The sequence below is a fragment of the Synchiropus splendidus genome, chromosome 18 (assembly GCF_027744825.2).
Source record: "Synchiropus splendidus isolate RoL2022-P1 chromosome 18, RoL_Sspl_1.0, whole genome shotgun sequence".
NCBI classification, from domain to species: Eukaryota; Metazoa; Chordata; class Actinopteri; order Syngnathiformes; family Callionymidae; genus Synchiropus; species Synchiropus splendidus.
The window spans coordinates 7,095,947-7,302,086 of record NC_071351.1 but is presented as its reverse complement, the minus strand read 5'-3'; the positions used below and the strand labels follow the sequence as shown (position 1 = coordinate 7,302,086).

At 50.7% G+C, this 206,140-nt stretch overlaps 16 protein-coding genes and 2 long non-coding RNA genes across 26 annotated transcripts; 11 read left to right on the top strand and 7 right to left on the bottom strand.

Annotated features, from left to right (window-relative positions):
* Window positions 1–1,284: 1,284 nt before the first annotated feature.
* ngfa (nerve growth factor a (beta polypeptide)) lies at window positions 1,285–11,509 on the bottom strand. Its single transcript, XM_053849794.1, has 3 exons — window positions 11,364–11,509; window positions 2,487–2,594; window positions 1,285–2,060 (listed from the first exon to the last, which is right to left on the bottom strand). The coding sequence occupies exon 3, from the start codon at window positions 2,047–2,049 to the stop codon at window positions 1,285–1,287; it is 765 nt and encodes a 254-aa protein (XP_053705769.1). The 5' UTR covers window positions 2,050–2,060; window positions 2,487–2,594; window positions 11,364–11,509.
* Window positions 11,510–20,597: 9,088 nt separating this feature from the next.
* LOC128750102 (neuron navigator 1-like) lies at window positions 20,598–62,051 on the bottom strand. 2 transcript variants are annotated; one of them, XM_053850306.1, is made up of 31 exons: window positions 61,979–62,051; window positions 60,898–61,070; window positions 58,090–58,808; window positions 57,915–58,003; window positions 52,633–53,376; window positions 44,604–44,706; window positions 43,933–44,247; window positions 30,859–30,997; window positions 29,075–29,372; window positions 27,213–27,966; window positions 26,715–27,149; window positions 26,289–26,330; window positions 26,083–26,198; window positions 25,860–26,021; window positions 25,742–25,794; window positions 25,617–25,640; window positions 25,373–25,450; window positions 24,833–24,916; window positions 24,657–24,765; window positions 24,471–24,592; window positions 24,052–24,393; window positions 23,740–23,982; window positions 23,569–23,667; window positions 23,333–23,504; window positions 22,570–22,796; window positions 22,344–22,495; window positions 22,211–22,282; window positions 21,935–22,134; window positions 21,761–21,879; window positions 21,500–21,691; window positions 20,598–21,435 (listed from the first exon to the last, which is right to left on the bottom strand). In XM_053850306.1, the coding sequence occupies exons 3-31, from the start codon at window positions 58,800–58,802 to the stop codon at window positions 21,337–21,339; spliced, it is 6,297 nt and encodes a 2,098-aa protein (XP_053706281.1). In that variant the 5' UTR covers window positions 58,803–58,808; window positions 60,898–61,070; window positions 61,979–62,051; the 3' UTR covers window positions 20,598–21,336. The 2 variants fall into 2 exon arrangements, with proteins under 2 accessions (XP_053706281.1, XP_053706280.1); XM_053850305.1 differs by having other exon boundaries at window positions 23,740–24,393.
* Window positions 62,052–63,344: 1,293 nt separating this feature from the next.
* LOC128750104 (uncharacterized) lies at window positions 63,345–66,312 on the top strand. Of its 2 annotated transcripts, none has more exons than XM_053850310.1 (9): window positions 63,345–63,532; window positions 63,765–63,854; window positions 64,008–64,205; window positions 64,270–64,356; window positions 64,428–64,681; window positions 64,752–64,874; window positions 65,213–65,353; window positions 65,515–65,650; window positions 65,714–66,312. In XM_053850310.1, exons 2-9 carry the CDS (start codon window positions 63,809–63,811, stop codon window positions 65,929–65,931), a joined length of 1,203 nt encoding a protein of 400 aa, XP_053706285.1. In that variant the 5' UTR covers window positions 63,345–63,532; window positions 63,765–63,808; the 3' UTR covers window positions 65,932–66,312. The 2 variants fall into 2 exon arrangements, with proteins under 2 accessions (XP_053706285.1, XP_053706283.1); XM_053850308.1 differs by having other exon boundaries at window positions 63,345–63,594.
* A 560-nt stretch (window positions 66,313–66,872) lies between these two features.
* csrp1a (cysteine and glycine-rich protein 1a) lies at window positions 66,873–71,959 on the top strand. The gene is made up of 6 exons (XM_053850312.1): window positions 66,873–67,031; window positions 69,074–69,183; window positions 69,926–70,094; window positions 70,164–70,293; window positions 70,358–70,454; window positions 71,112–71,959. The coding sequence occupies exons 2-6, from the start codon at window positions 69,075–69,077 to the stop codon at window positions 71,186–71,188; spliced, it is 582 nt and encodes a 193-aa protein (XP_053706287.1). The 5' UTR covers window positions 66,873–67,031; window position 69,074; the 3' UTR covers window positions 71,189–71,959.
* A 1,288-nt stretch (window positions 71,960–73,247) lies between these two features.
* Window positions 73,248–76,322, top strand: phlda3 (pleckstrin homology-like domain, family A, member 3). Its single transcript, XM_053850313.1, has 2 exons — window positions 73,248–73,765; window positions 74,750–76,322. Exon 1 carries the CDS (start codon window positions 73,307–73,309, stop codon window positions 73,760–73,762), a length of 456 nt encoding a protein of 151 aa, XP_053706288.1. The 5' UTR covers window positions 73,248–73,306; the 3' UTR covers window positions 73,763–73,765; window positions 74,750–76,322.
* A 1,873-nt stretch (window positions 76,323–78,195) lies between these two features.
* tnni1a (troponin I type 1a (skeletal, slow)) lies at window positions 78,196–79,285 on the top strand. Its single transcript, XM_053850314.1, has 5 exons — window positions 78,196–78,246; window positions 78,329–78,460; window positions 78,533–78,622; window positions 78,690–78,866; window positions 79,068–79,285. The coding sequence occupies exons 1-5, from the start codon at window positions 78,238–78,240 to the stop codon at window positions 79,170–79,172; spliced, it is 513 nt and encodes a 170-aa protein (XP_053706289.1). The 5' UTR covers window positions 78,196–78,237; the 3' UTR covers window positions 79,173–79,285.
* Window positions 79,286–80,123: 838 nt separating this feature from the next.
* Window positions 80,124–84,520, top strand: lad1 (ladinin). The gene is made up of 13 exons (XM_053850307.1): window positions 80,124–80,360; window positions 80,678–80,860; window positions 81,366–81,579; window positions 82,073–82,134; window positions 82,280–82,439; window positions 82,503–82,619; window positions 82,760–82,803; window positions 82,871–82,913; window positions 82,989–83,032; window positions 83,115–83,181; window positions 83,302–83,421; window positions 83,478–83,567; window positions 84,069–84,520. The coding sequence occupies exons 1-13, from the start codon at window positions 80,323–80,325 to the stop codon at window positions 84,126–84,128; spliced, it is 1,242 nt and encodes a 413-aa protein (XP_053706282.1). The 5' UTR covers window positions 80,124–80,322; the 3' UTR covers window positions 84,129–84,520.
* Window positions 84,521–84,687: 167 nt separating this feature from the next.
* Window positions 84,688–85,900, top strand: LOC128750110 (uncharacterized). The gene is made up of 3 exons (XR_008413014.1): window positions 84,688–84,819; window positions 85,092–85,149; window positions 85,292–85,900. It is a non-coding gene; the product is annotated as an uncharacterized LOC128750110 (long non-coding RNA).
* Window positions 85,901–87,253: 1,353 nt separating this feature from the next.
* On the top strand, window positions 87,254–90,112 carry tnnt2a (troponin T type 2a (cardiac)). Its single transcript, XM_053850311.1, has 10 exons — window positions 87,254–87,313; window positions 87,530–87,551; window positions 87,912–87,975; window positions 88,061–88,177; window positions 88,237–88,314; window positions 88,383–88,493; window positions 89,023–89,132; window positions 89,235–89,325; window positions 89,389–89,429; window positions 89,791–90,112. The coding sequence occupies exons 1-10, from the start codon at window positions 87,265–87,267 to the stop codon at window positions 89,822–89,824; spliced, it is 717 nt and encodes a 238-aa protein (XP_053706286.1). The 5' UTR covers window positions 87,254–87,264; the 3' UTR covers window positions 89,825–90,112.
* Window positions 90,113–91,237: 1,125 nt separating this feature from the next.
* LOC128749647 (plakophilin-1) lies at window positions 91,238–97,863 on the bottom strand. The gene is made up of 14 exons (XM_053849448.1): window positions 97,534–97,863; window positions 95,837–95,946; window positions 94,621–94,782; window positions 94,402–94,559; window positions 94,141–94,282; window positions 93,873–94,080; window positions 93,648–93,816; window positions 93,462–93,579; window positions 93,137–93,304; window positions 92,903–93,079; window positions 92,689–92,842; window positions 92,439–92,625; window positions 92,288–92,372; window positions 91,238–92,123 (listed from the first exon to the last, which is right to left on the bottom strand). The coding sequence occupies exons 1-14, from the start codon at window positions 97,712–97,714 to the stop codon at window positions 92,049–92,051; spliced, it is 2,094 nt and encodes a 697-aa protein (XP_053705423.1). The 5' UTR covers window positions 97,715–97,863; the 3' UTR covers window positions 91,238–92,048.
* Window positions 97,864–99,486: 1,623 nt separating this feature from the next.
* Window positions 99,487–110,907, bottom strand: tead3a (TEA domain family member 3 a). Its single transcript, XM_053850044.1, has 13 exons — window positions 110,742–110,907; window positions 107,981–108,222; window positions 106,070–106,134; window positions 105,890–105,952; window positions 105,724–105,786; window positions 102,519–102,629; window positions 102,414–102,457; window positions 102,286–102,347; window positions 102,081–102,217; window positions 101,841–102,011; window positions 101,577–101,717; window positions 101,367–101,519; window positions 99,487–101,297 (listed from the first exon to the last, which is right to left on the bottom strand). Exons 2-13 carry the CDS (start codon window positions 107,985–107,987, stop codon window positions 101,184–101,186), a joined length of 1,131 nt encoding a protein of 376 aa, XP_053706019.1. The 5' UTR covers window positions 107,988–108,222; window positions 110,742–110,907; the 3' UTR covers window positions 99,487–101,183.
* Window positions 110,908–114,423: 3,516 nt separating this feature from the next.
* LOC128750213 (uncharacterized) lies at window positions 114,424–120,842 on the top strand. The gene is made up of 3 exons (XR_008413035.1): window positions 114,424–114,649; window positions 119,604–119,661; window positions 119,737–120,842. It is a non-coding gene; the product is annotated as an uncharacterized LOC128750213 (long non-coding RNA).
* A 291-nt stretch (window positions 120,843–121,133) lies between these two features.
* LOC128749560 (transcription factor PU.1) lies at window positions 121,134–173,925 on the bottom strand. Of its 5 annotated transcripts, none has more exons than XM_053849282.1 (9): window positions 173,877–173,925; window positions 173,708–173,806; window positions 165,891–166,051; window positions 124,399–124,691; window positions 123,733–124,013; window positions 122,715–122,913; window positions 122,014–122,114; window positions 121,800–121,944; window positions 121,134–121,655 (listed from the first exon to the last, which is right to left on the bottom strand). In XM_053849282.1, exons 5-9 carry the CDS (start codon window positions 123,739–123,741, stop codon window positions 121,348–121,350), a joined length of 762 nt encoding a protein of 253 aa, XP_053705257.1. In that variant the 5' UTR covers window positions 123,742–124,013; window positions 124,399–124,691; window positions 165,891–166,051; window positions 173,708–173,806; window positions 173,877–173,925; the 3' UTR covers window positions 121,134–121,347. The 5 variants fall into 5 exon arrangements, with proteins under 5 accessions (XP_053705257.1, XP_053705258.1, XP_053705256.1 ...); XM_053849283.1 differs by having other exon boundaries at window positions 124,612–124,691; XM_053849281.1 differs by having other exon boundaries at window positions 123,733–124,691.
* On the top strand, window positions 132,890–172,067 carry LOC128749557 (leucine-rich repeat-containing G-protein coupled receptor 6). The gene is made up of 18 exons (XM_053849278.1): window positions 132,890–133,515; window positions 147,736–147,807; window positions 155,432–155,503; window positions 157,296–157,367; window positions 160,377–160,592; window positions 161,371–161,442; window positions 163,181–163,249; window positions 163,634–163,705; window positions 164,301–164,372; window positions 164,697–164,765; window positions 165,982–166,053; window positions 166,320–166,385; window positions 166,450–166,521; window positions 167,100–167,171; window positions 167,577–167,702; window positions 168,862–169,016; window positions 169,567–169,647; window positions 169,733–172,067. Exons 1-18 carry the CDS (start codon window positions 133,274–133,276, stop codon window positions 170,971–170,973), a joined length of 2,913 nt encoding a protein of 970 aa, XP_053705253.1. The 5' UTR covers window positions 132,890–133,273; the 3' UTR covers window positions 170,974–172,067.
* A 1,801-nt stretch (window positions 173,926–175,726) lies between the features above and the next one.
* Window positions 175,727–179,712, top strand: etv7 (ETS variant transcription factor 7). Of its 2 annotated transcripts, XM_053849280.1 has the most exons (10): window positions 175,727–175,766; window positions 176,066–176,126; window positions 176,245–176,347; window positions 176,745–176,909; window positions 177,001–177,138; window positions 177,716–177,814; window positions 177,892–178,020; window positions 178,915–179,057; window positions 179,117–179,217; window positions 179,276–179,712. In XM_053849280.1, the coding sequence occupies exons 2-10, from the start codon at window positions 176,094–176,096 to the stop codon at window positions 179,424–179,426; spliced, it is 1,062 nt and encodes a 353-aa protein (XP_053705255.1). In that variant the 5' UTR covers window positions 175,727–175,766; window positions 176,066–176,093; the 3' UTR covers window positions 179,427–179,712. The 2 variants fall into 2 exon arrangements, with proteins under 2 accessions (XP_053705255.1, XP_053705254.1); XM_053849279.1 differs by lacking the exon at window positions 175,727–175,766 and having other exon boundaries at window positions 175,829–176,126.
* A 343-nt stretch (window positions 179,713–180,055) lies between these two features.
* On the top strand, window positions 180,056–182,907 carry pnpla1 (patatin-like phospholipase domain containing 1). The gene is made up of 9 exons (XM_053849705.1): window positions 180,056–180,263; window positions 180,592–180,824; window positions 181,028–181,093; window positions 181,163–181,375; window positions 181,442–181,502; window positions 181,566–181,778; window positions 182,068–182,185; window positions 182,260–182,364; window positions 182,721–182,907. The coding sequence occupies exons 1-9, from the start codon at window positions 180,056–180,058 to the stop codon at window positions 182,905–182,907; spliced, it is 1,404 nt and encodes a 467-aa protein (XP_053705680.1).
* Window positions 182,908–186,196: 3,289 nt separating this feature from the next.
* On the bottom strand, window positions 186,197–194,353 carry kcna10a (potassium voltage-gated channel, shaker-related subfamily, member 10a). 2 transcript variants are annotated; one of them, XM_053850206.1, is made up of 3 exons: window positions 194,231–194,353; window positions 191,438–191,582; window positions 186,197–189,077 (listed from the first exon to the last, which is right to left on the bottom strand). In XM_053850206.1, exon 3 carries the CDS (start codon window positions 189,000–189,002, stop codon window positions 187,338–187,340), a length of 1,665 nt encoding a protein of 554 aa, XP_053706181.1. In that variant the 5' UTR covers window positions 189,003–189,077; window positions 191,438–191,582; window positions 194,231–194,353; the 3' UTR covers window positions 186,197–187,337. The 2 variants fall into 2 exon arrangements, with proteins under 2 accessions (XP_053706181.1, XP_053706180.1); XM_053850205.1 differs by lacking the exon at window positions 191,438–191,582.
* Window positions 194,354–198,200: 3,847 nt separating this feature from the next.
* On the bottom strand, window positions 198,201–203,261 carry LOC128750051 (potassium voltage-gated channel subfamily A member 2-like). The gene is made up of 3 exons (XM_053850190.1): window positions 203,094–203,261; window positions 202,838–202,909; window positions 198,201–201,866 (listed from the first exon to the last, which is right to left on the bottom strand). The coding sequence occupies exon 3, from the start codon at window positions 201,821–201,823 to the stop codon at window positions 200,321–200,323; it is 1,503 nt and encodes a 500-aa protein (XP_053706165.1). The 5' UTR covers window positions 201,824–201,866; window positions 202,838–202,909; window positions 203,094–203,261; the 3' UTR covers window positions 198,201–200,320.
* Window positions 203,262–206,140: the final 2,879 nt, after the last annotated feature.

Genomic DNA, 206,140 nt, shown 5'->3' with positions numbered 1-206,140 from the left:
TCCAACTCCAGGCTCCAGGCGCGTCCAGCTCACTTTCGTGGGTCACCTCCAAGGCTCCTCTCAAAAACATTTAAAAGTCCCGGTCCTCCTCCATTCTCCGCCCCACATTGGAGAACAAGGCTAAGAACGTCAGCCAAATAATAAATATTGATGAATATAGAAATGCACATCTCATCGAAGTTAAATGACGCAGCACACAAATTGCAAATATAAAAAAATATTTGAAGAATTATTGTGTCAGGCTCGACACCTTTGTTTCACCAGAAATAAAATCCTGGTTAATTCTGCCACCATCAATGTTATTTATCACTTTCTTTTGTCTCGAACATAACACAATGTTGTTGCCTTAAAATAGACTCTCTTGCAAATGTTTGTATTTTTGATCATTAATAATAAAAAAAAAAAAAGTAAATTCTAACATCCTAAAGCCATGTTGGATGGGATAATGTCAACTTTTAAATGAGTTTCCAAGGAGGATATGCGCTTTTGCATTTGAACGTTGACGCCCACTAACCACTTGAGGGCAGTGTTTCCTAACAAACGCTCACAATGACGCAGGCGGCTTGAACAGAGCGTCCAATGCAACGGAACATTCTTGAGTTGTAGCGCGCGAGACCTGCACGAGTGTCAAGAATGAGTTTTTAAACATTAAAAACGACAGGAAAATGCGTGGTGAATCTGTTGCTTTTTGAGCGCGATCCGCAAGCACCGACCCACGCACCCCGTGCACAGCTGTGCTCCAATACGAGCGGAATTCTGCCGCGCAGCTGGAAACATGACACTCCATCCATCTTTCTCCGTTTGTATAAAGAGGAACTTCGAAGCTCCACAGCAACATTCCTGCATCCGTTACGGCCGAGCAGGTTTGCAGAGGATGGTACAAGTGTCAGAACCACATTCCAGTCTGAACGATCCCAGAGAGCGCAGCACCAAACAGAATCAATCTTGAACATTTGAAGCGGAGGTGTGAGACTTGTCGCTGGTTTTCACAACAAGATACGACGAGCGAGGCAAGTACTGAGGTGTTTAATAAATAACAGCATGAACAACAACAACAACAACAACACAACAAGATGAAAAGCTCATTTGTATCTGTACACTTCTGTATATGTGGACTGTTTGAACCTTAAATATGACACGCAGTCCTCATAAGTTAACAGGACCAGGACTCGGACTGAGGTAGGGTCAGGAGGGGTCAGGGGTCAGAGTTGCGTGTGTGTGTGTCTTCCTACAGTATTGGCGGTTCAGGAGAACGTGTGTGTGGTTAGAAGCGGTCTCGGCCGGTCAGTGTCCCACCCCGCGCCCCGCCCACGACTTCCTGCTGAGGACGCACACGCAGGCGGCGTTGATGCGGATGAAGCGCCAGGCTGTCCGTTCCTTGAAGATGGTGAGGGCGCTGACGAAGATGTGCGTGTTGGTGCAGTAGGAGTTCCAGTGGCGGCTGTCGATGCCCAGGCAGCCCGAGGTGCTGGGCTTGGCCTGTTTGCCGGCGCGGCCCCCGGGTCGCCCCCCGCGGGTGGCCCCCGAGCCCCGGCGCGTGGGGGACATGCAGGTGGTCTCGTAGAAGAACTGCTTCTTCACCACGTTGTTGATGGTGACGTTGGGCAGCACGGTCACCTCGTTCCCAGCGATGTCCGTGGCGCGGGTCATGTTGCCCACCCAGGTGTTGACGCTGTCACACACCGAGTACTCCCCTCTGTGCATGGTGTGGGACCGTGCCCTGCGGCGGACCCGTGGCCCCCTCGCTCCCTGCCACTGCCCCCCCTCCTCTTCCAGAGCGTGGTGAGAAGGGACCACCTCGCTGAAGACCACCCTCGGCGAGGAGCGGTAGCGCCTCTTGGAGAAGAGCTTGGGGTCCACCACTGGAACGGAAGTGGAGCCTCTGTCCTGCTTGTGACCCCGATGAGGCCGCTTGGTCCTGTGGTGCTGGGAAAGCTGCTGCGCCGCTCTGTGGCCTGATGCCCCGGAATGCTGGGCCACTCCACCTCCCATGTTCAGTCCAGCCTGGACACCGATCAGGAGGACCAGGACCAGTGGTGACGACCTCATGGGCACACGTCCTGAGTCCAGCACGGCAAGAAGAGACGGTGTGTGAAAAAGGGGGCGCAGGGTGGCAGCATTATGACTGGGGATGCTCCGATCGATCCGTCACACATCGTGATCGGCCGATCACTACCAGTCACTGCCGATCACCACAACCGATCACGTGACACTTGGCGCTCTCATGAAGCCCCGACTCACTCAGCAGCAGCATGTCTGCTGTGGAGCTTCTTTCAGTCTGTCATGTAAAGTTAGCATCCTGCAGCACATGCAGCACATCTTGTTTGCCTTCTTGAAGAGGTATATAAAAACGTGTCTGAATGAAAGTGATTTAATGGTTCATGTTTTCACATCATGGACTCAGGAGGTCTCATCATTTCAACCGGTGGTGAACGGCAGCAAAGACCCTGATCGGAGCATCCCTCACTCTGAGCGGCGGTGTTTACCTGTGGAATGTGTCCAGTTGAAGTGGGAGCCCTGGCGGACTCTAGAGCCAGACTCCAGTGCAGGCCGGGCCCCTCATGCCTGCCCTCTGGACCCCCTGAACCTGGGCTCTGGAAGACACAAACATTTCACACATGTCTGCAGTGCTGCACCCAGAACCATCCTCATGTTGAAGATAAGGCAAAGCCTGCAGTTTTAGGTTCTGTTTATCCCTTTCACTGACACACTGTGTGGGGCGGGGGTCACGCAGACGTACACAGTTTACCTTCATCACCGTCATCTCTCTCACACATGCTAGGCGCCGTGTTTAGCTCCACAGGAATGTGCAGCATCCCACACCTCATTTCATTTCAAGCTGCGTCTGCGTGTCAGGATGTCTGCCCAGATAGTCTGCATGCTTCCATCCTGAAGGTCACGGGGGTCAGGATGTTCACATGCAGGTTCCTCTCTCAGCTCCGTCACTGCAACACACCAGGGGCTCGCGGCTCCACTGAGCTTCCTGAGAGTTGGAAGCTTATTGCAGCAGAACACCAGCGTGTGAGAGGTCATGTAGAGGGCGCACTTCTGATATCTGTGAGCCCAGCAGCAACAACATGAGCCATTTCAACCAGCAGAGCCTGGAGAGTGGAGCAGCACCTTGTCATGAGCGGGCGCCACGGGTCAGACCTAGCTCCAGGTGGAGGGATTTCGTTTCCACTCCTCAAGTGGCTGAGTAGTTCTGAAATGTCATGGTGAAATACAGGACAAATTCGTTTCTTGTTATTGCTAAGGATCCCCAATAGGGGGCGGTGTCGTCCGCAATACGAGCACAGCAGCTGCAAGGCTTCAATGACGGCAGGTGTTTCATGATGTCATCAAACCCTGCATTGCATAGCATTTGACACCCGCTCTGAAGTGTGAAGCTGCAGAAGGAGGAAGCTGGTGGAGACCACTGGAGCAGTGACGCCCTGACCACATGACTGTTAAACCCTGGCAGCGCACGACAGGCTCCTCTGCAGCAGCCGCAACGCCATGTGGCGCCGCTTGTGACTGGATTCTTCTTTATTTAACGTATGGTTTTTGAAGGTCCCAGTGAACATGTGGTGCCATGACTTTTTCAACTGACAGAGGTGGCGTTTCTGATGCTAATAGCTCACTGATGGAATGTGTCGCGGTCGACCATGCTGCTTTCCAACGTGTCCGACAGTAAAACTCCGTGATGGACAGCAGGGGTTCGTGGCCCACTGCTGCAGGAGGCCACTGCTTCCGCTCCGACAGCGGAACAGCTGGAATGGTAGCTTGACAGAGCTCTGGAGAGCTGACCTGCCTGACCTTCAGACCAGTTTTACACTCTCAAACTTTCATTTGCACGGCAAGATCCTTGAAAAACAATTGGGCCTATGTTGTGGACGCACTGAGCCACTTGTCTGGGTATTTGGCCTGGACACGCACATTCACACGCCCACAGATGGTCTCCAGACCAGACCAGCAGTGGGCTGATGCAGGAGGGCTCAGAGGTCAGCACCCTGAGTCCGTCAGAAGCAGTGGCACCAGCAACCAGCGAGCTGGTGTCTGACTCCGCCCACCCACGTCCTCACGCCTCACCTGTCTGCTAACAGTAGACCACAGCCGCACCAAGAACTCTGAGGCCACCTTTACAATTGTCCTGTCACGAACCACAGGGACTTCCCCGTGAAAATGATTCTCAACATGGTGATGTTCGAAGTCCGTCAACGTAAAGGTAGAAGGTTGGAAAGTGAAGACAGGCCTGAGAATGTGACGTCCAGGACAAAATTGTGACTCTGAAATGAGTATTCCGACACTGTAAATCAATCGAAGCGAAAGAGCACCAGCACTTGCGCATGGTAAAAACAAGTTAGCACTTGCTTCTTTGAGTCCACATTACTGAGCAAAATAAGGAAATTCAAGCTCTGCACTGGAGTCACGGTGGGGTTGATCTATATATGTCATGACTTCTGGAGTTTATCTTCACAGGCACAAAAACCATACCCACATCATCCTGTTCTGTCTGGAGTCAGTCGTCTCTTCCTCACAGCTCACTCCTGGGAAGACACAGATGCTCACCTCAACATGACCTTTGACCCCCGCCCCCATCTCTGTCACAGTCCAGGAAAACTGCTTTGAAAACCTGGGACATGTGAGATCACCATCATGGCCAAGGTCACTGGAGACACTGACCGAGTCCAGTCACACTGGTTGTGTCACTGAAAACAATCTGGAGGCGGAATGAATCTCAACTGTGAGACTCAAGCTTTGGATATCAAAGTGCCGATTACGTTCACGCCACACGTGTTCTCCCGGACAACATCTGTGGTTCTGATCGAGGGGCAGGGTCAAACCAGGGCCACATGGAGGAGCCCCATGTTTGGACAGACTGCTGATACCACTGGGGCGCTGCTTTACTTCTGATCTGTCGTAAGGTTTCCGGCAACGTCACTTCCACGAGTCATGTGTGAGCGTTCACCTGGTGAACACCTGGGGCTCTGAGCTCTGAACCACGAGCGCTTCTGCAGAGCGGCGCCCGCCGTCCTCATGAGCTCGCATGGCCGGCTGTCCTTTCTCTCATGTTAAGAGATGCTGAGGGGCAAACAAACGACGATGAGGGGGTGAGAACGAGTCGCCGTCAGGGGACAAAAGCGGTGGCGGCAGGAAGGTAAACACTTTCACAGTATCTCTCATCGACGCTGCGGCCAAGTTCCTCCTCTGTCAGAGGCCGGAAATCATGACCGCGGCAGCAAAACAAACCTGTTTAAAGACGAACGTGTCACGGTCATATGAGCAGAGGACACGCTGGAAAGCAGACATTCCCACTGAAACTGAGTGGAGCCAAGCAAACAAGTCGAGCAGGATTTGAACCTGAACCTGAACCCATCCACTCTGACAGCTGAGATCAGAGAGGGTTTCACTTGGAGAACGAAGTGATGCTCTTGTCGGAGCAAAACAACACCTTGTGATTTTATGAAGCCAATAAATGTTCTCCGTCTGAGACATGTCTGTTTCCACAGCTCACTAAAGTCACAAGGCGGCCTCCACAACACGCTCTGCAGCGTCAAGTCCGAATTCCAGACATCAAGTCAGGAAGCAAATGAAGTCTCTGAAGACCTGAGAAGCTACGCAGATGTTAGGATGTCCGTGCTCAGACCAGGAAATGAATGAAACAACACGAGTCAATGTTTTTCCTCCTGAATGTACTCGCGTTGTGAGGACTGACACATTGTCAGCGACTGACTGGGAGGAACGACACACTTCACCGCACACCTCTGACTCCACCCCCTGACAGACGTCAAGTGACCACACCAGCTACGAGCAGGTTTGGGTGAAATGACCTTTCCGTCACCTCAGCTGAACGACGTTCTCCACACGTCCACTTAGCTGCCAGCCAGACCTGGAAACCTCTTCACGAGCAGCCACTTCAAACACATTCACCGGTAATAAATTTGCAAATGAACCTGGTGCCACTCGGTCGGGGGGAATCAAGAATTGTGGGTTTTACGAGTCCGCGTGCGTGTGGTTGGCGCCACCGGGTTTGTAAATCTTTACATTAGGCTTAAATAGTTTGCTGACTCAGCAGCGGCCTGTGAAGGGAGGCATGAGAGCAGAATCCTCGTCTCCGTCTTCAGTTCAAGCCACAGATGAAACCGCCCAAATTCCCGACCAATCACAGGAGGTTTCCGTTCAGTTCTGCCGATTCCAAATCACACGTTGCTGTTTGTGGGAAACAAGTATCAGGCGAGTGGTGCAGCAGCAGAATTCCACGGCCCATCTTCTGTTCCCAGAGGCAGAACTTTGGGAACCTGAGCAGAAATAGGGAGGAGATACAACTGGATTGAAAACTCATCCCGTAATCCGGTTACACAACCAAGCAACATCTTGGAGCGCTGCTCCAGTCCAGCTGGCGGCTTCCATTGAGCCAAAGTCATGAGACCAAGCAGATTCCTGACTTCATTACTGCCTGGCCCGGAGGTGAAACACAGTCAAGGAATAGTTTGTCATCCTGGCAAGATTCAGTCTCTGTGGTGTTGGTGGGACTCCTCCAAAGTAAACATGGTCTCGGTTGAGAGCAGGACTGTCCAGTGATCACATGGCCAATACCGAGAAGAGGCACCAATTTCCGTGAAACACTGGATGGTTTTCGTGAGAAACGTTGGAACTGGACGTCACCAAATGGCCCAACTCCTTTCCTCTGACGGTTCTCAAATGTGAACCTCCTGAGGAACTGTGAGGGTCCTCTTCCACTCAACTGTGGATGGGGTTCAACGCTAAGGTCAGAACTACTTTTTTCTGCTCTCACGACAACTCGCCATCGACTCATGAGACCGACATGAAGAACTGCACTCTCTCTAACACCAGCCAAATGACAGGACTCAGCCGTGATGCCGATTCCTCAACGGCAGACGCTCCTCCTGAAGCCTTATGACACAGCTGAGCAATGGAGACGTGTCTAATCCGGTGAGAGAATAGAAAAGATGAGCGTGCAGCAGAGTGGAGGGCGTCCATATTGACCGTAGGAGAGAGGCGCTCGCTGAGGGATTTGAGGACGGAATCCAAGAGGGCGCGGCGCAGAGAAGGAGGGAAGGGAACTTGGTGAACACGACTAGACCGAAACAAAGGTCAGGCAGCGTCGGAAGTGAAGGTAGGCACAAGTCACACAGCGAGTGAGGAGCGGGGGCGAGGACTATTTGTTTAGAGCATCACATGAGATGTGCAGAGACAACACAACACGACACAAGCCAACCAGGGTTACAGGAGCATCTGCTGTGAAATCTTCTGGCCTCATTCGGAGTCTCACGTTTCCATTCCTGTGATTTGACTGGGCCCTTTCCAGGGTGTCCGCGCACTTCTCAGCAGGAGGTTTCTGGTTCGTTCTGAACTCAAACCTCCATGTTTAAGGTGACCCACTCTGCTGCTCATGATTCTGCTTTGGTTTCATGTCACCATTTGTCTTACACACTTCTCACTGCAGACGATGGTGGCTTCCTGCCGTGCCGTTTTATTGCGGCCTGTGAAGGCCTCCCTCGGAGCAGCGACGGAGCAGTGGGGGCCACAGCCGCAGACGCCTTCAGTGGAAGCTCTCAATCTTGGATGGCCTTCATGAGTCAGCGGAGGGAGGTGAATGGTGTCGCCACACGCGTCTGACCAAAAACCGCCTGAAGCCGTAAAGAGCAGCTCAGCAGCGCACACAGGAAACTGCCGCTAGCTCATTGCTGCTCTGGCTGACCAAGACTTCCTGAGGTGCCAAATGGCTCTTTAACCTCGTCTTCTACGAGGTCACCACGGTCTTGGACTCGGCGTCATCTCAGATCTGTGTGGTCTGAACATCGCTCCGTCATCTCTCTGGAGCCCCCCCGCCCCCCCTTAGCTGCGAGCGATGGCAACCACCTGTCTCACTGGGACCTCCCAGGCCTATCCTCCGTCCCTGAGCAGCATTCCACGTGGCGCGCCGCTCGCCCCACATGTTTAGGTTGGGAGGGAGTCGAGCTGTGAGGGACGACTTCCTACAGTGTCACGGTGCGTCGACTCCTCATGATGGAGCAGCTTCTTCAGCAGAACTGGCAACATTCCTCCTGCTGTCAGGGCCATGTGCCAGGACCATCGTGCAGCTTCATCTCACTAAGTGCATGTACGTGTCATCGCTGGTGTCCTCGGGGCAAAGGTGCGTTTGATGGGACTCCAACACAAACACAGAGCACATTCCTGCCGCGCCGCCGCGGTTCCTCGGCCTGACGCCGAGATGTTCGTCACTGCAGCACGCTCTCTGCACGGCCTCGGCTCCATTCACTCTTCCAGGTATTCCTGCTCCGTGGATGAGCGTCAAGTCCAGGCAGGAGAAGGAGGCGTGTGTCCTGACGTCACATGTACGCACACAGCAAACAAACAGATGAAGTCCCAGCTCACACTTGTAGTATCCCTCACATTCATGGTGTTTCAGTCTGAGGTTTGATCAAACACGAAGCTTCTGTCTGCCTCTCTTCATCTCCGCGTGCCGACATGTTCTGGAGGTTTGCACGACGGAAGGCCGCAGCTCAACCAGCTGGTTTTGAGAGTTGAGCCTCACGCTCAGAAACATCTGTTGACGTTGATCCTACACTTGACGCCACTGCGTCAATCAGAGCAGCCAAAGCTTGACCTGCAATTTTACACTGCCAATCACCACCCAGCTCCTTCTGCGGGGGTGAACCCAAACTGAGGCCACGTTTTGACGTTACGGCCCAACTGTCAAACAACAGCGGCGGTCAACAACTCAGAGTCTAAACATCTGAGGATGTTTGGAGGGGGTTTAGCAGGGAAGCAGGCCATTGTCAAGTCTTGGCACCCGACCTTTGCTGAACCCGTTTCTCCTTCCCAAACACAAACGTGACCCCCGACCTTTTACCCTGCCACGCCGAACACGTCAGCTGGTTCACTTTACACCAGATGTTCTGACCCCATTCTGAGCGCAGAGAAGCAAGTCACCCAACCACTGATCCTCTTCCTGGTTTCTCCCCGAACACAGGTCCACAGTCCACACTTCTCTACATCTCTGGATTCTGGATCCTCCAAACCGTCTGTTCTGCACACATGTGCATTGTGTAAAACCCCTGAACGTCTCTTGACCCCAAGGTCTTGCTCAAGTACTGCTGAACACACCGAGCAGACTCAGAAAGAAGTGACATTAGAGCCGTTACTCACTCTCACTCTCCCAGCTGGCTGACACAGGGACCAGGTGCAGGCCGACCTCACCTGGACTTTCAGGACCATCATGGTCAGACAACAGAAAAAAGTAGTTCTGACCCGAGATTGTTGGGAACATGGCCTGATACTGGGTCCGACATGGAAGCACACGCTGAGTACCGGATCTTCTGCGCTTCACTTTGGTCCAGAGTGGCTCCTATGATGTTCCTCAGTTTGGAGATCACATGACAACCCCCGGCCTCCAGGGAGTTCATCTCCTCCGTCCACAGCAGGCTGAGTCCAGTCCCTAGCTCTGTCTTAGTTACCATAGCAACCCTGTCTGGAGTTGGTCAGGGTTCCTTAGAGGATTCCCAGACACTAGGGGGCGTCTGATGACGGAGGCAAGTCTCGAGAGCGTTCATCTCAAAGACGTTGGACCCCGTACAGGCGCGAGCCGCAGCAAAGTGCAGCGCTTCCATCTGGAGCACGGAGCTCAAGCCCAGCACCACAGCGCTGATGCACACGTGGATCAGCATGGTGCGGTGTTGGTTTCACCGGCACCTCATAAACAAAGAGAAAGGCACATTCCACACATATCTCCCACTGACTGTTGCTCGCAACATCAAAGTTCTTTGACTGAGCAGCAGAGATGAGATGGTGAGGTGCTTCAAGATGTACGTGAAACTGTCCAGCAAGATTGTGTTTCACCCGAGTCACTTTGCTTTCTGTGCACACACACACACACACACAGTTGTGGCTCTCTATCCTTGTGAGGACCTCTCATGGCCATCACCCTTTCCCCAGCCTGGAGCCATCCAAAACACATGGCTCACCTGAACCAGGACTCGGAGCCAAACCTTGAAACCACAACTCCAAACCTTGTGAGGACAGGCCAAAATGTCCTCTGATGTACGGCAAAACATGCCCACACCGACACACACGGATGCGAACATAGGGAAAGCTGTAATTCAGCTTCAAAGGGAAACCTGAGAGGGTCATGAATAATCACAGACATCTTTGTCTGTGCGTGGAAACCAACACTGTCCATCTGTCCCCCCCCACCCCCCCACACACGTTTACTACGTTATATATTGCCTCTGAAGTCACAGAGTGCACCAAACTTTATGAAATATTCAACTCAATCGTCTTTCCTCTCTGACAAAAATCACATCACTCACTGGCATTTTAGCATTATAATATCTAACTTATATATTATTATATAATGTATAATCATCATTCATCTACAACTGGGTTTTTTTGTTTAAAAGTTGCCTGGGTTTGAAAAAGTTGGTGACAAGCGCCACTGGCTGTGGCTAAGCAGCGGCCTGAGGTGGCAGGGGCAGCAGGTGGAGTTAAGAGGCCCAGACGTCCCTGGACTATGACAGGATCAGCCCAGTTGACTCGCACCTGACCTGGTTTCTCTGGCCCCCACAGAGGCTGGTGTCCTGTCCCCACACACCTGAGCCCGTCTTCACTGGGACGGACCCAGGTTGTCGGCGCTTTTCTGGACCTGCAGCCATGCTACTGATGCTCGTGGCTGTATGGCTGCGTCTGAGCACAGGAAGTGACGTGTCAGCAATGAACGAGCCCCTTTCAAGTCAACAAGGTGACACTCAAAGGTGTCAATGTCAGGTCCAAGACCAGCTCCGTTTTACACTCCGCTCTAGACCAACAGTGTGGAGTCTATTTCTCTTCGTTTTACAGCTGAATCCTGCTGCGGATTCTTCTCTCATTCCACCACAAACGGACTGAAACTGATCGTGACGACTCTGTTTGGAATGCAATTGTCACTACTTTGGTGCCATTCCTCCGCTGTCAAAGGATCGATGGAATCCCCAGGTCGGAGCGGGTCCAGTGAAGAACCGCTCATCCAAACACGGGCGCACGTCAGGGAGCGGGCCACGCCTTGCTATCACGGCGCGCCTCAGGTCGGACATCGGAGCTGATCGATGGAGGCTTGTGTAACGTGAGCGGAGAGGGAGAAACAGAGGGAGAGCGAAGGAGTCCCAGCAGTTTGGCTTCTCACTGACGTTTGAAGAACCGCCGACATGAACTTCCCTGCCTCCTGCTCGGGGTCAGGAGCGGCCCCACGTCCAAAAACAAGCGCCACTGTTGCGCCTACCGTCAGCTGGAATGACAGCTCTGGACGAACCAGCCGCTCAGTCCAAATTTAGCAGCTCCACTTTCACTTGCAAACAGGCCAGCCTGCAGGTGAAGGCAGCACTCACCTCTGCTCCTGTCTCCTCTGGTGAAAGGTCCCAGGGGAAGCCCTTATATTCCACCCGCCTGCCAGTCCACACGCTTCCTCTCGGTGTCGGTCTTCAAACCCTGGGTCCCTGGTCCCGGGCCATCGGCGTCTGCCTGTCCTCCTCCCACTCTCTTTGGGAAATGGATTGTTGAAAAAAAGTTTGGCGAGAGGACTCCCGGCGCTGCGCCCTCCCTCCTGATGCAGCAGGTCCTAGTGCCGACCTCCCGCCCACCACCGCCGCCGCCGCCGCTGCCGCCGTGGAAAAACACGCGCAGCTGCTCATCGTTAGCACCTCGCTGGCTGGAGACAGAACTTTCCCATTCTGGTGACGTCAGCACACCTCCGGTCTCCCTTCCCATTGTATTTGAAGCAGATGTGCTCTACTCTGAGTGTCCGGCGGATCTGCCGAGGAAGGTGACAGTGGTGCGTCAGGCCACTGGCCTCTGGTGGAGCGAGGGCCGCTGGGAACATGAATGGATGTGATGTGTCGCCCCAGGTGTCTGACAGCCAGGCCTCTCTCTTGCTGGGGCGTCGTTGGCTCATTTCACCTGGCTCTGTGTGTTGCGCCGCCTCGGACCGTATCGCTGTCGCCGCCCCGGGCGCAGAGTTGACAGAGAAGCAGTGAGTGAAAGCAAAGCTTGTGTGTGGCTTTCACCCTGTCTGCCGCTGAATTCCTTGCACTTTTTGGCTTCAGCTGCCGACGTCGCTTCCCTGTCACCGGCTGCCGGAGCGAGGAACAACGCCGGAGCTAACTTGAGAAGCTTGGCTGGCTGTCTCCCCCTGACCCCCAACCCAAGTGGGCATTTCCCCACAGCGTGATCTGCGTGTGAAGCTCGCACCAGCGTGTGAGTGAGTGTCACAGTCGAACCCGCCCTGTGAAAGGGGAAACCCCAGCCCAGGGACTCTGACCCCGCGCTCCACCTCAGGCTTGGTTTAGGTGGGGGGGGAGCGGGAGGCTCATGAGGGAGCTGGACTCCTCACGTTTCAGCCCAAGTGTGAATGTGGCTGTGACCCCAGTCACCTGTTCTCGGACTGCGGGAGGAAAGCAGAGTGCACCTGACGGGTGATTCTGTTCCAGCTGGCGTGTGAAAGCACTTGACAGGGCTGGAGACAAGAAGAGTGAGGACACCTCATCTCTTTCATCTCAGCGGGGGAGCCAGTCATCATTTTCCACCAGCAGCTGCCGGGCATCTTTCTGGAAGACGCCGCGTCTTGTTTGTTTCATCCCAGGATTAGCGGGTTTATAAGCCGTCGAGCAGGTTTGCTGCACAAATTGGTTGATTTATGGAAGCGATCTGAGGCTCAGTCTCCGACTCGGAGCACCGTCACTCAGGCTTGTAAGGACGGCAGCCAGTCATCTTCCTTCCAACTCCAGAGCATCGCGTCTTGGGGTGCGTTACCTTCCGAACCCCTCACCTCTCAAAAGCACGGGGACCTCGCTGAGGTTTTGGTGGATCTTGTTCCAAAACTTTTTCACCTGGTGAGAATGATGTTTTTCCTTCGGTGAACGTCCGCTGCAAAGGTGTTTTCATGGAGTGAGGCTCAGCGTTTGGAGCTGAGATCAGCTTTATTCTCGCCTCACTGGGGAAATTTGACGTGTCACGAAAAGCATGACAAACAACAGCACAGAAAATGGAGTCTCTCAATAAAGATGAGCACCACAACACTGGAAGTATATATTTGATGATCAGAAGTGAGTCCAGTGGGTGAGCGTGGACCACTGCTGCTGCTGCCACCTGCTCAGACCCAGCTGACCTTCCTTCTTCACCTGCGTCTCTGTTGACTCTGCGCTGTTTGCACGGTGGCTGTGCGTGTGTTGCCGGCGAGGCGGCTGAATGGCTGCTCCCCGGGGCATTGTTGAGTCAGAGGCCTGCTCCTCCTACACGCTGACGCATCCCAGAAGCCTCTTCACTCATTGACTCTTCTGTCCCCTTCCTCCCACGGTCTCGCTGGGCAGAATCCTGCCATTGTCCTGCCAAGGACGAGCCTGCCGCGCTGGCATGCGCCGGCCCCACTGCCTCAGTGCGGCGCTTGGGAAGGCCCCGGCCGAGGAAGCCCTCACCTCTCCCACCATTGTTTGTCCAAGCCTTTCCCAGAGTTGTGAGCCCAGAGCTCTGCCAACATCTTGTCTTCATTCCTTCGGTGGGTCGTGGCCAACAATGCCGGAATCCCGCTGCGACCGAGAGCCCTGATGAAAGTCAGATGATGAAACTGGCTTGGCGCACCGGGGCCAGTATTGCATCCACATTTTTTTGAGAAACTCCCCTGAAGATGTGCTTTTCTCCTCTGCTCTGACATTAGCTTCTGACACGCCAGACCTTTCAAAGCAAAGGGAAATGAAGAGGAAGATGGGACCTTCCTGATGGAGCCCTGACAGTCTGCTCCAGAGCTCCAGCACCGTGCAACACTGGCGGGCCGGTGAGGAAGACGAGGGTGAGGTGGCTTTAGCTGGCCTAACTTCCTGAGCTTCCCTCATTAGGAGGTTTCCACTCTGAACGTTCAGGTCACTCCAGTCTCCTTCAGCTTCACTCACCTTGAACACTGGAACCTACAGCAGTAGCTACACGCACACTTGATCTGTTGCTGTGTCCAAGTCATGGCACTGCTTCCTCACACTTCTCTTGCCTAGGAAGCCTCACATTTCATGGCTCCTCGTGCTGAAGATCTAACCTGAGCTTCTTCTTCACTGAAGGTGGCAGCTTGTGTCCAGACTGATGTTCGGACGCGCAGCTGTCAGAACATTCCGTCCCACATGGAAGCTTCCAGCAGCAGGAAGTCTCTGGGCTCTCGCCCGCGCCCGCAGGTCCAAGTCAGTTCCATGACTGTGGGGACTTGGTCTCCTGTCAGGTCTTCGCTGGACATCAAGTCTCCTGCAGTTCAGGACTTGTCTCACCCTCCACTGTGAATTATTGGAGGTGTTTCACTGGAGAACATCTCAAACCTGTTTCTCCTCCCAGATGCGACAAACACTGGAGAGCAAGAGCAAACTGGGAACCACATGCCGAGGGCATCATGCTGAAGCATCAAACCACAGGGACAGTGGTGGAGCACGGATGTTGGAGGTGACGTTCACCATGACTAAAGGATGACGAGGATGGAAATGGAAGCATGTGTTGCTTCCACTCACCTCCTCTCCCAGAGTGGGACTGAAGAAGAGACACCTGGGAGAGGAACAAAGCGGCAGCTGGATCGGCTTTGGTGAGTCTTTTCAAGAGGTTCCACTGTGTCAACCTGCACACTCATCCTCCACATTCCTACACACACACACACACACACACATACGCACACACACACACATGCACAAGTCCCAACACAGCCTGTCTCCTGCGTCGCCGTGAAGCCTCGTGTTGACGTTTGTGTCTGGCACATGAGGAAGTCAAGGCCTCTGTGACTCACTGCTGCACTCGTCTCCGTGATTCAGTGACTCACCTAAAAATGGAAATCATTAGTTGCGGTGGCAGCGCCGGCGGTTGGTTCCAGCGCCGACTCATCTGAAACACTTTTCCCGGGCAGGAAGTGAAAGCTGAGCCTTGGTGGCGGCAGTCGGCTGGAGGTCGGACACATCAAGCGCTGGACCTGGACCTGTTCTTGCTCAGCTCAACGGAGCCTCACCTTCCCATGGTTCCATGACTCTTATTGAGAGGGCACAAGAAACGCTGGCTTTAAGCCTTGTGTGAATGATGCAGGCAGAAGCAAACAATGGTGGATTCACAGTTCCACACCATTCTCACAGCAGGACACGTACAGTTTCTATTTCTCACCTGAATATAGTGCAAGGACATCATGAGGAGGAGGAGAATAGAGGGGAAGAATAGAGGGGAATAGAGAAGATAGGAGAAGAGAAGAGAAGAATAGAGGAGGATGAAAATAGAGGAGAAGAGAAGAGAAGATGAGGACGACAATAGAGGAGAAGACAGGAGAGAAGAGAAGAGATGAGAAGATGAGGACGACAATAGAGGAGAAGACAGGAGAGAAGAGAAGAGAAGAGAAGAGAAGAGAAGAGAAGAGAAGAGAAGATGAGGACGACAATAGAGGAGAAGACAGAAGAGAAGAGAAGATTAGGACGACAATAGAGGAGAAGACAGGAGAGAAGAGAAGAGAAGAGAAGAGAAGAGAAGAGAAGAGAAGATGAGGACGACAATAGAGGAGAAGACAGGAGAGAAGAGAAGAGAAGAGAAGAGAAGAGAAGAGAAGAGAAGAGAAGAGAAGAGAAGATGAGGACGACAATAGAGGAGAAGACAGGAGAGAAGAGAAGAGAAGAGAAGAGAAGAGAAGAGAAGAGAAGAGAAGAGAAGAGAAGAGAAGAGAAGATGAGGACGACAATAGAGGAGAAGACAGGAGAGAAGAGAAGAGAAGTGAAGTGAAGTGAAGTGAAGTGAAGTGAAGTGAAGTGAAGTGAAGATGAGGACGACAATAGAGGAGAAGACAGGAGAGAAGAGAAGAGAACAGAAGAACAGAGGAGGACGACAATAGAGGAGAAGACAGGAGAGAAGAGAAGAGAAGAGAAGAGAAGAGAAGAGAAGAGAAGAGAAGAGAAGAGAAGAGAAGAGAAGAGAAGAGAAGAGAAGAGAAGAGAAGAGAAGAGAGAAGAAGGCACAGCCCAGCCTCATGCACAACTGTGGAATAGGTACGTTGGCTCTGCCTGTGGCCTCAGATGTTTCTTCTTCTTCTTCTTCGTGGAGGTGGCAGGAAGTGAAGAGAGAAGTGAGTCTGGCTTTGCAGAAGGACAAACGGGTCCCTGCTTCCTCTGAGAACCCGACTGGGTTGGAATGGAGAGATTCCTTTCTGTCGACATCAGCGCCAAATTCAGCTTGAATGACCTTTGACACGAGGCTCCTTGAGCTACCACCCCGCTCACACACGCACTGGCCTGTGCTTCTGGAAGCATCCCAGCCACTGCTCTCCTCGTCCTTCACAGCTCCTCATTCTCCAGCAACATGTTTCTGTGTCAGAGCCACCGACAGAACGTCCCACCTCTGAATCTCTGCAACCAAAACGCTCTCCCAAGATCTCACAGCTCAGACAGAGGAGCAGGGCCCGCGTCGCCATGGCGATATATCTCCACCATGTGACCAGACCTCAGCTGCCGTGTTGGCTCTGCAGTTCCAGCCTTGTCGGAGGTCAGGTCTGCAGCTTCCTGTAAAAACTGAGACGCGGAGTGTGTTATTAGGTGGTTGGAACTTGGCAGACATCATCACCGCGGCGGCTCCGTGGAAGCCCCATAAGTGGGACAAGATGTGGAGGCCCCGCCCTCCACGATAATCATTCCATTCTGGCTTGGTCCTGGACTCCTGCAGCCACATGGCGTGAGCAAGCAGGTGCCGACACACTGACTCGGCTCTGCTGCTGCAGTCTCCCACTCGTGAGACGTGGGCCATCTGGGTCGAACAGCCCGTCCTGGGAGTGACAGGAAGTGAGCCGTTCCAAAGGTGAAGCAAGTGACCAGCTGAAGAGCTGGAGGAGCTCGCTGAGCACCTTCACATCAGCCGCCACACAGAGCAGCTGTCCAACTGTGGAGGAAGCACAGGGAAGGAGGACGCCCTGAAGGTTCACTTGGACTAAACCCTGACCTTTCACCTGGACGAAGAAGCCTCTCAACTCTGGCCATTGTTCTGCTCCTAGGTCGACACAAGGTTCCTGTCGGAGACTGATGCTGCCAGATGACCAGGGCCATGGAAGGTGAAGGTCATGGAAGGTGCTGAAGGTCCTGAAGGTGCTGAAGGTCCTGAGGGCGTTGAAGATGCTGAAGGAAGGTGCTGAAGGTCCTGAAGGTGTTGAAGATGCTGAAGGAAGGTGCTGAAGGGACTGAAGGTCCTGAAGATGTTGAAGATGCTGAAGGAAGGTGCTGAAGATCCTGAAGGTCCTGAAGGTGCTGAAGGGGCTGAAGGTCCAAATGGTGCTGAAGGGGCTGAAGGTCCTGAAGGTGTTGAAGATGCTGAAGGCGCTGAAGAAAGGGGCTGAAGGTCCTGAAGGTGAGCTCCAGTGTTTGGGAAGATGACTCCAGTTTGAAGCTTCTCTCCATCTCCTCAGTGAGCCGGCTCCACTGGAGACACAACGGCTGATGTGATGGCAGGAACCCGCTGGTGTGCCACAGCTCTGTCAGAGGTCGGCATGTGTCGAGCCGTGTCGAGTTTGGGCTTAGCATCTGGACCACAGGTCTTTGGTGCTTCTGTGGTACTGAGACCTTCAGCTCAGGAGCTCCATCGCGTGGTGGATGAAGAAAGAGCTGAGCTGGAAGACGAAGCTGTTCGGCTCACGAGGTTCCTCTCTCTGTTCTGAGTGGACAGCATCAGGGTGGAGTGGAGGCTGACCTCCTCCCTCACTGGAGGAGCACCAACAGGGTCATGTGAGCAGGAGCGTCCAGCTCAGAGACCTTCAGGTCTGAAGCGTGGCCACATATGACCTGATGGAGGAGGAGCACTTGGTGGACTCTCCAAGTTCCTGTGCAAGGTTCACCTGAGCTCCTCCTGGAGACCAGCACTGCACATGAGTCGTCCTTCGCTCCACCGTTGAAACTCAAGCCTGCCACGCCGTCGGCGCTGCGCTCGGCATATGTGCCAAGGATTGGTTTACCAGGGGCCCATGGTTTATTTAGTGTGTTGGCCTGGTGCGTGTGTGTGTGTGTGTGTGTGTGTGTGTTCTGGTCTCTGGAATGCGAGCGCCGGTGTCTCCAGCTGGACGAGTGGTGATGCAACATGAGAGCAGCAGCCAGCGTGTCATGACCTGGAGGTCATGAAAAATAAAGAGGGAACACGACAATTAGCACCTATTAGAGCCGCGTCGCCGCGCTGCTCACATTCAGCCGCGCCTCGCCGCAGCTCCACGCGCCAGCGCGTCTGCTGAGGACCGCAGCTGTCGGCGGCCCTGCTGGAGGAACAAGGTCTTCCTCACGGCTATGGAGCTGATGTAGCGGTGAAGAGTCAGGAGCCAGAGACCAGAGCTGAGCAGCTGCTGCGTCCGTATGAAACAAAGATGGACACGTTCATGCACAAAAGAGGAGTCAGACAGTTGATCACATGACCTTTGACCTGTCCAGGCTTGCGTTGCGTGATGTGGCCATGCAACTTCAGGTGAAGGCCACCTGGGGAGGAGATGTTCCGCTGCCTGATTGCAGCCTTGGTCGAGGCTCCTTCCAGACTCCACCTGTTCAGACGACCTTGGTGCTGGAGCTGTTCACATTCTTCACATAGCAGCGGAACATTGGTCCCCCAGGGGCCAAGCCTGCAGCACGTCCAGCCTGGAGGAGTCAGGGGGAGAAGACCTGAGCCCAGTGCTGAACACCACTTTCACCAGAACCATGAGAGAAGCAGCCACAAATTCAAACCATCAGATTCAAGCTCACTATTGTGGGGACACAAGGTCAAAGATCTGAATGAAGGTCAACATTGAGAACGTGCTGGATGGAGAGAGAAGCCAGTGAAGGAGACAAAACTGGGGCACTTTCACGACGCCCCTGCTGGGGCCCCCGCTCTACAGGAGCCCGGCTGCACCCGCTCCCCTCACCTGCCCGTCCTTGCCTTGAAACTGGATCTTGGAGAGAAAGAGTCGGTGCCCGGCCCCTCCTCCACCCTCCCACCAGGGGCAGGGATCAGGTGTCCCCCTGTGAAATGTGGGACGGGATCAAACGGCACTCCTGAAGCAGGTGGCCCCACGGCCATGAAGACCCCGATGTAGGAGCCAGCCTATGTTCTGTGGCGAGAAGACTCAGGGAAGCAACCTTGGAGTGACCTGCAACATCTCATCTCCAAACTAGACTCGACGTCTGATGAGACTCGATGTGACAGACTCGGCGAACCGGGTCATTTCAAATAGATTTGGGAAAGTTGTGAAAAGACTCTGCAGACTTGTTAAGCACAAGTCAAGGGACCCGACGTCCAGTGAAGGTCCAGGCTCCCGTGGCCACTCCAGCATCTCTCAGCCTGAAGTGGTCAGCCTCTCGGTCAAACACATGTCAAACGCTCTCCTTTAAAGGCCTTGTGAGGAGAAGCACACGAGTGCGAGTCGCCGGCCCGTTCTCACATTCCCAAGTGCTTACATTCCACTGGTTTACAGACTCAGACGGAGGGAGTGACGGGGGACGGTTCCCAAGTCAGCTCTCACACCCAGACCCTGTGTTTCAACAACAAGTCAAGCCACCGAGTCTTTCGGACTTTCTACTGCCTGACGAAGGCCGGCTCTGGACATCATGATCGACCAACATCGGTTTCACACTTCGCACCGAGTGAACTTAGAAATGACAGAACACTGGAAGAGTGACACACACACAGGTTCTCGACACTCAATGAAGCAAGTCCTACAATCTAACCAGTTAAAATTCATCAAGCACGTCTCGAAACCATGCACTATATCAACAGTAAATGGACGGAACACGTGCGATGTATCACTTTGGTTCATGGATTTTAATTGGACGTTTCAACGTTGGAGACGTTTGGTGACCTCTCGTAACCCCGTGTTGTCTGCTGCCCTCTTGTGGTGAAGGGGAGCAACAGCCCTCGCGCAGAAACATGAGCATGAAGCGTCTGCTGACCTGCGTCTCTCCTGGTCCACTTGGAACGGGCCGCTCGGGAAACTCGAACCCTCATTACCACCTCACGATTTGTTCCCTCAACCCTGACAAAGTCAGGCAGGAACACTCGCCTCTTCCCCTCGCTGCCTCAGCGGGGTTCGGGTGTCTCGCGGTTTGGCCCGCTCTTTTGTGTCGAGGCACAAAGAGCTGCTGGTTGAACAACGCGCGCTGCTGTGGAGGCCAGCGGCCGCTAGAGGGCAGCAGACAGCCGCGTCGCAGTCCAACGTTCGGGGAGTTGAGTTTTCCGCGCATGCTCAGACAGCACATTTGAGCTCTCCCCATTCAGTCGCCCAACTCCTCTCTTGTGGCTCGTTACCACCACCAACACTCAAGAAGCGACGCGGGACGCTTGTTGGCTTCCATGAAGCTGATCGACTCGCACATGCTCGGGAACTTCGATGACGAGAAATCGCTTCCTCCGCGAGCACAGCACCACAGGTGAGCCGCACGAACCCGGAAGTGACGTCACTACCTGCGCCTTTCTCCCCGGCATCATACTTTGAAAAGTAGCAAGCAGTTGTTTTATATATATATATATATATATATATATATATGGCGTCCCTGTGCCAGAGTGTGGCTCCAGCCGCGGTTGCATCCATCCAGCACGGAGACCAACTGCACTGCGCCCTGTGGACAAATCACTGCACTGCAAAAACACATGTAAATAATGGCGTGACTTTATTGTCTGGATGGCGGAGCGGGATCGAAGGTTTTCCTATAAACATGCCTCACAGCCAAAACCTCCCAGGACGTGCTGTGTCCCAGAGCACAGTCGGTAGAGTCACACACTTCTTCTGATTGTTGTCGCAGACTATTTACAGTTGGATTTTTACAACAGTGACGTCATGTACAAAACAAATCTTTACAAATCTTTGCATAAGAAAAACAAAGCTTTAAAATAACATGGCAACCCAGGATCAGAACCAAGGTCTTCTCCGGTGGCAGGTCCACTCTCCACTACTCCAGCAAACATCTGGCTCTCCTGGCTTGAGGTCAGAGGCGGGGCTCCTGCTCCTCAGGCCGCCGTTGTGTTTCAGGCACAGGTGGACTCAAGCATCCACTGACGGTCCGGATGAACCAGCCGGACGACAGGAAGTCGGGCATCTCCTCGAGGGCAACGGAAGCAGCAGATTAGTCCGACAAAAGAAAATCCCAAAGCGCCAGGAGTGTGACCCGACACCGAAGTAGAAAAGAAAGGCAAGCGCCGGCACCGAGGTCTGGGCCGATGCTGAGAACACATTCAAGGCTGCGCCAAGCCGCACACTGCTCAAGTCCTGCGTGATCACTGTTGCCGAGTCAGCGCCGACAGTCCAAATACCAATGTGATGAATAAAGTGCTTTCTGCGCCGGTTTCCATGCACTTGCAGGAGCCTGGTGGAGTCCAGGCTCAGAAGGTGGCCTGGAGGGCGCCGGGATCCAGGCTTCCCTCGCGCTCCGGAGACTCCACGCAGTTGGCCGATTCCTGCAGCTTCAGCAGCATCGCCATCTGGTGGAGAGACGGGGCATTTCAGGCAAAACCATGGCGGTCATCGCTCCTGTGGAATCCTCACCAGTGGGTCGGAGTCCAGCGCGCTCGGGGGCGGGGTCTCTCTGACGGGCTTCCTGCGCTCCTCGCTGTGCACGGCGACGCTGGGCGGGGGAAGGTGGAAGAGCCGGGCCTGGTCCTGATGAGCGTCGGGCCACGGCAGCGTCCCTCTCACCCACTCCACCGGGTCCTCCCACACCGCCTTCTGGCCCCGCACCTGACACCACAAGCGGCGGGTCAGTCAGAGAGCAGGGCGCGGCCGGTGGCTCTCTGAGCGCAGGCTCACCTTGATGCCGTCCTTGGCTCCCTCCTGCAGGTACGGGATGATGGAGTGGTTCCACAGGTCGATGAACCACTGGCGGATCTCCGCCACCGTCACCGGGCAGGAGAGGAAGAAGCAGGGACCTGCCGGGGGACTGGGGTTAGACCTGAGCCACACACCCCTCCAGAGGAGCCTCACCGATGAGGAAGTCTGAGGTGCTGTGCTTCTCCAGGAAGGCGTGCAGGTGGTACCAGAGCTGAGGGATCCAGTCCAGCACAGGCAGCAGGGCCTGGCGCTCCTCCTCCTCCGGCTGCTGCTGGGACTCCAGCACTTTCCTGTGCAGGTATCTGAGGAGGAAGCCGTTGGCCGGCTCCACGTTGTTGGAGAACGTGACCATCCTGCAGGTCAGACGCCCGGCGCTCAGACTGAGGAGCTGTTCATGGGACAGCGGCGGCGAGGGAGTGCTGGACCTACCTGAAGCTGAGATGCAGTCCGTGATTGGACGACATCTTCACGGGCTGATTGGTCGTGCCGATGACGTACGGGCTGAAAGGCAACCACACGTCACACCTCCCTCCTGCAGGTCACTCCAGCCACAGCCACTCACCACTTGTGATAGTTGCACGTCAGTGCGGCGTTCACCAGCTCCGTGATGGCGGCCGAGTTGCCCACGTCATCGATGATCACCACCAGGGGCGTGTCTGCAGCGGCCTCTCGCTCCATCTGACTGGCCAAGTCGGAGAGATACAGCTGCAGTTCCTGCATGACACGGCAGAGATGCTGAGGCGCCCCCTGGCGACGGCCACATGCACAGCAGCGAGAGCAAGCCTGACCTTCTCAGACTGACGGTGCATGTTGAAGGAGACGGTGGTGCCGTGGCCGCCGGCCCGCTGCAGCAGGTAGCGAGCCAGGTGCTGTGCCAGGTAGGTCTTCCCGGTGCCGCTGGGGCCGGACAGAACCAGGCGCCTGTGTTTGAGCAGCAGGCTGATGTAGTGCTGCATCATGGGCTTCGGGATGAGTGTCTCGAACACCAGAGAGTCCACACTGTCCTGCTGCAGCCCTGAGCGCAGACACAAGCCTCAGCAGGGGGAGAGTCACCCTCACGCCTCTGTCACTCTTTCACGCACTCCTCTGTAACTGTCACGCCTCTGTCACTCCTTCACGCCTACGTCACGCACACGCCTCCGTAACCCTCATGCCTCCGCCACCCTCACGCCTCCATCACTCTCTCACACATCCGTCACTCCCTGAGGCCTCTGTCACTCCCTCAGGCCTCCGTCACTCCCTCAGGCCTCTGTCACTCTCACACCTCAGTCACTCTCTCAGGCCTCCGTCACTCTCACACCTCAGTCACTCCCTCAGGCCTCCGTCACTCTCACACCTCAGTCACTCCCTCAGGCCTCCGTCACTCTCACACCTCAGTCACTCCCTCAGGCCTCCGTCACTCTCACACCTCAGTCACTCTCTCAGGCCTCCGCCACTCTCACGCCTCCATCACTCTGTCACGCCTCCATCACTCCCTCAGGCCTCTGTCACTCTCACGCCTCCGTCATGCACACTCGTCTGTCACCCTCAGGCCTCCGTCACCCCTCTCACCCTTCAGCGAGACGACCACGCGGGGAGTCCCACTGCCAAGACAGCGGTGCGGACACCCCGCTGGCATCTCTCCACCGACAACTCGGGCGGCGCCCTGGCTCAGCTGGTACATGAGCAGGGAGTCACTGGACAGACCCAGACTGGCCGTGGGGTCCACCTGACTCAGGTAGTCCTGAGGGGTGAGACAAAAGGTCGATCAGCCTTGGTCTGAGCCACAGACCCGGGGTCTGACTCACCCTGAAGGTTTTGGCGACCAGAGAGTCCAGAGTCGTCCAGTCGGTCCTGCTGCTGACCAGCACCGAGCCCAGGTAGTGGTCCGGCGGGCGTTTGCCGTCCTGCAAGAAGCGGCGAGTCATCAGCTTCAGAGCGAGGAGCAGCTGCACAGGAAGCACGGAGGAGAGTTTCACCTGGAGCGGGTCGGTGCTGCGGACCAGGACCCGAGCGCAGACCTCGTCACGTGGACATGACACAGAGGACTCGGCCAGACTGAGGCTGAAGGACTTGGTGAGGGACGTGCTCACGGGCTGCAGCGGCGGTGCTCCCAGGCCGGACGGCTGCGAGGCGGACGAGGAGGGTCCGGGCCCGGGCTGCTGCAGCCGTGAGCCGATCTTCAAGTGGTCGTTCTCTGCCTTCAGACACTCCACTGTGGACTGGGCACCGAGGAGGACGGACGTCAGGTGGAGGAGCGCCCCCCGGTGGACGGCGGCATCCTGACTGACCTGCATGTTGTTCATGGCGTCTCGCAGCTGCTCCAACTGGTGAGCCGAGTTCAGCGCCTCCAGCCGGATGTCCGTCAGCGCTCGCTCCTTCTCCCAGAGCTCGGAGCGCAGCTCTGACACCGCCCGCTCCCCGCCGTCCTCGCTCACCATCTCCTGCCCCGACGCTGCAAACTCACAGCAGGAGTCGTCGCCGCACTTGGAGGCTTCCAGGGTTTCCGTCGCGTCGTGAGGCATCTTGGGCGAGTTTGGAGCCGACGACTCCGGGGTGGCGATCTCCTCGATGTCCGAGTACGTCTTGGAGCCCTTCTTGATGCTGAAGGCTTTGTTGAAGGAACTTCTCAGCTGCAGGACAGAGACACGCACACAGACACGCTGAGTGTCAGAGTCCCGCCATCTTCGTTGCGGAGCCATCTTCTTACCCAGCTCTTTTTCTTCTTCTTCTTGGCGTCTTGGTCCTTCAGGCTTCCCACACTGGACATGCTGGTCAGACTGTTGAGGCTGGAGATGCTTTCGCAGGAGTTCTGCCGGCGCATGCTCACGTCTGCGGGCACATGCAGGGCGTCGTCACACCGCTGGGAGAGGCGGAGCCAGAGAGGGTCACGCACCTTTCATGTGGTCGGGGTTGTGGAGAGCTCCGTGGATAACGGCCTGGGCCTCCTCGTTTTTGGCCTTCAGCGCTTCAATGGTTTCTCTCAGCTCCATCAGCTCGGTGTCCTGCACGACAACATGGTGTTACTCTCGGATCAGACCTCCTCCACCTGCTGTGTGGGCTGCAGTTCACCTTCTGCTCGTGACTGATGGAGAGGGACTGCAGACGAGTGGTCATCAGGGTCAAGCTCTGCTCGAAGGCTGCCACCAAGTTCGCCTGTTTCAGAAGGAAAATGAGAAGATGAACATGTGCCCATGAAGACTGAGGTCCCTCCTCCTCATCGTTGTCGTCAGTCACACTTTGGGCAAGGCAAGGAGGTCAGGGTGCGGGAGGAGCCTCAGGTCACTTGCACTACAGCTCTGAAATGCTTCCAGTCCAAATCCACTTCTGTCTTTTGATCGAGTCTTCAGTATACTTGTGCAGTCGCTTGAAAAAAACCTTCAAATCCATCTAAAATAAAGCCCAACGTCATAAAAAGAAGTATTTCACTGCATGTGGCCGCTTTGAACAAGGCGTTTCGACTCATGCCTCTTCACGGTTCAGACTGTCAGATTGGGGGTCTAAAGGATTGTGCCTGACCATCATAACAGTAGCAACTTGAACACAAGACTGACGCATCTGCTGCCTATTTCCTGGGAATTTAACCCACAGCCTCTCGTGTCAGTCACTCACGTTGGCGGTCAGCTGCGTGGTCAGAGTCGACACCTTGTCCTGAGAAGACTCCAGCTCTCGCCTCAGCTTTCGGATTTGCTGTGGAAAAAAAAAAAATCAGCTGGGACTCAAACCTACAAGCTCTGGAAGAGGATGACGAGTGATGGACATGCTCGCACACACGCTCACACAGGCGGCCGGGGAAAGGGCATAAGAGATCAGAGGAAGAATGAGTGAGGCGGCACTGAGAAGCTCTGTCACTCACCTCGCCCTGGAGCCTCTCCTCGGCCTTCCGTAAGCAGCGGGAAGAAAGGTGACAGTGTTAGAGGGAGAGCGGCAGAGGAGAGCGGAGGAGCAGCACACACGCACACACGGGGCGGAGCCACTCACCGAGGAGTAGCTGGAGGACGCGTTGGACGCCAAGGAGATCACGGAGCCGTGAACTGAAAGCACAAGTTCAGCTGCAGGGCTCACACAGACACAAGCAGGAACACGACTGGGATCAGACCTTCATCGCAGGGATCTTTGTCCCGGAAGGAGCCGGAGCGAACCATTCCCATGCTGCGGGGCCGCTCGGCCAGTGACAAGGTGCTCCCCAGGTCCAGGGCGCTGTCGTGCGTGGGGATGCTGTTGGATCGGGTCATCCTGGGAGGGCCCCCTGGGCTGGACACTGGTGGAACACATGCAGGCGAATGAGTGAACCCACAGCACGCAGAGCAGGATCAACGCACCCAGGCTCGTCTTGGAAGTCCGTGGGAGAGAAGCGGGAGAGGACAGCGAGGGGAGGCCGAGGCAGTCGCTCACGTCCCCCCCCTCCTCCTCCTCCAGCTGTGAGGCGCTGTTGAAGCTACGAACCAGAGAGCAGAGACAGACCACAGTGAGGACTTGAGATTCCCAGTGGGCGAGCAACACGCCACGGGCTCCAGCGCTTCCGTACCTCAGTCCTTTCTTCGGCAGCGTGTTCCGGTCTCGGTGGGAGCTGCAGAAGAGCAGAAGCATCAAGTCACGGAGGCACCGAGTCATTAAGCTTTCAGGAGGCAGCTGATGTCCATAATTATGGCTTCAGCCCAGGATGAGCGCAGCCTTGTCATTAAGTTTGCGAGTGATGGGGACAAGAGAAGACAGCAGCAGCAACACCCAATCACCAGCAGGGGCTCTCTTCACTCGCCAGTCAAACTACTTCCTGTCATTTGCCATTTTCTTTGAACTTTCCAAAGGTCAAAGTTTCCTCGCGGCGTTCGACCCCCGCTGTCCTCACAGCACACAAGTGACAGAACAAAAGGAATACGATAGTAAATGGCAGCAGCCAGTCAGTGGTGCAGCACCCCAGCCCACCCACAGGGGGCGCTTGACATCATCTCACCTGTCGGCTGCAGTCCGGGACAGTTTACTGCCGCAGCTCCAGCTGACAGCCTGTCTGCTCCGCTCTCTGGGCTCTGTCCCCACCGCCCCCCTGTCCTGGTCCCTGCCGTGCGGCTCTGGAGCCAGGCTCATCTGGAAGGGCAGCGACTCCATGCTGCGGTGCAGCCCGGACAGTCGAGGGTAGAGCAGCGGCGAGGCGCTTCTGCCGCTCTCCTCCACGCCCAGAGACGTGACCTGTCTGGGTCCCAAACCAATGCCCGACCCTGAGAACCGGGAGGGAGCGGTGAGATGAGGTGCCGGACCAGGAGTCAAGCTGCTGGGCTCGGAGTAAGGAGCGATCTTCGGTGGCAAAGGGTCCTGGAAGTCCTCATCCAGATTGTTGGAGTTGAGCTTGTCCAGCTGGGCCACGGACGGAGGCTTGCTCAGGCTGCGCACCCTGGAAAGACAGACACGTGTCACCAGCGCATGCGGGCTGTGGCGTCCGGCGCGGAGCGTCTACCTGTGTGAGCCCGGCGACGGCAGCTCCGAGCCCTTGCTGTAGCTCGGCGGCCTCAGTCCCTGCAGCTTCACGCCGTTCTCCGAAGGCACCTGAGCAGAACTCCCTTTCAGCAAGCCTCCTCCACACTCTGAGTCGGACACCACGGCTTTGGCTTTGGCCCGCTCCTTCTCTTTCTCCCGGTCCGTTTGGTTGACTGGACCAGGGCTGGGGATCCTGCGGCCACTCGCTTTGCTGGGGCAGTGGTCTTTGAGCTTCAGGCCCTGCGGCGCTGTGTCGACGGTGGTGCTGACAGGGCGGGCGGAGCTGGGCCGGGTCAGCGTCAGAGCGCTTGTTTTGGCCGGGCGGGGCAGAGAGCGGTACTGAAGGGAGGTCCTCGCGTTGGGCGACAGAAACCCACTGGGGTCGCTGCTGGACACATCCAGGCTGGTCTTGCGGACGCTGGCGCCGCCGCCAGCTCCTGGCTTGACGGGGATACCAGAGGTCTTGGGAGTCTTGCTGGCAGCTGGGGAAGGAATTCCGCTGAGCCCGCCGGACGTGTTGGGGTTCTGCGTGCCGTTGCAGCCTGCCGAACTGGGCTTCTTGAAGCCAAAGCTGCCACCTGTCGACGGCCGGACCAAGCCGGAGGGCGGCTTGCGCTGCTCACTGGAGCCGTTCCCGTGGTCTTTCCCTGCGTCGGAGGAAGAACGCTGGAGGCTGGAATTCTTCAGCGCCAGGCGACTCTTATCGGTCGGCTTGCCCTCGGCTTTCGAGGCACCTGAAAGGCAACAGGCGGAGCGGAGGAACTCTGTTAGAAAGGTTGGTCTGAGCCTCAGACAGACCTTCACACACAGTTTGACCAATCACGAGTCAGTTGAAACTGGCAGCAGCCAATCACTGACCACAGATCGCCTTGACTGGCTGGAACAAAAACCCTTTCTGGACCGGTTTGGCGACCGCTGTGCGGCATGAAGGTCACGTGTGATCAGTGAAAGACCTGGGCTTGAACCCGGTCTTTTCCATGCACAGGAGCGAGTCTGAGTGTGGGAAGCTGAGATTCAAGTGCCGCTCACATTAGAACCAAACGTTTGACAAGTCCCAGGGCAGAAGGGCGGAGCCGGCCCACTGGGTGGGAAACCTCGCGGCTCGACCCTGGGTCCGGCACAGTCCCCGCTCACTGGACGCCGTCCAGCCAACAGATATCATTAGGTGTCGATGGAAGCCACATGAGCCGCGGCCACACAGACCCACCAGCATCCGCACATCTGGACTCACTTTGGGTATTTATCAAGACACACACACACACACACACACACACACACACACACACACACACACACACACACACACACACACACACACACACACACACACACACACACACACACACACACACACACACACACACACACACACACACACACACACACACACACACACACACACACACACACACACACACACACACACACACACACACACGGCGACCGCCGGCAGATGGAGCAAAACACACGCTTCTGACTTGTTGCATCTGGCAGGAATGTGACACAGAAAACCTACTAGACAGCGCTGAATGTCAACATGGAAATTGGGTTTACACATGGTGTGTGTCATGGACGTGCAGAGACGCTGAACCCGCAGCGCGTAGGTCACTGATGGACTGTGTTTGACTTCACACAGCTGACGCACAGAGAAAGATTTGTTCTTCTGCAAACACAGTAGGTTTGTCATCGCCTGCCAATATCAACAGCGGTCGCACACAGATAAGTGAAAATCACCGCAAAAGGCAGGAGGAGCACAAACATCCGGTGGTTAGTGAGCGTGTCACAGGAAGGTGCGGCTGTGCAGAGCAGCTGAGTGGGTGGGGCCAGTGTGTGTCAACTTACATGGGAGCTTCAGCCCGCTCTGGGCCGAGTGCGTGATGGGAGAAGTCACCCCCACAGGCGGGTTCCTCCCTTTCTTCAGCGCGTGGCTGAGGGTCTGGGGTCTCTTCAGCTCCCCCTTGGTCACCTCCCCTCCGTCCCCTGCCGGACGGCTTTTCGTCCACTTGGTGGCTGATTCAGACTTGAGGTTCCCCGGATCGTAGACGCCGCCGCCCAGGCTCTTGCGGCTGGGTTTGCGCTCCTCGCTGTCCCAGGACAGACCGCTCTCCACCAAAGACCTCTTCTCAGCATCCGTCCGCATCTGGAGGAGAGACAGAGCATCAGAACATCAGAGCACCCACATGTATGTCTCCCCTCACCGGACCCTGCATTCGCACCCAGGCTCCCTGTCCGTCAGCGACCTGACTCCCAGGGGACAAGCGTGAACCCTGCCCACCCGAGCTCAGCTCAGCAGGACATCAACCTCATCTCATGTGAGTCTGTCCAGGAACAGACAACTGCCAGGTCTGAGAGACACAGCACGAAGGTCATGTTCCACAGCTAGAAAAGGTCAGAGGAACATGTTCATTCCTCAAATGGCCTCATTCAAGAGCATGTGAGCTACTGAGGACGCGTTGAAGCTGTTGAACCTCGCATGTCAGATCATTGAAGAGTCATTTTGTTGTTGTGTCACTTGTCACTGGTCTGTTTTACAGAACAGCAACCCGCTGGAGACAGTCAGGTCCAAAGGCGTCCCTCAATATTCAGCGGAGCCGACAGAACAGGAGTTAACTCATCTGATTCTAAAGGTCCACCAGAGAGCGGCCCTGGTGACGGACGTCTCCCTCTCTTCCTTCATGTAGCTGCATCTCCCCTCGCCCACGGCCGATGCATCACGCCACGTGGGAGGAGAGCGAGGCAGCTGCAGGGGAACCTCAAACCAGTCGACCGAGGACACATGGGCGCTGAACAAAGACACGGCTCCAGGGTGAAAAGAGAAACCGACAAAGAATTTCAGAGCTACATGAAGTCATACAAGACAATACTGATGCTTGGTTGCCATGGTGATGATGGCTCTCTGGCCTGGTCGCAGGACCGCAGATGGCTCCAGATGGTCAGGTTGCAGACCTGTCGTTCAGCCATAGACAAGACAAAAGCCGGCACTCGGAGCATCGCTGCACTTCAGTTGCCATGGTTACGCCCACCCTCCTCCTTGTTCTCGCCGTCTCCCACTCTAATAGCGCGCTACACGCCACACTGTGGAGGAGTGACCTACATCCGCTGCACAGAATGGATCCAACGTAAAGGAGTCGCAGACGCAGAGCACAGCAGGGAGTCCGGGGCTCAGTCATGAAGAGCAGGTCCAGGTGGGGTGCCACCTGTCCTCAACGATTTGATTCAAATATCTCACAAGTCTGGTCCTCAGTAGCAGACTGACAAGGTTTGATGGACAAACCTCGAGAGGCAGCAAGTGAACATCATCCATCAGATATGACGGACCTCCACGTCTGCGAGTTGCAGAGAAAAGTCCCCGGAGGATCAAGTGTGTGGGAGCAGCAGGTTGTCAAGATTAGGACACACTCAAAAATGTTGGACGGTCTGAGCACGTGCTCTCTGTGCCTAGGACCCTGCTAGACGAAAGCCCATCCTCATCCAGGAGCAGACACACAAGCTCCGCCCACACAACTCATCACATTGCATCTGAAAAGTCCTCATGATCAGATATGACTGCAAGGTTGAACCTGCGGCACCGCTGCAGATGGGACTGTGTGTGTGTGTCTGTGTGTGTGTGTTTCCGCATGACTCACCACCACAGCAGAATTTCTGCGTGATCCCACGGGAGAGGTGGGCAGAGAGTTGAGCGTGGGGCTGGTGTTGAACTCCTCCGAGCTCAGGTTGTCGGAGCCGTCGCTCAAGCCGCTGCTGATGGAGCTGCTCTCATCCCAGCTGGAGGACAGAAGGAGAGGACCCAGTGTGAGAAGACCATCGAGCGTCTCTGGTGATTCAGTATTCACTAAAGCAGAAGTGAAGCCTGGGGAGGCTCAGGTGAGGCCGGTGGGACACTCAGCTACAGTGAGAGTTGAAACACAGCTGCTAGTTCCACACACAGAGCAGAAATACCACTGTCACCAGCTCATCCATCATATACATCGATGCTCCAACTTCATTTTCCACATGACTTCTCAAACCAAAAGAACAGGACTTCGACTCGACTGAAGAAGTGTCCCGAGTCAGAGAGAGTCTCTTGCGTTTGGCCTGGATGTGACACGGAGCGATGCGACAGCCTCTTCAGACGTGCTCTTTTTGTGTCAGGGGTTCCCCTCCACCCTCTCGGTCCCAGCCCCCCGGGCTACAGTGCGACCCACACAGGCACCCGACCGGAAGACTCATCCTGTATACGCCACCTCATTATGCAAGCTCCGCCTCCCACTCTACAGCAGGCTGGGACTCCACCCCACTGACCCCCTTCACTTCTGACCTACTAGATGAGTGCGCCCGGAGCCACGCGCTCATGTCGCACTTCCAAACACGTGAACTGCCGTCTTCACATGGGCCTCAGATCAAGACTGTCGCTTCAGGAAGAGGAGCGTATTTTCCACTTCTCTGATCCAAAGTAAAGACGTTGGCCTCCGCGCTGCCAAGTCGCCACTGAAGAGCCAAACTCCACTGAACTGCTTTAAACCCTCATTTGACTCAAGCTGCAATTAGGAGGATGAATCTGCCGTCACCGCTGGGCACGTTCAGGAAAAGATCTGCAGAAAGGGTCATCGTCCAAGTCTCTCTCCAGACCAGGAAAGAGACCAGAACTGCAGCCGTGAAGCTCATCTCATCTTCCATCCACTCCTCCAGGGGAGATGAAACAAAGTCTGGAGAGGGCAGAGAGAAGTCACTGGCTTCTGACCAGTGCGAGAACAAAATGACTATATATATATATATATATATATATATAATATTAGCGTCATGGTCCCCACAAGGTCAGCACCTGCGGCCACTTCCGTCACATCTTCCTCAGTAGCACACTGATACACACGAGACAGCGCCAACAGGGGGCTAAACCCTCATCCCACCTGGCCTCCATGTGACTTTCACCAAGCATCTCTCTCCTGCTGAGCAAGAGTTGACCTCCGATGTCAGCTGACTCCTGCTTCACCAGGCCAACGCTCACATCCTGACCCTGACCAGTGAGTGCCTCATCGTTCATGCCGCTAGTATCAAAGCTCAATGCTGGTCATTTTTGTTCAAGAGCAAGGACGTTTCCCTCCATGAATCTGGAATTGAACTGATGCGCTCCTGCCGTCTCACCAACTTCACGGCTGAAAAAGCAACTCACTGAAACACTGGCGATTTAAGAGACAGTTTCCTGTCTGCAGATAAGAGGAAGCACCACCAGCTCAGTTCTCGCACCAACGATGAAGTTGATTTGAACCACATCCTCTTTTCACAACGACTTCTGTGTTCCTCGCAGTCTTAAAAGAGACCCCCCCTCCCCATCCCAGCCCAGAGTTAAAGAGACTGCTTTATTGACCCGTGATCCGCCTCCATTCACAAGCCCCAGGCTAATTGCTGGCATCGCTGCCGGCCTGGTGCTGTTGCTCTCGGGCCACAGTCTGAGCTGGTCCACGTCTATATTCCAGGAACCAGCAGAGGAAATGTTCCGGATCAGTAAAAATAATGATGATGTCACCGTGTTTTGTCTGAGGGAGCCGTTTCCATCGTGCAGGACGTTGCCGTGCCTCAGTGACTTTGACTGGTGAAGATGCATGGAAAACCTTTGTGCGGAGAAACGGCATATTTCCATGCCTTTTAAAAGCCTGCCGGTCACAGAGCAGAACCCAAAATGGTCAAATCAGATGGCGGCTGGACTGTCATGTCTTTTTAGGGCGGTGGAAAGTAGGAGAGTGGGCAGCCGGCCCCAGACACCATGGTGTGAGGAGAGCAGCGTGTTAGAATGAGCCAGCTTCAGTGTCAGGCACCTTCCTGCCTCATATCTCTCTCTCTCACACACACACACACACACACACACGCACGCACGCACGCATGCACACGCACGCACACGCACGCACACGCACGCACACGCACACACACGCACACACACACCTGAGGTTCAGATCAGCCATGCACCGGGTTCTGAGAGAGGGTTGAGCGTGACCTCTCTGAGCTGCTTCAGGTGGGTGCCCTCACACATGGAACACCAGTCTGACAGGTGGGAAACAAACAAGGAAGCCACTGCTCCAGTAGCACAGCGGTAGAAGGAGCTGCCACTATCAGATCTGGACGCAGTGAGACAATATTGGGATGTAAATCCACATCGCTTGATGAGAAACCTTCCAACTGTAACAGCCAGCCACGCCGCTCGTCCGTGCTGACTCGGCACTTCAGACAATGAAGGCCGCTCTGCTTCATCCGGCCGCTGCTCATGAGCTCCGCCAGCCTGGGCAGAGCTGGGGATTATGAAGCCGGCTGGATTTAATGAGCTGGTAATTACTGCTGCTTCCAACTGCCACCCGGATCAGCGCCTGCCGCGCGTGTGTGTGTGTGTGCCAGGCTGAAGTGGACGGAGGAGGTCGCAGCCCTGAATGGCCCTCAGGCAGGAGGAACCCTGGAGGGCTTTGGCAGGACTGAGAGCAGACACCACGCACGGCTCCTGGAGAGTCAAGTCCGAGCCAGAGTCACGTCTGCAGACATGCCCTCAGACCTCATCCATGATCTGTCTGTGTCCTCTGCTTCATCAGCACGACCAGAAAGCCCTGCGGTTCTTCTCGTCTCTCCAAGGCTTCCAGGAAGAGATGGAAGAGACGATCATATAAGGAAGTTTTTGGGCCGAGAGACAGACACTGTTGTGACTGTGGAGTCCGTCATGTCGACGCCTGCCGGGTCGTCCTGCTCTTCTCATTCTCAAGCCCCAAAATGGAGACAAGGCTCTGGAGAAGAGCGCGTGAGTGGAGGAAGAAGCTGAAACGTCCACTTATTTGAGCAAGTCGATGACAACAAAAGAGTTTTGGTCTTAACCTCGACAATCTTCATGCCAACCTGACTGGCCCACCATCCATCTGTTGCTCCAAACATTCAACTATTTATCTGTTTATGATTGTCATATTTTCAGGAGGATCTCATGATAATCTCTCGGCAGGACAAGACGGAATCAATCACCTCCTTAAGTAGTTCAGTCTGGGCTCCGGCGTGGAGACTCCGAACGAGGAAAGAACTCGCAGGGGGAACCCCGGCACGCAGAGGCCCAGAACCGGGGCTCGGCTGCTCGTGTAGAATTACCTCTGGCCCCTCTCCAGACACGTCAGCTGACTTAACGGCTGCGTGAGTGTGCAGAGCGCAGGGATGTTTTGGTTTGAAAGCAGGGGGACCAGTGGTCTCCGGAAAGGGAAGAAAGGGAGGTTCCCACTTTTGAATGTTGCAGGCTTCTTCCAAGTTAACCTGAAGCAGCTGTGAGACAGAAGAGGTTCCCTCTGACAGCAACATTAAGCAGGCAGCTGTTTGGAGGCTGGAGCCTGTCGCCACCAACAGCACCACTAACAGCGCCACCAACAGTATCGCTAACAGCGCTGCCAAACTCAACTGTGGTTCTGACTCTTCTACAGAGCTGGAGCTGCACATGAGAGGAACACGGTGGTGGCGCTCCACCAGGAAGGGCGGCGGGACAGTCCGACAGGGATCCATCAAGAAAACCATTTTCAGACCTCCCTGCTGAGAATGAGGCGAAACTGAAATCCACCTTCAAAGGAAACAAAGAGACAATAATTTCAAAGTTCAAATATGTGACTCAACAACGGGAGCGTCTGCACACGTTAATCCCAGATTTGTGCTCGCCATTGTTGAGCGGAAACCAGACCAGAGTGGAGCCAGCACCTCTGCTTCTGGAAGGTTTAACTGAACTCAAGCAGCACATTTCAGACATGAGTCGCTGCTGTACGTTGTCAAAACACCTTCATTTCAAAAGGTCTTTGCTGGCAGGAGCAGCAGACACCTATTCAAACAGGCCTGCTGCAGTGGAGAGACTCGCCGGTCGACGTGAGTCCATCAGCGGCTGTCGCTCACAACACACACGTCCTGCTGATGCCACCTCAAGCAGCAGCAGCAGCGATTTTCTTCCTGCTCCGAGCCGCTCGGCACGCAACACTCCACATTCCAGCAGTGCATTGTGGGGTCCCACTCCCTAATCTCCCGACACATGCAGCCACACACAGGCATGCTGCTGCCTGAGTGCACACCAAGACTAGATGAATAAACTGGCTCCAAAACAAACAGGAGGATCGAGGAACGCCCACTTTCTACTCACATATTTGGGCTGAGAGTCACCGCATCTATCAGCGAAACAACGTCCCACTATGATGAACGTGTGAGAGTCATCATTGAGGCCCATGCCCTTCAGTTACTCTCCTGACAGCTGGGATTAAGCACTTCATCTGTCATGTCAAGGTCCCCACCAGTGGACCCAGAGACTTGGTCTACAGCCCAAGAAACTTGTGAGGTTCAGGAAACACTTGACACCAACAGGTCATGAGGAGATGTGAAGCTGTGAGTCAACACCTCCACGAATGACAAGCAGGAAAAGCAGTGATGAATAAGATCAAAACCAGCGTCCTTTGACTCAACTCGTTCATGAGTCAGTTGACTTGAGACAAGCTCTCAGCGGCGTCCAGCTCAGAAGCTCCTGATCACCAGCACTGTGCGGCTGGAATGAGCTGAAGACGACTGGACTGCACTGAACAGGGTGGCATCAGCGGGACACCAGTCAAGAGACACACAGGGAGGAGCACGAAGACTCACCAGTCGTGACGTGAATCCATGAAAAGACAATCGGGATTGTTCTTCAGGACATCATCAAGACATAATGATGGTGAGTGAGAGTCATTGGCTCGTGAGAAGGTGACCCTGCATCACCACGACAAGTCAACATGTCAACAGTCCAGAGCCACGAGGACGAGCGTCTCCTCCTCCAAGGTTTGTTTCCTCAACAGCAGCACCTATCAGCTCCTGCCTCAGGAAGCAGATGGTTGATAACAGTGTTGTTCACCAAACACACCAGCTGACTTGAGGCTGACACGGTGAGGGCACTGTCCTCACCCTGCCACACCTTGGGCTGAAGTTACACATCAGGACAGGTGAAGGAGCCAGCGGATCCTCCCGCCACACCTCAAGAGTGGAGTGTTTGGATGTCGCTGAAGCGGAGCCATGACAGAGGCGGGTGGTGCTGAGTGGACTTTCGCAGCCCACACGACAACAGACCGCATCAGCATGAGTAAACCGTGAGCGGACGCCCCCCCTGAGACTTCCTAATGAATTGAGTGCGCCACTTGGTGTCTTTATTTGGGCGGTTGCATCCATGTCAGGCCACTTTACCCTAATGCAGGGGCAGCACAAGTGACCCCGTGTGAAACACCCCACTTTAGTCAATCAATACTGTTGAGCATTCAGGACCGAGAGTGCTTTGTTTTGGTGCTGTTTTGGGCCGCGGCAGTGAGACAGAGCGACGGACACTGAGCTGGCTAACTGTGAGCTTACTTTTTGATATCATGAGTCAGAATCCCTGCATAACACTGGGCAACAATGGAAAAACACAGCGCCACAGTGGAGTCGCAGCGCAGCGTCACTTTTCCTGAGGACTGGGTCTTTCATTGTCACTATTGTGACACAAGCTTTTGGGACAATCGTACATCCACAGCAGAGATAAATAAGGTTTCAATGAGCCGTGAATACATGGTATCATTGACCATCGACCACCTTCTGTGTCCATATCAAATAGAGGATAAAGCAAATGACCCCACTGGTGAATGGAAATGGAAGGAATGGCAACACAAATTTGACTTTTCCCCGAAGGAACGCAGCAGCAATACCAACATCTCTATACACTGAAACATACAGAATAACATCCCAGTCCTGTGGGGAGTGTTTTCCAGACCAGCACCAACACTGTGGGGTCAGTCTGTCCATGCCACACTCCAGCAGGGGACCCGCCCATCCATCCAGCTGACATGAACACGCCGGGCCGCTTTGTGCGCCTCCAGAACACACATGCAGTGAAGTGGCGCTCTTGTTTGTGGAACAGCTGCGGCCGCAGAAAGGCGAGCGTTATACTACGACGAGACGGTCACATGGCGCGGGGAGGATGAAGCCAGCAATGTGGGTCAGTAGGATGCGGTTCGGTTCTGATCGATCGGGATCCCACCCACTCACAATGGAGCAGCGTAACGGCTCCTCGCGTCCATCACGAGTTGACTCGGCAGGTTCGACAGGGATTCCGGAGACTAGACTTGACAGTCTGAGTGTGCGGGGCAACAATGCGCGACTACAGTCCGCACTCGCCCGCAGCTGTTGCGCGTTTATCAATGAGGCGCGCCGGTGCTGCGTTCACGCACCCGGAACCGCCAGTCGCGACAAACGAAAGCGTCGTCGCCGGGAGCCGCGCCTGGTCCCGCGGACCGCACACGCCGGGATTACCTTGACAGATAGTGCAGCGTCCTCCCGGAGCGCCGCGGAGCCGGCAGCTGCAGCAGCTTGCCGTTCAACACGCGTCCGCTCATTTTCCCGACGGTCCGGAACGTCACGCCGCTTGGTTCATCATCTCGAGCTGAATTTCGGAATCCACGGAACTGACTGCTTCACTCCCGCAGAGGCTCTGACTCTCACACACTCGCGGTGGGAGGGAAGCGATGAGAGAGGGAGGAAGTGATCGAAAAGGCAACACCCCGAATTCCTCCTCCTCCTCCTCCGCCTCTTCACTGATCGCGACCAGCTGTGTCCCTTCAAAAATCTCACGCAGGATAAGCATCTCCAGGACACGGGGGTGACCACCAGCCAGCCTCTCTCAGCAGTGCATCGTGATCTTCAGCAGTGATCTCATTTCTTTCAGACCAAAAGACTCTCTAGGTACTCCTGTTTCCTCCCACAAACTGAAGACCTGCCGCTCTGAAGTACCGGATCACTGCTACCCAAAGTCTCACTTTCGACTTTGTTGATAAAATACTGGCTCCGTGTCAACATCAAACTCGACATTCAGCTGGAACCAAAAAATGAGTCTGCGAGGGAATAAAGCCTCATGAATCTCCAAATATTCTGGCGTCCGTGTCATTGGAAAGCACAGCAACACGGTCGGAGGTCGGCGACCCCACAGGCTCAGCTGCCATGTTGGCTCCACTCGCAGCAGAGCTTTGACCATGCAAGGTCAGGGCCAATGTCTGACTCCATGTCAGAACCGAGGCAGACAGACGGATGGGCCAGTGTTGCCCTGTTGTCTTCCTCTACTCAGCATGAGTGTGATGGATGAACACGTGACCCGAGTCCCTCCTCCTGAGCACTGGCTGGTCGCCAAAACCACTCCTCAGTCAGGAGCTGTGAGCCGGGGTTAGGGTCACCTGGACCCCCCCCCCCCGAGTCTGTGCAATTCAACAGCGAGACAGGAGGCGCTGATCATTAACAGCCTTTTCAATCCCGACAGGATGGACAGGAGAGGCAGATACAGGGGTGAGAGGAGACTCCATGGAGAGAGGCCAGGAGCAGGGGGGACATGATGCTGCAGGAGCGCAGCAACCCAGGTTAAGTGGGCGCAGGTGTTTGCCCCAGGACTCACACTGGCACGGCTAAGACTCAAAAGCAGCAGTGAAAGAGCCAGCAGCCTCAAGTGAAGTGGCCGCTGCTCTCATGTGCCGTGACTGGGCTCATGAAGGAGGTGAGCGAGGAAGCAACCAAACCACCAGCATCTCATCCCAGGCTGGACAAAGACATCTCTGTCAGTGTGGCGACAGGAAAGGTCAGGTGGACAAACACCTTTTGTACCTGGATCCCAGGCAACCAGTGTGGCCGAGACCTGACCCGACCTCTGACCCCAGCTCCCATACTCCTTGATGCTTCACCCTGAACAAAGTCCTGGACGCAGCGGCCGGAGCCACAGGAGAGGAGCTGCCTGACGTCCTGCAGCTGAACTCACTGGTCAGTTGTTGGTGCTGACTCATGTCCAGACATGTCTGGCTCATGAGGTGATGCAACCGTGTAATGACAGCAGCCATGCAGGGGTCACCCATCTGACCCTGGGAACCTGTCAGCGGTGCACTGATGAAAGAGGCAGCAGACCTGGGAAAGCTCAGCCCCGTTATCAGCTGGAAGACACCGGAACAGACACGACACTTTGGTCCCAGCGCATGTAAACACACAGCGCACATCTCTGATAGCTTATCTCTCCTTGCACTGGAGACAACAAAGGAAACTCACGGTGGTCACGTCCACCAGGGAGCACATGTTGCTCACATTCACAGACACCAAGATGCTAACTTCCGTCCTTCCTTCTGTCTTCAGTCGATGTATGTCAGCATCATTATCATTATTGTTATGAGTTTAGCGTTCGGTCTTCGTAGTCTTCTTCTCCTTTTTTCCTCACACACTTCTGTCTCAGGTCTGAAGTCTCCGAGCCATCAGGACGGAGATCGACGCTCAGGCTCTGAGCTGCAAACCGCCGCTGTGCACGCTGCCGGGGAGCAGGCTCTCTGTCCTGGAGCCAACACAGATGTTTCCTGGGAGTTATCAAACCTGCTCCCACTCCCACATTGTCAACACCAGATGTGGGATCAGTTGGACGCATGTAAATGTTAGTGGAGGTCTCATGCGAGGACGGGCCACCAGAAATAATATGAGGACTGACGGGAAAGATTTTGACGAATTTAATCTCATTTATTTCCAGGATTATTTCATGATTTGCAACTACTTTTCCTTCTATTTACTTCCTTGTAGTACTTTCATTTATACCAATTTAAATAATAATGCTTCAAGATGACATTGTTTTGGCAAATATGAATCACATTTGGACCTTTTTTATGATCATTTCTGGCATGTATTGTTTGTTGTGTTTGAAGACTATGTTTTGTCCAGTTTCATCTTTAAAATATTCAGTCATAGTCCAGAGCCTCAGCTTCAGCTTGTTGTTGTCTCAGTCCACACTCTCTCCGGTGAATCTTCCTCTCCTCTGGAGGAGAAACCAGTTTGTGTAGTAGCCTGCAAGCTCAGACTCGCACTGCAGCGGCGGCACAAACACACACACACACGAACATGAAAGCGTCCGGTCTGGGGTCCACCCTGCTGGACCCCGAGATACTTCATTAGTTCCCTGTTCCAGTGTGGTTTCCAATGCCGAGGAACTTAAATCCAGCGCCGGGAGCTTTAATGAGCGAGTAGAGATTAGGAGGAGGGATGGAGATGGCGGGAGGTGAGAGGGAGACCTGCGTAGCTAATGTTGAAACAGCTCCACAGGACGACCCGGCGGGAGCTGCTGATTCTTATGCGCATTACAAACCCCAGTCACAGCCTTTTGTTCCCAGCGGCAGGGCTCAGCGCCGCAGAGCTTTGAACGCGTGTGTGTGAGGCTGTGGACGGGAGCTGCCATGCATGTCCTGCACTGGCCATATCTGTAGGTGTGTGAGGGGGAGGGGCCGGGGGAGGGTGGCCCGCTCCTGTGGGAACCAACTTTCCCTCCATTTACTGAAAACAATCATGAGGGGAAACTTTAATCTGATTTAAACGGCAGGTTTGACTCAACCGACGGCTCTTCACTGAGTCCGCTCCACCGGACTCTCGCCAGCAGCCACGGTTTATCTGGGCCGGCACAGCCCTTCCACTCCAACACAACCAGAACACAGGCGCCGCTTCTCTCAACCACAGCGATGTATATTTTATGTATATTATTTTACTTTTTAAAAATATTGTGCTTTGAAACATCCTCTGTTGCTCAGGTCTATAATCTTTGGCACTTTTTTCTTTCACTTTTGTTGCTCCAGTTCCAACCATCCAGAACAAAAGACACCTACCAGGGTTCATCGACTGCGAGATGCTGTAGTCGATGAAAAAAAAAACCTCTCATGTCCAACAACAAAGTGGCCGTCACACGGAAAACAAGTCATGGAAGAAGTCCTGAAGCTAAACCAGGTTTCACTGCCAGACTCTCTCAACAGGATTGTTGTTTTAGTTTGACTCCTTTTACTGGTTCCAGGTCGTTGAGCCCGTTTCATCTTGTCTGTTGGTTCGTCTGTGGCTGAGCCTTGAGAAAACAAAACCAAGAGACTCCAAATAATCTCCAGGAAGAGCCGGATCCCACTTTTTCCTCAGAGGAAATGGAGCGAAATTGGTCATCGGGCACGAGTGGTGACATTTTGACCCTTGTAAGTGAAGAGGCTGAGTCGCCTCACGCAGACCCAGTTTATTTCCACCACGGCCTCGTAATGTTGACATGGTAACACATCCCTCTGAACTACGTGGGGGTCCCTCCCTCACACACACACACACACACACTGAAGGACATATCCCCTCTCTCCCTCTCGTCCTTGCAGACTGCTGACCAAGTCTTCCCTTATTCTCCCCAAACTCTGCCATCATCGGAAGCCAGGGATTAGAGTGGATTATTCCACAGTGTCTCCATGGAGATTGAGGAGCGCTTGGCAGGGGGTGGCCATCCACGGAGCACATTAGTGTTTCCGCGGTGGAAGAGAGGACGTCCACTGAGAAACAGATCCACCATATGATTTCACTCTCACGCGGCCAAAAGCTTCAGCAGACAATCCGTCCAAGGATTGAGGAGAGGGTTCCCAAGCTCTCGTCCAGAACATGTGTTTGTTGCTCAACATCCGGGTTTCACAATCATGACATGGCTGGTTTTCAAGCGCAACAGCTCAGGGTCCAAGTAAGTGCAAGTTCAGAAACAACTGCAGACCCACCGCTCACCAGGCTGATCGACTGTCTACCGCCGCATCAGCACCTAATGCCAAACAGATGTCACTCATCGGGGTCAAGTCTCAAGGCCAAAGGTCAGGGTCTTCTCTTCAGACCACTAAATAGGATGCAGTTTAGCGCGGCTTCACGCCGCTGAGATTCGACTCAGCTTGTGATGTCTGCCCGGTCAAACCTCCGGCGACCCAGTTCCACCTCATTCCAGATGTGGAGATTACTGGATGGCACAGACCTGGAGGGAAGCCAGGCCGGCAAAGTGCCGATTCATCCACAGAAGGAGAACAGTGCATCACCCATCGATATAGCAACTGACGGACGACGTAAAGCAAAATCCTGGGATTAAAACGCTGTGTGTTTGCATCAGACAAGCACCTGCAAATGCATAAAACCCAACTCGGAACAGATTCAGCCACAACCTCATTTCAGTTGTTCAGGCTCGTGTCCAGTAGGTGGCGCCAGAGTACAACCGTGGCGCTCAGGTGTTTAACCTGGTCCATTCCACCCGATCAGCGCCGTGTTGATGGTCACAGAGACGAGAGCCAGACTCCAAACACGGTTCACGTACACGAGTGCAACGAGGCTGCGAAGACAGCCGTTACCACGGTAACCTTGACTTTACCCCTGGGAGGCTGCAGAGGACGAGGCTCGTCCATGCGTGAACGCAAACGTCTGCGCTCAGCAGGGCGGAAAACAAGACGATAGCCGACACGTGTGCGCCATGATGAGCACTCTGATTTGGTCTCCCGTGCAGACACAGCGCTGCCAGAGAGCCGATCCGGGAATCGCTCCAGGATCATGTGACCACACCCCGGCCAGACACGTGGGAGCGTCCCATCTTTGAGACACACGAGTCAGACAGAGAGAGGCCCCTCACCGGGGTCCAGACTCGGCGGGTCAAGTGAGTCAGACAGGTCGGGGTTTAGTCACAGTGAGTCAGTCATTTCCCTGAAAATGAATGTCAACAGTCCACTGCTGCTCCTCCGGAGAACAAAGACCGCGCATGTTGGTGACGTCACAACTCCACGAGGATGTGTGTGTGTGGCGTGTTGTTATATACTAGAGAGTGGAGTGACCCTCTTCTGACCTGAGCGCATGCTTTATGTATAATGGATGAGGATGAATCATAAATTACAAGAGAGTGAGCCGTCTTGCTGGGAGGGGAAGGGAATACAGCACTGCCATCTAGTGGCACTTTAGATAACTACGAGCGGCGCCACTCGCACGTCAGGAGATAAATATTCGGAGGTCCGGAGAAAACTTGGTGCACGTTAATCCTAAGGGGAAAAAAATATATTTAATTGTATTGCTGTATTTGTGTTACATTTTTGAATAATGCACATGGCCTAACTGGTTTGCGGATGTGCTTGACCTTCACTTTTGGATTTCATTTATGAAGCACAGACTTATCTCTTTTTCTGGCTTTATAGTTATTTTTCATACGTCATTCCATAAACGTTGATTTAAAAAGAAAAATGAATAAACAAGAAGTGTTAACATTCCATACAAGGTGGACGTGATCTGTATATTCCATACATAATACAGTAATTATGTATTACTTTTTTTATGAGCTTTTTATTCTTTAGAATCATTCAATTCAGTCAATAGATTTAGTTTAATAAAATTTGTTCAGCACATTATTGATATTTAAATGTAGTTTTGATGTTGGAGGTTGCTTTGGTGATGACACTGATGCAACCTAAAAACAGCAGCTAGATTTTTACACTGCAACCGGGAATCAAGGATTGTTTTTCTCACGGCCTTCTTCCGATGTGATCGACGGACAACAAATCCATTCAGTCGCAGAGGAATATTCTCAGAGTCTGTGGTTGAACTCTTTATCTCTTCAGTCTGAAGTCACAAGAAAATCCCAGAAAAGTGGATTTGTCCCGGTGTGTTTCCAGCTCCTCGCTGCCAGCACGTGAGCACTTCCTGGTGACTGGTGGAGGAGCATTTCTGTGGTCACAGGAGGAACAGACTCATTCTGGACCAAACCAAAAACAAGCCCAAGACTGACTCAGTACCATCACAACTTTTTCATTTTCATTCTTTCAGCGTGCCAAAGAGCAGAACCAGGAGAGGTGAACTGAACTCTCATCACACTGGTCCTGAAGCAGCGTCGCTTCAGTGCTTTACAGAAGCACACCCAGCGCATCACTCACCCGTTCTCCAGATCGTCGATATCAACATCGTCATCGTCGTCTTCCTCGACGGGGCTCCGGTCGCTGAGGTAGTTCCCCTTCAGCAGGGCCGGGTCCGAGTCCTCCAGAGCCTCGATCAGGTGGATCCTGGCGGTGTGGCTGATGCGGAGCGGAAGGTCTGTGTGGGTGCTGCCTGTGGACGGAGCGTCTCCCGCCTGCAGGCGAGGACTGGCCTGACCGTGTCGCCATGACAGCGGCGAGGAGCGACTGGAGAAGCTGGACATGGAAAAGGCGGCAGCTTCGTCGCTGTCGTAACACACGGGACCCTCCACGGCGCTGTGGGAGGAGGGAGAGGAGCAAACCGTCATCCCAAAATGAAAATGACTTTCACTTTCCTTCTCCCACTTCCCCTCCCGTGATCAATGCCACGTGTGTGTACTACTGGTCAACACCACACCAGGCGTGTGCTGAGGACTCGAGTCCAGGGAGAGGAGGAAAGGAAGGATGTGCCGCGACCATTGTTCCGGGTGGGAGAAAATATTCAGTGAAACGCAGGAAGCGCTTCAGTGCACATGCTGCTGGACGGAGGAAAGGATTGGGCGAGCATCTGCCGCGGTCACATGACCGGCTACTCAGGTCACCTGACTGACTTCATCGCGGTGGTTCTGGGAGGGAGAGGAGACGTGACTCACCTGTGGCTCAGCTGCACTCCTCTCAGGCTGCTCATGGTCTCCTCCAGGTTCTGACGGAGGTCCAGGACATTCTGCACCGTCCTCTTCCGCTGGGACTCCGGGTCTGCGGGGGCACAGGAAAAGGTGTGGGTCGCTAACATGCATGACTCGTCCTTGGCAGGAAAGAGTGACAGACTCTCTCTGGCTGGGCTGGCTCCTCACCCCTCTGCCCCCAAACCCCCTGCCACTGAATGAAGCAGAAGTCCTTCTCACTTCAAACTCTTCAGGGAGCCCATTGGCATTTGTTTCACCCCTAATAAGCTGTAATCTGCTCAGATGGGGCGGCACAGACCCGTGCTGGGCGATCCTGACAGCCTGCTGACTCGCGCGTGTGTGTGTGTGTGTGTGTGTGTTGACTCCCCCGGGGCGCCGCAGATTACATTCAATGAAGACAATGAGATTGCATAAATCTTCTCCGAACACTTGAGCCACCACGAGACAGGAACTTAAAACATGTTTAAAAATGTTGACTCATCCACAGCTCGACCTCTGACCTCTGTGAGGGGTGGGACGAGGATGATAAAAGGGCTATAATAGTCGATAGACTATTAGTGGCACCAGCTGACTCCCGCGACATCACGAGCGCTGCGTGTGACACACACACACATACACACACGCGGCCGCGCGGCGGAGATGAGCAGCTGTGCTCAGGACAGTGTTGATCACAGCTGCATTTGTCACACACTCCTCCCACTGAAAGAGTCGTTTCTCAAATGCCATTTTCTCTCTTCCTGTTTTCTTCTTCTTCCCTTATTGCATGTCAAAGTGTCTAGACTTGTGGACCACGTTTCTTCCTGGTTGGATGATTCTGACCAAGCCGACTCACAAGTGCACACTCTAAAAGCGCTTCATTCGAAACTCTGCATCATATCGCGCCGTAATATTTCATAAGGAGATACGCTCCGACTGCACACAAGCCACAGCAGCCGCTGCAGGCAGAGTTTGATCACTTCTGTTTGTGTGACAACTATTGAAGGCCAGGGGACACGCTGCTCCACGTCCCTCTCAAGGGCCTCCCGTCTGTCGCTCCATCTGGCCAGTCAGGAGGTGAAAGGGAAGCCACTGTCGGTCTGGTCAACAGCTGCAGGCAGCACATGCACCAGCTCAAACCCTCACTGAGGTTTCACCAAAAGCCATTTGTGGAACTGGATGGATTTCAGCGAAGGTCCACGGTCGCGCGGGCAATTGATTAGACGCCTCTGGGGTCAGCGTGGTTGACCATCCACACACTGAATCAGAGATCTTCCCTCGCCGGAGCTTCAGAGAGACACTTCTCCACGAAGCACGGCATGGAGGCTTTAATGGCCGCTTTGCTGAACCATCGTGTTGAATTGATGAGCTCCGGTCTGCGGGAGACTTCCTGTCCCGCCTTCTCCCAGCTGGCCCCATGTTGTTGAGGAGGGACCCAAGGATGCAAATGTGCCGTCAGCTGCGGCTCCTCTCTCGAGGGCGGCTGCTGTTGAAGCGAGCGAGGCCTCTCAGCGCTCCTCTAATGGTGGAGGTCAGCCAGTTGCCGTGTTACTGGGAGCGCGCAGCACAGCCTCTGCATCCCAATGGCTCAGACAAAACAAACTGAGAGGGGACTTCAGTTCAGGAGCGGTGATCCGCCCGCCACACACACTCACTGTTGAGCCCAACAGACTGACAGCACACATGGCTGAGGCTTCTTCTCGCCCCAATAATCCACCGAAAGCCTGTCCAGCTCCACATCCATCATACGTCGGAGGGTTAACCAGCTCTCAGAGAAACATCGCTGGCCTTGCAAATTCAAAACTCAGAGGAAGTGGTGGGATTACAGAGGAGGGCGGGAGTGAGAATATAGAGAGGAAACAGCGCTGTGCACTGGCCCCGCTCCCCAGGGCCACTCCTCGCTCCTCTCCATTAGGAAGAGAGCAACTCCCTGAAGATGACCCTAATGGTTCCACCCTGCCACGAGACTCTGGATGGACTTGCACTGCTGTTGTTTTGACAATATGCCATCACGTGACAACAGGGAGGCTCCGCTCCTCGCTGAATATGAATGGAGGACTGAGTAATGGCTGCTCGGTGGAGCGACCCATTCGTCAGTGTCGGCGCTACAGTGGACCGTCACAGCACATGATGGATGTCTGCTCCATAAATGTGCAGCTCATGCACAAATATCAGTCTTTATCAGGAAAATAAAGGCCTCAACACAACCCGCTTCACTCGCGTGTGTCCTCCTGCAAGTGTGTGCCCGGACATTCCTGTCATGCGACAGTCAGGAAAACAGGACGCGGATATTGTTATTATTGTTTTGGTCATCTATAGCTTCCTCTTGGGTTATTGGACAGACCCGGACGACCCGCCAAAGCCCTCCGGCGACAGAAACAGGCGGGTCACAAACAAACTCCGGTGCTCTGCAGCAACCTGCTGTGATCTGCATGCAGATGAGCAGAAGTCTCAAACTGGCCTTCAGCCCAGCTTGTTGTTAAATTAGACCCTTGGTCCGGTGACACAGTGGGAAAATCCCCTTATTCCTTCAGACACCTACACAGCAGTAAGACATAAACGTAGAAGACAGGGGCGTCCAGCCCAGCAAACAAGAGTCCACATGTTCAATTGTGGGAATAAAATCTGGAGAGGGACATAATGCTGCTCCACACGAGGAAGATCAGCCTGAAGAGTTGTCTGTGGTCGGGCAGAACGCTTCTCCCTCTGGACTCTTTCAGCCACCCTCAAGCTAAAGTCATGGTCCTCAGCTGACCCCAGACACTTTGGAAAACAGGAAGCATGACAGCACACGGTCATTCCAGACATCTGGGCTGAGTGGACGCCAGCTCTAACTGTTGGTTAGCTCTCGCTAGGTGAGCCACAACAGAGGGGCTCCACACACCAGCGCCCAAGTGGTAGAAGAAGTCCAGTTCACGGTGTGAGAAGGTCTTGAAGACTCCAGACTCCAGTGCAGGCCAGAAGAATCTGTGTTCTCAGCGCTCACACACACACACACACACACACACACAAGACACATTCCGGTCGTGGCAGAGTGAAGAGTGTGTCGCAATGTTTGGAAGTGTTTTCATCCAGCACAGTTGTTTCCTGTGGAAGCGTAGTTTTTACGAGCAGCTTAAATCCAGCTGCAGCACCCGAGACCACAGAGTGACTGTGAGAGAGACGGAACAGATGTCTGGAGAAGGGCCCCACTGAGGAGGCCCCTGCTGACCTGATGCACTGACTTGTAGCTTAAACGTGTTGGGACGCTTCAGTGATTTGTGATCAGTGATCACATGGAAACAACTGGCACTGTGTGTGAGAAAACTTCAGTCGTGATGCATTCAGGTGCTCGGCTCAACGTGAAGTGAACAATCCTGAGACGATACATTGAGCTACAAACCCCTGAGACTGACAGTGATATTTTGGCCCCAGGCAAGATCACATGATCGATCACAGGGTTCAGGACGCAGCAGGGATTCTGACAACCAAACAATATCACACAACACTGAGTCTTAAAAATGTTTGAAGTCAAGGAGATTCAGCTGGAGTCTGACTCCCCTGCCACAGCTCCCCCTCCTGGATGGAGTGTGGAAATCAGGATAGTGTAATAACAATAATTGTGCACTGGAGTTCCACTCACTGTGTTGTGACCCGACGTTGCTGGTGCACGGCTGACACCACAGCGATGTTCACACAGCAAACAAGGCTGGTCATGGGACTCAGCAAGCATACCGTCCCCCTGCAGCAGCTAACAAAGAAGACTCTTGTCGGCTTTAAAAAGGGAAACAGAAATAGAACCAACACACTGGTCACAAGACAGTCGGCGTTCTCTCCACAAACGTTTCTGCGCTACATCCATGTGTCAACATCACGTCACTGTGGTTATTTTTGGGCCCCAGATGAAGACTATCGATGTCACAGCAATTGATTTATCAGCGAGAGACTCACTCTTTTCAAAAATGCCTGCAAGTGCAGATGAGACAGTCCAATATCATTTGGGAGGAAGATGAGACTGATGCTGCTGCCTTCAGTCCTGAGAGTCGCTGAGCAGCTTCGACGACACTCACAGCCATGTTTATTCTGCTTTCACTTCTGGTGACACAGCACTGCTGTCTGAGGACAGCTGGCATCAGAGAGAGGAAGTGAAAGCCTCACAGATTCGGTTCTCCTTTTGCCTGTGTTTATTTCGTGAGGAACCCAGCAGAACACGTGGGGGAACCGGCCGCCGCGACCACACCCTGGATCAGCGCTCCGATGACAAAAGCGGGTATTAAAACCGCTCAAGTGAAGCAGCGCTATCACTGGACTGAAAGTGGAACAGTTTGTGGATTAAAGCCGCGTCTCTTTGTCATCGCAGCTGCAGCGCTGTCAGCTTCTCTTCACAAGGTGTGTGTTTGTGTGTGCGCTGCTTCTTGATCAATCACTCTGAACGCTCTTTGTTCCGCAGACAGCTGACGCGGAGCACTGTCACACAAAACACACTCGCAGTCAGACAAAAAAAAAAAATCCCCAAAAGCCAAGGCAGTGTTTACGGGAAACTCATCAGCCGCCGTGTTGTGTTCGGGGCTGCTGAGCCTCGGGGGTCGTGACCTGCGTGTGCTAACAATCACATCAAAGTGACACTGGATTCTGAAATCAGCTTATGGCTTCTGAAGGCGACACAATCGACTGCAGCAACGCCGTAGAGGAGAAGAGCCCGAGGGATTGAAAGGCAACAGTCGACTTGAATCGAAGTTAGTTTCAACGTGACTCTGGCAGAAAGTGTGAAGTCACTCTTTGCCACAAACCCAAATCCCCTCTTCACGCCAGTCCAACTTCTGCTCCCCAAAGACCCCAACAGATGTCATGAGGACTTTAATCTGTCATTGAGAAGAGACTGGATGTTCCTTCACAGGGTCTGTGATTAGTGAGCCCAATCTTCTCATTAACTTGATGCAGGGAATTATCCCGAAGCTAACTGCTGTCTTAGCCTGGATCCCATCTCACCCATGTTGCCCCATCAGGGAGCTCATCCTCACACACACTCGCCTCAGTAGGTGGAGCAGGACATGTGAGGCCCAGCGAGCCACACTTCTCTGAAGAACCTGTCTTTCTGAAGGTAAAGTCTCTCGTGGTCTGTAGTGGATGACGATGACTTGGAACGCTCAAGTATACAGAGGATGGAACTGCATCTAGATGTGAAGGTGTGCGCTGGGACTACTCTGGTGAGGCAGACAGATGGTTTTTCTCAATGATACATGCTTGATCGTATTGTTCTCCTACTCTTTTATTTCCTCATTATTCAGGGGAAACTTTAAAAGCCCCACTTGATTCAAAAGAACGAGGACAGAGTTTACTTCCTCAACAGCGACAAACACGACGGCAGGAAGAAAAGGAGCGGCGAGGCGACCGGATTCGTTGACATCCATCATCTATCTTCCTATGGCAACGCACCTGCAGCAGAAACCAATTAGCTGCACGTCCCACTGGAAATGGAGCCGGCCGTATGATAAAAGATGAGCCCAGAGCTGCAAGCTGCAGGGCAAGTCACAATTAACCCACACACCAGACGCACACACGCACACGCAGCTGTCTGGAGCAGCTACCAGGGCCGACCTCCTGCCATCCAGATGCAAATATCCAAACCAATCTACTGTTGAAATTCCACTGTGGCTCATTGGCAGCAGAAGCAGGTGGCAACAGTGAAAGCAAGAAGGACGTCAGCTACCTGAATGAGCTCAGGCATTTGGAAGCACTGCCCTCCCTCTATTTTTATCACTCCAGCAGCGCACCTGGCTGAATGGTGAAGGTGCAACCAGGCACATGACAAGCAGGACACTGGAGCAAGGTCACGCACAGAGGCACGCACACTACAGAAGCAGGGAGAGGGAGCGTGACCACTGATGCTCCTGCACTTGTGCCGGAGGGAGGGCTCGAACCAAAGAGAGCAACAGGAAGAAAGAGTATGAATAATGGAGATAGTGATCTTGGTCTGACCTGACAGTCTGGAAATCTGCCGCTATTCTCATATTATCCCTCCATTAGCTGCAGTGCAGAGCTAGAGAGGAGTGTAATGTACTTCCCATCAGAGGAGGGCAGAGTTGTTTGGATACAGTGCTGAGTTGATGACACAGTCCTCACAATGTTGGCAATTTCAGTGGGAAAACAAACACAATGAACATGAATGGTACGTTTCATAAACAAGGGCTGTCTAAAATCCCAACAGAAAAATGCTGGGCCACAGTTCAGCATTATATTCACCACAAACAAGCTGAATGAAATAGCTCGAACTGGTTTCATTCATGAGAGCTCGGACTGAACACATCAAATGTTTCCTCATGTCCTGCGCAGGTTTGAGTGAAGAGCGCTTCAACAAAAACATCTTCCATGTCACTTTGTTCAAGCTTATGCTTCCCATTTGAAACTTGGAATCGAACATGATTCAAGACCGTGACTGAAATCGAAACAGAGGGTTTGATCTCCTAGTTGAGAAGTCAAACAAATGAACACATTTCTTCTTGATTCCTCTATAAAAAAAAACAATATTGATTCCCGAAACACAACACCAACTGGTAGACACAACACGCCTCTGAAATGCGATCTGAGATTTGGAGAACAACTTGCTACTGTGAAGAAGTGAATGAAACAAGATCAGAGAATTCCTCCTGAGCCACTCAGGTGATGCGCTGCTGAGTAAAAGAGTTGCTCATGCCTTCAAGTGAGTAAGGGGAATCAGATGTGTGTCACAGCGGAAACAGCAGCCATCATGACGACCAGACCTCCAGACTAGAAATGTATGGACGAGACGTGAGTCGCCCTCCTTCTGACTGAAACTGATACAAGCTCCACAAACACTGGACTCGACCTGCCCGTCCGAAGCTCAATGATTCTGCTCTCCTACGATACGTTGCCCCCGGTGACACTGAGAGTGGGTGTGGGAGCGTGAGGGGAGGATGGTCACCATCTGTCTGTGGCCCCCAGATCAATGGAAGTGGTGAGGTGGAGGAGGGCAGAGGGAGGGCAGGATGAATATGTGACCAGAACTTGACTCAATGTGAGGCACAGCACGCTGAGTCAGCACTCTTCACTTAGCTCAGTGTGGCAGTGGGGCAGACGCCCGTGCAGCTCCACACTCTGGTGGCAGCACACGAACAAAACACCCCAGAGGAAACGCTGACTTCACACAAGCCCATCCACAGAGAAACAATCTCAACAGCACAAATCTTTTTCACTCATGAAAAGGTGGCAGTGTTGTAACGTGGTGCCGCCCACGGTATCATCAGAGCAAACATTATTCCGCTCCACGGCAATGGAGGCGGATTTAAAATTCACTGCTGCTCCAGCCAGAGGTTCGGGCGTGAAGCAGAGCGCGAGTCTGGTGGGGCAGCTCTACATTGAGCCAATACTGGCTCTGAAATGCATGAAAACGTTTGACACTTCCACCAGTGTGGCACAAAGTATACGGGTGCAGAGCCAAACACCAGGAGGGGGCTGTGTAAACAGTGATGTGCAGCGGCACTGCCAGCATCCCGACTCCCAAGACTCCTGGCTGGTGAGTCGCAGCCTTCCTCTGAGCCAGCAGACAGTATCACTCTTCAACAAATGTCTTTCACGGCAGCGAAAACAAATGAGTGGCCGATCACTGTTTTGCTTTTTTAGGACGGTGCTGACTGACTTCACCAGGAAGTGCAGTGGCATCAGCTGACTTCGAATGAAGGAATGAATGTCGCTCCACTGAGAGCATCGCTTGTTCAGTCGATCATCTCTGTGGGCTAAAATAGTTCCACCATTGTTTGACGCCTACTTTACTGCCAACGACTTCAGTCCAAAGTCCTTCACTGCAACAGTTTCCTTCACACGCCGGCTGTGTGACTTCATTGTGGTGACAGTTGCTTTAAATTCTGCAGCTTCTTGCGATCAAGCTGCCGTAGTGAGGCTCAACAACCAGGGATGTCCCTCGCCTGGTTCTCTTCCAGACATGTATCACCGAGGACAAACAGAGGCTCTGAATACATGCGATCACATGAAGAAGTGGAGAGAAGCCAAGGTTGAGACTCACCAAGCATCTGACTGAAGAGAAGCTGCTCCAAGTCGCCCAAAACGGTCACCACCAGCTCCGGGTCCACTTTGAGGAAGCTCTTGTCCTGCTCTCCCTCGACACCTTTCTTCTCGTCAGGTGTCGGAGCAGCAGCTTGCTCTGATGCTTTCTTCACGTTAGTTCCAAGATTGGCTGCCCCGGCAGCGCCGGCTTTTTTGGGGTGATCGCTGAGGTCCTCGCCCTCCTCAGCGCCCTTGCTGATGGGCTTCACCTCAGCGCACAGTCCTCTGGGTTTGCCGGGTGCTGGGATTCGACTGGGCCTGCTGATGTTGGGAGCTGTAGAGGCCAGCGGTTTGGGTTTTCCCTGGAAGAGCGACTGTTCAGATTTGGAGAGCGTCCGGGACAGCTGGGCTTTCCCACCTCCAGCCTGAGCCGTCTTGGCTGGGGCCGCCTGGCTGGAGGCAGCGGCAGGTCGTCCAGCGTCGTCTGCCCACTTGGGAGTCTGGTACAGGTGCAGCTTCTTTTCAGCGTCAGTCAGGACGCACAAGTTAGTGAGGGAACGTTGCTTTCGCAGCTTGGATGGGTTTGCGAGCGGAATAGATCCGGAGGTGGGTTTGTAGACCTTCAGCTCTGACCCTGAAGAGCGTGGCGGCGCCTGTGGCAGGGCAGAGGTCTTCCTGCCGGACATGATCTGGACTGAAGGATCCTGGCTGGAGACATCCAGCTCTCTGGGCTTCGCCGTCACGTTCGCCTCCAGCATCCCTCCTGCAGAGAGCCGAGCCACAGCATCAGTGGTACAGAACAAAAGGTTGAGCTCCAAATCCACAAAGTCTCCCCCAGCCCCAGCAGCCGCGCTCCCCGCGGTGTCGCACTCCGGCTAAAACTGTGGAGTCAGTCTGACAGGCTCATCCACAGAGGAGCATCACGGAGTGACAATGGAGCTGCTGGAGCACAAGAGAGCGCCTGCTGGTGAGCGCTCCTGCTAGCCGACTGACAGGAGGAAGGCTTGCAGCAGCAACAGCCCCTCCTCTCCCTCCCTCCTCCCTCACTCTACCCCTACTGGCTCTTTCACCCTCCTCCCTCTCTCCTCCTCTGTCCTTCCCTCTCGCCGGTTGCTTCTCTCCTCCCACTGGCTGATTCGTCCGTCCGTCTTGCCGGTGTTGAGTCTACATGGCAAGGCAGCGGTGCTCAGGCTTCGGGATCTGCACTAGTTTTACTCACGAGAAAGTGGCACTAAATAGCTCAACTTTTTGGAAGGGAGCTTCAGGAGAGACTCGATGGAACGTCCAGCCAGACCTATAGGGACTACTGACCCTACACAGAGGACAAGCTTCCCTACAAACAGACGATGGTCTCCCACGATGAAGTTGATGGCGTGAAAAACAACCAGCTCACATTCCAATTCAACCTCAACTGGAAGCCAGCAGAGCACTGGAGGTCATCACAGCCGCCACCTACCCATCCTCCTCCTCACCTTCCTCCTGTCCCTCTTCTCCTGCAGACAGCATTAAAGCCCTCCCAGAGCAGGCCATTAAGTCTTCAGGCTATAGATGCTCAGCATCAAGCATTAGGCTACTGGGGAGGCTTTAAACAGGCAGGAGGAGTGGTCCGCCAGTCGATACTGAGCTGTCTGGAGCGTGTTGGTCTGCCAATGTGTCACATTGATGAGACGAGGCAGGAGGACGAGGGGCTGGGATCCACTTCTCCTCAGCGACGTCATCATCAACACTGGACGCTGACAAATGCATCTCCACTCGGAGAGCCACTTCTCTTGCTCCTGATGCGATGAACTTAGCCCATTACCACGCATTAATAATCGATGCAAATAGACAGCGGAGCAAGAACGTTCACTCTTGCAGCCTGCAGCTGTGATGTTATCAGAGCACACAGACAAACAAGATGTGGAGCCCAGGCCCTTTCTCCACAGGCATTTGCATACGGCGGTTTTCTCCTGACAGTTGGTGGACAAACACTGCCTGAGGAAGAGAACACTTTGTTTTCATTCAGGACTTGATCCATGTCTTGCCTTTCCTTGCCACTGGACCCCGCAACATGGAGCCGCGCCTCCACCCTGATCCAAACAGAAACAGTTATACCTTCACACATCAAACTTTGACGGCTAAAAATGATGCAGTGCGTGAAGCAGAAGGGCCAAAAGAAGTGGTTGGCGTCTATAAAGCGCCAATGCTAGCACGCTCACGGCGCACCACAGCGCTGTGGGAGCAGATTCAAGGCCGTAACTTGAGGCTAATAGGTGGTGTTGGTCAGCTCTTATCCCTCCCTGATGAGGCCTTCAGGCCACTCCAGCAGGGCGACACAGGACAAGGCCGCTCTGTGCGGGACACACCAGGGCAGAGATCCTTGCTACACAGGCTCCTGCTCCTGCTGTTAGCTGCACACACAGCCACTTGTTTGCTTCCCGTCCCAGTCATTTTCTGGCTCCACGGTCTAATCACCTTAAAATACGACTCGACATATAATCCGGCTGCTTTGCCTCTCCGCCGGTCACACAGTGTGCCGCCTGTGCACCGACTGACATCAGCGAGCCTGACGCTTTTGGGGCCAGAGCTGACAGAGTTTCACAGATGCTGGTCCCGACCCACTGCTTGACCAATGCCCCGAGGACACTTACAAAACTCCAGCCGACCAGAGGGAGAGCAATATTTCCACGGAGCGCTCTGCAGATCTTCTACAGGAAAAGTCGAGCACCACTGATCCAATGAGATGGTCTGAAAGTTCCATCAAACAGATGGCTCACCCTCAGACACTCTCACTGAAGGATGAAACATTCACAAACTGGTGGGAGGCAGGATGGCGTCCAGCCTCACTGCTCAGATTTATGCAGCTCTGTGAGAGCAGCTCTATAGGTCACTGCCATGACGGCTGTTCGGAGAGCCAGGAGTCAGACTCTGAAGAGATGGAGATCCTGAGTTCATGGAAGGGAGAAGATCTGGAAGCGCCAGAATGAGTGTGAGGAGCTGCTGGAGGTCCTAACTGGAGATGCAGACGCCGCATGAGCGGAGGAAGAGGATGGAGTGAGGAAGGATCTAGTGTGTCAGAAGAGCAGAGGAAGCTTGTAAGACAGAGAGGGGATATCCTGCCTCTCCAGCCTCCACACGCGGGGTCCACAGGACGTGATGATGCATAGCAGAGGGGACACACTTCTGAATGGCTCTGGCCACTGAGACAAAAGTCTCTTTGGAAGCTGATGACGCACGCCTTGAGTCACACTCAGGAATCTGGACTATTCAAGTCACTTAAGGACCAGCGATGACAATGGAGTGTGTCACGCTGCCCATGTGTTCTGGAGGCACAAAACCACCGGCTGGACCTCGACTGGAGGGTCCTGAGTCACGGGCAGCTGAGACGTCATCGCGCTGTTGTGTTGACATTCCCAGCACAGCCACCAGGGGACCGGTTGCCTGGTGACAGCGTGGCCAGAGTGAGGGCATGTGACTGTGCATTTATTGTGGTCTGGAGACAACATTTGAGTCACTCCAGCTCAGCAGTGCTGAGTTAATCATCTGTGTGAGGTCCGCTGAGACGCAGAGAGGTTTCACGCATGACTGACTCCCACTTCCAGGGTTGGGATTCTCCCACCAGGTTAGGAAAAAAAAAGCTCGAGCGAGTGCTCATTCACCCGTTTCAGTGTTCTCTCTGCTCTGATCTGTCGCTCTGATGCAGCCATTACTGCGCACAATGGAAGTTCACATCGCCGGGAGGAAGTACAGATCTGTCCAGATCTGGATCTCCTGCAATGATGTGCGTGGAAGACTGTTGGCGAAGTTTAATTGTTCATGAAAATGTAACTTTTTTATGTTGTTTTTAAAGGAGCCGGCGTCCACCTGCAGTGACTGAATAAACCTGAGGGAAACAAATGCTGAACAGTATCACTTCCTTGCCCTCGCAGCGACAAGGCTTGGTCAGTTCCGGCTGTGTTCAAACACACACTTGCTGAGTGTTCCAGGACGGTAGCGCTGCGCACGTTGTTAAGACAGGAAGCTGTTTGTGTTAGCGATCGTGTCGGAGGAAAAGCCAATAAAGATCGATGGAGCGGCGGCGGAAGACGGCGGGTATAAAACCAAGGCTCCAACGTGCTCCATAGTCTGACTGGCTCCCGCTTCTACAGTCCTGACCGGCTCCAAACCACGTTGTGTATGTTGCACTTCAACATGAAAACTAGTTTTTAGTTTTGAATCATAAGGACGAGCAGGAACCAGCCGATGAGTCCCGCAGCTGCTCCAGCTGCTCAGGTTTAACCGGCTGTATTTTCAGTTATTCAGAATTAGGCAGGGAGCTGGCATCAAGAGCCAAGCTCCTCCAGTTACAGTGAGAAATGCTTCAGAATGATTGCAGTCAGTGGTGTGCTGAGTCGGCACATTTGGGGTCTTGAAAGGTTTCAACAAGGTGAGACATGAAGGCAGCGGTTTAAAGCCCAAATAAAGCAGACGCTCGTGCCTGGCCATCCAGAGCTACTGAACCATTCATCACTGTCCAAGCAGACATGTGCCTCTCTGATGTCAAACCAGATGAGTGTCATGACATAAATCTGTAATCTGAGCAGGAATCATTGTTCGTTGTTCATTGTTGTCAGAAGGAGCAGCTAATGGCTGGGCCACAAGCTCCGGTACACAGATGCAGGTCAGCAGGTCGCAGGTCGCACACCAGGTTTGGACAGTCGCCCGCAGTCTGGGTGCCTCCATCCACCTGTGTGCTGCCACACACACACACAGAGGTGAGTCATGGGCAACACTGGGGGTCAGCAGGGCTTCAACAGACTGCTGACAAAGCAGAATGCTGTGAAGCAGAGTCCTCATCTGTCACACAGCTCCATGTAGGAGCCTCAACACTCCAGCCATGTTCCGTCTCTGTATCCAGCCCGCAGAAGAAACAGCAGCTACTTAGTGAGATTTGAGCTGATGAAGCAAAGCAACTGATAAGGGGCGGGGCCCATGAAGTGAAGCACCTCCAACAAGGTCAGACCCAGCTGTGACTCCAAGAGGCGGCTGGTTTTGAGGTCAGTGGAGCTGCCGAGCACAGAGGAAGCCCAATCATCCTCCATGGATTGAACGGTCCTGGCAGCCCTGCCGACTGACCCACATCACCCTCATCTCCCTCCATCCAACTTCCTGAGCTCATCTATTTTACATCTCTGTCCTGGACGGCGAGGAGTCAGCTGAGTCAGCAGACAGGGGACGAAGCCAGGCTGATCCGCTTCTGACCCAGCGGCACGGCTCTCATCATGCGTTCTCAAACCTCATGACAAAAAGCTTTAAAATGAGGCCACAGAAAAGGGGTCTCACCTGCGATGTCATGGCAGCAGACGTCGATGGATCCGGAGGAACAGTCGCTCAGCTCATCGCCTGGGACATCTCCGTCCTGCAGCTGCAGCCTGCCAACGCAGCAACACGACGGCGTCAGGAGCTTTGACACTCTGAAGTGACAGGACTGATTGTTCAGGTGTGCGTGCCGACTCACTTGAAACTGAAGGGGGCGACGGTGGCCATGTTGACTCGAGGTGTGTGCGGTTCTCTAGAGGTCATGTGGTTGGCAACGGAGTGGGTATGAGGAGAGCACGGCGGGCTGCACTCAGGCGTACCCATCTCCTCATCCGATTGGCTGTTGGAGCCGCTGTGACATCTGTCGACTGCTGCTGTGTTAGCATGAGGTAAGAACAGGTTGCTGTTGTCCACCTGGGCCAACTGGGTTTCCGGCTCTTTCCGTGGACGCTGCACGTTGTGGCCTCTTCTCATCTGGGTCGGGGGTCGAAGGTGGCTGGCCCGCCAGGCTTGGTTCTTGTTGGTAAAGGCCCTGGTGTTGTGATTGCCGTCAGGTGTCAGGCTGGTGGAAGGCCTTGCTAGGTCGAGAGTGTCTTTGGAATGAGGTGAAGGCACTCGGCGTGGGGTGATGGGGCTGCTGTAGGCAGAACGGGAGCTTTGGAGAACAGGGAGCCCCCCTGAGCGCTGAAGGACTTGGGTTTTCAGTTCCCGCCGCTGGTCCTTGATGGTCAGGATGCGGCTGGAAGAGCTCTGCGGCGAGGGAGTGCGTGTGGGAGCCTGGCTCAAGGTCCGATCCACGGAGCGGTGACGCAAGTCACTTTTGGGAGAGCAGGGCAGAAGACTGCAGCGGAGGGAGGCTCCGGGTGCCGCAGGAGGGCGAAGGGCCGACTTGACGTTGGTGCCTCCGCTCATCGTGACCTACCAGAGGACAGAAGACCAGGTCTGTGTGAGCATGTGAATCCGTGTCCCACCACGAGACCAGCAGAATTCCAGAAAGGCACGGAAATTTCAATTTGCCTGCTGGGAGTTCAAATACACTAGCTGCTTCAGGGAAAGAACAAAAACACACATTCTCAAAGTAGCAGCTGATTTACGGATGACGTGACCGATTCACTACACATTAGTGCGTAAAAGAACTCAGAACACTTTCATAACCCGAGTCTCTGCTGAGGAACAAGGCACAGAAGTAGCTTGGGTTACTGGTTAAAAGTGCAAACTTTCTTCAGGGTGATGAAGAAAGTACGACCTTGGACCCTAAAGAGACTCTCCAGAGGTGTTTTCAAGGTCAATGAGAGTGGATGCTGAGCACAGAGAACCCAATACACGCATTCATAGGAGGAGAAGTCTGGAAATGTAGTCGACCTCTTGTGGGTTACACTCCACAGCCTGCAGGCAAATGGGGAGATATTTTTGTCCAAGAGCAGTCAGCTTCACCGGGAAGCGAACTGAGAGCGGGGATGTTTTGACCGTGACACAACACCGAAGGCTTTCCTGCAGAAGGTCCACCTTCCGACATCACACCCACTCAGAGACAGATGTGCTCATCCATCCTGGAGCGCTCTACCTGCCTCCCTCATGACCACTGTCTGGCCCTCTCGCATCACCTTTCGCTCCTTGGAGAGGAAGGAACAAAGGACAGAAGCAGGAATGTCGGAGCACAGGTGCAGTGGTGGCCCGGGTCTGTTCGTATGGAAATGTATGCATCCCAAGGGAAAGACCACTGGGCTGCCCTCACTTCACTCAGTGTCCGTCCAATCATGTTTCCATCAGACGCTCCGTTCCAGCACGCGCATCACGCATCACACCGAGCTGTAGCTCAGGCAATGAAGTCCACGTGTGAGCGAGCACAGTCTTCAACTCCACGTACTGTATGAGCGGATGAACGCTAGTGGCACGTCTGGCAGTAGGATGCTGACACCTGCTGGTCGTTAGTAGCAACCATGTCGTTGACGTGCTTAACTTTCAGTCTCATTTTATACATGGAAAAATATATATTGCTGTTGATTTCATTTTGAGCCCATGTGTTAGAGGAATTCCACTTCATTATTTAATGACACATTTTTATTGTCTTGACACAAAAAAAATGTTTTTGTAAACACATTTCTCATTGTGTCAACTTCCTTTTCCGTCCAATATCTGGCTTTTTTAAAGGTGAAAAAAAAAACACTTTCGACCATATCCAACATTTAGGTCCCACAATTATAATGCCGGGAGGATGGCCTGGTTCTGTGGTGGTCAGCTGGAACCTCTACTCAGTGGAGGAACCCCACTGTGATCCAACACTGACCTCCCAGTGCCATGACATATTTTCAGGCTTCATATTTGGACCTGATCACAGACAGCAACTCCCTTCTGCTGGCTCCCACACGTGTAACATCATCCCTGCGATGACCACACACTGACTCATGTCCAGATCAATAAAGATGCGGGGAACACAGTCTGAAGGACACCAGCCGTCGCCTGGTCCATCGGTCCACTCAGGTGGAGGATGGCATGTGAAGGTCAAGGCTGTGTTCCAACCCTAACTGCATCGGTTCCACGTGAAGGTGAAGGTAGACGACATCCTGACACGACCAGAGTCTAGTGGCTCGACCTCATGACCAGTGACTTTACGGTGTGAGAGACTTGGTGTTTCCAGGAGCTCACCTCTGTGACTCCAGCTGCCTACCATGAGAACTGGGACTTCAGGGTTTACAGGCAGAAAAGGGGGTTGAGACCTTTCTGGGAATTCTCAGATCAAATAGCAAATCCATTTTACTGGTTTACTTTTCTCCTGAAGCCTTTATGGACCAGATAAATGACAGATAACAATGCATTGTTCACAGAATTACAGATTTATATTGATCAGTCACACCAGAAATTCAGCTGTTAGTTGACTGAAAGAATCTTAAACATGGATGGTATAACCATTAAAACCCCCTCAAAGCAGGACAGTTCATAAAACAAAGGTCAAGATTTCCTTCTTCAGCTAAACCCTTCGAAGCAGTCGGCCCAGCGGAGCTCTCACCTGGCAGTGGGTTCTGGGTGTCCTCCAAGTGGAGCAGGGGAAGCCGGCGGCAGGGAGGTCACACTTGCGCGACGGTCCAGGAACAATGGTGTGTTTTTTCCTGGATCACTGTTGCGTCCGCACGGCTGCCCTCTCATTGGTCCGCGGGGCTGACCATTCACCCGGACAGGAAGCTGTGACAAACACCCACAACAGCACGCACCAATCAGACTGCAGTGTACCAAAGTGACTCACTTTCAAAGTGACTTTCCTGACTGAACCCAACATTCTCATCCCGGGAACAATCACTCCGCGGTCGCTACTTTCATTGTCCCACATTTGGCTGGCATTCTGCGGCGAGGCGCAACCACCGAGCACTTTTCTGTCCCACAAGAGCTCAAGTTTTTCCGTGAGCGCCACATGTGTGGGAGGAAATAAAAATAGTGGCACTAACAAAGAGTACACATCTGCAGCACAAACACACTTGTGTGTTCACCTTTCCATCTCCACCCGAGCACAAACAAGCGCTGGAATGGATCAGGTCGAGATCTGCTACCCAGGTGCAGATCCATTAAACCTGGTCCTGATCCTTCAAATCTTGAAAGTCCTCCAGCTCCATGTCATGAGTTTCCTGTTTCTATCAGCCTGAGCCTCAGAACCTTCTCCCTTCTCTCTCCATCTTGTCCATGTGCTGATGCAGACCCCAAGAATCCTTGACTGGACCCAACTGTGTCTCTATGTGTCTGAATTTTAAGTCTTGGTCTTTTGGACTGGACCCCCTCAGGTCCCGCCGTGGTCTTCAGATCCTCTCATCCGACAGAGTGGAGGCTGGATGGAGGCGGTCCACACACTCACCTGACATGCATGTCAGTCGTCTTGAATGGCCCCTCGAGAGATGGACCCTGACCACACGATGAGTTCCTCGCATGCAGGACTGAGTCACCCAGAGGCAGAAGCGCTGACTCAGACTGATATCAGCCGTGACTGTACCCCACTCTCCCGGTGCACCCCCCCCCCCCTCAGCTGCTACCTTCCCTCACTCAGAATGTAAACACGCGGCGTGGAGAGCGTAAACGGATCCGGAGACGGAGCTTCCACTCACCCTCGGCAGCACCAGAACACAGATCACTCGACAGCCTCATCCCCGGCTGCGTCCACGTCTTCTACTCCTCAGTCACGTCATGCTGCTGCCGCAGTACCCCGCCCCCTTCCTCCACCCTCCCCCTGCTGTCTTCATCACCGCTGCTCAGTAATGGACCTGTTGGCCAGGCTCCCTCCCTCTGAGATGAAATACAAGCAGGACTCCGGGCGGCTCCATTAGCCACACCAGAGAGATGAGCAGAGAAGAGGCTCGCGCGGGGTGACAGCTTCACAGCCCTGGTTTATGACAGGAGGAGGCTCAAGGCCACGTTTGTGCAGATGTTTGCTTCCCTCTTGTTGTTGACATCAGTTCTGTGATGCCATTGCAGGAGCGACAGGTGAGCTGAGTCTGTGGGGCCTGCAGCCGCTGATGTGCTGATCAAGAGGTGGTCCCAACACAGCCTCATTAGCCCAAGTGTTTTCCAGCCCGGAACCGTTCCGGCTGACTGCACATTGATCAGGAATTGACTGTCTGCACTTGACTGCTACTTGCTACTACAAGGGAGGCCACATGCTCCTCAGCGAGCCGAGAAATCAGACACTCAACCAGCTAGGAGGAATTCTGTTAAAGCACAGGCCGCTAAACAGCACCTCCCCCACACGTGCACGCTGGATCCCCCCCCCGGCATCACAACCTACAAACGGCTGACCCTTCTACAGTACAGTGAAGTACAGCTCCTATAAGATACTCACAGCTCTGTGTCGCCTGTGTAGGTGCAGGTGGAACAGCAACCGAAACACAATGAGTCAGTGGATGAGTCGAAGTCAAGTCGATTAAACAGAAGGATTGTGGGTAAAAAAACAAGTGTCTGCACAGAGGGAGTGGTTATGTCATATCTAATCTTCTGATGGCCCCTAAAACACGTAGGCCCCCCTCAGAGGGGGAGCCATGACAGACGTTGTGACAAAGGAACACTTGTGTCACTGTAACCCCGAGGTGCATCTGGACGGGGGGAGGCTGACCCCGCCACAGAGAACACGTGACCTCAGACATGTTGCTGCAGTAATCACACCAAAGGCCGGAGTCAAGCTCAGTTTGTGGGAGGGGAACTACAAAGTCTTGCCCCTTCAAGTGAGAAGCATTAAAGCTTCATGCTTTCCTCAATAGCCAGCCACCATTCGTAAACGGAAATCTCTTTCTCCGCATGAATCTGCCATCATCTGGCAGGCAGGTAGCATGGTCAGTGATACGCCTTCAGCATGGCTTCACAGTTCACACTGACAAAGTAACAAAACGATCATTTTCCCTGTCATGTGACGGCGCGTTCCGATCCAGTCAAGCCGGTGTGACGCAAAGATTCAAGAATGTTGTGACTGGTATTCAGTTGTCGACATGAATGTGAAGAGGCACCTTTAAAGCGCAGACTTCCCTTGGGCTAAACGCCGGGCCAATGGCGGCCTTTGCAGTACCTGTACCGACAAGTTAGACCAGCTCAAACCACTGGCTGGTTAAATTCCCACCCGGAGCAGCTCAGCACGGAGAGCAAACACTTGTGTTTTGACAAGACAGGCACAGGTAAGCGCCGCCGCGACGTCCTCGCGACCATCCTGCTTCACAAACCCCTGCAGACACAGCAGGTCAGTTTTGTTGCAAGCTCTAGAGAGAGTAAACATCGCCGCCATTTCCGGCTTCATTCGAGAGGCTTACCGCACCTCTGTTCAGTTGTTGTGCAAGTTCAGCTACCGGTAGCTCAACTTTAGCTAACTGCTACACGCCTGAGACGAACTGACAACCGCCCTCACTGCAGATGTGAAGCCCACACCTCCGGACCTCAGCCACTGTCTGTCAGAAATGGAAGGGAAAGAGAAAGCAGAAGCGATTTCGCCCAGTGATACAGGTAGTGATGCTGTTTGTTTAACTGTGTGAGGGTGAACTAAAACCAGCCCAGGAATAGAAGGTGTTTCCTGAGCCAAGGGTTCTGTCATACTGCTCTAGATCTTCACAGCCAGGACCTAAACCTTGAACGCAAATGTGCTTGCGCTGGTTTCAGAGTGGCGGAAGAGCTGCGATCCAAAAGAAGCTGGCTGGATCTTCACACGAGACCTTCTGCACAAGCACGAAAATTCCAAAAGTCTTTATCTGACGGTGGACATCAGGCAGGACAAGGAGGAGCAAGACCGAGCGCTGATCGCTTTCTACCAGCGAGACAACGTCCAGTGGGCGTCGCCGCTTCAGTGCAGACTGAAAGGTTGAATTGAGAAGGCTTCGACTTCGTTCTCAGTGCTGCATAAAGACATGGTGCTTGTGGTCAGGCGACGTGGCGGCCGGGACTGGAGTGGACCGGCACATGATATCGCTGGTGATCTTCAAACTGATCCGTGGGTTTCACATCAACACAGGTATGCTCTCGCTCACTCATGACTCCTTCCTGCATTTCTGTGCGCCCACTTTGTCACCTGTGTGTGGACAGGAAATGGACCCATCACCCAAGTGTTTGAAGGCCAGCCGGATCATCTGGTCCCTTCGGTGTCCCTCAAGCTTCTTGAAGACAACATGTTCGTCACAGCAGGCAGGATGATGGGACATTCCTTCCTGCACTCCGGCCCGAGCTTCCCCGGACTCAGTCCGGCTGTGGTACACATACTTTTCGGTGGTTCGCTGGACACTACTCCTGTGAGCATACTGGACTGCCCTGATCTGGACGTGCGGGACGCAGTGAAGATGGTAAAAGGTCTGAGCTCAGACATTGTAACACCAGGATAATGCTGAGTCGGATGTTTCCTCTGGGTCTCAGCTCGACGGAGAGGCTGACCTGCATGACCTTGACTGGGCTCGTCGCCTCTGTCTGTTGTGGAACCTCCCCACACCGAATGCCAACAACAGGAAATGGCTGGCGAGGAAGCTTCTTCTTCACACAGTGAGGAGACACGCTTGATCTGTTGAACTTGCATTTGACTGACAAACTAAAGTGGTCTGAGGTGACTGGCATCTCAGAAACAGGGTCAGTGAAGTGAGAGACTCAAAGATGAGCTTCAGTTTGACAGGGAGGTTCTCGTACACTTGTCGGTCACACACGATAGCAGAAGATACTCCAGTCCAGACAGCTGTGGACCATTGAGTGAGAGCATGTTTTTATTGGGAAGGTTGTCTCTCTTCATGTAAGTGAAGTCACGGAAGACTTCAGGTGGTGCTCAGCACTTCAGTGATCAGGAGCCACGACCTGGATCGGCTGAAGTCAACCATTCTGTTTTGCAGGTCATTGAACGAACATGGTGTCAAATCAATCAGCTGCGGACTGGTCTGATAGAAAGCGGACTGTGGCCACTCCTGACGCACAGAGCCGACGTCATCCCCATCCTGTTTCCACGGGAGTCGGAGGCGCAAGTCACAGCTCAGGTACTCCAGAATAGGAAAGTCAGTCAGCCACTTTGCCGCTGCAGACGTGTGAGGGTCAAGAATCCAAAAATTGTTGAAGGACGAGGACGGTTGCTTTGACTGAACAATATCCAACCGATATCATCTCAACTCTTGTTGAGAGTGACTGACGGTGTTTCCAGATGATCTCGGATTGCATCACATGGCCCTCATCTGTCACGTATCTCTTCGACGTCTACGAGGACCGAGAGGCCGACACCGGCGATGACATGGATGTCAAGAGAATTTGTGGCTACTTGAGAACCTTTGTTGACACTGGTACGTTCCACTCGTGTTCCAAGCGCCACAGCCCAGTCTTGTAAACACTCGGTCTCGCTGCAGCTCCCCCGGCCGAGCTGAAGAGCCTGGTGAAGTTCTGGATCGGCTGGGAGGTACCGACGGCGGAAATGCGGGTCGAGATCGTGGACGCCGCACTTCCCACCGCTTTAACGTGTTTTGAAAAACTGAGGCTGCCGCGACACTACACCTCGTACGCCGTGTTCCGCCAGGATCTGAGGGCGTGCATCTCGCAGGGCTGCAGCTGGTTTGGCTGCGCCTGACGGAACACTGCACAACCACAGAATAAACGATTTTCTTACGTTGACCTCACATTCTTTACGACACTGGTCAGGATAGAAAGAATCAGAAACAGCAGCTGGAGGAGGTTTCTGAGTCCAAAAAACACCACACAATATGGCCACACAAAACAAGACGTCGAACTCCTGTCCCAGTTTGGTTGGTGGACTCGCGCACCAAAGCACAGTCAGCAGGTCGCCAGCCTGGATAGTTGGGAGTCGGCCTCACACTTCAGCTACCAAAACACTTAAAAGCCGGTAATTACTCAGTCATTCTGAGGCTCCTGTTCCTCCAACTCAGCTGTCAAGCAGTCACTCAAAGGTGCAACGCCTACAACAGCCATCGGGGGGAAGCACAGCTCGGTTGGAGAGCTCTGCAGCAGGCAGCTCTGGAAAGCGTGTGCACAGTGGTCCATGCAGACTGTTCGCTCTCTTCAATCTGTGAGAGAGAAGGCTTAACTTCCTCCAGCGATGGTGTGCTGAAGGTCAAACTTCCATGCACCAGTGACGCCATCAACAACAAGGCCTCTTTGACACAAAGGACTTGTGTGGCGCCCAATAACAAACTAAACCACAGGTATGTGAGACATCCAGGCTCAGAAGTCCTGGCTCTCATCTCTACCTCACACTTGGATGGAGATGATTCAACGCTCCACCAACCTGTCTGCGGTTGAGACAAGTCCTTAAAGCCTCACTCCCAGTCTCCAAACCGTCCCTCTCCATTGTTCTGCTCTTCACATTACTTCCCTAACGGACCAAAAATGTCAGACTACATTCCTGGATTGAGAGTCCCTCCTTCTGCTCCTGCTCCTCCTCCTCCCTCAGCCCGTCCCCTCCACAGTTCCTCAATGAGAAGTGCGCCTGCAGACTGGAGCCACAGTAGCAGAGGCTCCTCCCTGCCCGCAGATGTGGGCCAGAGAAGATCAGGACAGGCAGGCGTTTTCCCGGGGCCACTGAGATCAAGTTGACAAACAAGGTTGGGCAAACAAAGGCCAGCTTGCTCCTCACTCTAGCTTCTGCTCCCCTGCACAGTTGGACGTACACTCACACCGAGCGCTCTGTTCACCACCATTTCTCCCTGACAGGTAAGTCATGAAAAACCTCTTCCTACTTTCAGCCATTATGCGTCAGCCGAGGCCACACCAGACCATGTTTGAACAGCCACTCTGCGTGCAAACATGCCTCACATGACTGGAAGGATCAAACCACTCGTGTGCAAAAAGGGTGAGCTGAAGCGAGGTGTGACTGTCATCTGTTAGACGCTCGCCCTCACATCACACACCGTCAGAGTTGCTCAGCTGGCACATGCTTCGACCTGCAGATCATCTGAGGAGAGGGCTCAGCCACACAGTTTCTCAGGAAACTGCACAACTGTGTCAAGAAGAAGTCGTACTGAAGTCAGAGGGAGGTTTCACTCTTGAACACCACCGCTGTGGTAATATACACAGCAGTACACAGCAGGACAGTTCAGTACTTTCAGACTTCCCATAAATGAAACTGGTGGATCTAAAGTGATGTCAACCCAAGACAACTTCAGTCTGGTGTGCGGCCAAAGGAAGTCATCACTCTCTACCTCAGAAACCAGGCGTCACCTCATCCACAGCTGCCAAAGCCACTTCACTCCATAAAAGGTAGCAGAACGAGTGTTTCAGGATGCAGAGAGGAGCAACAAAGCTTCTGCTGCTGTGGTGACACTTCAACACTCCAGCCCATGATCACATTGCATCCTTCATCAAAAGCATTTTGTGTTGATTCAAGTCTCTCTTTGAGGGTGTTTTTAAAAAGATACGTTTTCATTGTATATCATTATTAGCATTTTATGATTTTGTATTTCTCATATTTGATTTACTTTAAAAAATATATATCAATACATCAGATGTTTGCATTTCAGCTTCAGCGTGATATTAAACAATAAGAATTAGATTTTTTTTCTAACATTTTCTTTTGTCATCCTTTTTTGTGTTGGTTTTTGCGCGAGACAACACAGGCAGTGATGGCACATTGACGTTTCAGTCATGTGTTAGCGTTGGCGCCATCATTGGGCCATTTGTGTAGCGAGAGCTTGTACAATCCGCACCTGCGCTTGTGTACATCCTGGTGTGTTCCAGTGTGGCGACAACCGAGTCAGTCACACACTCCGAGTGAGAAGCGACAGGGAAGCACATCACTTAAGTCCAGATGTAGTTCAGGCAGCCATTATCTGATCCCATCACCTCAAGTGATGCCTGTGGAACTCGCCCACTCCTGTGACTCAGTGAACCACAGAGCTCACCAACTTTCACTTGACCACACATTTTTGCCGGGAAAAGTCATCCAGGCAGGGAGACTCAGGGAAGTGGGAGGGGAGTGGAGTCTGGAACGTGCAGACTGAAGAAGTCATTACGGGAAACAAATTTCCACCTTGGAAACTTCACTGTTTTTATTTGGAGGTTTTATCTTACATTGAAACCAGAGAAAAAGTGAACTGCTGAGGTGCTGAACTGTGAGAGAGATACGGGGAAGCAGGGTCACAGACTGGAAACTAGAACCTCACTAAAGTCTCTTTTCTCACAATAAAGTTCCCGATTCAACAGCAGCAAGTGTGATATGTTCTTCCAAAAGCAGAAGTGAAAAATTGTTTGTTTCCTGAGCCATGTAGCTGGTTCATTGTGTCTGACTGCAGCGCCCCCCGCTGTTAGGATGGTACATCACATCCTGCTGGTTATAGACCAATCAGAGACATTTTACAAGGGAGAGGGAGTATGGCTACATTTTTGGGTTATATAATTCAAGACAAAAACAAGACAATTAGAAAACAATGAGCCTTTTTAAATTGAGAACACGTTTCCACTAGGTCAAAAGTCAATATTTATTTCCCATGCATCTGTGCCTGGGCCTGTTCTTCAAGATACGAAACAAACGTGCTTCCCCCGGGGCTCTCAGTATTTTGCTGCTACAAATCTGTCAGAACATTGGCGGACGCCGTGGACTGGTTTCTGACGACTGTTCGAAAGTGTGACCCTCTTCAGTCGTGTGTTACTAGAAACAAGAAGGCGTGTGAAACCCTGACCAGGGGAATGGGACAGGATGAACCTGCTATAAAACTCTGGACAAAGTGCTGACGTGGCCACCAACTCCTGTGTTCCAGAATGTCACTGGGAGGTGGAAACAAGTGCGGCCGCTGTCAGAAGACGGTTTACTTTGCCGAGGAGGTTCTGAGTGATGGGCGGAGCTACCACAAGTCCTGCTTCCGCTGCAGTGAGTCACTGAGTCTTCCCGTCTTTGAGCTTATCCGCAGATCAGTATGTGCCAGGGATATTTTGGCAGATGCTACACAGTCAAATATCTCCTCCACACATCAGAAGTTTAACTTCTGTTGGTTTAATTCGGAGCGGCCTCTTCCGTCTGTGAGCAGAGGAAGCAAGTTCTCCGTTCTGCATGACTTGACACGTCAATAAAAAAAATGACTAATGTGACCCTGAAGAAGAAACTTTTTAAGGTGGCGTCAGCAATTCCACAACTATTCTCCTTTGACAAACATTGAGCTGGACGCACATTTCAGTTAAAGCTGCTGACTGTATCTTCAGCTCCATGCAGCTGTGTCAAACCCAGCAACAATAAAACAAGCACGTCAACATTACAACGGAATGGTAGAAATAGAAGCAGCACTTCAATGTCGGCCGTCTTCAGCTCCGCAACAACGTGTCCACTTATTGAGCTCGGTGGAGCAGCAGTGTCACACCAACTCTGACATCCAGCAGAGCAGCTTGTTTGGCTTCAACAGTCCCAGCTATGTAGAGTAAGTGGAGTGATTTGAATTCTTGAGCCGTTATCCAACATTCCTGAGGAGGAATCCTGATGAAAACACTCCAATTCCTCCATAAAAGGAAGCAGGAGTCTTCACCGATGTGTCCACCTTCTTTCAGAAATCAATCCGATCGTGTTTGTTTGATCGTGTTTCGGGTTTGTCCTTGTAGCTGTAACTGTGACTCTTCCTCAGTGGTGTGTGGGAAGAACTTGGACAGCACCACCGTTACCAATCACGGTGAGGAAATCTACTGCAAATCATGCTACGGCAAGAAGTACGGGCCCAAGGGCTACGGCTTTGGTCCTGGTGCCGGAACCCTCAGCATGGACCGTGGAGAGGGCCTGGGTATCACCCCGGAGGCGTGAGTACCACTCCCTCACTCACTGCCTCTGGTTCAGGCTGCTGAGGTGCCCCTCTCGTCCTTCACCAGACCTGCTCCTCATCGCCCCACCACCAACACAAACACCTCCAAAATGGCACAGAAATTTGGTGGCGCCGACAAGTGTCCTCGCTGCGGCCAATCCGTCTACGCCGCGGAGAAAGTGATTGGCGCCGGAAGCGTAAGAAAGATTCTGCACCCTGTTTAAGATGCAAACATCTGCAGTGTAATCCCTCTCCTCGCAGTCATGGCACAAGAACAAATGCTTCCGCTGCGCGTCGTGCGGGAAAGGCCTGGAGTCCACGACTCTGGCAGACAAGGACGGAGAGATCTACTGCAAAGGTAGTCTCACTTAACACTTAAACTGTCTTAAGGGATTAAACTCAAACTTTTTTTTCCATTAAAGCCACTTCGACATGGAACAAACAGCAAAAAGACTTTTGATAAATCAGAGCTGATATCTATGTGAGGTGTCAAGGCTTTTAATCGAGTCTCTTTGTATGTACTGATGGTTTTATGAATCCAGTTTATGTGGAAACTTTCAGATGGGGCCATGTCTCTCTTGAAAAGGGAATCTGAACTGGTTCCATTGATATGTTGGTTGATGCTGCAGGCATCTCTTTCATCCAGCAGATGGCGCTCTTAAACAATTAGCCAGACTGAAACATTGAGTTTTCTGGAGCAGTTCCACTAGGTAGACCTTGTTGCACACTGCAGATAGAAAGGAAAGCACCTTGTTTTACATCACTACACAGACAGAGTAAGAACACGACGGATGCCGACACCGTTTTGTTTTACTGAGCATCAGAGCATGACGTCACCTGACAGTGAGGTCACGACGGTGGCAAACCAACAGTTCACCACAACGAAACTCTTGAAGTAACTTCAACACGCGAGCTTGGTTCTACAATTCAGCTTTGTCTTCTACTGACCGGATGATCTGCGGAGTGACAACTGGACACTTGTCAGCAATGACGCCAACTGTCTTCTGTCTTGCAGGCTGTTACGCCAGGAACTTTGGCCCCAAAGGGTTCGGCTTCGGTCTGGGTGCTGGAGCTCTGGCTCACACTCAGTAGAGCGGGATGAGCTTCATCCTGCGGCAGCGTAGTTCCACCACAGCACTGCCGGCAAAAGCGCATGAATAGAAGTCACTGCACTTCAACACACAAGATGTTTTAGTTTCATTGCTACGTCTGCTTTTGTCACCTGCAACTGCATTCATCAGCCACTGAACCACACCTAGCATCTGCAAGACTGTATACGGTCCGTGAGAATAAATCTTCACCTCAGCAGTTCTGGCTTGAACTTCCTGTTGCTGTAGCCTTCATCTGGTCCTGGACTGAGCCAGACATGGCTCTACTCCAAGATCAGGCAGTTGACTGAGCGGGAGCCAGCAGCGGGCCAAAGAAAGCGCACTGTGACAGGTCCAATCACCTGATTCTTTCAGCCAAAGGTGAGAGAAAAGAAGTGGCGATTACATCTCGGCCCCGCCCACAAAATGTCTTCAAGGAAATGACAGGAATGACAAACAGGCACCTTTCGTGGGAAGCAATTGAGCGAAACTTTCGGTGTGATCACTCTCTGCTATTAAAATGTAGCCCGTCCTGCCATGAGGTTGCATCTGTTCACAGAAAAATGCAAGGAATTTGAACAGTGCTTTGATCCCGACTCACCACATCATCTCTCCGCCTCCTCCCCGGAAACAGCTCCAATAATAAAGATAACCCCCCTTTCTTTCCACTACTTTCACTTCATCAATTATTTGTGAAAGTACATTGACCCTGAAAATAATACAAAAATATTATGTTCACGTTTTGACCATGGCTCTTGTTTTTAACCAAATAAATAGATGATCTTCACAGATGAGAATGTCTAAAGGACAGTGGTGCCTCGGTTCTCGACCACAATCCGTTCCAGACGGCCGTTCAAGAAGGGAATTGTTCGAAATCTGAACCGATTTTTCCCATTACAATGAATGGAAAAAGAAACAATGCGTTCCAAGCCTTAAAACAGGCTTTTGTAGGAGTGAATGAAGAGTGTCTGCTGCAGGTGCGCTGTTCCTCTATGTGTGTGGCCGCTGCATGTGGGAGGGGTTGCCGAGTGAGTGACGTCTCTCCAGAAGTGAAGAGGTGCCCGGTGCGTGTCCAGCTCTGAATGTGCGCTTCTGTGCAGTTTGGCTGTGACAAAGTCATAAACCAAGTCACGCTCTGTCCCAGACTCGCCTCATCCCTGTCCCAGCTCCAGCCCACAACAGGACATCAAACCCTGGAGTGAGTGCTCCAGCCTCACACAACAACAAAGCGCGTCGTGGGTCAGCTGGTCGGTCCGCGCACGTTACATTTTTTCTGGCTTTTTTCGTGGGCGTTCCAGTTCTGGATTTTCGTTCGAAATCCGAAGCAAAAAAATCTCGAAATTTTTGTTCAAACTCCGATTTGTTCGAAGTCCGGGACGTTCGAAAACCGAGGTACCACTGTATATATATATATATATATATATATATATATATATATATATATATATATATATATATATATATATATATATATATATAAGTGGTGGGACTTTAAAAAGTTAATCGTGATTAATTAATTAAAAGTACACAAGTTCCAAGAAGAAGTTCCAAGACACGTGGCAGCTAGGATGAGAACAACAACAACAAACATGGAGGAATCCCTGAACAAAAGCAAACAGATGCTTTTGTTTTTCACCACACAATGTCCAGGGTTTGCACTACTCTGAATGTACTTGAAATTCTTATAACATTGAAATTATCATTCAAATATTTTCAAGACGTGAAAAGCGTTTTAGTTTTAATAAGGTGATATAAAAACTTGAATATAGCCACCATCGTGATTTGTTGTGCCACTGTCAAACGGAATATTTTGTTGTTTAAATGTATGTATGGGTCCATCCCATGTGGTCGGCCACGTTGTGAATGTGGACAGCTGGACGAAGCCACAGCAGAGAACAAGCCTCGGAACTTGTGTCGCCTCCCTCCGCCCCTGAACGCACAGGTCTAAATCCAGCGGCAGAGGGGAGACGGGTCGAGTGGTGCCACGGCGTCATCCGCTCTGACCAGGCGCGCAGGAAGAGGGCGTGTCTGCGCTGGAGGAGCCGGGCATGTTCCGACATATCCACGCGGAGCCGCCTCCACTTATGCCCCGCTGTCGCTGCTCCGCGGCTCACTGCCGCGCATGACACCGGCTGGGGCGGACTCGCCTCGTGCCAGGCTCAGCATGACTCTCCCGGTGAAAGCGCTGAGGGACGGGCTGCTGGAGAAGCGCAGCAGCGGTCTCCTCCAGCTGTGGAAGAAGAAGCGCTGCCTGCTGACGGAGGACGGACTGCGGCTTCACAGCTGCCGGGGAGCCGCCGCGAACGCCTTCAGCTCCAGAGCCAAGGAGCTCCGTTTCGAGCGCATGGTGACCGTGGATTGCGTGGAGTACAAGCGCGGGATGGTCTACTTCACCGTGGTCATGGCCACGGGGAAAGAGATCGACTTCCGCTGCCCGCAGGACGGAGTGGCGTGGAACGCGGAGATCGCTCTGCAACTGGTCCGCTTCAAGAACCTGCAGGCGGTCCGGACCAGCCGGAACCGATACCTCTCGGCTGCTCACCTGGGCAGCACCGGCGAGGAAGAGGAGGAGGGTTGATGGGTGAGGAGACAGCATTGTCTTTCCCATGTAACTGTCAACATGCCCGGAACCTTCCAGTGAAGCAAGTGTTTGGCTGGTGTGACAGTAAGATCAACACTTAGTGGCTTCTTAAATCAGTCATTTTCAACAGGGCAGGAGCCAGGGGGCAATGAGAAGTGACAAAAGCCATCTTTTTCAAGGGTAACTACAGTCCAACACACCAAAAAAATAGACGCAAAGTTGGCTTATCCAGCTGAATTGCGCCATGTCAGCAGCCTCGATGCTGAACTATCAACAATAGATATTGTGCATTTCCAGTCAGGACTTAGCTGACATCCAAACCCTCCTTGGCCTCCCCGAAACACCAAGCGCACAAACTCAGCAGCTTGGATTCTCAAGTGAGGGGCTATAATAATAGTCAAGTTTGTCAGATCAAAAGGTGAATGAAATCATCCCGGCAGAGGAGGGCGAGGTGCCACATGGCTGGCAGGACGATCCTGGCGCTGCATCACAGGCGGCGTCCCCCCAACACACACGCACACACGCTTGTGTTTCCCCCTTCATGTGGAGCCGCGCAGCTCGGATGCAAACCTGCATGAAAGGTGATACGAGAAGACAGAAACGGCCGACGACAATTTGACTATCGCAGTGAGAGTCATTTCCTCTGAGTGGAGGATGCAGCTGCTCACAGTTCAGTTGGAGCTGAGCGGCAGTTTCTGAGGCAGTGACAGCGACGACGGCCCCAGAACCAGGAGGGGGAACGGGGCGAGCCGACCTTTCACTGGCTGCACTCACAGCAGCCATGCTGCTGACCAAAACGTCACATGATCACGGAGTGTTCCGTTTGAACTATGAGCTCACAGTCCAGGAATCCACACTGAAGCTTTCTTAAGCGCCGCAGTCTTCCAGAGCCTAAATTTACCCGGTGGCCATAGCAACAGTAGCTGACAGCAGAGTAATGTCGGAAAGTGTCACTGATAACATACATTTTCTTCTTCTCGACAGCTTGTTTTTAACTTCCTGGAGGAGAACCAATGGGAAGGCCAGAGGTCACCTGACTGTTTCTGTGGGACACAGCATGAAGGGATGTCACGGACTAAGAACAAACGCTGCAGTTTCTTCTTGTTCCGACTTGAAACGTTTCACTGTGTCGGAGAGCCTGAACTGTGGTGTGGAGTGTGGCTTTGCTGTTTTAGCACCGGTCGCCTCAGTGTCCAGTCGAAGCCGAGGTTTGGAACCTCTGTTCTGAGACACGTTGTCGACTCTCACTTTCCCAGCTGTCGTGCTTCCTTTGAATCACCATGTGTCCATCTGGATTGAGACCATCTGTGGCCGTGCCAAAGCCTTATTCTAGACTTTAGGAAATGATCTTTGCGCTGCTTCATGACATTGTTTTGCCTGAAAATCTGGTTCATTGCTGGTGATTCCTGATAAGCAAATGTGGCGAGCGTAGCCAGGACTTCAGGCCGGTCCCAGGCGCCACACGTCACACACACTCAGGCCATCGCATCATCCAGCCTCTCTCATCTTCTGGGTCTTGTTGGCTCTGTTTGGATCCTCACAGCAGTAACTGTGTACCCCGATCGTGTGCGCCAACCCTCCACTGTGTGTGCCAGGCCACACACATCACCATCCTCAGATGTGTGTCAGATTCCTCAAATGTAAATTTGAATTTTCACATTTAAATCCCTCAACAATCCAGTGCAGTGCACACATGGATGTCGCACAACATTTACAGCATCATGTCCCTTTGAAACTTGAGTGTCTTAAACGGTGTTGTTATTGACTGAACACGTTTGTTTGTCATATGAAGAATATCTATTTTATCCTGCCTTTATATATATATATCCTCTATATTTGACAGAAAAGTTGCTTTTATTTGAATAAATAAACCACCACCGTAACCGGCCGCACTCTTCTGTTTTCAACTCTCCACCACACACGGTACAGAGAAGGCACAAAGGCAGCAGGACGCTCTCCCACACAGGAGATGAGAGGCTGCTGCAGGATTACACAAACAGCCGCCCACGCACGCTCACCTGCAGACACACAAGGACACACCCTGGTGAAACCTGATGAGTTCCCCGTCTCTTGTCAGGGAACATTCAAGCGTGTTTTGTGAGTGGAGAATATAGCCGCCGGTTTAAAGGCTCGCAGATAAAGGCTCGATTGTGTGTCGGCATCTTGAATTACGGTGGAAAACCCCGATTCATGAGAGAGAGTGGGGCACACAGCTCGGTTGAAAATACTCCCAACCTGTGGTGGAGCCCTTCAGTAAGGCACTACACGTCAATGCGCACCTGTCTTGATACATGGATCCAGACCGCTCCCTGCACCAGGACAGTGGTCTGCCAAGCCTTATATATCGACTGTATGAAAGCAAAGCCAAGTGTCCTTCCGCGTCTGACTGGTTTGTTGTGGTGAAGTCCGCCACTGTGATCTGACCCTCCAGACTCACTGGACTCGCTGTAACTGAGACAGACAGCAGCAGGTGAAGCTCTTTCCTCAACACTCAAGGATGAAGGATGCGATCTCGCGACATCATGTGGTGTACTTGCGCATTGCAGCCTCTACGTTTGGAATCTCGTCCACATGAAAAAGGGGAAGTTAACAAACAAATGTGAGGAATGCATTATTATTATTGTGAAAAAGTTGTCACAACATTGTCGTCAAGGAAGGAAGAATGAAGAACTGAAAATACTTTCCTGATCACTGCTCACACTGAAGCAATGTGAACACTTAATTGTTGGGGTTTTTAAACTTCTCACGTTTTGTGTTTTATTTCGTCAGAGCTGATGAAACCAGGCGGTTCAAAGGTGGTGTCCAATCCCTCCGACATTGAAGATTAAAAACAGATTTTAAAGTCACTTCAGTACATGCAAATCAGACGACGACGCATGTTTCTCATTCAATATTTTGGACAATTACCTGCTCATCCAGAGCAATGCTGTCAAACTGGCATCTACAGAGTTGGAATCCTGACCAGGACCACACCCGATAGCAGGAGATAACTCACTATTATTCTGTCCTTATAAGCGGAACCTCCTGACTGATACCTAGAACTCAAACATCACAGCATTCAAAAATAAAATACGATAAAGTTTGCCACTATTGATCAAGATTCATTTATTTTTATGCTTTTTTTTTTTTGAAGCAGACATCAACACATTCACTTCCAAGTTCTCAGCCAGCGCAGAAGCATGGATCTACTTTGCTCCCCCCCTCCTCTCCAGCAGCGTCTGCCTGGATCAGGCGAGTTACAACATGTTCATCATATGTTCCGAGGAAACCCGGCACCTTAATTTCAGCAAAAAACAGATTTTACGAAACAGGACTAAACATGAAGAGCAACACCCACAATAGAGGCAATCCTTCCAAACATTGTGCTTTCCTGCGAAGTCACCTCCCTCCCTGGTCTGCCTGCCAGCGCTCCAGCGTGTGACGGCGGGACCCTAAATCTGCAGCAGACAAATGTGGGGGGACAGAGGGGAGATTAAGACTTGGAGGATGAGGCCACTAATAATAGCCTCCACTGACAAAAGAGGGCTGGGGACGGCGCCGTTAAATACAGTGACACCACAAAATCGCCGTCTCATCCGCGCTCTGTCCTCTCCTGGTTGGATTTGCCTCCTCTGCACTTCTGGTAAGACCTTTTGTGAGACCCCTGACTGCTCTACCTTTGAGGAAAATGCCTGTTAGTAAGCGCAGAAGACAGGAAAAGTAGGTTCAGCTAAAATGGTTCTCGCAACAGTCGAGCTAAATTCAATGCATGTTTCAATGAAGTAGATCTGAACGCTCAGACGTGAACTTTACATGGAGGAGAAGCTTGAGTAGCCAACATGGTTTCCCCACTGAGACACTGAAGCATCCCACAAATCTCAGCAGCAGACTGGGCAGCCGTCCTCCTCCACAGCTGTCTAGCGGGTCTATTTGGGGCGGGTGACCACTCTGCATTCCTGTGCTGAAGATAATCCAGCAGGGAAGAGACGGGAGTTTTGGAGGATGGCGTCATGCTCTTCTTCCTTCTCCAACCAACAACCTGTTCTCACTAACTTTATCAGCAAACTTTACTACATGAGATGATCTCCTGATCTCTCGTCACCTGACCGTATCTCCACCTCTGGACCTTTGTGGAACGGACACTGCGTTCACCATACAGCAACAAGATCTCCTCAACAACACATTCTCCAGCTCTGGAAGAGCTCAGAGCGACACATGTGTGGCACTGATGTAAACACAGACAGCTGCGCTTATCATCTCTAATCTCTCTCCTCCAGAGAGACCTGACCTGCAGGATGCCTGAGCACATGTAAGTGACCCTCACCACAATCTCTTCCTCCAACATCATCAACAAACCTTTCAAATTAACTCGGTCTCTTGTTGTTCCACAGCCAAGAGGTAAGTTACTTTATGTTACCCGAGTATTGACGTGTTTTTATTCGCTACTCTGCGTCTTGCAGAGAAAGCCGAAGATCTCGGCATCAAGGAAGCTGATGCTGAAGGTGAGGCGTGTAGGTCCAGATCTTGACCAAGAGGGGGCGGCAGAGGAGGTGTAAAGAGTTACTCTGCCCCTGTTTTCTGCAGAGTTTGATGGTGGCAAAGGCCAAGGAGGAGCTGGAACAAGAGGTCCTGGTGAAGGAGGAGGAGAAGGAGAGGTACCTGGCGGAGAGGGCGCCCTCACTCAGAACTGGGGGCATGAGTCTGGCACAACTGCAGGTGACCATTCCACTTTCATCTGAGGGAAATCAAGCAAAAATAAAACTAATTCCACTGTGCTCCTCCGTTCAGGACCTGTGCCGAGAGCTGCACGCCAAGATCGACGTCGTCGACGAGGAGCAGTACGACATTGAGGCCAAAGTCATGCTCAACACACGCGAGGTACGGAGATCATTGTTGTTGGGTTTCACCCGACACAAACACAACAACGTCTCTGGTTGTGGCTCAGATTAAGGACCTGAACATCAAGGTGCTGGACCTGAGGGGGAAATTTAAGAGGCCCAATCTGAGACGAGTCCGTGTGTCGGCTGACGCCATCCTCCGCTCGCTGCTGGGCTCCAAACACAAAGTGTCCATGGACCTGAGAGCCAACCTGAAGTCGGTCAAGAAAGAGGACACGGAGAAGGTGTGTGTCGGAGAAGGCTTCATGTTTCAGAAACACACATGACGTCAGCGTATTTCTGTGTGTGAGACGGGGGGGGCGGTGCAGGGCAGGACACGTGACAATGGTCTCTTTGTGGGGAAGCTTTGAGGGCCACAGGCTCCTGTAAACCAGCCTCGCAAGGGTGTTGGTGACCACAATCCTTATCATCATGTCACTCTGCAGAAGAGACCGGTGGAGGACAGCGACTGGAGGAAGAATGTGGAGGCCATGTCAGGGATGGAGGGAAGGAAGAAGATGTTTGATGCCGCCAAAGGTTCCGCGCAGTGAACCAACACGAGCTGATCAGAAGAGAGCGGACCACCGAGTCTCTTCAGCGTCAACTGTCACTCAAGTCCATCCTCATCCATCTGTGTGGTGTTCCTCAAATCTGGACGTATAAAATAAAGGAATGGATGTTGTTGGGACTTGTTTGGTGAAGCTCCATCCAGAGAGGTGCAGAGATCCTGGCACACTTGCTCAGCACTGCTGAAGAGAAGCCCACCTCCCCCTCAGTCAGAGGGTGTGTGTGGGTTCCAGTTGAGTCCTGGTTCAGGTGGGCCATGTGTTTTGGATGGTTCAGGAGGGAGGCTGGGGAAAGGGTGCTGGCCATGAGAAACCACCAACTAAACCATTGGTGAGCCTCAACAGCAGTAAGCAAACATGCCGTCACAGTTCTGGACCAAGCTCCTGCGGACAGTGAAGGGAAGAGAGGAACAAACCAACCATACTCAACACACCAGCTGGATTGTTGTCCCATCACTTCAGGCAGCTAAAGGCCATTCTGGTGGGCTAATACTAAACTAATCTGCAGCTCCATTTATCTCTGCAGCTCGGCGCTAAGCTCCGGATCAGACGCCAAAATTCTTATCTCCACGAGCGCCTCACCGACTGGACAGCTCGTTCATCCAGACTGTCATGAAAGTCATTAGGGGTTTAACGTGAAATGAGAGTAAAAATAGCGGATCAGTTCATAAAAATCATTTTGCCTGAGTGATTCAGGTCAGAGCAGGAACAAGTCTCTGTCCTGGTCAAAGAGGGGAGGCGCTTCAGTGTGCAATGTGGGGCAGAGTCCCAGCACACTGGTCTTTAAGGCAGGGTGTGTCCTCAACGTGGAGCAAACACTGAGTCGCAGGGCAAAACAGTCCAGTCAAAACCTCTGGAAAAACATCAAAAGTGCTGAGAACTGCCACTGATACCTGCATAACACGGCGATCTGAACTGTCACACTTCCACAATAAACAAAGCACTCCCTCTACTGTTGCTCTCTCTCTCTCTCTCTTTCACTTCCTACCAGGTGGGCAGCTCACCTTCGCAGTCATGTGACACCTGAGCGAGAAGCACCGGGGTAAAGGTGGACTCTCATTTGACAGCCTCTCTCACAGCGTCGCGGCCAGAGGAAGTTCTACCTCCAGGATTTTGGATTTCTCAAACAGCCGACATGTCAATCAGCCGAAAAAACTGGTCGGCTCTGTCCAGGTAAGCTGCTTCTGACCACGCTGCAGCTGTGGCTGCACCAGTTAGAGCGCCACAGCCATATTTGCAAAGGATCCCATGAAAGCTCCGGGCCGGCCGGGACTTTTCTATCAATCAGTGGCAGAACAGGTACGGCAGGTTTTCCACAACAGTGGGTTAACGGTCATCGCCTCTTTGTCTCGCTCTCTTTGGACTCTCCTCGCACAGAGCGTTGTTGCAGGGAGCGTTCAGCACGTCATCCCGCTCGTCTTTTACGATGCATGTCTGTCGACCAGGTTTCGTTTTCACGCTCAAGTCAGGTGTGTTTCCTCTGTGCTCAGCAAAGCACGCCAGTGGACGATGGAGGACGAGGAGGAGGTGGAGAGGGAGCGGCGGAGAAGGGTGAAGAGCTCCACCAGCAACGCTGACCCTGAGGACGACCTGAGCCCCACACGTAGGGACTCTCCAGCCAGTGACGGCGCCTTTGACATGGACTCAGGCGAGACGTCGCCACGCCACAGCAGGTGAACGTTAAACCAGCGACACACACACATTTAGCTGCGAGGTCTTCAGTGGAAAGTTACCAGAAGCTTTTGTTGTCACATCCAACACACTCCATCCTAACACACTCGCTGTGCACGACAAGCCTCACAGTGCTCCTCACTCGAGTCACAAAGAAGCCGACCACAACAAATCCACACTCATGTTGACACACAGCCACGGTGCAACATCCGCTCTGTGTTGTCTCATGTCTCACGATCCACCTGAGCTACTTAGGCCATCAAATGAAGAGCAGAAGTACTTCTTACAACCTTACAAAATGATGCTCACTCGCGTCACACACTCTCCTTAAACTCCTAACTCTGGATGGCGGGACACTCAGTGTCAGACCATTACATTGACGCCGGCATCTTCAGCCAGTTCCAGTCCCTTTGAGAGGTTGGTCACACACACACATTGGAAGCTGGAGTACCTCTCCTGTCACCAGGATCCAGCGTACATATCTACCATGTTTGTGTCTCCACTCAGTGTCGATCCCACCCAAAGTTTGGATTTCATGGAGATGCTGCGCGTGCGGGACGAGAAGAGGAGGCTGCGTCACGTGGAGACGCTGCGGCGCCAGAAGGAGGTGGTGGGGTCGGACGAGAGGCTGGGTCCGCTGGACAGCAACGGGCTTTCAGGCAAGGAGCCGGGCCCCCTGTCGCCTGGCCGACCTTCCAAAACGACCATCACTAATGGACAGGTAACATTTCTCACTGTCTTCCAAGTGCCGGTCATATTTCATGTCTCCATCTATGCAAGAAAAGGTGGGGAAACCAGGAGGAAGTTTCTGCCTGGGCGGAGCAGAGTTAGCCGTTAGCCCACACACAGTGCCAGCAGGTTAATCATTCCTCGGATGGAAACCACAGAACCTTTGTTAGGGACTTGTCTGTGCGCCAGGACGTGAGGTTTCACATTCAGCAAGAGCCAAGCCAAGCTTCAGTGCTGCAGCCGACAGCAGCTTCAGCCGCAGATGTGTTGTGAATGCTGTATCGCTGGGACGTGTGTTTTCACATGAGAAAGGAGCCGCACACACAGACTGACGGCCACAGATCATAAAGCTTCAGGTGGATGAGTGACACTGAACTTTATCTCAGATTACTCACCAACGTCTGCTGCTCAGACTGTGTTATGTAAATGAGGTGTGGCTGGAAGGCAGAAGCGTTGATCGTCACTTTTTTCACTTTTACACTCAGCATGACGAGTCGGAAGAGCGCCCTCCCACCCGCGCCTCCAAAACTGGACGCAAGTTTGTCAGGTATGCTGCAGCTGGAGGTGAGCGGCGGCTCTGCACTGCTCAGTAGTCTTCATGACAAACAGGATTCTTCTGTCATAGGTCAGATAGGTCGGCTCTTGACCTATCTACCTGCCTTCACTGACCCGAGCTTCTTCTTGTGTCCCAGCTCGGTCTCCATCTCAGTGGACTCTAGTCGCTCACCTTCTGGCAGCTCGACACCCACAAGCCCCTTCTCACCAACTGCCATCAGGTCACCAGGAGAACGCACCAGCCCACTTCCTGGCACCACGAAAAGCCCGGTCCATAATGGACACACAAGGCCAGAGGTAAGCTGGACGCACTCAAGCGCCATCTAGTGGCACAATCGCAGAACTGCCCTTCTTCCTCAGGCCGTCTCCAGGGCCACCTTCTCCTTCTCTCCCACCTCCTCCTCCACCAACAACAAGCAAGAGCAGAGTGCTACACCTGGCTTGGCCAGACAGAGCTCCAGGACAGTCTCTTTCAGGGTAAGCAAGAACACACAACTGCACCCACCTCCTGAGTCAAGATCCGAATCAGAGCTGTCCTTCTGAAGCCCTTGTTTGCTCACAATGGACGGTGTTCAGGGACCCACAGAAACCTCAGATAGCTGCAAATGTTTTCACAGATGATAAAGAAGAGAGAGGAAGAGTCTGCTCCACTGCGGAGAAGGTGAGAAGTGATGAAGTCTGCTGCTGTTTTCATATGATCCTAACCGGTTTGATTGGCGTGGATTCAGTGCCAGTGTGCGAATGACGTCCAAGAAGTTTGAGCCCGACACGGTGAGGATTACAATGTGCTGAAGCACTTTTCTCGCTTGTTGATTCATGAACACAACACGTTTGTGCCTCCCTCAGAACAAGGGTGAAGAGGAAGACAAACTCTCATTGTTCCAGAGAAAGTGAGTGCAGACATGGATGTGTACAGGACGTCCTGGAACTCACTGGTCCCACGGTCCCAGGTGCTGATCGTGTTGTGTTCAGTTCCAGGCAGAGAGTCTCCTCCCGGTCCATTCAGGAGAAGATGGAGCAGCTGGCCCAGGCTGCACAGGTGCAGAAAGTTACATTTTTACCTTCCATTCATTGTCCAAATATTCAAATCTCTGTTACAGCTTCACAAAACCAATGTCGATTCTTGACATCATTTAAAGCTTGATTCTCTTGGTCACAGAGATCTGACACGGCACGGGCCACAGAAGGGACCCCCAGGCCTCTGTATCTGGTGGATGAGGTGTCGAAGAAGAGGGGCATATTTGAGAGGGAGCAGCAAGCGTCGAGCCCCACCAGCCAGGTAAGGGCCCCACTCACACCAGGGCTCAGCCTCTCCAGTGACACGTCTCTTTGCAGGAAACAAGACCGGTCAAAAGTGGAGTGTCGGATCGCATCAACCGCTGGCTTCACAGGAGCAGTCAATCTGGCACCACCCAGACTCCCTCGGTCAGAGTTCTCTCAGAACCTTTCCAACGATTCTACAGGTCCACTGCAGCACCTGCTCGCCAGGGGGCAGCAGAGGGTTTGCAGAAGGTGGTCCTGACCTAGTCGAGCTAATATTATGGGGGTAATAAATCCTGTCTGGCTTCTACTGGACAGCGATAAATACAAAGTTTAACCAACAACAACAAAGAACTTCAGCCACAGAAACAAGACACTTCCACCTATCAGAACTGCATCTGCCACCTAAATGAAGTTATTCTTAATTTGGGTGGTAATTTTGATGAAAAATGACATTAAAAATAATCATAAAAAAGCTTCAAATCTCAAACTTCAAAAATAACATATTGAATGCAAGGGAAAATAATAAAAAAAAATAAATAACTGACGTAAAACTAATAAATTAATTCATAAATAAAGCTTTTTAGGAAAAATGCACTCTTCATATATTTAACTTCAAGAGCAGAGTTGTGTTGCTGACGCCGTCTCATTTCCACTCATTCGCAGGACGTGAGACCCGTGGACATCAGCAGCAAGAGGAGCGTGTTCGAGAAGTCAGCCAAGTGAAACAATGACCGAGGGCAGGATGCTAAACTCTGTGGAGCTCTTATTTTGAAGGAATGGAAAGAAACGGACGGAGAAGGAGATGAACCAGCTGATGCATTCGCATGTTTCACAAAAATCACTGCCGAGTTTTGATTGTCGAGTCGAGGGATTGTTGTAAATGTTGTGTAAAAAAAATGATGTTTTTAATTGAGCACTTTTGCAAAGTGATGACTGCCAAATCCCCCTCTTTCCGATGACAAAAGCCTGATATTTACGTCACGGTCCGCCTTTATTTTGTCGGTACATTTCCTGTTTTCTCCCCTCTATATCTGATCGTTCTGTTTCCAGATTCTCCCTCGGTTCTGTTGGCGTTTGACTCCCGGTTCTGCCTTGTGTTATTTGGTGAATGAATAAATAGTGAACTTGTATTCTCACTGCTGCTGGTTACCACTGGGGTTCCTGACAATTTTATCAGTGCCGCGTCTATATTGAGTCACTTATCTGAGGGGCAGTGTGTGACTGCAGTTTGTCAGCGGCAGGTCGACACCGCGCGAGAGAGTGTGTGTGTTTCAGCCATGAAAGGACACAGTGATAACAGGGTTATTTAGACACCCACAAGAGGATGTGGAGCTGCCCCGACTCTGCTGGAGACTCAAACTGACACTGACGAACGGACACTCACCGCTCGCTCCGCTGTCTGTTCGCCATCCAGGTGAGTCGCTGCAAGATCGACAATACAGAGTCAGGATCAGGGTGAAAGCGTGGAGTGGTTAATTTCACGATTTTGTATTTCTATTGTTGACTTGTTTTTACTGATTTTGGAAGAATATATGTACTTAAATTCGAACAACGTGTGTAAATCTAAATATTCTTTGTGTCACATATATGTGGAAGCTTCAACTTTCCGACACTTTTAATTTAGTTTTACTTTATTTCGTGCCATTGAATGACAGCGTGTTTTCACCTTCAATCTTTAAATTTCAGTTTCACGCCGATCGTCAAGAATGTCTGACAACGAGGAAGTGGTGGAGGAGTACGAAGAGTACGTTCTCACTTCTCACTCACCGTTTCAAAGCTGAGCGTCTGAGAGCAGCAACACGCCCAGTCGAGTCATATACCGTGTCCATAAGTGCTGTTTGAACAGGGAGATGTTCTTGCGTCGTAATGTGGATGTGTTTTCACAGGGAGGCGGAGGGTAAGACTTGTTGCCAGATCCAGGTTTGCCGAGTGAGCACGTTCACAGACACAAGAAACCCAGATGGTGTCACATCCACGAGTGAAGACAATAGAAGCGCAGCAGTCCTGACACCAAAACCATTGCCACTGAGACCAAAACAACCTGCAGATGTTTCATCTGCGCTAGAGGGCGTTGTTTGGCTGGACAAGAGAGAAGCTGCCGCTCTGAGTGGGTCGCAGTGTCAGGACAGTACATCAGCACACGCGCCTGGCGCGGCGCGTTTGCGTGGGTCTGCAGTGGAAACTGAGTCCCATTGTTCTCTGCATGTTGATACTGACGCTCTGCCACGCTGAGCTCGACTCAAGAATGTCGGAAGTGGTGCCAACATTGTTTGATCGTATCTCTCAGATCCCCTCCGGCATGTCATTTGCAGCTTCGGTGGCATGAAACTAACCCTGACTGACTTTCCCACGGTTTGACTTGATGTGAGTGTGTTCATGAGCTGTGTGTTCAAACTGGCCCTGTGCTCCTGTGTCCAGAGGAGGTAGGAGAGGAGGAGCAGGAGGAGCAGGAGGAGGTGGAGCAAGAGCAGCAGGAAGGTACTTCCTCCACCAGATACTCTTCCAGTGCACGAGCTGCAGGTGGATGAGGAGGAACAACACAAACCCCTCCTCTGGAAACCTCACCAACCAAACCTCAAATGTTAGCTTTGAGGAGGAAACCAGAGTCCTCAGAGGTCAAGAATAGAATAAGCTCAGAATTAATCCACCTTCACCAGCTCTCGATGACGACTCCCAAGATGTTCCCCGAGCAGAGTGCATCTGCTCTCTCCTCTGTCCTGCAGGGCCAAAACTCCACCCAGAGGCAGATAAGCAAACTGGGACGAAGTTCATGCGTGAAGCAGCAGTAGACAGCAGACATATTTTCATGGCTCACTGGCATTATCTCTGCGCCGCTGTGTTGTTGATCAAGTTTGGCAAACAGGACTGACTCATCTTAACTGTTCACCCTCTGCTGTCATAAGCTATTTATGCTTTATCCCTCACACAGCTCAAGAAGATATCATCGGCGCGGCTGCTGAGGAGGAGGAGGAGGAGGATGGCGGGGACCATGACGGTAAGAGGAGGTTTCTCTCCGCCACTTCATGATCCCAGACAGTGACACAGCCTCTGCTCTCATGATGAGGATGCTTGAGCTGTCAGCAGAGAGACGAAACAATTTCCCCTGTGGTGACAACAAACCACAACCAGCCCTGAGGCCCAACAAGCTACGTCCACCGAGCATGTCAGAAGAAGCCATGTGCACAGCTTCATGCATGAGAGGAGAGAGCGGACGCAGCTTTCTCTCCAAACTCCACATGTTCCTCACAGACCACGGCGAGCCTTTCTCCTTCACAGGGAAAGTGCAGAGTGACATGACTCCACATTTGAGCAACCACGACGAGCACACTCAGACACGCCCCAGCTGGAGTCTTCGGCTACTCGCCACCGAGCTGGTGTCGGTGCTGAGTCAGCAGCAACACTGCCAGAACTTGGGTGGAGTTCTAGGACGCCACCTGGAGAACCAGAGCTGGGTCTAAAGCCAAGAGCTGATCAGAATCAGAATTCAATTTATTGCCCTGGTCAGTTGGGATCCCACCAACTAGGAATGTGCTTTGGAATAAAGTGTTTAAATAAAATAAAATAAAATAAAATAAAATAAAATAAAATAAAATAAAACTTTAAACAAGATGAAATCTCACCTGATCAAACCTATTCAAACCCAGTGGAAGAGAGAATCCACAAACAAACATCATAAATCCCAAGTGGAAATGCCGAGCAGTTTAGTGGCTTTTGGCACCTGCTAGCGAGGGAAAGGTACTCCAGGCGATGACAGGAGTGTAATGTTTCTGGACTCTCAGCCACGGCAGCTATGTGCTGGAGCTTGAAAATGAGGATTGGGTGTCACTCAGAGGTCAGGTTCAGTGAAGCCGGTCCAGTGATGCCGCTCTCATATTTTGTTTCAGATGGAGACGAAGAGGAGGGCGAAGGTACGTTGCGAGTTCAGCCGCTTCAGCTTTATCTACGACATCATCTCTGACACTCCTCCAAAAGACGCTGCATTCCCCCTGTCCCATCTGTCTTCTCTTAAAACAAGATAAGGGTTGATGCATCGAAGAAACTGTCGCAGGAACCATTCCTGTCTCAACGTTATACTATCAGTGAGCAGCATGTTGACAACGGTGTTCTTCTTGTGTCTTTTGCAGAGGAGACAAAGCCAAAATTCAAGTAAGGCCAAACACACACACAGACACACGCACACAGACGTTTCACATCTGTTTCTCACGCTCCACTCTCCTCTGGCCAGTGAGTCATCAGGGTGTGGCAGTACATTTACATGACAACAGCTCCTTTACCAGACTTGCCAAGACCAGATTCCACGCATGTGTTTGAGGATATGACCCAGTTAGCCATTGCTCCATGTGCAATTGAGTTGAAGTGACCTCAGTGAAAGACAGCAGTGCTGACACGGTGAAACCTCCGCTCTCTGCTGGTGTCTTCTGCGCTCTGAAATGCTCCTCACAACACACACCTCAGAGAGGACTAAGAGGCTGTTGTCATGCTGTAACTGCGTCTTCTGTTGTGCAGGCCCTTCATCATGCCCAACCTCATCCCGCTGAAGATTCCAGACGGTGAAAAGGTGGACTTTGATGTAAGCAGCCTTTCACTGAACTGGGATTAAATCGATCTTGTGACTCAGTTGTGTGACTCAAGTCCACGTTTGACTGGTTTTGAAGGACATTCATCGGAAAAGGATGGAGAAAGACCTGATGGAGCTCCAGACTCTGATCGAGGTCCATTTCGAGAGCAGAAAGAAAGAGGAGGAGGAGATCATTCATCTGAAGGAGAGGATCGTGAGTGGCTTCTCCAAGTGGAACCCGGTGCCCAACATGAAAAAGGCTTCCTCCTGCAGGAGAGACGACGTTCGGAGAGAGCCGAGCAGCAGAGAATCCGAAACGAGAGAGAGAAGGAACGTCAGAAGCGCCTGGAGGTCAGCTGCCGTCCACTGTGAGCCCAAGAGCACCGGTGCAACTGGGGCCCACGTGTGTGTCTTGGCAGGAGGAGCGAGCTCGGAAGGAGGAGGAGGAGGCCAAGAGGAGGGCGGAGGACGACGCCAAGAAGAAGAAGACCCTCACAAGTCTCCACTTTGGAGGCTACATGCAGAAGCTGGTGAGGAGTCCCAGTAGAGACTGGACGTGTTCTGTTCACCGCCGAGCACTGGAAGGCAAAATCACTGTGCCACAGTTTGAACAAGAGCTGTTCTTTTAAAGCCTCAACCTCACACAGCATGTGACCCTGTGGACCTGAAACGCACATGTAGAGCTTGTGAAGACTACGAGCCTGTGTGACCCATCCAGTGGCCTCTCAGTCCTGAACCCTCACCACACAACCTGAAACTCCACTTTTCAAGACAGGAATTCTTCTCATTCAATTCACACTTGACTACATTTTTGTACCAGTCTCAATTCTTCAATTTAGAGCTGCAACAAGAATCTAAAACGATGTGTTCAGTGTTGCTCCCAAGTTCACTTCTAGTTATTATTAGGAGGAGAGAGACCCAGGACACTTCACTACATCCTCAACAAGTTAGCTCCACGCCAACCAACATGCCAGCAGTTAGCTCGAGAGTGTGTGGCGTCGAGGAATCCTCCTGAAAGCTGAGCGCCTCCACGAAAGACGCTGTGCTTGAACGTTGCAGACGGAGAAACGCAGCGGGAAGAGGCAAACGGAACGAGAGAAAAAGAAGAAGATCCTGAGTGAGCGACGTACGTCCCTGGACATCGAGAACATGAGCCAGGAGAGACTCAGGTGCGTGGGACCCCATCCTCCTGTCATCTGTCAGGCCTCTCCTCCTCTCTAACTCTGACAAGCCTCAACATCCTTGTCTTCCTGACGCCCTCACACTGGCAGGGAAAAGGCCAAGGAGTTGTGGGAGCGGATGCACGGGCTGGAGGCGGAGAAGTTCGACCTCCAGGACCAGTTGGCCAGACAGAAATACGAGGTTTGTGTGTCCCAAACGCGGCGCCAGAAGCCGCCGCTCATGTAAACGTCCCTGTCGCTGCAGATCAACGTGCTGAGGAACCGTGTCAGTGACCACCAGAAAACGTGAGTCCACAGTTCACACACGCTCACGGCAGACGGGACGTGAAGTGGGTCAGCGAGGTGACAGGGATCACATGTCCGTCAGAGTCCGGTTCCAGCCCGGCGTCTTTGTGTGGCTGACAGTGTCACGCCACCGTAACAAAAGTGACATCAGGATCAGAAGCTGGAGAAGCTTGCACTGTTTATGGGAGGAGCTGCTGGCTCCAGTTCAGACATGGTTTGGTTTGGTTTGTCGCATCCCCATCAGGAGAAACGCCTGGTGCAGAGAGGATTTAATGCTGCATGTTCAGCGCTTAGAAAAGAGGCGGGGCTCCAGAGTCAACGTCTCCTCCTCTGCGTTTTAACACCCACTTGTTCTGATCAGATCCAAGAGGACCAAGAGAGGCCTGAGGAAGTGACGGCGCAGGGGTCCCGGTCCTCCGCCGCCACAGCCATCTTTGATCCTCATCACCCAATAAAAGCCTTTCAGGTGGATCTCTGGTTTCGTTGTGACTTGTGCGCGTCAGCCCAGAGCCAGTTTCACGAACAAGCTTGGACTTGAGTGGAATTATGAGGGAAGCTCACCAACACACACCCGTCCTCGCCCACAGCTGAACCACAGTCTGATTCACGTCTGCGGTGACGGTGATATCAAGGAGGATCAGGTGACGCGGCGTGAGGCGCCAGACAAACATCACCCCCCCAAGAAGAAGAATGTAGTTGCAGTATGAAATAAAACGAATAAAATAAAGCACACAGTGTCAGTGGCTCAGCTTCAGTTGTCTTTCGCTCTCACCGAGACGGATTTGTTTCTTCTGTCGAGTGGCCAACAGAGACAGACTCCGGCTCCCTGTCAGTGGTGTCACACCTTCTTGTTTTTGCTCTTCTTCCTGACAAGCATCTCATTAAAAAGCTGTCAGAGAGATCACAAAACCTTCAGCCGTGCTCATAACTCATCAGACCTTTGGCACAGCAGAAGACAGCCATGGTTGGGTGAAGGCAGGTGTGAACGGACGGGAGCCACCATCCATCACCCTGGGACCAACCTGGGACCTTCAAGTGTCACTGAGGAATGAGGCTTCACACTGTTGACAGGCGCCGGAGGAAGTCACCTTTGTTTTGGCGGCTGCTTTCACGGAAACAGGGGAGGGGAAACTGTCTCACGTCGAGTACTTGACCGCAGATTCAAGACCAACCAGGCAGTGAGTTAAATGGACTTCAATGTGAATGTGCAGGTTTGTAGCAGCCCAGGGCCAATAACAACGGAATAACAATGCGTAACTCTGCGCGGTTACGTGCGCTTTTGCGAACCGGCTAACGTTAGCATTTAGCTCAACGACCGCAGGGTGAATAGGCGGAGAGTCGATTTGCATATTGACGGAAGTCAACTTGGATTTGTGACATGAAGAAGCGGTGTCCGCGTGCACGCGAGGCTGTAGATAACGTGCGCTGACTAATAATTAGCTTTGTTTTTTTGGTCACGTTGAAAGTAAGAATAATTCAGCTACCGCGAAGAAGCTTGTGACCTTCGCGTGTCACCCAGAAACGCGACAAAAAGGGCGCCACGGCGTGAGATGCTGCGTCATCGCTCCGACGGTCAGCGCCGTTTCAAACATGTCACGTGTTTGTGGGCAACATGAAATACTTTTTTTTCATCCTTTTGAGGCTGAGAAACTGTTGCAGGTTGTGTTGATGACGCACTGAATACAAAGCGAATTTAAAAAAAAATCATGAATTCACTCGCGAACAATCTCCACACTGGAGTCACTCGGAGTGGCGCGGTGGTGAGAAACTCCACGCCGACTGAATCATCACAGCAAACAGAGCGGGGTTCTGACGTTTATTTCCCGACAGACATGAACATTCAAGCGCTCACAAAGCAATACTGATGTCGATCTTCCCCGAGGCTGACGACCTCAGTTCCGAAGTGTTGCCAGGCGACCAGGAACCCTCCTCCCCACACGCTCCTCAAACTCTTGCTCTTATGTACAAATACTTATTTAGCCGTGAGACGACTTCAGCCTGGGCCAGGCGCACTGTAACAGTCGTACTCCACTGTTTAGAAAAAGACATTTCAGAATCACGACAAAGCGACAGCAGCGGGAAGTGACGGAGGAGTAGGTGCAGACTGGAGGTCAGGCTCCTCAAAACAACAACCACGGCTGGTTGGGAACCTGAGCCGAAGTCGCTCTCAGGTCAGCACATTCTTTCACCGGGCGCACGACACCTAGCTCCTTGAGAAAAGAACAGGCCTCCTCACTGGGTGGGCTCTAGTCAGGGGCCCTTCAGGGGGGCCAAACTGAATATGGTGGTTGGGGAGACAGGAAGGTTTTTACATTTCTTTTCTGTCGCTGACAGACCAGGACAGATGGAGGACACGGGGCACCAAGAGGGGACCTTCTAATCTAATGGAACTAAGGGACGCAGATAAGGAGCTGAGCAGTGACCTGGTAACACCTTCTGGGACTGACATCAGAGTGTGTCACACACACACACACGCCCCGAGAAGCATGAGATTCAATATATACACAACACCGAGAGGTCAGCGGACGGGATGCGGCGCTGCCTCTCATCCTGCTGCCGGAGCTTCCTCAGATCCCCGTCGGTGTCGCACCTCTCCGCGTCAGCGCTGCTCCACGGCACTCAGTCGACAACCTGCACCGACTTGTGCACCGCGATGGTGTTGTCGTTGACAAAGAAGGACTTGCTCAGGCCCAACTGCAAAGGACAGAAGCACAGGGACGAGTGAGTTCCAGCAGCAGCGTGGCCGACACGCAGCGCGGCTCAGAACCGGCCCGTCTGCATTCCACTCCTCCACAGGGCGAGAGAAAGTGACATTGGCAGGAGACGCCCACAGCGGCCGGCCCCACCCGCGGCTCTACCTTTTTCACCATGGCCTGCGTGTTCTTGTCGTTCCACAAGCTGTAGAGCAGCAGAGATGCCGCCTTGCTGCCTTTGGCAAACGTCCTGCGGAGGAGGGCGGCATGTGAGTCAGCGGCTTCAGCCAAGCGCAGACAGGGTCCACTCTCTCACCCGTTCTCGCTGAGGTCGGCCAGCGACGACATCATGTCGGCGTTGATGACCTTCCGGCTGATCTCGGGGTCCACCAGCATCAGGTTTCGGAGCGTGGAGCACGCCGACGCCACGGTGTCGTCCGAGTTGCCGAACTCTCTGGGGCCGGCCGCGATGAGGCTGGCCAGCTGAGGCAGGATTTGCTTGGCTGCGGAGGAAGAGGCAGAGGTGAGAGGTGAGTCCGCGACCCTGGCGGCGGCCTCTGGCTCACCCATGGACCGCTGCACGCCGCCGCTCCGGGACATGTTGGACAGCAGGGACATGGCCGTCCTCTGCAGTTTGGGGTTGGAGGACTTCAACAGAGGGGACATGTGCGCGACGGCGCTCAGCTTCTGGACCAGAACCTGACTCATGGCGCTGGAGGCCTGTGGGGAGCAGAGTTAGAGATGAGGTGGCGTCCCAGCGGCCCACGTCCTGGTCCTCACCGGTCCTGGGCTGGCGGTGAGGTTCTGCAGTGCCCCGCAGCAGGCCTCCAGCGTGGCATCCTTCTGGGACGAGCCCAGCAGCGACAGGTACGCCTGCATGGCTTTGGGGTGGAACAACCACTTGACCCCAGTTGGGTTGCTGTCCTCGGGCAGGTCCGGCACGCTGTCAAACCCGAACTGAAGAGAGGAGAGTGAGCCGGGCCTCTCGGTGTCAGGCCGCTCGGTGCCACCCACCTGCTTCTGAGCTTTCCCGCTCTTGGGGCTGAAGCAGCCGATGGGCGGGGACTTGGCGCTGTTCTGCCCACTCAGTGTGGGGGGGTTGTACTTGGCGAAGCACTCGGGCGCCTCGCTCTCCAGCTGGTAGGTGAGGTTGTGAAGGATGCAGGCGCAGTTCTCCACCGACTGGAAGACAAACAACCTTTTCAGACAGATCACACAGCCGCGAGAGTGTCCACACGGCAGGTACACAGCCGCGAGACCGTCTACACGCAGGGGACGAGAGTGTCCGGTGAATGTCTCTCAGAGAGGCAGGCGCAGGTGACAGGTGTGGCGAGCTCACCTTGTCATCTGGGTTCTCCTCGGCCACGCAGGCCTGCAGGTAGGTGACCAGCGAGTCCACCATGCCCGGGCAGTCCCTCATGGCCTTGCGCTCCTTCTTCTGGGCGCAGCTCAGGTTCCTGCGGCACAGGTTGGGCCGGTCAACCATGTCCTGAGAGAAGCGCAGCCCGCTCATGTGGCAGCTCACCGCAGACAGCCGGTGGCATTGTAGAAGACGTCTGGGTGGACGTTGTTGTTGGAGATGTTCTCGCACCAGCCGGTGAAGGGAACCACCACACTCTCCGTCAGTGCGGGCAGAGCCGTGGTGATGAGCTCTCCCTTCAGCTCGTCCGCCGAGGACAGGTTCCACAGCAGGCCTGCAGGCGGGAGACCCGTCACGACACTGTCCATGTTTGACTTGAACGGCGGCGACCTGTGATCTGCTTCTGCGTCTCAGTGGAGTCCGTCTCCTTCAGAAGCTGGAGGCCCTTGGCGATCCCGCCGCAGTGCTGCACACTCATCTTGTTCTTCAGGTCCTTGAAGACCAGGTTCCTCAGCGCTCCTGCGGCGGCCTGGCTCACGCTGGGGTTGGGGCTGCGCAGCAGGGTCACCAGGGCTGGGATCCCTCCCAGCTGGGCCACCTGAACAGCAGACACAGCCAGTTCAGCGGGTGCCCGAGCCATTCGGCGCCATGGCGTTACCTCCTGTTTGCTGCGCTCCTCCTTGTAGGTGACGTGCTGGATGAAGGTGGCGCCGCACTGCTGGAAGCTCTCGTCGTCGTTGGAGAGGAAGTCCACGGCTTCCTTCACCGTCAAGTCGGACAGGCTGTGGGTACTGTTGGCGCTGTGGAGAGAGGGAGGAGTGACGGACAGGCTCACGGTCACAGGAGCTCAGCCACGCCAGCCTGACGCCCTCCTGGCTTGGTGAAAAAGTGTGTGCGTGCTCAGCAACACTGGACTCACACAGCTTGCTGCTCGGTCTTTGAAACCCCCAGCTTGACTTCGGACTGGCAAGTGGGCTGCTGCACAAGGCGACTCTGAGAGCCCGAGGTCTTGACGCCGTTGGTCACATGGACGCTCTCTCTTTTTCTCTGTGTGGTGGTCACCTGCTCGGTTCCGCCCTGCAGAAGAACATTGTGGTCCATGACGCCGTCGAGTCGCGGCAAAGAGCCGCCTCCCTACCCAGGAAGACTTGGTGAAAGCAGGTACGAAGGAGGAGTCGCTCTGATGGAGTCGGAGTCCGTTGGAGTTGAACGCGTGGTTGAACCCGTCCACGTCCATCGCGGCCGATCGGCTGGCCAGCATCCCGGCAGAGCGAGTGGACATGCTTTTCTTCACGTTTGCCTGAGCAGGACACAGAACACCGAGCTCACGGCGGGTGGGAAACAAAGCCCCAAACTGTTACCGCGACCAGTCTGTCTTTAAGGCGTGAGAACGCGCTGCTCTCAGAGGCCAAACCTGCTGATGTGAAACCCAACCTGGCCCATCAGAGCTGCGCTGCTCTCACACACAGCTCCTTTGTGTCAGACACAGCACTCTTGTGACAGAAGCACCTGCGATTGGCCAGCGACGCAGCACCTGACTCGTGGATTGGTGGAGTGTCCAGCCCAACTAAGTCTTTACGTCTTCTAAAATACCAGTTACACGCCGACTAAGACCCAACAGAACCTGATTAAAGGGCCAACAGTCGATCCCTGAGGGACGCCAGTCGCTGTCCTCCCTTAGTCACATGACACGAACGCAAAGCTCTGGTAAATCTCCCGCAGTAACAGGCTGATGTGTGATTTATGACTCCTTTTATGATGCTGCCGCTCCTCAGTCCATTGGGATTTCACAACTTCTATGACACAACTTCGAGCCCTTGCCATCGCCAGCGTCCAGTGAGGCTGTTACATTTGCCACATGGACTCATATTTAATAAGGCTTCACGACAAGTCTCACGCTGCCTCCACATTCTGACCAGTCAGCACCTCCGCAGAAATAACAGCGAGCTCAGGATGTTCTCCACATCAACCTCAGCTGAGGGTCAGCTGGGAGGTGACTCCAAACTTGAGAAGCTCCACAGGCTGGTTCCATCCACCCTTCCCATAATCTGAGGTCACGGGGGCAGCTGCCCAACTAAGAGGCCCAAAAGAAGCTCTTCTTCTTCACTACGCTGTAGAGATCCCTCAGTCCCTCACAGCAAGAGACCCCAACACCTCAGGAAGGAGGTCAGCTTCCAGCGTAGCAGTCACGCCGTAACAGCCTTCTCACATTCCCAGTCTGCGGTCCTGACTCTGCCGCCACAGCTGGCCACTGGCACATACGCTGTCCTGACCTTACTTCATCTACACTCTGACTGGGGAACGTCTTGCAGTCTCGACAAGTGGATTTCTCAAATGCAAGAACAAAAACTTACCGCCTTCCCGGTGTTCAAGGAAACGGAGCGAGTGAAGGTGCCGTTCGATTTTGACGGAGCGAGCTTGAACATTTCAAACCCGGTGTGTCCCTTCCATGCGTGAGGTGGAGCTGGCGAGAGAGGAGTCGAAGGAAAACATTAGCTTTGTACGGCGCCATCCCTCGGGGCGAAATGGCAGGCGGAACTTGACGTGAAACTCTGCTGCAGGTTTGACAGCGTGGACGTGACAGAATCAGGTCATGGGAGAATTGTCTCGGCTCCCAGTCGAGTGCCAGCGTCAGACAGTCAAGAGAGTCGCACAGGTGGAGCTGGGCCAAAAGACAAGGTGGATGTTGGGGATGTTCCCTGGAGGCTTTGATTTGAGCCAGGTCATGCTGGAGACATGAAGTCTCTCAGTCAGGACGGCTGGGGCTCTTTGCATCAGCTGCTGCCCCCGCGACCTGACCTCAGAGGAGAGCTGAGAGACCAGGGCAGACTAAAAAGTGACCGTTTGGATGGAAAGACATCGAGTCCTGACGGAGCAGGGGAGGCAGCAGTGGTCACTGGCCCTACTGAGTCAGACACGAGTCACAGAGTGAGTGACGGCTTCTCTCTCATTACAGGATTAGAGTCGTCAAACACACCAACATCAGTTCTGCTCCATTAAACCAGCACAAGTGCACACAGTCTGCACGTCTCATCCAGGAGGCCACACGGCTCAGCAGGGGGCCGCATCATCAGGCGTCTTGCAAGGACTTGTCCCAAGTGTTTTGTTTCTGCCGAAATGAAAGCGGGACTGAAGCAAACATCAGTCACTCCACTCAGTCCAAACTGGGTCAAGAGGTTCCTTCATCAACTGTCTCTGAGCAGGAGTCAGCGGCGTTGCCCTGAAGGCCCCACGTTCCAGTTCGACTGCTTCTTGGAGTGATGGCAATATCCAGATATTAGTCTTGAGAGACTCCTCGGGGCAAACTAGGGACGTCACCTCTTGTTGATGATCATCCAGAGCACTCAGGATCACGATTAAACATCAAGACTCACCTGTTTAAAAGGTGAATAACGGTCCTGCCTAAGTTGTGTCAAAGTATTCACATATATTTATGTAGGAGCAGAGGGTCATTCACCAAACATACCTCATTTTAAGTTCATTATTTCACTGATGTTCAGTAGACTATATTCCACGGTCAACATTCCACTGGATGAGCTGGAAGATGCCACTTAAATGATGGAAAAAGGAGGCCAATCTACACTATTTTTCTCACTAAAAATCAAACAGAATCTAGGTGATTTAGTTGATCAGTCCATTTTTTAGGTTCAGAAATAATATTAGAATATTTCTATTAGGAAAACATTCAATAAATAATACTTCAATTCCAAATTATTTTATTTTAAAATGTTACATTTAAACATCCCAATTCATTCAACGACTCAGAGAATAAAATCTACAGGTTTTTCTTTCCATCCACGCAGAAAAAGAGATTGTGAAGACAAAAATAAAATACTTGAATTTGTGAGAGGAAGACGATTCAAAACATCTTTAAGGGGCCTTTCACTTCACAACAGGAGCTATTTGATCGTTACGTTCAAACGACGTTTCAGGTGTTGACAGAAGCAAAGTGAAGACAGTTTTATTCCCCTCAAGTGTTGGAACTTGTTGACATAGCAGCTTAACACAGCGACCCGGATGTGGCTCCCAGTAGTGGAGAAAGTGTTCTTACTTGTGGGAGAGTGGAGGCTTCTGCTCCAGCCCTGCTTGGACTTGCTCCTCTTCAGGGTGGAGACCTGCTCCCGGACACGCAGGTGTCCGGAGCGGAGCTCGTTGTCGGACGGCAGCGCCAGCGACGTGTCCTCCGCGCAGACGATGGTCGTGGCGGACCTGAGCGGCTCCAGCGCCGTCATCTTGCCCGGGTCGGTGCGCTTCTTCCGCGGATAGATCGAAGCAAGATCCCAACAGCGGCAGCCCTGGTGGAGAGCAACTCGTCCTTCCGAGCGTGCAGGTGAACTGAAGGGTTCCCAGAATAGGCGGTGAACTCCACCCAGCGACCGCGCCCCGGAGAAGAGGGAGCGGCCAGAGTTCACAGGCAGGTGCGGTGGGAGGGAGGCGGGGAGGGAGGAGCCGCGCGGCCCCGCAGGAGGTGAAGATGGATATACAAACAGACCAAACAGAGTCACGCTCTCTTATTATGATCAACCTTCAGTGAACCCAGGGCAATAACCTTCTCACCTGCCACAGAGGCTCCTCTGTGTCAAAGCCGAGGCCCGTGTTCCAAATCGGGGCAGGTCATTCACATCATCACGTTCAGGGGAACTGAACAAGCCAGCTGTAAACTTCCCCGCAGCGTCTTGTAAGTCGACTGACCATCGTCCGGATCTGCGCTGTTTCAACAGCTGGGAGAGCAACTGGTTAGCAGAACTGTAACACCACTAGGAGGCGCACAGGACAGCATGAAGAGTCGGAACTCGGGGGTCTGTCTCCCAACGTCTCTCAGCATTCGAACAAGTCTCGCAGTCCACCGGCATCCGCACAATGTTCAACAGCATCCAGTGGGACAGTAGGATCTGAAGATCCTGTTCACATTCTGGAGATGAAACCTGATGAGAGCTGTCAATCATTGGACGTGCAAGGATCCCAGTGACAGGAGGGGCTTGCAAATGTCTGCAGTTACGCAACAGCCTTCGACTTGCTGCGACAGAACAAGTCGGTCCTCTTGTCCATGAGCCAGACCTCAGTGCATTCCTGCCCGAGGTCGCCGGCGGGGAGGGTGCTTGTGTCAGGGTGTCATCCATCAGCGTCTTCTTCCTCTTCTCACTTGGGTTTCTCTCCATCAGCCAACTGACTTGAACAGATTCGACTGGTCTTTTCTTGAAAACCAGTTCTCTGAGCAGAGACTGGTTGCTGCACGCATGGTCACCTTCAGCAGGAGTGTCAGCAGGCCAACCCGCTTGCTGGAAAGGAGCCCAAGTGAGTGGCAGGAACGCACCTCTTTTCCACTCCAGTCGAGTCCCTCAGCTCCCATCTGAGCGGGTCGCGACATGCGCGTGAATAAATTGATATGAAATTCGATTATGAGAAGCAACCACTCGACTGCAGAACCGGATTTTGATCCACCACACCTGTCAGCAGTCATGCGCAGGTGAGACAATAAGTCACTGAAGAGGATCCCGGCAGCCCACCGCAGCACGGTTGGGCGGAGGCTCCAGACAACTGTGAGGCAGCACGTGAGAAGGCGTGGAACGTGAAACACGGCTTCCTTCGAGTGCCAGCTGTCCATCCAAGACGATGCCACATCTCAGTGTCAGCGGTTTCAGTCCAAGTGTGCTGATGTATAAATACTTCTACAGCCACATTGTGAACCAAGTCGTCATTTGGGCGGCATGTTCGACGACTTTGTTCTCTGTAATTACCTCAGTAACAAGTCACCTTATCGTTTATTTAAACTTTCAACCATCTTCCTCATTGCAGCTGCGAATCTGTGAAGAAACTGCGGCATCAAGCGGCTCATAGCGTCACTGCAACAACATTGTTACATATACATATATATAATACAAGTTCTATAGTTATTTTCCTCGTTTGTTTTCATCTCACCTGCTTCAGTGAAGACATTTCAACGATTCAAGATTTCTACTCTCCCAAAACAAGTTGACCCAAAATGACATTCCGGCTCCACAGCTCTGCAAACACGTGATTTTATTATTAGTACGGCAAAAAGGCACAAATTCACTGATCGGACTCGACAGGCGGAGCGACGAGGCAAACTAGCGAAGATAGTGTCAGAAACAACGCCAGCGGTTACGTGTACCAGAATAAAATTTTATACACACAATTAGAAAAAAAAAAAAAAAAAGTCAGTTGTATAATGCCAGGGTTGATCCACACACTTGGGTTCTCATTTGAATTTGGTTGCGGATCATCAGGCAGGGTGACCAGTCAGTGAAGGGACGCAGATTTGTGAGGCTCGAAAATGAAAACCAAGAGTGTGGACGCAGCCTTAGTGTCGTCAGGTCAGTTGCCCCGGTGCATGGTGGGTGGTGTGTCACTGGGCGTGTTCGACTGTAAACTTGTGGGGGCACAGAAGACAGCCGTCCTTGCTTTGTGTTGAGTGAGTGCTGATGCTTCGAAGGTGAACTCCTGGGTGGCAGACTGACCCAGTGCGGCGTCCAGCAACAGTGAATTACAGAGGGATGAACTCACTTGAAGGCAACACACACGGCCACCTCCAGATTGTCTGCATGACGTTTTGTCCTTAATTTGTTCGTTTCACAGCAGGTCCCTGGGAACAGACTCCAGCTCCAGCAGTGCAGCAACCACCTGGTCCACATCGGGATTATTCGATGGACAGAAAGGAAGAGCGACCCAGTACCGACTCTCCAAACATCTCAAAGCAAACAGATTTAGTGTAACAGCTCTCGCCCAGCGGGTAAATACAAAAGGGCGATGACCGGGTTCTCTTGGCGAATGAACAGTACCGTTACAGGTGTAGTGTACACATCCTATACATCAGTGCTCCCTCAGGCCCGACTCCACTTCTCAGTTGGGTAGAAACACGAGAGCGCCGACTGAGCGTGGACCCGAGCGAGGGTGGCGCCTCCTGCCTGGGACGCCACTTGACTTGTGAGGTTCAGTGAGGACAGTAATGGCCACTAGGGGGGCGGCGCAGCCACACCCCAGGTGGAATCCAGGTATTAAACACGATGAGTCGCCATCATGTCTTCGTCAGATACAGAGTACAACACACAAGAAGGTGGGAGTGCACTTGAGTCGGATCCTGGCGCCGATGTCCTGACTACTGCCGTGTCAGCGTGGAGTCACGTCAGGATTGAGCAGCAGCTTCAGTGAGGAGCTGAAACCCAGGTCCTCACTGACTGACTGACTGAAGTCCATCCCACTCACTACCTCTGAAATCTCACAAATGTTTCTCTTGAATGACCCCAAAACCCAAGATGAGTGTTTAGTATTAATAAAATAAAAAAAGGCTGGTGTTAAGAAACGACCAAAATAAACTATGTGACAGACGCACTGTAAACCTGAGCTGCACGCTACCGCCCCCTAGTGTTTCTAGCATCCAGGCTGCCAGGTCTTTGCACTGACACTCCCACCCTCAGGCTCCATCCACACCACTCCGCTCCGCTCCGAACCAAGAATCAGATGTTAATGTTGCTAAATGTTGCTTCTCAGAAGTGTAACTATGCGATTGGCGATGTCCAGCTAAACAACTTGATTGTCAAAACAACTAAGGGGAGCGTTGCAGTGTGGATGAGGCCTTTTCATAACAAGTCCAAATGAGTTGAGGGTGTTGGGCAGCAGTGTCGCGGCGTCCTTATGTTCACCTGTGTATAAAAAGCCGAGTCTGTCAGCGCAGGACGCCTGCTAGTCGTTCACCAGCCGATAGACGTGGTACTGGGCTCCGTGCTCGCTGGTGGAGACCTCGAACACAAAGGCCACACAGAGCAGGGTCTCCTGAGTCTCTCTGTTGGACACCACCTGTGCAACAGCCAGAAAAACACCATTGACGTCCCTGGAGGTTCTGAGCCGTGTGGAGCACAAACCCACCTGCAGGATGGTGAAGTTCTCCAAGACGCTGTTCATCATGTACTTCTCCGGCAAGTGTTTGAGTTTGTGGATGAAGTTGATCATGTACTCGCACATGGGTGAGCGGTTGATGCGGAACATGTACTTGCCTCCTTCCAAGTGGGCGTACTCCGTCTGAACACACAAGGCGTGAGCATGTGTTCCTGCGCACGCCTGACAGCACACACCTACCTCCACTTTCTCCACCACCTGCTTGCCAAACGAGCAAACCTTGGTGGAGACGCTGATGGTGATGTTCTCCGTCCCGCTGTATTGGCTGCTCACCGCGTAGAAAGCTCCGGAACCTTCTTCAACCTCGCTGCTTAGATCGGCCTGTGAGTAGGAACAGGACAAACCGCGACACTCACTATCCGACCACAAGAGGGGGCTCTCAGGCGTATGAGATGAGAATGAGAAATTGCACGTGAAGAAGCCAGAAAACAAGTGGCTACTGACCCAAAACTTGACCAGGAAGAAGGCGTTGTGCGGACCCTTCTCATACAGCTCCTTCAAGCCGCCCTTCTTCTCGGAGAACTTGTCGTAGATCTGCCTGACGTCTATGGACTCAAGGATGGGGTCACTGTAGCTCGGGTTCGACGGGTTTATGTGAACAAAAAGGTGCTTGAACTGCAGGAAGAGTGGAAGTCAGACTGGCTGGGGGTTTGAGGGTAAATCTCAGCTTCTGCATGTGCCCACCGCCTCTCTGTCCCGCTGAGTCTCCATGAAAGCAGAGAATTCCAGAAGCCGCAGTTTGGCCGAGGCGATGGTTCTGTCCTGCCACACGGGGGCGGTGATGGCTGCAGGACGAGGGGGAGGAACGGGTTCATAGCCTGCTGCAGGTGGAGCGAGAGCGAGAGGAGTTAAACACAGGGATTTACAACTGCAGTCTGTCGTCTCTCACTGAGGGCTGAAGGGACCGGGGCTGCCAGCGTTGTGAACGGCGGCTGTGCAAACGGCTTGACACTGAAAAACAAGGCGAGTTCATCAAAACATGGCAGCAGCATGAAATCCACGAGCAGCGTGACTTACTCTTGAGAGTGTCCCGGCTGTCCTGGCACGGGACCCGGCCAAAACTAGAGGGGAGACAGATTTAGCATGACATGAACTCATCCAGGCTCTGCTTGTGTGTCTCACCCGCACAGGCGGAGGGAAAGGAGTCTGCGGTTTCATCACGCTGGCCGACACGATCTGCGCCGATGACAGATTGGCGACCGTCTGCAGAGCTTTGTCTTTGGAGACCTGGTCCTGCAGACACAACAAAACTCTGACTACCTTCTTCGGCAAGTTCCGGGTCACAGAAATCATTCCAGGGCGGCCAGTTCGTACAACAAGCCAGCCAGACAACACAGAGTGCAATGCACAGACTACCGGGACAGACAGGAGAGAGCAAAGCAGAGACAGGAGGAGGCCAAAGCAGCGAAGAGAAGGAGAGCTCCAGCCGTCACCAGTTTCTGACTAAAGACGCCGGAGACGAGAGAACTGAGCAGGTGTGAGGCAACAGCTCCAGACTCTAACAGTGACACTGCCAGCGATACAGCACAAAGCCTGAAGCGGAAGACTCAAGGTGGATAACCAATAACTTACCAAGTTCATGGCCTACAGCAAAGAAAACATGGTATTAATTCATCTTTTCTCATTGAACAGCACTCAACAGACAACAGGGGGAGCTTGAGGAGACACACCGACTCAGGAAACAATCACACAAGTACTTTCTCTGCAGAGACTTCAGGACTAGTTTGTCACGTAGGTGATCAGTTGACGCTGCTGATTAAAGGATCAGGGTTCTCTACAGCGCCCCCTATAGTTTGAGGGTGGAGAGGGTTCCCCATAGCAGGGTAAAAATGGAGTGAAATATAAGTCAGTGCTCCTTCACAGTCATCAGTCAGGTAAGACTCCACTTTTGAAGGCAGGACCTTTAGGAGTCCCATAAAGCAGTGACTCTAAAAGTGTTTTGTTTTACACCTGAGACGCTTTTAATACATGAGCCACGTATGGTGGCAGTAGTGAGTCACTGAATTGACTTGACAGCTGCAAATCTGTGAGAGTTACCAACTATGCAGAAGTTCTTGAAAAGAAAAATGATAAAGAAAGTGATGGCGCCCACAACAGTGAAGCAGTTCTGAAAATTGTTATGCTGTTATGTTATAGTTTACTTATATCGTCTTTGGAGTAAATAAAATATTAGTTTCATTTTATATCTAGATGGTTTTATTATATTTATTTTATTCAGAATACTCACTTTCTCAACGCGTTTTTCTTTAGTAAATGTGATGATTATGACTTGCACCTGGTTCTGCTGCTGGTTGGACTTTTCCATGACAAATAAATCTTCGTGATGATCACATGGTTTGATGTCATTTCACAAGGTTTTGGTTTGTTTATGTGTAAGTAGATTGAATATGGTTATTGATCACAAATGAAATCCAGAGGAATGAATCAGTTCATTACTTGAATGGGCCGGGCCCATTTGTTCTGGGAAAGGTGGGCCCTGAGATCCAACAGTTTGAGAACCCCTGCAGTAAAGGATGTACAATTGACTCCGCTTCGGTCAAAACCTCACACTCTTAATTCGCTGTACATGAGGCAACACGCCACTGACAAAGCAGCACAGGGTGAAGAAGATGGCTCCTCAAAAGACCAAAGAGTTTCCAAAACATGATCGTGACACATTATGGAAACCTGCCAAATATTACGTCTCCCTTTTTTTGGGACCAAAACTGCAGCTGATGTCCGTCGGCAGTGGTCAGTACTAGACCTGAATGATTATATGCACATCCAGAGCGCGATCTGGAGCTCTAAAGCAGGCGGGTGGATTGCAACATTACATGGCACTTGCAATCCAAAACCAAGGTGGGGTGTATGTTTATTTTTCATGTTCCGCATTGATCCGCAGCTCTCTCTCTCTGATTTTATTGAAGTTAATAATAATACTGACAACACGTAAACGTAAACTAGAAGTAAATATCATTGAAGGTCTTTCTTTACAATTCAATAGATATACAATTCATTTCATTCTATCATGACATATAGGCCTGCTTCTATCCATGTTATATCTGACTTACTGTTGGTTATACTACAGAATGACTGTAGCACAAAATAGCATGTTTAATCTCAATATCAGTCAAAATAAACTTGCACACCTCGAGTCCAGCACTCTGAAAGTAAATTGATTTCTCACAGGTGAATATTTGTTTTAGCAGGCCTGGGATCTGATGAAGTCATCGTGACAACGATGAGTCATGTCATATCTGGACTTCACAGCCACAGCTTAAATCTCTAAGTTACAGAGGGAAAAAAATCGACGTGTGAGAGGCTCGGATGAATCCACCGTCAAGCAAAGCTGGACAGGAAAATATATCCTTGTCTTTTTGTCTGACACATTGTGAGGCTAATGAAGGAGCAATGGTGCCCTGATATGCCCCACTTAGAGGTGACAACACAAGCTGCATTTTGGGTTTAAAAAAGGGCACAAATACAACATGGGCAGGCTCTTCTGTGAATAGAACACTTCAGAGAAATGTGAGAAAGACAATAATTAGGAGGACTGTGATGCATGCGACTGGATCACAAGTCAGAAAGACTGCAGGAAGAAACCACATAAAAGCTTTAACAGGAAGACGATAAAGAACGGGGGGGGGAGTCTCCTCAGCGTGAACCAGTAGGCTGAAAATCTTGGTTTGTGGTCGGCACGACCGATCCATTAAACAGAGATTTGGAGATGTTTGCGTGTGTGCATGCGTTGCTGAGAGCAGGACTCGGACCAAACAAGCAGCCGCCCCGTCTCAGGCGTCCTCCGCCACAGCCCGGCTGAGCAATCGACCGGCATCACTAGCATGCACCGCAAACATACACCGAGAATCGAAGGTTTGAGAATAAGACACCAGCGTGTCCGACAAGGGCATCACTGTTAGCAGCATGCAACAATCCAGGTCAAAAGATGTTGAACAAACCAGTCGCACTCTCACAAGTTTTCACCGTTCTTATACACAACTCGGCCAAAACAATATGACCACTCGTGCATGTTTGATCTGAGTCATATGGTCATATTGTTACAGACATGACAACACTCTCCAGAGCCATTACTAAAATATAGTATTAAAAAGCAACACAGCTGAAGAGGGAATCCAAGTCCGTCAGTGACTCTGACTGACATCAGGACAGAGCACGGGCCGTTGCTAACTGCAGTGTTATGTCTGTGCTGGATGATGAGCACTGAGCAAACCGTTAGTTACAAGCACCAGTTTGATCGCAGCCAAGTCCAGCAGCTGATTCAGTCATTTTACTTTGGCCTCATGCAGAGCAAAGCGGTTAGCGAGGCAGAGCCAGTGAGCGTGTGTACCTTGAGCTTAGACTGAATCTCACGAGACTTTCTCTTGGCCAAGACTTGCAGGTGACTAGAGACCTGAAGGAAGACGGGGTGAAGGACAGAGGACAGGAGGAAAAGAGAAAAAAGGAGAGGGGACGTGACTAAGAGTGAAGTGGAGGTTTTGGTAGCGGGCACCAACCTTGATGCTCGCCTGGTATTCTCGTACCCTCTTCCGGGCCAGAACTTGTATATGACTAGACACCTGAGAGACCCGGGTTTAAAGGTGATACATTCACATGAGCGTTGTTTAACAGTAGCACCACAAACATTAAAAACTAAACGACGACAAACATGCCTGAGTCCACCAGCATGCTCGTACCTGTTTGCGTGTGCGAGTCTTTCCCGTCCGCAGCTTGATGTAGCGAGCGATTAACTCATTGCGACCTGGGAATGACAAACCATTTTGTATGTTTAGAGAACTCATTTGGGATTTTCAGACAGCAATGACCTCAACTTACTCTTAACCCAGTCAGTTTCCTGGTATTCAAACAACAGGGGCCTTATTTGACACTTTGTAAGGCCTTGTATTGCTCTCTTGAATAAAGATGTGGCAGAAGACTACTCCTCTCTTTTCTCTTTGGGCTTCTCCCTTCATGGGTGGCCACAGCAGATCATTCTCCCCCATCTCACCCTGTCCTCTGCTTCCTTTTCTCTCAAACCTACAAACCTCATGTGCTCCTTCACCACCTCCATCAATCTCCTCTTTGGCCTTCTTCTCCACCTTCTGCCTGGCAGCTCCAACCTCCTCCTTCTTCGTCTTCTTTTTTCTTCTTCTTCCTCTACGGGCTTCTCCCTTCAGGGGTGGCCACAGCAGATCATCCTCCTCCATCTCCCCCTGTCCTCTGCTTCCTCTTCTCTCCAACCTACAAACCTCATGTCCTCCTTCTCCACCTCCATCAATCTCCTCTTTGGCCTTCCTCTCCACCTTCTGCCTGGCAGTCCCAACCTCAACATCCTACCAATACACTCGACTACAACGAGAAAAACAGGGCTGCCATGCAAACACAACAAAAACAATGTTCAATGATTTCTCTACTTTGAAAGTGAAGAAAGATTTTCTTAAAATGGGTTTGTTTAAAAGTCAATCTGAATACACAAGATTACTTGTGTGACTTCTTCCTGTCAAAAAAGCTTTCATGAGGTGGAAGACATTTTCCTTCAGCCTCAGTGGGCCTCCGTGTTTGGAGCTCTGTGAAGATTAGGAAATGAGGCAATCAAATGGTTAATTAACTTCCTGAGCAAGAGCTGGGTCAGCTTTTCTCCATCCCACCCCCACACTCTCCCTCCCACCCACCCACCCACGATTCCCCTGCTAGTCTCAGTCCAACTGGGACCTGACGCTCCTGCACAAGTGCTTTAAACAAAGGTCAAGCGATGAGGCCAGGGCTGAGAAACGGTGCCGAGCCACGTCACCTCTGACAAAATTCCCAAAACGTAGGAGTGTGTGGGGGTGGGCTGACTCAGACAGGACTTGGCTCTAATTCCCAAACAGGAAACATTTTATCCGTGAAGCCAGCATATCAAATGTATTCAAACTCTGATGAAAATCAACTAAAATCATGGCATTTATTCCAAGAGCCATCCCACCGATGGAAATACTGAGCGAGGTCCAAGTTTGAGCAGCATGCATGCGAGTGTGTTTATCAATGCAGTTCACAAAAAACAAAAATAGATAAATAACTGAATCAGAGGAATCACTATTGTGAGATTTTGGGGTCAGCACCGGCAGCCGCATGACAAACGTTAGGTAATAAAACACAGGATGGCCGTCATCACTTCCACCGCACTGAAATGACGCGCTTCCATGTCTTTGTCACTTGGGACTTGATATCCTGCTTCCACTCACACAGAGAAAAGAGTGACGTTTCACTATCTGACATCCCGTGAATGCACCACCACAGCTGGGAGAACCTCATGTAAACAGGCTCACGCTGCGTCTCTGCCCAAACAACACAAATAGAGACGTGGAGCTGATGGTAAAAACCATGTTGAGATATGGCAGTGTCCTATTTTACTTGTGAAGAAACTCTGAGGACAAAGCTAAGTATCTCTACACCGATGGTGCATTCTGTGACTTTGAAACCCAAACCAAAAACAATTCAACAACAATCCAACTAAAGAAAAAGAATCCCTTGTATCCCGCTTTGGTGAACATCAAAAAGACTGTTGCTAGGTTCAAGTTGAGTCGCCCTCAGGGTTCCGTTCCCTGATGTGACGCGATCAAACTCACCGTACATCTTCCCCTCGTCTGACAGGATGATCTTCCTCCGGCCACAGGGAGGGTAGATGGCCAGAGCTTCTTGAAAGCTCTGCTCAATGTCTGGACTCCACACGCCCTCGGGGTCACCGTCCAAACCCCGGTCCGCTCCATCTGCCAGACCGTCCCCATCGCCGCTGTCCTCCTGTGCCCCATCCGGGCTGCCGCGGCAACTCCACTCCGACGCAATGATGCCGGCTCCCACGCAAACACACCTGCAACATCAGAGGGGCTGATTCAAAATCCGGACACATACAGGCAACTGAATGGGTCAGACTCTCGCTGGTGAGACGTGCACTCTTCCTGATCATCTTCAAACATATACAGTATGTTCCATAAACACTGTTTTTGTTATTCAAATCATTCCTGCCCATTGGGCTCATGTTATAGTGGTTGTCAAAAACACCAAAAACAACTGCGGAAATGAGCGAATTTGGACAGCAAATCTGAGGCCAGAATGGTTTCGCGTCCACAAATGCTTCCATTCAGACAACAAACCGTGGCAGCTGAGAGCATCAAGAGACGTTAGGTGCGAGCCCATCTGCCACTCTGAACTGTGGCTGTGACAAACGCACACAGCCGGGATTAACGCTGCACCGAACAGGGCTGGCGACAGACTTCCAAAGACAAATGTCTCCACACCTCATCAAGAGTGAGGGCTGACTGGTCTGAAGCTCTTCATGACCAGCACGTGCACACGCTTATTTATAGCGCTGGCATTCAGGAGTGACAGAAGACACGTAAGGAACTTGGGAGAGGATTCAAGTGGAGACAAAGCATGTCCAGGCCCTTACAGGTTCGTGAAACCTCGACGGCGGCAGCAGCATTTAACGCCCACTTCAAAAAAGCTCTGTTGGTCTGGGACATGAGGAAATGATACATTCTTCAGTTATTGTTGAAGATGCACCAAGTCAACGTGACTGTGGGCTGCGTGGAGTGTCATGGTTTCCAGAGTTTGGCAAACCCAGCGCAGCAGAGCCGGATTGTGGTTGCAGTGCATCCCCCCACTCTGTGGTGAGTGACTTTATTAGACACTCTCAGCGAAGGGCCTTCCTATTTTCAATCACGGAAGACAGAGCTGCGCTGTTGCCACGGTGATCCAGCAGGGCCCAACGGGGTGGCTCCAAAAACACTGACGTGTAATGGAGCCACGGGGGAGACGCATTGATTGTGTAAGGAAAGACCCTGGTCCTTTGTCTGGACTGGCCTTTTTAACCATGTGTATGCAGACCAGTGGGAGTGGAGAGCGAATGACTGTGTCCTGAGAAATGCAGAGGAGGTTTCTGAGGAGAGAGACCTGCAGGCCATTACAACGCAGGCCCCGCGACTCCACCAAGCAGACGCCAATATTCACACCATAAATCAAATCAACAAATAAAATTCTCTTGTGGTATCTTGCGCTTTACACGGACCTCAGGGTAGATAAGTGGAGAACAAAACAGGATGAAACCACAAAGGTCAGCCGAGTCTTTTGAACTTGAATACACAAACTAATACTTTACACACAATCGACTGAATCACACACCAGACGGCTGGAGAGCAGACAACAGCGTCCTGCTGGGCAACACTGGCAATGTTGGAGGTCAAGAATCGACTTAGTCTACAGAGAATCCAGGACCATCGGGACAACAAACCACGTGTGACCAATGAAAAGTTGCAAAACAGCAATTAACACTGTACAAGTGTTTACTAGGAACAAGGTTAGAATTGGTGGAGTCGCGTGTCCGTCAAACCGAACACATCACATGCCGATAAGTTGACTAAATGTAAATCTAGTCCACTTTAGTGGCAGCCCAAGAAAAGTGGTTCACGGCTGGGGTTTTTTTTTTCCTGACACCAGTTTATGAAGATTCTGTCGAGCCTCAAAGTGACAGAAAAGGTTGAGTCGAAAAACAAGCAGGTTAACTTGAGCAAACATAAACAAGTTCTTGAGTCATTTTGGGGTTTATCTGTAAAAAAATAAAGGGTCCACCCCCCAGGAGGTTTTGTGGTTCCTCTCAAACTACAGCTCGCCCTTCTCTCTGAGTAGTCGAAGCGTATATGGTTGTGACAGTATCAATATAGCTCTCGGTGGTCAGGAGGTCAGGTGCTGAGTGAAGGGCCAGTATAGCTCCAGCTAAATTTAAGTTCTGAGCTCAGCCAACACTTGAGTGGGCCACCGTGAGTGAGCAGGCTCCACATCCTCCGCTCACACACACACACGGTCACAACAACAATGCCGTCTTCCCTCCTGAGATTTGAGTCCAACCGGTGGGACCTGTCTCACATGCTGCTGGAAACTCTGACTAAACTGAAACTGCTAGCACACGAAGCTAATAGAAGTTAGCTTTAGTCACTAAACGTCATAACACTCGGCTGAACTCGTGTGAAAGTTGTTACAACTGACCAGTTAAAACCACCCAAAGCAAGTGAAACTCAAGCGAGAAGTGTTTTCACTGTGTAAGAGCTGGAGCTTTGAAGGGCTAACAAAGTGTAGCTAACATGCGAGCTAGTTAGCTTGCGGGCTAATAATACCTCCACAAAGTCAACCAAGCGGCACAGTCGAGCCTAAGTTGGCTTGGAACGGAACAATGGTTCCGAGCGGGATGGTAGACCAGCTCCGCTGAGGCGCCGAGCTCTGAGTCGGCAAAGCTGCAGCGGGAAAAATGCGAAATATTCCAAATATCCCAGAACTTCCAGGAAAGTCGGAGCGGCGTGAAAGTTGCAGCTCACAACAAAGAGCCGAGCCACTCACCGCAGAACTTCGGGTCCGCTCGCGCTCTCTCTCACACACACGCGCGCGCGCGCGCCCGCCCGGCTGGTTCCGAAGTCCACCCGGAGTCCGAATCTCCAAGAACAAAATCGATGTTTGACAGAGAAAAGGCGGAATGTCAGGAATGAGTTTGGTATGAAGTGAACGCGCGGAGGAGAACACGGAGGGGCGGGGCCAGGGAGCAAACTTTTGGAGGGTCTTCGCTCGAAACCCCTCCCATGACGTCAGAGTGTGTGTGTGTGTGTGTGTTCGCGTCTCGACGTGACACGGATCACGATGAAAAGCACGATCACTGAAAGGCTGCTGAAGCGGAGACAAACCCCTAACGCAAAAAAAAAAAAAAATTCTTAAAACGCCACATAACAACGAAATAATGGTGTTTAAAAAGAACGTGCAAGTTATATATAGGTAAAAATAAATCAATAAATAAGGGACAAAACACGATGGCTCACATACGCATTCATGAAAAATGTTATTAAATATATTTGTAAAACAATGAGTCTCCTTCTCCCTCTACGATGAAAAATGAAAATGATTGTCTTCAAAAGGTGACACATTTTTAATCAACTGAAACAGACAAAAACATGAAATAAAAAGACAGATAAAATTAAGAAATAAAACGACACACTTTAGGAAATAAGTGAGACGTTTAGAATTAGACGTATGGATTAAAAACATGTTAACATAGGAGAAAAACTCAAAGCATATCAGCAAATCAATTAAGTAAATACATAAAATAAAAGTGAAAGTTATTTGTCCTATTGTGAGAATGGAAGCACTAAAAGTTGGAGGGGGAGAAGAAGACAAAAGCAAAGAAGAGAAGGCCCACACACGTGCGCAGACACACACACTCATGGCTGCTGAGAGTCAGCGACCTTGATCCCGGCTCAGCTGGGACCCAAATGTAAGTCCTACTTGACAAAGCATCATGGGACTGACTTAAACCCTGACTCTCCACGCGCTGATCTGATCTGCTGACAATGAGCGCTTGTTCACTGGCGCAGATTAAACAGTGACGTCGGATCAGAACCTTTCAGTTGGAAACTCTGGGGGTGATTTGCTGGAAAACACCTGCATCTCTGCATCCAGCCCTGGTGCAAGTTCACAGGGGTCATGAGGCCCCGCGGCTGACCCAGGTGAGCCTTGAGGGAGGCCTCGTCTTTCTGGCAGGAACGTGCATCAGCCACTAGATGACGCCGTTTAGCTGTTAGCTGTTAGTGAAACTCTCAAATAAACAGAGGGAGTGGATGGTGACTCTTTTTGTTGTGAGCAAACACAAGATGAGAGGGGAAAACAAGGCAGCTATTTTCAGAAGGTGTGTGGACGCAGGAGGCCACAGGGGTTTTCAGGGCCGAGGCCGGGGCTCCGAGGAGCCGCACTCGTGTGTCCCGCTGTGAAGTGGCTGACATCACTCCCACTCAGCTTTCCCCAAGAGGAATTGAGCTTTTCCAACTTGATCTGGAGCCGGTGTGTGTGAGGGGAGCTTCCCTCGTACAGCAGGCCTCAGTAGTGACTATATTTGTCCTGGCCTCCCTGCTTCTCTCACAAGGACAAGAGAGTGGAGAGCTGGAGTCCTGCCAGAGGAGGCCGGCCCCTCGTGCAGCTGAAACTTTTTACAAGCAGGAAGAGAGAGAGAAAAAAGGAGTGAGACATCTGAGCCCCTGTCTTCCGACGGCTCCCGTCTCTCTGCTGCGCGTCTTTTCTCATTTCCTTGTTAAAGCCATACTGTACTTGCCCGCCTCCACCGGCGGGGGGTGAGTGGTGGGCTGGGGAGCGGAGGTGAGGGAGGGCTGGGGTTGGCCTCGGGTTCAGAGGGTTCAGCTGAGGAGAGAAATAAATTCATAAACCACAAAGGAGAAGTGACGTCAGGTGGAGGGGCCGGTCTGAGCCGCCGGCTGAATCTGAGCCTCCGTGGAAGAACCGGATTGTTGTGTGTATATGTGTGTGTGAGTACAGTATGAACGTGTGTGTGTGTGTGTGTGTGTGTGCGCTATCTGAGCTCAGAAAAGACTGGTGTGGAGTTAAAGCAGAGCGAATGGCCTGCTGGGCTCTGCTTTCTCTCTGGCTGAGTGGAGGACTCCCAAATGTGTGTTCAGTCACGTCGAGACAAACTCAACACTGCCGTGTCCATAAATGCAGGAAACACAAATGTTTGACATGAGCGAGACAAATCTGTCGATACACAAATAATAAGACAATCTAAACTGCTTCACATCTGCTAAACAACATGCAACATCCTGCAAGGATTGTCACTTTCAGATGAAGAGACACAGTGAACCTTTATACACAACAACAATGGCTCGACTCGAGAGCCAGTATCTGAGCCTTGTGGCAGCAGCTGAAGAAAGCAGCGCTGACAACATGCCGGAGTGTCAATGCAACACAATGTAAACAACAAAGCACCCTCCGTCTCTCACTGGAGCAACACACATTAGAACTACTGACTGATGGTGAGCACAGCGGTGTCGACTCACCAAGTGCCACTGCCACCATCAGGATGTGCTCACAGACATGGAGCATGAGCTACACTTCATCAACAGGCTGGTGCCAAGGCGTCGGTGAGGCCTCGGCTCCGTGACCTGGACCTGCTGCTGATGTCACACCAGCGGGAGACGCCTCACGCCAATCGGCGGCGGGCCTCATCAGGACCCCGGTCACGCGGCTCCCGCTCTCATCTGTGCTGCCAGTGACCTGGGCTCTGAGCCAGCAGCAGCCTCTCTCTCTGGCCTCATCCATTCTTCCACAGCGCTCTGATATTGATGAGCAAAAGTTAAAGTCGGGCGGGGAAGAAGCCAGGCCACAAAGTCAATCCATTTCTATTAAAACTGCCGACGGTGACTTTCTTCAAGGACAACAAGGGCGTCTTTGTGTCTTCTCATAACTGGGACCCAAGCGAGGGGCGACTCCATCCCTCCGCAGCGGTCAGTAGCCGTCAAGAAAGCAGGACCAGTGGTCAAGGGAAGAGGCAGGACCCCATTGTTTTCAGAGATTTGAACGTAGCCATGAACACGAAGATAGCTAAATCCACTGTCATCCACCTCCAATGTTGACCAGAGTGTTAAGGAGATGAAAGCTGGAGAAGATGACGCCACGCTCGCTCTCACACACAGGTTGGACGTTTGAGACCGGTGTCAGACCATGACGCCACCACACATGCGAGGATTAGCATCCTGAGTTTGTTTGTAATGCAGAAGCAAGCAGCACAAGGTCCACTGGTCACGACGGAGACAGTAACAGCGGTTTTGTACCGCGTGTGAAGTCCTTTGAGCCTTCACCTTAACCTTGAGAGGAGACCCCGACATCCGCGACAGTGACCAGCTCACCCGGAAGTGTAAGAGGTGTGGTGGTGATGCAACAAGATGGCGGCCGCGGCGAGCAGTCTGGCCACGCGTCTGCCGCAGCACACGCCAAGGCGAGCGGAGTGTTAACACAGAAATGGTCTCAGTCACCGGCCACAACAATTCATGTCTCACTCTCTTTCTCAACTCTTTTTGGACGACTCCTCCTCTCGCTCTCTCTCTGACTACAGCGGGTCCCTCCCTTCTCTTTCAGTGTCTCTACAGCCCCCTCCTTCTTCTCTCCTTCCCACTTGGCAGCGGTGCCAAAGTGGGCAGGCAGATGGAGGCAAACACAGCCCTGGGCAGAGCGCAGGGCGATCCCGGCCGCCTGACACTCGGACTGCTGTCAGTCTGTGCCGCAGCTCGCCTGTGTCGTGGAGAGCCCACGTCCCTCTGTCACCCTTGTGCGCCGCCAGTAGGAGGGGATTGTACTGAAGGGGGTGTCGCTCTCCGAGGGTGTGCTCCACTCCTCTCTTTTCCCTTCTTCCCGCCATCACGGCCTCTTCTCTTCCAGACTGCCATCCCGGAACGCCGCTCCAGTCAAGTCTCCAGGTATTTTGAGCTTTTTGTGCAGCTTTCTAGTGTCCCTCTGCCTTCACCTCTCTCCTGCCCTCCGTCCCAGGCTCCTATCCTCTTTCCGATGCCACGGCGTACTCCGGCCGCCGCCATTTTGGCTTGGCGGGCACGCCAGGAGAAAGTTTTCCTGAGCTTTCGCTCCCCGCGGCTCACCTTTTATATGCGCTCAGCTCTTGCCGTTGTCTGTGAGGAGGTGGTACGCTGGCTCTCAGCGCGAGACAGGTGTCGCTTGAGACCACCGCGTCCAAGTTTGTCGGTTGCTCCAGAAGTGACAGCCGCGTCCATGTTTGCGCTCTTTCTGTTAATCGGAAGGTGAGGAAGCTCACGGGGAGGCAGCGGCTGTCACGCTGTTTGTCTTGGCGTCTGTTTGTGACACTTCAGTTGAGGCAGATGACACTGCAGTTGAGCAACCGCTCCTACCACCAGCCTTCTTATCTGATGTCTTTGAGCAGTGTGTGTGTGTGACAAAGATTGGTCTCAGGACCTTGCAGAACCACTTGTTGTTTTAGGAATCGATGCTGGCGATGGGTGCAAAAATGGGGTTTGGTGCAAAGATGGCGCCCCCGTGCCACGTGGACGGCCGAGCGTTTTCGCCGACTGCCGCTTGGCCTGTGCAGTCCCCAGTATTTTTCAAAAGAGATAGAAAATGTCTTGTGAATGTCAACATGTGACTGAGCGGAAGAAAAGAAAAGAGATTCCAAAGAGAGAGAGGGAGAGCGAGAGAGAGAGAGAGAGAGACTTCCCCGCCCCTCTGTATCCTCACATGAACTTATCGTGTTTCCTCATAATGTTTCTGAATATTTCTGCTCGAGAGCGTCAGGCTTTTACTTCCTGCTGTCAGCTGATTGGCTGATATCTCGGCTGACCGGCTGCGGGTTTGCAGCAGAGCAACAGGAAGTTCTGGTGCAGGAAGCCGCAGCTGAGGCTCGCCGCTCTCAGCACGCAGCTCCGAACCCCAGCATGCCCTGGGACTGCGCGCTGTAGCATGTGGGCGTGCAGCAACATGCTAGGCATCTGCGCTATCAGAAACATTGGAAACCATGGCAACTCCACAGCTGATGGCCAAAGTGCTGATGCTGCAGGCCTCAGCTGTGGATGGGCCACTTGGCTTCATCGCGTCTTGTGGTCCATACGCTGGCTCCTTCATTCACAAACCTTGGTGGCCACACTGGAGCTCACCCTGAGCAGATCGAAAAGTTCATATTCAACAGTGGCCCTGGAGTCAATAAAACTGGGACAAACAAAAGCCCCACGAATGTGTAGCCTTTAAGAGTTTAAACACCTTGTTTACATGAGATGCCCAACAATGAAAGGAGAGTTGAGACAGCATCACAGGGAATGTTTATAATGAACTCCACTGAGTCAATACAGACATAAGTATCGGGCAGAAGAGGAGGCCCTGGAAGCCTGAGGCTAAGCTAGTGGTCTGTTGTGTCGTGAGGAGGAGCGTGCTGAGCCACAGGGCCTGAAACCTTTGTTGTGGGAGAGAAAAGGTCATGACCTCACTGACACTGAAGCGTCGTTGAACCGCACAAGACGTCGCATATGTCGCCGCTGACGCCTGAGTAGAATCAAATCAGGACGGCACAGTCCCTCAAACTTCTGGTCTGTTGGGAATGACGCAGCGTCTCCTCATGGCCCTCTGTCAATGCCAAGCCCAGAACCTGCTCCCCGACAATCCCAAGGTGCACCTGAGAGTCTGGCAGGGATTTGGAGGGTGAAGGGATCAGAGGGAAGCGAGTGTTGTAATGGACACACCGCAGACACACTGGGAGAGGAAGGGGTCGCTCAGTGCTACCTTCAAATTTAGGTCCTATCAACTGCCAAGTCAGAAAAATGTTTTAAAAAAAAAGCTTTAAATGTAGTGTCCACTATTTTGTGGATACAATGTTTCGGATAAAAGTCCATCTAACTAAATATGTCGGTGTGTTTACTGCACCGTTGTAATTTTCGCAAATCCACCATCAACCTTGACACAATACACCATCAATAACTCTTTCTACTGCATGAAAAATAACTAAAATGAAATTATGACTCGCCTCTGATCTCATTGTGTTGATAAACAACCAGCAAATATTTAAATACAGATTTAGGACTTAACAATGTTATGAGCACATTCTCTGAGACACCACAGCATTGACCAGGGACTTTTAGATTTAAAAAAGGAGGACGAAAGGTAGTGGTGTGATGAAGTCCTGTCTTCATTTTAAAGTGAAGTACATGGCGCCCAACGCCCCCCAGTTGTGAGTGTGGAGCAGCAGTTTGACATGACGCTGTGTGCCTTGTTTGTCGTCTCAGATCTGAACCTTTTCCACGTCCACATGGCCGTGCTCGAGTGTCAGCGAGTCGGACTTGGTGTCGGGGTCAGAAGCGCGCAGGAGTGTGGTCGCGGTGAAGTGTTTCTGTGAGCCGTGTGTTTGCGCCGGGTTAATGAGGATACCACGCCAAGCATCAAAGAGACTGGCCGTCCTTTGATACAGATCAGACCCCGCTCAGGACACTGAGGAATCCACACGGCCGCGCTCTTGTGTGGAACACCTTCAGGTCTCAGGGCAGGAGAGCAAGAACAACCCGATCTCCTTGGCACATGGTGGGACAAATAGCGATGCCATCATGCTCTCAGAATATGCTTGGGATGGACGGTCATTTTGCGAGTCAGACTGTCTTGCTAGGCCTATTTTGGCCAGGTGTCATGGTAGTCCAGCAGAGCATTGTGAGTCTTAGCAAGGCGGCATTAGTTGAGACTGCTATATCCTGCGGTAATGCCTCATGCCGTCCAGGAACCTCAGGAGCGAAGGGTCATGCTGCTGCTCACAGGTGTTTTTAGGTCTTCAAAGGCATTCCCCACACCTTTGTCACGCCTGCAACATTCTCTTGGGGTATTTTCTAGCATGGCTGAATCCGTGTTGAGTCTTAAGGTAAACTTCCACTTCACATGAGCAAGATCTCCAACACTTTTTGTGTTGGTTTTTGCGTCTTCACCGCGGGTCAGAAGCTCATTGGTTAGGTCGCAGAATTCTACCCCAACAACACATGACTCAGGAGGAGCTGGGCTGCCAAACCGGACGGACCATTCAACGTTTGGGCATTTTGGTGGCCGACATTGCCACCTCCTTCCTGCTCTCAGTCACATTCTGCTTGCCACACACACACAGCAGAAAGAGAGCGAGGGACGACAACCACCACTGACCGTCTGGTGCCCACTCGGCTACATTCACGGCAACCATTTATCACGCCCGGCTGACAAGAAGCAGCGGCACCGACACAGGCCTGGTTTTCTGGTTTCAGCCCGGGATTTAAGTAGTGAGTGTGAATGCAGGCGATTTCTCTTGCTCATATCAAATCGAAAACATCAAACCAAAGCAGAACCATTGAAATGACAAACAGTAAAAACGCCCCTCAACGAAGGTGCGTTCAGGTCCAGGGGTCCTGCTTTCGCTGCGTGGAGAGACTCATGGGCACACTCAGATGTTCCTCCTCCACGTCTCCATCTGCCTCCAGCATGGACCAGCCCTTGTTTCTGGACCTGATCAAACTGCAGCGCGGGCTCCGGCGTGCTAACCACCGCGCGGGTGAACTCGGATGCAGCTGAATGCTAATTTATGCAAGAAGCGTCGCTGGCGTGCCGTTTCCCCTGGAGGCCCCGGTCTGGCACTTGTTAACCCTTAAAGAACCTGCCAGAGTGTGGTCCTGCCAGGGTCCAGGACAACACGCAGCTGAACACTGAAGTGAAGCTGACAGCGTGAGCTGAGTGGGACGCCAATCACATGCACAAACAAATCTGAACAAATATAAATACGAAGATAGTTTCCAGGTCTGAGGACGCAAACCTTCATTTCATAAAAGTCAGAAAATGTGATTTTTTTTAAATGGTAAATTTTTGTATTTTAGAATACAATACATATTTTAGAATACAATTGTAGAAGAAAAAAAAGACCTTGACTTTAAATATAGTTTGTTCACAAAAAACTCAGAAAAAAAATACATGTACAACGCAGCAGATAAACTGTAAACAGAGGTGGCGACGGTCAGTAGCCAGAGGTGGTGCGCATGAGACGTGTTGTCAAGGAAAGTGCACAAGCAGCAAATTCCTTTTTGACCAAAGTGACGCTGGGGATTTCACTTAAAAAGACAAGAGGATAACTGGTGTCACAACCCACCTCCTCTCCAACTCCTTCTGTCTTTAAAAACACCCCGACTGCGTGACGACAGTGGTCGCGATTGTCCCTCTGTCTGTTGCGCTGCAGTGTTGACAAACAATGATGATGTCACAACAAGCTCCAGGCGGTAGGTTTCACACCGGCACACCACACAAACTCACTCCTCCCTTCACTGGAAGTCCAGACCTCCTCGTGTCCCGAGCGCTCATCTAAAAATGGCCGACGCAAACACCGCCATCTCGTGCCTCCTTGTTTTGTTTCGGGGGTCAGACTCCCGGACTCGTGTTGGATCAGCTGGCGACGGCCATGTTTGAAGGGTGGTGTGTGTGTGTGTCTGTGGAAGAGCCCGATTCAGCATTTGGCAAAAACGGGGACGAATTCCTGGCAGGGTTCCCTCGGCACTTCTCCTTCCCTCTCTCTCTGGCTCAGTCCGGCAACATGGCCGAGTTTGAGGAAGCCAGCTCGTGGTGAGTTTGGCGAGGCACAAACCTGTGTGCCGATTCTTTATTCTGCTGCTTCATCACGACAACACGCCAGTGTTGGACACAGTTGTACCTTCATCACATGCACAGTTGCACTTTTATCCCCTTTTATCCTAAATGTGTACGAAAAAATGTCACCAATCGAAAAGGCCAGATGTATTTTACATTTTTTTTCGACCGTGTGAGGCAGACTTTTCAGCACGTATAACTCAGTTATTATAAAATTATAATCCATTTGCTTTATTTTTTACATGTTCTGCTACTATGATTGTCTTGTTGTCATTGCAGTTCTGCCCCCTGGCGGCCTCCGGACGCACCAGCAGGGGTCGCTGTCCTCGGGGCTGAGGTAGTAGATTGAATAGTTGTGGGGTTCTGTGACCTCTTCTTGAGATAACTATACAATCTACTGTCTTTCCCAAAGAGACAGCCCGTCGGCCGCAGCTGCCCTCGCACCAGAACCATGCGCCGGGTTTGGCCTGAGTCGGGCTGAGGTAGTAGGTTGTATAGTTTGGTGGGTGTGACGTCACCCGGCTGCGGTGATAACTATACAGTCTATTGCCTTCCCTGACTGGGCCGCACGCACGCGCTCCAGGAGCCACACGAACAGCCGTTCTTTCCTCAACTTTCTTTGGTGATTCTGGATCGGTTTAAATAAAACAACCACCTTCATGTCATGTGCATCAACTTTGTAAACGTGTAGAGAGTTGCAACAGAAAGTCGCTTGCGCCATCTAGTGGCGAAGGCAACACCTCGCTTGTTTGGTTGCATGTGCTCGATCATGTTTTCCCCCCGATGATTTTATTGCCATATTAATCGACCTGACTAAATACTGATGATGGCAAAAATGATCTTATAATTATTGTATTTTACATTGTATTCAAGAACATTGTTGTTATATTACCAGGATTATTTTAAAAAATGTATTTTATTGACCACTTTACCGCCTGTAGCAACAAAGAATGATTATTTATTTTTGTATTTTAACGTCGATCAGTGATAGTTCAGATGCTACGTACAGATGGAAAATATTGTATTTTCAGGAATCATCTGGCAAATATGGTCACATTAAAAGGTTTTATAATCACATGGTCATAATGGAAATGTTTCAATTATCATGAGGCTTTTGTTCGATCTGCTTTCAGTTCACTGCCAGGTGTGAGGACAATTCATTTCTCTTCTCAGAATGAGCAGCTCACATTGTGCTGTGTTTCCCCCGACAAGAGAAGTACAGAAGCTTGAAAAGAACAAGTGCTTCCAGTCGCTTACTCTTCGTGTTCACTGTTCATGATGGAGGTGATTTTGCCTGTCAAGTCTGTGTAACTGTCTAAATAAAACAGACTCACCATCCGCGAAGGGACGCTCCAAGTCGGTCCTGCGCTCCTTATTTGCTGCCTTGGTTTTGGATCCAGTCCTCTGGGTTCCTCCCACTGACTCCCTGGGTCAGACACAAGAGAAGCATCCAGGTTCAGTTTTGCGCTCAATTTTGGACAGTAAGAAGTTCCAATGTTTCAGTACAAAACATAGTCTGAACAAGAATATCAGCACGACAGTAAAGAAAACACAATAAAGGCAGGTAAAAAGTTGTCTTCAGTTTTTCTTCACTGAATCACCATCGTATCACAGGCTAGAAGTTGTGATCGAACAGACATGGCAATTCAACATTTTAGTATAATTTGAGGCCGAAGAATGAAATTATTTTCCTCGCCAAACACGTTTGGAAGACGTTTTGGGAGGAATTCATTCACTGGAAGTACCTTCTTTTCCTGCTGCGCTGCTCCAGAATAAAAGCTTGAGCTCGTGTTTTTGTTTGAAATCTTTATTTAAAATGCAGAGTGACAAGGAAGTTAGTCAAACTCAAACAGTGTGAAGAGGAACATGATGAAACATTGAAAGACATTTCTACTTATAAAGCAGAGTTGACATGAAAACCTATTAGATTTACCCAGAGGCCCATTCAGACACACCAACGCCGATTCAACCTGTGGCTTTTGGAAATACGCAGTATTCGACGTGTCAAGCCACAGAAGCCTTCTCACAATGTGCTCGAGTCTCCTTGTAATCCTCGCAGTGTCTTCTCCTCGAAGCGATAGGTGAGCTTCCTCTTGACCTTCTTGATCTCCCCGGTGCGGGAGTAGTTCCGCAGCGCTCGCGCCATCTTCTGATAGGTCATGGTTTTGCGGTTGCCCTTTCGACGGCCCCACATCTGAGCCAGACGCTCCTTGTTTTGGGAGGAGAACTGGAAGGTTCCGGAGGACGACTGGACCCACCAGATGCAGCTTTGCATGGACGGCGTCTGCAGCATCTCGTACAGGAACTGGAACAAGCGCTCCTTCCTCTTTCCTGTCGAGGGAGGAAGTGTGTGCTGAGTGACGCGTGTTACATGCGGCTGACTTCCTGTCCACACAGGGAGGAATGGCAGTACCACTCACTTCAACCTGCTCTTTCAATAAGATGTAGTGTGAAAAGTGTGTGGAGAATCTGGACCTGCGAGCGGCGGTGAGCTCGCCGAGCCGTCCTTGTCGGAGGACGGAGATGGCGGGTCCCGGTACCCGGGGTACTCCTGGTACTGGGAGCTGCTGGACAGGGAGTCGGAGTCGACGTAGAGGCTGGCGTCGTAGGGAACGTGATTCTGTCACACACGTGTCACACAGTCACTCATACCGTGAGTCGCGCACCCACAGAACGTTGCTGCACTCACCCGACTGTTGTCATGGTGACTGAGCCACGCAGGGGGTGGAGCTTGTTCTCTATAGTCCTTGATCGGGGTCACATAGCCGGGCCACTCCAACCAGCTGTTCTCTGGAAGACAGCAACTAAGTTAGGGCGTCTTCCTATGATGTCAAATCTCATTTGTATTACCACTTATCCCATGGACATCTTCAACTCATCTTCATCATTTGCTCCCCACATGTTTCATTTTTAATGCCATTGTTCAGTCTTTTAATCCTTTGAATCACAGCAAATGTTTTGAAACGTAATTCTGTTGTAACTTTTTGAGCTCAAATTTGGACATTTTAATCCAATAAACATTTTAGCTCACTATTCTCCCTCTTTATTTATGTCGGTCTCATTCTCGGAATCTTATATTTTTGTCTCATAATTGTGACATTTGTATCAATGCAGTGCTGTCGTCTCTAAATGTGACTTTCATCACCACAATCTCACAGTCATCTCACATTTCATTGACCATGAACCAGCATGTGTCACTTCACCATCACCCGCTCCCTCACACTTTTCACCATTGTTCTTTGATCTTTACTCCCATTTTTGCCTGGCGGTCTCACAAGTTGCCGCTTCTTCCACTTGCAATTTGAGTCTCACGCTGGGCAACAACAGACAAGATAATCTGGGGAAAACACCACAAGGAAGCGGCCGAGCTTTTGTGATCTCTGGACTCACCGGTGACTCGCTCCCCCTGGTGGACGGGGTGCGTCGGAGCCACTGGGCTCTGGGTGCAGAGCGCCGGCTGGACCTCCAGAGAGTGCTCCTGCAGATACTCCTCCAGGACCTCCAGGTCCACCTCAGTGCAGGAGGATGGGTCGGGGCCACTCCAGGACCCCCGCACTCCAGACAGCCGGAACTCAGTCACGAAAGACATCTGGGTTTCAAATCACAGCGACATTGTCACAGTGTAGTGAGGCCTCTTCTCAAGGACGGGACAAGTTCATTGCAGTTAAAACTGTCTCAATACGAAAACACGAACTTTAAATATGACGAGTCATTGACTTGGATAAAAAGAAAATTTCCAACCTCCAGGCAGAGCAATTTGGACCAGTGTTTTCTGGTAATTCATAATGTACTCACTCAGTTTTAACTCCAAATTTGTGACACAAGTATTGTTTTATTTTGCTATTTTTTTTCCAACCTCATGTAAGATTTTTGGACCCGAATATTTTAGAAGTCTCTGTTTTGTCACTTGACTTCACCAGCGTGACTTTGATCTCTTCACGCTCGTTCACATTTTTAGTCACCATTTTATTGTCTCAAATTTCATTTTTTGTGACGTGATTTGTCTATTTCAGATTTACTTTCAACCCAGTGTAATTTTTGTCAGCAAAATGAAGCAACATCACATCATAGTTTGATAATACAGACTATAGTACATCAGAAAAACAATGAATAAAAGTTTTTTTTTTCAAGATTAGAACAAAAATCATGTTAAAGTATTATATATATATATATATATATTGCACATACATATATATTATATAAATATTTATTACATTAGTTTTTACAGTTATTATGAAGAAATGATGAGGAAAATATTGAAATATGTCATTGAATACATGATAATAATCTCACTGAAAATATAAATCATAAGCGCATTTATAAACCTGATGTCTTATTTATCCGATAACTTGATGGTGCTCCACTCCACTCTAAGCACTTGGATGTTTGAAGAATGTGGCACACTCACCATCTGCATCGCTCCAGGAGCAAGTCTGACCTGAGAAAGCCTGGTGACCGGACAGTGGGCGCTGACTCACTGAGTCAATCCAGACGGAGAGGAATGACAGTCCCAGCAGAAGGTCGTGACCTCTTCCTTCAACCCTCCGACAGCAGGACCTCTGGTGTGTGTGTGTGGTGCTGCACCTGAGCGACACCTCTTATGCTCCTGACGGCCATGCCCCTTCGGTCAGAGGCACAGGTGGACTGGGCGGGGCTTCAGCGTCATCATAACAATTCTATTATTGGAGTCTGTACAGAACGGAGGTGGGCGACATCTATACTCGATGGTTGAGGAAGGAACGTTTTTGATACCAGTGTAAAATGATACAACACAAATTTCAGTTTAAAAAGAAATACGTATTGAGATAAAACTTTGTAGAAAAAGTGAGAATGCGACCATGAGAAGTCATGAGATAAGTCATATTTACAATTAAAAAATGAAAAAAAAAACACAAAATGATGCGCAAATATGAGAAGTCAAAAGGTCTTATAATGTTGCATCGAAAGTCAACAAGGAAACTGAAGTAATAAATGAATTTAAAAAAGAATTTTAAATATGAACCTCATTTTTAAAAAAATATAACACATTCAAACTGAGGGATGTCTTAAATTAATTTCCATACAAATAAATAACCTTTGTACAAAGCCCCCGTAAACCTCCGTCTGGTCGTGGGAAGGCTGCATATGGCCCCGAGCCACACCCATGTAATGCAGGTCTGACGTCAGCAGCCACACATTCTGTGAGATCACTTCACTTCAGAAAAGAGTCGTGACGTCGTCTTCAGGCGGCAGCAGCGGTGGGGAAGTCAGAAACAAGTGTGTCACCTGGTGCCGCCTGACTTCTCACCTGCCACCGTAGATTCCAGCTCGGGCCGACCAGCCTGGGAGTGAGGCGGGGAGGAATTTCCCCTCTGACGCTGGCTGCACCTTCATAAATGAAAAACAACATAGGTGCTTAACCCTTGAGCTTCTCATATGGAATTCAACAACTTCAGCTTTAAGTGGGGGAAGGGAGGAAAGTGAAAGTGAACCTAGACGAGTCAAAGAGAAAGGGTTCACACCGATTATTATAGTTAAACATTGATGGTTATTTTTGACGTTCAAAATAACTTTCTGGGATATATGAAGTCCTACGCTCTAAGAGACAGAAGCTCAGGCATCCAGGAGGAACTCAAAGTTGAACGACTGTGTTTCCCTCCCTGGGAGGAGGCCCCGGGGCAGGCCTGGTGAAGACATGGAGGTGCGGGCCTCTTTAGTTCAGCTGCTGCCCCCTCGACCTGACCTCAGCTAAGTTAAAACCGAATTGACAAAAAAAAAAAAAAAAGATGGCTGCGGCGCTCCTGAGCTGAATATACAACATGACGATTGGTGTCAGTTGAATTTATTATGCCAACAAATACTTTGCAGCCCGTCGGACTTTACAGCAGAAATCCATCACCATGAAATATGAGCGTCATGTTTACAGCTGGAACAGCCAATCGGCACCGAAGAGTCACAGAAGACAGCTGCTGATTTATGAAATGAAATTGAACCATGAAAAACATGTCTTTTTTTCATGGTCTTACAGTGGAAGAAAAGCCATTTATAGGACAAAACATGAACTTTTTTGTTGTTCGTTGAATTTGGGATCAGGTCGTGGTCGTGTGTTTTGATCCCAAATTAAAATCTCTGACGCGCATCAAAAAACCTCGACAGCTGCTGAGACTAGGGTCAAACGGGGCACGTTTGATGGTCATGTGACTCAACAGTGCAGAGGCCACAAACTTGTCAGACCAGAAGTGGTTTGAGGATCTAGGAAGTGATGTTCCTGTAAACCACGCGTGATGTCATGAGGCCTTGCAAACAACATGGCTTCCTGTAAAGCTGAGCTCCAGAGGCTGAGGCGGGCGAACACGAACGCGTCGCTGAATCAAATCGGTGGCGTCAATTTGAATAGATTCAGTGTTCATTCAAATGTCCTTATCAATTCCACATGAATGTGTGTCCCACATGAGCCCATCTGCCGTCGCCGGACACGTGTGGTTGTCAGGGCGTTTGCAGATAAACAAAGATCAGTTGGAGGATAAGAGCTGGCGCGGTGAAGGCGGCAGCGGCGGCGGCGTCTTTCCCAAATAAAAATAACTTCAAACAAGCTTTAAATAAATGAGTGATAACACTGTTTGGAAAAACCCGCTGAAGTGGGTGGCGGTTTGAATTAGTACAACTCTGCACCTGGAGGACTGAACAAGAGATAAGAGGAGGGACCCTGGGACGCGAGTGGCGGGATCTGAACCAAGAATGTAAACCAGCATGACGAATAGCTCAGGCGTCCATGGTTCACCAGGGTGTGGCGGGGCTTTCATGAGGCCACCAGGAATAGCGGAACATGCAACTTTTCAAAGAGAAATTGGATTATTTTTGAAAACAAAATCAAGCTTTGGTGGAACAACAACTACGCAGTAATTCCTCAGCAGATTTGATCCCCTCAAGGGAGATTATTTCAACGCTCCCCGACACATTTCACTCCATGACAGGCTTAAAGTACATTTCAAGTACATATATATCATGAAACAACCGTAAAATATTGTGTGGGATACTTAAATTTCAACCCATTCCCAAGTCCTTATTTCAGGCAGAATGCAAAAAGAATGGCAGGTGAAGAAACTTCACAATGTGAAGAAGGAAAATCCTCAAGTTCTGGAGAATGGTGACGACTGTTCTGTCACACTCTTTGACTTTGAGCTAATTTGTAACGTTTTTATACCTTAGTCTTTGTGTACTCGGTGTGTGTGTGTGCGCAGGTGAGATTTGGTCAGCCGTCTGAACTCAGCTCACTTGTAATGTGTAACGGTTTGGAGCCCGGCAGGTGAGTGTTGACCGCAGCAGTGTGATGTGCGTGTGCGTGTGTGTGTGTCCAGGTGTGGTGTGTTCGCAGTTGTAGCCAAACTAGATCATTAATCTAGGCAAATAACCTGCATGCAAACTGCAGGGACTTTCCCCGAGGACCAACAACAACAGTGTGCGTGTGTGAGGGAGCGAGAGAGAGAGATCAAGCTATTTTGAACAAGAAGAACAACTTAGCTAAAGCTTGGAGGGGGGGGAGAGAGGGGGCGATGATGATGGCGTGATGTCAGCGACCCCCCCTGCTGGTGGAGGCCAGGTGAGCTTCAACAGTTGGGTTTACGGTAAACTTGCCAGAGATGTGTATGCAAAACCTGCGGTGGCCTGGTGCCACGAGTGTTGACCCGTGCCGCTGACTTCTACACTTCCTCCAAATGATTCAACACCCACTTCCTCAAATCCAGGTGGAATTGAAATAAAGGTGCGGTCAGCTTCAGCACCATCAGGCGACCTGTTCGGGTACCAGTTAGGAGAACCGGGTGACATGGTTCAAGGAGGGCTGGCCCCAGCTCGAGAAAAAGGAGGTCACTCAGGAGGGGAGACCTATGGCCAAAGAGGCCCTCAACACCTTGGGCAAGGGTAACTTCTTCACACCTGGGGATTATGAGGCCCTAAGCTAAGGATCTAAAAATATGGAGATTGTTCAGGAATCCTCCAATGGTCCCTCCCTGGGATAGGCCCACTAATGTCTGGGTTTCCTCTAGACGTCTTCAGTATGATTTGAATCCGAGGCGTGCCTGCTGCTACTAGTCTCCCAGTCTCTAGCCAACTGAACCCAGGGGTCAGAACACAGAGCCTGGCAGCTGGAGTGCTCGCCATCTCCTACTGTTCCAACCACAGCAGGACCAGATCACTTGGACACGGCAACAGATACAGTATCTCCATACAGTCCACAGCCAGAATACTATTCATCATTTTAAATGGGAATTCTGCCGATAAGAAGCGGGATTGGGAACAGGCGGGATGCCGCATTCCCACGGAAGAGAGCGCGAGTCCAGCAGCAAATCTGTGGTCTCAATAAACACTCATAAAACGCACACTCCTTATCTGGCTAACACATAAACCCCAGAGCAGAGATGGGACATAAATTGCTTGTTTCCACAGTAAGATAAGAGACGAGCGAGTTGACGTGCAGATGGGTTGCTTGCACCGAACACTCGTGTGCTGCATCTTCAGCCAGGAGCTGCCTGTCGCACACCTCACAGTTAAATCTATTCATCAATTAAAAACAATATTTATATCCTTTTAATATGATGAATTATTGAACATATTTTTATTGCATTTATTTTTCAGGATTGTTTTTTAATTACATGGTGGAAAAATGGTTAGTTGCTGTCAATGAAGATTTAAAATAAAAATAAATAAAATGTTAAATGTTGGCCACAAGAGGGCACTGTCAAACAGTCGAAGCAAAGCACGCGTTTGAGATGCCAACAATGACCACGATTGTGCACAGTATGATGTCACGCAGTCCACATGAACCCTGCCATCATCAAAGCCCAAATGTTGCGGCGCAATCCTCATGGAAACTGTCCAGGAGAGTGAACTCTTCATCCCCTTGGCATCATAAAAACCAAACTGAATTCAACAAGAATTCCTTTCACTTCGATTCAGACCATTTGTTCCGGCGTGGTGGAGTGGAAACAATGACTCGTCAGAGCAAACCAAAAAGCTCAACAAAAGGAACAATCGGGTGGTTTCAACGTTGTAAAACACGAGTCGGGTCCATGCAGAATGCAGCTCCAGACTAGCCGGGACTAAAACCCGTAGAAATGAGAGTCTTCTCTTGCGCCTTGGAGAAGGTAGAAACCCAAGTTCACTTGGAGTGAGACTCACTGAAGCGCTGAGTTTAAACTCCGAGATCAAACCCACGTCCATGCAGTCACATCCTTGTGCAGGACTCGGTTCAAACCCACTTCCATGCAGTCACATCCTTGTGCAGGACTCGGTTCAAACCCACTTCCATGCAGTCACATCCTTGTGCAGGACTCGGTTCAAACCCACTTCCATGCAGTCACATCCTTGTGCAGGACTTGGTTCAAACCCACTTCCAGTCAAATAAAAGAGCGACTTGCTCAAAGGTGGGAGGCTTTCTGCCCACTTCCTGTTGGGCCAGTAGCAGCGCACAAAAGAACTCAGATGTGAAGATTCACATCCAGTTCCTGTGGTCAAAAGAACTCGGTCAGATGTGTGAGACTTTGAGTCAGTCCCACTTCCTGTCTGGCACACTGCATGACAGACACTCATTCAGATGTAATTCCATACATCAGAACCACTTCCTGTCCAGCTGCTTCTGTCATAATTGGGTCTCGACATAAAACCTCAGGGCAAACTCAGGACTCAGAAGTGGTCAAATTTAACGCCCCCAGTGACTTGACTCGACTGTCAACATGACGGTTCTCTCTCATCAAGTCAAATCTCACAGACGAACGCTTGAAATGCTTGTGGTTGATGGAGTAATTCTTCCCTCAGACAGAGGGTGGCATCATTCCACCAGACCAGTCACAGTCTGGATCCACCCAGCACAGTTCACGGCCACCGTGTGACGGTTCTGAACCACTATTGTAATCTGGCTCCCAGTAATTCTACTTTGCGGCAGCCTCACTTTTCTTCTAACAGCTGTAATAATAGCAGCGGCTGGCCTGCCTTTCTCAGCCAGACGGGGGACTCAGCGGCGGAGTCCATGCTCCGTGCTGAAATGAGCTAGCACGAATCCAGTCGTCACTGAAACGTCAACCAGCGGATCTTAGAGGGTGCTGTGCATTCCAAAAGTGGCTCTTGAACTTGTTATCAGACAGTCGATCAAAATTTGTTTTCACACCGGCGAAACTCAAGTACCATGCTCTTCAGCGGCTCTCAGAGAAGATGAACCCCAGTCAGGCACCTGATTCCCAAATACACGGAGCGCCTCATCCGCAGTCCTGTGACTCTCGCACACACACAAACGCACAAAAATCAACAAGCCACTCAAAAACACACACCCCATGATTGGAGCCCTGCAGGCGCGGCTCGGAATATCATCAAACACAGCGTCGCCCGGTGTACAGGCGCGGACCTGTCGGCCTTCAAGAGTCGATTTCAGCGCTTGTGTTCCACACTGTCACGACAGAGAAAAACAGCCGAACAGAGGTCACGTTTCCACAACATTTCAGCCTTTCAGATGGTCGGCTCGGCTGAGAATCGAAGTCTGCTCTGATCGATTTTGGCAGCCTTCATCCACCTCCAGCTGAGGTGATGGTTTCAGCCGTCTCTGAGACCTACCATTGTCTCGCTGATCCCCTTACCTCATCCCTCCTCTCGCTCCACCTTTCTTTTATTCACTCCTCGCCTTTGTACAGCAAGAGTGACGGCGGGAGTGAAAAGCTAGGGAACACACCTGTCGCCATGGCCGACCCACACCGCCTCACCTGCTTCTGCCTTCAATAAGTAAGTACGCAGGAGGTTTAGCGTCGTCGGCACACAAAGTGCCCTCAGTCAAGTGGGTCTGAAGAAAGTGCCCCTGAGACGACAGTTCTTATGTGATGTGAGGACTTTCTTTTGGAGGGAGAAGCGTGAGGGTGGGTTCTTCTCAATGAAGCCACCTTGGCGCTCAGCACTGCTGAACTGTGGGTATGTGTGTATCCCCAGGTAGGCCACGGTGAGTGCCCCCGAGTCAGCGTCAGGTGTCAGGTAACTACTTGTCTTTGTGTCTTCAAGGCTGCCGTGGCTTGGATTGTGTTTCCAGCCCAGAGAGCAGCGCGAGGGAGGGAGAGAGACCCCCTTTGATCTGATGGCGGGAGTCAGTACAAAGAGAGAGAAAATGAGCGTGGACGTTTCAAGGACGATTCAGCACCAACGACGGGCAAGTCCAGTCATGTGACCCCAAGGCCCCACACGCCTTGATGATACAAATTTCAAAATTCATTTGAGAGTTGTTGCCAAGCTGTGGGCCATGTGTAAACTGGTCAAGGGCCACAAATGGCCCCACAGCCGAGCTTTGGACAATGGCAACAGCGAGTGAGATCTTCAGTTCAGTTGTTCTGGCAGCAGGTTTCATGTCAGGAAGTGACTTCACACCGAGTGTGTAAACCAAGTGATGCCCTCTGCTGACACCAAACACCTGCCAACTCATCTCTGAGTCACCGTGGATGCTGACCAGCAGCTGCCGCAGGTGACGACTCGCCCACGCTGTGACCGTGGCTTGACCCGCGCTGCGTCCGAGCAGGTGTGACCCAAACATACTCGGAGCGGCGAGCAGCGAACCAGGTTTTACAAGATGTGTTCATGAAAGGCTCCCCTTGGGGGGCCAGACAATTAAGTATAAACTTTGAGGCGGAATATGCAGGTGTGTGTGTGTGTGTGTGTGTCCTCAAGTGGGCGTGCAGCTGGACCACTCCTGCAAACTATCAAAGGATCTTCCCGAAGGCAAACACTGTTCTCCAGGAAAGAGATCCATTAAAAAATCATCGCTGCAGGGAAGAGGAGCAGAAGGTCTCCCCAGAATGAATTGAGTAACATGGCTGCCCATGGTCAGAGGAGGTCATGTTTGGTTTGGAGGCCCTTGTACTGGTGACCCCCACTTGTGGAGGCAGAGCCGGACTGGACCTTGGTGGACAGTGGCCATGACGCAGAGATATGTGCAGTCATAATATTCAGGCCGACAATGGACAGAGCAGCAACAACAGACATTCCACTACAAAGAGGAGAAAAGGAGAGAACAGAGGGAGAGCAGAGAGGGAGAGAGGAGGACTCTGAAAGAGGTTTTGTGGGTCGTAACAAAGACCCCTCAGAAAACACAGCGGCATCGGAATGTTAATTAATTAATGAGAAACTATTCAGCCCGCCGTGGCGGGAGAACGACAGAGGAGACAGGGGCGCAGAGCAGAAGGCGGCTCTGCACTCAAACGCTTCCCCGGCAAAAACATTCTTAAGATTCAACATGGGAGTGGACGTCCCCGCGCGGCCCAAGCATCGGTTCCTGTCAGGAAATGAGACGGGTGAAGTTGCTGCAGGTGGTTTTTGAATCATTCATATTTCACTGAAAATGCAAAACTCACTTCATTTTCGACAAACAAAGCTTTTGTGCGATCGTTTGTCGCAGCGATAGATTTTTGGGGAGTTGTGCAACTTCCTGTGCAGGTGTACGGCATGCAAGGCGAGGATTGTGTAAGTTCTTGTATTTCTCTGGAGGCCGAACAGATGCTGCGTACACCCGAGGTTGTTTCACAGCGGAACATTATATGTTGTCCAGGAGAGGAAACCCGCCTGTGATGGTTTAGCGGGGGTCTCCAACTGACCGAACTGACAAAGGGGCCGCAGTGGTGCAGGTTTTTCTTCCAACCCATCAAGCACACACAGTTTTACCAGTCCGAAACAGCTGAAACAAAGAGCACCAGACACACACGACCAACTGATAACAGTCTTCAGACACCTGAGTGGCGAAAAGGTGACGGGCTGGGACAAAAACCTGGACCCACTGCAGCCCTTTGAGGACCGGTTTGAGACCCCTGGTTTAGAGGGACGACCAGCAAGATGTGAAACGACTCACTTTTGTCATGGCTTTTTCTCTCAGACGGTCGAATGGTTTCATTGTAACGTAAATATGGAGAGCTTTTATCATGCTTTTTAATAATAATAAACTGTTTACAAGGCTCTTTGCTTCATCGATAACACCTCTTGGGAAAGGTTTTCATTTTGTTAAAGATTAAAACATGCCCAACCACCTTCTTCATTTTACTGTTTTCCAAAATGCCTTTTTTTTAAACCCAGAATTATCTTCTTGTAAACATTTTTTAAAAATATTGACCTGATTTTTCTCATTTTTTGTTTGACTATTTCTTCCCATTTTAAAACTCAACACTTGGCGTGGACCAGGAACCTCGGTGGTGGCTTGGTGGTGAGAAGATAAATGTGATATCCAGATCACTGTGAGGAGGGCAGCTGGCATTTTTACCGGACCTCTCTCGGTGGAAGTGTGAGCGCGAGTGTAAGCGGATACACGCGTTTCTGGGCGCCAGTCACTCACAAGCTGACATTTGTCGTGGTCAACCAAATGTGCGGCAAATCCACCCCCCCCATTCTGCCACGGGAACTTGAGAAGGTGTGACCATGAGACAATAGGTTTCTGGAGACCGGAGGGTGCTGAAGAGTCAAATTCCCTTTCAATCTCACCCCAGACTCACAACTCCAGTGGAGCAATTAATGAAAAGACAGAGAGCGAGGCAGAGGGAGAGTGAAGAGCCCCAGAAGCTGGAGCCCCTCCTACCTTCCAGTGATGCTCCAGCCCATCCCTAAATCATGGGCCAATGGGGGCAGCTCATTCACAACTCACAAGCTTCACTACAATAGGTAAGGAGAGAGAGGCAGAGAGATAAATCCAAGCAGAAAGAGAGGGCGCGGGATCGACTCTTGGGGGGCTGAAGACGATGAGAAAGCTGAGAGAAGAGTGAAAGGACAGCAAGGGGAGAAGCCAACCCTCTGGAATGAAGTGCTGACTGACAGCCTGACACAGAGGGGATTAGACTTTGAAGAGAAGGACGCGATGAGGAGGTGGAACGTGTGAGGAACGTCCAGCAGAGAAGAAGAAGACAGAGGAGCTGCACAGAGTGTGAGAGCAGACCTCTCCGGTGGAGAAGCTTGAGCAGGTGACGATGCAGACAGGTGGACACATGCAGCGATTGCTCCTGGCTCTCAGCCTGGCTGGGAGCGTTTGGGCTACAGCCCCGGGAGCTTGGGGCTATGGACGGATCAAGGACAGACAGGGATCAACGGGAGCCACTTTGTGCCCGGCTCAGTGCCAGTGTGAGGAGGACGGGATCTTTGTCATGGTGGACTGTTCGGAGTCTGGACTATCATCGGTGCCGATGGACCTCAGTCCCTTCACTACATACCTGTGAGTAACACACCTGATGCTTCAACTCACCGAAAACCCTGTGGAGGTCAGATCATCCCCCGAACAGGGACACATCCATTTGTGCAGAGTTTAACTCTCACATCGGCAACACAGCGACAGTAGTCACACAGAACAGCCCATCACTCCAAATGCTTTACCTTGAATTTCAAGCACCTTTGGTGACAGTGGCTCGTGGAAAGTGCACAATGATGTGCGATTCTTACAACACATATCACAACTCTGACCTGCAACAGAGCTGAATGGCACACATCTAAATGAGTCCCAGAGACTTGAGAACACGTCGAAACCTTTTAAAGACGTTGAGTTGCTCAGACTGTTGACTGGGTTTAACTCCACTACAGATGAAACCAACGTGAAAAAAAAATAAATCAAGATTCGTATCCTGGAACAGGGATGTGCTTGTTTGTCAGAGACCTCTTCTTCCCTCAAATGTGGTTTAAACCTTGCAGCAGGTTCAAGGTTGTCCCCCAGCTGCAGTGGGTCAGTACCTGAGGAAGAAGTAGCCTCAGGTAAAGACTGAAACAAGATTAGAAATAACTTTTAGAATGACTAGAACCGCTGCTCCTCCAAGAGAAGCGAGTTGCGGTGTCTTCTCAGACTGTCTCCTGGACTTCTCTCTATGCCTCCAGAAGCAGAAGTTAGTATCTGGGGAGGGGGTTGTATGGCTGCTGCCCCCGTGACCTGATCTCAGACAAGCGGAAGACAATGGGTGGATGGAAGTAACCGGGTGGTGAAGGTACCAATGTGGACAACAAAAGAGACGATGCCTTACTTTGTGGATTGTTGGCTGTTGCTACGAGGATCCCAGTAGGGGGCGTGGCGGGACATGAGGGGCTGCTGGAAATGGCGATTGCACATCCAGCAAGGGACTTCTGCAATTGACGGACAGCTGAAGAAGTTGGCTGCTCGCTGTTAGCATATATAAGAATCTGCAGTGTTTATACAGAGGAAGGCCTCACTTGTTTCTTTGACCTGTCGCTGCAGCACCACCCAATGGTCAGGAGGAGTATAGCTATTCGGAGCTTTATTATTTCATGAGCAACTAATATCTTTGATACGATACTTCTGTACGTCCGGTATGACCACTGCTCCACCGTCATCAATTACTCTCCCGTCGTTTTAACTGGCCTTGTTACATCGTAGCTGATAATCTTTAATAACATCGCAGTTCAGTTTGTAACTGCAGGACCAGTGTGTGCGAAGCACACAAAACAGCCAAATAGTAACGTGTGTCTATGGCAGCACCTAAGCCAAACTAATGGAGCACTTATTTCAAGGTCAGGTTTCGAAACGCCAGCTGGATACCCAGCGTGTGTTTTTGTACGCATGCATGTTTTATGTGTATTTATACTCAGTAGATGTGTGTAAGGAGAGACGGCCCGTGACCCACAAAAGAGACCAGCAAATGTGTTTGAGGCTCGCTGTCGACTTGGTGTAGTAATCCGTCGATGGGTGTGATGGCTCGCGGGAAAGGGCTAATATCAGTCTTGTTGTTGCTTGACGTAAACTAATGCTTCCCAGCCGCTTCAGATGGATTGGAATTATGATTCAGCATCGTGTGTTTGGACGGTTGGCAGCGGTGCACTGTACCACTCTGTAAATATCGTTAAAACATGATTATCGACAGCATCCATCACAGAGCTGGACTGGAACCAGGACTGAAAGACGAGCCGCTAATGGCAAATGTTCCCGATAATAATGAAGTCACGTATTTATCGACGGTTGTTTTATGTGTGACAAGTGATCAACTTACAAGCTGCTATTCCATTAGTAAAGGGGCAACATGAGAGCGAGGAGTTGGCATCCGCTAGCGTGGACACTCCACCTGAGCGTCAACATGGAGAAAAGCTCCAGGCTAACTGGGACAGCGCTCTTGAGCCGGAGACGTACGATGAACTAGTGAGGTTTCTCTTCTCGAACAATCTAACCCGTAGGTCGGGCATTGACAGCATGTCACTTTCAGAACAACGTACGCAATAATGGTCTCAAAAAGCAACAATGCGACAATGTAGCGCTCGCAGAAAAACACTGTTATTGTCTCTCTTTGACCGACAACAAGAAGACACCGGCTCATCGCAGGGAAACTCAAGCACACACACAAGCGGCGCTAATCTCGGAGGGAGAGAGTTTAGCATAAGCCCCGTTTATAAATACAGACGGGCAGAAGCCGGCTCTATTCTTAACTTCTGCACAAACACACATTGGCTACAAACACAGGCGCAATTGTTCATTTCCCCTCCTTACCTAACAGTGGAACCGGAGCAATTAGAGAGTTAGAGGGTTGATTTAGAATAAGATAAATAAACCCAGGGACCAACCGCACACGCCCACACACGCCGCCACTGCAGCACACACTCACCGACACAAAATACCACGCTCGCAGTCAAGTAACCTAAATTACTGAGGGGCTATTGATCGAAATTTAAAATAGATCAGAACTTCTTTTCTTGCAAAAAACTGCAGTTGGGACGCGAACTAGTAATGCAACATCGCTGAAAAATATTAGCCGAGTGCTAACGTGGGTGAAGAGCAGGTTCATTCGTCTTCTACAGGCAATATTTAAAAAAATATAATTTTCATATAGATGACTTATAGTGATGCTTTTTATGTCTGTTTTCAGGCAAATTTTGTGGCGACTTTTGCTGCATGTCAAGGTGCCTTTTGGGCATATGGAGCATTTCAAACTTTTTTTTGTGATAGCCAAAACACAACCAAACAAATGCAGTTGTGTTCTCATGATATCTCAGACAGCGGTGGGGATGAAAGTCTGAAGCGAAGACTGGAATTGCCATCAAAAGATGCTCAGCATTGTCGGCTTCAATTCGAAGGGACAAGCATTTTCTTCACAAACTTTGCGATCACTAGGTTGGAGTCAAGAAAGACTTGTATGAACAGTGCAGAGGACTTAAGAAGTGGATCATCAGTAGAAGAACAGAGGAAGAGGAATCGCTCACAACTTTGTTACATCTCTGATGGAGGGTTCTGATATGTAACAAAGCCTCCATTTCCCACGGGCCAGGATTTCTCCGTTGAGTTCCAGAAAACAAAAGACTTGGATACTGAAGTGTTATCGCGACATCACGTCCCTAAATATCAGGGCGCACACACGTGTCTCTCATTTCATGTGAGGTTATGGTTGAAGTGTCCGGCGTGCTCTGCAGGGCTGGGCCGATGGGATTAGCCTCCCAGCTCATACTGCGGGTCTGGAGGTCACCGGGATTTGCTTGGGAAAGGTCCCACATTACTAACCACATCCACAAGAACCTGGCCCAACTATGTGACATCATAGGGGCCGTGTCACCGGAGAGCTCTTCAAAGTCAGCGCTAATGTACATGCTATAGAAGCCGCAAGGGCAATCCAGGCGACGTGCACTTCCCTCCTCTTTTTTGGGAAGCCGTGCACATGGTTACGCACACAGTGGAGTCGTAACCTGCCAAAACAATCGTATCATGTTGATGAAGTGAAAGCGGCTCCACTCGGAGCGAGGAGGCATGCTGGGACGGACATTTATGACGATTGTTGTTTCCGTAGGCCAAAACTGAGACGTCATTTGAGAGGCTTTGAAAAGACCTTCTCTTTGATATGAGATTAGACAGTCAAAGACAGTGCCCAGGGGCCTGTGCGTGAGTGTGCGTCTACAGTAGTTTCTGTGGTGTTTGCTGCATCGTCACTTTGTGTCCGTCACCAGCTTGCTGATGATTAAAGGACACATGCCGTAGTTCGATTCCAGCTTGTCCCGCCTCCTGCCACACATTCTGTTTCCTCCCCAAACAAACAGGCTACTAAGTGGCTCACAAACACTCCAGGATTTTCGATACGTCTTAATGAAAACCAGACCAGAAACATAAAATCTCTTCGGTGGAGATAACTTTATGGAGGGAAATGATTTTCACACGCATAAACTATAAATGGACTATAAAGTAAAACCAAGGCAGAAAAGGTGTTGGAAGTGTTCCTGCTTATGGACCCGGCGTGTCATGTGATCAAGGAGTTTAAGCCCAAAACCTGCAAATTTATTGAAGTTGTGTCACACTGAGCGGCTGTCAGTCTGCGGCGTCCAGATTAGGTGATGATTCTCGCCGGCGGTGAGCGAGGTTAACTTCTGACGGTGTTCTGGCCGCACACGGGAAACCGCAGCGAGCGCATTATTACCAGACAAGAGGGGATACAGTGTGTGTGTGTGTGCCTGCGTGTGTGTGTGTGTGAAGACCACCCAGCCGGCTGAGGGAATTATCATTTGTAGCCAGAAGTGTGGAAAAAGTGAGGAAGATGAGGAGAAACGGTGAGAGGATTCAATATGTGAGAAGGGTTTTTGAAGGCGCACACGGAGGACACAAGGCCCTGCCTCTGAGGGGCGGCTGGAACAGACGAGTGCGTGTCATTCAGCCATTATGTTGATGGAACGATTGCTATCATGAGCCACCGTGGTAAACACGGAGGAGAGAGGACGCAGGAATTCGGGGAAAACGGTACCAAAATAGGCGAACATGAGAATTAGACTCCTGTTGACTGAAGTGGATGGAGTGTGTGTGTTGTACAGTCAGTGTTGGCAGCTATCAGCTCCAGCATCAGTGCCCTGGCTCCAGCCGTCTATAGTCCTCACGCCTCATCTCCAGGGCCCCACCAACTCCTCCTCACTCCTCTCACCTGCTTCCTGTCCTCATCAAGTCGCGGCAAAAAAAACATGTTCAGCAGCAGGTGTTGAAGCTGATCAAGTAGCACTAAGTGTGAATATATGCACAAGATGAAGGTGCGTCGCTCAGGGCGCTGCACCGACAAAGACGCTCATGTCAAATGAAATAAGTGAAGATGAAGGGAGGCGTTCTGGCTTGGCTCCAGTGATCTGAGGGTGACTGGAGTGGGAGGAGATGTGGCATCATCAAGGAGGAAGTGAATGACATGGCGCTGTGCTTTGAGAGTTTTAAAGCTAGGTGGTTCAGGAGCGCGAGGCTGGAACTAAAAGCACCAAAAGCCAACAAACAAAAAAAGAAAAGCTGTGCAACAAAAGAAAATTACCACACATCAGCCTCAAAATCCGACAGACTGAAGTCAGAAAATGTCGGTTCCATGTCGCAAGCTCTCGTGTCACGGCTCCATTCTCCTCACGCTCTGAAGGACAGGATGTGGAGCGCAGCAACACACTGTGTTCTCTGTGTCGCGCCCCATTGTTCTCTTTGTCCCGCTGTACCTGCCGTCCGTCCCTGAGCGACATTTAAAAGCCTCTTGGATTGATGCGCTGAAACCACAAACCCACACGACTTCTCAGCAACACCCCTCCGGCACTCAGATCGGTTTCCCAGCAAGCAGAGGAGTAGCATGGCAGTTTGGGAAGAGACATGGGGCTGAAGCTAAGTTTGCTAAATCTCTTGGTCGTGTCAGAAGGGGAGCACCTCCGATAACAGTTTAAATATAAATGCAACTGTCTCAGAACCATTTATATTTTCATTTTAATTTGTATATTTTTTACTCTTTATGTGATTTTCTAGGTATTTTTTTCTTTTGGCAGCTCGGTCTACTCTCATGACTTTCATCATGAAGTATATCTCGAGTGAGTCCTGATATTTCCAACCTACTGGCGGAGAGCAGTAGCACGTGACAGCAACATGTGAATCCATCCTGTTCATCAGCGGCAGCACGGAATACGTCCTGAGCTCAGTCGCGTGACACAAAGGATCCAGAATGTTTGCATGACGTGTGAACCAGAGTTGCAGAGAGAATTCCGGATGCATGCATGGCCCGAATTCCGATTCGGCCCTTTTCCAACCCCGGGAATCCTTGGGAATGTTTGTGTGCGCGTGAAAGAGGACGTGAGCCAATCCCACAGAGAAGCCATTGTGCCGTCCGCGACACGCCTGCCTGTGTGCGTCCAAACACACACGTGTCACTCATGCCTTCTCACTGAGAACAAGAGTCACTAATTTTGATCACACAGATGGTCCAGATTGAAGACAATTTCACGCTGCACAAACACACAAATTGTTCTAGTCAAATATCTGAAGATGAAATTTGGAATAATGACGCAAACGACACTTCAGCGGGCTTTCATCTGGAGCCATGCACGCCAAAACTTGGACCTCCCTTTCCTGCTTTGAAATCTAGTTGGCACATGATAAAACAAGGCAGAAACTATTGCTTCTCTTCGAAATGTGGTACTGAATTCCAACAAACTTTGCATCCAAAATGTGTGAGAAGCTAATAGTTGAGGACACCCCTCTGTAAAAGCTCGAGAACATGAGAGGTGGGATCTGCATTTCATCTGCAGTGGTGGAATAGTAGCTATCAGCTATCACTTGCTTACACAACAATGCTATAACAAAGTGATTTTTTTTTTGCATCAGAAGCGACCGTGCAGTCACGGAACCAATGAGACAAATCTCAGCTTAAAACACGATCAGAAACATCAAATGAGGAGGGAATGTTTGCGTCATGTGGTCCTTCATGGCATCACCAAACTGGCCAAAATCTGATACACCGAGCAAATTCTTTCTTAGCTTTCAGGTTCACATACTGTCTCCACTTGATCTTGCAATGACTGGTAAAAGAGTAGCCATGGTCCCTCTAGTTGTTGCTGCTTGAATTGTGTAAGCAGCAGGCTAATAAAATGCAAGGATATGGGTTTTTATATGATATTTTTCAACTTGACTCATGTATCATCAACTCCCGAGTGAGGTCAGCCCTTCTGCAGAAACTTTTGCAGACGTTTGTCGCAGCAAGCGGCACCGACCAGAGAATGAAGGCGGGATGAGGAAAGCAGAAGCAGAGTGATGTGAAGTCATCTCTGTCACTCCATTCTGACGGTCCGCTGATTCAAGGGCGGAAACAGTTGTGAGCTCCTGCTGACAATCACAGGTGCATTTTCCATCTGCTGAGCGGAGGAGACAGCGGGGATATCTGCCGCTGGAGAAACTTTACAACTGCCGCCAGATTTACTCTCGTCTCCATTACATGTCTCTGAAGGAGCGGAGGAGAAAAATCTGGGCTTTTTACATGAGTGGCACGAGGCCAAACCAAATGTCTTTAACCCAACAGCAGCCGCAGATGTTCATTGCTCTGAGGGAACGATTTCACTGTGCGCTGATCTCAGTTTGGTGCGAGATGTTATCGCGGATTCTAGAGATGCACTTCAGATGAGTTGATCGCAGATCTGTGAGAAGAAGCCCGGAAAGGACTAGAGACGTCCTCTGAGTCGTTCCTCCTGTTTCTGCCATTCAAGCCAATGAAGTCATAATGGAGTCTGACACTAATACTCATCAGGTTTCATCGACTCCTGCTGAGAATCTGCCTCGAATAAGAGCGCAGCGGGAGTGAAAAAAAAAAACAAAAAAAAAACTCTGCTTTGACTGGGATTTCTTTTCAGGATGGGTGGAAAAGCAGTGAAATTTGTTACCCTCTTTCCGCACGTCCCCGGTACTAATTCAGCAGATTCCCTCAGCGTGCGTTTGTCCAGGTCTTTGAAGCAAACCTGAGGTAAAGCACATCCGCCAAGCAATAAGAGACATGTGGCCATTATAGGAAGGCGCTGGAAGCTGGGAAAGAAATCTAACACGGACTTTATGAACTGCTTTAGCTGCTGTGCGCGCGTGTGTTGAGAAGACGTATTGATCAACACATTGAGTTTTCAACATCCGAGCTGCACCTGACGGCAGCTCAAGCCTTCAGACCCCCTCAACCAACGGATCCTTCTTCCACATCCATGCACGGCCTGCAGCTGCCTGTATGTCCACATGTCTGAGCAGTCGTACGCTGTGTGGCTCGGACTGTTCCAACACTTCCTGTTCCATTACTGAAGTGCTTGACCTCTCACCCCTCTCTCCCCCCTTCGCCTCATGACAGGGTGTGTGTGTGGGAGGACAAGGAGCGGACACAAAGTGTAAATGCCTGCAGCAGGGCATGGAGAAGTCCCGGAGGGGGTGGATACGTTTCCCATGACATGGACTCAACAGCCGGTCCCTTCACGCTCACATCCGCCTGTCATTCTTCCCAACCTGAGCGGAAGCCACAAAAACCTTTTCCACCTTGCTCTCCCTTTTCTCTTTTGTGGGCCTACTTGTCCAGGTGAATAACTCCCCCCTCCCTTTTCGTGAAAGAGATAATAAGCGCGGGAGAGATAAAGGCGAGAGTGGCTTTCGGACACAAAGGCCCACGAACCCCTCCCAGGAAGTCTGGGGAGAGGAAGAAAAACACATCTTTTAAGAAAAGAGGGGGGCTGTACTCTTCTTCCTGACTGTTGTGTGCGTTTGTGCTGTCAAAGAAGACTGCAAAAAGCAAACACACCTCACACACACAAGTGCTGAGCCTCTGCTCAAGGCGGCGCCCTGGCGGAGACGGCGAGCTGCATTGTGCCAAATCAAAGCTCCTCTTTCATCGCGGCCTTAGCCGATTCAAAGAATCGAGCGGAGAGGATCAGACTTTTACTGTACAGGCAGAAGACGGCCGAGGTGTGGCTCCATCGACGCTCGCGCTACAGCCTGCCGGGCATGGATCTGGTTGTTGCTCTCCACGAAAGATCTGTTACTCTAATGTTCCTTGAAGATAAGCTGCCTTCAAAGGGGCTGAGCTCAGCGCGATTATTGGATGTCTGTTTGGTAGAAGTCTGCACCTGAACAGGGAGGAATCGCGGATGGGGGGGGGGGAGGAAAGACCCGAGGGTTCAGCCTGTGTGTACATGTGTGTGTAAGAGGGAGTAATCCTTGAGAAGCACGTCAGCTTAATCGTTTACGTTGAACTGTGCACGCCGCTGTTAACAGCGCTGAGGTTCACTTTTTATCCATTGGTTAAATGAGAGCAATAAGGTTTTTACACACCACATACGCCAGCTTATCCCAAATTCTGTGCACTTCTAGTTTTGTTGTACCAACGCGAGGGGATGGGTCTGAGGACAGCCTTTCAGAAAAGTGAAAGTGAACCATCCAGAGTTTATTCTTGGACAGGTTTGCCAGTTTTTTGGGGGGAATTACATTCAATTCATTAAATTAATTGAGTATACTCTGGCAAACCGTTGTCAAATACATCCTTTGTGTAACATTCTGCTTCTTATTGTACAACATGCGAGCACAGAACAAGAAGGTTTTGTATACAGGGAAAGATTCAGTTCCTCACACCCAGAAGCTCACTGCTTTGATTGATAGAATATCCGCGGCAGGAAGTTTGTCTTGAGGGCTAACGGAAGCGTGAAGAGATACATTTCCATTCATCAGCCGCTCTTGTGCCACTTTATCGCCCACGATCAAATGTCACGCCGACCAGAGGGGCTACACTCAGGTGGGTACAATTACTGGATTCATCATTTCCCTTCCTTTGGCCGTCGAGCGAAGGAGTCGAGCATGTTATCAGCGCAGCCATCAAAGCCGCTGTGTGCGAGGGGGTGTGTGAATGCGCCCCTAGCACCCTTGTAGTCAGTTTCATCTGGGGAGGCCTTTTTGATAAGGGCTGGCGATGTAGCGCTACAAAACAACTCGCCACATCACACAAAACAGAGCGTTGTTTCGGATCACATACCAGGCGCTACATCAACACACAACAGCGTGCACTTGGAGATGATGGACCACCCTGCGCGGAGAATAGCCAAACCATTTCAGTTTTCATTAGGACCGCGTCCCGATGTTGAACAGGCAGAATAAAAACTATATTGTTCGGAATCCACGGATCATATCAAACAATTTCCAACACGGCAATATTTACTTCTCAAGTACTGTTGAGGGTCATGGACCTAATCACACTGAGGATAACATCAGCTGGGGGTTGACATGGAAAAACACTGCTTGCTGAGATGAAGTCAGGGGGCAGCACAGACCCAGACTTCCCTCTCAGCAAGCTCCCTGGTCAGCTGAGGAACATCATTCCTGCAGGGTGTCCCTGGTCTGGTGTACGGCCTGATCCTGTTGGCCAGGGACGGCGCTCTGGTTATTCCTGACTAAAGCTATAAAAAGTGTTCCTGGGTGTCTCACTTCACATGAGTAGCTCAGACTACTGACCAGGTTTGACTCGCCGTTGACATCATCATCAATGTATTGATCTCGGGAAAAATGTGCTCTCAGTCAGGTAAGATTTAGAAACTATGATGCAGCGATGCAGATTTTTTGGAGCATCATATGACAGGTGCTGACCCATCGAGGGTGTGCCACCATGCTTCCAACTGAAGCTCTATTCCAGACGTGGTCAGGTAGTTACAAATCCCAGTGATTTATTACTACAGTTTCATGAAAAAGTTTTTAAAAGTGTATCATTTCATATTAATGTCAGACATTTATATGCCTAATAAATTCTCTGCTCATAAAAGTGTGAAACAAATGAAGGGCAGATTCAAGATTATTGAATTCACATTTGCTTAAAAGTGTCACTTAGAAGAGAAGAGTATTAACTGACTCATTCAAGCAATAAGTCGGTGGCCTCTGTGTACCAATTTTGTCATTTCCTCATTCTCTCTCATTTTCTCAAGTGAAAAGCAAAACCTCATCAAGTCAGAAGAAAGTAAGTTATGTTGCCAATGAAAACGCTCCCCACTGCGGTGCTTGCTTGCTTGTCTTTGACCGAGGTTCACTTGTCATATACGGACGATGAAGCAGTGGTGCAGGACGGTGCTCCACTGCAGACTTCATTTCAAGTTCTTTTCGGCTCTTCCCTGCACCCCTGCCCTGGCGACAGATGTGGTGAGCGCGGGACCACAGACTGTGACCACCACATCTGCAGGCCGCCAGAAAACAATAGGGGTGTGAAAATGAGCGACAGACATCTTACCACACACACCGCAGCCACCTATAAAGCACCCGAGCACAGACACTCTCTCAAACACGTTGCACGTGGCCGTCAGAGCGAAACACACCAAGACGATGTCTCCAATTGTCCGGGCCGCGGAAAGCTTTCTCAATTCTTTTTGCGGCCCGTTTATTTGCGCTGAAAATATCTGCACGTCACCGCGCCAGCCGACACAATGCACATGTGGTAGTCATCAATCATAATTATCATGGTTTTAAAAAGCCACAGCTGTTATTTGATTTTAAAAACAAGCCACAGTGCAGCACTTTCCAACGATACGTCAAGTTGTCAGCGAGGCCTTGGCCTGCTGCTCTCGCTAGCTCTGGTAACCCAGCGAGCGCGTTGGACGGCAGCGGTGGGCTGAGCCACGCTCGGCCCTTTTCGTGACTCACCGCTGGTTTTAAAGCGCACTCTGTTAGCACTGCTGCATGTTTATTCTGTCGGAGCGAGGCTGCTGTTATGGACTTCACACAACGTTTGTTTATGGCTTCTTTAATGAGGACCAGATAAAGATCGGTTGCATCCCGAGGAGCCGGGCGGTGTGTGCCAGAGAGTGTGCATGTGCATCATCCCCCCCCCGAACTGCTCTGATAAATATTTGCCTCGATAGACCCTTAGTTCAAGGAAAATAAATGGAATCCTCCTCCTGTCGTGAATGTCATCACTCATTCCTGGTGATTCTTTCCCTTGCTTCTCATCTGTGCCACCTTCATGACTCGGATTACAATTCTGGATGGAATCCCAAGCCTGAAGCCATCGTGAAGGTTCCAAGAATATGAGATAAACATGACGTGTGTAATTTACATGACATCACTGCGGTCTTGAATTAAAGGAAAAGTCGGACGCCAGATTTCATAGCCTTGTTTGAGGTGGTCAGCAGGGAGCAGCTGTGCATTTGAGTATTCGGCGCTATTATGTCAAGCTTCATGAACAATAGTGTGGAAGTAAATCCTTCAGAAGTCTCTGCTGACATGCAGCACCAGACAACCACAGATCAATAACACAACGCTGAATGTAAAACAAGTCTGGTGGTTTAGCGCTGCCTTGCAGCAAGAGAGTCACAGGCTCCATACAGAGTTTTTAAGGTCTTCCACAGTGGTTTATTCCCACAGTCCAAAAACATATAGACTGATGACTGCCATGTTTGTGCATCTAAATGTGTCCTGTTCTTGACTGGACCCGGGTTCCCCTACCCTCCTAAGTAGCTGGGATAGTCTCCAGCCTTGTGAACACCAGATTATCAGGATGAATGGAAATCCATATGAGTACCAGGGGAACATACACACCCCAGATAGAAAGGTTCAAACCATCAACCAACGGCACCAACCATCACGCCAAAGACGCTCTCCAAAGTGATCTGTGCAGACAAAATGCAGCGGCTCCCACACACTATCACTCACAACATGGATGGACAGACAAGAAAAAATGAATATTGGTCACACATCGTGTTCTATCTGTTGAGTGAAAGGCCACAGAATTCCCACTGTGGAGTCCACAGCCGGTGAAAAACCTTCACTACATTTGACACATTCATGGTCTTCTTTTATTTGGACCCTTTGCAGGGCACACAGCCCTGACATGTTGAAAGCGTTTCTCAAACTTGCTTCATTCTTTAAGCCCTTTAAATGTTTTGATCCCCGAAATATTTTCATTGGCACGCGGTCGTCGTCCTTTCTTGCCCTTTTATTGCCTCATTTCTCTGTTTTATGGCACATTACCACCAGCAGCTGTCAATATGCATCACCACCACTAGGACAAATGTGTATCATGTCAGCGCTGCGCCGTTCCAGCTGAACACAGAAGAATGCAGCACATGATGAAAGCGTGAGGAGACGAAGCAAATTACAATGAGTAATGGTGAATTGCTCAAAAAACTCGCTGCCAACTGTTTTTCCGTCCAGACAGAAAAGCCTTGTAACGAAACACAGCGACCCCCATCAGCCCCTTGCACGTGTCCTTGAGTCACTATCTTAAACCTCTCTCCGTGGTTGGTCAGTCAGAAGGGGGCATCTGTTTAAGGATATCCCGCTGCATGTAAACTCACTTGTCACTCTCATGTCAATGTCTTCAACAGACTGCACCACAGAGGAGCAGATTCCAGAGAGTCTGGAATGAGGTTCTCTATCTACTATCCTGATGTATGAGCTACAGCAACATAGGTTAAAATATTAAAGTGGGGTGTCTTTTCGACCCGGTCTTGACACCACATTGAACATATCGCAGATACATTCTCTTCTGTCTTTGGGCAAGCACAGTCGCGACTAGCCGAGACATACCTGTGCAAGTCCTTCATGGATCTTCTACAGTACATGTACCACCTTAGCACACGCTGATAGTGGTGTGTGGGAATAAGGGTCAACAACAATAGGTAGTTCTATGTGAAAATACTAACTTGAAGCCATCGCTCTCAGCGAATATTTTCATTTTCTGATTCATTATTTCTCAAGATTTAAAGGAGGAGGTATTAAAAGAGGCAACAGGTTCGGGAAGTCTTCGGCTGACTCAAACAACATGTCATTTTTGGAAGTGTGTACATTGGTGAGTTTGTAAACAGCTCAGGACTCAGAGTTCACACAGCATGAGCAGACGCCAAGTCCTTTGCCGAGACAAGGCGGAATGATGTCGTGTGGAAGTTCTTTCCACGCGCGCTGAATCGGATCATGTCTGCAGATGGATCAGTCCAGCCAAGCTTAGCCGACTTGACAAACAAACAGCCAGCGTGTCAAAACTTCCAACTGCGAATGGCTTCCGAGAGCACAGTTTACACTTGCTCGCCCGGTGGTCTGGCTTCATGAGCAATGGTTAGTGTCTCACACACACACACAGCAGCTCGCACACGCACAAGGCTCAAACCTTGGAGACGCATGCAAGACCCTAAGGGATGTAAAAGACAGGGAGACGTCACACCTCACCCTTCCCTTCATTGTGTAGAAAGAGATGACCTGACATGACTCAGGCCACTGCATGTTTTCGAAGCACAGGTCGACACCGAATGGAGAAGTAGATTGCATTGCTGTACGCATGCATTGATGTATCAGAGCACCCAGAGCCTCTCCCTGACCACAACACAGCTGAGTCAACACTCCCTACCTTTTCATGACAGAGGGAAGAAAAAGAAAGAGTGCGTAACAGCAGAGCCGAGGTCACCGTAGTAACCTGAGAAATATCAATCCAAGGAAGAGATAGCAAGGGGTCAGGACAGAGGGAAGGTAGTGTGAGACATCTGGAAAAGAGACAGAGTCATTGGGACGCGGAGGAAATTGCAGTTGCCCAACAATGATTCATTGGGGAAAATTCTCCTCCACTTTATCTTCAACCCCTCCATCTCACCCTTTAACCTCTGCAAAATTCTTTCTGTAATTGTAAACGTTTTCAAAGGCCATCGATAAGGCTAGCGTTGGTTGATGCTTTGATTCTGATGTTTGCGTTGTTCTCCTCTCCAGGGACCTGAGCATGAACAACATCAGTGAGATCCAGCCCAGAGCTTTCCACCGGCTGCACCTGCTATCAGAACTGTGAGTCCAAAAACCATTCAGCTCACATTCAACTCCCAGCCATCCATCACGACAAGAAAGAGTGGGTCCCCGAGCCGCTGATATGCTCAGGATTGATGACTCTGGCCCACCTCGAGTCTCTCTGCCAAGAACTCCCCTAAAGCAACAGGGTAGTGGATCCTGCTCAGGAGGGAACTCGATATTCACTTAGAGTTCAAATATATGGCCCTTGAAGGCGCAAGAGAGACGGTCTGTGCTTCACGTCCAGCACGCTGCTCCTCTGCAGCTCTCCAAATCTTGACCAGTATAAGCTACAGTCCAGAAACACAATGCAGCATACGCATTCTCACAAGACCGGTCTGGGATAATCTTTGCTCCACACTACTTTATAGCTACTGAAATCCCTTTGAGGTCTGGACACAAGAGAAAGTTAAGACTTCATTTGATTTTGGTTCATTCAGACTCAAAAACTCAAAAACAAATGCTGACTACATGATATGCTCATCTGTTTATCTGACAGACACGTATCAAATCATTTGCCACGCTGGTGTTCATCCATGTACTTCAGGGTGCTGTGAGAAGGGTAGTGTACAGGGGACCATGGATCGGCTAAATGAGCAAACTAATGTTTTAATGGTGGTGAGACGTAGATGAGGTGAGATTGGCCTGTACAGTTCCTAACTGCTTGCAACCAAATGTTCATGGTGTTCACAACTGCGCTTTCCCCTGATGGGCCCTCCAACTGTCTTTGGAACGGTGCCCACGAAAGTGTAAGGTGAGAGTGCTTTTGATGCTGCTGGACTATAATTTCAAGTCCGAAAAAGGGTGAATAGTCGAAGGAATCAGGTATTCGGAAGTGATGGGCCGTGATGGTCATGTCTACAAGCTAGCTCTGATAATGTTGATAGCATCATTCTGACCCCACTTCCCTGCAACTAAAATGTCACCCTTTACTGTTTTGAACACAATTTGCAGTTGTGGTTCAACAACCCGAGAAAATCTGAAGAGCATTTCACGTAAGGCTGTTTGCCATATCGACTTCCGTCTGGAGGTTTTTATGTGCGCTGAGCTGGAGAAAAACATTCACCGTAAAACCGGGATTGTGAAGGGTGTGGGGGAGTGGGTGTCTGATGTGGGTCTGCAACATTTGTTGGTAGCGGAGGGAGTGGTAGGGGCCGGGCATGTTGTGACTGGCAAAGTGATAAATTGTTTGATGTTCAGCGCTCCCCCCCCTCCCTCGTTCGATCTTCCTCCATTCCATTTCATCTCCGCTACCCCTCCTCCGTCGACTTTTCACCTGAGGCAGGTTGCGTTGAATGTTTTCCACTTTTTTGGCAGCGACCAAAACAACTTAACTTGTGGAACGGTGTCCCAATTTTAACCTCTCGTGTCAAGTCGGGAGCAGTGATTGTAAAATAACCACAAAGTGCTGATGATCGTACAAACTATCTTGTTTATCAACAGTGCAAACAGACTCCAGCCTTTGAACCTGACATGTGAGCGTTAAATTAGTTGGTATATCTCTTGGATGTTGTCGCCTTTCCCTGCAGCTCTTTCCCCATATCTTCTGTCATCTCCTGCTGTCCCAGATCCCTCTCATTAAGCCTTCATTTGATGGGTAAATTGCCTCTTAATTCAAAAGCAATTCTACACGCAACTGTCAGTCAAACGGAGCGTGAGGCAGGTGATGGTGTGGCAGACAGCGTGTCTCTGGATTAATGAGAGGGCAGCCACGCTATGTGGTCACAGGTACCGAGTGCAGTTACTCATCCGCCCGACATTTCAAGTTCCACTCCTGAATCAAAGATATACTGTGTTTGTATTTGATTTTAATTATGACCAGTGAACTAGACGCCTGCTTTTAAGTTCAAATGACTTTTTTTTATCCTGAGAAGTATGTCTCCTGTTTTCTTTCCCCTCAAATTACTGCGTAAAACGCCAACTTCCTGCACTTCACACGTTTCAGGTTGAGTGTGATATTAAAGACCCTGCAGCTCACTGATGCTAGGTCAGTTCTGGAATAGTCACTGGTTTAACACAAGCATCTGTCAAAAGTTGTGATCAAAGTGTGACAGGAAAAGACGCTTGCACTTCACCTTCACCTTCTTCTGCCGCTTATCCGCGGTCGGGGCATTCGGAGCAAGGAAGCCCAAACTTCCCGATCCGCACAAACCTCCTCCAGCTCTTCCCGGGGGATCCCGAGGCGTTCCCAGGCCAGACCGGAGACATAATCTCTCCAGCGAGTCCTGTTTTCCCCAGGGTCTCCTCCCGGTAAGACATGCCCGGAACACCTCCTCAGGGAGGCGTCCAGGGGGCCTCCCTGCCCGAGCCACCTCAGCTGGTTCCTCTTGATGTGGAGGAGCAGCGGCTCCACCCCGAGCTCCTCCCGGATGACCAAACTCCTCACCCTATCTCTAAGGGTGCGCCCAGCCACCCTGCGGAGGAAACTCATCTCAGCCGCTTGTATCCACGATCTCATCCTTTCGGTCATGACCCAAAGCTCGTGACCATAGGTGAGGGTGGGAACGTAGATCGATCGGTAAATGGAGAGCTTTGTCTTGCACTTCATAGTTGTGCTATGTTGTGCACCATTGGGACAGCATCATTCAGCCAGACTACGGTCGATCAGTGTTTGTCCAGAAAGTAAAAAAAATCAGGGAACAAAAGGCTACAGAGTGCAAACAACCGGTGCTCCAGTCACACAGTTATAGTTAGACTTGCCCGAAAGCTCAATTCAGTTTTTGTATCTTTGTCTCGGTCCATTCCGTCAGATGGAGTTGGGTTTTCTGTCGTTGGTACAACAGGTGAAGTGAAGTGGAGATCATCTTTGACTCCCAGAAATTCAAATTGAACATGGGCTGAATGTCAAAGTTGATGGCAGTAGTTTCTGTTCTTCCATTAGCACGACTGGCAACCATTTATCATCTTGAATATGATGCAACAAAATTGATGGATCCATCGCTTTTAGATTAGTGTCAAGACTGTGAACAGTGAGACTCTGAATCATCAATCAATGTCTTTGCTTCAAGTAGAAACTTATAAACCAACACTTGACATTGTGAGTTTGTTACCTTTAGTGTCCTCTTCTTCTGTTTTTAGTTTATTGTTATTGTTTCCTCACCAAAACAAGTCCCACTCGTACATAATGATGCATTGGTTCTGATACTTAACTACAAATGAGCACTTCTGAATAGCTCTGCTTCTCTATTGTGATCAAACTTGGATTAATCTGAGGAATCTTAGCTTTGGAAAATCCAAAAAAATCCTCTCTACTCCGGTCCAGAAACTGCTCTCAGGTGTTCTGACTATGACTAACATACAAAATGAAATCCAAATGTCCGACAGGGGTCTTGGAGAGTTAAAGCCAGCGCTGCCCTGCTTCTCTGTCTCCTTTTCTTTCAGCTTATACCGAACAGCATGACGTAGGTGAGTGTTGAGGGGGATGCGGAATTGGCCGACTCAATGCTCCAGGTGCAACACGCAGCTGGAACTATTGGTCAATTAAACTACTTTTTTTCCTTTAAAGGCTGCCAGCATTGAGTTTGTCTTTCTCCTGCGCTTTGTACAGGGCCGACACACACACTCAGCACACGCAGTTTTCCACGTCTATATTTTACTCCAGTAATTCCAGAGGTTAATGTCAGGTTAAGTGGCTGACCCCCAGGCTGGACCTCCGAAGAAGGAGGGGTGACGTTTCTATTGATGGCTCAAGGGTGTAAAAGGTTACAAACGCACTCGGGGATCCACCCCCACACACATCTTGTCAACCATTTCGTCTTTTTTTTTTTTGTCAACTCATCACCACCGTCCTCCAGCACAGGCCAAATGACGTCCAAAAATGTGCTTCTAATCTAGACGACCTATATCATGCTGTTCCCCCAAATCTTTTCAAAGAATAGAATCTCAATTTATTACTTCTCCCCATTAATAGAGAAGTTAGTTTTAGGGGTCAGCGCTTTACTGTCGACGAATAATATTTCTGGCTTTGATCTTGAGCGTGACTGCGCATGGATTGCCTTCAACATGAGTCAGTTCAATTGGTTTGGGAACGGGGCTCGACTGTTTTGCACACAAAGTCGCCCAGATAGACAGTTGAAGACCGACAGCAGGGAAGCCTTTTTGTGACTGGTGACGGTCCACAAGAAGACTGGGCTGGAGTCGATATTTTGCACAAGGGTACTAGTGGTCCAAATCTCAAGGAGGGCCACACCACCCCTTGGACCATGATCAACCAGATTTAGCTACTTGTAACAACCAAGTGCTTTACACTCAAGAAATCTCCCTCCATGGCGGCTTCTGAAAAAGATCCACAGTGCCAGAGAGAGAGCTTTTAAGAGGACCGCATGAAGTCTTGTGGGCTCTATAAATACTGGAGGACCTTTATTTCAAGGGTCATCATCGATTCCCTAGATGCAAAAGACGAATACAATGAAAGTGAACATGGGTGTTTTCTCGACATGTTGCTGAAACTAGACTCCAGGAAAGTGAATGTTTTGGTTCGAAAAAAGCAAGTGGTGTCTGCATTTTGTAATTTCATTTTGAGAAATGACTGAACCACCTATTGCTCGCAGACCCTTCCGCTGCGCGATGAAAACAATATTGCGCGGTCATAGAGTCCAGGAATAACAGTTAGGATCTTGACTGTCTCTTCTGTGTGTATTGTTTTGGGTGAGTGGGCTCTAATGGCACAAATGATAATCACAAATTGCTGTGTTTAAGTTAAACTTCAGCAACATCAGCAGGGTGGTCTTGTTTTCTTACCAGCAGGCCCCTCCATGGTGATTCTCTCCTGCGACCGCAACCTTCATTATTACGTGTATGAATCACTGTAATAGCGGAATCATCATCTCGGGCCAAGAAAAGCTTCATCCATCCTCCCAAATCAAGTCGAATCGTTTCTGACAAACAGCTTTCATCAGAACAGGGTTGTTGTGGAAGACACGGAACAGTCACTCATTCGTTGAATTATTTACACGCATACAAGCCCGTGACATACAAACACTGATATCATGGAAACTGTTAGTCAACTGTGACCGCCGGTTCTGTCTACAGTGATCAAGCAACCTGGAATGTTTTTTTAATATCCAGTTTTGTTTCTGATATAATTAAACATTTAGCAAAAGAACACTTTTCCCTGTGGTGCTGTTTTGGACTCAATGGTGCAGTTGATGGGGAAAAGCTGGTTGGCAGTGTGACATCGACTCATGACACGGCCCTAACTACGATGTTTGTTTGGTAAATGACTAGCTCAACTCATTCCCACAGGGGTTGACGTTTATTTGCTGATACCTATATAATTCTTCACTACATCTAGAATCAGACAGCGGCACTTCGTGAACGTGTGTCAGTCGATTTAAAGAACACACAATTCCGCAGCGTTGACTATCTGACTCTGTCTTCCACTCCACTCAGACAGCATTCTGGGCCCAATTGTCAGGTGGAGAGAAAGCTTTGCCCTCAGGTGAAGCTGCGCTGAAGAGGGTCGCTGCCAAGCTAATCCCCACCTTTCCCAAGAGCAATTCAAAAGACTCACTGGCTACTTCAACTAAACAATCAACAAGGGGTCATGAACACACTCGGAAGGACTGTTGATCGAGGAACGTGATACAGTGGACACTGTATCACTTTTGACTGCACTTAAATTGGAGGGATCGGGAAAAACTAGATGCGACATGGTGCTATAGTTTCTTGCTGTCAAATGACAATAACTGAAAATAGTGGGCTCAACACCAAGCGTGCACGACTCCTTGCTTTCACTGTTGGCTGCTTGGTAAAATAACTTGAGCTAGATAGTGAAATAAGACCGAGCCAACAGTGGAATCACCTTCACCTTCTTCTGCCGCTTATCATGGAGGCAGCATTTGGAGCAAGGAAGCCCAAACTTCCTGATCCGCACAAACCTCCTCCAGCTCTTCCCGGGGGATCCCGAGGCGTTCCCAGGCCAGACCGAGACATCATCTCTCCAGCGAGTCCTGGGTCTTCCCCAGGGTCTCCTCCCGGTAGGACATGCCCGGAACACCTCCCCAGGGAGGCGTCCAGGGGGCATCCAGATCAGATGCCCGAGCCACCTCAGCTGGTTCCTCTGCATGTGGAGGAGCAGCGGCTCCACCCCGAGCTCCTCCCAGATGACCGAACTCCTCACCCTATCTCTAAGAGTGCGCCCAGAACAGTGGACTCAAAATCCTTGTGTTCGTGCAAGGATTCCTTTCACACAAAGCCAAGAGGGCATCTTCCCGGCTGAGCAGGGAACAATATTTGGAGCAGTCCATTACCAACCCACCCGAAGACCCTCTTCATTCTCGAGGGAGAAAACATCTTCAAGGTCCAAGCCTGACAGAGCGCTGGTTGAAAAGCATAAATAACTAAAGCCACAGCGACTTGGCTGGACGTCAGTTCATTAAGTTCTAGTAAGGCTGTTAGTTGATAAATATGAGTTTTTAAGCTGGAGTGAGTGTGAGAATTGGCCACGTCTGGTCTGGCTGTGTGGTTTGCTACTGCACAGTAATAAGACTGAAGCATGTTGACATGAGTATCAGACCTCGGAGGGAGTTTGCTGGGAATTCTGCCCTGCTCTGGATGATAGTCATTTGGCAGTCGTGCTTTCTATAATCAATCTTTCAATATCTTGGTGCAAGAGGAATAACAAAGTGAGAGGCAGTGTTTCGAGCGCAAGGTTGAAGCATCAGGCAAATGTCACCTGAAGAGCAACAGTGAGAGCTGCAGGAGGAGGATGCCAGTGTGCAACTCGCAACGCCTTCAGAGTGTTCAACAAAAGTGGGTGGTCTTGAGCCGTGAAGGCCAAATCTGTGTTTAAACTGTGCTTCCAGCTCTTGACCTCGAGAAGTTCTCAGCTGGACTGAACGTTATTTATTTGGACATCTTATACACACTCACAAATGACCATTAGGTGCTGCGTTTGATAAACAAGCTGATTGGATTGCTTGTGAATGTGTGTGGCTTCTTTCCCGCTCCATCCTCAAGGCTCCATAGATGGGGTCCAATTTTACCTCAAGGACATGGAAACAAGTTTTCACACCGTTCACATAAATACGTCTTAAATCTCAGTATATACAAGTGAAAGTCAAACAAGCAGGTAGACGTATTGCTGACCCACTTTGAGGCTGGAACAACACAATTGATCCCTCTGTCCAGGTGAGGCTGGAGGGCTCTAAACTAAAATCATTATCATAAGACTCGAGTCGGAGTCAATTATTTACTTTGAGATTGGCGATGTAAGCAGAAGAAATCGCAGAGTTAAAGAAATAAACCGTTAAAGTCTTTTCACAGACTGAGGTACGTGACGGGAGGGTCTCAGTCCAGGACCGGAAAGAGCTAGCCCGGCTTTCCATGTACATATGATCAGTATCATAACTTGAGACGGCGAAACTTTCATTTGGTTCAAGCGCACAGTCGTGTTCTCTGCGTTAGCTAATCTAGCTGCAAGGACTTCAGACCACCAGTAACAGCTCCACAGAGAGTGGACGGCTGACGGAGTGAAGTCATCTCTGTTAAATCCAAAAACCTGGACTCAAGCACAATTCAAACGACTCCATTGAGAGTTGTAAAAGACTTGCTGTTGATGATTGCATTTCATCTCACAGTCTCTCATTGTCCTCTGCCTCTTTGATCTGTGTTTCCCTTTTAGGCGGATCTCAGGGAATCAGTTGAGGTACATCTCCGGCAGCGCTCTCCAGGGTCTCGACAACCTCAAAGTTCTGTGAGTAACCTCAGCTTCACTCCCTGCTTTCGCCCAGGTCCCACTTGGGTTATTCCATTACAGCCTTTTTGGGGGGATAAAGTTCAGCCCCCCCGTCGTATTAAACATACACGCTATGCATCATTAACTGTAGTTAAAGTTTATAGGCTGGAGGGGGGGTTGAGAATCCTTCATCTCCGAAACAGCGCTGCCACGGTAGTAAGCACCCACGCAGACTTGCTCGCAGGTGTACGGACCTCCCAGTCACACCACCCACCGAGATTACTGCAAGTGACACAAAAATTCACTTTAAGAAAGTCAGTCTCTTAACACCTCATTTCTCCCCGTGCTTTCGTAGCTTTATGATGCATGGCCACAAACTGTCAGAGTATTAAATCACACAAAAGTGCAAAGCAGCCGTTAAAACCATACTACCTTCCGACTTGTGAGAGCGGCGACTCATGAAAGCGAGGCCGCGCTGCTGCAAGTGGATGTATTAAGGGAGGCTTTCACAAGCCTTGGCAAACTCTCCCATCCTCTGGGACACTGAATGAGACAGTGTGCGGGGAGCTGTCTCGGAATATAAAAGTGAATTTGGGATTGTAAATTGAGTGAATCGAGGGGCATACTGGGCACACGTCACGTAAAGTAAGCAAGTAAAGTAACTTGTAGAAATGGATTGTGAGAACTAGGGATGAACATGGGATTGGTGTGTTGCAATATACAGCATGGTTTGGCTGAATTGTAGTGGTTGGAAGCAGGTGAGGAATCCAGTGTTGAGATTGGAGGGGGTGACATCCTTGTTAGATTCGCTTGAATTCAAGGACAGGGTGACGTCACGAAGGGTGACAACCGCATATCATACACACATGCCCAACCTGGGTACAAGGTAGAAGCCAAGCACAGACTCCCCAATGAATCATATCGATTGCAACCACAAGCCTTCAAAGAAAGAAAAGGAAATAGTGTACCTAAACTTGTCAATCATTCTAGCAGGGCGGGCACCCAGAATATCCCGAAGGTCTCACCGACTACAGAAACCAAGAGTCTATGCCACTGGTTCTTAACCTGGGGTCGATCAAACCCTAGGGGTTCGGTGAGTCAGTCCGCCGCGGTGGAGCCTCCGCCGCAGAGGTCCACTCCTCAGTCTAGTCTGCAGTTAGTGTATCATATTTTATTTTTTACTAAAGAAGGGTTCGGTGAATGAGCATATGAAACTGGTGGGGTTCGGTGCCTCCAACAAGGTTAAGAACCACTGGTCTATGCGTAGAGCTCAGAACCTAAAATCTCTCAGCCAGCGTCAGGGTTCATCGGAGCTGTTGGCATTGACACCACAGTGCATTTTTATGGCTTCGAGGATCAACAGAATCGTTGACAGATTGTGTTTAGCCTTTCTTACAAATACAGTGGAGTCAGATTGTTGCTGGAAAGTGATGCTCATCCAGGGTTGCACGCTTGAGCAATGTGGAAGTTCAGAATGTAATCAAATGACTTTTCTTCACAAAACATAACATGTTACCATTATGTAAGTTTGTTTAGTTTTTTTTTTTAAGGGAGAGTTTAAAGTAGATGAATGAAGACGGAGCATAAAGTGAACTTCAAACTTCCTCATCAGTTTTGATTCCATTCTCCTGAGAATGACATCAACGGGCCACCCAAAGAGCTTCCCCTTCTCCTTTCCGCTAACTTTCAATCTCCGCTTCTCCTGGAGCGGCCCTTCCCTTTCCTGAATTCTTTCACTGTGGAATTATCCGCCACGTGCCATCACACACACCTCATTCATTCTGTTTTTGTCCATCTCCGTTTCCGTCAGGATGCTGCAGAATAACCAGCTGGAAAGACTTCCTGATGATGCACCGTGGGACCTGCCCAACCTGCTGTCCTTGTGAGTCCCCACACACACACACACACTTGAGTAATGACTGAAACATCCACTGACCACCCACACACACGCCTCGTCGCCCAAACCACAAGCAGGTATAAAGTACCACTGACTTATTGCAGCATGTCGTCCAACACCGGCAAATGCAGGGCGGCTGTCAGAGTTCTGCTGCCAGAGTCACAGTCAAATAGTATCATTGCAATTGGGGGTAGCATCTGGAAACCATGAGGGGAAACAGCAGACACTGCCGGCCAGGGAGAGCATCTCCAATGAGCTGTGAAACAACTCCATTTTCCATCAATTCCCCCTCTCTTCTTCCTCTCCGTCCTGCACCCACCACCCACACTGCTGTCCTCTGGCTAATGAGAGCTTCTCACCGGGTTAATTGTCTCTTCGGCGGGGTCAGCGCATGTGCGCGTATGTCCATCTCGCCCTAAAGTGAACCACACACACACTCAACCTCGCTGCTTTCCACATTAATATTCCTTTGTAAGTTTCCATTTCCTTCATCAACCTCACAGAAACCTCTTTTTCCACAATGTGTTACGGCTTTGCCCTCTGCCACACAAACGGAGAGGTACTACTGCTCTCCACTTCCTCTGGTCTTCCGCTCGAGAGTGTAAATGTATGTGTGTGTGGTCGGAGCTTAAATGCTTCTTATAGGGATGGCTGCAAGTCACAAAAGTTTGCACGCGCACACACACTCACATACAGACTCGGGGATGCACCGTGTCATTACGGTAATGATAAGCCGAGCAGAGAAAGATTACTGGAAAGGCTTTGGAGAGTGAAGCTTGTCGGCGCCTCTTGCTGACATAAAACACTGCAGGTAAGAGCAAACACAAGTGCGCAGAAGTCAGTGTCCCCTTCGCCCTGAGCAGGGTAGGATATAGAGCACGGAATTGAAACATCGGCGACACGCCTTTTTGAAGGGCAAGTCTGCATATGTGACAGAGGAGAAGAGAAAGTCCGAGCCACCTCAACTGACTTTTCTTGGTTTTATCAGCACATGCCAGTGGAACATTCACTTCCAAAGCCCATTCTGCCATTTGCTGAACAGCTCAGGGGGCAAACCGTCTCCCTTCCATTCCGCGATCATCCTTCAGACTTTGATGTAATAGGCAGGAAATAGTTGCTGCTTTATTGGCTTCTGTGAGACATTCCTGCTTGTGCCTGGACCTTGTGGAGCCCTGGCAGGTCCACCCAGAGGAGCAATTATTTCTTTGCCCTGGAGGACAGGCCAGAAAGTTTGAGGGTCTTCCGCTGCTTTCATCCCCTGATTTGGGTCAGGGACAAACAATGTCCACGCTTCGAGCGCACAGGATGGATGTTTCTCGCTGAAGGAAAAAAAGCTTTCAGGAAGCAGACAAGATGAAAAGTTCTTCAGGCGGTTCGCACATAGACACACACTGGTGCATTCATGCACATGCTGCGGGGTTTGCAACTGCCGGTGTATACAGTTGCGTCTCCTGATGGAAAATCTCCCTGGGGAGAAAAGCCCACAGTTCAGAGTTCAAGTTCAGATTTCACTTTGATGAAGCTGTTTGTTTGGCAAAGCCTTGGAGGGGCGAAGGGTCTGGGAAGGAGCAGTGGTGAAAGAATCAAAGACCCGCCGAGGAAGATTGATATAAGAGGATGTTTGAATGACAACCAAGGGAGAGCTCGACCTTTCACACCACACAAGATTTATAGTTCTGCTATATTAGTGAGAGCTAAAAAGAAACAAAAAAAAAGTGTCCAGGGTTTGAGTGACTAACCAAATTGAATGAGCTATCAAGTCAGTGTCCTCTCAAATGTCCCAAGCCTCTGTCCATCTTTATCCTCGCGTCACTCGCAAAAGCCAGAGTTACTTGCTCCAGCTGGGAAATATGGCCGCTACCTATTAGATGTTTAAAGAGGTCAACTTTCACTTTTCACTGCTGCTGTCCTGTACTGCCCGAAACTCTGCCCAGAACTGATGAATGGTGGTCATTTTCCATAACACAACACCGCAAATGCCAACATTGTCCTCAATGTGACCCGCGGATTCAGAAAAGAGGCAAAAGAAATATTTCTGCCACGTCCAAAATGAAGCTTCTAATGTGACTACTTCAGATATTTTACTGGTTTGGGTGACTTTTGCCTCTTCTGCAACTTCTATGAGAAGTTGTGTGAGGTCTTTGTCTCATTGGACTTTGGGAATGAGTCAATATGACAGAGAAAGTGCATTGATTTAAAAAAAAAAAAAAAGAGTGAGAAGGGGCAGGGGATGGAAGAGGAGATGAATGAATGAGTGTGAAGGGCCAAAAAAAAGAAGAATGGCAAGAGGAAGTGGTCTCAGCTTGTCAACTCTGCCCTGAGGGGACCATTCATCACTCTGGAAACTGTGTATGTGTGCTGATGTGAGATGAGGGACACACTCGCTGTAGTGGACACAAAAGCGAAATCCAGCGACACCAACTTGGAACCGCTGAGTTATGAAAACAGCAACTTCTGATTTGAATTTAATGCTTCCGAAAAATCGGAAATCAAAAGTCGATTCAAGGAAAGCCAGTTTGCACACACCGTATTCATTTGCAACACATCCATATCGGTTCAGTCCAAACATTATCAGGACAAATATGTGAAACCCAAGCCCCTTGGTTCAATCTGAAGATCTTAATCCGCAGGGCATTCATGAGCCCTTCTCCTGATTCAGAAGAGCGGCTTCATTACAGAGAATAAATAAGGCGGGGCAGACTTGACAGGCTGCAGCCTTTCAAACACATTTAAGTCTGTGTTTTTCTTATCTTAGATTTCATACATGCCTGTGCTGGCTGGGCCAGACATGGCTTATTTAGCACGGGAATAAATCATAATCAGCCGCTTGTAAAAAGTGCAGCGAAGATGAAAGAGCGATAAAGAAGCAGCGTAATCTCACAGTAACCATCCTGACAGCCGCTAATGCACCAAAACCAACACGCGAACAATAGACAACACACGCTACGTTGAACCTGTCGCTAATCTCCCTCGCTCTGTTCCCTCATCCCGCAGGCGTCTGGATGCAAACCTATTGTCTGAGGTTCCAGCGTCGGCCTTCAGAGGAGTGCGGTCGCTGAGGCACCTCTGGTTGGATGACAACTGGCTAACAGAGATCCCGGTTTCAGCTCTGGACTCGCTGCCTTCCCTCCAGGCCATGACACTGGCGCTCAACAGGATTAAAAGCATCCCGGACCACGCATTCACCAACCTCTCTGCCCTCGTCGTCTTGTGAGTGAAAGCCTCAACTTCGATAGTCACCCTCACACAACCTTGCTTGGCCCTGACGTGATCTCACCACACCACAGCCTTTTTTTTTCCTTCTTCACCACAAGTACTTTTAAATTAAAACACCATTCCAAAGACTCTAGCTTCAGAGCTCGTAAAATCCAGCGGTAATACAGGGCTGTAAATAAAAGTAGGTTGTCTGGATGCAACGCTAATTTGGAGCGTCTTACAAAAGCAAGAGCGAGAGTGAAAGAATATTGTGTTCTTTCCCAACAAGCCATTTGTTCATTTGTCAGACGGGATCAGCGAGCCGAGGGATGGCACTCTGGTTTTATGAGTTTGCTCATTAAGCGGATCAGCCTGGATCGAGAAATATAAAATTTAAGTCAGGCCGGGTCACGTTGTGATGCCGAAGCCCTTTCCTTTGTTCAGAATAGAGTTAGCGGTTTGGATGGAAAAGGACGACCTACACTATGTTGAACAGCTGGTCGTAATGTGGCGACCCATTGGTATGAGGGGGGATGATTTCCTGCATGGAGTAGGGGGGGTTTGATCTCTGGGTCTTCAGTGAAACAAAGCAAATTAAGAAGCAATAACTGATTAAGCGATAGGATGGGTGCTCTGAGACTCTGCGAATAGAAAGCAGATGCGGCACAGACCTCGCATACCAGTGCCACATGGTTGCTTGTCCTCTGACAGTTTTCCAAGCGCGTGGAGGTGGTAGGAGGCCAGATGGACCGAAGCTCATGAGGATGATGATGATGCTGTTTTGCCCTTGCAGGCATCTTCACAACAACCTGATCAAGAATATGGGCGAGAAATGTTTTGAAGGTCTGCAGAGCCTGGAGACGCTGTGAGTATCGCACGACCGCGCCAAACCAAACACTCCTAAAACAGCTGCACTCACGAGCAATGCTGACGGATCACTTTAATCACCTTCAAAGTCAGCCTCCAAATGAGAACCTCATTCCTCCACAGCTTCATTTGCACGTTTTCTGGAGTTTGTGTTGTGATCACGACGTGAACCAGGGATCTGTGCAGGACCTGTGCAGCAACTCTGTAGGTGCTGGGTGATGGAAGTCATGGGAGACTTTCACGATGGCTAGGTTGCGGTTGAATTGCCCACCGGATGCTATATGTGGCACCTCTGTGAAATCCATACAGAGGCTCAAGTTTAAGAGGTGTGGGTTTTGGGAGGGTTTAGGGAGAGCTAGATGAGAACTTCGCATTGCCGTCCACTCAGTCCTTCATAATCTTAAGTACGACGGCAAACACTGCCATGACAAATGCCGCCTCTCAGGTAACATTAGCACCTCTGAAGGTTACTTTACTGAATTAACAAGAGCTGAAGTCACAGACACTCAGCGCTTCACTGAGTTAGAGGACCGGAAAGTCCTCCAACCAGTGAGTCTATGCTAAGAAACTGGAAGACTCCAGAAACTGAGCCCTGCAGCCGTTTCATTTCGGTGCTCAGACCACCTAAAAAGACATGTTTTCATAAATCCCGTGTCATTAAAAGTGCGTGCCAAAGAAGGGAATCAAAAAGTCACAATGATTAATGTGCCGGTAACTTCAGCAGGTGCTCGAAGTTTCCTTCAAACCACAACTGACGCGCAACGGTCAGGAATGTGACGGTGAAACCTTGATGAGGTTGACTCAACGGATTCTTCTGCGTTTTGTGAAAGTAATTGTGGAGCAGGTCAGTCGAGACCCACTCCGCTGGAAGGAGTGAGGTTCTGCAGCGACGGTGGTCCGATGAAAACTCTGGTATGCTGTTTAACAACCTGTTGAAGTGTAAAATGTCATGCGTTCCTTTTTATGTGTGCGTGTGAGGGCATATATGCGTGGGCATGGAGGGAATTCACCCACGTGTCGACCAGAGAATATGAAAGCTCAAATCCATTTGGAGGAGAAGGTTGATGCCAGGGATTCACCAGATCCCACAAACAACCCAACACGCATTCTGGTGGTTCCGATGAGCTGATTCTAGCAAAGCAGGCTCCCTCTGGATCCTTCCGCATGCGTGCTCTCGAACACCCCAAAACGTGCATGATAACAAAAGTTTTGAAACACTCGGCTGTCAGAATAAAAGGACTGTAGAGACATCACATGACAGGTGTACAGCTGTTTACACGAACTGAATACAGGGTGTTGACGGGCGGCACTTTAAGGATTACAGAGCGGAGGTAAATAAGAAAAAGAGGTGGATTTGCATGGACCAGAATAGTTTTGCTGAAGTATAATCGGGTGAGGGGGGGCAGGTGTCATTGACGTAGGGATCGCACTGGAATGAGGGTTAGTCTCTCGCCGTGGCCTGGGAAATATGAGAAGCCATCAGGGGGACACGAACTCCAAGAGTGCGTCATAAAATCATTACAGAGAGGAAGCTTGTGAAAACTCCATCAAAGACTGATGGAAAACAACCTCTGTTGACTTTCTCTTGTGCCGGTCCATGCCTCCCTTCTATGAAAAGATATTCCAGGAAGCATCAGGGGCCTGCAGGGGCCTCTATTGTCCCAAAACGCCACATGCAAATGACTCTGTATGAAGTTCACAGCTGATTCAAAATTCATGCGCATACTGTGTTTCAGAGATTTAAACTACAACGACTTGCAGGAGTTTCCTGTGGCCATCAGGACGCTGAGCAAGCTTCAAGAACTGTACGTCCACACACGCACACACGCACACGGAGACCCACCTGCTCAGCATGACGATCATAGCTGTGTTATCCCGGGCAATCCTGATAAGTGATTTTAATGTGACACTCGGATACGATCTCTCTCGCCACAAGCAGGTGCTGGCTACACACACACAGTTTTCCTCGGCTTCAGCAGATGTTTCTCAGCATGAAAATGTGTCACAAATGTAGCGTATGCGCGACTGCTTGCGTATCATGTATCCAAAAATGTCAGCTGTGCAGAGGCAGGTGCACGACTTCTGCTCGCCGAGCACCCCGTTATTTTTCCAGGAAAATCCCTGACGCCCACACACAACAGTGTACATCCACAGCATGTGTGACTAATACTATGGTTTTATGCTTGCAGGGGTTTCCATAACAACAATATCAAAGCCATCCCAGAGAGGGCCTTCGTGGGAAACCCTCAGCTACAAACCATGTGAGCTCAATTATCACTCTCCAGTGTGCACATGTGCAGGGCTTCAATTGTGGCAGCATGATCACTACTAAAACTCAGTGAAAGCTTCGGCTAGAGTGACGTTTTTAGGGGACATGACTTATGAAAAGTTTGGACGTTTACTGTACCTGCAGGGCACCAAACCAGGAGGGCACTGAAAGTTAGAAAGGTAGAATCATTCTGACCTTCCTGAAGCACCTGACCAAGTATGCAGACCGACTGCCACTTCAAACCGACTTGAAGATATGTATGCAGGGTTAGGTTAGGCAGGATGGGACACCTTCCCATTTGGCTCTTGTCGCTGGCCATAAACATCACTCTCATTCCTGTTTTGCTGAAAAGGGACCAGTGCTGGACTAGTATTCCTAAATGCTTCTCCAGGAAAGGTAAAAGGTCAGGAGCAAAGCATTGATTTTCACGGTGAGGACAGAGGTGAGCTGAGAAGCTCTTCATTTGGGAGCCGTAGCTCGGGGGAGGGCCAGGCCGGGTCTGTCCAACAACATGCGCTGGAGAATCTGTTCAGGCATCAAAAAGTCCCTCTGAACACAGGTGTAACTTTTCAACTTCTCTTTTGCAGTCACTTTTACGAAAACCCCATCCAGTTTGTGGGGAAATCCGCCTTCCAGTTCCTTCCCAAGCTGCACACGCTGTAAGTATGCGGTCAGTCCAGCGAGGCAGCCCAGACACTGTTTCAATCATTCCCCGTGCGCAGCGGCGAACGCGGACATGTGGAGAGCACGACTGAGTGATGTTGTGTGAGCGCTGCGTGCTGATGTGGTAAGAGGGCCGGTTGTAAGAACATGTTGAATGGTGTGACTTATGAGGTCTCGTGAGACGGCCAAAAACATGCCTGTGTTGATGTTGGAGGGGAAAGTGTGATGGCTGAAATGAGCTGTTAGACAAGCTCAGTGTGCACGGGGAAAGAAAGAGAGGGAGCGATCTTGCTGACACATTCCATCCTCTTCTACTGCAGCTCCCTCAACGGAGCGACCCTAATTCGAGAGTTTCCTGACCTGAAAGGCACCACAAGCCTGGAAATTCTGTGAGTGTCTCCCTTCACAACGCTGGAAACATCTCACCACACTGAGCTTGTTCATGTCAGATGCTGCTACCCATCACAAATTGATACTTTGAGACTCTCTCCCTCTTGCCAACAACGACAAGACAAACAAATTGCACCTTGCTGCAAAAGTATTATGACGTGGCTACATCCACGTCTTCAAATCAACAACCGGTTTCTGCCGCACAGAAAACTGTCACCTGTTCCGAGCATCTGCATGAATAGTCTTTGTAAACTGCTGCAGCAAACACACCAAGTGAAATTTTTATGTTTCATTTAAAGACATTCTCTCAAAAGAGACACTTACCTTGCGAACAACAAAACAGAACATTTTTACACTAAAACTGAATGTTAATATATGTTTTTTTACTATTCACAAAAGCTAGTTGAATGTTTATTTTACTCTTTACATATATATTTTTTAAATTATATATACAGTGGCGGGCATTAAGGGGTGTGTTCTCCCACCCAGATGGTTTATGGGTCGGGGTGTTGAGGATTATATATTCACTGTGAGGGGAGGGGAGTAGTTTTCTGCATGTGGAAATAAACAAGGCTCCTGTGCATTTGCCACCATACATTATATACATATAAATTACACATATATAAATGAATTTTTGTGTGAAAAATAACCATTCACAAACTTGGAGTGTCATAAATACATCTTAAATCAACACTGCATTTTCTTGAATATAGATTATCTATCTCTCAGATTAGATTTGTTATTGATGCTACTCATTTATTTCATTTTTTTTTCTCCAAAATGTATAGTTTTCGACTTATTTTATTGAAAAAAGAGTGAAGCACGTGTTCCCTCAACTAACAAATACAACAATAATGTACAACTAATATTATTATTTGAAAAAGCTAATGCACCCGAGTCTCTTGACTGAACAGTCAGAATAAATTCAAAAAGGAATCAGCATTTTGGAGAGACTTTCACAGAACAGGACAAAGACTGAAGTGACAAGAAAGTGAAAAAAGAGTGTTTTGGTAGGAAATCAGAAAAGCTCAAGAGTCACAAGAGAGATAAGGCAGCGGGCCCTGCCAGCCGGTGACAGCTTTGGCGACGGCACACAGATTTCTGTCTGCTCGACTTAGACTCACAGGAGGGACTGAAGGGGGGGTGAGATGGTGGGGTTCCCCGTCGCTCGCTTGCACTTGGACAGCGACCAAATGACTCTCTTTCCCTCTGCAGGACGCTGACGCGGGCCGGACTCTCAGCGCTCCCTCTGGATCTGTGCGAGCAGCTGCCTCACCTCAGAGTGCTGTGAGTACACAACGACAGAGTGCCCTTTAACTGACAATAGATTTACGTAGTCTTTTGTGCAGAAATTTTAGAGCTCTAGTCAGATGACAGTTGTTGTGACATTAATAGTGAAGTCATGTTCACGCACCACCCATGATTCTGATTTATTTGTGTATGACCTTCATTGCCTTGTCAACCACAAGACTTTGATTTCTTCATTTTGTGAAGCATAAAAAAGAAAAATTCCACTCATTGTTGAAGTGTTTTGATCTGTTGCTGTGTTGCAGGGAGCTCTCTTATAACCAGATAGTGGATCTCCCAAGCTTCTTTCACTGTTCTGCACTTCAAGAGATGTGAGTTACAAACACACTGATGGAGTCTGCAGTGTCTAACCCACTTCATGGATTGACTCCACAGAGGACTGCAGCACAACCAGATCGGCAGGATCGACTCCAACACCTTCCAGCAGCTTGGGTCTCTCCGATCACTGTGAGTCTGACCTTAACCCCCACACTGCAACCTGGATAGGTGGTCAAACTCGCAACCCAACAAAGCAAACAGTGAAGCCACTCTGTTGAGCTTTAATGATAAGTCTCAGTGGAAATGCTTTTTTCTTGGCTTTCATGGAAATTAATTTCATAAATTCAGAAGTTTCCCAAGAAACACACAATACACAATCACGAACAGGTTTGTTGTTTACAAAAAAACGCAGTACATCAGTAGATACATCTGTAAATCTGTAAATTTAAAAACAACACACACATGTATGTTGTCAGCAAGTTTTTTTTTGTTTTTTTTTTATTTGATAAAGATGGATCGGTCAAAAGAAATAAAAGAAGCAAAGAAAATGAATCGATAAAAATGAATATAATAATGAATAAATAATTTGAATTCCAACTCATTGCAAAACTCAAACATTAATAGTGTTAAAACTATCAAATTTTATGTCACTTGCAACTTTAACGAAACAAAAAACAAAAACAATCCGTTGCTGACATCTAGTGGTTGCAGCTAGTACATCACTCAAACAGAAACCGCAGATTCATATTTGACCTTTCTTCCTGCAGTGATCTCAGCTGGAATACCATCGAGTGGATCCACCAAGATGCCTTCCTCTCCCTGCACTCTTTAGTCAAACTGTGAGTGAACACCATCCCATGCCACGTCTGAAGTCAGAAGGTCACATTGGAAGGGAGGACAGCAGTAGTTCATTCGCTCACATACAGGGTTTCTTTGTTTCCTCCAGCTTATTTACAACGTTGCACATCGATGCAAACAAATGTAGCGTTAAAGAAGAAGCCCCCGAACTATCAAGCATGAGGTGCGATTGGATAATTGGTTAGCAACAGAGGTCCGGATTCTTCCATGAAGAGGTCGTCTTTACCAGGAAGTCCACAACACTTCTCAGAAGCTGCAGGAATCACATTGGTCCACGAACAGACATGTGATTCATCCCTAGCAGGCCACCGCAGAAGTGTTTGCCAGGACAGGAGTCGACACACATTCCCAAACACAACACCTCTGAATCTCTTCATCCACCGCAGGGACTTGACTGAAAACCAGCTGAGCTCCATGCCAGTCTCGGGCCTCGCGGGTCTCACACACCTCAAGCTGAAGGGCAACACGGAATTGTATGAGGCCCTCAGTCCCGACAACTTCCCCCACATGAGGTAAGCGCCAACACATCACCACAGTTGGCCATATAAACGCTGGTGTTCCACACCAGCTGGTGGCAGCAGAAACAACATATCTATGGCAAGTTTAAATCCACAGCAATAGTCACATGCAGAGTCCATAATAGCTGGAACCAGTGGAGCGCAAATGGGCCCCCAAGCGCCTCAGAAATAGGTCAGAGGAAGATGATGACAGTTTCCGTTTTTCCAAGAAAACACATCAGTGGTACAGAGATTTATGGTTGTAAACAACATCATTGCCTACTACTGACACCAACAACCAGGAAGACATTTTTGGGGGTCACATTCTACTATCTTCAATATACAATTAATTTGGTTAACTCGCAACTAATACCCATAAAGGCATATTTGGAGCTGACATAGTCATGATATGGATTAATGTGGCTTGGTGTGTGTGAACGCAGACTAGCCTTTCAACTTGGGTTTCTTCTGATCAGCCCAATATGAACAACTTCAGTTTGAGATAGTTCCACTTGCTGGTTGCACTGGCACCACTGCAGTGGCAAAGGCTACTTTTAGAGGGGCGGTTACGAGAAAAACCTCACCACACTTGTCACCAAGACATGAAGGAAAAAAAAAAAAAAGTATCCCTCCATCATCTTGGATCGAAGCTGTGTTTACAATTCAAAACATGGTAGTTTGCATCAGGTGTTTCACCTGTGGCTGTACGGAACAAAGTCAATTATCATTCCTCCCCTAAATTTCTCTGTAATTATTTGGGAGCGTTTCTCGACTTCGCCAGAAGAAGGCGTGTTCAACAATGGACCAAGTGACTGTGCGCGCCTCCAAGCTATTGGCTAAGACAGCTAGGAAGCAGTTGAGGCCTGCATGTCGCCTCTTGCCTCCCATTTAATCCTCGAAAGACAAGAGAGGTTTTGCAGGGTAATTATTAGCTTCTGAGAAATAGTGATTAAATGATCATTGCGCGCTAATATGTATATTTAGTAGCGGCGTTATTACCGAGACGTGTCGGCAAGATATCTTAACTTGAAGCAGCTTTTTTTCCCCAACTACATTTTCAGGGTCGAGATAAAGCTGGCACCTGTTCTGTGCTCAGTGTTGTGATGTTGCTGCCTTCATTCATTCACAAACAAGACGTCCACACTGAATAGACAAACCGTCTTTTTGTTTAAAGGGTGATCGAGATGCCGTACGCGTACCAGTGCTGCGTGTATGGCTCCTGTGACAACTTCAAGCCAGCAAACCACTGGGAGATGGAGCAGAGCAACCCTGAGGAGAGCTTGCACAAGAGAACTGTGGCCATCTATCCCGTCCACGCCGACACACACTGTAAGTGCACGCAAGACGGACACATCGAAGAGACACTGTTGAGTGGAAGAATATCTACCTGGAAACTCAGATCACCCACAACCGTTCAGGTGTCAAAAATAATGCGATGAAGTCGGGGGGCGGAAGGATGAAAGCCAAGCTCTCATCCACGTCGCTTTCCACCGTGACTATGTTCTATTTTCTCTACTGTAATCCAACTAAACTTAAACTTAACTTGTCTCAAACATCTAAGGTGTCGGGAGAATTGATGGCTTGCTGGGTGGAAAGGGCAGTGGAAGTATTTTGGAGTTTCACTGCACTGAAACAGACGATCAAAAACACAATCTGCCAAAGACCCAATTTCAAAGACGCATACAGTACACAGCTCAGTCACGAGGCTCTCGAGGAATTAATAGACATTTAGTCACGCCGTGTTGATGCAGTACACAAACACGGCCCGGCAGTGAATGTAGTCTTTCAAAACATGAAGCCGATTTTCGCCACAGGAGCGCATCTGTTGGACTGTGGGGCTATGACCAATCAGATTAAACTGTTCCTCCTTGCACACTAGACGACCCTGACCTGGAGGAGTTCCAGTTGGAGCTAGAGGAAGCCAGACTACAGACAAGTGTCCAGTGCACACCAACACCAGGTGAAGAACATGACAAAGCCGCAGGCTTCTCAAGCGATGACGGAATATTTGCAAAGACAATGACACGTGACTTTGTGCATCTCAGGTCCATTCCGGCCCTGTGACTCTCTACTGGGCAGCTGGCTGGTTCGTGTTGGCCTCTGGTGCATCTCACTGGTGTCTCTCCTGGGAAACTCGCTGCTGCTCCTCTCGCTGTTCAGCTCGTCGGGGTACCTCTCACCGCTACGCTTCACCGTGGCCTGTATGGGCGCCTCCAACCTCCTGACAGGGGTGTGCACGTGCACCCTGGCTCTGGTCGACGCCCTGACCCTGGGGGAGTTCAGCCACCACGGAGCCCGCTGGGAAGGAGGGCCAGGCTGCCAGGCGACTGGATGGGTTTCCGTTTTTGCATCCGAGGCCAGTGTGCTGCTGCTCACCCTGGCGGCGGTTCAGTGTGGCGTGAGCGTGACCTGTGCTCGTACCCTTGGAAAATCCCCCTCGCTTGGGAGTGTTCGCACATGTGCACTCTTCTGCGTCGCCCTCTCACTCACACTGGCTTGTCTTCCTCTTCTTGGTGTTGGAGAGTACAGGTCATCACCGTTTTGCCTTCCGACACCACTACCACCTCCCACCGCTCAGTTGCCGACCTCCCTCATCTTCCCTCTAACTCTGATCATGCTCAACACGCTGTGTTTTCTCATCGTCACGGGCTCATACATCCGTCTTTACTGGGAGTTGCTACGAGGGGAATGCGAGGGCTTCTGGGACTGCGCTATGATCAAACACGTGGCCTGGTTAATATTCACCAACGGCCTTCTCTACGTGCCGGTGGCATTCCTCTCCCTCTGCTCACTGCTGGGTCTGCTCTCTCTTAGTGAGGAGGTCCTCAAATCAGTCCTCCTGCTCCTCCAGCCCCTGCCAGCGTGCCTCAACCCCCTCCTCTTCCTTTTATTCACACGAGACAACTCGCAGCTCTTCTCCTGGTCTCGTCCCAAAGCGTTACCGCAGCTGCGCCGGGACCGCACTCTGGACTCGCTGGTGTCCGTGGAGACAGAGAAAAGCTCCTGCTCCGAGTCATCAACACGGGAGTCCCTGTCTGATGTGGACGCCCTTTACAGTGGAGGGGGTTCTCTCCAAACACGACTGGATCCCATTAGGTTCTCTCATTGCTCCTCCAACTCAGTCGTCCCTCTAATCCCCTGCCAAATAATGCCAACCAGTAGCAGAGAAAGAGACAGAGTAGAAGATCGGGGAAGCCAGGACCACCCTGAATGCCTCAGCAGCTTGGATCAGGAAATGACTCACAACACTTGTTCATTGTATCACTCCTCCACAACCTATCCGTGAGTTCCCACACTCATCTGGACAATCATTTCAGGAAAGCAAGGACACTTCTGGGTATTCAGTCCTGAAGAACGAGCGACACTGTAGTGTCCTCACAAAGTGCCTCTGTTTTGGAAGTTGCTTTATAAGACAGGATTTTTTCAAAACCCCGACACAGAACTGTGCAAAGGCTGAACTGGAGAAGCTCATCTGTTCTCTCCACCTTCATCAGCACCAACACTATCGTTGGCCGCTGCAGCAAAGGAGAATACAGAAGCGTGAAACAAATGTGGTGCCTCTTTCAACCAACATACAGCTGGTGAGGCAGAAATAGTGGATTTATTATAAACATGGATGTCAAACCATAATGTGATGAGATTTACTGAATGTCTGGTTTTATTATCTTTTTCTAAAATATCATCTTCAATAAAGGGATTCACTCAGACACTTCAGAGTAAGCTAATATGTGTAGAACTGTTACAAATAGTTTTAGATATTGGATGAGAGGTTACGCCAAGGCTGCTAGGTGTATCTTCAAAACATCGACACAAACAAAATCTGCCACCACACTGATCTCGCCATACAAGCCCTGAAAATTCTGAGAAGCTAATGTAGATAACAAGAGGGAGTGACAAAACCTTCTTAGCTCTCAGGTTATTCGCATTAAATCCACGCATGTCAGTGAGTTCTCTACTGTCAGTACATCAGATACTTGAACTCTTAAAAACTGGCGCCTCAACACCAACTTCAGATCACACCTAATTCCTTTCACATTTAAACCAAAACATGACCTCAGTGTTTTAATTTATCGCGAGCAATACTGCCACCACGATAGACAATCTGACAAGGTGCTGCCTTCATGTACAGTTTGGTCTTCAACAACATATCCGTCTACCAGTGAACTATGGAGTAGCCTAGCAACTATGTACATACAATGTAACTACCTCTGAACTAGCATGCTAATGACTTACTACAGCCTTTTGATGTTTGTGATAAACACCAAATATGCTTTATATTTTGACAAACAAATTCATAGTTTAAAAAAATATATCAAATGTTTTTTGCAAATGTTATTTAGGATGTATATACTGTGTACAACCGTCAGTCATATTGTTGAATAAAGTTATATTGTCGTTGTCTCTTCATGTCGTGAGTTGTCCTAAGTCACAACGCTTATTGGATGTTGTATGACGCTCCCAATTTTGGCGACGGTTGACAGGGCATTTCTGCTTGCACACAGACTGTATTGATGAGGTGACAGTAAGACAAACCAGATGAGTGTTCACTTTATTGAAGACTGAAGTACCAAATTAAAGTGCAGTGAAGATTTAGGACAGGGCAAACAAACAACGTCCAAGTCAGCAGGAGAAAGTGCAGGGAAACCTATATGCAGGATCTCTTCGTCTCGCTGTCAACATCCTGAGCGGCATCAGCGGCTTCTCTCTTGCGTGAGGATCCATTTTGGTCGACCTCTGTAATGCCCTGCAGCAGACCAAGAATGATGATCACATTACACCTCAAATCATTTCTGCCCAAATATGGCCATTTAATTTAACAGTCATTTATTTTGATGGACACACTTTGCCGCACATTTTGTAACATTAGAAGAACTTTGGCATCAACAGGGCCTGGTTAATGAACACACCAGTCTTGACTCACTCCATCTTCGGGCAGCGAATCACAAGAAAATAATACAAAGAGCTGATGCAAAACGCCACACTAAAACACAGGCTCTGTATGCTTCAACCTGCCTCCAGTCGACTGTCAACAGCAGGCAAATGAACTTTGCTATACACAAACGCAGCAACATGCGAGAACCCTCACTCGTTGTCATGCCGACCACCAATGGCTAAATTCCACGCAGATAATATACAACTCTTTTGCAATCCATTATCAATTCTCTTTCAAAGGATACTTTGAAAATGAGAAAACTAACAGAAGAGCCGCAGCAGCTACAGCGAGACAAAAACAAGCAGTACTTTACCTTGTTCTTCTGGACAGCATGCTCCTCTGTCCACCTCCTGGCCTTCTGTATGAACTGCGGTTTGTTGTATTTGAACTCTGACGACTGCGGTTGAGAAAGATATTCTGTCTTTAGCGGCAAGAGTTGATGATATCGCTCTTGAGAAGAGGTAAAAATCTGATTAAGAAGAAGATTCCAGACTCTTTGAGGTCTTCAACAGAGAGAGGTTCACGGGTCGCCTGGAGGCACTTGAACTTTGGTGCCAGACGGGAGCAAAGTGGTGCTAAATATGAGACAACCGCATGACTCCACTTCCTTTTGAACAAACCTCCATGTCCAAATAAATACCTCTTCGCCTGTGTAAATGTTTGGAAAAATGACAGCCACATTTTACCTAGAAGACCGACTCAGACTGGAGGAAGATCACTGACAGAAGGCTTTTTATACTCTGCCTTTATGAAAAAATTTCCAAGCAGCAAAAAAAGTGAGCATGATTTATAAGGTAGTGTGGCTTTGTTTTGCAGAAGAATAACATGGCTTTTTGTCATGCTAGTCAGTCAGTGAACTGTCACTTAATAGCAGCCTGTACATTTACACATGTACATGTTACACATGTACTTTAACACAGCCGAGTCTGGACATTAAAACAGAAAAGTAGCTCATCGTACGGTAGCACTTGGATAGATTTAAAACCAATTTAATACTGTATAGCAAAGCACAGACAAAGATCAAAATTCATACTGACCTACATTCTAAATTAAACTCACAAAACAACAGACAAGAGATGTGACTCACTATATCAGCCATGAGTGGATCTTCGGGATTGGGTTCAGCCATCAAGAGCTGGATGGAAGCCAGGACGGTGGAGATGTTGAGAGATGGTTTCCACGCACCCTGAGAACACCATTGAATGTTATAATCCAGACTCCACATTTAATCTGGTAAATCATAAAGGTGCTACGACCTTTGGCGGGTGTTTGAGGGCATCATGGCAGATCCGTCCAGAATTGTCGATGTTAGGGTGGTAGATGGGAGTCAAGAATCGAATGTTGGGAGGCTCGAACGGATACCTGCAGCAGAGTGAACGGCCAGTCAGAGCTTCAGTGAATCCACTGCACAAAATAAGACCTTAAAAAAAGCACCTTTCTGGGATTTTAATCTCCAGCGTGAAGACGCCACCTTCATATGGAGTCCCACTTCCGCCAACAATCTCTGTCGACCAAACAAACAAAACTTTAACAATGATCTTACTTTTAGACTAGTGTTAAACTCATAACCAGAACAATAATGTTGATTTGAGGGAACATTCATTATAGACTGAACTATATGAGAATAAACAACTCACATAAGCACAAAGAAATACTTGCAAAAGGATAAATGACGACACATAGTTGTGTTAATACGCTGAAAGACTTGGATGCGGCGGGACGTACGTGCTCTCAAGTCGTCTATCTTTTCCTCTGTGTGCCAACATGTTATCCCAGGAGGAGGTTCGGTGCTCAGCAGCAGGAGTTCTCGCTTCAAACGTGACGCTCTCTGCATCGTGACTGGAGTAGTGGACACAGAAGAAGCTGTGAAACTCACCGCTGCTGTGTCAACATTTATTATTTGGCATGTGTAAAACCAGGAGAGCGTTGACGACAACCACACTTGGGACACGAAGAGTTCAGACATTCACCTGAACCCAGGTTATATTTGTCGGCGCAGACAACAACAGATGAATCCTGTCACTAATTAGAATTATGTTTTATCTATATGACCTGTTAATCCCACATTCTTGAAGACTTACATAAAATGTGGTGTTTGACCGAGAAAAAAACAATGCTGACAAGGTACTAACTGCACTGAATTCCTCAAACTTGAAATACTCTGGACACTTATGACATTATGTGCAATACATTTTGTCTTGTGACATGCACAACTTATCATGGTACGTGCAATAATACTCAGGTATATACACCATATTCTATCTGAAAACAACTTAATGAGTGTGCAAATCTGTTTATTTGTAAATATTTATTTTATACCTTAGAGCTTTTATTTATCGTTTTATACTGCTCTTTTGCACTGACACTGGTGGTGGCTTAATCTCATTGTATATGTGTATAATGACAATAAAGGCATTCTAGTCTATTCTACTTTTCATTTTTCACAAATATGTTTTAAGGTTAAAACCCAAACTCTAACTTTTAAACGACTCCCACCTGAGTTCAATTCATTTGGTGCATTTCAACTATGAAACTCACATTTAAATGACAACATTCTAGAAAGTTTTATGAATTCTTTCCGTTTGGACGTCAAAAACCGTCCGCTCCGGTAAACCAAAACAATTCCAGCATGTTAAAACCGTGACAATTCATCACACGACGAGTGTTATTACGCTAACTTACGTATTCGTAATGACAAACGCCGACGTATTCAGTCAAATTCGCTTGTTTCTGTGTCGATAAAGCCGTTTTCAGAGTTCCCTCTTTTCATACGTCACCAGCACTTCCCGCCAGATACTTATTCGTGGCATGAAATTGAGAACTGTGCGAACTGCAGCGCCACTTTATGGTCAAAGTGTAAATTACATTTAATAACAGAGCTACACAGGAAAAACTTGGTTAAATAATATTCACTCATCACCTTCAGCTTATGATGGCTGATATGAAGGAAACGTTCTTCAATTTGGTGAAGTTAAAATTTCGATGCGAAGTCGATTTGGTTGCGTGAACAAATAAGATTCTTACAAACCCGCTACGTGAAAGGAAACTGGAACCCGGAGTCGGCAATACTCGTGAGTTTCCGTGAAGAGCCAGAGCCCGCCGACCTCGGTAACACTCGTCATTTTCCGTGAGTAGCCGAAATCTTGGTAGGTCCCTCTCCGCATACATGTCTTTTCGTCTGTCTAAGTTAAGCGTTTGAAGTGGGTTTTTCTTTTTGTTCGATCTCGTTTGACCATCGATGCATTCTGTAATGTATTTTCCGGATGTTTTTTTGTCGTTTCAACTCAACGATTGTTGTGACAGTTGATGACGTCATTGGTGGTGAATCCACTTTCGCACTTGTCCGTAACTTTCGATTTCATTTTCCGGATGGCTCGAATGTTGACGCTTTTTATTCCTCTGCACGTTTGGTAGAGCAAGGTTTTTATTCTCTCTGATTTCTTAGACATAGAGTCTGACTCACCGAAGCCTGAATGGAGAACGTTCCTCCTTCACCTGAGGTCAAGGTGAGATCAATCTCATCCCATGGTGCACTGACGTCTCTGTTCCTTTCTCTGCGTGTAACTCCGCGCTTGTTGTTGAGCAATGTTGCAAGGTTTCTCCTCATATGGATATGATTTCCAGCTGGAGTGTGAAGACACAGGTTTGATGAGGAAACCCGAGCCACAGCCGCCGCTGATCTTACCTGCTCCTCGGGATGACGTGTGGAATCTACCAGGACGCTTGAGTCAGTCACTTAGACTCTTTTCTGACACATTTTCGACCGACAAATCAGTATGTTACTGTATATTGTCTTCGTCTACTGCCATATCACCCTTATGCTTCTTTCCAGTCAGTCTTTCTCTAAAAATGTACACTTTTTTAACGCTACATTTCGATACTTTTCAAATAATTTGTATTTATTTGATGATTTTAGCAAAATGTTGATAACATTTTATAGTCATGTGGTGAATCTCTCCTCAAATTATAGGTAGAATTTGAAATACTTTTACTGATTATTTAGTCTGTAGTACTTCCTTTAAAATTACTATTAGTACTTGTTATATATTTTGATTTACTGTGAATTGGAAGTGGTGCAACGTTGCCGTGTGTGAGGTCTGATAAACAAGTGTTGTTGCTCCCAGGAATAAACCCGTCCCTGTGGGACAAGGAGGACGTGGCCCACTGGCTCCACTGGGCTCAGAAAGAATGTTCCCTGCGTCGCCTTGAGAACGAGAACTTTGAGATGAACGGCCGAGCCTTGTGTCTGCTCACCAAGGAGGACTTCAGGTGGCGCTGCCCCAGCTCAGGTCCCTGCAGCTCACTGATGTCATGACCACACTGGCATTGTTCTGGACGCTGACAGTCCTCCTGACTCCCTTCCTAATAACTCTTCTGCAGGCGATGTTCTGTACGAGGTCCTGCAGTGTGTGAAGCAGCAGAGGCGGAGTGTCGCGCCTCACCTGTCCAAAGCACCCGCCGCTCCCCAGAGTGCGGCGCTGAGAGTGCAAGAGTTGTCTGCAAAGAGTGGAGTTTGTGGTGAGTTGGAGCCTGAAATCGAACCGGTCACCTGGAGACTCACTCTTATCTGAACTCGCAACGGTCTCATGACTTAGCTACAGGAACAAAGAAAGTGGTAACGACACCAAGTGGACCGGCAGGGACAGTTTCCGACTTCCTGGTGTCGAGCTCTCTCAGCTATAAACCTCACTGCAGGGTGACTTGCAGTTGTAAATCTGGTTTACTGTGGACAAACACTGCAATCCAACCCAGATCTCCAACTGAGTTGAGATTTAGCTTTTCCCTCTGGGCTTCAGTGTTCAGCACATTTATACTGGTGTGTCGAATGAAGCCTGCTTGCACTGGTCATGATAAAGAGCTCCTGTTCTTCTGGGTGGATGGACTGGGACTGAGCTCGGGCCTTGTGTATCAGAGGGATTTTTGGAGAGGCAGTGTGCAGGTGGCAGGGACGTTGGTCTTCTGAGTCCAAAGTTTCCTCTCAACACAGAAGCCAGATGAAGAGCGAGTAAAGTCGGCACCCAGAATAATAAAACCTCTTGAATCGAAGCTACTTTCATTTTCAGTTTTACTGAAGTTCCTCATGTGTGTGTGGCAGTGATCCATGTGGGAGGCCCCGCGGTGGAAGCTGCAAAGCGAAGGTCCAGCGAGTCGCCGTCGCCTGTGACAGACAGCGCTCCTTCTCTCCAACACAACAGTGAGTGTGAGCTTTTGCTCCACACCCATGTCACGATCCTCTTCTGAATCACATGTGCTTCCTCATGACATCCACAGGGGGAGCCTGTGCGTCGTCCCCGAAGAAAGAGCGATGTCTTGAGGAGTCGGCGAACTCAGACCTGGAGCCATTAAACCTGTCCAACCGGGATAAACCTGTGAGTCCGCGAGCTGCCGGCCCACTACCAGGTGAGAGACAGCGAGAACAATGAAAGGTGACGAAAGTCAATCTCAAATCCTCATGGAGCTTCAAGTGTTTGCGTAAATGTGTCTCAGCTCCAGTGACATGATGAGGCCAGGTCTACATAGTGAGGAGTGTGGCTTCCTTGGCACTTGAATTCACTTGGTAAAGCTCTACTCTGAGTGTGTGGATGACAGAGCTGGACACTCACTACGACCTGAGCGGCTCTTCGCCACTGAACCTCCTGCTGCTGCAGGCTAAAGTGTTGACAAGCCATTTGCACTATCACACAGAGAGGGGGAAATACTGTAACAGCAAAAACAAAAAAACATTGCTGCTTCCTGCTCCTCGGGTTTTCTGCACTCAGCACTGTATGCCACACCACTTATGACAAATGGAGGCCTAAAAACACCTTCACTTCCTGTGAGTTATGGCTTCCTGTCTGGGTGAACGCAAGGAGCGCCAACTCTGGCCGCCATTTTCTGACAATAAGGAAACCAAGTTCTGAAGTTCAACAGTGCAAGTTGTTTTTTGACTCACTTAATTTGATGGCAAATTTAAATATACTTGTCTGTGGAGTGTGGAATTTTATTTTTTGTGGAATCGTATATAGGTATTTCGTATATATTCTTTCTGAATAATAATAAAAATATGTCATTGATAAAAAATAATACTACAATGATTTCATGATTTAATTTTTTCTATTTAAATTTCTATTAATATCTTCCAGTAAAAAGTAATGATCAACAATTTTGATGGTCAGAAACAGAACAAGACTTTTTTAAAAACTCAATAACACTTATTTCACTTCATTTAAAATGTGTTTTTTTTTTCCCAAACAAAACCACTGTCATGTTCAGATGCTAACCATGCTAACCGTGCTAACCATGCTTCCCCACCAGCGTGCCGGCTGTTGTGTGACTTTGTGTATCAGCTGCTGTGCGACCCGCGCTACCAGGACTACATCCGCTGGGAGAGCCGTGACAGTCACACATTCAGGGTGGTGGACCCCAATGGTCTGGCGCGTCTCTGGGGGCGCCAGAAGGTGAGCGGCGGCGCGCTAATGGTGTTACACCACGGGTGGTGACCAGAACCATTTTGCAGAACCGGGTCAACATGACTTACGAGAAGATGTACCGATCCATGCGTCACTACTACAAGCTCAACGTCATGAGGAAAGTGCTGGGACAGAAGCATCTCTTCAGGTGCGTGGTCGCCCCCTGCAGACTCCCTGCCGCCTGACTCACCTCTGGCTCCTCGCAGGTTCCTCCATACGCCTCCTGAAATCAGACGACATGAGTCTCCTGATGCAAGTCCTGCAGAGGTTAGCGACGACCATCAGGAGCCTTCGCCGTGTCCAGCCTCACCCAACACTCCTCCACAAGTGGAGACCAAGATCGAGGGCACGAGCTGAGCAGGAACAAGAACTCTGTGTGTAGAAGTTATGAGTTTCTACTTTGCTTTATGTGCAGTGCTGCGACACAAACACTAATCAGGAGAAAACAGGGGAGTAATCTTGCAAAGTTGTCTCATCGTGTTGTGCTGATCCGTGTCATGGTTTGTTGAATAAATTCACCCTGGAACTGTTTCCAGTTTGTGGTGAGGAAAGAGCTGAGCCAAGAGACAAAGCTCTCACCTCACCTGCTCTCATCTGTGGAGGAGATCTTGGATCCTCATGTGGAGTCTTGGATCCTTTTGAAATAAATTGATATTTTGATCCTGAAATGTTTTGTGAGGAAAAAGTTAAAGAAACATTGACAACAGAACCATAACTCCAGTTGTGAACAGAGCTGCTTTCATGAGAGCCTGTCGGTTTTATGTCACTTCCTTCTCGTTGCTGTGGTCTCGGATGAAAGAGCAACAGTGGACGTGTTGTATCCAACCCTCATCACATGTGCATGACCAACAAGGTATGTCGAATGGAGAGCTTTTAAAAAACATTCTGCCAAAAACAAGCTGTCACACGACCCTCCTGCTTCCGACCGTTTGCTCGCGCGCTTTCATGATAAGAACAAGAAGCTTTGGCTGAAACCTGAGTTAAAGATGGTGCTTGGCGTGTCACCTTGTCAGTACCGGGAGGTTCCTTCGTCCATTTCCTTCTCCGGGTCAGGGTTCTTGGCCACCTACCAGTTAGGAGTGGCCCAGTGCCTCCAGAGCCAGGCCCCGTGGATCCTGCAGTCGGCGCCGTGCGTGCTCGGAGCGTCGGCCGGTTCCCTGGTGGCCGCCGCCGTCGTGTGCCAGATGAGTCTGCGTGAGTACACTATTCTGTCACCACACCAGCAACTACAAGACGTTGGTTTGGAATTTGGAATTTCAGAGTTTTGCCATATTTTGGAATTGGATTTTTTTTTTATTAAAATGTGCACGTGTGTCGCTCTGTTCTGTGGCGCGAGTCCTTCACCCTCTCCAACATCCTCTCATCCTGTCCTCAGTCATCGGCAACATTCTTGGTCCAACTCTGTCTCTCCTCTCCACCTGGCCTTGTCTTCATTTCATCTCTGACCTGATCCTTCCTGATCAGTCCCTCCATCTCTGACTCCTCACCACGCCGTGACTCTGCTCCAAATCCTCCTCTGCAGCCATGATTCGGGACGAGATGCTGAATTTTGCCAGGGAGATGAAGGCCTTCACGTTTGGGCCGTTGAACCCCTCCATCAACATTTTCCACTGGCTGGAGAAGATCCTCGTCCAGCATCTTCCTCACGACGCGCATCAGCTGGCCAGTGGCCGACTGGTGGTGGGCTTGACTCGCATGACCGACGGCGAACACGTCCAGGTGTCGGACTACCGCTCCAAAGAAGACGTCATCCAGGTGACTGCCTGGGGATGAAGAGGCTTCAGAGTCTCACGTCCGTGCTACTGGCAGACACATGCTCTTCACAGAGGGATTGTAGCTCACAAGCTAAAGCACAGATCAAGAGAAAAGCTTACCTTGCACTTTCTGTTAACACAAACCTGTTAAAAGTCAGCCGGTCACCAGGGAATGGCTATAAAACGCTTTCTCCATCACGTCAGGCTTTGCTCTGCAGCTGCTACGTGCCGGGCTACTGCGGATTGCAGCCTCCGAGCTTCCGCGGTGAGGTGAGTGGCCCCAGGCTTTTGGCCCCAAAACTCTGGACTCAGGGTGACCTTCCTCATCACATGTGGCAGCACTACGTGGACGGGGGCTTCACCAACATGCAGCCGGTGCTCTCGCGCCCCTGCAGCCAGACGCTGACCGTAGCACCGTTCTCCGGCGAGGCCGACATCTGCCCCGACGACTCGCCCTGTGTCTTGAATATGGTGGTGACCGGAACCATGCTGAAGGCCAACCTGGCCAACAGCGCCCGAATCTTCAACGCTCTCTATCCTCTGGCTCTAGAGGTCAGGCCGAGGGGAGGTTTCAGAGCACACGTCTCATGCTCATGCTAAAATGTGTTCTCTGCTCAGACCCTGGAGGAAGCTTTCTGCAGCGGCTACAAGGACGCGCTGGAGTTCCTGGTCAACCACGGTCAGTGCTGGAGTCCAGAAGGCTTTTGACACCTCATGACTGCCTCGCTTCACCTGCCCTCAGAGCTCATCGCATTCCCCACCATGAACCACATTGCCCACGACAACTTGTACGCCCAAGCTCCACTGATCCTGGAGACGATGGTGGGGGAAGAGGAGGAGATGGCGGCGGGCACCAAGACCACATCACCGTCGGAGACTGAAAGAAATGGCAACGTGTCAGCGTTTTACAAGTCGCACAAGCTTGTGTCCATCAGTGTGGAGATTTTGGAGAGCGGTGAGAGACACACACATCAGTAGCCACACACACTCGTACCTCCAACACACAAGCTACTGAGCAGGGTCTTGGCCGACCTTAGGCCAAATAAAAGCACCTTCAAGGCCGGTCCCAGGGCGAGAGGATGTTACAGGACGTCCACCCTCTCAAGTGCAGTGGGGACCAGACCCTCAGTCTTTACCTGTGGTAGAGGCCTTGTTGAAGTCCACAGCCTGAGGGACCTGTGCTGCTGGGGCTTTGTGACAGGCCCACAGCATGAGCTGCAGGTGTGTGTCTGTGTGTGTTGCAGTTCTGCTCCTCAACCTGCTGCCGTACTTGAGAATGTTGGGCTCGCCAGCCGTCGCCCTCTCCTACCTGCTGGTTCCTGTCATCCTGCCGGTGTTCCTGCTGCTGCACGGTCGCCGATGGTGAGACCTTTTCTGGAGATGGTCCAATCTTCTCACCACAGTTTCCGAGTCAGGGAGTGTCTTCTTTGGCCCAGGCTGGATTCAGAGTTGGCGCAGTGGACCTGGCTCAGCTTGAAACACTTCATCTGGTTTTTTACGAACGTCTGTATCTCCACCGTGAAGAGGAACCTTCGAGACAGGTACATCCTGATGGCCAGACTCCGAACCCTGGGCTGCTGTCGGAACCCTGGTGTGTCGGAAGCTAAGCCACAGTCTGTTTTAGTCACAGTCTTATTCAGTCTGGTGCTGCTCGTGTGGTTGGATCTGTGAGAGAGCCCTGACCTCAGGGTTCGCATCTTCACATCATCCTGGCTAAAGAGTGGGTGGTAGCTCCAGAACACCAGGAGCTCTCCTTCAGCGTACTCTCCAGGAGGAACCAGACATATTTCAGACAGGAAGGAAGCATTCGGAACGCTTCTCCACCTCACGTGTTTGAAGATATGACCTGGACGTTTCCTCTAAAAACAGTCCTCTAAAGCTTGTCCTCTCGCTCCAGGTTGGGTCTCGTCCTTCTCCTGGTGAAGTTGCTCCACTTCGAGAAAGAGCTGGAAAAAGCATCACAGGAAATGCCAGCAGTGTCTTCCAGCAGGCCCGTTCCGGCCTCTTCACACTCAGAGGACCTGCACCGCAGCAGCCTTGACCCACAGCGAGCAAAGAAAAAGCCAGGGCTCCGCATAATGTAGACCATGTCAGTGAGCAGAGTCGGACTGATTTTCTGCTTCATTTGTATTGAAGTGCTTTGACTGTAAAGAATATCTTCTTGCTTGGCTTTTGCAATTACAAGCTCATCCTCTGCTCACAGTCTTGGTGTCCATAACTGCCTTCTGTGTGGAGATTTAGGTGATGACAACAAACTGCGTCCACACTTGCAGGACTCGATAAGAATGATCTAACTGCTGCAGAAATGTCCGAAGGTTTCTTCTTCTCTGCGCTCCCTCTCAGCTGGGTGTGTGTGTGCTGTGTCACTCCACCATGCTTCTTCACTGTGGGACTGTGGTGGATGCTGCGTAAGATGGCTTCATGGATGTGTGACGTGAAGGTCTCGGCGCGACCACTCAGGGTTGGATTCAAATCCCATGGACGCGGGACGGAACGCTGAGCGGTTGTGTTTGGCGAACACGGACGGCACTTCCTCTGTCGGATCATGACGGCTGTGAAGGTTCAACAACGCAGGCTGCATGTCAGCTTCCTGTCCTGTACAAGCCTGTCAAGCCAGACAGTTTTGGGGGCAAAAGAGACCACAATGTGGAAACAAGCTGTGGCCAGGAATTCATCCACAAACCACAGCTAAAGAGAGTTGAGAGAGTTGGTTGTCGTTGACCTGGCCGTGTGAGGGAGACATGACAGAGCGATCACGGAGCCTGACACCTGGGTTCAACTGGATCCAAAAATGCCTCTCAAGGTGGGATTTACGGACCAACCGGTTTCATCGACAGATTCATTTGATCAGTCGTAATGAACCTTACATTTTTGAGGTCAGGCTGTCTGAGTGGGAACATGTGTTGTCACTGAGCCGGAACAGACCGTTTGATATCTCTGACCCGTGTGCTCCTCCAGATGGCCCGTTACCTGCAGGGACATCCTCTTACATAAGACCGTACGGATGACACAGGCATCTGCTGCCGGCCCGGACCAGCCAATCATGCAGCCATTCAGCCAGCCGGCAGCTGGCCACAGAGGAGAGCGAGTGCGGCTAAGAATGCTCCCCCTGGTCGGAGCCCAGATTTCAAATCCACCCGTGCCTTCATGGTCAGGGCTTTGTTTTCTAGCCAGGCTCCTGGCGTTCCTTCACGGAGGGCCGCTGGAATGGAGTTGATCTTGACTTGGGGTGACGTTGAGCCAGTCATGGTCACATGACGTCTCTGTTTTGTCATGCGAGAGCTCATAGGTTTGTTGAGCTCCGGTTCAGGGTCCAGATGTAAAACATGTCAAGATCGGAGACCAGCTGGTGGGAGGGGCCTCCTGGACAAGGTCAGGTAACATGTTGGAGGTGCTCCCCGTTTCTCCACCTGCAATCGCTTGTGAGTCCAACCTGCTTCCACGTCTCACTCAACACCGCCTGACCGCTGCGTCTCTCTCCACGATCATCACGCTACCATGAAATGAGATCCGGTTTGCTTTCCAAATACAAGGTGGGTAATCTGGGTATATGGTCGGGATCATTGGGATTAATCCCGTCCGCGCAATCATCCGAGCGAAGCAGCTGTTGCCAGGTTGGCTACGGCTTTAATGAATGAGTGTACTTTTGTGTGTCCTCCGCGGGACCCCGGCGCCGTCATGTGACTGCCAAATGTAAACAGCAACAGATTGACAGTTTTCTAATCCCTGCTTCCTTCTGCACCTCCTCATCTCAGCCACATTGCAAATCGAGATTTGATTTGACTGAGAGTCACTGCATTAAGGAGATTTGGGTTCGGAACGTCTGATTCCTTCATAAAAAATAAAAAAAAAAGTGGCGACCCAGGTATTCCGCCCATCTACTCCGTCGCTTCCAGAGGACCAGATCTTCCCGAGCGGCAACATGCGTGACCCATAACGTGGCCCGGGTACAGACCCAACTCAAGCGTTGTTACATCATGGAACACATTCCCAAAATAAGGTGATGGACAAGTGAGCCAGGCCAGGTCAGAACAACCTCCAGCTCAAGCCGTCCGCACTCTCCACTCGGCTCATCTGAACCCACAGTCGCAGTCCGCTGCCCTCACACAGCACCACTCTCAGGTCATCCTCAGGTGAAACAGTGAGTCTGGCTGCTCTGGTCTCACGGTGAAGACCACGCTGAAAACCATCGCATGAAAGGACGAGGAGACGCGCCGCTCTGCTGGCACAAGTTCAACTGTGGGCCAAATGAAAGTCCCCAGAGGGCCAGAAACAGCCCTTGACCCAGACTTTGGACACCAGTCGAACACAAATCCTTCAGGTCTGTGTTCAACTGTAAGAAGATTCACCGTTTTTCCATCTTCTTCTCATGTCTCAGGCGGCGCTGGAACTTTCCGAGCCTCTTTAATGATGGAGATCCCTCATGCATGATTGAGAGCCGGACCTGATCTTCCTCGCCACACCAACCCTCTTCACACACGCTGAACCAGCCACGGCATCAGTCCGCAACCACATCCGCCTCCAGAGCAGCGCACTTCTGCTGCTGAGGCCGTCTCCCCGGGGCCTCAGCAGCCCCGCCCACTGGAAGGCTGAGAAGCTAACACTCAGCTGTGAGCACATTCATAAGACGTCATTTCTTTGGCTGACAATGTACAAAGAAGTAAATGAAAAAATATCATAAAGATGATAATAAATAAATGGTTGGCAAATTAAAGAAAAAGAGAGCTAAATGAACATAACTCAATAAAAAAGGTGTATAACTCACAAACAAATTGATATTTAAAACTCAATTGGATGAAAGAAAATTTCATGAAAGATCTTTGCAAAGAGTTTGAAGTTCAAAACATCTTTTGCAGATGTAAATAAATGTGTTTACAGGGCTGCGACAGGTGAATCTGGGGCCCGAGGGCGGCGCCGTGACCCCCAAGTCAGTGTCGCCTGCAAGTGAACGCACAACAGCTGGGACCCGCGATCACTGGCGCCAGTGGAAGCAATGACCATAGCTCCCTCGAGAGTGAAGCTCACAGATACATGTTGACTTGAAACCCACTTCTCCATCAGCTTGTCGCGTGTGAACTCCGTCACCAGAGTCACGGTCCCCCCTTCTCTCCTCATTGTCACCTGGCTTTTCGCTCTGTCCTTGTCCGTCCTCCACGTCTGAGATCTCGGGGTCACTCCATCCACACCTGTGTCGACGGAGGCCGGCGAGCCTTGTCACGCCGCTCCTGCGTCCATGTCCTCCAGACGCCGACTTGTCCAGTGCCAGCCTGACATGCATCAGCGACACAAACATGGCAGTGAAAGCAGATTCATGTTGTCATGTGGCGAGTGGGGGTGTAGAGAGCAAACAGGAAACCCGTCGCCTCAGCTGGCTTTTATTTCATATCATACACTTTTACAATTTGTACATGACAGACAGTCCTCGCTCCTCAATGTCTCCCTTCTGCAGCAGTCTTTGGCCTCTCAGGTGACACCTCTGGGACCAGCAGAGTCTCAGATGGAACAAGCAAATTTGGAATAGAATGCACATCAAAGATGAAGCACAAACAAGTGCAGGACTGAAGGGTGTTTGAAGCCCTGACTGCTGCTTTTAATTTGACATCGATTTTTACTCACTCATTTTTAACCACTTAAAAATGTCTTTCTTCTTTGTGCTACTCAGCCTTTCCTTCAGCTCCCTGGGAACCAGTCCAACAGTATAACAGAAAAGAGGGCTCCTCAAGTGGATCCTCGGAGGGCCAGAGGGTTGCAGGGTTTTTAAAGGGAACCAGCACCGCCGCGGCCCCATGAGGAGCCACTGGAGTCGCCCTGGAACAGACTGCTGCGGGCACCCGGCACCACTCTCTTCAGATCTAATGGTCTGAGAGCTTGAAGCTCCTGCTGTCGTCGTCCTTGGAATCTGTGCTGATAAACACTATCACTGAAGCCTATGTACATGGATGTTTGTCAAGATTACAGGTGGCAGGTCAACAGCTTAAGGCACTCCACTTGGATATGCATGGAGCCCGCAGACAACACGAGGAACGCGGTCGCCACAAAGGTGAAATAGAAGAGTAACAGGTAAGGACCGATGCCATGAGGATGTGACACGCCTCTCTTGGACGCTGTCGGGGTCACTGCTCTGCAGAGGCTGCATGTGCAACCTGCACTGCCATGCTAACAAGCACCAGAGAGCTCGGCTAAACCTCGCCGCCACGACGCCGTCACCAGGAGAAAAGGTCAATTAAAATCACATTATGACCAGCGGGTGCCCATAAGATCAAGGTTACTGAAAGGACAGGGGTCAGTGACAAGGCCACTCTTGAAGAGAAAGGTGAGTCAGGAGCTGAGAAGCGCCCTTTCACCCGCTGACCCACCATTCAAGTGGCCTGATTTGATGTAGGATATAATGGTTGGCGGAAACGTTGCTGCTACGATCACGAGTCTGGGGGAACGGTGCTCGGCTGCTCCTCTCCAGGAACCTTGTCCCCTCCAAGATGGTTTGAGAGCATGGCTGAGGTAAGTCGCATGTCCATCACGAGCTGGACTTGTTCGTCTTCCACAGGCCGTTGGACTTGTTGAGGTTGGTCTTGCTCCCCTGTTTGCTGTCAGCGTCCACCTTCATGGCTTGCTCAATCGCATCTGCCAGAGGCAACTTGTCCTCCGCCTCTGTCTCTCTATGGTAGAAGTAATTGAAGTTGGAAACGATGACTGGCACCGGAAGTGCGATGGTTAGCACGCCGGCGATGGCGCACAGGGTGCCCACCACTTTCCCGGCCACCGTGATGGGGTACATGTCTCCGTAGCCAACGGTGGTCATGGTTACCACTGCCCACCAGAAGCCGTCAGGTATGCTAACAAATTGCGTGTGAGGCTCATCCACCTCGGCGAAGTAGATGGCGCTGGAGAAGAGAATCACACCTATAAAGAGGAAAAATATGAGCAGGCCCAGCTCGCGCATGCTGGCCTTGAGAGTCTGCCCCAGGATCTGGAGCCCCTTGGAGTGGCGGGAAAGCTTGAAGATACGAAACACCCTGACCAGACGGATGATTCGGAGGATGGCCAGAGACATGTTCTGGCCCGAGCTCTCCTCTGGAGTGGTGATCATCTCGGTGATCACGGTCACAAAGTAGGGGATAATGGAGATGAGGTCGATGACGTTCATGATGTTGTGGAAAAACTCCTTTTTACTGGGACACACCAAGAAACGGACAAAGAGCTCAAAGAAAAACCAGCCGATGCAAGCGGTCTCGATGAGGAAGAAGGGGTCAGACAGTGCGGCCGGGTTCTCCGTGTCCGCAGGGGCCGGGCTCTGGACTCTGGACTGGTTGTAGTGTTGCACAGCAGTTGGAACAATTTTGTCCGTTTCATCACGAAACACCGGCAGCGTCTCCATGCAGAAGATGATGATGGAGATGACGATGACAATGACCGACACCAGGGCCACACCCCGAGCGGCGTTGGAGCTCTCGGGGTACTCAAACAGCAGCCAGAACTGCCTGCAGATTTCATTGTTGGGTAGAGGAATGTCCACGTCCTTGATAAACCCCTCATCCTCTCTGAACTGCTCCATGGCCTCGTTGCCAAGTTCGTAGAAAACCATTTCATCGGCAAACACATCCAGGGGAACGTTGGCTGGACGTCTGATCTTACCGCCCGACTGGTAGTAGTACAAGATCCCGTCGAAGCTTGGCCTGTTGCGGTCAAAGAAGTACTCGTTCCTCATGGGATCAAAGTACTCCATCCTCTTGGTGGGGTCTCCGAGCAGCGTCTCAGGAAACTGGTCCAAAGTTTTGAGCTGCGTCTCAAAGCGCAGACCAGCAATGTTAATAATGACTTTCTGGTCTCCGTCGTCCAGTCCGCGCTTGTCCATGAACAGGTCCTCGCAGCATTCCTTGGTCAGTCGGTTGAAGATGGTCTCGCTGTCTTTGCTCCCTTCGCTGCTCAGCAGAAGTTTCCAGTTGGACATGATGCTGCTGCAGCTGCTGCGGCCCTGGCGCCCCGGCCTGGCCGTCTTGGGGGATTGATGGACTTCCAGCATCGGTCGTTTGGTCGGGGCTGGCGAAGGGTTGGGGGCTGAGAGGTGAGCGGCGGGGCTGTGGTACTCCACCGGTATATCCACGGTTAGGGCCGTGCTTTCGTCCGCAAAGATTTCCTCCTCCAAGCAGGCGACATCAAAGTCCACCAGGGCCAGCTCCATGGCTGCCGGCGTCAGGTGCCAGTAGAGAGTCGGGACTTACAGGAGCCTGCAGGGCCAGCGGCTTCCCTTCAACACCTACAAGAGAGAAACACCCACGTCAGGACTTGTCTCATGACTCCTCATCTGAAGACCTCCACAGGTCCCAGTGGCTAATGTTGCCTGATCACAGAGGTGCGTAAACAGGTCTCACCAGGTGCTCCGGTCAGAGACAGGAAGATTTGCCAGCTCATCTAATGCGCTCGCTTCATGTCTGGACCTGTGACACGTGCGTCGGTCGTCGCGGTACATGTAAGGCAACTCCGGAGTTGCTTTCCGCTTCCTGAGCTTGTGTGGCTTTCCTCTGCGTAATCCAATTTCCTCCCACAGTCTAAAAACACCCAGAGCTTGATCGATGACTCTGAATTGTCCCAGGCGCGGGGCCATGTCAGAGGACGCCAGTGAGTTGGCCCGGAGCTCAGAGCAGATGCCAGCGGATCCACCCTGAGAGGCTGCTGGAGCTCGAACAGCAGAGTAAACCAGAGCGTTGATGCGGAACACGGCACCCGTCAGGAGGCTCTCCCACTCCCACAGCAGTCCTCGTGCAGAAATACTCACAGTCACAGGTAGCCGCGTCTCAGCCGCTGCTGCTGCGTATCTGTGTCAGCGACTCGCAGGCGGCCTGTTGTCACGCATACATTAGTGCCTAATGACCAGCTGACGCACTCGCAGGACGACTGCTCAGACCTGTCTGTGTCATTAGAAGGTAAACAGATCTGCCCGGGTGCATGTGTGTGACCGAGTGCTGACGCCGGCAGATGTTTAATTAAAGACTCCTGAGATGAGTCACCGGCCCTGGCGGGAGGGAGCCCATGATGGAGACCCACACGCCAGTGAAGGCCCGAAACAAAAGCCTTTAAGATGCCCTGAATCAGCAACTTGGAAGCACATGGAACAGCAGCGGCGTCAGCCCAGGTGAGGTCTCAGAGACCAGAGCCTGACCTGCCTCTGGAAGCAAAGCCAAGCCTGCTCCATGGGGAACCCACAGCTGCACCACTGGACGAGCAACAAGTCGGAAACAGCAGCAGAAGAGAAGCCTCTCCTTATGCTCGACCCTTCTCACACACAAGGAGCAGGCTCCATATCTGGCCAAGCGACAGAAGCTGAATCAATAATTCAAGAGCTCCTTCAGCACGTTGGACGCAAGAGGGCGAAGCTCACGCTAAGCCTCATTGATACATCTGGACACATCTGCGCGGGAGCCTGTCGCACCTGTCGGTTGTGTGGCATCAACAACTGAGCAACATGGGTGGGAAGTGAAGCCACGACTTTCTGCTCTGAGGGAGAGAAACGACACATCTGGCCACTGGCTTCCACTTCTGCTCACCAGGGTTGTGGGGGCAGCAACCTTGGCAAAGAGGGTGGGGAGGGCGATCTCTCCTCCACGCCGAGTCTCTCTCGGTTGACTGAGCTTCTGCCTCGTCACAACAAAGCTGGTGAGAGAGGAGAACTCTCGCTTGAGAGCTTGGTCTTTTGGCTCAGCTCTTCACCACAGCAGTCCCATGCAGAGACGTCTGGGGAAAAGAGTAGCAACTCGGGAAGGCCACGCTGACGTGGGAACAAATCATTACAACCTGGAGAAGCCCAATTGTCAACTATCTGCCGGAGCTGCCGAGCCAAACATGAGCCGCGGCCGCAAATATCTTTCAGCAACTGCGGGGTGACGGGAGATCGGATGACAGATTCCGCAGAGGAGCGGCGTCCTCACGCTGTAAAACACAGTCACCAGCCACTCGAGGAGAAGAGCTTGTCCAGGTTCTTAGAGGTAGAAACTCCGTCCTGGAGGAGCGACTCAGAACAGCACCGGGGAACTGGCCCTCCTGAAGTGGCGAGGAGCTAATCCCTGAGGCGAGGGAAGTCTGGGCCTCTTACCTGCAGCTGCTGCCTCTGCGACCACATGCAAACAGCTTTCCTGACTTATCTAATCACTTCAATACCATCAAAACCTTCTAAATGTAAATAAAAACCAGCCGTCAGTTGCTAGCTGTGACATCATCAGGGTGAAATCTGGGTAAGCAGGGCTGGTGAATTCTGACTGAGTGAGCAGCAGCTGCTCTTCTGCGCCGACAACAACAACTTGCCTGCGAGGAGACAAAGTGACATTGACTCCAGGTCTGCGAGTCTTCACATCATATGGGGCCCAACCTGCCGCGCTGCGTCTAATCTGGCCTCACCATGAATACACATCCAGGCAGGGGGCAGGGCCTGTCACATGTGATGATGGGAGCCTCGCTCACGCAGCTGCCGCCGCACCACACGGACTTCCTGCTCTCCCGGACCAGAGAGGTCCCTGTCTGAGAGGTCAAACGTCAGGCTTTAACAAGACTCCACGCTGCGAATGCAACACTCGAAATCTAGAACCCCGCCCCCACGCGGACTCACTTCCTGTCGACACTGACCTCAGCTTGACGTTGTCCTCCTCTCACCTGCGGTCGCGGGGGCAGCAGCCAGAGCCGGAGTCTTGCGTGTCTCTCCTCCTCCTCACCCTCACCAGGGAGAGGCATCCCGACTGCACGGGCCGGGGGAAGGTGGTCCTGGTTAGACCTTATTTTCGGAGCAGATTTTTGACACTATTAAGCAGATTAACGGCGGCTGGGCAGCACAGTGCCATAAGCCGACGGGGCTCGTCCGGGGGATAAACACTGATACTTATGAGCCACACAGACAGAGGTGAAAATATCCCGTCAACTCGCTATAGCTGCCGACTTCTGTCTCAGCCGAGTCCAAGCATGACTTGGAGAAACACAAGTCGAAGAGTCACCTTCCCACAGAGTCTGCCAGATCTACGGCATCAGGCAGAGTCTCCAGCTCTTCTGGCGACAGGCCAGTTGTTGTGGCCATGTGACTCGGGGTGAACAGCCCCATGTGACAGTCACAGTTCCTCAGCCCGCATCAGCACCTGGCTGGACCTCCATCCTTCCAGATGGTCCTTCACTATCAGATCCATTTTCCAGACGTAAGAACCGGACGTTGCCCTCAGTGAGCCAGAAGAGCAGCAGCTGGCCTCTCCCTCATGAGCAGCATCACAATGGAGCGCTTCCCTAATCTTGGCTCCCAGATGGCCGATCTGTGAAGCCATTTCAAATCATAAAACTCATGGGTCTGAGCGGCGAGGTCACTTTTAATTTCATGATCAACAAATGTTGAGCTGGCACCGGCACCAGAGCCGGGTCACTGACGGAACCAGAGTTCTGGGGACACCCTGGGCAGGGCTTATGATGTCATCAGTTGATGAAAAAGGAAGACTGGTGAATCCCAGAGGCAAAGTCAGCGCTGGACTGGACCAGACTCTCAGGACTCAAGTGGAACACCTGAACAAGACAAGTCACGTTGTGAAGGAGCCGTCGGCCATCTTGAAGACAACAAGTGACTAGTGAAATGGACTCGCGGTGTTCTGCCTGACAGTGACCAGAGGAAGGGGCGACTCGGGGAGTCACATCTGCGGTGGCGTGCTGAGACTCCTCCCTCTCTGCGACCAACACGCGAACCTCTGCAGCAGATTGCCTCCGCGAGGCATCAGAAGACGTAAGCTGCTGCTGATGCCACGGGTGTGTCTGCAGGCCTCGGGCCTCGGCAGCTGGGACCCAAATCCTTCCTTGGCGCTCGGACAGCACACACACACACACGCTGCCAAAGTCACTTCCTGTAAATTAAAAAGCTCTCTGAAATCTGCTAATCTGGGAACTTATTATTTTGTTAATGTGATCACCAAAGTCATGTGACGAGAAGCGACTTCAGAGCCGTGGTGCGCTCAGGTCCACGTGAGCGACGATCAGACGTTGGCTGTGTGAACCTGCGTTCTGAGAACAAGCGGCGCCAGCGGCTCCACGTCACACCTGAAACACCGCGAACTTCTTCAGTGTTATATCATCCAAGGTGACATGAGCTCGCACCAGAATGAAAGCTTGACAGACAGCTCACGCGGGATCCTGCATGAATCTCAGCCACGCTTCACTCACAAGGTCACCACCCCGTCCCCGTTTGTTTTTAAACCTGCCATTTTAGGGCCAGGATGAGCTCTGTATCTGCTGAGCAGTGGACCGCTCCCTCACCTGTGGTCACCAGCCCACCCCCCGCCATAGAAGCTTACGCCGTCTCACTTACACAACGCTGACATATCAATTTCCAGAAGCATATTTAAATGTCAGAGGGAGAAACTTTGGACATCTGGTGGAGGATTTAAATCGCTAATCGCAGGTGCCGTACCAAAACACGCACACACACACACACACGCTCACACTGTCTCATCAGGAAGCGATTATTCAACGCTGAGATTGAAACTTGCAAAATGAAAGGTGTGGAAGGAGGATGTCACCTCAGCCAGACACATCAGGTGTGTTCACGGACGTCTGCAGTCTGTGGTTGAAGCTCAGTCGAAAACATTACTGGGGATTATTTTTATATTGCATTACGCTAATTATAGCTCTTTTTTTAAGTGAATCACACACAAAAAAAAACAGCGATGGAAAGTTTTAGATGCATTTTCTGGCTTTTTTATTTTATGAATGAATAGTAATATTCACATCATCATTCACCGTTTTCGATACATACATTTGCAATGTGCTCTTTGTATTTAGTCACAACATCATATAGGTTTTTCTTAACTATTTATCATTTTTATTTACTCTTGGATTGAGCATCAGCACAATGGTTTGTAAAAATTAGAATCATATTTTTACATGGATTAACTTTTCATGAGTTAGTTTTACAATCATTTGAATTCTGATTGTATCAAAATAATTTGACTTTGTTCATGCATTTCAGAACAGAAATTACCCTTATTCAACAGTTAGAAAAACATCTGATATATAACCACATAAAACAAGAGATTGTTTTGTTCAAAAACGTAATGTTTGTGTTGCGTATTAACTACGAGACTATAAGAATATAAGAGGAATATTGACGCACAATTGATGAATGGTGATCTATGTATCGATTTTATATATTTATTTATTGGCTTTATATTTTATTTATTAGCGCTATACTTTTATTTAAAAAGGTAATTGCATAGGTTTTTTTTTGTAGTTGTTTGCGTCATCGTCGATGAGCTGTGAGTTCTGCTGTCGGTCAGAGTCGAAGCTGTTCATCATTTTGCGTGTTGCGGTTTTGTAAATGTAACTTCACGCGCGCAGGAAACTGACCGCGGGCGAACCTGTTGATCGATGGCGAGCGGATGAACCACGCGACCTTACCTGAGTTCCCGCCACGACCTCAGTCACTTCCGGAAAGTCCGAGTCTCCTCCGGGCCGAACCGAAACTGTCATCGTGGTCTCTGCCCACCGGAGCCGCTGCTGACCGCAACAGGGACGTTGCCTTCCCCCGGGAGAAGTGCAGCCGCAGCAGGCGGGGGGCGGTGCCGAGGTGCCGCTGAGCCCGGGGCCAGATGTGACGGTGACATAACCGCCGCATGATTACTTTAATTTGGCCAATTCCCCGCCTGGTTTAAAGAAAAAAAAAAAAAAAAAAAAAAAGAAACACACCGATGTGTCCTTAAATGAAAGAAGAGAGAGAGAGAGCAGGAGGAGGAAGAGGAGGAGGAGGAGGGGCGGGGGTCTCGTCCTCCAGGTGAATTTGATTAAAACAACAAAGTATTTTAAATAGTGGTGGGACTTTAACGAGTTAATCGCGATTAATTGATTAATCGCGATTAAAAAAATCGTTTAAGTTAACTGAACAGTTTGCTCTCCAGACAACAGGGAACCTTTGTAAGTGCAGGAGTTCCTGGTCCACTGATCACAGTGATGCACAAGACACGTGGCAGCTAGGATGAGAACAACAACAACAAACATGGAGGAACAAAAGCAAACAAAAGCATCTGTTTGCTTTTGTTCAGGGAGGTTTTTCACTACACAATGAGCAGCGTTTCCACTACTCTGAATGGACTTGAAATTCTTATTAAATTGAAATTCCTTTACAAATATTTTCAAGACATTAAAAGAGCTTTAGTTTTAATAAGGTGACATAAAAACTTGAATATATTTATTGTCAAACTGATGCACAATAAACAACATTTTGTTGTTTAAATGTATGTATGGGCCCATCATTTGATTCAGTAATATACCAAATTCATTCAAATTGAAAAATGTGTCTTTTTGTGGCAAATATTCGTATATGATCTACTCTGAGTGTCTCCTGGGTGACTAGAAGGATGAGCAGAAATGGACCGGGCAAAGGAAAGCTCTGCCTTTTGGCTCAGCTCTTGCTTCATGAATGATGCGGCTGCAGCTTTTTTTCAGACTCCGTCCTTCTCTCACTCATGAACGGCACCTCGAACTCAGGGCTGGACGATCTTCAGAAACATTTCACTGGGCACCGAGCTCTCATTGTGGAGCGGAGTGGTGCGGGTGGGAACTGGGCTAAACGGCAACAGGTCCGAATGGGGTGAAGATAAGCGGGTGTTTGGGTGACAGGTTCCAGCCTCATGCACCCACTTCCCGCCCGTGTGTGAGAGGCGGAGGGGCCTCGCAGCGCGGGACTGTCCTCGTCCAGGCCGGACGCGCGGGCTCAGTGTCGGGGTCAGAGGCCAGCGAGCATGACGCGCCGCTGTGATGCTGGAGCTTGTTCACTGCTTCTGGCCATCTACCGCTGAGTGAGCAGCAGTGTTTTAGCACCCCCTACTGGTCACCACCTTCCGCTGACGGGCCTTCACCGTTTCAATGATCAGAATCAGTATCAGAATAGAATTTACTGCCATGGTCAGTGGGGGTTCCACCAACTCGGAAAGTGCTTCGAAATAAAATAAAATAAAATAACAAAGGCTGATCACAAATTCACAAATGATGATTATTGTTGCCAATACGTCAACCTTTTCTGGTCATTACATCACAACAACAACAAGTGTGGGCGCCCTCCTTGGAAACAAGGTTATTACAATATTCATCGTAATACTGAAATCAGTCTGTCCAGAATTGTGAATAATATTTAAAGCACGTGACTGTGAGGGATCAGCGGGTGGGTGTCACGTGACCTCCACGTTGAAAGTGAATATTTTGCAAACCATTTAGTCCAAATTCAGATAAAAAGGAATTAAAGGCTCCTCGAATATTTGGAAAACAAAGCTTAAAACTCCAGTCTTTCGCTATGTATTTGGATTTCTGTTTTAATGACAATATCCTTCATATTTTCATCACAGTTTTCTTCTGAAATCGCCCACAAAAAGTCACCAAACAGGCTCCGTACTATGAACTGAACTATGAACGAGACACAAGCGCTTCAGTATAAAGACACTAGAGGTCAGTGTTGCAACTCTTGAGAATGAGACTGTGTCCCATATCTCACCCTGACACTGGTTTTTGACCTCAACACTGGGTTTTGACCCTAACACTTGTTGAATGTGTGGAACTCTCTTTTTACGCGTGTTCTTGTAGCAAGGAAGAGCCGTACCTATTTTCCTTTTTGGGATCTCTTTGTATTGTTCCTTTTTCCCATGCCAAGAACACGGTAAAAACCATCTACTCCCCCATATTCCAAAATAAAAAGACACACCTGGAGCTTACAACAAACTGAATAGCCCGACTGGTCAGTGCGCCACACCTGGGCAAACCAAAAAATTGCATCCAAAACAAACAGACATGACACCTTCCTTCAAACCGAGGGAGCTGACTTGAAACCAAGTGGGAATAAGAAGTGTGGATAGATTTCCAGGACACCAAAGTGCTTTATTTAAAAATAAAGAACAGGGACGTTTTACTAGCGAGGACTACTCTTCCGTGGTCATAATGTTTTCCAATCTAGTCCATCGCAGTGATGTCGGCCCAGAGACCTGGTTCAGCGGTGAGTAACGGTGACGTGGGGCCGACCCACAAATCAATCCGCTCAGGAGCCACTGTGCCGGGCGCCGCTTCCTCTGACACGACACAACACCCTGTGTTGCTCTGAGCATCATGAACACGACAGGCTGCTCAGCCGACACACACACACACGTCAATAATTAAAGACAGGCTTCCCCAGTAAACACAGAGGGAACCTTCCCCCCGGAGCTATTTATGGAAGGGGGCTCCCACTGAGGCACGGAGAGGAGAGCGACTCCCCTCCTCCACCTCACAAACACGGCTCTGCTATAAAGAAAGTCCAGGGTGACAGGCCATCAGCTCGCCGCTCTATTAGCTCATGAATCAGTCGGCGGCATGTGCGACGTGTCAGGCGCGCGTCTGCCAAAGTGAGGGGAGGAAAGCTGGAGAGATTTACCACCATGGTTTACGCATTGATTCTGTTTGAACTCCAGGCCTTTAGAGCTATGTCGGGATGCTCATGCCAAGACTGGTCTAAGTGGCTGATCCTCGGCTGCAGCCGCGCCCAGCTTTACAGTCTCTTCCATCGATCTTCACTGCCGTGGTGGCCTCCAGAGCCGTGGTCTCCTCTCCTAGCTACACCCAGTCTTCTGGTCCACTCCCTTCAGGACCATCAAGAACCGCTGACCTCCAGTGCTGGAACCACTCCTGCAGCTTCTTGTGGCAAAGAAGAAGCAGAAGCACTGCAGATTCACCCGTGGTCGTAATGTTATGTCTTCGTGCATCTCATTGCACTCACACACAGTAGTTCCCTACAGCACCCCCTCCTGTTGGTGCACCTGTGCCAGAGCGAGGTGAGTGGTGCTGCATCTCGGATCAATAATCTCCATGACCAGCTACCGGGAGGAAGATGGAGAGAGCCTGAGGGAAAGAGGAGCGCAGAGGAGGAGCAGGAGCGGAGGCGTCAACGTGGACTCGACTGAACCGGCTCTCCGTTAGCTTCGTCTGCTCCTGACGGGTTATAAATAGAGCACTTGGCTGTCAGCGCTCGGCGGGAGACAAGTGGGACGCTCTCAGACGGAGGCATGTTCAGGTGAGGTGAAGCCACCCAAAACACACCCGGAATATCATGACCTCCTTTTATTCTCACATGTGGCCGGAGGTCACAGGACACAGCTCCCCTTCCTTCCGTGCACATATAAAAACAAAGGAGTCAGAGCCGAGCATTCGGGTGCAGCAGAACACTGGGGGTCGCCGAGAGACTGGATCAGGAGGGAGACCCACATACCAGCAGAAACACAGTCCAATTGAACAGAACTTGAATTTTCAAATGGTACACTTGGAAGAAACAAAGGTGCACAATGGTAAGGTCAATATATTTTATTCATTATATGTGTATTATAACATACCCACATGTCATAAATAAAATAAATGGAATTAAACAATATTAAAACGTAGTGGTGGGGAATAAATAGAATGTTTGTTAATGCAGCAGGAACCGGAATGTGTTGTGTTCTGACTGCACCGATGGTGATCAGCACGAGGACACTCCATCATAGTGAAAAGCCAAAACATTATGACCACCAGGCTGTGACACCTCCAAAAAAGTCATTTTTTCCACAGCGGTCTGTGCGTGACAGGCACGGTCGCGGGTGTGTGACCTCACAGACACAGTCCTCACGTGTCGTCCTTGGCGTATAAAAACTGCGATGAAGGCAACAAGCGAGCGGTGAAGCGGTTAAGACACGATTGAAAGCAGCGCGAGGATACATAGTGGACTTGGCCACAGTCGCTTTGACCCCTGATGGATACGGCTGGAGTCGTGACAGGGACTCGGCTGAGCGTTGAGTCATACTGTTGTCGTGTCCGCGGTGGGAGCCGGACTGAGACCGGACCTGTCGCGGGTTCTCTCCTCCCTCCCTGGCAGGAAACGCTGACTCGGTGAAAACTTTCAAAGTGGGTCAGGGCCTGGTGCTCGCCTCCAAGCGGTGACCCCAGTCCTGTGCTGGCTGGACTGCAGCCATCACTTGGAATAAGTGTGGGGCTCGGAAGCGGTGAGCGTCCGCTACTGTTGCTGACTCGAGCTACTCAGTGTTCCAGGGGTTATGAGCACAGGTTTTACCGGAAGTTTCACATCAGCTACGGCCGTCGAGACAAAAAAAGACCCCACCTGCAGCGTTTAAACTTGTATTGCCAGCATGCTTTGTCATGGAACTATGGCTTCCACTTGGAATGTTTCCACAGGAGCAGGATATTGAGTGCGATTACAACAATATATGGCACGCAGGTTAGAATAGAGTCAAGCGTATCAGCCTTGCTAGCTCATGCTACAGCCCACACTTGGCACACATGCAGCGCAACGATAGCGGAAGCTCATGTTAGCAGCGGATGAAAGTTATTCTGCTTTTTTGAAAATGGTCTTCTTTGGTAATCGGGTGAAGGAAAGCGATGGTGAGCCTCTGAAATAGATGTTTTTCATCAGAGAGATCAAGAACTACATTTTTTTTTTTACATGAATTTCTATAAATATGGCCTTGCAAAGGTTGTGTTGACGCTGGAGGGGGCGGCGTTTATTTGATCGTCCAGCAGGATTTTACTTTTCCAAAACACGAGGTTTTATTGTGTTTGGCTGCAGCCTGGACAGAAACTGGCACAGTTTCAACGTCTTCGTGACAAACCTGCCGACTCTGGAAAGGCGTTCAACATCATTCGGGAATCAACCTCAGAATATTTTCAGATGTTTTAACTGGAGACTTTTCTGTCCTTGGTCTCCGGAGGACTGAACAGCGTGGCTCACTTTCAACCGCACCATAGAGTCCACTTCCCTAAAGTGTGTCAAAGCTTCAGCCAAAAAAACAAAACGGACGCCCGGTAAAACTCACGTCCAACCGCCGGACTGAGGTGGAATGCTGTGAAGTCAGTACTTAAGCCACGTGGTTCTTGGGCAGTGGTTTCAAACTTGTGGTTCGTGGACCAAAGTAGAAGCTACACAGACACTTGAAGGTGTACAAACAAAGAGGCACTGGAGACGCCACCGTTCCTGCGAGTCCGCTGAGAACCAAACTGTTGAGAAAGATTGGCTCACATTCGTCGGACCCTGTTGAGGCCGACTGCGGCTCCAGGTGTGGTGGACAGTGGGTGTCCCTCGGGACAAGTGCTGCTGTTGCGAGTCCAGTCCACAGTCGTGACACATTCTCCCTCCTCCTCCTCCTGCTGCTGCACACAACTGTGACCAGATGGCTGTGAACTTGCTTTTCTCTGAGTCAGGGCCTTGGCAGTTGGCGCAGCAGATTCTCACGCCTGCTGACCGGCGCGGCCCGTTTGGGTCCGACAAGAGAGAGAGAGCTGGGTTACAAACGGTGGCAGTCGGAGCGTTGAGCGTGTCGGAGCTCTGCTATACTGCTTGGCTACGATTTGGCTACTGCTATCACATAAAGACTAACTCCATGCAGACGATACAAGGCGGAAGGCAGGTCTCTGCTGCGACTTTAAGACCCTGTGGACTGGAGTTCTGCAGCCGCCACCCTGGGGCCCTCGCTCCCTGGGCTAAGGTCACACATCCGTACGCATCTTGGTGATGTTCACGTAGTTGGTGTTGGCCAGGGTGCAGTTTCCTGTTTTCATGGCTTCAGGTCTGAAGTCCTCGCTGCTGTGGTTCACGGCCTCCTGGATCTCAACGTAGTCGGACTTGCTGAGCGTGGATCCGCTGCCGGTCAGACCGCTCTTCTTCAGCTCGTCCGCCGAGCTAGCTTTAGGCACGCTGGGGATGTTCAAGTACTGCGCCTGCTCCTCCCCCTCCGTCTCGCGGTGGTAGAAGTAGTTGAAGTTGGAGACGATGACGGGCACCGGGAGGGCGATAGTCAGCACGCCGGCGATGGCGCACAGAGAGCCCACGATCTTCCCGCCGATGGTGGTCGGGACCATGTCCCCGTAGCCGACTGTGGTCATGGAAACCACCGCCCACCAGAAGGCCTCGGGAATGCTGCTGAACTGGGAGTGAGGCTCGTCTGCCTCAGCGAAGTAGACGGCGCTGGAGAAGAGGATGACGCCGATGAAGAGGAAGAAGATGAGCAGGCCCAGCTCCCTCATGCTGGCCTTCAAGGTCTGCCCCAGAATCTGGAGCCCCTTGGAGTGACGCGAGAGTTTGAAAATGCGAAAGACTCGCACCAGTCTGATGACCCGCAGGATGGCCAGGGACATGGCCTGCTGGCCCGCCTGGCTGTCCTCCGGCCGCTCCGCCAGCTCGGTGCCCAGCGTGATGAAGTAGGGGATGATGGCCACGATGTCAATGATGTTCATGATGTTCCCGAAGAAGCCGGCCTTGCTGGGGCAGGCGAAGAAGCGCACCAGGAACTCAAAGGAGAACCAGATGATGCAGAGCGTCTCCACGATGAAGAAGGGGTCTGTGAGATACTTGGAGCTGTCGTAGGTCACCGTGTGGTTGGACATGGCCTTGTACGGATAGTTGAACATCTCTTCGTCAGTGCCGTGGAAGACGGGCAGCGTCTCCAGGCAGAAGCTGACGATGGAGATGAGGATCACCATGACGGAGATGATGGCGATGATGCGGGCGGGGCCCGAGCTCTCCGGGTACTCAAACAGCAGCCACACCTGCCTCTGGAACTCGTTCTCCGGCAGAGGCCGCTCCTCCTCCTTGATGAAGCCCTCGTCCTCCCGGAATATTTCCATGGCCTCCTCGCCCAGCTCGTAGAAGCGGATCTCCTCGGAGAAGATGTCCAGGGTGACGTTGACTGGCCGGCGAAGCCTCCCCCCGGATTGGTAGTAGTAAAGAATGGCATCGAAACTAGGCCGGTTCCGGTCGAAGAAGTACTCATTGCGGAGCGGGTCAAAGTACCTCATGCGCTTCTTGGGGTCCCCCAGCAGCGTGTCCGGGAACTGCGAGAGCGTCTTGAGCTGGGTCTCGAAGCGCAGCCCGGAGATGTTGATGACCACGCGCTCGCAGCACTCGTGGTCCGGCTCCACGTCGTACAGGTCGTGGGGCTGACCCGGGTGCGCCGCCGCCTCGTCTGTGGGGTCGGCGCTCGCGACCGTCATGCTGGAGGACTTTCAGACGGGGTGGGGCCACACAACGGCAGACCTGCGGGACGCAACGGAAGATCGCGTTACCTCCGACACACACCGACAGCCAAATGCAGGTCTGAGACGTCGCTGCTGGAGCCGTGGCTCCGCGGTGTCTCCTGCCGGAAGGTTAGCACTTGGCTCTCCGTCCGAGTGCTCTGCAATCAATATGTGGGCCAGTCATTCTGTATCAGCTCTCGCAGCCAGCGATTGCAGCCGATAAATCTGATTATATGCTGAGTGCTCCATAGAATCACTCCCATGAATTTCCTCTCTCCCTGCGTGTGATTTACGCTGCCGCTCAGATGCACCATCACGTGAAAGCTTCTGCTGCAGCGCTTTGCTCTTGACTGGCTGCTGACTTTATAAGTGGAATAAAACCCAAACTTCCTTCACTCTGATGCTGTTGACTGTGAAGCACTTTGTGTTTATGACAAACGGCCAGATCGCCAGGGGTTAGCATGATAGCATTGAGCTAAGCTAAGCAGGACTGAAGCACTTCCAGCTAACTGACACATGTCTGGAAAAGCTCCAGTTGTGTTGACTGACAAGCTTCACATGCAAAACACAGCTGACAGCAGAAGAAAGCTGGTCTATAATGTTGACGCTCACATGCTAACAGAATGACTCAGCAAATTGAACATGATTCAAAAGAATTGTTAGCATTTAATAAGAAGAGCTTTTGCGTCCACTAACCGTGAAATATGTCGACTCATCTCAGAGCCAGCAAACGAACCAAGCAGAAGCTTGAGAATGCTGACATGCTAAACCCAACAGAAGTTGGTGCTCAGATCACTATACATGTTTGAATGGAAGGATATTTCTTCTCATGATCCAGGGGCCCGGGGTCCACAGCTGGCCCCGGGCCAGTTCAAATGGAAATAAAGATTTTTTATTCAATGCACTTTTGGGAAAACAGGAATGAAATTTGGGGGGAATCCTACTTCAAACTGGATCCGGTTCTAAGGCGCTGAGGTTGGGTCTTGGTACCTGTGTTCTCTGGGAGAGTTGTCCGGCGTCGATCAGCGCAGGTCCATGAACGCATCACCTGCCGCTCCGACTCTGCAGCAGCGCAGCAGGGGGTGAGGAAGAGGGGACAAGGGTGAACATGTGGACCGAGGGTGTGTCCGACTCGAGGAGACGTTCAGGGACACGTCCAGAGCGACGGCAGTCAAGTTCATGCACAGTTTCCTCCCTCACACGCGCGAGCACAAACACGCCTCAGAACATGACATGCAGGATTCACCCTGGTTCCGCTCCGCTCCGGGTCCCTTCAGGTTCTGTGGGGTCGTGACTCGGCCGCTTCATGCTCCCCGTCACCGGGTGAGGCCAGATGAGTCCCGACGCGTTCGGCTGCTTCCGCGGCTCCGGTCCGTGTCATATTTCACGGCTGTCCGTGGAGCGCGGGCTGCAGACGGACACAGCAGCGCACAGTGAGATGCGGTCGGCGTCGCGCCTCGCCCCGTCCCCCCGCCTCACCCGCGTTAAAGAGGACGCAGCAGCAGCAGCAGCTCCGGTTCCCTCGCCTTCAGAGGTGGAGCGTCGTCATCGTGTGCAGCTGGAGATGCTGAGGTGGCGTTCAGGTGCGGGAGAATCCATGACGTCCACTGCAAAACAATTCACTCTTGTCCAATCGTACTCAACGATTTACTCATTTCCCTTTTTAACTCTGATGTTTTTCTTTATGTCTGCTACTTTATTATAAATTACTGTGTCAGTTTTACGGCCGAATATATTTGTTTCAATCCCATCATTTAGTTTGTGTTGATTTTGTTTCATTTTTATTCAATTTTATTCAGTTGTCAAAGTATTATAAGTGTTTTTCAAGAGAAATCTGTTTTTCCCGGAACACAATTTGAATCCCTTTTGATAACATTTCTTTCTAAAATCTACTTTTTGTGGCGATGGATGCGTTTTTCAATGGTTTGTGAAGAGGCCAGGATGTTCAGGGACTCATGGAGACTGGTGTCATGGGCTCCTGAGAACCTCTGGTGATCCTGGTCCAGGTGAGCTCTCACTCCTCTCTTCAGCCCAAGGACGAATCCAACATCATCTTGAATATTAGCTGGATGTAAGTGGCAGGCTGTAGATGATGATGATGAGTGATGAAGACAGGGCCGCCGTGTCGCTCTCTGATCATCACGCTCTGCCACTAAGAGGGTGTGAACACTTAGAGAGCGGCCTGCTGATGGATGGCCGGAGACTCTGGAGGACTCACCTTCCCCGGGTGTCAATGACGGAGGTGGGACTGCAGCCGTGAGCGATGGCTTTTCATCTCCATAACACTCTCGCTTCACCTCAGAGCAATGAAGGAATGGACATGAGCATTCAAGAAGAGGTGACCTTCCGCTAACATTGCTCCGACTCTCGCAGGCTGGTCCAAGATCCTGGAGAACAGGAGGCAGGTGAATGGACGAACTGAAGCTAATACACCAGCTTTTCAAAGTCAACATCCTTCTGTTTCCTGCAGATCTTCTCCTCTCCCTCACACTTATTTATTCCGCCGCTCTCCCTTTCACCATTGATCCGCTGGCTCGCAGCTGGCGAGGCCATTTGAAGCTCCATTAACTGAGTTCCATCTCAGATCCTCAATTTTATCTCCGCTTCCCCGCGACCCGAGCCAAACCTTGGCGGCGGGGGAGCATTGATTTTGTTTTGAGTTCGAGTGAGCGGACCGGGCGGACCCTGCCAGGGAAACTGAAGCTGCCATTCATGTGACCCTGGGTGACTGTGAGAGCTGGAGAAGATCAGCCACCAACAGGAGGACACAGATTCAGGTTCAGCATTGACCTCACTAGGACTGAGCACTTTAGAGTCTCACTCTTCCTTCAAACTCAAGTGTTTTCCTGAAGCATGCAAGATCACGTGCCTCAGCTTCGTCTTCAGGACCTGGACAGCTCACCTGGATGTGGGAGTTTGACCTCAACCTTGGTTTGCAAGCGTTCCGGACGAGCCACCGGAGGGGCCTGGATTTTCACTGTGGCGCCCCAAATCCAGCTCACACGTCAAGTTCTAAATAAAGTCCCTCGTGCCTCGTGTTGCGACAGATCTTGTTTTGAAAGGCTCCAGAAATAGATCAAGTCCTTCTCGGCTGACGCAAAGAGCTTAGAAAGGAGGCGTGATGACCAACTGTCAGGAAGCCGAACCGCCGAATCCACCTCGGTCTGTGACTTGGTCCCTGCAGTGGTGATCCCCCAGGGATGGCTCTATATTTAGGTCTCGCCGCCCCCGGGGGGACGGTCTACCTGAGTTGAGTGGCGCTGCCTCGATTACAGCGCTTTCATGAGGAGACGTGTCCTTCACTCCACTATTGATTCTGGCTCAGGTGTCACCACCGCTCGGCTGAAAGAGGGATGTTTCTGGAGGATATTTTAAGTCAGGATTCATGACTGAATCCGTACTGTGCCGCAGCAGACTGAATAACCACGGATCATTTGGTCATCTCTGACATGAAAACGTCTATCTCGACATCCCTGCCGACCAACCCCAGGTTGGTGACGGACCATGTGCCGGGGTGGCACCGCCAAACTCGGATAAAACAGAGAGAGTTTCAATGATTTAAGATGGGAGAGAATTTAATAACAAACCAAACCAAATACACTCAACGTCAACACTGGAAGGAGGCAGGAAAACTAGGAACAAAAAAATACTATACACAACGCCCTACTGGGCAGGACAAACAAGACGGTACAAAATCGCAGAGGGAGACAGAGTCCGGAAAACAAAATCAAACAGTTCAGAAACCAAAATGAGCGTCCAAACAACGGAGGAGAACAGGAGTCCAAGACATGCAGTAAGTCCACAGGATTGATGGGTAGAGGAACCACGGAGAACGGGCACAGACACACTGGAAAACAAAGGAGACAGATCAGGAAAAACTCACGAACTCAGAGCGCATAGCAAGAAGTCCACAGTCAGGAGAAGAATCATCCACGATATGAATACAGGCACATACCAGAGCGAGCATGAGCAACGAACTGACGCCAGTTGTCTTCTGGCCGGCGTTCAAGTAGCGCGGCAGATGATGAGATGATCAAGCTCAGGTGTGTTTGTCTGTGACGCCTGGATGGAGGGAAGAACCCCAAATCCTGGAAGAGAGGAGGAGAGAAGGCGGGAGCAGGAAGCTGTCCAAAACGATATGACCAGACAGAGGGGGTCCGTGACAGGAGTGAGCAGTAGAAGGGGGGGCGTGTGGGACGTGATACCGGAAGAGGTGGCGGGTTGCCCCGGCTCAGAGCAGTCCATTCTTTTGGACCAGGTGGAGCTCAGAAACGAAACCAGCGCAACACTGCC

What these genes read in the sequence shown, in the direction of transcription:
- tnnt2a (XM_053850311.1), top strand. Translation starts at nt 87,265, where the DNA reads ATGCCGCTCTCATATTTTGTTTCAGATGGAGACGAAGAGGAGGGCGAA. An exon ending in GAGACAAAGCCAAAATTCAA is followed by an intron (nt 87,552 to 87,911) that starts GTAAGGCCAAAC and finishes TCTGTTGTGCAG; the next exon opens with GCCCTTCATCATGCCCAACC. An exon ending in GAGGCTACATGCAGAAGCTG is followed by an intron (nt 88,494 to 89,022) that starts GTGAGGAGTCCC and finishes TGAACGTTGCAG; the next exon opens with ACGGAGAAACGCAGCGGGAA.
- LOC128749560 (XM_053849281.1), bottom strand. An exon ending in GTCACCATGACAACAGTCGG is followed by an intron (nt 121,945 to 122,013) that starts GTGAGTGCAGCA and finishes CGTGTGTGACAG; the next exon opens with AATCACGTTCCCTACGACGC. An exon ending in GAGCTCACCGCCGCTCGCAG is followed by an intron (nt 121,656 to 121,799) that starts GTCCAGATTCTC and finishes CTCCCTCGACAG; the next exon opens with GAAAGAGGAAGGAGCGCTTG.
- LOC128750104 (XM_053850310.1), top strand. Translation starts at nt 63,809, where the DNA reads ATGGAAGGGAAAGAGAAAGCAGAAGCGATTTCGCCCAGTGATACAG. An exon ending in GATTTCGCCCAGTGATACAG is followed by an intron (nt 63,855 to 64,007) that starts GTAGTGATGCTG and finishes CGCTGGTTTCAG; the next exon opens with AGTGGCGGAAGAGCTGCGAT. An exon ending in TGCGGGACGCAGTGAAGATG is followed by an intron (nt 64,682 to 64,751) that starts GTAAAAGGTCTG and finishes TCTGGGTCTCAG; the next exon opens with CTCGACGGAGAGGCTGACCT.
- lad1 (XM_053850307.1), top strand. Translation starts at nt 80,323, where the DNA reads ATGTCAATCAGCCGAAAAAACTGGTCGGCTCTGTCCAG. An exon ending in ATGGACACACAAGGCCAGAG is followed by an intron (nt 82,440 to 82,502) that starts GTAAGCTGGACG and finishes CTTCTTCCTCAG; the next exon opens with GCCGTCTCCAGGGCCACCTT. An exon ending in CTCTCATTGTTCCAGAGAAA is followed by an intron (nt 83,033 to 83,114) that starts GTGAGTGCAGAC and finishes TGTTGTGTTCAG; the next exon opens with TTCCAGGCAGAGAGTCTCCT.
- csrp1a (XM_053850312.1), top strand. Translation starts at nt 69,075, where the DNA reads ATGTCACTGGGAGGTGGAAACAAGTGCGGCCGCTGTCAGAAGACGGTT. An exon ending in CAAGTCCTGCTTCCGCTGCA is followed by an intron (nt 69,184 to 69,925) that starts GTGAGTCACTGA and finishes ACTCTTCCTCAG; the next exon opens with TGGTGTGTGGGAAGAACTTG. An exon ending in AAGTGATTGGCGCCGGAAGC is followed by an intron (nt 70,294 to 70,357) that starts GTAAGAAAGATT and finishes CTCTCCTCGCAG; the next exon opens with TCATGGCACAAGAACAAATG.
- tnni1a (XM_053850314.1), top strand. An exon ending in TGAGTCTGGCACAACTGCAG is followed by an intron (nt 78,461 to 78,532) that starts GTGACCATTCCA and finishes TCCTCCGTTCAG; the next exon opens with GACCTGTGCCGAGAGCTGCA. An exon ending in TCATGCTCAACACACGCGAG is followed by an intron (nt 78,623 to 78,689) that starts GTACGGAGATCA and finishes GTTGTGGCTCAG; the next exon opens with ATTAAGGACCTGAACATCAA.
- LOC128749557 (XM_053849278.1), top strand. Translation starts at nt 133,274, where the DNA reads ATGCAGACAGGTGGACACATGCAGCGATTGCTCCTGGCTCTCAGCCTG. An exon ending in CTGCAGAGCCTGGAGACGCT is followed by an intron (nt 161,443 to 163,180) that starts GTGAGTATCGCA and finishes ACTGTGTTTCAG; the next exon opens with AGATTTAAACTACAACGACT. An exon ending in CTGCACTCTTTAGTCAAACT is followed by an intron (nt 167,172 to 167,576) that starts GTGAGTGAACAC and finishes CATCCACCGCAG; the next exon opens with GGACTTGACTGAAAACCAGC.
- pnpla1 (XM_053849705.1), top strand. Translation starts at nt 180,056, where the DNA reads ATGGTGCTTGGCGTGTCACCTTGTCAGTACCGGGAGGTTCCTTCGTCC. An exon ending in CCAAAGAAGACGTCATCCAG is followed by an intron (nt 180,825 to 181,027) that starts GTGACTGCCTGG and finishes CCATCACGTCAG; the next exon opens with GCTTTGCTCTGCAGCTGCTA. An exon ending in AAGAGGAACCTTCGAGACAG is followed by an intron (nt 182,365 to 182,720) that starts GTACATCCTGAT and finishes CTCTCGCTCCAG; the next exon opens with GTTGGGTCTCGTCCTTCTCC.
- ngfa (XM_053849794.1), bottom strand. Translation starts at nt 2,049, where the DNA reads ATGAGGTCGTCACCACTGGTCCTGGTCCTCCTGATCGGTGTCCAGGCT.
- phlda3 (XM_053850313.1), top strand. Translation starts at nt 73,307, where the DNA reads ATGACACCGGCTGGGGCGGACTCGCCTCGTGCCAGGCTCAGCATGACT.
- LOC128750102 (XM_053850305.1), bottom strand. Translation starts at nt 58,802, where the DNA reads ATGAGCGGAGGCACCAACGTCAAGTCGGCCCTTCGCCCTCCTGCGGCA. An exon ending in TCTCTTCAGTCAGATGCTTG is followed by an intron (nt 44,707 to 52,632) that starts GTGAGTCTCAAC and finishes GTGCCCCCGCAG; the next exon opens with ACCCGGAGTCCCAGCGGAAG. An exon ending in GGACTGCATCTCAGCTTCAG is followed by an intron (nt 22,135 to 22,210) that starts GTAGGTCCAGCA and finishes TCTGACCTGCAG; the next exon opens with GATGGTCACGTTCTCCAACA.
- tead3a (XM_053850044.1), bottom strand. An exon ending in AGACTCGCACACGCAAACAG is followed by an intron (nt 105,953 to 106,069) that starts GTACGAGCATGC and finishes CGGGTCTCTCAG; the next exon opens with GTGTCTAGTCATATACAAGT. An exon ending in AGGTGGTGGAGAAAGTGGAG is followed by an intron (nt 101,520 to 101,576) that starts GTAGGTGTGTGC and finishes TTGTGTGTTCAG; the next exon opens with ACGGAGTACGCCCACTTGGA.
- kcna10a (XM_053850206.1), bottom strand. Translation starts at nt 189,002, where the DNA reads ATGGAGCTGGCCCTGGTGGACTTTGATGTCGCCTGCTTGGAGGAGGAA.
- etv7 (XM_053849280.1), top strand. Translation starts at nt 176,094, where the DNA reads ATGGAGAACGTTCCTCCTTCACCTGAGGTCAAG. An exon ending in TCCTTCTCTCCAACACAACA is followed by an intron (nt 177,815 to 177,891) that starts GTGAGTGTGAGC and finishes TGACATCCACAG; the next exon opens with GGGGAGCCTGTGCGTCGTCC. An exon ending in GGACAGAAGCATCTCTTCAG is followed by an intron (nt 179,218 to 179,275) that starts GTGCGTGGTCGC and finishes GGCTCCTCGCAG; the next exon opens with GTTCCTCCATACGCCTCCTG.
- LOC128750051 (XM_053850190.1), bottom strand. Translation starts at nt 201,823, where the DNA reads ATGACGGTCGCGAGCGCCGACCCCACAGACGAGGCGGCGGCGCACCCG.
- LOC128749647 (XM_053849448.1), bottom strand. Translation starts at nt 97,714, where the DNA reads ATGACGGCGCTGGAGCCGCTCAGGTCCGCCACGACCATCGTCTGCGCG. An exon ending in CTTTCACCAAGTCTTCCTGG is followed by an intron (nt 94,560 to 94,620) that starts GTAGGGAGGCGG and finishes GTTCTTCTGCAG; the next exon opens with GGCGGAACCGAGCAGGTGAC. An exon ending in GCGGGAAAGCTCAGAAGCAG is followed by an intron (nt 93,080 to 93,136) that starts GTGGGTGGCACC and finishes TCCTCTCTTCAG; the next exon opens with TTCGGGTTTGACAGCGTGCC.